Source organism: Giraffa tippelskirchi, chromosome 12 (assembly GCF_054371585.1).
Source record: "Giraffa tippelskirchi isolate mGirTip1 chromosome 12, T2T-mGirTip1v1.2.pri, whole genome shotgun sequence".
NCBI lineage: Eukaryota > Metazoa > Chordata > Mammalia > Artiodactyla > Giraffidae > Giraffa > Giraffa tippelskirchi.
Genome location: NC_137286.1, coordinates 12,651,947 through 12,938,609, shown reverse-complemented (window position 1 = coordinate 12,938,609; position 286,663 = coordinate 12,651,947). Strand labels below are relative to the sequence as shown.

Here is a 286,663-nt window from a genome sequence, read left to right as displayed (position 1 = left end):
GCCTGGCGGGCTGCAGTTCAGGATTGCAAAGGGTGAAGAGACTGAACAACAGCAATGGGTTACTATCTTCCATGGATTCTGTTAATAATTCTCCCCTCTGCAGCCACGGACTATTCCCTCTTCTATGTAACCAACTTCCTTTTCGTGAAAACAGTCCCCCCCCCCTTGCCCCTGCTGGTATCCTCTTCCCCAGGCTGAACAACACCCTCCCCACCACCCCCTGCCCCATGTCACACGACCCTGCAGCAGCTGAGTCTGTCTCCTCCCTGGGCTGCATCGCCTCTTGGTTTGCACTGAACTTGCACCAGTGAAACAACGTGCGATCCACAGACTGTTCAACACCATCTCCTCCATCCCACACTTGGGTTGCTAATTTTTTTTAGGGAAGACAAGCTCTGCCCGCATCTCTGTTAAATTTTCATCCATTGTTCAGAATCTTTTTTCAAGATGACTTCTCCTGTCTAAAGTATTGAGTATCACTTTCAGCTTTAACAACTACAGATATGTTGATCTTGACTGTCGTAACTTTATCAGAGTTAATAAAAAACTTACTGGGACAGGTGCTGGAGTGAAGCCCTCAGTCCAGGTTGGCACAGATTCACTTATTTTGTCAACATTTTGGGGCCACTGCTGATTGTCTAATTTGGGGTGCCACCAACTCCTCTCACTCAGCTTACATTTCTGCAACCTGTCCACAAAGATTGGGTGAGAGACTTTGTCAGATATCCTACTAACATAAAAATGCACTTTTTTAAAATAACATTTCCTGATTTAGCAATTCTATTTTAAAAAAGAAAATGAGATTTGTTGAGCATGAACCGCCAAGTGATTGTGGTTGGTTTCTCAGAACTTCCTAAGAGTTCTTTGTGTTTGGTTTTTCATTACAAAATAAGGATCCGAACCTCTGCCCCACCTCCCATCATCAGAATCAAAGACATCACAACTACAGAACAACATACAACATGTAAACTGTAGTATAAACGTAAATGGTTATCACCTGCTGAATGGAACTTTCCTGGCTCCAGTGGAGCTCAATTTGTTCACAAGGCCATGGGTTGGAAGACAGGTGGACTTTTTTTTTTTTTTTAAAGATAATACTTAAGGACTTTCCTAGCAGTCCAGTGGTTAAGACTTCACCTTCCAATGTAGGGGGTGGAGGTTCAATCCTCGGTCAGGGAGATAAGATCCCACATGCTTCATGGCCACAAAACGTAAAATAGAAACAATATATTGTAACAAATTCAATATAGACTTTAAAAACAGTCCATATAAAAAAAAAGTTGTTGTTTTTTTTTTTAAAGATAATGCTTCAAATTGGTGGCAGGGGATTCAGAAAATTAGACATTCAGTGGTAGATTTTGATGATTAATACTAAATTGTTTATTTTTTCACTGTCAAAAAATAACTACATTGCAATGTCTTTCTAGGAACAAATTCAAAATGGGGAAGGGGGCAATATTAAATGTCCACAGTTGTGCTGGGCTCTCCACACACCCTCTCCTTTGACCCCCACAGTAACTCTGTCAAATGGGAAAACTCTTCTTTTTGCAGAAGGAAAAACAGACCCAGAGATATCAGAGCCACACAGACAATAAACAGTCCAGATTCCAACCAAAATCGAGCCAGATGGTTCTGGAACCAACACTGCCTCCAGCTGACCAAGCCTTGCTTCCCCTGACTTTGCTCTTATTCGGCTGGTTCCTACCCTTCGTCCTAGCTCCTCAGGAACACCCGGAACTCCCTGGCCTCTTCTATCATTACCATCTGTTTCTATTTTCTTAGCACCAATATAGTCTTTTGCTTCTCATATTGTCCAAACTCGGCCCCAAACAACACAAAAACTAAAATGACAGCGGGTGTTGAAGAATGGTTTTGGGCAGCAGCTCCGCTCCACAGGTCCTCCTACCCTGGGGAGGCGGGAAGTTGTTGTCCTGATGCCCCAGTGGCTTCCGCTCTCCTCCTCCCTCCAGCAGACTTCTCAGTCAGTCACCTCCTCACCAGCTAGTCCCGACTTAACTCTCTGAAATCTCACCATGTCCCACCAGTTCTCCCAGATGGTGCTCCCTAAGTTTCCTAGTGATCTCACAGCCAAAACAATGACCTTTACTCCATTCTAACTATTCCTTTGCCTCTTTTGTTGCAGGAAAGAGAATGGGGCATGGGAGAATGGTCACTTCCCAGGTTACATCTGAGTCCCTGGGACTGCCACCAAGTGTAGGGGTCTTGGCTTCTTGAAGGAAAGAGTTGGAGAAAGAGCCACAGTAAAGCAAAAAAAGGTCTATTCAGGGAGGAAACACACTCCATAAACAGAGTGTGGGGCATCTCAGAGGGTAAGGGTGGCACCAGGGTATGGGGTTGTCAGGTTTTATAGGGATGGGTAATTACATAGGCTAATGAGTGGGATGAATATTCCAGCTGCTTGGGGGGATGGGGTGGGGATTTCCAGGCATTTTATTAGTTCATGGGAGTGAACTTTTTGACCTCTACGGTCAGAGTGCCTGTGGGTGTGTCATTGAGCATGCTGATGTGTTACAGTGAATGTATACTGAGGCTCAAGGTCTAGTGAAAGATAACTCGTCTGCCATCTTGGATCTAGTTGGTTTTAATCAGTTTATGTCATGTCCTTGGGCTATGTCATTCTTTTAAAGGATGTGCCCCTTTCCTATCTCACTTTGAAGTGTTTGACCATTGATGACCCATCTTCTCTCTTGTGTCCATGACTCTAAGTTACCCTGGTTTTCCTCATGTGACCCTGACTACACTTTCTCCAGACACAGCCCCTTTTATCTCCTCCTCCCTAATAAGCAAAGAGTTCCACAAAGTTAGATCCAGCCTCTCTACTCTTTGGTACTACGCTCTTGTCCTGGGATCACTGGTCCCATTGCTATTATAGGACATCAGTCTCATAAACTGTCAGCATTTTACACACAACTCTTAAATAAATACCTCTCACATCCCTGACTTGTCTCTTGCTCTGCAGACCCAAATGTTCAACTACTTATGGAGTATTTCCCCCAATCCATTTCTACTCCTGACTTATTGGACACATCTCCTGTCTTATCAGACACGTATTAGTTTACTCCCTTTAACTAATAAAAAAATCAAAATGATTCTACCCTAGTGGTGGTTTTTGGTTTGGGGGGAACAGCCTCCCACTCCAGCATTCTGGCCTGGAAAATTCCATGGACTGTATAGTCCATGGGGTCGCAAAGAGCCAGACACGACTGAACAACTTTCACTTCACTTCACTTTGAAGGGTGGTGCTTTGTGGTTTCTTTTCTAATAGAAATAGCTCAATATGATGTTTGCTGGTAAAATGACACATGTTCTCATATTATGCTCTATAGGTTGGTAGTCTAGGGCTAACTGTATGGCAGCTCTATCTTTAAGGTACCAGAGATTCAAGCTCCTTTCATCTTATTGCTTGGCACTCTCGAGACCTTCCTCTACCTCGTCCAATATGACACATTACAACCACACCCACAATTCAGGAAGCAGGATAGAAATTGATAGTCACACCTCAGGGGAAGGGACACTGGGAGAGATGGTCTATGTTCTGAAAGATCTCAAACTACTTACCTGAAAATCTGGAGTTTTCTTACTGTGACAGCAGAGAATGGATATTAGAGGACTAGCAGCAACCTCTGCTCCTTGAAAGGAAAGCCATGACAAACCTAGACAGCCTACAGTGAAGGAGACCCAGGTTCGATCCCTGGGTCAGGAAGATCCCCTGGAGAAGGGAATGGTTACCCACTCCAGTACTCTTGCCTGGAAAATTCCATGGACAGAGAAGCCTGGTGGGTTACAGTCCATGGGTCGCAGAGTCAGACATGACTGAGCAACTAACACTTTCACTTTTTTTCAGACAGAGTATTAAAAAGCAAAGACATCACTTTGCGGACAAAGGTCCACTTAGGTAAAGCTATGGTTTTTCCAGTAGACATGTTTGGATGTGAGAGAAGAACCAGAGCGCCAAAGAAGGCTGAGCGCCAAAGAACTGATGTTTTCAAACTGTGGTGCTGGAGAAGATTTTTGAAAGTCCCTTGGACTGCAACAAGGTCAAACCAGTCAGTCCTAAAGAAAATCAACTCCAAATATTCATTGGAAGGACTGATGCTGAAGCTGAAGCTCCAATACTTTGGCCACCTGATGTGAAGAGCCAACTCATTGGAAAAGACCCTGATGCTAGGAAAGATGGAAGGCAAAAGGAGAAAGGCAGAGGATGAGATGGTTAGATAGCATCACTGATTCAATGGAAATGAATTTGAGCAAATTCTGGGAGATAGTGGAGGACAGGGAAGGCTGGCATGCTGCAGTCCATGGGGTCACAAAGAGTCAGATATGCCTTAGCAACTGAACAACAATAGCAACCTCTGCTAGAAACCATTAGGAGCATCAGTTTAATGCTCAATTTCTCTACTTTCTTTTCCCATCTTTATTCCCTAGTGAAGATATTTCTCCATTGTCATTTGTACTGCAAATATTTTCCTCAGTTTGTCTTTTGCCTTTTAATCTTGTTTATGATATTTTTGGAAACACATACATTTTGCATTTTTTTTAAGTATTTAGATGACTTTATCCCATCCTTCATGGTTTCTGCTCTCCTTGTCATGCTTATGTTAAACATACAATGACCTTTAAAAGTATTAGTTCTATTTCTCTGGAGAAGCTGGACAAATACGGGACTCTAAGCTAAAGTTTTTAACCTTGCTGAGCTTCAAATTGTGAGCTGTAAAATGGGTCCAGTGGTTAAGATCCAACACTTCCAAAGCAGGGGGCACGGGTGATCCCTGGTCGTGAACTCAGATCCCACATGCTTCACGGGACAATGAAAAAAAAAGGGGTGGGGAGCAAAAATATATCACAGTATTGTAAAGGAGCTAGTGTTCATAAAGCACCTAGCAGATGCCGAGGCACAGTAGGCTCTCAGAAAGGGTTAGTTCTTTCTCCCTCTCCTTCGCTCTCCCTCTTTCTCTTCCCCATGAGGCACTGATTGGTCAACAGTGCAAGTACTGACCCCCACCAGTCTTGAGAATGTTAAAAAAGAACATTGCCTTGAGGAGGTGACCAAGTCCTGAACCTTATAACTCATTTACTGTAACCCCCTAATTTTAAAAATGTGAAAACTAAGGCCCAGAGAGATGAACTGATCCAATTTTACCCAAGTTCATATCATTAGAGGCAGAATAGGGACTGGAACACAGGTTTATGAACTTTTGCTCCAAGATATCTTCTCCTGATACATGTGGTCTCATGTATACTTTAATGTAACCAACTTTTCGAGGATGTCAGGATTTTTTGCACATACTTGGAATTCTCAGGAAATTCAGCAAATCGTGAAAACACTTGGACTTTTCTCATGGATTGTTTTAACTGATTGTGGTTTTAACATATAACCAAGTATAAAATATGAGATCTTTACAAAAAGATTTTAAGTAAGCACACTCTTTGCCATGGGGCCCCACGAGAGCAACACGCAAAAAATATAACAGCATTCTGCTAATTTGTCATCTCTGTTTTCTTCTGGCCTGTTTGCTTCCTGACACATAATGGATTGAGGTTTGGGGCAAAGTTAATATTTTAAATATAACTTTATAATAGAATGATGTCCAAATTATCTCATTTCCTCCTATTTACAGTCTACACAAAACAGTGACTCTCAGATTCTTGAATTTACCAGACCAGTAAAATCAACCCCTTCACAAATTAGTGAGAATATTATTACACTGTCAGCTTTTAATTGCTAAATAAAACAAAAAATGTATACAACTATTATATATCATGTCACCATGTTACACAAAAGAATGGACTTTTAACACCAAAAGTAGGAGAGACTGTGGAAACTTCTCTATGGATGCAGATGGGATGTCAAATTTTAACAACACTCCCAGAGAATTCTGGAACAGGAGAGGCATACATTATTTGACCATCTCTATTGTTCTACTAAAAGGAGTAAGATTGGCTCTTTAGTTACTACAGTTTTAAGACATGCTATGTGAAAATGCTTTCAAACTAAAAAAGGGAAGTAAGTGAAATAAGAGTTGAAAGTCAATCTTGAGTTGATAATCATTGAAGCTGATGATGGGTACACGGGTTCATTATGCTTCTCTCTCTACTTTTGTGTCTACATCCAAAATGTTAATAAAAAGTTTTTTTTTAATTCTTTAGAAAATATGGCATAATGTTAAGATTTGATAAAGCTGGGTAATGAGTATGCAAGTATTTATTCTGTATCCTTTAAACATACTTTCCTTTAATTTTTGTATTTACAATCACTGCTTTGAAGTTTTTGTGGGCTAAATTCAACACTTAGACCCACGCAGTTTCTCCTAACTGCTTTTTTCCTATGTATGGGTCACACTTTCTTCTTTGCTTCACTACTAATTTTTGGCTGAAATCTGGACAATTTAGATTATGCTTGTAGCGCTATTGATCCTGATATTTTTGATTTTTAAAAACTTGATTGGATTTAAGCTGAGAAATTTGTGTCCCTCAGGAGAGACTGCAACTGCTGATGGTTCTGCTGTTTTTATATTATTTTTATCTTTTGGGGAGCTTCCCTGGTGACCCAGTGGTTAAGACTCTGTGCTCCCAATGTAGGGGGCAAGAGTTCCATCCCTGATTGTGGAACTAAGATCCCACATGCCACAGAGCACGGCACCCAAAAAGAGAACTTCTGTTTTCATCTTTTTTACTCTGGCTTCCCAGAGGGTGCTCCTGCATGGCTTCGTGGTCAGTAGAGGCTGTGCTCATTAAACTCCTTGAGCCCAAATTATTTCTGTCCATTGTAGTGGATCTGCGTATGGATTGAGAAACTCTCAAAGGCCCGTCTCACGATGGCTTAAGGCTTTTCTTTCCACAAGGCTCTCTTGGTTCCCATCAGCCAGGGCCCTTCCATGGCTTCCTCAGTTCCAGGGACTCCCCATTAAATTCCTACTGGTGGGCCACTTTGCCCTACGTGAAGTGCAACTTCAGGCTAGCAACACTGGGTTTTCACCATGTTTCCTTCCCGGTTCACCGCTGGTGAGTGACAAAGTCATGTGTTTTTGCAGCCTCCACCCCCCGCCCCGGCCCCCATTATTCAATTCACCTCCCTTGGGCCACTGGTTTCCATAGCTGATTGGTACTAGAGACACTGGGAGGTCTGGTGAGTGGGGAAGCTGCAGGCAGGAAAGCTACAGATGTCAGTGGTTCTTAACCTGCAGCTCCAGAGGTTTTTCAAACATCATTATTTTTCCATTTCTTATCTGCCTTTGGTCTATTACCAGAGCCCCCAGATGGGTGTTTTTGACCATTTTAGCTTTATACTGTTTTTTGTAGGGAGGATTGGCTGACACTTCACACTGCCCTGCCCAGTCAACCTCCTAATATCCTTGTTGTCTCTTCTTACATGTTTAGAGTATTTCACACATACACAGATACAAATTAAAGGATGACAGCAGGGGTAAAATTACTTTTCACCATGTAAAACTAATGTCTAAAGGGAAAAAACCAAAAGTGAAAAGACTTCTAAAAATGGAAGTATTAATTTCTTCAAGTAGCAATTCTGTGGAGAATTGATGTTTACCATCATCAATATTTTTCAACACAGGAGCTACAGTTGGCAAGTGTGGTCCTAAAGGGAACAATACAGTTTGAATTCGCCTGTATCCAGACTATTCTAGTAGTAAATTTGCATGAGGCCCTGCAAATGCCTTAGAGAAATGACTTTGAAACACTTCCAACATTTTTCAAAGACTATACATTCCATATGAGTTTTCAAAAATAAAAAATTACCTCATTAGTCTGCAACTTGTAACTTTATCACCACTATCCGCTTTTTATTCACAGAGAGTGCCTGAAAATCCTTTTATAAAGGGATTAATGCGTTAACTCTTAAATGACATGGTGGTTCTTTAAATACAGCTAAACGGAAGGAGCTGCATAGGAAACCCGAGCAAATTTGTTACTGTCTTTCCAACTTTTTTCTTTCTTTTTTAATATTTACTTTATGTATTTGGCTGCACCAGTGAGATCCTTTAGTTTGGCATGTGGGATCTTTTTCAGTTGGGGCATACAAACTCCTGGTTGTGGCATGTGGGATCTAGTTCCCTGACCAGGGATCAAACCCGGGCCCCCTGCATTGGGAGTGTGGAGTCTTAGCCACTGGACCACCTAGGAAGTCCCTCAACTCTTTTCTTTAACTGATATATTTCCCTGCAACACTTGGGATGATCCTTGCTCTGGGACATGAATGCCCTTTAAATACATATCCATTTACCCATGGGTCCAGAGGGCTTGAGACTGATTCACCATTGTTGGAGGGAATCTTCTCACAATATAATGTCCTTCAACATCTAAAATGCCTCATAATTTACAAAATAAAACAATGTGTCTTACATTTTTAACAGTCCAAATATATCTAGAAAACAACTTTACAAAACTCTTAAGTTACATTAAGTTCACAAGTATTTTCAATCACTGAGATTTAATTCTTGAGGGTGAAAAACAGTTCACTTAAGTCTAAGAATATCAGAGGTGAAAAGGAGAGTACGCTTGTAAAAAAAAAAAAAAAAGTCACAGCTGAAAATGATCACAGTCAAAATATCATTATAGTGCAAAGTACTAATTTCTCAACCCAAGAAGGGCTAAAAGGCAGATACACAGCAATAGCCAAGGCAGAAAATCAACTAAGGGTTCAAATATTTGCCTTAAGGGGGATGCATTTATGAACATTCTTGAATTTTTCTCTATTTCCAAAACAAATATTGTTGTAATTATAATGGATTAATAATTTACTGGATGTATTAAATTATAATAATAACATGCCATAAAACTCTCAGATATATGATATATATTCACATGACCTAAATCCCAAGGATAGGAAAACAAAGTTCAAGTTAGTAATAATTGGTTTTCCAATAGAATGGGTTTCGGCAAGAACTGTTTTTTAATCTATGTGTCCTTCCCAAAAGCACTGACAGATGTTCAAATCTCCCAGCTAACAACTCCCTCCACCCTACTTTCCTCTCCCATTATCCCCTTGCCCAACCTGATTTCTTAGAAGAGTTGCCTATAAGCACCATCACCACTTGCTCAGCACCTACTCAACCTACTTACCACGGCTTTTGTTCCCACCATTCCACCAGCACTTCTCTACCAACAACTTCCTGAGCCAGTTCCTAAATCTAAGAGATTCTTCTTACAACGTATCCCACCAGAGCAACAAGCACTTCACGCTTTTCACCTCTCCTTACCTTCTAGAAACAACACTTGGATTTAGCAACACCCCATCCCTGACATTCTTATCCACTTTTTGGCAGTGATCATCACAACTTCTAACATCTGTGTAGAACTAGAGACTTTGGTAGGCATTTCCACTAGTGGTACATTTATTCATTTAATAAATATTATGAATGAACATCCTGGATTGTGAAGTCAAGTGGGCCTTAGGAAGCATTACTATGAACAAAGCTAGTCGAAGTGATGGAATTCCTGTTGAGCTATTTGAAATCTTAAAAGATGAAGCTTTAAAAGTACTGTAATTTTGTGAAATATAGCATCTCAGTTTGTTTCCAAGGCAAACCACTCAACATGACAGTAATCCAAGTCTATGCCCCATCCACTTATGCTGAAGAAGCTGAAGTTGACCAGTTCTATGAAGACCTATAAGACCTTCTAGAACTAACACCAAAAAAAGATGTCCTTTTCATCATAGGGGATTGGAATACAAAAGTAGGAAGTCAAGAGATACCTGGAGTAACAGGCAAGATTGGCCTTGGGAGTATAAAATGAACCAGAGCAAAGGCTAACAGAGTTTTGTCAAGAGAACCCACTGGTAATAGCAAACACCTTCTTCCAACAACACAATGACTCTACACATACACATCACCAGATGGACAATACCGAAATTAGACTGATTATATTCTTTGTAGCCAAAAGTGGAGAAGTTCTATACAGTCAGCAAAAACAAGACCTGGAGCTGATTGTGGCTGAGATCATGAGCTCCTTATTGCAAAATTCAGACTTAAATTGAAGAAAGTAGGGAAAACCACTAGGCCATTCAGGTATGACCTAAATCAAATCCCTTATGATTATACAGTAGAGGTGATGAATTCAAGGGATTAGATCTGGTAGACAGAGTGCCTGAAGAACTACAGACAGAGATTCGTAACACTGTACAGGAGGCGGTGACCTCACCATCCCAAAGAAAAAGAAATGCAAGAAGGCAAAGTGGTTGTCTAAGGAGACTTTACAAATAGCTGAGAAAGGAAGAGAGGTGAAAGGCACGGAAGAAAGGGAAAGATATCAAACTGAATGCCAACTTCCAAAGAATAGCAAGGGGAAATAAGAAACCCTTCTTAAATGAACAATGCAAAGAAATAGAGGAAAACAATAGAAAGGGAAAGCCTAGAGATCTCTTCAATGGGAGATATCAAGGGAACATTTCATGCAAGGATGGGCAGCATAAAAGACAGAAATGGTAAGGATGTAACAGAAGCAGAAGAGATTAAAAAGAGGTGGCAGGAATACATAGAAGAACTACACAAAAAACATCTTAATGGCCCAAGCAACCATGATGGTGTGGTCACTCACCTAGAGCCAGACATCCTAGAGTGTGAAGTCAGGTGGGCCTTAGGAAGTATTACTACACAAACTAGTGGAGGTGATGGAGTTCCAGCTGAGCTAGTTCACATACTACAAAAATGATGCTGTTAAAGTGCTGCACTCAATATGCCAGCAAATTTGGAAAACTCAGCAGTGGCCATAGGACTGGAAAAGGTCAGTTTTCATTCCAATCCCAGAGAAGGGCAATACCAAAGAATATTCAAACTAGCATACAATTGGGCTCATTTCACATGCTAGCAAGGTTATGCTCAAAATCCTTCAAACTAGGCTTCAGCAGTAAATGAAGAGAGAACTTCCAGATGTACAAGCTGTGTTCCAAAGAGGCAGAGGAACCAGAAATCAAATTGTGAACATCTGTTGGATCAGAGAAAAAGCAAGGGAATTCCAGAAATACATCTATGTCTGCTTCATTGACTACACTAAAGCCTTTGACTTTAGGCTATGGGTCACAATAAACCGGAAAATTTTTAAAGAGATGGGAGTACCAGACCACCTTACCTGTCTCCTGAGAAATCTGTACGCAGGTCAAGAAGCAACAGGTAGAATGAGGCATAGAATGACTCGTTCCCAACTGGGAAAGGAGTATGACAAGGCTATATGTCCCACCCTCCTTAACTTATATGCACAGTACATCATGCAAAATGCCAGGCTGGATGAATCACAAGCTGGAATCAAGATTACTGGGAGAAATATCACAACTTATGCAGATGATACCACTCTAATGGCAGACAGTGAAGAGGAACTAAAGAACCTCTTGATGAGGGTGAAAGAGGAGAGTGAAAAAGCTGGCTTGAAACTCAAAAAAACCCCAAAAAACTAAGATCATAGCATCTGGTCCTGTCACTTCATGGTAAACAGAAGGGGAAAAAGTGGAAGAGTGACGTATTTTCTTTTCTTGGGCTCCAAAATCACAGTGGATGAAGCCATGAAATTAAGATGCCTGCTCCTTGGAAGAAAAGCTATGACAAAACCTACGCATCGTATTGAAAAGTACAGACATTACTTTGCCCTCAAAGATCTGTATAGTCAAAGCTATGGTTTTTTTCAGTCGTCATGTACAGGTGTGACAGTTGGACCATAAAGATGGCTGAGCTCCGAAGAATTGATGCTTTCAAATTGTGGTGCTGGAGAAGACTCTTGAGAGTTCCTTAGACTGCAAAGAGATCAAACTAGTCAATCCTAAAGGAAATCAACCCATAATATTCATTGGAAGGACTATTGCTGAACCTCAAATACTTTGGCCACCTGATGCCAAGAGTCGACTCATTGGAAAAAGACTCTGATGCTGGGAAAGATTGAAGGCAAAAGGAGGAGGGGGAGGCAGGAGATGAGTTTGTTAGATGATATCACCGACTCAATGGGTGTGAATTTGAGCAAATGGAGAGAGTGAAGGACACAGGAGCCTGCTGTGCTGTAGTCTATGGGGTCGCAGAGTCAGACATGACTTGGTGACTGAACAACAAGAGATGAATGAACGAGTCATTTGATCCTTACAACCCCTTAAGTTTAATGCTGCTGCTGCTGCTAAGTCGCTTCAGTCGTGTCCGACTCTGTGCGACCCCATAGATGGCAGCCCACCAGGCTCCGCCGTCCCTGGGATTCTCCAGGCAAGAACACTGGAGTGGGTTGCCATTTCCTTCTCCAATGCATGAAAGGGAAGAGTGAAAGTGAAGTTGCTCAGTCGTGTCCGACTCTTAGTGACCCCATGGGCTGCAGCCTACCAGGCTCCTCCATCCATGGGATTCTCCAGGCAAGAGTACTGGAGTGGGGTGCCATTGCCTTCTCCATAGTTTAATAGGTGGGCATTATTTTAGAGACAAGAAAAATCAGTTACACAGTGAAAGTATTTTGTTAAAGGTCACATAGAAAGGTTCAAAAGGTTTCACATAGAAAGGTACTGCAATCCATCTCTCAACTTTAAAACTCATGTTCCTTCCAATCCTACCACATGAATAGTTAAAAATATACAAGTTCTGGGACTCCCCTCGTGGTCTAATGGTTAAGACTCTGAGCTGCCAATAGAGGGGGCAGGGGTTCAATCCCTGGTCAAGGAACTAGGATCCAGCATGTTACAAAGTGCGGCCAAAAAACCAAACAAACCAAAAAAACAAGTTCCACATCTAAGAAAAACTGAATACATAGCCGATTATTTTGCAGAAAAACCAAGAGCCCACTGATGCATACTATCACCTCTGGAAAAAAAAAGTCTGGCTAAAACCTCTCAGATCCTCTTTGCACACATAACCTTGAGCATCTATTAAATTGTTCATAGTTAACATTTCCAACGCTCAAACACTATCCTAACAGACATCCGGTGAACACTTGAAGATATTAGCTTCAGTAGTTCATCAACTGCTGTTATAAACAACATGTGTAAGTCATTTCTCCCCCTTCTAAAGAAAAAGTCAGCAGCTGTTTGCTAAAAAAGTTTTTTTTTATTGTGGATGAAGACATTGCCAGTTTACATATATCATTTTTATTTGGACTAGTTTTTCTGCCTTGCAGTGCTCCTGAGAAATTCAGAAATGCACTGACTTTAGTTCCATAAAATACAACCCAGTATTAAGGCTGGACTGTAAATATTCTATAAGATATTTCCCTAAAAGTCAAAAGACAACTTATCAATTTTAACTAGACAAACCTTAATAAGTTAGAAAGTAAAGACTGGCAAATAATCACAAATGTCAGATCATTAAAAGTACCATTATTTTCTCCATGAAAGTGAAAATTTTTTCCATAGGAATATATAAATGTTATACTTGATGTTTACAAAATTAAAGATAAATTTTTATTAATGGAAGATGTTTTAAATACTTTGATACATGAAAAACTTCATTAGCCTTAAAAATAAAATTAATATGCCTTAAGTATGACACATAATAGTGCTTTATCAATAATTCTTATTTCTCTCTTGTTCCTGAAGCATTGCTGTTTTGTTTCCCATCTACTGATTGGAAAAGTATGTTGACTTTTCCCTCCTTTCAACTGTCCATTAAAAGGTTAAAATAAACCAGAGGCTTTATTTGAGAGGGATATTTAATAATTAATTGGATGGTTTTAAGAAAGTCAATCCTTTTCCCCCATGTTTTTGTTGTTTAGTTTTTAACTCAATAATGGCAGAAACTAAAAAATAACCATGTAATATAGCATTATACTAAAATCAAATCCAATGGCTGGATGAATTTTCTACTACAATAAAGCAGTTGAAAACCATTAGCAATGTTGTGGAAAACTGTGGCAGCGATGGTAAAATTCAACCACAAATTTTAGTAAGTTTCTAGAGAAATAAACAGTAAAATTACTGTAAAGTACTGTAATAAAATTAGCATTAGCAATGTCCAACTGCTAACATCAGAATTATATGCTTCATCACTATATGATTACTAAGAAGATTCCTTGAGCAGATGGTTCATCTCTGACACAACTTAATTCAGAAAAGTAGATGAGTTATGTCTGGTTTAGATCAACAAACACTTAGTATGCATACCAGTGAGCTATAGTTTCGATAATGATACAATTGAAACATTAGGTACTACAGCTTTAGGACAAGGTCACATACTTTTAAAAATAGCAGCCATGTAAGGTCATGTTGGGATGTTTAGATATGCAATCCACCCATAACAGCTTTCCAACTTCTGTTAAACTATGGGGTGAGGGGGGATAGGCTGTTTGGAAGCAAGAAAGGAAATACTGAAAATATCATAAAAGGCATTTAAAATATGATGACATGCTACTTATACCCACCATACATCTCCTTTCCAAATTAAAAGAGGACATTTTTTTCTGTTATTATATTCCTTCAAAATAAAGGACTGTGTTGTCTTTTTTTTTTTTTTTTAACTGAGAAACTTTTATTTCAGATGCTCCACACTGAAATGAAAATTCAATGGCAAGCAGCAAATAATTTAGGATGGTCAGTGAAAGTATCTTTGAAAGGACCTTATAAAACCTAAGAGTAATCATTTCATAGAGAAACAATAGTGGACAAAACAGACAGGAGGCAGTTTGATAGTTCTAATATAGAACTGGTATGACAACTTCCTTTAAAGTATACTAAATAAAGAATGGCAATATAAATAAGTTAGCCAAGGAGACAGGGAACGTTCCGAAGCAGCAATGTCTAAGTTACTAGATTCTCCAGAAAAACAAGCTTTATCTAGCAACACATAATGACTTCCAATCCTCTAAATACAGTACAAAGTATACAGTTAATCACAGCAAAATTTACAAATGACCAAATTTAGCCCTGGCCAGAGCCAGGACTATTTACACATTTGGATTAGTATCATTTTCCTTATTATACAGATGTTTCTATTTTAAAGGCATATCGAAATTTACAAAATTTGCAAAGAAATGTCTTTAAATATACAACTTCAACAACTTATACAAACATGAACATCCTGATATAATTAAATTCCAGCTCAGGATATTTATGAGGGGTTTCTAAGAGAATTAAAGGGATACTCCCTTACCATTAAGTTCCAAACACCTGGTGCTCATGATGCCCAAGTGATTTCACCGCCCTCGTGACTGTGACGATAACGGACGACCCCTGGGTGGCCGTCCCTCTCACGTCAACACCTCAGACAGAGGCAGGAGGTGGTGTATCTAGGGATATTGCTGATTATAGTTCTGTAAATGCAACTGTACAATTTAACACTTAGATCAAAGTTGTGAGTAGGGGTGTGGAAACATTTTAAGATGGTATCTTTAAAGAGACACTTTATCTCTTAAAGCAACGCCATACAGTGACAATATGAACTTAACAGTGAAAAGGAAGAAGCATCTGATAGGTTCAGCAATGTAGAAGGATCTCAAGGGAATTATGGTTGAGTGAAAAAAGGCCATCTCAGGTTACACACTGTGTGATTCCAGTGAATGGCACTCTTGAAATGTCAAAATTATAGAGGCGCGTCGTGAGGGGTGCCACAAGGTAAGGAGCTGCGAGGGAAGAAGGTGGCTATGACTGTGAAAGGGGGGCAGGAGGGGATCCTGGATGAAACTGTGCTGTCTCTGTACTGTGGTCACATGAATCTACACACACGATGAAACTGCAGAGAGCCAAACAACACACCGTCTACCTCGGGACACCTATCACCTCCCAGGGACAACCTTGTTCTTGGCCTAAAGATAAATAATATATGCTTTAGATCAATTTTTACACTATGTGGACAAGCCACTACTATTTTCTTCTTCCCTTTTTTTTTTTGGTAAATCTACTGATTACCTTTAAAAGATAACTATATGTCTCTAGTTTAAATGAGCTTGAAAAGGAAAAAACTGATATATAGCTACTAGTATTTTTGTCTTTCTTTTTATTTTTCTTATTTTTGTAAATTAAAATTAAAAAGAATGTTTCTAGCTTAACTTAGGTCAAATGAGAAGGGAAAAAAGGAGATAAGATAGCAAACACTTCCTCCTTTAACTCTTGCAATTTCTAAAAGCATTAAGAATATTAGTATTAAATTTAGAGAAAGTATAACTGCAAACAAATACACGACTTTTTCCAAAAGGCCACTGTGTGATAAAGTACATACACATAGTGTTCATAGTTTTTTTTCTTTAAAGTGCTATATATGTCATCCCTGGCTTGAGAATAATCTATTGCTTTAAAAGGTCTTTCAGCACAACTCCGGCACTGTTGTCAGGCGACACCGGCAAAGGCGTAAATGTGGGCAGAACGTCTGAGATGGGTTTCAAAAGGAGATGCCCAGACCCGCCAGGTCCAAGTCCAGCTGGGTTAATGAGAGGCACAGCTGCAGAGCGGGGAGCCAGGAATGGATTCACATCTGTTCTTCTACCAGCCCTGGATTCTGCTGTATCTAAATGACAAAACAAGGATGATTTAGTCTCCCACATATTATCTGGTCACTGGTATACATGTGTTTTAGGTTCTGAGATTTGGCCCCCAAACAAATTTAACTTATATGCTGCTAGGTTCTGGATCTGATAAGCAGGGTCTATGAAACACAGAAGGTGAAAGAGGCAAAAAATAAGAGAAAGGAATGGGAGAGAGAAATATTTGTATGTAGAGCTAATATAATTAAACACATTAATATTGCTGTCTTATACTTATTACCAGTTATGTGTGTTGTGTTGTGTGCTGAAAAGTGTTAGTTGCTCAGTTGTGTCTGACTCTTTGTGATCCCACAGACTTAGCCCACCAGGCTCCTCTGTCCATGGAATCTTCAGGCAAGAACACTGGAGTGGGTTGCCATTCCCTTCTCCAGGGGATCTTCTCAACCCAAGGATCGAACCCAAGTGTCCTGCACTGCAGGAAGATTCTTTACCATCTGAGCCACCAGGGAATTCCCATGTATATGGAATGAGGTAGGGAGGGAGAGACTCAATCAGGTAGAGACCTGTGCACCTAGAGGGGACAAAGAAGAGGAAGGGGATTACACAGGCAGAGACACTCTCTGGGGAGGGAGCCATCTGAACCGCATAGGGGGCTTCCCAGTTCTGGGATTAATGTCATTTACTATAACAACAGTTTTCTAACTGTTTTCTTGCCTATGTTACCAGGCAAATTCTATCTAACCATTTGAAAGATGGGAGGACTTAAGAACTTGTTTTGCCCAAATAATTAAAATGGTCATGAAAAAAACTGGCATCCATATTATAATAACAATCAGATTTAATATTAATTTACCAGAACAAAAAGCAATGTATGCATTAAACAGTCATTTTAGACATTCAAAGGTTTGAAAACAATTCTCATTAGATTATTTTTCTGTGAAGTCAGGCTGAACAATTAAGTTTTTACTGGAACAGCACTTAGTTTATGCCCTAAAGTCTTAGGGGACAGAATTCTGCTTTATTACTCAAGGCCCTTAACAACTTCTTTGTTTAGAGACAAGCAACCCCTCAAAGATACCCTCTTCAGCCATGGGAAACTTAAATAAAAGAGGCCTCTAAAACAAAGGAAGCATTGAGACAAATGTATCAAATCTACTTATCTCTGAGCACCCCTGGGTCCACAAGCTGTACTTTTTCCTGTGAATGACAATTTTCCAAACTCTGAAATAGCTATATGGTAAGCTCTGGCTTTTGTCTCTGAGCAACACAAATCAAGCTGGGCATGTGAGGAGAGAGGGGGAAGGGAGACCCTGCCAAAATAAATTTTGGAATCTTGAAAGATGCTAAAACTGGGGTTTCCCTGGTGGCTTAGTGGTAAAGAATCCACCTACCAATGCAGGAGACATGGGTTAGATCTCTGGTCTGGGAAGATCCCACATGCCTTGGAGAAACTAAGTCCACGCGCCACAACTATTGAGCCTGTGCTCTAGAGCCCAGGAGCTGCAACTACTGAAGTCCGCATGCCCTAGAGCCTCTGCTTCACAACAAAAGAAGCCACTGCAATGAGAAGCCCATGCATGGCAACAGAGAGTAGCCCCTGCTTGCTGCAACTAGAGACAAGCCTGCACAACAATGAAGACACAGCACAGCCAAAAATTAATTAATTAAAGGAAAAAAAAAGCTAAAATCTAGTATAACAAGAAAAAACTGTTTTTAGTATAGTCTACACATTAAAGGTAAGACTTTTCTAAAGCCTAAATTTAGTAGACAAATCTTTTACCTAAAATAATTTTACTACTTTCACTTTCTATAAAAGTTCAGAAAAAAAAAAAAAAGTTCAGGAAAATAGAAATATTCATCTAAGTAAGGACTAAAGAAGGCTTCCCTGGTGGCTCAGACGGTAAAGCGTCTGTCTGCAATGCAGGAGACCCGGGTTCGATGCCTGGGTTGAGAAGATCCCTTGGAGAAGGAAATGGCAGCCCACTTCAGTACTCTTGCCTGGAAAATCCCATGGATGGAGGAGCCTGGTAGGCTACAATCCTGGGGTCACAAAGAGTTGGACACGACTGAGCAACTTCTGAGAGCTGAGAGAAGGACTAAAGAAGTTCTTAAAATTTCAGAATATAAATTCAGTATTTTACCCAAATTTAAGTACCGAGCAAGTGACATAAACTTGAGAGTATGTAATATGTACCTTTACAGTCCACCTAGCAAACATGTTAGTCTATTAAAATATGAAGATTTCAGATAAAAGATATATCCCTTCCAATAAAGAATCTGTACAGAGTCTAATGGGCTTTCCTAGTGGCTCAGATTGTAAAGAATCCACCTGCAATGCAGGAGACCCGGCTTTGATCCCTGGGTTGGGAAGATTCCCTGGAGATGGGAATGGCAACCCATTGCAGTATCCTTGCTTGGGAAATCCTATGGACAGAGGAGCCTGAAGGGCTCCAGTCCACTGGCTCGCAGAGAGTCAGACACAACTGAGTGACTGAGCACGCACGTGCACGTGAAAAGAGGCTAATGGATTACACTTCAATTTGAACTCCAGAAACGTGACCGCCCGCCAATACAGGGGGTGTGAAGAGCATAAATAAGGGTCCTTACAACCTAGTAGGACAGAAAACTACATCCACATATTGTAGAACCACCAAACCATTTGCTCCCAGGCGGCCTTTCAACACCTAAGAACTCTTCATAATGTTCTTGGATGTCTAAGCTAGTTTACTAAACTGCTCTTGTAAATATTATTAACACACCAACTTTGGTCACTGAGTGTAACACTCAGATTATCACACGGAAAAAAATCTTTCTCTAACTATATAAACTACAATTCTAACTCTGATTAGCAATAAGCACTATCAGTGAGAAAGGAAAATGGGTGAACAAAGGTTTATCAGTTCCACCAAGAACTCCCAAGAATAATTCAAGGTGGCTTATGCAGAGAGAGAATTATTCCAATATATAAAGGGAAAATATTTCATATTGCTTAAATTAACCTAAGCTAATTAAATATCAGATTGCTATAAGAATATATATATGAAGCCAAAATCTAATGCCTTACTGGAATTTTGGAAGAAGTCATTGCACTTTTTCAAAAACACTAAAACTTCAGTTGGTATCATTGTAAAACATAATCATAAATCATCAACTTTTTAAATTGTAGAAAAGAAAATAAGTATTGGTTTTACCTTTAAAACTTTCTGGTGTACTTGTATCTGGTTTTCTCCTTCCTGGTGAATCTAGAGGTTTCATATCATGAACAGAAAGCTTGGGTGGTGGAACAGATGGATGAGATTCTGTTTCTAGAAATTTAACAAAAAGTTCTGAAAAAGACTAAGAAGAAATATTTTGGATATATTAGGCAGATAAAATTATATTCACTACAACTAAGAAACTGTACCAGCTATTCTAATTCATGCTATCTGAATCATTTCTTTATAAACAAGCCTTATGAACAGTTAAAAGTGTTAGTACTCTAACTGATACACAGGTATCGACAGAAAACAAGCATCAAATAATCACATTTTTCTACAGTAGCACACAATCAATGAGTACAGTAAAAGCTCACCAGTAATATTATTATCAGATTAAAATAATTTTTAAATTTTATGCCACTCAATTTAAGAGTTCTATCTTTCACCAGCTTTAGGTAAGTCACCTATCCTCAGTTTTCTCTTTAGTTAAAAATAAATAAATAAGTAAATAAAATAAAGAAGTAAACTCCACATTCTAACTCACAGTGGTACTCAATTCAATTAATACTCATTTTAAGCCTACTGTATACCAGGGGTCATGTTTTCATGTTAATTAACTGCTACCTCCTACTGGAATGTCAGTTTATTTGAAGAAAAGCACTTCATCTATCTGGTGTGTAGCTTGCATTCTCCATGCTCAGAACAGCCTGACACACAGCAGGTGTTCAATAAGCATTCAACTGGCTCAGTGACTACATAGACACATACAGGCATAAAACAGAGCCTCTGTCTTTGAGAATTTAATAATTTAATAGTAAGAGACAAATGATTATGTGCTGATAGCAGTATGATCAAAAACAAAGGAAGGATCAGTTAATATTTTGAAAAATAAAAGTATCATGTAAACAAAATGTTAAAATAAAACCTATATGCAATAAAACTATTAAAACTGGCTTACTATCCATAAGCTAATCACCTCTTTGGATCTCAGTTTCCACAACTCCAAAATAACAGGGCTATATAAAATAACCTGAAAAAGAAGTCTAATTCTTTGCAAACGAATGCGATGCACAACGATGTCACTACTCCTATTCGGCAAGAATGAAGCCAACTCTTACACTATTAAGCAGAGACTGCTGACTTGGTCTCAGAGGTGTGCTGGGAACACTTTTCGATCCTCCTCCAAGCCACCCAGTCATCCACCTGGTAACACCGCCCTGGTCTTCAGTCAACAACTGAAAGATTATTTTAAAACAGAAAAATATGATCAATACAAGAAAAGAAAACAGAAGCATTTTTACATGATTTCAGATGGCAGTAACTCATGCTTTTCAAGTCCATTTCCCAGTTTCTTACTGATGGAAGCTATATATACACTGAAATATCATCCCACGCACTATCTCAAATAAAACCTGAGGATGGTCATCTCTTAAACTTTCAGCATTCTGATATGAATGGTGACTTATAAGTTATGTTTCATAACTAATAAGCTAATATTATACAAACTGCACAAATCTCTGTAGTATAAAATGATTCCATTTCTACATTATTGTATTCAGCAAAAGTTATATAAAATACAGGAAAAAAATATTTTATATGATGCCAATTATTTTAGTTATAAATATATTGAGATTCTTTTATATGGTGCCAAGTATTCTAGTTATAAATATGTTCAGAATGGCACTCAATGTTCAGTTACCTGATCCATTTCCTCCTTTTTGATACCTAGAATGCTTCCCATTAATCGTAACACTTCATGACGCTGATGTTTTGGTGTGTGGAAATGTCCAGTGAAGAGGTTTCTCATCAGGACTCTGAAAACAGAAACAGTGCAGGCTAACTTGCCAGTTGTCTCAGTATCCAGTGTACCCAAACAATAAATAATGAACATACAAATATTTAATTATACTTAAACAGCACTTAATTATAAATTATAAAGAACACTAAACAATAAAATATTTTAGGTAGCTTTAACAAAATCTTGACAAGTCTAATTAAGGAACACAGCAAACAACTCAAAATGTGCCCCTTTAAAAACATCACTTAACAAGCCACCCACTTTCTTCAATCAAATAATCAACTGAGACTGGTGCTTCATTAGTAATTCTCAGTGCCTGCTTAGGTTGATATCATAAGGAGACATTTCAGATTTCTCCCTCCCTCCCTATCCTAAATGGTGATGGACAGTTCTTGTGCTTAATGGTTATGCTTCTATTTCCCCATTCATTCACATTTATTAAAAATCTGCTATTAATATCTAAATCTTTAAAATGTTAGAGATACATACTACATGTATACTTAGGTTTCACACCAAATGCATTTGAGCAAGATATGTCCACTTAAGGGCAGTAAAGAGAACAAAAAAGAATGGTAAGAATAAACTTCATATTTTCAAAGTACTTCGTACTGTGGTGATCTCTTCCATATGGTCTTAAGAAAAAGAATCTTAAGCTAGGAAAATCTATTTAAAAACCAAGAGAAGGCAAGTTATTGACCCCTCATTAAAACTACCTGCAACTCATCACTATATAAGAAAAACAAAAGGTTTTTAAAAACTTAATCACACACATTTACATGTAGAAATTGTTTTTACCATAAAAGTGATACCCATAAAATACATAAAAGTAAAAGGCAGAGCATACTTGTCCACTTTTCCTTCTGTGCTATTTACTAAATTCATCAATTTCTTTTGTACATCATCCAGCATTTCTTGTTGGAGCTCATCTGTTTTAAAATACATGAATAAAGATAGTCATTAACTGATTAAAATAATCTGTATGAATATACAATGAGATTTACAATATCTTTACTTAATTTTGAATATATGTACTTATTATAATTAGGAATATTAAATTACGTCCATCTCTTCTTTGGTTCGGAGAATAGGCTCTCTGGTGTAGAAATTACCTAGAAGCCAGAGTATGCATTAATTCACATTGTTTACCCTCAATAAAATAAGCAATTCTTTAACAGAAAATTTAGAAACCAAAGGTTTTCATTCTTTTCAGAAGCTTAAGCGCAAACAAGAGATTTTTCACCGCTGCTTCCTTGCACGAAACATTTCCAGAGCCACTTTTTAACAGGAAAAAAACGGAAAGGACAATTTTAGATTTTCCTTTTTCCATTTTCCTGGCTGGACTGATTTTTGGTGAGCTGACGAAGAAAAGCAGCTAACACAATCAAGACCATGCATGGCTCAGGAGGCAGCTGCCAGGGCAAAGTATCCTGAGGTAAACTGCAAAAAATTCAGATCACTGGTTTTAACAGACGAGGCAAGATACTATATAGCTTATGACTGATTTAGAAAGATGTTTGGACTATTTTATTTTTAAGTTCTTAGTTATTTGAAAAGGAAGCAAAATGTGTAAAGTCTTGGCAGAACACTTGGAATCTAAACAGTCTTAAAAGCTAAGTCTAAAATTACAACAGGGAGAGACCCTGTTCATAATCAACCCTGCCATGGAGCCATGGATTCCTAGACTAAGGAACTCTCAGCAGACCCATGGAGTCTACACCTGTTTCCTCAGAAATGGATAGTTTGAGCCAAAGGAGATGCTTATTAACATCAAGCTAGATTACACATTTCATTCTGAAAGAAATGAAAAGGAGAACACTTTGCAGTAGAGCTCAACTTTTCAAATCAAGAAATATTCACATCTGAACACTAGACTTTGACCTCTTTCCACAAACCTACTCTTTGAGTTATGCAGCATTTTCCTAGTAGTAGCAGGATACAAGCTTCCTTATCCACTATAAGACTTGCAAATATCTCCTTCTACTCTGTGGGCAGTCGTTTCACTTTCTTGACAGTATCCTTTGAAGCACAAAAGTTTTAATTTTGATGAGTCTACTTTATTTTTTCTTATGTTTCTTGCCCTGTCTAAGAAGCCACTGCTTAAACTCAGTATCACGAAGATTTACTCCTGTTTTCTTCTAAGAGTTTCACAGCTTTAACTCTAAAATGTAGGTCCATGATCCACTCTGAGTTACTTTTTCTGAATGGTGTGAGGTAAGGGTCCAAGGTTCCTATATGTGTGGATACCTAGTTGTTCCAGTAGCAAAGTGTTGAAAAAACTATTCTCTTGGAATCTTTGTTGAAAATCAATTGACCAGAAATGTATGGTTTATTTCTGAATTCTCAATTCCCAATGCAGACCTCTGCAAATGTTTTTCTTTCTGCCTGGAAAGCTCTTTTCCATTGGCACTGCCTATTAACTCTTTACCCTTCACATCTCAGTTCCCAAGTCCCTTCCTCAAAGAAGTTTTCTCTGAACCTTACGTGTTAGGCCAGATTCATCTGCTTTATGTTTTCATTCTGCCTGTACAATGCCTAAAATTCTGATTTACAGTACTAAATATATATACAAAATGTCCAGTTTAACTGTTTGCAATGACTGTGGCTTTTCCAAATTGCCAAAATCTAAACTGCAAAATGTAATAAGCTAACTTTTACCAAAACAGAGATGGTTGTCATAACCATATTATAAAAGCAAGGTTTGTGTTTGGAAAATCTACTACAAACGTTTCCTTTCCTGTGTTTCCAGGGAAGAATTTGAGCTTGGACATTAAGAGACAGACAGACACTCAGAGACAGAGAGAACAAGACTATTATTTAAGTCTGGGTCAGAAAAAGACATTGTAAATTCTTAATGGACACATATATACTACGAACCAGGGTGCCAAGTGGGCCTTTCCTAGTGAAGGGGCCTTTTCTAGTACTCTATTCAGAGGAAGAATAGCAAGTAAGTTAATCTCTTGTTCATGTTCTGAATTAACCACCCCATTCCTCAACTAAAGTAAGAGCCAGAGGAGCACAGTCCTCTCTTTCATCCCCCTCCATTGTTCCCCCAGGCGATGGAAAGGTGGCAGAAGAGGAGGTCAAATTTAGCCGACCCCCATCTTCCCCTTCTCTGAGACTTCCCTTCTCCTATCTACTTTCTTCTAAAAACTAATGATTTTTATATTGATTATATTTTAAAATGATAAATTCTAGATATATCAGGTTATATAAAATATATTATTAAAATTAATCTCACAGTATCTTTTTACTTTTTAAATGTGGCTACTAAAATGTTGTTAATTCTAACTGTGGCTTACATTGTATTTTTTTTTTTAATGGATAACACTACTTTGGAGTATAACCAGAATATAACCATTATACTAGACCGTCTCATTAAAAAAGAAAAGATAAACCTGAATGGTTGGATGGCATCACCAACTCCATGGACACAAGTCTGTGTAAACTCCAGGAGTTGGTGATGGACATGAAGGCCTGGCATACTGCAGTCCATGGGGTCACAAAGAGTCGGACATGACTGAGCGACTGAACTGAACTGCAAACTGAATAACTAGACATCTTCAGAGTAAAATTCACAGCCTTGCTTCTGATAAAAATGACTTTAGTAAAATAAATTAGAAAAATTGAACTTTGCTCTATGAAAAATTGATCAAGAAATCCATCTTAATAAAGTTCAAGTAGTAAATATTTTCTTGATGAAAATTAGTTAATATTGGTAAAATTCTTATTGAAAGCTCTGTGTTCTGAAAGATATGGTCAAAACATCCTCGTGTGCATGTGTGCTAAGTCACTTCAATCATGTCCGATTCTTTGTGACCTCATGGACTATAGCCCGCCAGGCTCCTCTGTCCATGGGATTCTCCAGGCAAGAATACAGGAGAGGGTTGCCATGCCTTCCTCCAGGGAATCTTCCTGAGCAAGTGATTGAAACCACATCTCTTATGTCTCCTGCATTGGCAGGTGGGTTCTTTACCATTAGAACCACCTGGGAAGACCTCAAAACATCCTTAAGGCCAAAATAAGAGGGTACAAATTTCTTAAAAATTTCATTATCAGAATACAAGCTAGTCCTGAGCTAGTGAGAAAGAGAACTGACAGTGTGACTATTCTTCAAAACATGCAGAGGGCTATTTAAACTTCAAGTAGTCATTTAAATGGATACTGATACTTGAGTCTAGAAAACAACCTTGGACTTTGGGGGAGAGGGTTGGAAGGGTGGTATTAACTAGGAAAGATTTAGAAAAGAAAGTCGAATACTGACTTCAAAGGTCCCTACAGATTTGCTCTTTTCTCCAGGCATACCTATTCTCCTCCCATTAGATTCTCAATAGTTCTCCACAAAAACTGCACACTAATTCAAACCACAATTTGAAATCAGAATTGTATTTATATGGGCAGGCAAAATACAGTTATTCAGAAGTGAGTATCTAGCCAAATACAATATCCCTGTGAAATAACCTAAAAACATGCCAAAATAATCCTTTGGAAATTAGAAGGGGAAAAAAGGGCAGGGACAGGGTACACTTTAAAGTTGAACAACAAAGTAACTGGGATTGGTCTGGTTTAGGGCAAGAGTTACTCTGAATATCTGACATCCTAAAACCATATCAGAGCCTCTTCTCTGTAATACCGAGAGATGGTGCCAGAGTCTTCATCACTTGATTTAAAATCAAAAGTAAACATAAAATGTGAGTGACTACAACGAATCAGTACATCACAATTTTCCATTTTATTTGCGGTTAGCAACACTGTACTATAATACTGTCTTTAGAAAGCATTGTAAAATTAGGTCACACTCCTTACAAAGTCACTGGCTATTTTATGACTAAGCTCCCTTGGGCAAGACTCAAGTTTATTTAACAGCCACCTGACCAAGAAAGGGTTTCCCTGATGGTTCAGACGGTAAAGAATCTGTCTGCAATGTGCGAGACCTGGGTTCGAACCCTGGGTTGGGAAGATCCCCTGGAGAAGGGAATGGCAACCAACTCTAGTATTCTTGCCTGGAGAATTCCATGGACGGAGGAGCCTGGCACGCTACAGTCCATGAGGTCACAAAGAGTCAGACACAACTGCACGACTAATATACACACACTGAGAAAAGAAAGGTGGCTGGAGCAGGACTTGAGAGTCAGAAGACCTGCATGAAACCATGCTCCTGTCACAAGACCTGGAATATGAATCATGGTCCTGTCACCAGTGCCAGACTTCACTGTCTATTTTGCAAAATGAGCTTGCTTATCTCAAGAAATTTTGAGAGAATCTATTGAGTGATTAAACATGACTTTTCTAAATAGTAAAGTGCTATATAAAGTACTAGAACTCATTCATATGATTTCTTAAAATACCATCTTTCAACCTTGTCTAACTATTATCAATAATATGTATCACTTTGGTTAACATTAACATTAATAACTTTTCCTCCATTTTGCCTTGTCATCTTTACAAAGTCAGGCAAAGAAGTCAACACAAGGAAGAAAAGAACGTTAGAAATATGACTTTATTATAGGTATGTCTATAGATATAGATTTGTCGGGATAAAAGTGAGGAGAATATATGAGAGCTTTGCTCCAGAAAAAAAGGGACAAGACTGCTCCTTGCCAGTTATGGTTTTCTCAGGTGACTGAGAAATTTACGGGAGTGGTGGAGGCCTCGTCCTCATACCGTGCAGTGATCCCATAGAGAAACCCACTCTTAATTAAAATACTTGCTTCTCTGGGGTTTGCACATAAGAGCTGGCCATTCAGCGACCTGAGCAGCCCCAGTAGTCTTTGATTGCCAGAGGCGGAATCCAAGACTCTTAAGACGGGCTGAAACAACTCTGGGGTGACTCCTGGAGGAATTAAGCTCACAAGTAGCACACGGGCCCAGTACACAATTTCACTAGAGATTTTTATCCCTGACTAATTCAACTTAAAATGGGAAAGAGAATCTCAAAAACTGAAACAAGGGTGTCAGACTAACATTCCAGCAAGATTCATGTATAATACGTATGGAGCTCATACTTACAAGTATTTAGTTAATTGGGGCTTCTCTGGAAGCTCAGCTGATAAAGAACCCACCTGCAATGCAGGAGACCCCGGTTCGATTCCTGGGTCAGGATGATCCCCCGGTGCAGGAATAGACCACCCACTCCAGTATTCTTGGGCTTCCCTGGTAGCTCACATGGTAAAGAATCCGCCTGCAACTTGGGAGACCTGGGTTCGATCCCTGGGTTGGGAAGATGCCCTGGAGGAGGGCGTGGAAACCCACTTCGGTACTCTTGCCTGGAGAATCCCCATGGACAGAGGAGCTTGGTGGGCTACAGTCTATGGGGTCGCAAAGAGTTGGACGTGACTGAGCGACTAAGCACAGCACACAGATGTATCAGTAAACAAGCTGGGTCTGGTGTCTTACTTGCACTGGCCTAAAAAATAAATTTAAATCTGATATATTAAATCTAATATAAGGAGATTTAGCCTCTTTGGTCAATTAAATATAATCAAAGCAAAAGCTAGAAATTTGATGGTCTTCTTATTAACAGAATTTCAACTTATACAAGATCACTTTCACTATAATAGCAAATTATATTTTTTAAATATAAAGGCACCTTGTATTTCTTTACATTTGAAGACATATTACCATTTGCTTTGTCTTACAACTCAATTCTTTTCAACCATTTCAACAGAATTTTAAGGTCTAGAGTATATGGTGAATGTTTTCTTGTTCCATAATTATAATTATTAATTGCAGAATGAAAAGTAATTTTTTTTTTTTAAAATCTCTACCTGCACTGTAAGCACTTTGGAAAAGTAATTTTTGAAACTCCATTTCCTAGCAAAGAACTCACAAAAAAATTTTATGAATACAGTATATCCTTATTAACTTGAGTTTTAATAGACTGGAATCTGATTAAACTCAATTATCAATGTTGAAGTCTACTGGATTATTTGTACAGTTAAGTTAGAATTACTACGTGTATGTGAAAGAGATTTTATGTAAATATTTTTAATATAACCAGATCAAATTTATTTTCCCTCTCCACCTTCCTCTCTCAACCATTTAAATTAAAATTCAGATAATTTGTAATGCATTCTTCCATATCAAAACAAACTAAAATTTTTTAAAAGACTGAATATTGTAAATTGTTACATATTTAATTTTTAAATTTAAAAATTAAAATTTTTAAATATGACACAGACCTATCATATTGCAAAAGAAATGGCCTCAATTAGGTCAGTGACCAGTAAAGTCATAATAATAATTTTGCCACTTACTGAATATCACCATCACTTTATACTAATATGTACTGATTTATATTAATGACAAATGGCTTTCTAGGCTACAGACTAAACCGTGACCCATTTCTAAAAGCTCACTGTTGGAAATCAGCATGGACTAAATCTGATACAAAGAAATGTTTGTTCAGCCCACAGGGTTTGTTTTTTTTTTAAACTTATATTACATGTTGCATCAAAGTCTATATTTCTGGTGTCTTCTGAAAGATCTGAAGATTTAGCAACCCTGGACCCACTTTCCTTCATGACAACAGTTGGATGAAGAGAATTTGTTGCCCCCTATAAGAAGCTCTCCAATTCCCCTGTCTCTATTTAGTCCTATTTGCTATACTATACTAAATTATAGTATAATTTAGCCCCAGTTTAAAACTTGTGTTCGTGATCCAACAGTTTACTCCCACCTCTGCCTTCTCCACACTCCACATCAATGCAGCACACACACACACAGTCCACTAGATCCTCAGCCAGTTTCCAGATCTGATGCTGTTTCATATGAATTCCTCTCTCTGTCTAGAATGTTCCTTCCCAACTCTCTGCCTGCTTCACTGGACATATTTGCCATTCAAGTGAGGCCAAGTATACCTTTCACTAGCCTTCTCTACCCTTCCACACCACCACCATGAGGTAGAATAGGTTGTCTTCCTTTTCAAATAGCTTGTTGTAAGTGTGTGACTATCCTCCTGAAGGTAGAACTCCTGTCCCCTGTCTTTGTATCTTGAGCACTTATTTTAGCGCTTGGTACACAGCAGAAATCAACGGATCTGTGACAAATAAAAGAATGATTGCTTTTTCTCTGGGAAGGGAGACTATCTGAGAATGTAACACAGGACAAAAAGAATAAATGATTTATCTTATGAATTACTCATCTATATGAAGAAAAAGACATAGAACACATTAAGTCAAAAATTCTCAAAGTTACATAATTTGCTTTTCCCTTTATGCTTAGAACTAATAAAACATATATTTAAAAAATATAACCATTAAAAAATTAAAAAGAAATAAAACCATTAAGTTGAAAAGGGCCTAATTATTTACCTAATTGACATAAGCTTTTTTCTTAATTAAAAATTTTGACATTTTCTAGTACACCCAGATGTTTATATCATCACAATTTTTTAACTATTTATGGCAACTCAGCAAACTGCATCTGGTATTTCTTATATGTTTCCTCTAAAATCACAACTTCTGCCAAAAACATCTATAAAGAAATCCCTCAAAAGGTTTGGGTAACAAAGCGTCTGGGAATGTATCTGGCCTGTGTTCAACAGGACATTATATGTTTTCTTGTATAAATCATGTCCTGGAAAACGGAATGTCTTTATTTAAAATAAAAAATCTATCTTCCAGCACCATAAAGGCGGCTCCATGAAAAACAGTTTAAACTTTTTATATTTGTAGTTTTAAAATGTTTTTATGCTTCATATTACAGTTGGTTTACTGGGGCTCATTTTATACATTCTTCTAGATTTTCTTTAAAAAAACACTCTAAGGAAATTTTCCATTCTCAACTCATAGAAGACTTTTTTAAAAAGCAGTAACAAAACCTTAAAAAAAAAAAAAAATCAGTGATGGGGCCCTTTACGATATGGCTATAAAACTGGCACACAGACTGAAAGACTTCCCCGGTACTGGAATCTAAACTTGCATTGCTTATGAAAACTTATTTTTCTTGGTGTACCATAAAATTCACCACCCTTTTGAATAATAGTTATCAAAACAGGAATTCTTTTGTGCTTCCTATTTCAATTTTATCCAACCATTTTCACTTTAAGCAGGAATTTATCTCAAGGATGATGATAGAGAACAATAAGCAAAAGAAAGAAAATGTTAAATTTGTCCATGAACATAGCAGTATAACATCTTTTAATGGTTCAGCTGTAGTCTAGGTTTCCATAGGTGTACATTTTCCCATGAATGACAATTCCATGGGAATTCTGAACTCTGATCAACCCAGAATAGTTCATGAAAGACATTATCCTATTTGCTTCACAGAGGACTAATGTCTTAAGTTTGAAAAAAATCAATAAAATCTAGGATGGCATGTGAAATAAGTCTTTGGACCAACATTGAAAAAAAACACTTTCAGAAAAAATGCTGAAAGAATAATTTCTAAAAGTAAAGAAAGCAGTAATTCTTCTACCAGCCAACATTACCTATTAAATCATAGCACGTACAGGATCTGAGGATTTCTTTTCATTGTTACTTTCCCACAGTGTGTGGGGCTGGGGGGTGAGGGGGAGAAGACAAAGAACTTACATTTTGGGAGTAAAATCTTACTACTAGTTTAGAGCTCTGTCTACTCAGGTTTCTTTTCTCCATGGAATGTCCCCAACCATTAATGGGATTCTTGGAGAACTAAATATGCACTCCACTGTCTTAAACTATGAACCTATGGTGTGTATCTATGCCAAGTGTTACTTCCTTAACTAAGTTCCTATAAAAAAGAGAAAGGGCAGGGGTCCCAGCTAGTATCTCACACAGCATCTAACATGAAGCCAAGTAGTTGGTTCGTATTAAGTATTTAATACCTGATTAAGGCATCTTCATACTTTTCACACAAAGCCTGTAAATACTCGGAACTCATAACCACAATTGCACATACACAGCACTAACAATTATCTGCTCTAAGAATGACTGAAATCATCAACAATCTACTGTTTTAATACTGGTGTTATAAGCAATAGCTCCCTTTTCATACGTTTGACTAGACTGAATCATCTCATCCCCAGTAGCAATGACATAAGCATTCCAAATAAAATACTGCTTTTTAAAATGAGTTTCCTGATATTGTTTAAATGTTGAAACCACATATCAACTAATCATTGACAGTCCACAGATGCTTAGAAATAAAAGAATACTTTGCCTTTACGATTCAAGTCTCTATGTACTTTCTTGCAACAAAAGCCAATCTGTCTTTTTCAAAATTGTTTCTCCTGGCAAATATTTTTGCTGTCTGGCCAAGTTTTGTGTTAAAAATAAAGTACAGTATTACAACATCAATCAACATTTAAAGTACTTAATGATCTATGAAAGAAAATATACAATTCTTTTGCAACAACCAAGCCAATCAAAGTTTTATTTATATTATCAAATCAAAAGTGCAGCTTTGAGAAAATAAAATCACATTTGTGTTTAGAGATCTAAAAGGAATATTAAGCACTTAGGTAATAAAAGAAAACAGACTGTTAAGAAGAGCTTAAATGACAAGAATGACTTCAAGACACAACAGAACTAACCATCCCTTTAACCCCCTCCCTTTCCTGTCTGTGCAACACTGGCCTCTTGCCTGCCCTTTCAAATACCAGTTGTATAAGCATAATTAGAGCTTTTTCTGTGGTTAATATTAACTTCACAAAATGAGTCCAGAGTTCTATATATTTACAATGAATATTACTTGTAACTTTTTACATGAATAGGGACCTAAGCCACCTAAGCCTTGTCACTTACGATCAAAATCTAAAAATATTCTACTACTGAGGATTTAAATGGGTGCCTGAACAAATTACTAAGTAGTGCAGGGACTCTGAAAATATTTAGTAACTACAATAAGTCACAGCATTTTTTTATCTTATCATCTACTGGGAAAAACATGGGTAGTTATCTAAAAGGGGAGCATGACATACAGTTGAGTTGTCACAGACCAACAAGTTGGTTCAGAATACTGTTTTTCTACCTATATTAGTCTAGCCCTGCCTGAAGATATCAATTCTTTGGCTAATCCCTTGACTGCTCAGTGTGTCTCCTCCAGGTTGCCATATGTCTTCCAGGTAAAGCTGTAGTTACACTGGCCTTCAACCTAACTAGACTGTTTTCCCAATAAACACTGCCTCTGGGTAAGGGTAACCAGTTCAATGTTTAGGGTACAACTCAGAGGATACTATCCTATCTTCAAAGGAGATACACACAGAACAAAATACAAGTTAGCCTATAAACAACTGTTTTCCTGACAAGAAATACAGTAACACGGAAAGATTATGAACTTTGGTCAAGGATAAAAGATCAGAGTTTAAATCTCAGTGTCTTTAACTTATAAACTGGAACTAATACTGCCTACTTTAGTTTCCTGTGAAGGGTAAATAAAATATGAGAAGACTAAAGAATACAGTACATTTATATAAAATGCCCATGTAGACCTGATATATAACTGTTTCCTTGTCCATTTCCAGCCCTCGATTACATTGAGAGTTCCAAGGCTGGCCAAATCTTACAAAGTAAACAGAGGACTTTTAGTTGAGCACTAATCTGCCTCAGATTAGTGACCTTGAGGACACTACTTCACATTCTCTTAGTATTTTTTTTTATTCCTAATAATCTCTCACCTCCTGTCTCCTGCTTGTTTTAGGCCAACCTATCTGGATTGTCCTTTGGTATCCACAATTCAGTGATTTGTCTGCTTGCCTCCTTAATGTCCAAGTCACCGTTTTCTGTTGTCTGACAGTGTTTGTGCTGTGCCATCTCCTACTTTTGCCTATTTCTATCTCATGTTAAGAGGTGCTTCTTAATTCCTTCATTACATGCCTTGGTACTACTGCTCCTAACCCATTCCCCTGAAGCTGATACATTTCTAGGTTCTCATCACCCTTCTGATAACCTTTAGTCACTACCTACTAAATGCAGCTGTAGAATAGCTTCAACTTCCTGGGGACCATTACATCAGAGATTAAGTGAGGACATGCCACCTCTGTCAGCAGCTAGAGTTAACAAAGCACTATGACCACCTGGTTATCTGAGGCCCAACTGATAACACTAAACACAGGACCCCCTAGGGAATTGACAGGGCTTATGAGACAATTTACAAGCATCAAAAAATACATGAGTGCCTACATGTAAAGCATCATCTATAACTGTGACACGCTAGTTATAGGCAGACATTCATTCCACAAAAAGTTACTCTTTTACTTAAGAACACTGCCTCCTTTAAAATATCAGACTGCTTCAGGCAGGATGAACATGGATTGAACAGGAAAAAGTCACCCTGTGATAAGTTGACTCAGTCATATCTATCCCTTAGATGGTCAACAAGGTGACAGAAAGCACAACTGGACAGCCTCAATATTCAGAAGAACTAACTAGACAGCCAGGGCCGACTTACGACTCTGGTTTCACTAGGAACAGTATTCAAATCAAAGTAAACTGATCATGGGGGACAGAAACGGAAGCCACATTCTAACAGGAATTGTTCTCACTCGACTGTACCAATGCATGGCAGGAAACTACACCTGATTCAACAGTGGTATTGTAGGGGAAAAAAGAAAAAGGAAAAAACCTACTTTGTTTCTTAAGTTCTTCAATTTGTTCTTCCTTTAAATCTAACTGTTCTGTAAGTCTTGATGCTGAATCTAATGCAGCATTTGCTTCATCCAAACGTTCCTGAGGAAGAAAAGTTCATTAAAAAGCAGCATGCAAAAACTACTTCACAAACTATAGAGCTAGAAGACAGCTTAAAGTCAATCAATCCCTTTCAGCTGTTGAAGCTCTATGTCTCTGACCTTGGGCAAGTTCATTTGATACTGCTAAGTATGAAAGATAAAACCCACACTTCACAACATCATAATGTCTCTTTCAGAGGAATTATCTATAAAAAAGGTGAGAGAATGCTATTAAAAGACAACATGGTGACAAAAATTTTAATGGTGACAATAGTATGAAAAAGATAAAAAAGTCAAGAAATATAGCAACAAATGTTCTTTTTAATTTTGCAAGTCTGATGGGTATAAAAGTGATGTTTCTTTATTACTTTAATTTTTATTTCTCTAACTACATACCAGTGGATTTGAGCATTTTCTCATGTTTATAGGACCGCTGGAACTACCCTAATGTAAAAATCTTCGCATACCTTGCCCATTTTTCCATTGAGAAGTCCTTCTCTTATAAGCTAGTTTGTAAGAGCACCTGGTATAGCAGATATGAACACTCTGTCATCAGTGTTACAAATACAGTCAAACATGTCCTACTTGGCTTCTTGAGTTTTAGTTGAGGTTAGGCTCCTCCCTGCCTCTGGACTACACATGTGGTCTTCTAGATATTCTTGCAAAGTATTTTTCTTTTTTAACATTTATATTTTTAAAATATAAAAGTTAAAGATATAAATGACAGAGGATGAGATGGTTGGATGGCATCACTGTCTCAATGGACATGAGTGTGAGCAAACTCTGGGAGACAGTGAAGGACAGGAGAGCCTGGTGTGCTGCGTGTCCATGGGGTGGCAAAGAGTCAGACACAAATTAGTGACTGAACAACAACCATTTTTAAAATAGTATTTCTCAGTGGAAGTACTTTTGATATTCCTGGCCCCTACCCACTTGCCAGAGGATCCACCCAGTCACTGTAACAGCCAAGAACACCTCCAGACTTCCAGCACCCCTCACAGTTAAAAAATCATTGCTTGAATACAATTGAAATTTACTTTCGTATACAGTGTAAGATACAATCCAATTTTATTTTCTTCAGTATAAATAGCCAGTTGTGTCAACACTGTTTATTAGTTAATCTACTCCTTTCCCCATTAAATTAAAAGTAGTTTAAATTCTCAAATGTAACGGGCTCCATTTCTGGATTCTCCTTCTGTTCTACTAATCTAGTCAATATGGTATTGATTTATGGCTCTATTTTGACATTTAGTAGGCAAGTCCCTCCTCACTATTGTTCTTTTACACAATTTTCTTGGTTATTCTAGAGGATTCACCCACAAAAATGTGAGATCACAGTTTCATCATCTTGAATCAGGGTGTGATAGCTATTTTGTTTGTAGTATCATCTTGATAGGCTAGTCCCCAGTTATCCAAATGTAATGTAGATGTTGCTATGAAGATATTCTGTAAAAGTAATAAAAGCTTCTAATCAGCTGAATTTAAAGAAGGCATATTATCCTGAATAATCAGGGTGGGCCTGACTGAACTAGTTGAAACGTCTTGAAACTAGAACTGAGTTTTCTCTATAAAAGAGAAGCAAATTCTATCTGTGGACAGCAGCTTCCCATGCCCACTTCAGTTCATCCTGTTTGTGATTTACATTCTTGACCACCTGTGGACAACAGCTTTGGCCCACACCTATGAGTTTCAGCCTGCCTATGATGTGATATTTGCATACTATCAAACCTGCAAATTTCCAACTTGTTTAGCCAGACCCCACAGTCATATCGCCAATTTCATGTAATAAATCTCATACGTGTGAATCTGTATATAGTATATACATCAATGTATATGTGTATGCGTATGTACATGTGTATGTGTTTGTGTGTGCATATGTGTACACACATACACATCCTACTGGTTCTGCTTCTCAGGCTGAACCTTGACTGATACACAGAGAGACTGAAACAAAAAATTTTAAATTAAAAAACCTAACATTTGAAATCTACAAGATTAAATTTAGTATAAATTTAAACTTTCAAATGAATTTGTTAACCTCACAGCATTTAAAGAAAATAGAAATACAATTTTTTTCAGAAATTACTACAGCTTAAAACTATACTAAAAGGTTTTTGAAAATTAACGTTTATATTCCACTACTCATTTTACCATTTTGGGGGGTTTTCTTTCATTAATTTCAACTTTTATCTTTACTAATTCCCTCTTGGTCTCTTCTGATTTGTTATTTTTCTAAATATACATTATGTTTTAAATTTTAAAAAATAAAGTTAGTTTAAAAAGAAGATCTGGACTTATAACAGTATAGCAGACTAAATGTTTTGGACCCACTGAAAACAATTAAAAGCATCAAATGAAATAAATTTTTAATGTGTTAATGAGATGATCAGAAAGTAAACACCAATGGTGAATCAACATTTTAAAAGATGCTAGACCTCACTACTAGAAGTGCAAATTAAAACCCTAAGATAGATAGCCCTTCTCACCAACCACACTGCTTTTTCATACTGCTCATGGGGTTCTCCAGGCAAGAATACTGGAGTAGTTCGCCATTCCCTTCTCTAAGGAAGAAGCTGGGAAAGATTGAGGGCAGGAGGATGAGACGGTTAGATGATATCACCAGCTCAACAGACATGAATTTGAGCAAATCCAGGAGACAGCGAAGGACAGGGAAGCCTGGCAAGCTGCAGTCCATGGGGTCACAGAGAGTTGGACACGACTTAGTGAACACCAACCAACCACGTTGATGAAAACTTGAAAAATTCTGGTAACGGTAGTGTTGCCAGAGATGTATTAATAGAATAAGAATACTTAGTACTACTGGCAGGAGAAAATCATCACAAATGCTTTAGAAAACAATTTGCCACCAAATCTAGTAAAGTTGAAATTGCCCATATATATCCCATGACCCAGCAATTCCAATCAAGATACATATCTGAAACTCTTATATATGCGCACTAGGCGATATTGCTGTTCAGTCATTAAGTTGTGTTCAACTCTTTTCATTTTTTTTGCATTTGTGTGTCCAACTCTTTGTGACCCCATGAACTGCAGTATGCCATGCTTCCCTGTCCTTCACTATCTCCTGGAGTTTGCTCAAGCTCATGTCCACTGAGTCAGTGACATCATCCAACTATCTCATCCTCTGTCATCCCTTCTCCTCCTGCCCTCAATCTTTCCCAGCATCAGGGTCTTTTCCAATGAGTCGAGATATAAACAAGGAAATTCATAACCACATTGTTTGTATAGCAGATAATAGAAATGTCCTTTATCAGTAAAATGGGTAAATTAATTATATATTCATGCAATGAATACAGCAGTGAAAATAATGAATCTTCTAACATAGTAATATGACTGAAATTTATGAAAATAACACTAAGCAAAAAAAAAAAGCAAGTCTCAGAAGAATTCAATTTACATACAGTTTAGAATTCCATTTATAAAGTTTAAAAACATTTTATAATATATCCAAACAATGTATTATAAAAAGACACAGATATATTCGATAAAACCATAAAGGAAAACAAGGGGATAAAAAGCATAAAAGGTGCTAAGGACAGGAGATGCGGAGGGATACTTATGGAACTTCAATGGGTGATATTCTATTTCTTTTACAAGATGGTGAGTATGTGAGTATTTGCTGTATTGCTATTCCTATATTATCTAAATATTGTTTTGCACAATCCTCTAAATTAATGTTATTCCCAATCTCAAAGACATGATCATAAAACATGACTCCAATAGAAGTTATTTAATACTAGAACATTTTAATGAAAATAAGATGCTAGAGTAAGTTTATAAAAAAAAAACAAAAAACCTAGTGTGTGTGTTAAGTCACTACAGTCACGTCCGACTCTTTGCAACCCTATGGATTGTAGCCCACCAGAGTCCTCCGTCCATGGGATTTTCCAAGCAAGAATACTGGAGTGGGTTGCCATTTTCTTCCTTCATCAGGGGATCTTTCCAACCCAGGGAAGGAACCCAGGTCTTCTGCACTGCAGGCAGATTCTTTACCATCTGAGCCATCAGAGAAGCCCTAATACTAGAACATTTTAATGAAAATAAGATGCTAGATATTATATGAGTAAGTTTATAATAAAAAAACCTAGACAACAATACTATTTATGTGAAAATTTCAGATGAATTTGCAACCTTTATGCTGATCATTTTCTGGAAGATCAACATGACATTTTGGTAATAAAACTCAAGTTGGAAAAAGTAATGAGTAAATACTGTTTTGCAGTCACTCAACATTAAGTAAAAATTTCAAAACATTAAAGGAAATATCTTTTCAATTATTTAGAAGATTAATAAGCCTGAACAGCATATTCACCATGACACATAAATAAAACTTAATTATTTTCCACCAGTTATCACCAGAGTCTACTCATGACTCGGAAGAGTTTATCCTACATCTAAAAGCAAGTCACCTTGGAATCATATCTCTTCATGAGGGTTCACTTTACTTCTTATATATTTTTTTTATGTATGAAATATAGCAATAATAATAAAGAGAAAAATATTTTAAAGAATTAGTCTGCAAAAGAAAAAAAATCTAATGGGATAATATACATTATTTTAATTCATGTGAAATAAAGTACCCAATATATTTTGTTGAAAAGAGAAAATTATAAAGTCAAAATTATACACTATTTTTTTAAAAATGATCTCTTCTACCTGTGCTAAAAATGAAAGTCTCATATTTGCTGTGTCTATTGTAAACTGTAAGTCACATGAGGGAAATTCTTAGTATTCAGGTTCACTGCTATGTCCCAGCAAAAACATTTACTAAATTAATTGTTTAGAAGATTATTTCCAAGACAAAAATTGTACAAGTAATTGTTTTGTGAATAATAAAATACACAAGAGTAAATTACTCCAACCAACCTGTAATGACACAAGTTTTCCTTCCAGATTTTCTGCTTTTTTCTTCCATTCAGCAACAAGCTGTTTGTGCTTTTCTAGTTCAGCAGAATACATAGCTTTTTCCTCTAAAAGAGAAAAAAGTTACATTAGCATTTTATAATTGTGTGATAAAATTATAATTTTAAACCACTTGAAACTTTAATAATACAACAAAAATATTAATAGCTCAAATGTCTCAACAAGAAAATTATATATACCTTAGTAGTGATGTTAACTGGAATTAAATTAATGAGATCAGTTTCCTCTGCTTAAATCTTTCTCCAGATCTTGCAAACTTTCCTTCCCTTCAGAACTCTACTCAAATATCAGTATTTCCTCTTTAGCAAAGCTTTCTCTATGGCCTCAGCCACTATCACACTATCCTGTACACATGTCCACTCTAGTATTATACAGAGCAGACCTAGAGAACTCTTACATTTAAAATTCAAAATTTCAACCACAGGAGTAACCCTGATATGTACATATGTACAAATGTAAAGGCTTGCTCAGTCACAAAACTATGACTTTTGTTACTTCAGTAGCATCACATCCTCTAACCACCTCCTCCCTACTAGCAGTTCATTCATTCTCAGTAATTACTGAATGTATGAACTGACAAATGGATGGGTGAATGATCTAAAGGGGGTAAATCTAAGGATGGGAAGTAGATGTGAAAAAGCGTATTTGGTTATCAGGGTATCATTCACAGTACCAGGTCCTATTATTATGTGTCTAGAAAAGTACTTTCCACCCAAATGAAAAAATGCAGTTAAAGTATAGATGAACAGCTAAGAACAAATTAACCAATATTTCAAGGGACAGTAATTATTGATGATTAACTCTTTAAAGTGGATTCAACCTCCAACTGACAAAGGACCGTATAGTCAAAGCTATGGTTTTTTCCAGTAGTCACGTACAGATGTGAGAGCAGGACCATAAAGAAGGTTGAACGCCGAAGAACTGATGCTTTAGAACTGTGGTGCTGGAGAAGACTCTTGAGGGTCCCTTGGACTGCAAGGAGATCAAATCAGTCAATCCTAAAGGAAATCAACCCTGAATATTCATTGGAAGGACTGATGCTGAAGCTGAAGCTCCAATATTTTGGCCACTGATGCAAATACCTGACTCACTGCAAAAGACCCTGATCCTGGGAAAGACTGAACGCAGGAGAAGGCGACAGAGGATGAGATGGTTGGATGGCATCACCGACTCAATGGACATGAGTTTGAGTCAATTCCAGGAGACAGTAAAGGATAGGGAAGCTTTGTGTGCTGCAGTCTATGGGGTCACAAAGAGTCAGACATGACTTAGCAACTGAACAACGAGTCTATCATAACATAGGCAGAAGGTGAGTGGTAATTAATATAAATTTAATGTGTTAGTGTTCTATAACTTTGCTTCTAAAGAACTGTAAGACCATAAGGTATGCCTCTCTCTTTTGTAATTGGGAAAACTGCATATCAGGCTATCATCACAACTGCTTTTTTTAAATGTAACACTGTTTCTAGTACTATATTATGAATATGACCATATTACTGTATACCATAAAAACTTTATAACCATTCATTAGTGTAAAGGCTAGGCTATCATAAGGCAATAACGCTGCTTCTTCATTATCAATCATAAATCATTAAACCTATAAATATGAATTTCTTTTTCACACATTTCATTTTTGATGTCTAGTGTTAGTAATATATATAACATCTACAGTGTTTTTCTTATCATACAAGAGAATACTGATGTAAGCACTAACAGGCAAACAATTCATCTTGTAAACAGGTAACATAAACTTATGGTATCAATAAATACAGTACAGTAAATGTATTCTCTCTTCTTTATGATTTTTTCGATAATTTTCTTTTCTCTAGCTTCCTTTATTGTAAGAATACAGTATATAGCATACACAACATATAAAAATGTGTTAATTGACTATTTACGGTATCAGTAAGGCTTTTGGTCAATAGTAGGCTGTTAGGAGTTAAGTGTGGGGCTGAGGAATCCCCTGGCAGTCCAGTGTTAGGACCCCACTCTTCTATTGCAGAGGGCACAGGTTCAATCCCTGGTCAGGGAACTAAGATCCCCGAATGCCACCCAGCAGCCAAAAAAAAAAAAGTGGAGTTAAGTTTGCGGGGACTCAAGCTATATGTGGATTTTCAGTTGCATGGGGGGGTCAGCATCCATGCATTGTTCAAGGGTCAACCGTACAATGATTTTTCTTCACTGCAAGACTGGCCATACAACTGACCTTGCTGGAAGTGCTCCAGGACCATCTGGAGGTTGGAGAGTGACAGCGCGTACTGTTTCACTTGCTCCTGAGACATGGAAAGCTGCAGGGCAGTTTCATCCCTTTGCTTGGATACCACATTCAACTGTTCCTGCAACGACTCTACCTGTAAACTGGCTTGATGGCTTTGAACAGAAAGAATAAAAGTAAAACTGTTTCTATCTGTTTGGACACTGTAACAAGATGAAATATCCTCCCTACATATTATTGCACTAAATGCAAGTTATATTCAAAGTATTCAGATACTTTAACGAGATGAAACCTCTTCCCTATGTTTTTTTTGTGTGGTAAAATACACATAAAATTTACCATTTTGACCATTTATTAGTGTACAGTTCAGTAGTCCTACGTACATTCACATGGCTGTGTAACAATCATGACCAACCATCTCTAGAATGCTTTCCCTCTTCCTAAGTGGAAACCCCACGCCCATTAAACAATAACTTCCCCTCCGCCCCGGACACCACCCTTCTATTTTCTGTCTCTATGAATCTGACCTTCCCTACATTTCATTGCATTAAATTCAAGTTAGATTTCAAAGAAACTTTAAGAGTTCCTCTGATCTTTGTTCTCTCTGCTTTTGTTAAATCAGTCATCCTTCCTGTGAAGGTGACTTTGAACAAACAGCAGTCATTTTAAACAGAATTGCGCTGATCAAGAAATGTCAGCGTAAGAAAAATTCAACAATAGCCTGAAACTTTTGTTTCCAGGCTAAAACCCTTAAGGTGCAATTTATCATAAACTTATACCGGTAAGTTGTAAGGGATTTTGGAAGTCATTTTGTCCAGCTCCCAATCTAACAAGCAATGGATTCTATGATACCCCCTTGTTTTTGGCACTCGCAATCCTAGTGAACTAACAAATCCTATGAACTAACAAATTTCCAAAGGCTATCCCATTGATTAACTGCCCTAATTATGAGTTAATTAACTTTTACTATCATCTTTCTGTTTATATTAAATACTCCCTACACTTTTTCCAAATAATAAATCAAGAGATCCCTAAGAGATTTACAGAACACCTATCCAGGCTTATGTCACTGAGATACTTCTTTAATGTATAATTATTACATACAAAACACTGTAATAGCCTTTCCTAGGTTTTCAATATCCAGCCAGTTCTTATTCAGAGCAGCCCAATAAAGCCAATTAAGAGCAGCTCACTTTGAAGAAACTTTACCCAACAGCACCCTCTTGTGGAAAGAGCAGTAAACTGATAACCACAGGACTTATTTAAATCCCCTCTTCCGTCCCTGGACTTTATTATTCAATTTTGCCTGTTAGCAAATCACTCAGTTGTAAGGATGAAATGAACTGTGATATCATTTAAAATGTTAAAAAATACAAGATATTACCATTGTTAAGGGCTCAAAACGCCACAACCTTATTTTATAGATTTGAGTTACTTATACACCAAATATTTATTGGACATCTATGAAACTATGTATAAGAATGTACACTGTGGGAAGGGTGTAAAATAAATGACATCATTTCTACCCCCCAGTAACTTTACACTTCATTGGGTGGGAGAAAGTGTAAAGCAGGTCAAAAATTACCTATATTCCTAAGTAAAATACAAGCGCTCTATCAAAGGCTCAAACATCACACTAGGGTTTGATTTTAGATTTGAGGAGTAAATTCTTTATGAACGAAGTGCTTGAAGAACAAGTGAGATTAACAAAAAACGGTCAGGGATCAGGCCCACTCTTTTTATAGAGAGAGAGTAGGAAACAAAGAGTAGGAAAATAGCTCCATGTGCAGAAGTGAGGGACGCAGTCTGGTTGGATGCAGATCGCAGTGAGAGATAAGGCTGAGGCGGTAGATAGCCTGGGCCCAAATCATGAGCAACTACCGTGGTTTTGAAAAAGGAGCAACAAGATCACAGGCCTACCTAAGGAAGACTATTTTTACAGGTATTATGAATGGTAAACTAAAACAGGCAGAAACTAGCAACTTTTAATTAGAGAAAATAACGGCCTGAAATTGAAAGATGATCAATTTTACAGACTGAGGACGTTTTTTTTCTGCCAGTGTGAAAAACATACACAAATGTTCACTCACTGTTTTAATTCTTGTCTTAAACAAGTTCTTCTGAGTCTGAAGGTACAACAATATATCCAACAGAAGGGGTAAGGAGTTTGCCCTCAGAAGTATTATCCTATAATATCTTTGCAGACAGAGATAATATCTACTATATCCTTGCATTTCCCTCAGCATCATACACAGTAAAAAGATTAAAAGATGCACATATAACTAACAGAAATACAGATACGATTTTTCTGGAAGATTATTTGGTAGTATATTTCAAATGTTTTAAAAATGCCCTTCAAACCAGAATTTCCATTTTTCTAAATTTACACTAAGGAAATAATCTATCGTTAACACAAAAATGCCTATTTTGGGTTATCAAAACAGCACTCTTAGTAATTCTGAAAAGTTGGAACATTCTAAATGATCAATAATAAATGAGTGCCTTAAAGAAATTTTGGCAAATACAATAATGGTATACTATGTAGCCATAAATGGTACTGCAGAAACACATAGCTTAATGTGTACTGACAGAAGCAGGTTACAAAACAGTAATAAACAGTATGATCTCAACCATTTTGCTTTAAGAAAAATAATATACAATATATACACACATATACAGAAGCATTCAAAGGCACCAAAAAAACACTGTTTCTGGATAAATGAGACTGTGCCTGTAAATGCTTTTGGGTTATGTGATTTTCTTGAAGTAGAAAATATGTTTTTTGTAAAAAGAAAAAAAAAAACGCTTTTATTGAGAGAAATAAAACTGAAAAATATGAAAGCTGGGACTTGGTCACTCAAAAGTTCTAGTAAGCCTGTAGTTAATTCACACTGACCTAGGCCTTCACAGGTTACATCTTTTATTCTAATCCAAACTTTGTCCAACTTTAGGTCACTTGATTAAAAATTAAATCACGGAGTTCCCTGGTGACCTAGTGGTTAGGATTCCAGGCTTTCACTTCTGGGGCCAGGTTCAACCCCAGGAAATGAGATCCTGCAAGCTGTAGTGCATGGCCTGGGGCAGGGGGTGGTATTAAATCACATCAATTAGTTATTGGAAAACTTGGGAAGGCTAATTAAATTGGTCAGAATTTAGGCCTAACCTCCTAAAATGATGAGAAGGAATTATCTAGGATAACAATTAAGATTCAGAGAAGCTTTAGTTTGAATGCCAAATCTGGATAAGGGTTATAAACCCAAGTGTGAGAACTACACAGGTACTTTGTGTCCCTGATATTGGGAAGGTTACTAAATCTCTTTACCCTTACTTTCTTGGTCTGTAAAATGGAGCTAATGAATTTTGTGAGAATAAAATGAGGTAACATATGAAAAATTCTTACTGAGTCTGACACTCAGGACGTGTTCAATTAATGTTAACACTAAAAAAAAAAATGAAACAGTTACCTTGCATTTTCCATTGCACTGGAGGATGAAACTAGCTTTTCCTCTAATATTGTGACTTTCTTTCTTAGTTTCGCCTCTCTGTCTTCTGCAGCCAACGCTTCACGGGTGTAAGAATCTTCTGATTCTAAGAGATGGTTACGCAATCTCTCTAGCTCCTGGTTTAAGCGTAATTCTTTGTCACGTAAATGTTGAACCTAGGTAGAGGACATTTCATTTATTTTTCCTCCATTAAAAGTTCTCCCCTTTCCCTCCTACAAGCCACTTTGTTATTAAATCTTTTCTCCATTACTGAAGTGTATTAACTGTATACTAATTTTTCATATTGCAAGATACATTTGTGCTAGGAAAAAAATTCTCCTGAAATCAACTTGAATATGGACGGTTTACTTTGTAAGATCTCATTCCCTATGTTGGCTATACTAAAAAATAAAACTACAAGGTACTATGCTTTTTGTGACAGGCCACTTTTTTCAGTAAATCTCTTTTTTTTATACTTTATAGGTAGGAAATCTTTTTTTATATTCAAGATATGCCATCTTGTTCTTTTCTTGAGGTGTAATTTAATTTTAGGTATACAACATAATGATTAGATCATAGTTTTTGCTTGTAAACTGAAACAATGCACTTTGGGAGATCAAAATCCTACTAACGCACAGTCAGAGTAAGACTAAGATAAAAATCAGCTAATAGAGAAATGCATTTTACTTGATAATCTTTACAGTTTTCTTACTTAGCAGTTTTTAAGATTTTGCTTCTTTAAAGTGAAAGTATACCTCATTCTGTACAGCAGTGTTTTCCATTTGTTTCTGTTTCAGGGCCAACATGACTTGGTCTCTCTCTTGTTGAAACATAACTGTCTTTTCCTGCATTGACTTAACTGCATTTAAAAGCTGATTTAACTCCCCAGTCTTGCCCTTTTGGAAAGAAATAATTTTAGCTTTAAAGAAAAATACATTTTAAAAAGACATTTCTTCATTAAATAATTTAAAAATTCAGTTAACTATGTGAAAGTCATCAAAAAACAAGGAAAGTTTGAGAAACCATCACAGTTCAAAGGAGACTAAGGAAACATGATAACTCAATACAATGTATTCTGGATGGGACACTGGAGTAAGAAAAGGATATCTGCTAAAAAACTGAGAAACTTCAAATAAAATATTAATGTATCTAAATAGGTTCATTATTTGTAGTCAAGGGAGCACAGTAACATAAGATGTTAAAAACAAAGGAACCTGAGTGTGAGGTATAGGGGAAGGCTCTACTCTCTCTCCAACTTTTTAATAATCTAAAACTATTCTTAAAGAAAAAATTTTATTTTAAATGCTTTAAAAGAGGACTCAAAGGACACAATCTCCTCAAATTTATCCTACACAACAAAGTGTACACAACCCCCCAAATTGCCCAAAAGAGTGTGTGTGTGTGTGCGCGCGTGCACGCACACACGTGCACATGCATTGGTGCCAGCATTTATCAAGCATACACAACTGTTGTTAGGGAAGTAACAGTGCCAAGTTGCTGGCAGAAGGGAAAAAAGGGAAGTCATTTCACATGCACAGTCTATTTTAAAAGAACATTTTGGCAACAGTTTAATGAAAGCAACTCAGGAATGATATCTTGCTAGACTGCTGTGAAAATTTATTCCTGAATGCATTCCTTACAAGCACAATATATTAAAGACTTTCATTGCAAAAGCAGGGCCATGAAATTAAGATGATAGCTGGAATTCTAAAAAGCACAAAAAAGTGTCAGCCTGTTTACAGCCAATTCTTTTCTCTGTTTGAAATATGCATATTGTCTGAATCTATTAATAGATTGGTATTATTTTTATATTTTCATGTAAACTTTCCATTTCTTTAAGAATAAATTACATGTCCCTCAAGGCAAATCATCAAAACCAAAACATAAAACCATCTGTTCCTTTTATCTCAACATCCCCTCCTGGAAAAGGGAGCCAATATTTTCCAAATAGTTTTTCAGTTAAATTTTTTTTCATACTAGAGAAAGTAAAAACGCTTGAAAATTAAAGAGCTGAAGATCTCCTGTTGAGAACACAACTTTCTTCCTAAAGAAAAATGCTATTTATTACATTAAAAAATATAATAAAGGTACTCTTTAATCATATGGGGTATTATAAGAAGTTAGTTTATGCTAATTAACTTCAATACAATACGTACTTAAGTACAACTTAACTGACTTAGGAAAGCTGCCTGAAAGATGGGTGAACCTTAATTAAATCTGCGTACTTTGGATCTATAAATGTCAATGAAATAGATTGTATGAGATGCTAAAACTATCATACAATAGGAAAAACACATGAAAAATGAATACCTACTGTCCTCCATTCCTCTATTACACTCTTACAAGCTCTTTAATTGTTACAAATTTGGCTCGTGAGCAACAGAAAGCTTCTACCCTCTGACAGTCTTTTTAATACGGATTACAGACCAGTACCATAAAAGCTAAGAAGCTACTCCTGAAAGGAGGAACACACCTCAACACATCAGTGTACTTACTTAATTAGATGACGAAGAAGGGGAAGATGATGTTAAGACTTTTTTTATTAAGTGAAAACTACATCAAGCATTCCCAAGCTTTAATCTGAGATTCTTAAAAGAGAATTTAATTGGCAAAAGAAGTTAAATCATTTTGTTGTACCTGGTAGCATGTAAACACTCAAGAAGCACTTTTTGAATATTCCATTGTTCTGCCTCATTTCTTTTCCAAATTTCTACTACTAAGTATAGAAATCAGAGTAAAAAGGCCTTACACCAAAAGAGCCCATAGCTTTGATCACAGTAAGATGTACTAGGTCTTCAACACATTCTTATCAAAATCTAACATCAACTGCATGTAAAATTTAACTGTATCAAAAACTACTGATACCTTAACCGATATACAATCTCTCATTTTATGGTTGAATAAACAAACCAATCGGAGAAGGCAATGGCACCCCACTCCGGTACTCTTGCCTGGAGAATCCTATGGACTGAGGAGCCTGCTAGGCTGCAGTCCATGGGGTCGCTACGAGTCAGACACGACTGAGCGATTTCACTTTCACTTTCCTGCATTGGAGAAGGAAATGGCAACCCACTCCAGTGTTCTTGCCTGGAGAATCCCAGGGACGGGGGAGCCTGGTGGGCTGCCGTCTATGGGGTCGCACAGAGTCGGACACGACTGAAGCGACTTAGCAAACAAACCAATAAAGTCAAAACACACCCAAAGTCACATCAATGACACAGCTAGGATTAGAATAATTACTGAGTTCACTATGTGAAAAGTACTATTCATGGCTAATGCTTTTCAAATACCAGGCTGTGAATAATTCATAAAAGTCAACTTAATGGGTCATACAGAACTTGTTTTTAACAGAGCATCATATGTAATGAGGGTTAATTTCTGATTCCTGAAACTTTTGCTTCAGTTTTCCCCCCACACACACTTACTGTACCACAATGTAAAGGGTATTACTTCGGATCATTGTCAAAGATGTAGCATGAATTTCACAGAACTTCCTTTAACATACAAGAAGCTCTAAAGCCAGAATATGCCTAAAATGTGATTAAACTGCAGTAACGTCAAAGTTCTCTCTTGTAACACATTTCTATTTTCTAATGGAAAACTGCTTCTAAACTCTTTTTGTCTACTTAGACCATAAAAAAATTAATCTAGCACTACAAATCACTGGAACTATCTAGTAATCTGGGGAAAAACTTTTCCTCAGATACCTCTGAGGAAAATTTATTTAGAATGAAGCACAATGCTTTGAAGTACATATTTCTAAATGGACAAATTCACCTTCCCCTTTAAAGATAACATCAGTAAAGTAGCACACTAAAATTTCTCCTCCACCCCCAAACCTCCTTCCACAACACACCATCCAGAACATACCTGCTCTTTTTCTTTCAGCAGCTGCTCAAAAGCTAGAGCCTTCTCCTTCAATGAGTGGCACTCAAACTCTTTCTCTCTCAGCATCATAGAAAACTTCATATTAGTCTCTTGTAATGCTTGATACTCTGTCTCCTTTCCCCTGGATGTTTCTACTATTCTTTCATTTTCCCCCTTTAGTTTACAGATGTCCATTTCTAAAATTAATGTTCTCTCCTTCAGGTTTGTTACTGCTTGCCTCAAAAGTTCATTTTCATTCACTTTGTTGGTGAAATTTTCATTCAAAGAAAGTAACTGATCACTTTTGGCTTTGATCAAGAGGTCCTTTTCCTTCAGTGACTTTTGTAAGCTCTCCTGCTTCTCCTTCAGCAGCTTAATTTCTGAATCAGTCTGTTCGTGCTCTTTTCTTTCTAGCTCTGAGGAAGCAGCAATCGAATCAGACAATCTGTGATTGTTTTCCTGGAGAGTTCTAATTGTCGCATCTTTTTCCTGCAGGGATCTTCTCAGCTCTTCTATTTCTTGTTTAGAAGACTCACTCGACACATCAGACTTAATTGTTCTAAAAGACTCTGCTGTCTGAGAAGCAGTTGATGATTCAGGGGAGAGCTGCGGTGAAATAATATCAAGTTTTCCTAAAAGAAGATCTTTGGTATTGCAAAGCTGCCCTATGCTGTGCTGAACCTGTGCTAATTCCTGACCAAAATTTTTGAGCTTGGTTTCATTCTGCTCATAGCTTTGGATCAGGCCAGTGTAGTCCACTTGTAACTTAGAGCTGTTATTGCTGTCCACCAAAACTTGTGCCTGAAGCTGATGAAGCTCCTCCTGGAGCTGGGCAGACTCATGCTGCATATTCTGTACCGTGGTCATCACCTGCTGTTTCCACTCTTCCATTTTCTTGACCTGTTGTTTTAGCTTATCTCGTTCCTGTAGGAGCTCCTCAAACTGATTACTATTAACACCTCCAACCTCATTTCCACTGTTGGATGCTTGTAAAACTGTCAGTAAGGTCTGACATTTTTGACCTAACGCATCAATTTCAATGTCTTTTTCTCGAATGATACGGGATAAATTCTGAATGGTTTCTCTAAACATATCTTGGCCACTACTTTCAAATCTCGTAAACAGTTTTTTATTTTCATCTTGCAGCTTATTGAGGGCTGCTTCCTTGGCAGCCACTATATCCATCATCTTGTGGTATTCTGTTTTGAGATGGCTATTCTCCCTAGTCTTCTCACTCAAGACAGCCAACACCTGCTCTCGCTCCATAGCATAGGCCTGCAGCTGCTGTTGAAGGTAAACGACATCCTGGGGATAGGAAGTGGAAGAAATCCGAGCATGAAGAGCTTGTATCTCCAAATCTTTCTGCTGGATAATCTGAGTTAGTTTACCAACCTCATCTTTGGACAGCTGATCAATCTGTTTAGTGAGAGATATATTCTTTTCATTTAGAAGTTTAATCTCCAACTCTCGTTCTTTTATTCCTTTCACTAATCTTTCAGTTTCAGCTTTAGATAAATCGTGCTTCTCACTTCCATTTTCTATATTAAGGCCTCGAACTTTTGTTTCTTGAAAAATATCAGAATTCTCTGTTTGAACGTCCGGTCTTTCTTCGTGCAACTGGGTTTTGATTTGTTCAATTGTCTTTTGCAAATTCTTAATTTGCTCATCTTTCTCTAAAAACAGCTGGGTGTGTGTGGTGTTCATTTGCTCATGCTGGTATCTAAACTCATCCATTTCTTTCTTCTGCTCCTGTAAAGACTGAAGCAGTTGTATTTTACTCTGGTTTTGATCTTCAATTATCTTTTGATGATGCTTTATTTCCTCTTCAAGATTATCCTTTATTATATTCAGCTGATTTACCTCAGATTCTAGCTCTGTAATACTACCAAGGGTTTTAGGTTCAGCCACAGGTGCAGCTCGGCTCTGCTGTTCCCTCAGTCGTTCCAGCTCTTCTTTCAGATGACTGTTTTCTTCTTTCATGGAGCCAAGACTTCTGTCTTTTTCCTCTATGGTTTGCCTTAAATTTTCATTTTTTCTTAGGGCCTGAGTATATTTATTTAATTCCTCCTGAAGCTCCGAACTTCTTTCTTTAAGCTTTTCAATAAAAATTTCTTTCTCATTTACAAGTTGGGTCAATTGCTTCTGCTCTTCTAAACTAGATGACAAAATTTTCTTAGTTTCCTTATGATCAGTTGCCATCTGCTCAATATTCTTTTTGAGTTCTTTTATTTCAAAGTCCTTCTCTTGATTGAGTTTAATTAAACGTTCATGGTCTAACTGTAACGGAGAGGTGCTCAAATGACGTGCATGGGACAGTTCTTCAATGGTTTGCTCACATTTGCTTGCTTCTTCCAACAACCTCTTTTCCGCCTGACACAATTCTGCTGCTAACTGTTCTTTCTCTAGTTTTACAGCCTCCACAACGGCATTTTTTTCCACAGCAATCAGACTGTTAGCTGCAAGAGACTCTTCCAACTGATGTCTAACATCTTCACATGCTAAATTCAACTTTTCATTTTCCACTTTGAGATCAAAAGCAACTTTCTTTAAATTTTCATTGAGGCATTCTATTTCTGAAAGATTTTGCTTCAAGTTTCTGACTTCAGCTTCCCTTTCTTTAAGTAAGTTATCCTTAAAATTACTGTCAGAGGGGCCTTGATTAAGAGACTGCGTTAACTCATCCCTGACTCTAGAAAGCTCCTCCTCCTTTTGTTTAATATGTTCCTGAAGTTCAAAGTTCTCCTTCTGGATACTTAAATTTTGTGTGTGTGATTTATTTAGCTGGTCTAGTAAACCATCTACTTTATCCTCAAGCTTCTGCTTACTTAAATGTAAATCATTTAGTACCAGTTCACTTTGAATTAACTTTTCTTTCTGCACATCTAACTCTCTAGTAATGTTCATTTTATCGTCTTCAAGCTGATGAACTCTCGTTTTTTCATCATTTAGATCTTTTTTCAGTTTACTGATGATATTATCTCCCTCGTTTTGTTGTTTTGATAGCTGATCTTTGATCAAAATCATGTGCTGAAAAAGTAATTTGCACAGTAACGTTAGATATTCTCTCATTTTAATACTTAAAACTTTTTTTAAAAAATGTCATACATAATAGGAGAATAATCCTTAGACATTTCTAATCCTTAGCAACTTTTTAAAAATTCCTAACAAAGCTATTTACTAATTATCTTACAGCAAATCTATTTTTGCAGAGGTTAGAACTTAAAAACAAAGAAGACAGATGATATATGTTGGTGATTTTCAACTCAAACACGGAAGCAGGGAGACAACCACCTATAGCCCACAAGCCAAATCACACCTGTTTTTGTAAATAAAGCTTTAATAGAACAAAGCCAGGCTCATTCGTTTACACATGACAAAAGCAGAGTTGAGTAGCTGCAAGTGAGACTACATGGCATACAAAGTCAGATAGTTACTATCTAAACTTCATAATAAAAGTTTGACAATCTCTGTAACTAGAGCATCACTAAAATACTGATTAAATCACAGAAATTAAATCACATCAATATTGCTTATTAACCCAATGTTCAGTCTACTGAGTAGAATTTACTCCTTCACTGTCTTTAATATAGTTACCTTTGTAGCCTCTTGGTTTTGTTTATCCAATTCTTCTAACTCAGCTATTAGTATTTCCTTTTCAGTAATGCTCTGATTGAGTTCTTGTTCCTTTGCCTCCAAATTTCTTCTTAAATCACATAATTCTGAATCCAAATCCATATCCCTTGCAGCTGTATTTTTAACTACTTCATACTCATTGTTCAGTTTTGAAAGTGACATGTGAAGTTCTTCCTTAAATGATAAAAGAAGAAAAAACACCACATACTGTCAATTGGAAGAAGAGACACCAAAAGATTAAAAATATACATATATAAGCAAAGTTTGGGAATCTATTTTTAGATGTTCTCTGTTAGAAACATTACTGAATAGTATCGCAGTAGTAATACATGAAATTCAACAAGACACAGCCTTCATTCATTTACAATTTTATTTGCAGCTTCAACCAAACCATTTCTATAATCCCAGACAAGATACAATAACTGAAAGTTTGTCCTCTAGCTCCAACTCCTTTACACAAAAATCTCCCTTTTTGAGAGGATTCCCAACCCCACTCCATGGCTACTTCCCTTCTGTCTCCTCCTTCCCTCCCACAACACACATACTTTTCAAAATGTCCCAAGCCTTCCAGCTCTCTTCACTTCTATTCCCTAACATCACCACCAACAGCCACAGACAAAAACGTAAAATATCAAAACTCAATCACTAAAGTTTGTCCTCTCTAATTAAGAAATAAAAGGTTTCTTTTCCCTCATAAAAGTAGTTTCCCTTATTCTTGGTTTCTGTCAGGACATAAAACCTTTTCTTGACCCAAGAAAGAACCCTCTTTTCCTTCATCATCTCACCTAAGCACAGACTAGGTTCCCCTCTCTCAAACCTAACATTCCTAAAGATAAACCTGTGTATGATTTTTTTAAGTATATTTTATGCTCTGTCCTATTTGTATTTAATGCTTCTCCTCAAAAATCCCCGACATGGGACAGTTCCTATGCTTCAACATTATTTCAATCACTGAATATGATGTTTGTGACAAACTTTCATTGTAAAGACGTCTTTCATTGACAGAAGTTTTTTTTTTTCATAGTTTTATTTTTGGCTGTAGTGGGTATTCGTTGCTGCAGGGGCACTTCTTTAGTTATGCAAATCAGGGGCAACTCTTCATTGCAGGGTGTAGGCTTCTCATTGTGGTGGCTTCTCTTGTTGGGCAGGAAGGGCTCTTGGGCACTGGGGCTTCAGTAGCTGCAGCTCCCAGGCTCTAGAACACAAGCTCAATAATGGTGCATGGGCTCAGCTGCTCTGACGCATGTGGGATATTCCTTTATCAGGGATCGAACCCATGTCTCTTGCATTGGCAGGCAGATTCTTTACCACTAAGCCACCAGAGAACCTTGACAGAGATTTCTAAAAGCAAACTTCTATGGAATCCTTTTTAAAGTAAATAAGAATCTCAAACTCCTATAGTCTAATATATATCTTACAAAAGAGACCGATGAAAACTATATTAGAACATTTGCCTTACAATTTCATTCTCCTCCAATTCAAAAGTTTCTCCTGAACTACAATTGAAAGATGGAAACAGCATTCTCTTATGCCTTTCTAAAGCTATCTGTTCAATTAGAAGAACCACAAAAAGAACTTCCCTGGCAGTCCAGTGGTTAAGACTCAGCACACCCATTGAAGAGGGCATGGGTTCAATCCCTGGTTGGGGAACTAATATCATATAGGCCACGAGGTGCGGCCAAGAAAAAAAAATTCTAAGACGAGAACCATAAAATTTTTTGTCATGTGCATCTTAAAAATGTACATGACTTTACAGGTATTTTTGCCTTCTTAACCAGTGAGCAGACCCACTGTTGTTGTTCAGTCGCTCAGACATCTCTTTTGCCACCCCATGGACTGCAGCACTCCAGGCTTCTCTATCTTTCATCATTTTCCAGAGCTTGCTCCAACTCATGTCCATTGAGTTGGTGATGCCATCCATCTTGTCCTATTGTCCCCTTCTCCTCCTGCCTTCAATCTTTCACAGCATCTGTGTCTTTTCTAAGGAGTCAGCTCTTCGTATCATGTGGCCAAAGTACTGGAGCTGGAGCTTCAGTCCTTCCAGTGAACATTCAGGGTTGATTTCCTTTAGGATGGACTGGTTTGATCTTGCAGTCCAAGGGACTCTCAAGAGTCTTCTCCAACACCACAGTTTAAAAACATCAATTCTTTGGTGCTCAGCCTTCTTTATGGTCCAACTCTCACATCCATATATGACTAATGGAAAACCCATAGCTTTGACTAGATGGACTTTTGTTGGCAAAGTAATAATCTCTGCTTTTTAATATACTATCTAGGTTTGTCACAGCTTTTCTTCAAAGGACAAGCGTCTTTTAATTTCATGACTGCAGTCACCATCTGCAGTGATTTTGGAGTCCAAGAAAAGGAAGTCTGTCATTGTTTCCATTGTTTCCCCATCTGTTTGCCATGAAGTGACCAGATGCCATGATCTTAGTTTTTGAATGTTGAGTTTTAAGGCAGCTTTTTCACTCTTCTCTTTCACCTGCATGAAGAAGCTCTTTAGTTCCTCTTTGCTTTCTGTCCTAAGTATGGTATCATCTGCATATTTGAGGTTATTGATATTTCTCCTGGCAACCTTGATTCCAGCTTGTGCTTCATCCAGCCCGGCATTTGGCATGATGTACTCTGCATATAGGTTAAAAAAGCAGGGTGACAATACACAGCCTTGACCCATAGCAGACACAATTCAATCAAAATTTTCAATGGATTATGTAACATTAAAAGAAAGGAGAAATAGCTATCAGGAATAGTTATAGAATCCAAAATTATCACAAGAAGGTTACAGGCCCTATCAAACACATGTAAGAGATTTGAAAACTACAAAATACACCTAGGCCACCAGTTACAGAAAGGAATAACTGAATGAGTAGAATGCAGTGGAAGAAGAGAAGAACAGAGGAAACATACACAATAATTAAAAATGACTGGAAGACACTGCTGGCATTTAGTGGGTAGAAAAGTGGGGGCAAGGAAGCTACAAGTCAGAGGACAGTGCACACAACTAATTCTCCCACCTGAATGGCAACAGTGTCCCTTTGAGAAACACTATCTATATATTATACTAAATGTGCAAGGATAGTGAAAATATAATGTTAAGGTATGTATGAACAGTATATAATATGCTAATCTTTGGGCTTTAAAAAAATGATGTGTGTGTTCAGCTGTGTCTGACTGTTTGCAACCACATGGGCTGTAGTTCGCCAAGCTCCTCTGTCCATGGAATTTTCCAAGCAAGAATACCGGAGCACGGTGCCAATTCTCCAGGGGATCTTCCTGACTCAGGGATCAAATTCACATCTCTTGAATCTCCTGCACTGGCAGGTGGATTCTTTACCACCAGCACCACCTGGGAGGCCCATCCATATTTATATATAAAAACCCATTATATGCAAAGACACAGTGTGGAGGGAGATACAAGAAACTGATAGAAAAAGAACAGCTTGGAGGAAGAGGCCAGTCAATAGAAGTGTGACAGATACTCAAGTTTTACTGTCTGCAGTTTTTTAGGATGTATTATGCTGAATACATATATCAGAAAACAAGTGTTACTATTTTAAAAATTAACATTTTAAATCAAGTTGAGACATCAGCCTGTAAGAATAACAAATAATACCAGCCTACAATTGTTCTGTATTTAAGAAGCTATCTTAACCAAAGACTTACCACCCAAGTGGTAAAAGCATTAAAATGTTACCTTTTCCCATTCCAAACATTGCATTACAGAATCTTATTCCATCCTTGCCACCAGTATACTTATTTCTACCAGTGAGAATGTCTCCCTTTGCCCCTCACCACGAAGAAACTCCTGTCTACCCCACCAGACACATTCTGGGACATACAAGTAGTATACAGACAATACAGTATGCCACTCTAGACTCTAAATCCACCTGTGTATATTGTTGCTGTCAAGACTCATGTAAAACCAACACAGAGCTTTTACCTATTTTTTCTGCCTACTGCATCTGTGTGCCTACTGGCTTATCTCTAAACATAAACTCTGAAAAGCCTCTCATATCCTGAACCTTGCCCAAGTACTTCATCCTGGTTTGACAAGCATCAATGAAATCAGCTTTATCCTCAGGACTCCTGAGAACTGAATATACCAATCTAATTAAAAAGTGGCCCTTGGTTATGATCTAAAATTTTATTTCTGCCCCCATTTTTATTGTACCCACCTTTTCTTGATTTAATAATGAATTCTCTTTTTCTAAAACCTGGACATGCATTTTAAGTTTCAGATTGTCTTCAGCGAGATTATTATCCTAGAAAAATGTTAAAAGAGTATGTTTTCAAATAAGAAATTTCAAGTTTACAAAAAAGCAGGCAAGTGATACAACTGTGCATTTCTACTCTTTGGCAATATATAAAAATTATAAGCATACAACACTGGACCATCTAAATTCAATCATTTTATAGACATTCTTACGGAGAAGGCAATGGCACCCCACTCCAGTACTCTTGCCTGGAAAATCCCATGGACGGAGGAGCCTGGTAGGCTACAGTCCATGGGGTCGCTAAGAGTCAGACACGACTGAGCGACTTCACTTTCACTTTTCCCTTTCATGCACTGGAGAAAGAAATGGCAACCCACTCCAGTATTCTTGCCTGGAGAATCCTAGGGACGGCGGAGCCTGGTGAGCTGCCGTCAATGGGGTCGCACAGAGTCGGACACGACTGAAGCGACTTAGCATAGCATAGCATAGCATATAGACATTCTTAAAGAGGATTTCTTTTACTACATTTGAAAAAATATGTCAATACATTTACAAAGTAATTTGTAATCATTAAAAAAGGAAAAAACTCCTTGAATTCTTTAGGGGAAATCAAAATCTACTACCACTGTCTGTACATACATAACATCTGTCAAATTAATCTTCTAAGAGATATACTTGCACTTTTCAACTACGTAACTTTTAAAATTATGTCAATTTATGATGTAAAAAGTTTCTATTACTAATCAGCAAACAGAAAATTACAAGATGAAAGTTCCAAGGATAAGTTCACATGAATTTGTAAAAAATACAAAGTAAGTAATTATAATCAAAATACTTTCTCTTGGTAAACCAGAGACAAAAGCTTTCTTTCTTAAAAATAAGTTTACCTGGTTTAAATTATTCAGTCTCTTTATTTCATTTTCAGCATCTGTAAAAAACAAAGAATCTGACATTAAAATTCTTGGAAATAACTTAATAATTATATCCAATATTAAAGTCAGAATGAAATCCAATCAAAATGTTATTTATAAGCATAATGAGCAAGCCCAACAGTGAAATATAGTTTTGTTATTTTGTATTTTTATTTTGACTGTACCAAAGAAATCACAAAATAAATGCCAGTCAGAAATTATGTTAAAAGAAAATTCTACGGAATAGTATAAGAAAGAATTATAATTGTATTCTGGATGAGTCATAAGTTACTGCCTTGATCAAAAACATTAACAACTACATTTCACAATGAATTGATTAGCCTGTGCAGCAGGAATATAGTATAAGAACTAAGATTAGAATTTTCCTGGGCTCCAAAATCACTGTGGACAGTGACTGAGCCCAGGATATTAAAAGACTCTTTTGCTTTTTGGAAGAAAAGTTGTGACAAACCTAGACAGCATATTAAAAAGCAGAGACATCACTTTGCTGACAAAGGTCTGTATAGTAAAAGCTATGGTTTTTCCAAGTCATGTATGGATGTGAGAGTTGGACCATAAGGAAGGCTGAGCACCGAAAATTTGAAGCTTTTGAAATGTGGTGCTGGAGAAGACTCTTGAGAGTTCCTTGGACTGCAAGGAGATCCAACCAGTCAGTCCTAAAGGAAATCAGTCCTGATTATTCATTGGAAGGACTGATGCTGAAGCTGAAGCTACAATACTTTGGCCACTAGATGCAAAGAACCGCCTCACTGGCTAAGACTGAAGATAGGAGGAGAAGGGGACGACAGAGGATGAGATGGATGGATGGCATCACCGACTCAATGGACATGAGTTTGTGCAAACACTGGGAGATAGTGAAAGACAGGGAAGCCTGGCGTGCTGCAGTACCGGTTGTCACAAAGAGGTGGACATGACTGAGGGACTGAACAACAACAACAAAGAGTTATTGAAAAGAAATGGAGACAATCCACACAGAAAAAGCAGCAGAGGCAAAGGCAACCGAGTTCAAACGTAACATTGCTGGCTTACAGAGCAATACACAGAGTTCAACACGGCTAAAATTTAGAATGTTAGAATGGAAACAGGTGAAACTGCAGAGGCAGACAAAGACCAGATCATGAAAGAGATCATATCTCCAACTAAGATGTTTAGACTGTACACTGAAGTTCACAGGGAGCCACAAAATACCCAAATCAGGGGACTGACCTACTTTACATTTCTGAAAAATCATTCCGGGAGCAGAAAGAAAATATATTAATTGAAGAAGGATCACGGAGACCACAGAATAACAGATAACAAGTTTATAATGCTTATTATGGGCAAGACACTGTTCTAGAGAGAATTTTACACCTAGTAACTCATAAAATCCTACTACCACCAACATGAATGCAATAGGATTATCCCAACCATATAGATGAAAAAACCAAAGTATAGGGATGTAAATTAACTTGCCCAAGGTCAGTTAGTTAGTGATGGAGCTGGATTCCAACCTAGTCATGTTCTTAACCACTATGCTATTCTGCTCTATCGAGACTGCTTCCCAGGTGGTGCAGTCATAAAGAACCCTCCTGCCAATGCAGGAGACACAGGAGATGTAGGTTCAATCCCTGGATGGGGAAGATCCCCTGAAGTAGGAAATAGCAACCTGCTCCATTATTCTTGCCTGAAAAATTCCATGGACAGAGGAGTCTGGCGGGCTACAGTCCATGGGGTCGCAAAGAGTTGGACGTGACTAAGCGACTGAGCACAAGAGACTGCTATAGTTAAAAAGGCAAAAAGAAACTGTGATTGACTGAAGTTATTCACTGGCAGTGGAAACGGAAAAAAAGGGAAAAGACTAGAGCAGCAAGTTTTTAAAGCAAAAAAACTCATATACCTCACCCAATATATTAAAAAATAAATTCATTTTGAGAAGAACAGAGCTGCTACTTGGAAGTCAAAGGCGAAAGAAGTCCAGAACCCCACCACACAGCCTTCCCTTTGCCTTCACGGCTGTCCTGAGACTGAGGCACCTGTGAGAAACCCTAGAGCTCCTCTGGGACACAATCCTGAAAGAGCACTGAGCAGAGGGAGGTCAAAGAAATAGAACCTTCAGGCCTTGCATGGTGATGACTTCTAGTTTTCTCTTTTGAGAGAATGGTAACTGCTACTTATCAAAGTAGGGAAAGGAAGATGGGAGGAGGGTCACTCTACTTTAATCGTAACCTTGCTCCAGGTCAGGAGCTCATGATAAACTAAATAAGGAATACAGAAGGGGCGTGGCAGGTGGGGGGTGGAGGAGGAGGGTTGCAAGCAAACAAGGGCTAGAAACCACCAGAGCAGGAACGAAGGAGTTTATAAACTGACAGCTCATACTGTGAGGAGAAAGAAAAACAAAATGCATCTTTCAGTGGAAGACCTCCTGTTGTGTTTTCTGGCATAAACAAATATGGGTGTTTTGCCTATTTCATTCATATTTACTTTTTATAACCTAGAACAATGGGGGGGGGCGGTGTGTATGTGTGTTAGTCACTCAGTCATGTCCGACTCTTTGAAACCCCATGGACTGTAGCCTGCCAGGCTCCTCTGTCCGTGGAATTCTCCAGGCAAGAATACCGGTAGTGGGTTGCCATTCCTTTCTCCGGGCAGTTTTCCTGACCCAGGGATCGAAACTGAGTCTCCTGCATTCCAGGCAGATTCTTTACCATCTGAGCACCAGGGAAATCCAGAACACTGGTATGTAACTAAATATAATCATGAGCATGGTAAGTGGTGGAATACCTATGGCTCTTAGCATTCTGAGGTCTGCTTAGACACAGATCATTTTGAAAGGTAATACAGACTTTTGAAGAAGGTAGGCTGCATTCTCTTAACTGGAAGGTCTGGACCCTGATGAGTTATAGGAAGTGTTTAGTAACTTCCTCCCAACAAATGTCTACATAAACATTTCCAAGAAATCTACACAGGCTCCAAAGTCAATGGTGTGTGTGCCCTCAGTCCTGTCCAACTCTGTGACCCCATGGACTGCAGCCCACCAGGCTCCTCTGCATGGAATTTTCCAGAAAATACTAGAGTGGGTTGCCATTTACTACTCCAGGGGATCATCCCAACCAGGGATTGAACCTGCATTTCTAGCATCTCCTGCACTGGCAGACAGATTCTTTATCACTGCACCACCTAGGAAGCCCCCTAAGTCAACAAGTTCCATGTAAAAACTTAAAAGATGAGGAAGGCAAGAAACCTAGCCAATTCTTAACCCTTTTAAGTAGAAATATCCTGTTTGTGATCTATTAATTACAGCACTGAATCCAAAGCAAACAACTCTATTCAAATTCCACAGTCATTTCCATTAATACTTAATTTCCATAGTGTGTGATCATTCAAGTGTTTGCCTCTAAAAACAACTAGTATGAAATGAAATGCCAATCAGAAATAAGTTCCAAACATTTGATACCAGACAGTGCTTGTTGCAGTCTGAACACTTCTTCTACTGATAAACTCTGTGGAATCCTTTCCTTTTCTGTCATCGTGTCACTCTGCTTCACAGAATAAGGCTGCAATTTACTACATTCCAGTTTCAAACTTTCACATTCTTCAAGTATTTGTCTGTTTTCCACATTTAGTCTTTCATGTTCCCTCCTCAAAACATCTCTGTCATTTTCTGCAGAAGACAGTTTTTTACTTATGTCTTTTATTTTATTCTCAAGTTCTTCAATTTTTTTTGTAGACTCTACTTTTTCAGCCTGTAGAACTTGAATAGTGTTTTGCATCTCTTGGGTTTTAGAGTGATCAGTTACTGCAATTCTTGGGCCACCTAGGACATAAACATAAAATCAGGGACACATCAAATGTCAAGTACCAAGAGACAAATAGCCTGCTATATACAACTAAAGATTCAACAGACTTCAGAACTTGAAAATCTTAAAAAGAAAAGTTAAAATAACAGTGAGGTAATACTACTCCTATTAGAATGGCCAAAATCAGAAGAATAACATCACCAAATGCTCTTAAGTATGCAGAGCCATAGGGACTCTCATTTACGGCTTGTGTGGGAATGCAAAATGGTACAGCCAGTCTAGAAGAGCTTAATGATTTCTTACAAAACTAAGAAATACAATATTCTTATCATATGATCCAGCCATCATAATCCTTCATACTCACCCAAAGGGGTTGAAAACTTACATCCACACAAAAACCTGAATAGCAATGTTTATAGCAGCTTTACTTGTAACTGCCAAAACTTGAAAACCACCAAGATATCGTTCAGCATGCATGCAAGCTAAGTCGATTCAGTTGCTCAGTAGGCAAATGATTAAAATCTGTGGCATATCCAACCAACAGAATATTATTCAGTGCTAAAAAGAAATGAACTATCAAGCCAGAAAAACATGAAGGAAACGTACACCTGAAATTTATAATACAGTACATCAACTATACCTCAATAAAAAATTATTTAAAAAAACTTGGAGGAAATTCAAATGTATATTACTAAGCGAAAGAAGTCCATCTGAAAAGGCTACCTATTATATGGCTCCAACTTTGTGACAATTCTGGAAAAGGCAAACAATGAAGAAAATAAAAAGAAGAATGGTTTTGTAAGGTTGGGATAGGGGCATGAACAGGAAGAGCACGGAGGATTTTTAGAGAAGTGAAAATACTCTGTATGATACAATGATATACATTGGTCCAAATCCATAGAATGTACACCACCAAATGTAAATCCTAAGATAAATATGGACTGTGAGTGACTATGATGTGCCTTGGTAAAAAATGTACTATTTTAATGAGTAACGTAGACAGTGGGGGAGGCCATGCATGTGGGGGGAAGGGGTATAACCAAGATCTCTGTACCTCCTCAATTTTGTTATAAACTTAAAACTGCTCTAAAAGAAGAGGGTCCTTAAAAAAAAAAAAAAGTTAAATTACTATAATAAACAAAGCATTTTTAAATAGAGGAAAGATATTGTGCTGTGTTTAGTAGCTCAGTAGTATCCAACTCTTTGAAACCCCATGGACTGTAGCCCACCAGGCTCCTCCGTCCAAGGGAATTCTCCAGGTAAGAATACTGGAGCGGGTTGCCATGACCTCCTCCAGGAGATCTTCCCAACCCAGGGATCGAACCCAGGTCTCCGGCATTGCAGGCAGATTCTTTACCAGCTGAGCCACCAGGGAAGCCCAAGAATACTGGAGTAGGTAGTCTACCCCTTCTCCAGGGGAACTTCCCAACCCCGGAATCAAACCGGGGTCTCTGACACTGCAGGAGGATTCTTTACCAGCTGAGCTACCAGGGAAGCCCCAGGAAAAATATTATTTGAAATCAAATACTGAAAGCCTTTGTATCTGAGTCTGAAAAAAAGTGAAAACACACCAAACAATGCAAAGAAATCTCTGTTATAACTATTTACCACAAAGGCAAAAGGACTTTTTCATTTTTGCGGAATCTTAATAGTGGTACCACTGCAAATTTCCAGCAGATGAGAAGAACTAATCATTTATTCATTCTTTAGAACTTAGACCAAGTTTATATCAGCTAGGTTTGTCATTTAATACATTAAAATAACAAAATTAATAACCTTGTTGTAAAAGATTTTCCAGTTCTTCAATCCGATCTTCATAGTCACTTAATTCTTCTCGATGCCGACGAGTTATTTCTGTCAATTTCTGCTGATGTGCATTCTGCAATACTGACATTTCATGTTGATGGTTATCAATTTCCTGACTTCGATTCTGTTTAAGTTCCTTAAAAAAATTGAACAAAGTTACCAAATTTATTTATAATAAATAAGTTTAAGCTATTTCATTGTTGTCCAAAAGTCCATATTATTAAAAATAATTCTCTGAACATGTTAAGGCAGAAAAAAGTTTAAACACAGGCTTCAAATTTGGATAATTTTAAAAGACTCCACCATTTCCTTTCTTGGGCCTTAGAAAGTTTTTCTACTTTTAATAAGGGAGCACCAGGAAGAAACAACTGAAACAAAAAGCAAGCAACATCTTTTTTTCATTAGTATCTGTGACCATGAATTTCTCCTGCTAATGACATAGTCCACCAATATCAGTGTCCACCTCTGGCCAATCTGTTCCTGTTGTTGTCCTATTACAGCTGTTTTTTTGCTCAGCCTTTCCTTCTCTCAGTCTTGATGGGACCCCTAAACTATCGACCAAGATGTCTCGCTATCCTAGTTGATACCACTCTCTCTGTCCTAGGAACCTGAATCTTGAGCTGCATCTTTCAAAGGAGGAAACCGATTAGACCAGAAGCATTATAATAGCTGTACCCTGGAGAGCCTGTCCACTGTGTCCCACTTCCTAGATGTCTCATGCTGGTCCAATTTCTATCCTTCCTGAGACTAAAATGCTCCATTTTTCCTTCAATCCTGTGGAGAGACTATTCCTGACGTCTTCCAATAAATTTTCGTATGCTTTACTTAGCTAGAGACAGGGGTTTTTTTGCTTATAGCCAAGAATCTTAATCTGTAAATTAACCTCGATTTCCTGAGAAGACAAGTGAAGCTATTCTTTAGTCTTTCGCACTTACTTATGTGCCAGTACTTGACAAGGGACTTTACATTTAAACTTCAAAAACAATCTTTCAAGGGAGGTATTATCATAATATCCACTTTACTGACAATAAATCAGAAGCTTGTAAAGGTTAAGTAATTTGACCAAAGCTGGTAACTAGTACAGCCAGGATTCGAACTCAGGTCTGAATGAGGAATTCATCCACAGAGAAATTAAATTCTATACATGACAATAATTTACATATTAAAAACAATTCATTGCCATGATAAGTATACGTAAATCAAACTTCTCTTAAGGAAATGACTGATACAAACTAGTAAAGTTCCACCATGAAGGGAAAATAACTATTTACAATAAATAACATTAACATTATATTCTGTCAGTGTTCTTTAACCTTAATCCTTGAAATTTCAGTAACCCTGGAACTGTTTTAATGAACAGTTTTACAAGATACACAATAGAAAATAGACTTATGAAACATAAACTACCTAATAAATAAATGTTCAAAACCAAATGACCTTGGAAAGAGATATTTTTATATTCTTAAGTGTCATAAAGAATAGAGAAGATATAAAAACAGCAAAAAAGGAGAATATCATAATCTATAAAATACTTTTATAAATGAGTCTTTTATTAATAGGCTTATACTTTTAATAAGCAAATTTTAGATGTATAACAGCCATTGTTTCAACAATCCACCTTACCTTAATGATATTTTGCAGTTTGCAGATTTCACTTTGATCAGAGCTATCGGATCCTTGTGCTTTAGAAGTCTAGATCAGAAACACAGAATTAGAAAGTAACTGTACTGATTTTCTTATAAAAGAGAATGTCAATAACTAACTTTAATAAAAGATACTTTTTTTAAAAAAGGGGCATTTGCACAGGGAATACAGCCAATATTTAACAGTAACTTTAAAGGAGTATAATCTATAAAAATAATGAATCACTATGTTGTACACCTAATACACTGTAATTGAAACTAATTACATTGAAACTAATACACTGTAAACCAACTACATTTAGTAAAAATAGGAAAAGGAATGTAAGTAAGAAAAAATGGGGGGCGTTTCTCAAATTCTTATTAAAGGTTGCCAAGCACCTTTTAAAGAACCTAGTCGGACAGTGAGTAATAATACACAGTAAATTAATAATACTATTCAAGAGTCTGTTAACTAATTAAGGAAGACAATACCTTTACAAAATAAGGAAGAAAACACCGCAAAATATTTTTCTTTGCTTAACAAAATTTAAATTTGATGATAATCAAGCAGCTTCCTAAAAGGTAATTTCTAAAATGGAATGTTATCCAATATTAATGCTAATATTAATACTACTAATAATGCTAATATCAATATATTGGTTTTTGGATGATTTTCTTTTCATTCAAAGCTGTGTATTGCTCACTTATCTTTATTAACATTTACCACAGCATGCTAAGGAACCAAAAGTTGCTCTCTGATTAAAAGAAGGAACACAATACGTTAGAAAGAATACAGGGCTTGGAGTTGATAGATGTGTGTTTAAAGCACAATTTAAATCACTGTGACAATGAGTGTACTACTTAAACCTTTACTTCGCTTATCTGCAAAACAGGTAATAAATACCTCACGTAGTTATTAAAGACAATGTACTGGACTAGTATAAAGGGAAATATAAAAATTAAAGTATGATACAAATATTAATTTTTATTATACCTTACCAGAAAGTTAAGCCCCCTGAAATGGACCCAATTATACCTTTTTCACCATAATACCCCAGTACAGGTCTGTCTTACAGAAGGCATTCAAGATATGCTGAAGTAAATATACCAAAAATTCATCTTTTCCACATGAACTCTTACCTTGGCAATGTTTCTTAGAATGTATTCCTCAGATCATCAGTATCACCTGAGTACTTATTTAACTATATTTTCCATCACCCTAAAACAGCCTACAAAATACTAACCTTGAAATTCTGGTTAGTAACAGTGGAGCTACAATATCACCAAACTTCTCAGGTTATTCTTACACATATAAAGTTAGGAACTATCATCGTTTAGGAATAAGATGGACTAACAGACCATCCTCTCTAAGGTTTATCTTGGGGACTGGGAATATCCAGCAACTTGGGAAGGAAGGAGACCATTTTAATTGGGAGGCTTTCTCCTTTATGTAACAAGATGACACTCACAAAAAGATAGAAAATAATCTCTTATATACTTTATTTTTCTCCACAATGATAAAATAAAGTCTGTATGAGCAATATTTCAGTTTATTTCAGGTCTCGAGTACACTGGCTACCTCAATAATACATAAAATCTGATATACAAGACAAAAAAGGGATTCTTGGAAGAAAGTTTACAGTCCAAATAGAAAAGACTTAATATCTATTCTAATATTTGAGGAAAAAACACAAAATAGTTTGTGTCTTGTAATACCAATCAATTATCAGATTTTTTTCATTTAACATATAATTAATGGTGGCTGAGAAGGTCAAGAATCTGCCCGCAATGCAGGAGACCCAAGTTTGATCCCTGGGTCAGGAAGATCCTCTGGAGGAGGGAATGGCTACCCACTCCGGTATTATTGCCTGGGAAATCCCATGGACAGAGGAACCTGATGGGCTACAGTCCATTGGGTTGCAAAGAGTCAGACACAACTGAGCAACTAACAGCAATGCAAACAAGAACCTCACACCACCATCTACGCCAGCAGTTTCAAATCTAGCGCCGTGGAGCCCTGAGTCCCACCGGGGAAGCCTCGGGACTCCAGGGGGAAAGGTGCGAGTTCCACCACAGCAACTCTGTTCTTATCTCTTTTAAGGGCTGAACTTGCAACTTTTATCTTAAAAGTTCTCTTGCTTTAAATTTAAAAAAACAATTTCTTTCAAATATTATACAGAAGGGGAAACTGAGGCTCAGAGAAAGATGACCTGACTAAAACCAATTTAAAAAGTCACTGGCAGAACTAGAATTAGAATACAGATTTTCTGATTTCCTAGTCCAGGGTTCTTTCTGATACCAAAACGTCTATATAGAGCGTGAACATTTTTACTCACTCAGTTTTCAGAAATTCATGAAAATTCTACCTACCTGAGCAATATGTCTCCAATGGCCAACTTCAGACTCAAGTCTTGAAACTTCATTTGACAATCTATTTATTTCTCGTTGTGATGAAATGATGTCACCAAAATCCATGTCATCGTCATGGAAACCTGAAGCATGATGACTTAAACCATAACCAAATGACGAAGATGCAGTAGTTGCTGGTACACCACCAGCTCCTGAATTCACTGACTGAGCAGCGGACTGCAGCTTCAACAACTGATCCTGTAGCGCAATCTGTCTTGCTTTAAGATGGCTGATTTCTACCTATATTTATAATCCGTATTTTAGAGAAAGCACTGTGAAATAATCATACTGACCCTTTAATATATTCATAATGTTAGAAGTTATAATAGTTTAAGATTACCAATGATTGTACTCTACCAAATGAATCCAAGGTGTCTATAACATCCCAAAGTAACATTTTTATTTCAAAAACAAACATGATTATCATAGTTAAAGCAGAGATAATGTTTTGATTAGTATGAGGAAAAGAATTCCACTCATACATCAACTAAGGCAACAAAATGCTCAGTTAAACATCAGTTTACCATTAGGAGATACTACATTATCAGGTAGTTTGGCACAGGCAACTTCTTCAGGTTCTGCTTGTGATTATCAAGCCCCAAGAGATGAGAAAATAAAAGCTGCAGCAGTCTATGCACTGTTTAGTTTCCTTAGAAGACCTGTTGGAAGAATCTTTTGAAACTGATTGTGTATGGCTGGATTGGGCTAATGCACCGTGAATCAGGTAACCTGTACTGGCCTACACAACACAGCTGAAAGAAAGTTTTGATTTATTAATCTTATCTTCACAGTAAGCCTTATAGATTATTAATTAGCCCATTAGTCTCAGAAGGAAATAATGTATTCAAAGAGGCCTTGGTTTTAGCCTTGGCAAAGAGAGGCCAGTGAAAATCTAACTACCCAGGAAGATAACTGTATAAAAATTGTAATATGCCAAATGGAGTTTTGACTGAAGGCTGGCAATACTAAGTCAACATCCAAAAGAAGTTACAAACACAGGACTCAGCACAATGCCATATCCATTCCAAATGAGAGATTACACAAAACATGAAAGTGAGTGAGCTAGAGAAAACGAAAATAAGCTTTCTGTAAAATACTCAAGCTAGTCCAAAAGTTACCCTGCCACAACTAAGGAAAATCTGACCTGAGGAGACAGCCAATGAATAACAGTATTTCTACAGATATAATGTCAAGCAATTAGACAAAGAAAAACCAAATACAAATATGTCAGATGTCATAGTAAACAGACACTTTTTCATATCAAAGCCCCATCTTTAGTTGAGGTTTATAGAAATGTGCAAATCTTATTTTCCCATAAATGATATGATGCAATCTGCATCTTTGGGCAATCTGAACATCACAGTGAAGGCAACAAACAGATTCAGAAAATAGCAGATCTAAAGTATATTTTATCTTTGATTCTAGTAAGAAGTAATGAAATCAACAGTTCTTTTCAAATGTAGCTATAATGCAAAGGAAGTTCTCATCAGACAATAGACAGTTACATCAAGTTGTAGAGGTAAAAAGTACAAACTCTACTTAAAAAGATGTATTCCTAAACTTGAATTTTTCATTTGCCCTCTGATATCAATATGCTATGCTATGCTATGCCAAGTCGCTTCAGTCGTGTCCGACTCTGTGCGACCCCATAGACGGCAGCTCACCAGGCTCCGCCGTCCCTAGGATTCTCCAGGCAAGAATACTGGAGTGGATTGCCATTTCTTTCTCCAGTGCATGAAAGGGAAAAGTGAAAGTGAAGTCGCTCAGTCGTGTCCGACTCTTAGCGACCCCATGGACTGTAGCCTACCAGGCTCCTCCGTCCATGGGATTTTCCAGGCAAGAGTACTCGAGTGGGGTGCCATTGCCTTCTCCACTAGCCAAGTAAAAAATAAAATATCAAAATTTTCCATAGTTTTCTCAACTAGGATGTAAGCATCAGAATCAGCTATGGGATTTTTGAAAAATACCAGTACCAGGGTCCCTTCCCAGTACACTAAATCAGAATCTCCAAGAAGATCTAACAATGTATATTTTTCATGATTCAGCTGTAAACCCCTAGGTAGGAGCTACCACTCTACTGGAGTATAAGTCAGTGCTGCTCAAAGTATGTCTGTAGACCAGTGTCATGAACGTTTGCTCCAGTCCATGACAAGTATAGAAAACTAAAAGAATAAGGTTTAAAAACTTTTAAAGCAGCTTGACAGAGTAATTTTATATCTGCTGAATCTTAAAAGGAAAACAATGGACTTTTCACTTTAACTTGAACTTATAAATTTGCTTTTTACACTCATTTTATCTTGCAGTAATACTGTATTTTATTGTACTGTAGTTTTATTGTATTGTCGTTTTTATTGCATTTTACGAAATCAATTCCACACAGATTGGAAATTTAAGTTCTTTAAATATTAATCTTTAATGTGGTTTACTTTTTCATCTTAATATGTCACTAAAAGAACTAGAAATCAATGCATCTAAATTTTTAAAACCCAAATATAAAGTGATTGTAGAAATGAACATTTAATCAACAAACTGAAGAAAACCCCAATGATCTGAATAATTAAACAAGAAATGGCTCAATTCTATAAAAGCATTTATTGAATTCCACTTATGTACTAAAACTAAAGAGAATTCAATGACCTAGGTACATACGTACAAAACCTAGGTACACAGTCTATATTTTAAGGATTCATAGTAACACTGGTTAAATTATATAATACTATTGGCACTGCAAAGGCAAGATAAGCTACCTCCAAAATAACCATTTCTATCAAACTAAAGAGGAAAAAATATATAGAACAGGGTAAGTTAACTATAAAATACCTAATCTGTTTTTCCATGGAAAATCAAGTAAACACGAATAAGCACGTTAACATTTGTAGTTAAAATCATTTTCTTTTTTTATATTTGTGTATTTTTAAATTTTATTTTATATGAAAAATATTTTATTGAAGTATAATTGACTTACAATATTATATTAGTTTCAGGTGTAAAATCATTTTCTTTAAAAAAGAAATGTTATTAGCAATCACACGGATTTAAAACAATTTAGGTAAATAGGTGAGAAATAAGTCTCATAAAATAGAAATTATAAGCAACAGACACCTGAAGATATTTTATACAAAGACTTTTATTCTTCTGGAAAGCAGAAATTTAACTCCACAAAGGTTAGTTTATGTAATATAAACATAAAAGCTTACAGAGTCCTTGTTAAATTAGTGATATCACACTGAGTTGGGAATTATTAACTTCAACACCCTTTTGATATGTTCACTGATCTAAATAGAGCTTGATTTGTAACTCTTAGAAACCATCCTATATACATTGTAGTGAAGTAAATATGAAGTCTATTATAACCTTTACCTCTTTCTGTTGTAGTTGATGTCGATAATTCATGGATTGCTGCTTTATTTGAAGCTCTGATGCCTCATGCTTCTCTTCCAAATCAGTACAAAGTTTTTTGAGTCTCTCATTCTAGAAGCAAAGAAAAAAGTGTTTTCAACGAAAAGACTAAAAGTAAAACACGTTAGTAACAGTTATGTGCAGGACATTATAAAAAACATTATTGTTTCATGCACAAAAAAAGATGTACTATAGTAGGTCGCAGAATTTTGGTTTTTAAAACACAATTCCAATTAAAGTTACACGTACAATAAGCATGTTAATAGATTATGCATAATTCTGAACCAAAGTTTTTTAAAAACCCTGCTCAGCTTGATTTTCTGCTAAGAGAAGGTCACTGATCAGTGTTTCCCCATCTTTGTACACCCAGTGTCTAACATACTGTAGGCAATAAATGTCTGGTAAATGAGTGACCTAGATTATATGTTTCAACTTTTGTGTTCTCCCTGAACAGTACAAGTTGGTTTTTTTTTTCATCAGTACAAGTTTTTTAAAGAAACCTTTATAAAAAGACTTATGGTTGAAGTGTAGGTAGGAGGCCAAAGCCTCACATTACTTGTCTGACTGAACCCCAGCCTCCTGAGCAAGGCATCTCTGAAAAATTCATTTTGAAAACCACTATTAGAACTCAGTTTGAAAAACTACACTTAAAAGTACAGAAAATATTCTAAACATAATTCAGTAAATTTACATATCACAATCTTTTAAGATACTGGAAAATATGGAAAAAATTACTTAAATTTTAAGTTCAGTTCAATTCAGTTGCTCAGTCGTGTCTGACTCTTTGCGACCCCATGAACTGCAGCACTCCAGGCTTCCTGGTCCTTCACCAACTCCTGGAGCTTGCTCCAACTCATGTCCATTGAGTCGGTGATGCCATCCAACCATCTCATCCTCTGTTGTCCCCTTTTCCTCCCACCTTCAATCTTTCCCAGCATCAGGGTCTTGTCAAATGAGTCAGTTCTTCACATCAGGTAGCCAAAGTATTGGACTTTCAGCTTTCAGCATCAGTCCTTCCAATGAATATTCAGGAATGATTTCCTTTAGGATGGACTGGTTGGATCTCCTTGCAATCCAAGGGACTTGAAAGAGTCTTCTCCAACACCACAGTTCAAAAGTATGAATTCTTCGGCGCTCAGCTTTCTATATGGTCCACCTCTCACATCCATACATGACTACCGGAAAAAACACAGCTTTGACTAGATGGACCTCTGCCGGCAAAATATGCTGTCTAGGTTGGTCATAGTTTTTCTTCCAAGGAGCAAGTGTCTTTTAGTTTCATGGCTGTAGTCACCATCTGCAGTGATTTTGGAGCCCCCCCCAAAATTAAGTCTTTCACTGTTTTCACTGTTTCCCGATCTATTTGCCATGAAGTGATCTTATTTGCCATGATCTTAGTTTTCTAAATTTGAGTTTTAAGCCAACTTTTTCACTCTCTTTCACTTTCACCAAGAGGCTCTTCAGTTCCTCTTCGCTTTCTGCCCTAAGGGTGGTATCACCTGCGTTATCTGAGGTTATTGAGATTTCTCCTGCCAGTCTGGATTCCAGCTTGTGCTTCATCCAGCCCAGCTTTTCGCATGATGTACTCTGCATAGAAGTTAAATAAGCAGGGTAACAAAATACAGCCTTGATGTACTCCTTTCCCAATTTGGAAACAGTCTATTGCTCCATGTCTGGTTCTAACTGTTGCTCCTTGACCTGCATACAGATTTCTCAGGAGGCAGATGGAGGCAGGTCCATCTCTTGAAGAATTTTCCAGTTTGTTGTGATCCACATAGTCACAGGCTTTGGCGTAGTCAATAAAGCAGAAGTAGATGCTTTTCTGGAACTCTCTTGCTTTTTCAATGATCCAATGGATGTTGGCAATTTGATCTCTGGTTCTTCTGCCTTTTCTAAATCCAGCTTGAACATCTGGAAGTTCTTGGTTCACGAACTGTTGAAGCCTGGCTTGGAGAATTTTGAGCATTACTTTGCTAGCATCTGAGATGAGTGCAACTGTGTGGTAGTTTGAACATTCTTTGGCATTGCCTTTCTTTGGAATGTGGAGAAGGAAATGGCAACCCACTCCAGTACTCTTGCCTGAAAAATCCCATAGACAGAGAAGCCTGGTAGGCTACAGTCCATAGGGTCAAAAAGAGTCGGACACGACTGAGTGACTTCATTTCTTCTTCTTTGGAATTGGAATGAAAACTGACTTTTCCAGTCCTGTGGCCACTGCTGAGTTTTCCAAATTTGCTGGCAGCACTTCAACAGCATTTGATTTAGGATGTGAAATAGCTCAGCTGGAATTCCATCATCTCCATTAGCTCTGTTCGTAGTGATCCTTCCTAAGGCCCAGTTGACTTTGCACTTCAGGATGTCTGGCTCTAGGTGAGTGATCACACAGTTGTGGTTATCTGGGTTATTAAGATCTTTTACGTAGAGTTCCTTTGTGTATTCTTGCCACCTCTTCTTAATATCTTCTCCTTCTGTTAGGTCCATACTGTTTCTGTCCTTTATTGTGCCCATCTTTGTATGAAATGTTCCCTTGGTATCTCTAATTTTCTTGAAGCGATCTCTAGTCTTTCCCATTCTATTGTTTTCCTCTATTTCTTTGCATTGTTCACTTAGGAAGAGAGAGGAATAAAAATGAGAAAGATTCTTGATGGCATTCAGTTCTGGTTGAAGCCATTTCCTAAAAGACTGGCTAAAATTTTTGCCCTTGGGATCCATAAGATTCATTTCTATCCTTAATTATCCCATTGTGCTTACCCGTTGTTATATTATCAAGGTCTACTAAAATCAATTCTAGTTTTTGAGCTTCGTTTTTTGAGCAGTCCTAAGGACTGATATTTGTAACATTCTTTCTTAGTAGCTTCCAAAAAAAAAAGAAAAAAATATACTTAGAAAACAAACAAAAAGATTCTATTTTGTAATTACCATAGGGGTACACTGGGCACTTTTATAAATCTAAGAATAATCACGAGGTCATAATGATCTTGTTTTTTCTGTACCTTGAAACATTTTGCTATTTTATCATCCTAAGAATTAATCAGGGCTTCCCAGGTGGCTCAGTGGTAAAGAATCTACCTACAATGCAGGAGACGTGTGTTTGAGCCCTGAATTGGGAAGATGTGGAGAAGGAAATGGCAATCCACTCCAGTTTTCTTGCCTGGGAAATCCCATGGACAGAGGAGCCTGGTAGGCTGCAGTCCATGGGGTTGCAAGAGAGTCAGACATGACTTAGTGACTAAACAAGAATTAATCATTACTCATCCATTGTTTACAACTATGTTAAAAAAAAAAAAGACAAGTAAATGGAGACTGATGGAATCATCTAGAAGAATGATAAAATAACAGTGAAATAACCAAGTACTACATCTTTTAAAAAGGAAAAAGCAATGGAGACACTATCTTTGCAGTGTTTTTTGTTTTGGGTTTTTTCCCCACTTTCATTGAACATAGTTGGAAATTCAGAATTCTCACTTTTCAACAGAGAAGAAAACTGAGGAAAACATTCCACAATTAGACAACTAAGAACATAAATGCTGAGAGACAGAAAACAGCACTCTAGAGTCTAATGATTATGGTGAAAATGACTGTAGAAGCAAAATCTCAGACAAGTCTTTGAAAAACAATATCCTACATGAATTTCTCAAACTCAGGAACTGAGGAGTGAACAATGTATTTCCAAGAACAAAAAGGAAATATGGTGTTCTCATGAAATTAATCATTCAATAAAATTTTATCTCACAATATTTTGTGGAAAAAACCTGAGCCATCCATCCTATTTTGTTAAATGGACATGTAACAGTATTCTTTCTTTATGATATTTATATACCAACATTTACTTGATACAGTCCCTATGTGGACAAATGCTGAAGACACATGTATACATAGGTGACCAGGAGGAAACAAACGACAAAAATGAAAAAACTCAGTGGATTGATAACTCTGCCGCCGCTGCTGCTAAGTTGATTCAGTCGTGTCCTACTCTGTGTGACCCCACCAGGCTCCACCGTCCCTGGGATTCTCCAGGCAAGAACACTGGAGTGGGTTGCCATTTCCTTCTCCAATACGTGAAAGTGAAGTCGCTCAGTCATGTCCGACTCTTCAGGACACCATGGACTGCAGCCTACCAGGCTCCTCCATCCATGGGATTTTCCAGGCAAGAGTACTGGAGTGGGTTGCCATCGTGATAACTCTAATAGGTATTTATAAATTTAACAATTAAAGCACTTTGTACTTATGGAGCAGTCATGTTTTTAACAAAATCATAAGTCATCAAAGTTTTCATAAGTATTGGTTTAAATGACATAAGTCAGGAAAAAGAACTAGAAGATCTAAATCTATCAGAGATATAACTGAAATTTGGAGTCAGTATTTACAAGAAACAGTTCAGTTCACGAAAAAAGTTAACAAGCAGTTATCTGCATTCAAAGAACACTGACTCTTTTGAGGTAAAATATGTAAGTTTGTATGCATGCATGCTCTGTCACTTGAGTTGTGTCTGAGTCTTTGCAACCCCATGGACTGTAGCCCACCAGGCTCCTCTGTCCATGGGATTATCCTGGCAGGAATACTGGAGTGGGTTGCCATTTCCTCCTCCAGAGGATATTCCCCACCCAGGGATTGAACCTGAATCTCTTGAAGCTCCTGCACTGGCAGGAGGATTCTTTACCACTGAGCCACCTGGGAAACCATATGTATGTATATGTGTGTATACACACACACACATATATGTATGTAAGTTTTTAAAGGCAGAAACATAGGGAACAAAAATTTAAATTGTTGTAAGTGCTCACTGAAATTTCTGATGAAGTTTTTCACTATCACTTTATTCTTACTTCTGTAAATTATTTATAAAATAATTTAACAGAAAAATTAAGAGTCCATTGGATCCAGATGGTAAATGGGAAGACTATTTTTCTTGGCACAGATGGTTAAATTAGCTTAGGTTGGTTGCTATTACTTGCAACTCAGGAAGCCTAACTAATTTAATCAATTTCAAATGTTAACATCTATAAGCAAATCTAATTTCCTCTAGAAAATATACTGCCCTCTGTCTATACAGAAGCTTTCTAAATAAACAGAATTTTCTATTGTAATTTCCTACTGGTTTAAATCATATGTTCACCTTCTTTTTACAGTCACATAAGGTGTTACCTTTATGAAGTGTTTATGTGCTGAAAGAAAGCAGGAATCACATATAGTCAAAATCACCTTGGAAAATAAAGCTCTTGAGAAGTTCAATAGTCTGTTATCCTCTAGTATTCCAGTAGCTCACAGTACTCTGAATAAGCACCAAACAAGAAAGTTGGCTATCACTTAGGGATATGTTATACCAAAAATAAATACTTGTGAACACTAGAATCATACCTGCCACTGTCCAAGGACAACACTAGGAGAGAGACTAGAGTTGATATCAACAGAGGGACAGAACATGTTTAATCTTCCTCCTTAAGTTCAATACAGAACAGTCATTCATTAAGCAGGTTAATCCCATTTACTACCCCCATCCCCTACTCCAAACATATACTGGCAAATTTAGCTTAATTAATGCCACTACACACATCTCTGCCATCTAATTTTTCTGGGTAGGCCCATAGTGAGTACTCTCTCAAGGATTTCTTTAGAGACTATAGGAACTATTTCCTATCTCGGTCTTACAAAGAAAGAAGCTATTAAGTTCATCTGTCACAAAAACACCTACTAACTAGGTAATTACAGCTAAGGTCTCTTAAGTGCCACCAAACTGCCATCTTCTATTGAGGCAGGATGGGGCTTCCCAAGTGGCGCAGTGGTAAAGAATCCGCCTGCCAATGCAGAAGACGCAAGAGATGTAGGTTCGATCCCTGGATCAGGAAGATCCCCTAGAGCAGGAAATGCCAATCTGCTCCAGTATTCTTGCCTGAAAAACTCCATGGACAGAGGGGTCAAGTGGACTACAGTCCAAGGGTTCACACAGAGTTGGACATGACTGAGCGCGCGTGCACACACGCACACACACACGCACGCACGCACGCACGCACACACACACACACACTGAGGCAGAAAACTTCAATAGTCCCTCTTGAGAGATCCTTCCACTTTCAAATTTATAATCTTACATTGGTAATCTAACGTGTGTGCGCTTAGTTGCTCAGTTGTGTCCAACTCTTTGCGACCCACTGGACTGTAGAGGACCAGGATCCTCTGTCCATGGGATTTTTCAGGCACGAATACTAGAGTGGTTGCCATTTCCTCCTCCAGGGGATACTGGAGGGTCCAGTATCCTCCCTGGGTACCCCTGACACCCAGGGATCGAACCTGCATTTCCTGTGTCTCCTGCATTGCAGGTGGATTCCTTACCTGCTGGGCCATAGGGGAAACCCTTGGTAATACAGGCCAGAGTTCAATGATGCTTGTTGTCAGAAAGTATTTTCTTATATTTAAATTCCATTTTCTTTTTTTATGGGCTTAGCAAGGGAAAACATGCTTACCACAGTCCTCTAAGAATGCTGTTTGCTGAAATACTATTACGTGTTCCCTCACCATTCTTATCCAAAGGCTAAATATTGCATGGCCAAAAAGTTCATTCAGGGGTTTCCATAACATCTAAGAAACTTTCTGGCCAACCCAATGGTTAGATGTCTTTAGTACTTTACAATAGATGCCATTTTAAAACCTTTCATTTTTTTTATGGCTTACCTTTGAACTCTTTTCAAGTTTTTGTCATCCCTATTTAGTACAATGACCAGAGCTAGTTACCACAAGGCACTTGACTAATAACGAAAAAAAATGGTAAAATTAATTTGCTATTCTTACATTCTACATTCTCTGCATACAAATATCACACCTTTTTAATGATAGGGAATTAAAAACTCTATATTAAACAGAAATGCATTTTTCACATTACACTTAAATGTACAACTGCAGTTTTAGCACACTATTAAAACATTGTAAATCCTTGAAATGATAAATTGTTGCCACTATTGTTTCTATATTTGGCAGATTTCTTTCTTCCACCATTCAGAAGTAGAGGTGGAAATATTTAACAGAAAAGTGCAGTAACATGTAATTATATCTTCATCAAAGGAAGATGATAGAGCTTCAAAAAAGAGAAGAAAACTAAGATAAGGGAAAGAGAAAAAGTGCATTAAAAAGAGAGGACTGAAATAAAGTGTGAATAACTCATGTTTTCAAAAAAGAAAAATCTAAATCTTTAAGTTTCCTTACCTCTGATCTTAAGATTGTATGAATGGCTTCAACTTCCTTTCTCCTAGCATTAGGTAAATCTGCTACAAAAGAAACGGCATATACTGAATATATGGTCAACATCATGTGAAGTAAACAGGCTTCTTTAGGAGAATATATTTCACTGAGCTTTAAACAGAATGGTATGCTGATCTGAGGACAAATTCAGAAGACAAACATCACTTGATTGTTATCACTACTCTCTACTGTTACAGATGTTTATTGTCACATAAGTCATTTCGCCTATCTTCTATATTCAAGAGCATCTACCTTTACCCCTTGGAAGTGTTTATTAAAATTTTGTAATGGAAAATTAATCTCTGTTTGCTTAGTATAATTTTTGATGAAAGGTATGCAAATAGGATGCAAAAAAAAAAAATTTTTTTTTTGGGCCGCACAGTGGGGTCTTAGTTCCCCAACCAAGGATTTAATTCCAGCCCTCAGCAATGAAAGCACCAAGTCCTAACCACTGGACTGCCAGGGAATTCCCACTGACATATTTCTAACTTCTTATGCAACTGGGGTTTAAGGTCTTACTAACTTTTTCTGCTTCCAATACTACCAAAAAAAATTAGTGACCTCTTAAACAAAGAATAAAAATGCAGTAAAAGAACACTTATTTCAAGTAACATGGACACAAGTTTTTGAAAATGAGAATGAACTCAGTCTTGTTTTGTACATTTTCATTTAAAAGTCAGAGGCCCAAATGGCAGTTGATGCTGCCAGATAATCAACCTCCACACAGATTTCTTTTCTAAGTATTAATAGTTTTCATTACTCTCAGCCCTTTAATACTATAAAAATAACTTCTCTGAATTACAGTTTAAATCAAAAGAAAATACAAGTGGCATCCAATAAATAATAATGACAAACTCGCTCTTCTTGTTTTGAAAATCACTAGGTGGGGATGCCTGTGTGGTTGTTTATACAAATTGCTTGAAACTCTGACAAGACTCTCTAATTGCTACTCAGAAGAGAACAAATTATAATCTAATCTGTTTAGGAAGGTCACTGTTAGAAGCCGCAACTGTTTCAAAGAGAGATTAAAGAAAAACAAGGTCATGAAGACCTCCCTCCATATCCCTCTCCCCAGAACATGGCCTTTTTAAGGATAAAGGGGAGATGTTATGCAGACCAAAAAAGTTTCCTCAATGAGGGAAAACAAAAATAACAACCATCATTTATTAACGCTTACTATTTGCTAGGCACAGTGTTTAGGTTAGGCATGTTACATTCATGATTTCATTTAATCCTCAGCTTCATGATAGGTATAATTATCTCTTTTTAACAGATAAGAAAACTTTGCTTTTTAAAGGTTAAGTATTTAATAATTTGCTGAAGACCCCACAATCTGTAACCCATGGATGTGGAATTTCAATCCATGTCTGATTTAAAAGCCCAAGCTCCTAAATCAGTATAGTGCTTGGTAGAATAGCAACTTTCTGATATTGTTAACTACAGATAATTTTCAAGTTGTAAAAAAAAAAAAAATTTTCAAGTTGTATCAATAGTGTTATTCTGAACTGTTACCTTGTTCATTGCCGGCACAGGGTAGACACTCAATAAATATTAGTTGAATGAATAAATGAACTGCATTCTGACCCTATTTTTAAATGATTTATAAAATCAATAAACTGGATGTTAAGCAAGTCCTATTTTAATACAAAGAGAAAACAATAAAAGCAGATTTTTAGTCACTTAGCAAAATTTTTACTAAGCATGTACTATGCACCAAGGAAGGTACCACACACACTAGTAATATAAAGATAAATAAAATAGAACTGTTAGAGAGAGATCCACAAAGTTCTGTTAGACACAAGCAACTAAACCTGTCACGGAGTGAGAATGGTTTCACCAGGTACCTGACATGTCAGCAGGGTCATGCAGGAAAAATTGTTTTCCAGGCAAGGGAGGGTAGAGGAGGAGGTAAAAAGGAAGGGCTTTCCATGCACAGGCTTGGAGCTGTGTAGGTACCTCACAAAGTTCCCTGTACAGAAGTCCTGGGTGCAAGCATGCTTGTGCATATGAATGTACATCTATGTGGCTATTGAGAGAGAAGGGGGAGGGAACAAGAGATAAGACTGAAAGAGGTAGGTTGAACCCAGATAGGATAGGTTTTCGGTTTCCCCAAATTAAGACGTTTGCGTTTTCTCCCCTAAGTACAGGGTCAAGAGATTTTTAAAGCACATTTGTTTTTAGAAAAGTAACTGGTAACACAACAGAATATGGAATAAAGGAGGAAGAAACAAGTGATAGGACATGAAAGAGAAATAGTGTGTAGGAGAGATAACGGGGATGGGAACTAAAGAAGGAGGAATAATAAAGGAAAAGACAAATATAAGAAACAGTTCAGGCACCAGATGAACAAGATTTGATGACCAATTGAAAGTAGGAGAAAAAAGAGGCAAAACAATGTGATAACAATTTCTAACAGGTAGATGGTGAAACCATTAAAAGAGAGAACACGGGAGCACATTTCGTGGGAAAAACAAAATGAATTCCTTAAGCCTGTAGGACATCCAAGTTGGAGGGGGAAGTGCAGAGTTTCTGGCTTAGAGTCAAAGAAATAGACAACTGTTTTCTCCTGTCTAGGAAACAATCAGAGACTAGGCATTCCCCAGGTTAGCCAGCCCTTTTCTGCTTCTGACAGGCCTCAGTGTCACATGATCATTTCCTGAACACAGGAAGAATCCCTTTAACTCCCACCCCAACCCATCCCACCTGATGTACCCCCCACCTCAGGGGTACCCCAAGCAGTTAAATGGTACCAGCTACCATTTAACAGCAGCTACCCAATCTTCTTCCCTTCTAAATAGACCCCACAGAAATCCTAAATATAGATACTATCTTTCTAAATCAAACTATCTTTCTCTATTTCAACCAAATAAACATGCATACTCAAATCAGTATTAAAAAAATTACACCAGAATGCTAATTTATTTACAACAAACAAAACTAGGAAAGGAACTGCTCTCATCCAAAAGACCACCCTCTCTGGAGGCAGACCTATATTGAAATTAAAGAATTCTTTTGATCTAAATACTACTTGATGAAAGAAGTATCAAGAAATCAAAACAGCAATTAACTTAATCATTGACTACCATGTAACTCCTGGTCACTATTCATTAGTAAAACAAAATGAGGACTTCAAAAATGAGTGAAGGTTGCTAAAGGGACTCGAAGAACAGGGTTACCTTCCTTGCTCTTCGGAGCAATATGGGAGGCATTGGACAATTAGGCATGAAAATACACTCTCAGCTGAGACGCTGTAATGTGCCATCAGAATAAGCAAAAATATAAAATAACAGGAAAACCATACGCATGTTTCACTAACATATATTCAACTGAGAAAGGGTAAGAGCCACTAAATATTTTATTAAGTTACGAAAATCGAAGAAACCCCCGCCCGCCGAAAAAAGTGACTACGTGTCATAATACAAATAATTCTTTAAACTATGTCGGTATAAAGGAAGAGGATCAAAATCAGTTCCGCCTCCAAGTTAAGGCCAAAGTAAGCGGTGAGTGTGGATGAACCTAAGAAAAATAAACTCTACGCGATGTAAGGGCAGTTTCACTCTGCTCTGAGCTATCCCGGGTACTCAAAGGAGAACCACCAGACCTGTTTCCCCCTACCCTAGTGGTCTCTCATTAGAGAAAATCACTTAAGAGGCAAAAGGAGAAATGTAAAGAAAAAAGGGCGGAGTGACACTTCTCTAGACCTGTCTGCGTCTCATGACAGATGGACTTGGGGACCAAACGGACGCTCCCAGGGTCCCAATAAACCCCTCCCTCCATCGCCCCAGCTGTTACCTTCCACTTCCTCCGTGCCCTCCATCAGCATATCCTTCGTAAAGTTTGAAATCTGGCCAGTGAGGGAAGCCAGGCTGCCCCCGACCTGACCCAGGGACTGGCCCAAGCCGGAGCCGAGGCCGCCAAGCCAGGACGACATCGCTGCGGGTTAGAGAAGGTCCGCTCTGCTCCGAGAAAAACGGCCAGCGTCGTCGGACTACTCTGCCAAACGTCCTCGAACCGCTGCCTCCGCAGGACTGTCTAAATCACAACACTCAGGAATCGATAACACGACTGGGGAATGGTTCCCAGTCCACGCCGGTTTCGGGGGCTCCCACCAGCCGCCGGGCTCTGATTAGAAACTCAAAGGCCTGGCCTGAGATTTTACCAGGGGCCTGCCTCCAGTGACACAGTCACCCCCGTGGACCTCCACTCATTCTCACGACTTCCCACCATCCGGATTAGGCCACTTCTTCTTCTGCTTCAGTGACTTTCCCCAGTTCCGTGGGCAACTCCTGCCAACTCGACCCCGGCCGCCATGACACCCACTAGGAACGCGTCTATGGATCATAGAGGCGCCGTGATAGCGTAGAAAGGCCCTGCAGACCCGCCGGAAGTATCCTTGGCGCAGGGGAACATGGGATCGCGGAGGACCGAGTGAGGCCGCGGTGGCCGCAGCCTCCAGCCCCAGGGCAAGGTCAACTTCCACGTAGCCCGCCCGCTTTGGCAGCAGGTGGGATACCGACCGGAACCCGCAGCGACGCGGCGCTCAAGCCAGCTGCAGCTGGGTTTCAGGCAGAGCCGACCCTCAGTGTGTGCCTCCCGAAGCCGGCGTAGCCTGGGAACCCCGTAGACTTATTCTTGGGGAAACCTGAGTGTATTAATTTTGATTACCCTCGCGAAGGCAGTGGTGCGAGGAGACTGGGCGGGGATTTTACATAACTTATCACACGTGTACGGTGACAGTTATTCTACACCCTGTGAAGGGCCGCTGTGTACTGGGGACTACGGTAGGAACCAAAGCTACACAGAAAGGATGGGTTGCAAATTCAAGTGTCCAGGCAGCAAACATACTTGTGTTGATTACCTTCATAGTGGAAATTTTCTCTGCTGCCTTTCCAGCTCACAGCTGAAACCAATGCCTTCTTTAGTATAAAAAGAGATTTTTTTTTTTCATGAAACCGACTTAACCTGTAAAGTTAAAAATACAGACTACCTGTTTCAAAATAACTCTGTAGAGGACAGCGGGGCAAGTTTATGCAAAAGAAATGCTCTTCTAATGTGAACTCCCTCTTAGGGTATTGTGACACTAGCCCTGCAAGGGCCCACCCCTCCCAGGTTCGTCAGTTTCACAGTTGGTGCACACACCTGTGTCCTGACTTGGTTGCTTTCTTCCCAAGAGGAAAAAAGGTCACGTGACTTACAGGCATTTGCTCAGTGCTATGTGGACCTACACTAGCTGGCCAGAGGGACGGCCACATTTTTGACTTTGAAAAGAACGGGATAGGTCTGCAGTTCTTTTAAGCATAGAACCTAATATACTGGCACCTTTCTCCTTGATTTTATTCACAGCAGGGGTCACTGCTGATTTCATTATTTGTGAATGGAACATTAGGAATGTTATTTGTGATTTCATTATTTGTGAATGGAACATTAGGAATGCCTCCAGTGTTTGAAATATGATGGCACCAAGGAATAGTGTTGTTATTCAGTCACTGAAGCACGTCTGATTTTTTGCATCCCCATGGACTGCAGCATGCCAGGCTTCCCTGTTCCTCACCACCTCCCAGAGTTTGCCAAGTTCATGTCCAACGAAGAGTAGCCCTCCCTGAAATCTGAATGCTTTTAGAATAAAATTTATATCTTGTACTGGAAGTGTTTATTAAATGTTTTCTCTATATATATTTTTTAAAAGGCATCTTTGCCCAGAGGTTAGATGTGCAGACACTGGGGTCTGACTGCCTAGATCTTTATTAGCTGTGTGACCTTGGGTCGGTTACTTAACTTCTATGTGTACCAGTTTCCCATTTGTAAGTTGGGGAATGATATTGCCTACAGGGTGGGGTTTTTTGGAGGATTGAATCAAGTAGTATTTTGAAGTGCTTGGAACAGTGCCTGTACATGGTGAGTTCTATTTTAAGTGTAAAGTTTTAAAATTATGACATAAAGGTGACCTGCAAGTTATTCATGGGCAGACGATGAGTTGGTTAATAGCATCACTGACTCCATGGACATGAATTTCAGCAAACTCCAGATGATAGTGGAAGACAGAGGAGCCTGGCTTGCTACACTCCATGGGGTCACAAAGAGTTGGACACGACTGAGTGACTGAACAACAACAATAAATTATTCTGGGCACTGGGGATACAGCAGGAGAAAAAACACAAAGTCCCTGATCTCATGGAGCCTGCATTCTACTGGGAAGGAACTGATGAGAAAATGTATTAAGTATTACCTGATGATGACTGCTGTGGGGGAAATAACAATATTAAACAGGGTAAGAATGGTATGGAAGGGATGTAGGGGAGAGAGCACGCTTGTAAATGTTGTCAAAGGTGGTCAGGCCTCACTGGTAAGGTGATATTCGAACAGAGACTTGAAGGAAGTAAGAGAGTGAGACGAGTATCTGGGAAAGAGCAATCCAGGCAAAAGAAACAGCCGATGCCAAGGTCCCAAGGCAGGAGAATTCTTGCCAGGTTAGAGGATTAGCAAAAAGGCAAGGATGGCTGGAGCAGAGTGGGCTGGAGAAAGGCGATAACCAGTGAGGACCAAGAAGTTCAAATAGGGGAGGACGGATCACATAGGGCCTGATAATTGGGCATAAGAACTCTAGATTTTACTCAGAGTAAAATGAAGAATTGTTTAGAGAAAAGGAGTCAGATGAACTTAGGACCTCAATGGGTTCCTGTATAACAGTGAAAAGTTTGGTGTAAATCAAGCTCTTATTTCCTAGAGGTGTAAATTCTCTGGAGTGTCATTTATATAAATTCATGTCATGCCATAAAGATATTGCAGTTAATGCAGAAAATAAAATACATGCCTTTATATTATGTGTTAAGGTATTAACATAAAAGCTATGTCTAAACTCCTCTTTATTGAGGATTGTTTTCAGTACGATGGACTATGGTCCAAGAAACTTAAAGTATGATTCTGATATATATAGCATGATGGACTTCCCTGGTGGCTCAGATGCTAAAGAATCTGCCTGCAATGAAGGAGACCCAGCTTCAATCCCTGGGTCAGGAAGATCCCCTGGAGAAGAGAATGATTACCCACTCCAGTATTCTTGCCTGGAGAATTCCATAGACAGAGGAGCCTGGCAGGCTACAGTCCACAGGGTCGCAAAGAGTCAGACACGACTGAGGGACCAATACACACACACATATAGCATGATGTGATGTTTGGGATGTGCTTCAAAAAATGGGGACAGGGTGGATGAATCAAGAATTGTCAGGACTTGGTCATTATTGATGCTGGGTGATGGGTACATGTTGTTCTTGTTGCTGTTCAGTCACCCATTCATGTCCAACTCTTTGCAACCCCATGGACTGTAGCACATCAGGCCTCCCTGTCCCTCACCATTTCCCAAAGTTTCCCCAAGTTCATGCCCATTGCATCAGCGATGCCATTCAGCCATCTTATCCTCTGATGGGTACATAGAGGCGTCATTTATTTTTGCATACGTTTGACATTTTTTACTGTACGAAAGTCGTACAAATTTGATGAAGCTTGGGCTGATGACCCTCTGCTTTTCCTACCAAAATCCCCTGTAGCAAATAAGGCCATCACTTAATGACAAAACGAGCCTAGCTACAGCAGACACACCGGACACAGCCCAGGAACCTGAATGGGTCCCTGTGGTGGGGGTTAGGCTTCCCAGTTGAAATTCTGGACTTAGGATTTTTGTAACCTCAACAGATAGAAGATTCTTTAAAAAAAAAAAAAACTAACCAAAAAATACTATCAACGGCAAACTGGTTTCCATTTTTCAAGAGGCAGCATCATCAACACTTCTCTAGGGAGAGCAGTCTTTGTTCTGAAGAAACCATCCAAATGGGTATATTTATACAAAAAGAAAAGAATCCATTTTTTTATATTTATGTAAAGAAAAAGCCCATTTTTTAAAGTAGAATTTTAAAATATTAGTCTGATCTTTCCCTCTCAATTTCTAAATATGATCCTTATATTGCCATTTTCTCATAATTTTTGACGTTATCTACCTACTCTCAATTATGGAAAATAAAACATTAGAACTCTTGTATTACCACCTGTCTCTATTTCCCTTCCTTCTGAGCTCCCAGTAGAATGACATCATAATTATTGGTAAAATTAAAATTTTAATTTACCAATTAAAAATTCAAATTGAAGTTTACTTTATATGCCAACATAAGTGTTGTTCATTGGCTGAGTCACATGGTGTACTAAGATTACATTTCCTTTATTTTTCAACCTGTTCTTCCTGAAGTTAACAAACTCCATCTTTTAGATTTGCATAATTTTCTGTTACCACATATGTGCTAAGTCGCTTCAGTCATGTCTGACTCTTTGTGACCCCATGGACTGTAGCCCACTGGGCTCCTCTGTCCATGGGATTCTCCAGGCAAGGATACTGGAGTGAGTAGTCATGCCCTCCTTCAGGGGCTCTTCCCCACCCAGGGATGAAACCTGTATCTCTTATGTCGCCTGCATTAGTAGGCAGGTTCTTTACCACTAGCATCACCTGGGAAGCCCTTTTCTGTTTATTACAGAATCACTAATCCTAAAAGTTAGCAACAGAATTGTAAAACATGCTCCTAATTCTGTTTTCAAGAAGGCATCAAGAATTCTATTATTTGCTTAGACTCATTTTTTCTACCCAGAGTCCTCTGTTTCCCTGCTCCACTCTCCTCCTGCCTGTTCTCTGGGCCTTGTTTTTCCTTCTGGAAGCTTGTAGACTCTTACTGTCTATGATGCTCTGAAGTTAATAAGGATGTGCCCAGGGTGGGTTTGTTTGTCATTTCACTCATTGTGCTGGGCACTCAGCAAACCGGTTTTAAAACTATGTGTTTCAGTTCTGCAAATTATTTAATTTTTTTTTAAAATTGATGAATGTCCCCTCTCTAGGGAAACAGCTGTTTGTCAGCTATTTTTTACCAATCCTCCGGATTTCAGTCCACGTCTCACCCCTACCTTCCAAGACAGTTGTTGCTGCCTGTCCTGTGTGCTGCTGGACATCCTTCTACTTAATACTTACTTTGCAGCTCCCTCACTTCTGTTCATTCCTGTATCAACTTACCATCTTCAAAAAAAAAAAAAAATGTTCCCATCTCCTATCACCTCAAATGGTGAAAGAAAGTGAAAGTGTTAGTCGTTCAGTTGTGTCTGACTCTTTGCGACCCCATGGACTGGGTCCCCCCAGGCTCCTCTGTCCATGGAGTTCCTCAGGCAAGAATACTGGAGTGGGTAGCCATTCCTTTCTCCAGGGGATCTTTCTGACCCAGGGATCAAACCCACATCTCCTGCATTGCAGGCAGATTCTTTACTGTCTGAGCCACCAGGGAAGCCCCCACCTCAAATGGCAGTGACTGTTAGTTGTTCCCCAAAGTCTGCTCTCCCCTTTGCACACAGTGTTTGAATCCTTTTTACCTGGACCTGTGGCACAACAGAAGATGCCAGTGTTCCTCCCATCATCCCTTTACCAGTTTTGTGCATGACCTGTCTCCCAAAAGTCAGCACCTGTTTCTCTTTGGCGGACGGTTGCCTTTGGACTGCCAGAGCCCACATTGCTTGTGCCCAAGAGAGCTGAAACACAACCTTGTTCAGTAGCGTGTTAAAATGGCACAATTCCCATGCCCACCGTGGAGCATCTCTAAGATGGGACTACACTGCCTCTAGATCTGTCTGCAGGATTGAGGCTCCGTTTACTCTTATATGCTTGCTTGACCTCCTTTTCTTATCTCACTTTCCCGCTCCCCTACACCTGTTCCATTCCTTCCTGAGAGCACTTTTTTTTTCCTGAGAGCACTTTCTGAAAAATAGTTTTCCCTTATCTCAGGTTTGTCTCAAGGGTGCCCAAGTTAAGACTCATGAGTACCCAGAATGAAAACCACCTTGTAGCTAGGAGTGGTCTTGTGATTCACTTCTGGCCCATATCGAAGAAGTGGAAGTGGTGTGTGCAACTTCAAGGAGGTAACCTTAAAGACAGGGCACGGGGCCTTTTTCCACCCTCCTTTTGCTTCTTCATTGCTGAGACGCAAAAGTAATCCTGGGCACCACAGCAGCTGTCTTGGATTCATGAGTTGACGTTAGCAAAGGAAGCCATGTATGTAAAGCGAGAATACAGAAAACAGATTCCTGACACGATGTGACCCTATCACCCCTGGACTGGCAATCTCTACTTTTCCTGAAGACTTGTAGCATGTAAAGTCGTTGTTATATTTGGTTTTTCTATGATGGTCAAATCTAATTCAATGAATTCATCTCTTCTGCTGGTCTCTCTGTACCTGAGGGTTTTTTTTTTTTCTTTAATTTAGGTGGGATTTTGGAGAGAAGCAAATATAGTAATCAATCCCATGTAATTTTTATTTGTTTTTTGGCTGCACTGGGTCTTCATTGCTTTGCAAAGGCTTTTTCTGGTTGTGGGAGTGGGGGCTACTCGTCATTGTGGCAGTTGGGCTTCTTTTGCTGCAGAGCACAGGCTGTAGGTGCACGGGCCTTGATAGTTGCAGTACGTGGGCTCAGTAGTTGTGCTGTGTGGACTTTGTTGCTCTGCTGCATGTGGAATCTTCCTAGACCAGGGATTGAGCCTGTGTCCCCTGCATTGGCAGGCAGATTCTTACCCACTGCGCCACCAGGGAAGTCCATCCTATGTATTTTTTGTGATAAAATATACATAAAATTTACCATCTTAAAGCATACAATCCGGTTACATTAAGTTCATGCACATTATTGGGCAGACATCACCATCCATCTCCAGGACTTTTTTCATCTTCCTAAATTGAAACTCTGTACCCATTAAACAGTAAGTCCTTATTCCTTATTGCTCCACCCAGCCCCTGGCAACCACCATCCTATTTCCTGTCTCTGTGGATTTGATCAGTCTAAGTACTTAATATACGTGGAATCACACAGAAATCCTCTGTACTTAACTGGAAGCCCCTGGAAGATGTTTGAGATGATTGGTCAAAAAAAAGCTAAATCTGCCTTGGTCCTGAGAAGGTTTCCACGATGGAGACAGAGCTCTCCCTGTGCAGAATAGAAATACAGCTTTTAGAGAAACTGTATCTTATTTTGAGAGGGCAGGAATGCAACGCAGACAGTGACAACGTGGGATCAGATCCCTCTGATCTATTTTCTGAGAGACTCAGCAGGATTCTGGTCACCAGCAGAGCTTTCCAGAGCTTGTGTGACAGTCTTTGCTGAGGGCTGAAAAAAGGGCCATTCCACTTACCTTAGCTTGGAACCTACGACTCCTCTAGTGTTCCAAGGACTAGACATTGTTAGGCTTGGTACTTCTGCATCTTGTTTTCTTTCTTATTTTTTAAAGATATTTTTTAATGTGGACCATTTTTAAAGTCTTTATTGAATCTGTTACAAGATTGCTTCTGTTTTATGTTTTAGTTTTTTTGGCCTGGAGGCATGTGGGGTTTAACTCCCTGCCAGGGATCGAACCCTCACCCCCTGCATTGGAAGGCAAAGTCTTAACCACTGGACCGCCAGGGAAGTCCCTGCATCTTGTTTTCTAACATGCTATTGTTGGTATACAAGCAAGCTATTGGTTTTTGTTGACTTATTGACCTCCTTCATCAGTTCCAGTAGCTTTTCAGTTAATTTCCTTATGTTCTCTAGGCATACAGTCATATCAGCAAATAATTAATTAGGCATCATCCTTTCTAATATTTACACATCATCATTCCCTACAACATGTTGACAGAAATTAATGAAGGCTCACTTAAAGGTAATTGGAGTGACAGAACTAAGCAGCTTTGGGAAGACTGGTTCCAAATCAGAGTGGCCAAAGGCCAGGTGAACAGGTATGATGTTATGGCACATGCTTATATGTGATATGATGGTGTCCTGGACTAGAAGTAAGTGGCTGAGAAAGACAAAAAGGAACTACTCAGATATGAATTACTACAATTGACAATGTGGATTCACAAACAAAATACGATGCTAAGTTTTCTACACTGAAATGTAGTTTCTGATATTGATGAAAAATATTGCATAAATATAAGATTCAAAGAAAAACAAATGCACAAGTGGTAAATGGGAGCCTTACCAGAAATTCTGATCTGAGATAGCAGTACACTTGTAGTATTAAAAATTCAGTTTTTTGGGTTGCTTAAGGTGGACGCTGGGAAGGAAAGCTATGACAAACCTAGACAGCATATTAAAAAGCAGAGACATCACTTTGCCTACAAAGGTTCATATCGTCAAAGATATGATTTTTCCAGTAGTCATGTACAGATGTGACAGTTGGATCAAGAAGGCTGAGTGCCAAAGAATGGATGCTTTCAAACTGTGCTGGAGAAGGCTCTTGAGTGTCCCTCGGACTGCAAGGAGATCCAACCAATCAATCCTCATTTGACGGGCTGAAGCTGAAGCTCCAATACTTTGGCCACCCAACATGAAAAGCTGACTCATTGCAAAAGACCCTGATGCTGGGGAAGATTGAAAGCAAAAGAAGTGGGCAGCAGAGGATGAGATGGTTAGATAGCATCACTGACTCAATGGACATGAATTTGAAGAAATCCCAGGAGATAGTGAAGGAGAGGGGAGCCTGGCGTGTTGCAGTCCACGGGGTCCCAAAGAGCTGGACACAACTTAGCAACTGAACAACAATAACAACAACAAGGTGGACACTGGCATGGAATGCTCTTTAGTCAGAGATGTAGTTAATGGTCTTTAAAAAAAATTTTTTTTTAAAAGAGGCTTGGGATATTTTAGAGAAGTCTAGAAAGCAGAGCTAGACTATTTGGTGTAATAAAATGTAAATACAATCCAAACTTACTTTGTAAAGCTGTACATAAGATTTTTGTTACGTACAAAAGCTGGAGTACATTCCTGTTCTCCCTGGGTCAGAATGCCCTCCCCCTCAAAAATAAAGCCTTTGTCTCATGGATTATGAGAGAAAAACAATTCCATTTCATTCACTCACTCAAGAAGACCTGTGTGCATTCCTGGCATGATTCTGAGTTCTTGGAACAGAGCCATGAATTAGACACTCTGCTCCACTGCTGCTTGCATTCTGATTGGCCCTGAGGCAGAGGAAACATTTAAATTACTGACCATGACTTCATAACACGTTAAGGGCTATGCTTGCTCTGTGAGATATGAAGACAAAACAGGATGATATGATAATGTGTGGCTGGCAGGGAGGGCTGGCTTTTGTATATAACAAAAATCTTATGTACAGCTTTACAAAGATAAATTTGGATTGTATTTACATTTTATTACACCAAACAATCTGGCTACACTTTCTAGACTTCTCTTAACATGTTACATACTCCAGCTTTTGTTCACTACCTGCCTGTCTCTCCCGCCTTCTGTGTTCTTCAGAGACAAGCAGCCACCCCCACCTCAGTCACTGCTTGCTGTTTCTTCAGGCAGGTGTAGTGGCACCACACCTTTGCATGGCTGCCTCACTTTCCTGGTGTCTGAAAGGCACCTCTCCAGAGGCCTTCCTTGAACCCAGTCTGAAAAGGCCCTCCATCCCAGTCACACGCTATCACATCATCCTGTTTTGTCTTCGTATCTCTCAGAGCAAGCATAGCCCTTAACATGTTATGAAGTCATGGTCAGTAATTTAAATGTTTCCTCTGCCTCAGGGCCAATCAGAATGCAAGCAGCAGCGGAGCAGAGCGTCTGATTCATGGCTCTGTTCCAAGAACCCAGAATCATGCCAGGAATGCACACAGTTCTTCTTGAGTGAGTGAATGAATGATACAGAATTTTCTCTTATAGTTCACAAGACAAAAGTGTTTTTTTTTGGGGGGGGGGGTGGTCAGGGGGAGGTTCTGACCCAGGGAGAATGGGAACAATCTTGAGAGAACAAGGTCCAGCGAAGAGTGGTGGTCAATTGAAAGAGAAAGTCCTCATAGCAGAGGTGGCCAATGATCTTGAGGGACAAGGATGTCAAAAGGGCAAAGGTGAAAGAGCAAGGGGAGTGTTAGGATGCCTAGAGGTGAGAAAGAACTTGGTTTCTTTGAAGACCTAAAATGAGTCCTGCTAGCTCCACTGTGCCTTAAGGGGAGTCAAGAGCACAGGCTAAAAAGGTCAGCTGGGCTCAAATCACCTATAAAATGATGAGCATTGAGCGTGGCAGGCACAAAATGGTTAAAAGGATCCCAAAACATGCAAATCTTCAGAATAAGGACAACCCTAAATTTCCCTAACCTTTGAAAAGCTTTTAGCTGACCTAAAATGGGCCTTCAAATCAACTAGTAAGTTTCATAGGGTCCATAGGTGATGTTGATGAGATCAGAGCCATTTGGCTATCGAGTTACACTAAAAAGACAGTTGCATGTCATCAAGTGGAAATTTTTGTTTCAAGATTTGTGCCCAACGCTAATTAAAGCTAAAATGGATAGTGATCATTATAAAACCTGAGGATCCTCTAACCCTGAACCGGGTGGATTCCAATTGTTAGAGTCGGGTGTCCCGAGCTCAATGAGGAAAAATAGCACTCCTAAAAACTGTTACTAGTGTGGTTTGGCTCTCAGGGTGGGGGGGGGGGGGAAGCCAACATTTAAAAATCAGATTTCAAATAAAAATATGGAATTCTCAGCCTCTCAGAAAAGATCAGAGGATCCAGTAACAATGGCCCCTCTGGTAGCAGTTAGTTGGAACGGATTATCAGTGGGCTCCCCTAGCCAGCTTCATTTATCACCACGTCCATAAAACAATGCTTCTCACATTCACTCTGTGTGGGAATCTCCCAGGGATCTTGTTAAAAATGCAGGTTCTGTTTCTGTAGGTGGGAGTGTGGCGTGAAACTTAGCATTTCTGAAAAGCTCCCAGTGGTATAAATGCTCCAACCACACTCTGAAGGCAAAGCTAAGAACTTAACAATAAATACAAACAGAAGTAAAAAAAAAGCAAACATTATCTTTATTTAATAATCTTTGATACTTAAAATACAACTCATCGAACATCCACATTAACAACAGTATCCTCAGCGTTCAACAGTGCTTTGGAAGCCCGGCTTTTCTAAGGACCAGACAGGAAGGCCTGTGTGTGTATTAACGGCAAAACAACTCAGAGAGGAGAGCACACACACAAGGGCTGCAGGGTTGGGTCCTGAGCAAATGGCACTGCCACAGTGCACCCGTGTCGTGGCCAAAAGGATGCTTTTAATTCTTAACTTGAATTTCAAAGGTTACTTATACAGAACAGTAATTTTTAAAAATGCATTCCTACTAGTCCAGTGTTGTAGAAATTAGATAATCACATTCAAATGTATGTTTTCCTCTTTAAAAAATTCCTGAAAATATTCACTTTTGAACTATGCAAGAGACAAGTGAAGTGCTTCCTAAACGAATCAGGAATTTCCAAAGATGTTTCACAAATGCTTTCTACTCCCTGTCTTATGAATCCATAGTCTTAAAACATTTATTGACACACTATGATAATTAAACATGCCAATTGCAATAATTTAGATGTGGTTAGTAGCATTATTTTTTAAAAATAACAGACCATTTTGCAAAAAAACTAAAATAGCAGACATTTTCTTGAACAAAAAAAAAATCAAAATTCAAGAATTAAACAACCATGTCAATAATATTTTCATTCATGAAAGCCAAATGAAACAAAAATATTTTGTATATTTAAAAAACAACACAAGTTCATTCATTTCTTTAACAAAAGATGCTGGTTACAAAGGGACCAGAAATGAAGCAAAGTTTTTATTTTGAAAATATGAAAAATTACTTATACTGCTGAAATAATTAATCCAATCTGATTTTTCTTAATTAAGATCACATCTGTAATATCTCCAATACTTGTCAGGGCCCAGCTGCAACAATTAACTTTGAAAGTAGTGACCATAGGTCGCTCCAATTGCAGATAAAGTTTCTAATAGGAAGTCATCAATATTAATGACTGAATCCTCTTAAGAATTTAAAACATTAAGATTTATTTTTCAATCTAGGCAATTTCAATTATTATCATTACATTTTTGCTTGTGCACTGAGAATCAATCCTTTTTGCATTTGCACACCTCCAAATGGGCCAATTTTAAGACATTTAGTAAATCTTGGCACTAGTGTGATACTATTTAAAAACAGTATCAAACATGCAGACATTGAAAATGTCTTAGGCTCTTACTGGCATAAAATTTACTTTATTTGACTTAACATTAAATGAAACAATGTAGAGTATGGGTAGTTTTGCTCCTCAACTAGTTTGGAGTTTTTCTTCATTAACTATGGCATGAATAAAGCCTTAATTAAGAAAAATTAAGTTTTAAAGAAAGAAAGCACCTTAAATGTTCTGTGAATTGTAAATTATTTGGCCAAGATCTTAGAGGTGAAATACAGTTTACCTGCAGCAAGCTTTTCAAACTACTTGCATTACTGAAATATTCGTATGTTAATTACTGTAAAAATGTTTAATGATGGTTTAGATTAGATGTTAACTACTCTGAATTTTTGAAACATAAATAACTACTTATTAAATCCATGACATCTAACAGTGTGAAAGTGTTATTTCCAAAGCTTGTTTAAACTTCACTTATAACACTAGCATTGCCATGGTACGTATTTTATCTCAGTAATACAAATTATACATCAGAAAAATGATACCAATAGTTTAAATATTAAACATTAAGGTGTTCCCAATTGGTAAAACAGAATGGAAATCTTTCTATAAATAACGTTCTTAGCAGGACAGTTACGGTGAAATTTCATTGTTTCTGACTTGCAGGTGGTTTAAAGTAAACCATACTACCTGTGTAAACTATACCTTTGTGTAACTTAAAAATTTTCTTACTGTGGTTATGAGCATTGGCATCTTTACATACTGGCCAATCAATTAAGAAATGGAATCTAAATGTTCAATAATATTTATGCCAAGCCACACAAGATGGCAGTTTACTAGTGATTCTGAATCTGCCTGCCAAATGTAACAATTTCACAACAAACTAAGTAAACACATTCAAATATATCCAGTGTGTGCTCAGCCCTGCTTTAAAAAATACTCTAACAAAAGAAGGTCAACATCCTATATTCCTTTAAGTGCTTTAGCAAGGGTGTGTAATATAAGAACTTTATAAACTTTCAAGGTTAAAACTTTTCAATGTGTATTCGCTTTCTCGTTTTTGTATCAGGTAGTTCATCAATTCAAATGTAAGAATTAACTTATTTTTTTTCAATGAGAAAAGATACAGGTCAAATATCCATGGAAAATATGACTAGCATACGTGGGTTAACTACAGAAATGTCCAGTCTTAAAATATTTTGGTTTGTAAATCTCAGGGAGTACTGTCAAACTCCAACATCCCTTGCACTTCTAAAAGTTTATAATTCTGAAACATTTTCAATTGTCAAAAGAAAACTTCAGATTTTAAAAGAAATTTTATGTAAGGGGAACTTCATAAAACTTAACTTGGCACAAAATAATGACTTAAAAAAAGTCTGTCTCTATCCAAGTAAAAGCTATTTCATAATCATAAATAAAAGGTATTTTCTCATCTCTTCAGTTAGCAATAAATCCTACATCAAAAAATTCCCTGATAAAATGTGTGTAGCCATACACCAGGATATGGCAATATATCATACTTTAATTTTCTAAGTTGTCAGCTGAAATTTCTTCTTAAATTTTAGCTAATGAACAATTCAGCATTCAAAAGGGCTTCAAAGGGGGATGGAGAATGAGGGAAGGGGAGAATCTAAAAGGCCCATTTCAGAGAGACATGGTTAACTTTCACCAAAATCATCCCACTGCAATGACCCAGCAAGAAACTCTGCATCCCAATTAAAGAATGTTTATCAAAACTAAAGACTTTCTTATTTACAAATCCACTAAGTACTGTGACTTCTGTAATTCGAAGCTATTTAAACATGATGCAAGTGTCAAGTCACAGTACAAATTTCAATGCAGTTTTGTTGGTAAATTATTTTCATGTTCTAGATGGTTATCTCCGGCAAGCTATACCTACTAAAAGATGTACAGCAGAAGCAGACATCCACACTTCATAACTCAACTGTAAACAGGACAGCTCCAGTCATAAGAGGAAAAACAAAATGAAACTGCTACTAAAATTGAAGGCCAAATTCCATCTATCATACATTAACGGTGGGCACTGCGTGTTGTTTTGTAACAGAAGGAAACTTGCGCTCTATGCTCCTCCTATTTTTCTCAATTTCAAAAGAAAGGGAAATAACAGGCTGCAGGAAAGAGCGTTACAACACACCTTAAAGTTCTAACATAACCGAGGAGAGAGCCACAGAGCTTCCGGGAATGGATGTGCTCACACATGACAGAATTCTCTTTTATTCTCAAATACTTGTGTAGAGCTGACTTCAGAGTACAGGAATGCACTGGAGTCAAGAAATAATGATCCCTTCTCAGAGGGCGTAAAAACCTCAAGAAACATTACCGTCTTTCAACAGAGTAGTAGAAAATAATGAAAACCAGATAACAGAGAAACTGTGATCAGAGAAAATAAGATGAGAAACCACCCAAGCGCACAATACACAGTCAGAAGGAAAACAGCTGATCCTGGAACAGCTGCTATTATCAAAACGGATAAAACGCTGTCCTACAAGGTTAACTTGGTTAAAGGGAAATAAGAGCAACTATTAGAGGATAAAAGTGAGCCCGATTCCCTACGCAGAAGGGAGGAAAAGAAGACAAAGTGTGTGGGGAAAGTTCTGTGGCCAGAGCTAGTTATAATTAGTTGGTCTGCAACAAGGTCCAAGAAAAATGCCCTAATTTTAGATATGTTAGATATTGCACACTCAAAAAAGAAAAAAGAACATTTAGAAAACTATTTTAAATTTCTTTAATTGCTGAATGCCTCTTTGGCTAGTGTTTGGAGGATTATTTTTCAGTCCTACAACTGATGTATTTTTCCACCCTCTCATTGTTTTGTTTGCAAACCACCTAAGTCTTTTTTCCTCTGTTGAAAATTGTTCTCTTTGACACACATTACCAAAATGGACCCTATGCTGTAATCACACAGGACAATATTGGAAAGACTGAATATCTAAATGATTTGTGAAAGGTATTACTTTTTTCCTTCTGTTTTGAGATTACTTCTGACAGTTTCTAAAGACAGGGTCACAGCTGCCTGAAGCATGTCTTCTTCACTCATAGAATCACCTGTTGGGGATAAAACACGTATTTCTTAGAAAGTTCTGGAAAATTTCCAAAGTCATCAAAAGGTAAGCTCTCAGAAACTGTTTACTTGACTACTATAGTTTCCTTTGTTGATTCTGAAAGTTTACAGACAGTAAAATCCATTCTTTCACAGTTCCTCAAGTTTTTACAAATACCAAGTGGTATAACGATCACCACCACCCAGATACAGACAGAACCATTCCATGCACCAAAAATATTCCCTCATGCTGTCTTTGTAGTCAGTTCCCAATCCCTAGGTCTAGGCAACCAGTGACATGTTTTCTGCCCTACAGTTCTGCCTTTTCCTGCATGTCAACACAAATGGAATCATGCATTGGGTATGCAACCTTTGAATATGGAATCTTAAACAAAAGCATTATGCTAAGGGAAAGAAAATTTAACTGTGTGTCAATGATACATTCGTTACTGAAAAGTTTGTTTTGAGAAATAATTATTTATGCACAGGAAGGTGCAAAGATAGTTCAAAGAGGTCCTGTGTACACTGGCTAAATTTCACCTAATGATTAAATCTTACATAACTACAGCTCAAACCTAAATCTGAATACTGACATTGGTGTTTACAATGTTGTGCATAGTTTTGTCGTATGTGAAGATCTGTGTAACCACCACCACCACCACAATCCAGACTGAGAACTGTTACGGTACTACCAAAATCTCCCTCCTGCCATCCCTCTTTATCCACACTCACTTCTCTTCCCGGCCCCCCCCACATTCCTTAACTGCAGGCAACTGCTAATTTGCTTTCCATCTCTATCAATTTGTCATTTTTAGAATGCTACACACTTTTTGTACTCAGCATAATGCCCTTGAGATGCATCTAAGCTGCTGTATGTAGCCACAACTGGCTTCTTTTTCTTAAAAAGTTAAAAAAAAATTTTTTTAATTCTTTTGGCTGCACCACATGCCATGCAGGATCTCAGTTCCCTGACCAATGATCTAACCTGTGCCCCCAGGAGTGGAAGCACAGAAGTCTTAACCACTGAACCACCAGGGAGGTTCCTGGTTTCTTTTTAATACTGAGACGTATCCATGGGATGGATGTACCGCAGTTGGTTTAACCATTCACCTACTGTAGCACACTTGTTTTTTCCAATTTTTATCATGACAAAGATGCTATGAAAATTCAAATACAGGTTTTTGCGTGGATAGACGTTTTAATTTCTCTAGGATTAAATGGGAATATAACTGATGGCTGTATCGTCACTGTATGTTCAGGTTTTATAGAAATTACCAAATTATTTTCCAGAGTGGCTGCACCAGTTCAAATGAAAGTTAAAAATCTTACTTCCCTTTACTTTCCTATATTTTACAGTAAAAACCAAATCATTTACAATTCTTCCTGCAATTGTAAAATATAATTTAGAAAACTGAAAAGGAGAGGCAAGTCTATTGTGTTTACACATATTTTTATTCCTCCTACTGTTCTTTTTACGTATTTATTTATTTGGCTATGCTGTGTTTTAGTTGCAGCATGCAGGATCGTTTTTTTTTTAGTGGCACAGGGGATATCTTCTGCTTGCGGCATGGAAGCTCTTAGAGGTGGCATGTGGGATCCAGTTCCCCATTGTTGTTCAGTCGCTCAGTTGTGTCCGACTCTGCCACCCCATGGACTGCAGCACACCAGGCTTCCCTGTCCTTCACCATCTCTTGGAGTCCAGTCAAACTCATGCCCAATGAGTCAGTGAGGCCATCCAACCATCTCATTCTCTGTCATCCTCTATTCTTTCTGCCTTCAATCTTTCTCAGCACCAGGGTTTTCTCCAGTGAGTCAGCGCTTCGCATCAAGTGGCCAAAGTATTGGAGCTTCAGCTTCAGCATCTGTCCTTCCAGTGAATATTCAGGGTTGATTTCCTTTAGGATGGACTGGTTTGATTTCCTTGTTGCGCAAGGGACTCTCAAGGGTCTTCTCCAACACCACAGTTCAAAGGCATCAATTCTTCAGTGCTCAGCCTTTTTTATTGCCCAGTTCTCACATCTGTACATGACTACTGGAAAAACCATAGGTTTGACTATACAGACCTTTGTAAGCAAAGTAATATCTATACTTTTTAATACACTGTCTAGGTTTTTTTTTTTTTAATTAATTTATTTTAGTTGGAGGATAATTACTTTACAATATTGTGGTGGTTTTTGCCATACATCAACATGAATCAGGGACAGGTGCACATGTGTCCCCTCATCCTGAACCCCCCTCTGAGCTCCCTCCCCTCCCCATCCCTCTGGGTTGTCCCAGAGCACCAGTTTTGAGTGCCCTGCTTCATGCATTGAACTTGCACTTGTCATCTATTTTTACATATGGTAATATACGTGCTTCAATGCTGTTTTCTCAAAATCATCCCACTCTCGCCTTCTCCCACATAGTCCAAAAGTCTGTTCTTTACATGTGTCTCTTTCACCGCCTTGTATATAGGATCGTCATTACTCTCTTTCTAAATTCCATATATATGCATTAATATACTGTACTGGTGTTTTGCTTTCTGACTTACTTCACTCTGTATAATAGGCTCCAGTTTCATCCACCTCATTAGAACAGACTCAAATGCATTCTTTTTTTTATAGCTGAGTAATATCCCATCGTGTGTATGTACCTCAACTTCCTTATCCATTCGTCTGCCAATGGACATCTAGGTTGCTTCCATGTTGTAGCTATTGTAAACAGAGCTGCAATGAACACTAGGGTATATGTGTCTCTTTCAATTCTGGTTTCCTCCTTGTGTATGCTTAGCAGTGGGATTTCTGGGTCATATGGCAGTTCTATTTCCAGTTTTTTAAGGAATCTCCATACTGTTCTCTATAGTAGGTATACCAGTTTGCATTCCCACCAACAGTGTAAGAGAGTTCCCTTTTCTCCACAACCTCCTCAGCATTTATTGTTTGTAGACTTTTTGATGGCAGCCATTCTGACTGGCATGGGATGGTACATTGTGGTTCTGATTTGCATTTCTCTGATATGAGTGATGTTGAGCATCTTTTCATGTGTTTTTTAGCCCTCTGTATGTCTTCTTTGGAGAAATGTCTGTTTAGTTCTTTGGCCCACTTTTTGATTGGGTCATTTGTTTTTCTGGTATTCAGCTGCATGACCTGCTTGTATATTTTTGAGATTAATTCTTTGTCAGTTGTTTTGCTTGCTATTATTTTCTCCCATTCTGAAGGCCCCCTTTTCACCTTGCTTATAGTTTCCTTAGCTGTGCAAAAGCTTTACGTTTAATTAGGTCCCATTTATTTTTGTTTTTATTTCCATTCCTCTGGAAGGTGGGTCATAGAGGATCTTGCTGTGATTTATCTCAGAGAGTGTTCTGCCTTTGTTTCCCTCTAAGAGTTTTATAGTTTCCGGTCTTACATTTAGATCTTTAATCCATTTTGAGTTTATTTTTGTGTATGGTGTTAGAAAAGTGTTCTAGTTTCATTCTTTCACAGGTGGTTGACCAGTTTTCCCAGCACCACTTGTTAAAGAGATTGTCTTTTCTCCATTGTACATTTTTACCTCCTTCATCAAAGATAAGGTGTCCAAAGGTGTGTGGATTTATCTTTGGGCTTTCTATTTTGTTCCATTGATCTATATTTCTGTCTTTGTGCCAGTACCATACTGTCTTGATGACTGTAGCTTTGTAGTATGAAGTTAGGAAGCTTGATTCCTCCAGTACTACTCTTCTTTCTCAGGACTGCTTTGGCTATTCAAGGGTTTTTTGTATTTCCATACAAACTGTGAAATTATTTGTTCTAGTTCTGTGAAAAATACCATTGGTAGCTTGACAGGAATGACACTGAATCTACAGATTGCTTTGGGTAGTATATTCATTTTCACTATACAGATTCTTCCAATCCATGAACATGGTATATTTCTCCATCTATCTGTGTTTTTGATTTCTTTCATCAGTGTTTCATAGTTTTCCATATATAGGTCTTTTGTTTCTTTAGGTAAATTTATTCCTAAGTATTTTATTCTTTCCATTGTAATGGTGAGTGGGATTATTTCCTTAATTTCTCTTTCTGTTTTTTCATTGTTAGTGTATAGGAATGGAAGGGATTTCTGTTTGTTAATTTTATATCCTGCAACTTTACTATATTCATTGATTAGCTCTAGTAATTTTCTGTTGGTATCTTTAGGTATCTTTAGGGTTTTCTAGTGGAAGATCATGTCATCTGCAAACAGTGAGAGTTTTACTTCTGCTTTTCCAATCTGGATTCCTTTTATTTCTTTTTCTTCTCTGAATGCTGCGGCTAGGACTTCCAAAATTATGTTGAATAGTAGTGGTGAGAGTGGGCACCCTTTTCTTATTCCTGATTTTAGAGGAAATGCTTTCAGTTTTTTATTATTGAAGATAATGTTTGCTGTGGGGTTGTCATATATGGCTTTCATTATGTTGAGGTATGTTCCTTCTCTGTCTGCTTTCTGGAGTTTTTAGCATAAATGAGTACTGAATTTTTTCAAAGACTTTCTGTGCATCTATTGAGATAATCATATGGTTCTAATCTTTCAATTTGTTAATGTGGTGTATCACATTGATTGACTTGCAAATATTAAAGAATTCTTGCATCACTGGGATAAAGCCTATTTGGTCATGATGTACTATCTTTTTAATATGCTGTTGGATTCTGTTTGCTAGAATTTTGTTGAGGATTTTTGTATCTATGTTCATCAGTGATATAGGCCTGTAGTTTTCTTTTTTGTGGCATTTTTGTTTGGTTTTGTTTAGGGTGATGGTGGCCTCATAGAATGACTTTGGGAGTTAACCTTCCTCTGCAATTTTCTGGAAGAGTTTGAGTAGGATAGCTATTAGTTCTTCTCTAAATTTTTGGTAGAATTCAGCTGTGAAGCCATCTGGTCCTCGGCTTTTGTTTGTTCGAAGATTTTTGATTACAGTTTCAATTTCCGTGCTTGTGATGGATCTGTTAAGATTTTCTATTTCTTCCTGGTTCAGTTTTGTAAGGTTATACTTATCTAAGAATGTGTCCATTTCTTCCAAGTGTTCATTTTTTTGGCATAGTTGCTCATAGTAGTCTCATGATCTTTTGTATTTCTTTGTTGTCTGTTGTGATTTCTCCATTTTCATTTCTAATATTATTGATTTGATTCTTCTCCCCTTTTTTCTTATGAGTCTGGCTAAAGGTTTGCTTATTTATCTTTTCAAAGAACCAGCTTTTAGTTTTGTTGATCTTTGCTATAGTCTCCTTCATTTCTTTTTCATTTATGTCTGCCCTGATTTTGATAATTTCTTTCCTTCTACATCACCATTGCCAATGTAATGGACATGAGTTTGAGTAGGCTCCAGAAGTTGGTGATGGACAGGGAAGCCTGGTATGCTGCAGTCCATGGGTTTGCAGAATCGGACACGACTGAGCGACTGAAGTGAACTTCCTTCTACTAACTTTGCGGTTCTTCTGTTCTTCTTTTTTCCAGTTTCTCTAGGTTTAAAGCTAGGTTGTTTATTTGATGTTTCTCTTGTTTCTTGAGGTAGGCTTGTATTGCTATGAACCTCCTGCTTAGCACTGCTTTTACTGAATCCCACAGGTTGTTGTGTTTTTATTTTCATTTGTTTCTATGAATATTTTGATTTCCTTTTTGATTTCTTCCATGATCTGTTGGTTATTCAGAAGCGTATTATTTAGCCTCCATATGTTTGTGTTTTTTACAGCTTTTTTCCTGCAGTTGACATCGAATCTTACTGCACTGTGGTCAGAAAAGATGCTTGAAATAATTTCAATTTTTAAAAAATTTACCAAGGCTAGATTTATGGCCCAGGATGTCATCTGTCCTGGAAAATTTTCCTGGAGAAAAAGATGAAATCCATTGTTTTGGGGTGAAATGCGCTGTAGATATCAATTAGGTCTAACTGGTCCATTGTTATCACTTAAAGCTTGAGTTTCCTTGCTAATTTTCTGTTTGGTTGATCTAGCCATAGATGTGAGTGGGGTATTAAAGTCCCCCACTATTATTGTGTTACTGTTAATTTCCCCTTTCATACTTGCTAGCAGTTGCCTTACGTATTGAGGTGCTCTTACATTGGGTGCATATATATTTGTAATTGTTATATCTTCTTGGATTGATCCTTTGATCATTATATAGTGTCCTTATTTGTTTATCATGGTCTTTATTTCAAATTCTATTTTATCTGATATGAGTATTGCTACTCCTGCTTTCTTTTGGTCTCCATTTGCATGAAATATTTTTTTCCAGGCCCTCACTTTCAGTCTGTGTCCGTCCCTAGGTTTGAGGTGGGTCTCTTGTCGACAGCATATATAGGGGTCTTGTTTCTGTATCCATTTGGCCAGTCTTTGGTTTTTGGTTGGAGCATTTAACCATTTACATTTAAGGTAATTATGGATAAGTATGATCCCGTTGTCATTTACTTGTCTTTTGGGGTTTGTTTTTATAAATCTTTTCTGTGTTTCCTATCTAGAGAAGATCCTTTAGCATGTGTGGAAGAGCTGGTTTGGTGGTACTGAATTCTCTTTGCCTTTCTGTAAAGCTTTTGATTTCTTCTTCATGTTTGAATGAGATCCTTGTTGGGTAGAGTAATCTTGGTTGTAGGTTTTTCTCTTGCATCCCTTGAAGTATGTCCTGCCATTCCCTTCTGGCCTGAAGAGTTTCTACTGAAAGATCAGCTGTTATCCTTATGGGGATCCCCTGTGTTATTTGTTGCTTTTCCTTTGCTGCTTTTAATATTTGCTTTTTGTGTTTGATCTCAGTTTGATTAATGTGTGTCTTGGGGTGTTTTAATAAACCCAAGGGTTTATCCTGTTTGGGACTCTCTGAGTTTCTTGGACTTGGGTGGCTATTTTCTTTCCCATTTAAAGGAAATTTTTGACTATTATCTCCTCATGTATTTTCTCATGCCTTTTCTTTTTGTCTTTTTCTGGGACACCTATTGTTCAAATGTTGGGGGGTTTAACATTGTTCAGAGGACTCTGAGGTTGTCCTCATTTCTTTTAATTCTTTTTTCTTTTTTCCTTTCTGCTTCACTTATTTTCACCATTCTATCTTCCACCTCCCTTATCCTCTCTTCTGCCTCAGTTATTCTACTGTTGGTTCCATCCAGAGTTCTTTTAGTCTCAGTTATTGCATTGTTCATTATTGACTGACTCTTTTATTTCTTCTAGGTCCTTGTTAAACATTTCTTGCATCTTCTCAATCCTTGTCTCACTAGTCTCTTTATCTGTAAATCCTTTTTTTCCCCAAGACTTTGGATCATTTTTACTATCATTATTTTGAATTCTTTTTCAGGTAGACTCCCTATCTCCTCTTTTGCTTGGTTTGGTGGGTTTTTTATCGTGTTCCTTCATCTGCTAAATATTTCTCTGCCTCTTCATTTTGTTTAGATTGCTGTATTTGGGGTGCCCTTTCTGCAGGCTGGAAGTCTGTGGTTTTTCTTAATTGTGGAGTCTGCTCCCTGTGGGTGGGGTTGAACCAGTGGCTTGTCAAGGTTTCCTGGTTGGGGGAATTTGTATCTGTGTTCTGGTGGGTGGAGCTGGATCTCTTCTCTCTGGAGACAGAGTCCATACATGACTACTGGAAAAACCATAGCTTTGACTAGATGGACCTTTGTCGGCAAAATAATGTTTCTGCTTTTTAATATGCTGTCTAGGTTGGTCATAGCTTTTCTTCCAGGGAGCAAGCATCCTTTAATTTCATGGCTGCAGTCACCATCTGTGGTGATTTTGGACCCCAAGAAAAGAAAATCTGTCACTGTTTCCATTGTTCCCCCATTTATTTGTCATGAGGTGATGGGACCGGATGCGAATGATCTTAGTTTTTTGAACGTTGAGTTCTAAGCCAACTTTTTCACTCTCCTCTTTCACTTTCATCTGGAGGCTCTTTAGTTCCTCTTTACTTTCTGCCATAGTGGTGCTGTCACCTGCATATCTGAGATTATTGATATTTCTCCCTATAATCCTGATTCCACATTGTGGTACATCCAGCCTAGGATTTCGCATGATGAACTCTGCATATAAGTTAAATAAGCAGGGTGACAATACACAGCCTTGACGTACTCCTTTCCCAGTTTTAAACCTGTCCATTGTTCCATGTCTGGTTCTAACTGTTGCTTCTTGACCTGCATACAGGTTTCACAGGAGGCAGGTAAGGTGGTCTGGTATTCCCATCTCTTTAAGAATTTCCACAGTTTGTTGTCAACCAGGAATCAAACCTGGGTGCCCTCCACTGAGAGCTCAGAGTCTTAGCCACTGGACCACCAGGGAAGTCCCTCTGGCTGGCTGTAATATTACTCTTTTGTCTTCAGTTTTCAGAAGTTAAGATAATGAAGTATCTTGGCATGGATTTCTCTGGATTTATTGTTTGAGATTCACTCAGCTTCTAGAATCCGCAGACTGATATCTTTTGCCAAATTGGGGGGGTTTTCAGTAATTATTTCTGTAAATACTTTTTCAGTTCCATCTTCTTTCTCATCTCCTTCTGAAATTCCCATGACACAAATATAATAAATTTTCCCCACAGGTCTCAGGCTCTGTTAATTTTTTCCAATCTAATTGTCTCCATTGCTCAGAAATGGGTAATATTTACTACTCTGTCTTCAAGTTCATTGATTCCTCTTCCCTCTGTCCTTTCATTCATGGAACCTGTTTACTGAGTTTCAAAATTTCAGTTGTTATTTTTCAGTGCTAGAATTTTCATTTGATTCTTCTTTGTATCTTCAGTTTCTCTCCTAAGGCTATGTTTTTCACTTGTTCAAGCATGTTCATCACTGTTCACTGTAGCATTTTTTATAATGGCTTCTAATTTAAAATCCTTGTTGGATAATTCTAACATCAGTGTCATTTGGTGATGATATCTACTGATTGTCTTTTCTTATTCAAGTTGAAATTTTCCAGGCTCTTTATACGACAAATGATTTTCAAGTGAACCCTGGATATTTTGGGTATTACATTACAAGAATGTTTCAATCTCCTCTTTCAGCAGGCTTCCTGTGACCTGAGCATCAGTAGAGGAAAAAGGGTGCTGCTGGATGTGGGAAGAGTGGAGTGTGACCACTACTGCTGAACACTCGTGAGAATTCTGGCTTTCCGCTGATACCCCTGACTGGGAGGGATAGGAATGCCTCATTTATGCTTCTCACTGACACTGTGGGAGTTGCCTCATTACTGCCTCGAATCAGTGACAGTCTTGATTCTCCACTAGACCTCTTCTGATATCAACCAGGTAAGAAGCCAGAGGGATGCCTCTTTCTTTCTGGGTGGAAATCCAGGCTCCCTGTGACCACTAACACCAGGGGAAAAGGGCAGTATCACTGTCTTCTGGAGGGAATAGAAATCCCAGCTCCCCACATGGATTTTTCTGACACCTCTCTGATCAAGAGGCGGGGGAGATGGGCCTCATTACCGTCACTTGGCCTCTGCAGTAGGGTAGCAGTAGGACTGCCTTATTTACCTAGTGCAGGCTGGCTTATTACCTCTTATAGAGTGTTTATACCACATGTGTTTTGTCTTGACCAAATAGTTGTTGGCTCCATTTGTTATTCAGTCACTAAGTTGTGTCCGCCTCTTTGCAACTCCATGGACTGCAGCATGCCAGGCTTCCCTGTACTTCACCAACTCTCAGAGCTTGCTCAAACTCATGTCCATTGTGTCGATGATGCCATCAAACCATCTCATCCTCTGCCATCCCCTTCTCCTCCTGCCCTCAATCTTTCCCAGAATCAGGATCTTTTCCAATGGGTCAGCTCTTTACATCAGGTGGCCCAAATATTGGAGCTTCAGCTTCAACACCAGTTCTTCCAATGACTAGTCAGGGCTGACTGACTTCCTTTAGGATTGACTGCTTTGATCTTGCTGTCCAAGGGACTCTTGAGCGTCTTCTCAAGCACCACAGTTTGAAAGCATCAATTTTTTGGTGCTCAGCCTTCTAGGTGGTCCAACTCTCACATCTGTACATGACTATTGAAAAAACCCATAGCTTTGACTATACAGACCTTTGTTGGCAAGTGATGTCTCTGCTTTTTAATATGTTGTCTAGGTTTGTCATAGTTTTACTTCCAAGGAGCAAGTATCTTTTAATTTCATGGCTGCAGTCACCATCTGCAGTGATTTTGGAGCTCAAGAAAAGCAAATCTGTCACTGTTTGCACTTTTTCCCTATCTATTTGCCGTGAGGTGATGGGACCAGATGCCATGATCTTAGTTTTTTGAATGCTGAGTTTTAAGCCAGCTTTTTCACTCTCCTCTTTCACCTTCATCAAGAGGCTCTTTAGTTCCTCTTCTCTTTCTGACATTAGAATGGCATCATCTGTATATCTGAGGTTGTTGATATTTGTCTTGACTCCAGCTTGATTCATCTAGCCCAGTATTTTGCATGATACTCTGCACATAAGTTAAATAAGCAGGGTGACAATAAACAGCCTTGATATACTCCTTTCCCAATTTGGAACCAGTCCATTGTTCCTTGTCTGTTTCTACCTGTTGCTTCTTGACTCGCATATGGGTTTCTCAGGAGACAGGTAATGTGATCTGGTATCCCCATCTTTTTAATACTTTTCCATAATTTGCTGTGATCCACACAGTCAAAGACTTTAGCATAGTCAATCAAGCAGATATTTTTCTGGAATTTCCTTGCTTTCTCTATGATCAGTGACTCCACAGAGTAGGCTTTTCTTGGGGCAAAAAGAAAATCGAGGCTACTAACCACTCTTTCTCTGGTCCTGAGCTTCCCAGCCAGTTTGTCTTCTCTCTGCCTTTCAGATTCTGCTTATATTTGCTTTATACAAAAGCCCAGGTTTGTTAGCTGTACTTAGCAGAAGGTGTAAGAAAAAGTACCAATTCATTCCTTTTTATTGTTAACAGTAATCCATTGTTTGGATGTAGCAGTTTATGTGTCTATTCACCATCTGAAGGACAACCTTTAAGCAGCTTCCTGTTTCGGGCTATTATGAACAAATCTGCTAGAGCATTCACAGTTAAGTTTTTGTGTGAATCTAATTTTCTTTTCTCTTGGTTAGATACTAGGAGTTGGACTACTGGATTCCATGGTTAAGTGTACATTTAAGTTTGTAAGAAAATACAAAACTGTTTTCCAGAGTTGTACTGTTTTACATTCCTACTAACAATGTATGAGAGTCCCAGTTGCTCTGATTCTTGCCTGCATTTGGTATTGTCAATTTAATTATTTTCTTGTTTTTCTTATAAGTGTGTAATGGCATCTCATTGTAGGTTTAGTTTGCATTTCCCTACTGACTAGTGATGTTGAGTATATTTTCATGCCCAATTTTCATCCATATACCTGGTAAAGTGTTCAAATCCTTTGCCCATCTTTTTGAGTTATTTTCTTAGTTTTGAGTCTTTTTATGTCCTACTTACGAGTTCTTTGCTGGATAGTTTCTTTTTCACTCAGTTTCTACTACCAATAACTGGCCAAGGTTCAAGACCTATTTATTAAACCAAGGTCTAATAAGTAACTCTAGACTTCTATGTTGTAATGCAGACTACACTCAAGTGTTTTCAGTTTTTCAAGTAGTAAAATGAACTTATTTTCCACCTACTATTATTATCTTTGAGAAAATGTACTAATTACTGTGACATTGCAAGTACTATTTACAATTTTAAAGCAAAACATTCATTGAGTGTTTTAAGGACACAAGTACATTAAGGAGTCAGCTTGCTCCTCAATCCAAGAAAGTTTAGTAGATTACAAATTCACTCAAGAATTTCAGTATAATGAAAGAGAGAAGAAAAAGCCTATAAAGCCAAAAATCACATGGAGCCTGTGTGTCAGAGAGAGCATGCAGGTAACACACGTGGTGTATGGTCAGGAGGCGTACCTAGATCACTGTCAGGTGCTTCGGAACTTGTGCTCGACTTTTCACACAGATGTGTAAGCTGTCCTGGTGGATCCTGTTGCTGCTGCTGCTGCTGCCTGAAACATTCAAGAGTGAATGTACATTTAAAAAACAAAACCTAAGAATAAATATGCCATGAGAAAAACCATTCCCATGGAAAATAAATGGTTCCACAAAACAAAAGTGTCACTGGCTTGAACACCCCAAAAGAAGGCAAGAGCAATCATTCCAACAGAAAACAAACTTATGATTACCAAAGGGTAAAGGGGGGAATAAATGAGGAATTTGGGATTAATAAATATATACTACTATATATAAAATATATAACAAGGACCTACTGTATAGCATAGTGAACTATATTTAATACCTTACAATAACCTATAATGGAAAAGAATCTGAAAAAGAATATACATATATACATATATCTCAATAATTTTGCTGTACACCTGAAATTAACACATTATAAATCAACTACACTTCAATTTTTAAAAGAAAGAGTAATCAGTCTGACATAAATTACTGAAAAGCATCACAGTGCTGATCCTAGGAAACCTAGATAGAAAATTCACATTTATCAAACAAATTAACAGATAGGTATTTTCATCATAAAAATAACACATTGTACCAATGGAGTCACTACTTTTATGCAAATGTGTTGGTTACAGGTCCTTAATATTGTTGAAAGTCACTGAAAATAAGCACCTTTGAAAAGATAAAGCATCTCAAATTATGGGCAGATTAAAATGATCCTTCCATGGCTGGCTCCTTCCTGTCATTCATACCTAGGCTTCAGTATCTCCTCAGAGGCTTCCCTGGTGGCTCTGACAGTGAAGAATCTGCCTGCCAATGCAGGAGACCCAGATTTGATCCCCAGGTCAGGAAGATCCCTTGAAGGAGGAAATAGCAACCCACTCTGGTATTCTTGCCTGGTGAATCCCATGGACACAGGATATTTCCTGACTGTTCGAGCAAAAGCAGCCACCTGCCGTTCGCACACTCTCATTTAATTTTCAGTATAAACTATCATCATCTGATATTCGTTTGCCTGTCTCCCTCTGTAGAATCATAAACTAACGAGAGCACAAAGCTTACCCTGCTTGTTTCTCCAGTACCTAAACCTGTGCTTGTCACCAAATACTTGATGAATGAAAGAAATGAAAACAACTGTTTAACCTGCATTATCAAGTTTCAGTAATACCTGCTGCATTAGAGTAAGTTCTCCCTGTATTTTTTTTCAAAAGGAAAATCCATGTCATAACAATTCACACATTAAAATATTTAAACATGATGGCTATGATGTAAATAGGTAGGACAGTGTCCTTATACTCAGAAAATATACACTGACGTTTTGAGAAATATAATGGGAAATTGTGTTTGTAACTTATTCTAAAGTGGTTCAGAAATATCAACAATTAGGAAATCTAGGTGGAGGGTATAAGGAACTCTGAACTATTTCTGCTTTTACATCAACTTAAAATTACTTCATATTCATACATATGTATATGCTAAAAATTTTTTAAAAACAAAACAAACAGCTGACAATCTAAGCAAGAAGCTATAGCTTTCAAAAAATGCATAAAAGGATTTTTAAAGGAAGCAGAATTTTTTTTAATGAATACAAAATTCTTTAATCGGGTAATGAACGATACTTTCTGTTTTTTATCAACCTCACCCTCTAAAGTATTTCTTTTTTTTTTTTACTGTTTTTTTAATTTTTTTATTGAAGGATAATTGCTTTACAGAATTTTGTTTTCTGTCAAACCTCAACATGAATCAGCCACAGGTATACATATATCCAATCCCTTTTAAACCTCCCTCCCACCTCCCTCCCCCATCCCACCCCTCTAGGTTGATACAGAGCCCCTGTTTGAGTTTCCTGAGCCACGCAGCAAATTCCCATTGGCTATCTATTTTACATATGGTAATGTAAGTTTCCATGTTACTCTTTCCATACATCTCACCCTCTTCTCCCATCTCCTCATGTCCATAAGTCTATTCTCTATGTCTGTTTCTCTGCTGCTGCCCTGTAAATAAATTTTTCAGAACCATTTTTCTACATTCTGTATACGTGTGTTAGAATACAATATTTATCTCTTTCTGACTCACTTCACTCTGTATAATAGGTTCTAGGTCACCCACCTCATCAGAACTGACTCAAATGCATTCCTTTTTATGGCTGAGTAATATTCCATTGTGTATATGTACCACAACTTCTTTATCCATTCATCTGTTGATGGGCATCTAGGTTGCATCCATGTCCTAGCTATTGTAAATAGTACTGCAATGAACAATGGGATACGTGTGTCTTTTTCAACCCTGGTTTCCTCAGGGTATATGCCTAGGAGTGGGATTGCTGGGTCATATGGTGGTTTTATTCCTAGTTTTTTAAGGAATTCCATACCCTCTTCCATCATTGCTGTATCAATTTACATTCCCACCAACAGTGCAAGAGCGTTCCCTTTTCTCCACACCCTCTCCAGCATTTATTGTTTGTAGACTTTTTGATGATGGCCATGCTGACCGATGTAAAGTGATATCTTGTAGTTTTGATTTGCATTTCTCTAATAATGAATGATGTTGAGCATCTTTTCTTGTGTTTGTTAGCCATCTGTATGTCTTCTTTGGAGAAATGTCTGTTTAGGTCTTTTTCCCACTTTTTGATTGGGTTGTTTTTCTGGTATTGAGTTGTATGAGCTGCTTGTGTATTTTGGAAATTAATCCTTTGTCAGTTGTTTCATTTGCTATTATTTTCTCTCATTCTGAGGGTTGTCTTTTCACCTTGCTTACAGTTTCCTTTGCTGTGCAAAAGCTTTTAAGTTTAATCAGGTCCCACTTCTTTACTTTTGTTTTTATTTCCATTACTCTAGGAGGTGGGTCATAGAGGATCTTGCTTTGATTTATGTCATCCAGTGTTCTGCCTATGTTTTCCTGTAAGAGTTTTATAGTTTCTGGTCTTACATTTAGGTCTTTAATCCATTTTGAGTTTATCTTTGTGTATGGTGTTAGGAAGTATTCTAATTTCATTCTTTTACATGTAGCTGTCCAGTTTTCCCAGCACCATTTATTGAAGAGGCTATCTTTGCCCCATTGTATATTCTTGCCTCCTTTGTCAAAAATAAGGTACCCATAGGTGCATGGGTTTATTTCTGGGATTTCTATCTTGTCCCCTTGGTCTATATTTCTGTTTTTGTGCCAGTACCATACTGTCTTGATGACTGTAGCTTTGTAGTATAATCTGAAGTTAGGAAGAAGCAGAATTTTTAAATGACCAGTAACACAATAGGGCTTCTCTTGTAGCTCAGATGGTAAAGCATCCGCCTGCAGTGCAGGAGACCTAGGTTCAATCCCTGGATTGGGAAGATCTCCTGGAGAAGGAAATGGCTACCCACTCCAGTATTCTTACCTGGAGAATCCCATGGACAGAGGAGCCTGGTGGGCTACAATCCAAGGGGTCACAAAGAGTTGGACATGACTGAGCAACTAACACAACACTATAAAACAGAATAGAATAGCACACTTTTTTCTAGGGCCCCTCTTAATCTTCTGTTTTAAATATGAGCAACGAGGCAAATTCAGCCAGGGGGACTTGCAGTTTTTCCCTGCTGGCCTCTGAGCCAGACACTGATGTATAGACAGGTTCTGGTGAGCATGGCTAACAAGGGACACATAGGCAGTGGGCTCCCACAAGCATACTCTGATTCTGGAATGTGACACGAAAAAGACAGGCTGTGAGGTACAAGGAATTCCTGGCACATCCTCTCCACGCCCTCCTCCCCCTCCATTCAAGAAAGTATTTCAGAATGCAAGGGATTTATAGGTGAGACAGTGCCTTTAGAGAGATAACTTTCACTCTACTTCAAAGTGAGAAGTAAATCAACTGCCAGCCTTGAGAGAAATTTGACACCTTTCCTGTGTGGGGACACTGTAAGATGGAACATGTTCAAATAGTAAATCAGCATCCTTTCCCCTGTGCCTTCTAACGTGCCTTCAGCATGAGAAAGGCTGGAAAACTGAAAACTACATGTCTTAGACTGTTTTCAAGCTAGGAGGGCTACCAGTTAAACACATGCCTGAGACTTACACGGCAGAGGAGGTACAGTCATCTTCCTGCAGCTTTGGTGGGTCTCTGCTGGCAAGTAAAGCCACGGAGACACCAGTTCCACAATCCTGCTTCCTGGCAGCTGCAGCGGGGGCCAGACTGCAGATTCCCATGTCTAGGCAACTGTGATGGCAGCTTCCTGGTCTTAGGATCACAGCTAAAGCAGTGTGTTCTTAAACTCGATATCCTGATTCCGCTTTGTCCAAAGGAGGCTTGAGAGGGAGGGGACATATGTATATTTATGGCTGATTCACAATGTTGTACAGCAGAAACCAACACAACACTGTAAAGCAATTATCCTCCAGTTAAATATTTTAAAAAATCTCTAAGTAGTTTCTGTTTTTTAAGCTGGACTCTGATAAACTACATCACGCCACTGAAGTGGTAGTTAAGTATTAGGTAATCAAAAAAATCACAGTAACCTATGACTATGAAAACACTGGGTTTTTCTGGTGGCTCAAATGGTAAAGAATCGCCTGCAATGTAGGAGATCCAGGTTCAATCCCTGGGTTAGGAAGATCCCCTGGAGAAGGGAATGGCTCCCTCGTTTCTCTCCTGGTTAAGAACCACTTTTTTAGTGACAGAAAGAAAGAATCAGCATCATTTCAGAGTTACATCTGGAGAAGGCATTAATAATGCTAAGTGTATCAGTAGGCTACTTCACAGTTTACAAAACAGTTTTACACACATTGCCTCATTTGATGTTCATAACATGGGAGTTAAGGTTTTACAATGATATAGCTGATAAAGTAGAGTTTTGCTCAGGGTTCTGTATGTACCATGGATTTGGAGATTACCACTGGGAAAGAATATCATAGCTATGAAAGTATCAGCTAACAACGCCTACTCATAAACTATAAATTTGTAACAGGTAGACTTTCAACAGTATTTTCATGCTTAATCCATGAACACTGTGGCTAAACTGTGGCTACTACATTAAGTATGAAGCTTCAAATACTCTACAGGGAAAAAAAAATAACCTATAAATTTCAATGAATAACAAATTAGCACCAGGGTAAGTTTGGAAAAGATCAGAAGGAAAAAATGGCTCCACATCCTTAGAGCCAAGTTCTCCACAATACAAGCTATTGTGACAAGGACCCATCTAGGTTTAGTAATCAGGAATTCTAGTAAAAGGCAAAAATTAGTTTCTCAACTCCTTCACAATCATGAGTCCTACAAGATTCTAAACGCTAACCAAAGTTAAAAAGCAACCCCAAGAAGTTAGGTCTTAACTCTTCTCAGCAACAACTAACTGTATAAAACATTCTCTAGGTCTACTCAAGTTACCACCAGTATTTTCAAAGTCAGACTAGGAGGTAGGGGATAGGAAGCTGAAGCTGGAACCATCACTGTACTTTCTTACCCAATCAACTACCCCCAATCAGAAAGGAGACTCAGACATTTTTAAAAGGGCACAACATTGAATAAAACATCTGCATTAGTTATAGCTAGCATTGTGCTTGTTATAAATTACTTTGTCATTATGAAATGTTAGTTACTGCCTTATCCTTTGTGCTGTAAAGAATTTAATTTACTGGAAGTTCTATATTTTTAATCCAAAAAATCTTAAAAACTTCTTTTTAATAAAAGAGGGATTTGTTTTTATACTTAAAAGATGGCTTCCTTTTCTTGGGTGTACTTGTGAATTTAACAGTTTCTCTATAAAGTATGTCTATTTGGACCATTTTATTCTGGAAAAAACTAAAGTCTCAAAAAAGCATGGTAGAGGTATCACTTGGAAACTGTTCTGGAGAGCGGTTTAGAAATCTTTATCAGGGCTTTAAAAATGTCCCTGTGCTTTAACTTAGTAATCTGAAAATTTCAGGATAATTAGAAGAAATGATGAGATTTGAGGCATAATGTCAATACAAGGATTGCTCTTTGCATTATTAATTATAATGGCAAAAATCAATAGGTTCATAAATTGTGATACATACATTTTATGAACTACAACATAGCCTCTTGCAAAGAATATTCACAATCATAGGAACATGTGATATACAATATACGTGCATTTGTGTGACTGTCAAAACACTATCATTGGTTATTAAAGGTAGGATTGTGTTTTTTTGGATTTAGATATCTTGTAAGATAAATTTTCCAAAATATTATTTTTTATCTAGTTAAACACTGAAAGCTGTTTTTAGAACTGACTAGTTAGTTGATGATATTATAGAACTACCATTAATAATTATCATGTGATCTTTATTCCATTATTGTGTGACAAAAGCATTTGGTGATATTAAGAAAAAAACATGTATTTTAGAGACACATGTGAAAATCAATACAGATAAAATATTATGATTTAGATTTATTATAAAATAACCTCACCCTGGGGGATGGGGTACAAGAGTAAAAAGCATGGGAGACAGGGGCATAAAAACCAAGATGGCCAATGTGCTGATATTTGTTATATGTGGGCAACAGATAAATCAGGGTTCTTTATGCCAGTTTCTCTACTTGCACATAAATTTGAAGTTTATCATATTTAAAAAATAAAAGAGTTAATTTTAAAATTGTAAAGGAAGTGACAAGCACTAATAAGTATTTTGAGATTTTATACAGAATTAAATCCATTAATCTATCACTGAATAAAGACTAGAAATATCTCACAGTAAGAGGATGTCAGTTGATCAGAACTTTCCTTCATATACTTCTGAGTTGTGACTTAAAAAAAAACAGAAAACAAGGTAAATATTATCTTCATTACACCATCCAATGTAAAATGCGCCAACATTTTAGATATGGCTAAAGTACTACCAACTATGATGTGTAAGAGTCTTCCAAATTGCAGAGATGTTGAAATGTGAAAATATGTGCATCTTGGAATTGATAAAACATAGTAAATAGCAGGCCAGACTCAGCCTTTGTTCTCTGAGCTGGGATGAGAGGATCTGAATATCTATTAGAGATCTTGTGATGGTAAGATGGAGTTTTATCTTTAAAAAAGAGAAAAGGGGATGAAGAGCTATGAATGACGGTTACTGGCAAGGATAACGATATGGGTGAAATTTCTATTTTGAGAGCACTTATACAGCTGAGCACAAAGTTAGGTCCTAGGAGCTGATGGTTGAGATTTACAGTTACTCTCATGCCCCCAATGCTGATGGGCCTGTGGTACCACCCCCCACAATGTGGTAATGAGCAGAGCAGTTAAGCACCAGCTCTATTTGAGTGTGTTCTCCTGTGATAAATAGTGGTTTTCCTATTAATTGACAGGAGAACTTTGTAGGGTTAGTCAGGTAACCAAGAAGTATATTCAAAGGACCACAGGGCTTTGTTCTTGCCCTGATCCAATTCCATTTTTCTTTTGATTACTGAAATTTTACAAGGGTTCCTTCACTATTTCATGAAAATTTAATTAGGACTGAGGCAAAGTTTTCTCCTAAAACCATATTTGATTTTAGTTTATTAGCTATAAAATTTTAAAAACTACATTCAAATGTTCAGAGAGTCAGGCACTAGCCAGTCTTTTAAAAAAGGAGAGAATTCTAAATAAAATAAATGGTTAGATCAAAGCTGTATGTCTGCAAATTGACAAAACAGCCAAGGCAAATATAAAATATGCAGTTTTAATATGGTACCAACTACTTTACTTTTCAAAGTAGGCTTCTCTTCTCTTCCGTAGCTCTTCTGAAGTAGGATGTGAACCTGCTGTCTGTGGGATATCTTGACATCTATTTCTGGAAGTACCTGAAAACCAAATAAAACACAACAAAAAACAGTTTTACTTACCAAGTCGTGACGTGTTTATACTTAGGTGAAGGAGCTTTCAAAAAATTTTCTTCTCAAACTATTTTGTACCATTCTGTAAATGTAAGAAAGGCTCTGAAAGGTTTAGGGAAAATCAGAATAAGGTAGTTCAATCTAACCTGTGTCCACTGCAACCAAACCTACTACCATTTGTGACACAGTAGACATGAGGTAAGCTCAGTGACCATCCGGTAGGAGAAACAACTAGCACCACACTTGCTTGCTCTTTACTTCTTAGAAATGAATCTACACTTTTTAAAAATTAATTAATTTATTTGGCTGCATTGAGTCAGCTACGGCACGTGTGATCTTCCTTGCACCATGGAGGATCTTTGCTTGAGGTGCACAGACCCTCTAGTTGTAGTGCTTGTGGGCTTAGTTGCTCTGAGACATGTGGGATTTCAGTTCCTTGACCAAGGATCGAACCCACATCCCCTGCATTGCAAGGAGGATTCTTAACTAATGTACCACCAGGGAAGTCCCAGAAATCAGTCTACACTTTTGAAGGCACAGAATTCCTAGAAGTAACTTGAAGTGGATGGTTGTACAATAAACCCCTTCTGTGTATTCCTCTATCTTCAAACATTTGGGTACTGACACAACTTAAGTATGTTTCCGTATTCTTACTAAATTATTGCTCCAATCAGATTCTGCACAAATTGTGAAATAACATGGGAAGAAGAGTAAAGTACACAAAAATATCTAAAACTAATAAGGCTGTTGTCTGTCCACCACTGGGCTAACCTAGCAGGACTCTGCTAATCCAGAATGGGCCTGTGCACCCTACAGAGTACTCAGACGTGGCCAGAAGGCATGGATATTTCAGGATAAAATATAGCATAAAAAGGATAACCTTCATATTAACAGAAACTCAATTTTATTTAGATACTTAAGGAATTCAATTGATGAGTAATTTCATTAGAAAGTAGAAGGCAAATTCACATTAGACAAAAACAAAACAACCCCCTCAAAAAAGAAAACCCATCACACTTTTTAAGTAAGCCCCTTTGAGCAACGTCCCAGAAATTTCCCTCCACTTGGATTCCCTGGGGTGACGGGGTGGGTGGGAGTGGGTGGGCTAAAAGAGTGATGGGCTAAAAGAGTGAGCCCACCAAAGTGAGCTTAAGCTAAAAATTCCACAGCCAGTAAGTTTTAGAGTTTTGTAAAATCAATTTATAGTCTCTGTCTAGACCTTCCTTCACAGCCACTAGAATGCATTTAAACAGCTGGTCTGGGCAAGGGTCCACTGACCTCACAATGATTAACCTCTGTTTAGTACTGTGTTTGCACAGTATTATAACCAAACTGAATGACCAGAAATAAAACTATAACTAGCCCTAATATAACGCAAGTCATAAAAAGTTATGTGTATTAAATAATATCCAAAAGTTATTTGTATTAAATAATATCTAAAAAAACAATAACTGATTATACATAGCTACTGCTTCTGCAGTGACTGTCAAAGAACTTCTACCAATAGTCTATTAATTTCCAAAAGAACTAAAAATGATCTAAATCAACTGCTTCAACAACAAATAAAGTAGTGTTGGAATGTCCATACCTTGCATACTGAGCTGAATGGCCCTGCGGAGATCAGCTTCTTCATCTTCCATGTCAATTTCTTGGCGACTTAGTGCCAGAGCCCTCTGCAATTCCTCCTCATCCTCGTCTAGCATTCCCATCCCATCATTTGCTTCTAAGATGCGTTCTAGATCTGTTTTCTGGACTCTAAAGAATAAAAGCACAAATAATAAGTGCAGACCGTTCTTCTATTTTAGCTATAACATAGAGACATTTATAAACCAAAGATTTTTATGTAAGTTGAAAACTTACACATTTTTTGGCAGATAACGGTTAATAATACAAAGGTCCTATAGTGATATGAATTTGTGTTGGGAAGTATCAGAGAGTTGATCCAAGATTAAACCAATAAGCTACACTTAAACAGAAAGGTCTAAAAAAAACCCACAAACAATAAAAGGACCACATCTTCAATGTAAGAGTGTAATTTAATTCTTGTAATGAAATACTAGCATATACACCACACTGCAGCCTCAGCTTTACCTCTGCTCTTTAAGTTGTGCTAATTCTTCTCCAATAAGTTTTGGTCGATGCATCTGTTGGACCCTGATCATCTGTAGGAGTTGGTCAGCTTCGCAATCTGGCAGATCACCCTTAACAACAAATATAGAGTAACCTAAAAGAAAGGCAAAAATTATCTAAAACAGCCAGCAAGTGATTCAAACTTGATTGAAAATGATAGCAGATAGAGAGGCAGCATGGAACAGCGGGAAGACCACAAACCAAGGAGGGAGGAAGACCTGGGTCCAAATAATGGTTCTTACACTTACCAGTGGGGTGGTCTAGGACAAATTACTTAAGGTCTTTAAGCCTCACTTCCATATATGTGTGTGTATATATATATATATGTAAAAATTGCTTCAATTGGTCTTAGTTGTATCACATAGGATCTTTCGTTGTGGCATGTGGGCTTAGCTGCTCGGTGGTATGTGGGATCTTATTAATAGTTTCCCAACCAGGAATCAAACCTATGTCCCTTTCATTGCAAGGCAAATTCTTAACCACTGGACAACCAGGGAAGTCCCTTTAAGCCTCTTCACCTGTAAAATGGGAATAGCCATCTCACAGAGTGACTATGAGAAGTACTTGAATCTGAAAAGGGCTCTAATTAAGTAAGAACATGGAAACATACCTAATTTGTGCTTAATAATTTGTGCAGAATCTGACTGGAGCCATAATTAAGAAAGAGGCTTCCCTGGTGGCTCAGCTGGTAAAGAATCTGCCTGCAGCGTGGGAAACCTGGATTCGATCCCTGGGTTGGGAAGATCCCCTGGAGAAGGGAATGACTACCCACTCCAGTATTCTTGCCTAGAGAATTCCAAGGACTGTACAGTCCATGGGGTTGCAAAGAGCCGGACACGAGTGAATAACTTTACTTTCACTTTTCATGGAAATATACTTAAAACATACTAAAAGAGTGCTTGACCACGTAGCTTACTCCCCAAGTGACAACAGAGAGGCAAGGCAAGGACTGAGGAAGAGCATGAGTGTGCACTCGGACAGCCTGGGTTTTAGCACCTTGGCTCTTCTGTTTCCTAAGTGCCTCTGTTGATCACTCTATGTTTTGATTTCTTCAACTGTTAAACAGATTATGCTGTACCTTCCGCAGAGCACTGTTTGAGGACACAATCAGAGGATGTGTGTAATAATCTGCAATACGAGTAAAATGAGTCATCTGTGGAAATAGCTGACCCTGACACACACCCTTCCTAAACGAAAACAGGACCTGGAAAGCCAATACCCTAAATTCTAGTCAAGGTGCTGAAGATGTGGTTCATGTTTTGAAAAAATTACATTTGTCCAATGTAATTTTTTAATTAATATAATTCTGGAAAGCCAAGGTTTTCCCAGCTGGATACTCTGTACAATAGCCGAATAAGGGTGGGCTATACGTAAGTCATTTTGATCAATTTTCCTTTTTCTACCAAAAATTTTCTTCAACTTTGGTGCTTATTATAGATATTCTTTATGAGCATTAACAGAAAATGCAATAAAAAAAGATTAAAAGGCCTGTTAACAGAAAAATTCAAGAGTAAATCATAATACACTTAACACTTTTTTTCACAAGGACAAGTATACTCAGAGTTCAGATGGTTGAACAGGTTTTATGCCAGTAAAACTGTTTTCTAGGTTCTGGATACACTATGTTAGCTCCCCCTGCTATTCCATGAAGAGCATCATGAAGGGCAGAAACTGCTTTACAGAGGTGACACTGTGAGGATCTTGGGTTTTATTCAAGATTAGATTTCATTCTAAGTGTACCAGGAAGCCACTGAAGGGTTGAAGAGTGAAAGTGTACCATAATGTGCATTATATTTTAAAAAGAGCACTCTAGGCTGCCTTCCCAATGTAATATATAGGAACCAATGTGCAAGAAGAGTGGGGCTTATGAAAATAGGAAGTCTGAGGGACAGCAAGTATGGGGAGAAAAAAAATGAGTCTTTTGTAAACATATTCAGATTGAAATGCTTTCTGGACTTCTGAGTGGAGATGAGAAAGTTAGGAGTTTGGTGTCTCGGCAAAAGATAAAAGTCTAAGGAATAACTGGCAGATAGACTTTATTTAGAGATGATATTTAAAATAATGGGACATCACACAGTAAAGAAGTTGTCCAAGACTGACTCTGGGTCACTTCATTAGTTAGAGATTAAAGAGCAGGATACATAAAAGGCATCTGAAAGAAGCAGCCAATATTATACGAAGTAAACTAGAGCATAGTGGCTTGGAAGAGTAGTATAGACAGTATTTCAAAAAGGGAAGATATAGTTAGGAAGAAAGGTTTTAGGCATAAAAGAAAAGAGATAAAAGTATATAAAATCAAAGACATTACAACCTAATGATCCTACATGTAAACTGGAGAGACCTACGTGACAACCAACCTAGTAGCAATACGCATACCAGTGCCCAGGCTGTGATCTCGAATCACCATTACTACAAGAGAAAGAAATACACAAGACCGAAAATTCTTATTACATGACCTAAAAAGGGTTTCAAAAGGCTAGAGTGGTCATTTCAAAAGCTTGAGAGTCAAGTTCAAAAGGTTCTCACTCATCCAAGATGTGACAATATTGAATATCAATAGTAATTACAACAGACTAAAACATGTGAACTATGGTTTATTTATTTTATTTCAGCTGTGCCGGGTCTTTGTTGCTGCTTGGGCTTTTCTCTAGTTTTGGGGAGCAGAGGCTACTCTCTAGTTGTGGTGTGCACGCTTCTCATTGCAGTGGCTTCTTTTGTTGTGGAGAATCAGCTCTAGAGCATGGGCTCAGTAGTTGTGGTTCCAGGTCTAGACCACAGATTCAATAGTTGTGGTACACAGGCTCAGTCACCCCATGGTATGTGGGACTGTCCTGGACCAGGGGTGGAACCCATGTCTCCTGCACTGGCAGGTAGATTCTTTACCACTGCACCACCAGGGAAGTCCTGAGCTATGATTTTAATAGATTAGTTTACAATGACACTACAGAAACAAACCAAATGGCTACTACGGAGACATGATACTATGACCAAATTATCTAAAAAACTGACAAAAGGCAAGAAATATTTATCCTGCTTTTTCTATATGAACTATATACTTCAAGATAACCAGATAGTTGATGAAGGAAAGTCTATTTGTATAGAAGTCCTCCAGCTAATAAATGAAGAAATGATGGAAATCTGAATACTGAAATGACAGACTAGGCATTTATTATTAACAGCTACTCAAATCACACAAAAAGAGACAACTGGACATTAAGTGCCACACCATCTGTGAAGTCTTCTGTCCTCCCAAAATCAACTTAAATCTGATCAAGTCTCTAGATCTAAGAACGAGTCTACTGCTCATCAAGGGCTCAGAGGAAAAAAAAGGATGCAACAAACAAAATCCAGAATAAGAAACAGAACAAATGACCCATTTTCTTCAAAAGAATAAGGAAAAAAATAAAGAGAAGAAACCAATAGATAGGTTTTAGAGACATAGCAATCCAATGCAATCAATGACCCTTATTTCAACCTGGTTTAACTATATTAAAAAAAAACAACAGAAGAATCAAAAAGGAGATTAGAGGACTTCCCTGGTGGCCCAGTGCTAAAGTAGTCACCTGCCAATGCAGGGGACACAGGTTCAATCTCTGGTCCAGGAAGATTCCACATGCCATGGGGCAACTGAGCCTGCGTGCCACAACTCCTGTGTGCACATTCCCTAGGGCCTGTGCTCTGCAACAAGGAAAGCCACCACAATGAGAATGGCATGCACTGTAACTAGAGAGTAGCCCCCACTCACCACAACTAGCGAAAGCCTGTAAGTAGCAGTGAAGACCCAGCACATCCAAAAATAAATAAATAAATAAATTTTAAAAGACTACTGAGAAATTTAATTCTTAGGTAGGATGACAAGGAGTCTCCTCCCAAGGAGGAGAAAGGGGTCCGGGGCGCTCAAGGAGGAGAAAGGGACACATTTTTTCCTATATTCCTTTGCCTTAGTCACATAAGACTTTTTCTCCCCCTTAAACGCTGAGTTGTTATGACAACAATCTATTTTGCCTAAGACTAACTCTCTTTAGTCTCATTTGCACTCATCTCACATGCTAGCAAAGTAATGTTCAAAATTCTCCAAGCCAGGCTTCAACAGTATGTGAACCGTGAACTTCCAGATGTTCAAACTGGATTTAGAAAAGGCAGAGGAACCAGAGACCAGATTGCCAACATCCGTTGGATCATCGAAAAAGCAAGAGAGTTCCAGAAAAACATCTACTTCTGCTTTATTGATTATGCCAAAGCCTTTGAGTGTGTGGATCATAACAAACTGTGGAAAATTCTTAAACAGATGGGAATACCAGACCACCTGACCTGTATGCAAGGTTTCTCAGATTCCTGAGAAATATGTATGCAAGTAAGAAGCAACAGTTAGAACTGGACATGGAACAACAGACTGGTTCCAAATTGGGAAAGGAATACGTCAAGGCTGTATATTGTCACCCTGCTTATTTAACTTATATGCAGAGTACATCATGCAGAATACTGGGCTGGATGAAGCACAGCTGGAATCAAGATTGCTGGGAGAAATATCAATAACCTCAGATATGCAGATGACACCACTCTTACGGCATAAAGTGAAGAGGAACAAAAGAGCCTCTTGACGAAAGTGAAAGAGGAAAGTGAAAAAGCTGACTTAAAATAGCATTCAAAAAACCAAGATCATGGCATCCAGTCCCATCACTTCATGGCAAATAGATAGAGAAACAGTGGAAACAGTGACAGTCTTTACTTTTTTGGGCTCCAAAATCATTGCAGATGGTGACTGCAGCCATGAAATTTTCCAGTAGTCATGAATGGATGTGAGAGTTGGACTATAAAGAAAGCTGAGGGCCAAAGATTGATGCTTTTGAACTGTGGTGTTGGAGAAGACTCTTGAGAGTTCCTTGGACTGCAAGGAGATCCAACCAGTCAATCCTAAAGGAAAGCAGTCCTAAGTATTCATTGGAAGGACTGATGCTGAAGCTGAAACTCCAATACTTTGGCCACCTGATGTGAATAACTGACTCACTGGAAAAGACCCTGATGCTGGGAAAGATTGAAGGCAGGAGGAGAAGGGGACAACAGAGGATGAGATGGTTGGATGGGATCACTGACTCACGTATCTTGCTCGAGGACATGTTTCTCCTTCTTAACTGGACCCCTCTGACTAATCCTGTTATCTTCAGATGTGTTGTGGGAGTGGGTCTGGTAAGACCTTTCTATTGTTAGTAACCAACTGAAAAAGTATGTAAGGCCTTGATAAGACTAGGGAGATGGCCACCTAATTAAAGAACTGACTCAGTGGAAAAGACCCTGATGGTGCGAAAGATTGGAGGCAGGAGAAGGGGATGACAGAGGATGAGATGGTTGGATGGCATCACTGACTCGATGGACATGAGTTTGAGCAAGCTCCGAGAATTGGTGATGGACAGGGAAGCCTGGTGTGCTTCAGTCCATGGGGTTGCAAAGAGTCAGACACCAGTGAGCAACTGAACTGACTGAAGACTAGTGAGTGGGGCACTCTCCACCCTCTTCTGCTGTCTATGTCAGCAGCTTTCCCTATCCCTTTTCCACTGTCACAAAACTTTTGCCACAGGAAGCTCTGAGTGCCTGAAGCTTCGTCTCTAGTCCTGATGTTGAATTCTCTTCTTTGGAGATAAAGAATAGGACATACTATTCACCTAAGCTATCACTGCTCTTAAAATAAAAAAAAACAAAAAACAGGCAATGAGAGATTTGAGTTGGCTAGTTGGTGCTATTAAAGAATTGTAATTAAATGTTTATATGTCATTAGAGTATTGTGGCTATATGTATATTTTTAAAGAGTCTTTGCTTTTAAAGATTTTAATTTAAAAAATCTACTAAGATGATGAGTATTTTCTTAGACTAAACTGGAAACAGAAGTGGGTAGGGTATAGGTAAAACAAGACTGGTCATGAGATATTTGTTGAGGTTGGGCGAAGGGCACATGAGGGTCCATCACGTTGTTTTCTATACTTTTATATTTGTTTGAAACTTTTGATAAGAAAATTTTGTTTCATTCTCGTTAAAGGAGGGTATACTAAACTATACTCTCAAAGAAGATGATGTCAAAGGAAGACTGAGAACTGAATACTGGCATTGGCAAATTGGAGGTCACTGGAGACACTGAGAAGAGGGTTTTCAGTGACTTGTTGGTTATCACAGTGTAACTGCAATGAGTTCATGCATAGGCGACAATACACTAGAGATGATTCTAAGGAGAAAGTAAAAATGGGAGATGGCTGGAGTTTCCTGGCATTAAAAGAAGCTCTTTCTTTTTAATCAATGGAGAGAGAGAGCTTATTTCTCTATAGTAGGAATAATAAGATAAAAGAGGGAAACCACATGGGAGAGTAGAGCAACAAAAGCAGAAGCAAAGATCCTGAGCATGTGGGAGGAGCTGCGATCTAGCCCCAGCATGGAGACACTGGACTTGTTAAGAGCAAGGAACAGCTCACCTACTCTCATAGGCTGAAAGCACAGGAAGAGAGAGAACTAGGGTGATGATCTGCTGACAGAAGAACTAGGATGTTCTCTTTTAATTGCTCCTGTTTTCATAGTAGAATATAAACGACGGCCATAAGCTAGGAGTCAGGAAGGGGGAGGGGATGGTGAGAGGTCTGAAGGGAGCAGCTGTGCAATCATCATCCTGGGAAGTTAGGTGAGCTTACTGCGAGAATGTGGTAGGGATATCAAGTAGCACTGAAGGCTCATTTGAAATCTGTGATCCTAAATTTAAAGCAAAATTGATCATATTTTATACTGTATCTTTAACCATGCTCAACTGCTCTGATGGAGGAGGACTGGACAGGTCCAAGACTGGATTTTAACCAGGGTTGGGATTTTTGTCTTAAAGTATGATGGAGGGAGAAAAAGAAAGGAGCTGAGAAGCGCAACAGTGTGTTATAGTGATAATCACTGAATGATAATGAATTATAATGATGATTCCAGAAAATGGGGGGGTGGTAATATAGGAAGTAAGGACCTAAGGGGAATGTTTAGGCTTCTAATAGGGTTTAAAGAATTGTTACAAAGGAAAAAAACAGAGAGACTATGGTATAAAAGATAGGAGACAATAGTCTAAGAATAGGACGCTTATAATTAGAATTTGAAAGTGGTACAGTTATTAGTAATGGCAAGCAAGAGTGAAAAAAATGATCTTTGAAAGTAAAAAGCAAGAGATCGGATTGGACTGATTTTTGATGTAGCAATCACCAAGAATGATGAAAAGAGCTGAAGCAGAGCCATGATAATGAGTCAGATCCTAAATCTTCAATGGAAAAGGAGGAAGATCAGACTTGAAAATACTGCAAAAGAGCAAGGGGGAGACTTTACTCTAGTGATATATATTTCAAAGGAGCTGCAGTTTTTAGGGAAGAAGAGTGACCTAGAAGGGGTAGGGATGAACAAGAAGAATACCTAGGCCTCCCCTTGGCTCTGTGGTATGTGAGGTCTGGAAGACAAAAAAGCCATAACATAGAAGGTCTACAAAGGAATCAGCCTCATCAGGGGAGGGCCAGGTGTCAGCAAGAATACCAAAAGAGCAGGATGATTCAAATCACAGCCTAAAGCTCACCATGTAAAACAAAGATTATTTCCCTGCCTGGAAGGTTATGACCAACCTAGATAGCATATTTAAAAGCAGAGACGTTACTCTGCCAACAAAGGTCCCTCTAGTCAAGGCTATGGTTTTTCCAGTGGTCATGTATGGATGTGAGAGTTGGACGGTGAAGAAAGCTTAGCACTGAAGAATTGATGCTTTTGAACTGTGGTGTTGGAGAAGACTCTTGAGAGTCCCTTGGACTGCAAGGAGATCCAACCAGTCCATCCTAAAGGAGATCAGTCCTGGGTGTTCATTGGAAGGACTGATGTTGAAGCTGAAACTCCAATACTTTGGCCACCTCATGCGAAGAGTTGACTCATTGGAAAAGACCCTAATGCTGGGAAGGATTGGGGGCAGGAGGAGAAGGGGACGACAGAGGATGAGATGGTTGGATGGCATCACCGACTCGATCGACATGGGTTTGGGTAAACTCCGGGAGTTAGTGATGGACAGGGAGGCCTGGCGTGCTGCGATTCATGGGGTCGCAAAGAGTCGGACACCACTGAGCGACTGAACTGAACTGAACTGCCACAAAAGCATTATTGTTACACTTAACTTCTAAAGAGATGGTTTTATTTAGCCACACTCACTTCTATTGAGACAGATGCTCCCCAGTTGCTATACTCAGTTCTAGTGAGCTAGTTTCATTTAGCTGCTTCAAAAGATAACACAAATGTTCAGTGTTTACTTACCTTCCTGTTGTAACTGAGCCAAGAAAAGTGCAAGGTATGTGTCTGATATTAATTCTGGACCCGTCAAAAGAGAATTCAAGTTGAACCACTGGAAAACAAATTGTCAATACTTAAGTTAGTGCACATTATACATAATAAGTTTCACATGCTATGAATTGACATAACCCATCTAAACTTAGTAAGACTGTTTAAACACTGAAAACATGTCAAATTAAGATTTTTTAAAAGTAATTAAATCATCCAATTTTTAAAAACTGAAATAAAATGTTGCAATATTATCACTATTAAATGTTTTAAAAGTTTGCTTTAAGCCATAAACTTTAAATCCCCCCTTCAAAAAAGAAAAGAAACTGACAGTATTTTAAAGTATCCTTATTGTAGCCATAATTAAATCTTTTTCAAAGGAACAGTCCAACAAAACCCTAATCACATTATAATGATGTGGAAGAAAAATGACAACTACCAAGTTTTCCCACTGCTGATAATGTTGGTCAAAATATTTTAATTGTGAGAAAGCTAGACATTCCAGGAAGAGAATCTTTATAATCGCCAACTCATTTTTGAAAGATGACTAAACCACTACTGCGTGTAATTAACATCGCTTGTTCACTATTTCATGGGCATCCTAATATAACCAACAAGATACAGTAATTTCAGAAGTTATTGTCAGCATCATCACCAAATGCTTTTCGTGAATTTTACCAGAGATGATAGTATTTTTCTCATTTTTTTCCTTATACAGGGGCCTCAGACAAGAGTCTATAGTGAAAAAAAAAAAAAATTTATCAAAAATATAAATTAGAACCAAAGATGATAGCCATAATTTGACATTTCCAGCACTGCCATTCCCTTCTCCAGGGGATCTTCTCAACCCAGGGATTGAACCCAGGTCTCTTGCATGGCAGGTAGATTCTTTACCATCTGAGCTACCAAGGAAGCTGAGTTTGTCAAAGATAATGTGAAATGTGTAAATTCAATTTTGAAGAACTAAAATTTACAAAATTTCTCAAAATAATAATGTAAGTTTACATGCAAATCAATACAAAGGAATTCCAGACTCTAAAACTTCAGATCTTGAAAATGAAGAACAGCTGATCATATTTCTAAATATCTAAATAAAACCCCTAGGTTAAACACACTTGGGAGTGTGCTGCCCTGGTTTTTCCCAGAGTTGATTCCTACCTGGGTGAGTCTCTCCTGCACCAAACCACACTTACTTACTTGCTCTTTGCCACCCAGGAGGGACCATTTAAGATGAAGCTGCTTCTAGGCGGCAAACTTAAAATAGTAGGGCTTTCGTTTTAGAATTATCTTGCATTGATTTAACTCAACGTACTCTTTCCTGATTTCGTTTTCTGTTTCATATTAGCTTATTTTAAAAAAACAAAACAGCTTTATTTAAGTGTACTTGAAATGTAGTAGACTGCACACATATTAAGTGTACAATTTGAAGTTTTAACATATGTATATACCCATGAAACCATCACCACCACAAAGAGAGTGAACATTTTTGCCCCTGCCAAGTTTCCTTTGCCCCTTGTAATCCTCCTCATCCACTGCTCCTTGCCTCCCTCATCCAGGCAATCACTGTCACTATAGATTAGTTTACATTTTCTATGCTTTTATATAAATGGAACACTATAGTGAGACACTGGTGGCTCAGACGTTAAAGAGTCTGCCTGCAGTGTGGGAGACCCAGGTTCGATCCCTGTGTTGTGAAGATTACCTGGAGAAGAAAATGGCAACCCACTCCAGTATTCTTGCCTGGAGAATCTCATGGACGGAGGAGCCTGGCAGGCTATAGTCCATGGGGTCGCAAAGAGTCGGACACAACTGAGCAACTTCACTTTCTTCTTTTCTTTTCTATGGTATATAGTACTTTGTGTCTAGTTTCTTTCACTCAGCGTAATTAATTTGCGATTCATCCACATTGTTGCACGCATCAATAATTCATTCTTTTTCATTACATTAATCTGTTTTCAGTAACCCTCTTTCAAAGAGTCAAAATTCTGAGAAAAAGGACATTAAAAATTGTCTCAAAAATGGTATCGGGTATACAAAGATCACTGGTAATTATTTTTAAAAATAACACTTTTGGTACTTTTCTTGATCTTACAAAAACCTTGCTCAAGACACATTCCATTTTTAAAAAAACTAGAAATGATTTATGTAGACACATGTATTACATGGCATTTTGGAATGCGAATAACCTTGTTAAGCTAACGCAAACATAGCTGAAATTTTTTATTCATACCGGACACTATTTCAGGCTTTGTGACACTGCTATGCTTAACACAAACCTATGAAAAATAGAAGTTAGCTGACAGAATATCTTCATCACATAAAAACTTATTTATGTCTAAATATGGCTGTCTTGTCTTAAATAGAGAATTTTACTTATGTCCTATCCATCCAGATTGTAACCAGGCCACAAATACACATTACTGGTGAGTTTCTTCATCTTTAAGGCACCAATCCCTCACAGTGTAATTGTAAATGAGGTAGAGAATGAGAAAAAAGACAGGCAAGGAAGAGAAGCGTTACCTGTTTTCCTAATTTTCTAACTGTAAACCAGTGTTCTTTATAGTTGCATATAAATGATCTTTCATTTCTAGAAACAGGAAAAAGCACATGTGCAATATTAAGTTGAAATATTAGAATCATATTCATTTAGTTTGTCAATTGGAAAGTACTATACAAAACCTATGATGACTTAGGATTATATTTACAGTTTTAAGAATCACTGATTTTTTAAAAATTACAAAACAGTATAAATCTCTGTGGAGACTGATGATGCCATACAAAACCAATGGCACCACACCCCATTCAAGGACCAGCTCTGCCCTGCCACTCATGGAGGGGTCAGAGAGGCTCGGGGAACAGATGTTCACAGACAGCCCCAAAAGGCAAACCAGGAAAACCTGAGGCAATAAAATGGGGACTATCACAACAAAAGCAGGCCAGACTTATTTTTCCCCTTTAACAAAGTATAAATTTAAAAATCAAATGTAGGAAAAGCAAAATAATCTTACATGGGATCAATCCTGAGCCTCTGGTACTCTGGACTGTTAAACAGGATTAGTTCTAAACCCCAAACTTTCAAGGCATTGCTTATAACCTGTTAAAAAAAAAATTTTTTTTTTAAATTCCAAATAAGTAGTGTTAAGCTATGTTAGTTGTAGAAACAATTTTAGTTCATAGATAAATTTCCCCAGTAGGCTATGGGTTTTAAAGTGCATGTGTGTGTGTATGTGTGTGTGCATGTGGACATATCACTATATGCATCAAATATCCATAAATAACAATGTAGACATAATATTTAAAAGAGTACCTTTTACACTAAGTTTCTGGAATTGTATGAGAACCATACAATTCCTAGATAGAACTGCCTCCAAAATCTAGATGTACAGTCTATCCAGTAAGTGCTTCTCTTAAAACAAGCCCATTGCGTTCATTTGGCTGCTATGGGTCCTGCTTTAGAAAACTGACAGTCAACTTACTATATAGAAAAAGGATAATTTTACGTCTATTAAAATGAGTTATTTCTGAGGATTTAAACTGAAGTTTTCATCAGTTCTAAACTTCTTGTATCGTCGGTTTGTGATTTGTAGGAAACCAAAAGATAAACCTGATTATTTCAAACTGAGAAAAAAAAAAAAGGAAAATTTTTGAAAATTCACCACCTACCCTCCAAGGTATCCAATAAAGCAGCAAGTGAGCCAGGCATGAGTATAAACAAAAAGTGAATGCTCTGTGGTGGGCAAGTGTGAACTAGTACCTAGAGCAGCATGGCACAAACAGGAAATGGCAAGCGCTGAGCCCGTTCAGGCCCCTGCTCCGGGCCCTGCAGCAGCTGTTACCTGTAACCATCCACAGTGAAGCCCTGGCTAGAAATGTTGGTGACCGAGGAGTCCAGGAGGACAGAACAGGGGAACACATACAGAGATATCTGCAGGTCCCCTAAGAGAGGTTCTAAAGAATCTGGATACACCTCACCAGTGTTAGGAATAGAATGAAAGATCCACAGATGAAAGAATCAGTCTCACGAGTATCATATATATATTCACCCATGGAATTCAAAGGGAGCAATAAGCTCAAAAAAAGGGAAAAGACGAAAGCCACAGACCATAATGAAGAAATCCAATCCTGGTAGGCTGACTTAAATGTAAGGTTAGCAAAGGGTCCCCCTCTGTCCATGGGATTTCCCAGGCAAGAATACTGGAGTGGGTTGTCATGTCCTTCTCCAGGAGATCTTCCTGACCCAGGGAGCGAACCTGCGTCTCCTTCATTGGCAGGCGGTTTCTCTACTGCTGAGCCATGAGGGAAGCCTTTGAAATACTGTGACTTACTGGAATTACAGTTATTAGCACACAGATTCAAATTAACAACCTCCTTTGAAAAAGGCCTTCTCTAAAATGAAGTATCTACTGTCCTACTTTTCATGTTTATCTATATAGAAATCTAGTATTCTAAAGGATAATCTTACACTCCTAGACACAATCTACTGGAGGAACTTCCAAAGGTCACATCAATACAGTGACTATGAAAGGCTGTGAAAAGCATACCCTGAGCTTAGTGCCTGGGACATAAACAACACTTAGCACATGCTTGTGACTACTTACTTGAATAGAGAAAAAGCCACTGTCATCCATATTTCCAGAAGGCTGCTGTTGAATTCAGAGAGGTGGTTGGGGCAGGGATTGAGGGTGGAGAGAGAAGGGTAAAGTGTCATTAGTGTGCGTATTTAAAATAACATTTTGTGCATTCCCATCTACAAAGCCGAGACCTGAGTTATAATTAACAAGTCAGATCCCCATTGGAAGAGTGGCTCGTCCCTTTCTAAACAGTACCCATATTTTTTTTAAGAAGCATGATTTAGTGAGTTTAAAATCAGTACCTGCAAAAATGTGCGATAGTCTTCACTAGTAACTCCTCCTTCTGCCATTCTCATCCTTTCTTCCTCATCTAGCTGATGTGCAATTGAAGATAATTCCACAGGGCTGAAGTATTCTCCTTGCAGTAGGTTATTCAAGCAATGTTGAGCACAAAGTGAGCCTTCTTGCTAATATTTCCAAAAGAAAAAATTCAAATGTGATTTGTAAAACAGATTTGTACAGTATCTTCTCCAAAGAGATATGTAATCATTAACGTCTTAACACAGCCAAACCATTTTTAGCTTTAGAAAGCATGAATAATCCAGGTATGGGCATTTTCATTTGCTAACGTTTATTTTATAATTCTACCACTAATGAAACTACAATTATATGATCAGTTATATGGTCAAAAACTTAATGATTTATATTAAACAAACATCATCTATATCAAATCTCATACTTTACTAAAAATTACTCTATAATAAACATTTAGCTTCCCTCACTTTCAGTAGCTAAAATAAATTCACTTTTGGAGATTCCATGGTAAATTACTAATGCTGAAAAGAACATTTAATCCCTAGAACATTTGTTCTTTAACAAGATTTAAATGTTCCTTCATGGGATGTTTATGTACTCCATTTAATGAGTACATTTAAATGTTCATTCATGGAATTTCAAGTCCATGAACAGATGAATCTCAAGAACTGACACAGTAAGACAAATTCTGTTCCATGTTTATGGAGACTTGCAGCTACAAAAATGAGGTTCTCTTAAAGAAAGATAAGGCACACACTGTGGTGCAATGAGCAAAACTGTCCAGAAAATCATGCTTGGAGCTCGCTTCTAGACAAGGCAGCAAGGAGACCATATCCAAGCGTGGGTGTCCATGGGATCACTGGCTTCCTGTTATGGGGGTGGGGAGAATACAACTTTCCACAAGCCCCAGGGTCTTCGGGCACTGGCAACTGGCTTTCTCACGCTACTGGCACCCAAACCTAAACCCAGACTACCTTCAACTAAGTAGCCTGAGTATCACTCTTCTCCCCTCAACAATGCTGCTCTCCCGTTTCCCTATAAGAAAGGGGACTCATGGGTGGATGAGATCCCTCTCTGTGCACCCAGTGCCGGGCTGGACTCCAAGGGATGATGGCAGTTGGGAGAATACCTTCTCCTGCTAATAACCCTGATGCTCTAAGTTATCCATTTCCCTAGAAAAGTCTACTCTTTAACCCAGACTGTCTGACATCCTGCAATTTGTTCCGAACTATGTCACACAACAGATCTGACCCCAAAGACCAACACCATGCAAGACACATCTTTTTTCCTGATTTAATTTTCTGGGAACAAAATTCAGGAATGCAGCACTGAGACAGTCTGAATGTGAGCTGGGGGCTGAGACAAGTTTATCTTCTTATTTTGGTACTGAATAAACAGCTTGAACTTAAAGAAGGCACTATCTACCCTTCAAATCATAGCTACGATGGTGAGAGAGGATTTGTCTGCACCTCTTTTTCCTTCTACTGTATTTCTACTACCAGAAAGCACCTCCCACCGAATAATATGTGAGTTGGAGGGAAAGACCCTGATGCTGGAAAAGATTGAAGGTTGGGAGGAGAAGGGGATGACAGAGGATGAGATGGTTGGATTGCATCACCGACCGACTCAATGGACATGAGTTTGAGTAAACTCTGAGAGTTGGTGATGGACAGGAAGGCCTGGCATGCTGCAGCCCATGGGGTCGCAAAGTGTTGGACACGACTGAGCGACTGAACTGAACAGAGGTCCTACTTATATTCTATTGAAAACTGGGCAAGACAAGCAAGTACTCACAGGAGGATAGCCAATGGATTAAAAAACACAAAAGGGGTCTCACCTTCATTTAACTATGAGAGGAATGCATATTAACGTTAACAGTATGTTATTACTACACACTCTAGAATGACTAAAATGTTGGAGAGGATTAGAGACATCAAAACTGTTCCATACTACTGACTAAAGTGTATAACCACTTTGGAAAACTATCTGGAGTATCTACTACAGCTTAACATATACCAACCCGATGATCTAGCAATTACACCATTAGGTATATAGCATAAGCAACAGAAATGCATACAGATGGACATCAAAAGACATGTATAACAATGTTCATAGATGCATTATTTGTACTGGCCTCCAAACTGGAAACTACCCAAATGCGCCTCACAGTAGAATGGTTAAAATGTGTTATATTCACAAATACTATATAACAACGCACTATGTAACCATGAGTTGCTCAGTTGCCACCAGATTCTTTGTAATCCCATGGATTGTAGCCTCCCAAGCTCCTCAGTTTGTGGAATTCTCCAGGCAAGAATACTGGAGTGGGTTGCCATTTCCTCCTCCAGGGGATCTTCCTGACCCAGGGATCGAACATGGGTCTACCTGCATTGCAGGCAGATTCTTTACCATCTGAGCCATCAAGGAGGCCCTATTATATTGGCCACCAAACTGGAAACTACTCAAAGGCTCCTCCCAGGAGTATGACTAAATTGTGTTACATTCACAAAGAAATACTATATAACAGCATACTATGTAATAGCAAGTCTACTCAAAGGCTCCTCCCAGGAGAATGGCTAAATTGTGTTATAGTCAATGGCACCCCACTCCACTACTCTTGCCTGGAAACTCCCAGGGACGGAGGAGCCTGGTAGGCTGCAGTCCATGGGGTCGTGAAGAGTCGGACATGACTGAGCGACTTCATTTTCACTTTTCCCTTTCATGCACTGGAGAAGGCAATGGCACCCCACTCCAGTACTCTTGCCTGGAGAATCCCAGGGACGGCGGAGCCTGGTGGACTGCCGTCTATGGGATCGCACCGAGTCGGACACGACTGAAGCGACTTAGCAGCAGCAGCAGCACAAAGCAATACTATATAACAATATACTACGTAACAGAGAGTTAACTATATAACATAACAATACTATATAACATAACAATACTATATAACAATGAGTTAACTACAACTACCTGCAACAAAATGGGTAACTCAATCAGTGTTAAACACAAGACAGACTCAAAAGAGTATACTCTATATGATTCCATTTACAAAATCTCAAAACAGACAAAACTGATTAATCGATGATGTTAGAAATCAGGATAGAGGTTACCCTTGAAGGGGTGGAGGGAGCTTTGGTATCCTGGAAGAAGACATAGGGGGCTTATAGGATGCAGGTAAATGTTCTATTACTTGATGTAAGTATTATTTACACATGTGTTCATTTCATGAGAATTCATTGAGCTGTACTCTTATGATCTGCATGCCCCTACACGTGTTATCCTTAATAAAAAATTCAAATAACAACAAAAAAGTCTCTATTAAGATACGGTATTTTACTTCAAGAGCTACCTAATACAGTGACCAGATACTGCAAACAGCAGAGATGGGATTCAAACCCAGGCAGAGTTTGTACTATTCACACTTCCCTGAGCCATTTATTTGGAACTTGGTGATTCTTAAACCTCAAACAGCCTGAAGATGAATAGGAAAGAGCAGTCTCTCTCACACACACACAACAAAAACATCATGAATGTCATAAAGTCAACACTCAGCATCTTTTCAGTATTTTCACTAATTTTAAATATAATCCCAACAAGTTTGGTTATCACTCTCAGTTGTAAATGCATAAAAGTATCAATTCAGATGGCAAAATAATAACCTCACCAAGAGCAGTCAGCAATAGAAGTGATAATGACAGAAAGCAGGTACCAGAACCAAAAAAAAAAAAGAAAAAAAAAATTCCAAACAACAACAACAAAAAACCAGTACTAGGTGGCCATGTAGCATTAGGGTTTAAGTTAGGGACTGGCAAACTCTAGCCCTTGGGCCATATTCACTCTGCCCCAGAAGCTAAGAATGATTTTCACATTTTTAGATGGTTGGGAAAGCATACACACACACACACGAATATGTGAGAACATAAATGACTTGCAAAGTCTAAAATATTTACAGAAAAACTGTTTAGATAAACAGCACCATATCATCTTAGATGCTCAAGGAACACTCTTGATTCATTCAGATATTTATTGAGCACCTTCTATGTGCCAGATACTGGGGATATATCAATAAACAACTCTTGAGTTTACATTTCAACTTATTAAAGGGCACTCAAAGTGACAACTCTGAAAATGGGGAAATCAGAACTCCAAGAGGAAGTGGCTGCAAAGTTCTCTGCAGGCAGACATCCCTACATGCACAGATTCCTATCGGCCACAGTTGGTTCTCTGGCTCTCCAAATCCAGGACCTGGAGTTAAATATATGAGGAGCAGGGGAAGGGAGTGCTCTGGAAAATGTCATATTGAGCTCAAACATCCCCCAAATGGCCTCTGTAGAAGATGAGCAACAGGTCCTAAGGTTATAGGTGCCCTAAGGTTAGAGGTTCCCTACCTCTGAAATATGCCTGAAGAACTTGAAGAGTCTTCATTTGCTAAGTACATGTAAGGTGATGAGGGTAAATGTGTTCTTGAAGAGTCTTTAAATCTATATTCAGGCTGATAATTCAGAGTGCCTTCTCTAAGTTAAGTAGATGTTCATTAGGCTAGCGTCCAACTTCTTCTGATCCCATGATTAAGCAGTTGCCTCCACTGCAATCTATCCAAACTAGGTACCAATCAATATTGTTTTCTTAAAAAAAAAAATACATTGCATGGTCCTCAAAAAGTGATGTGGAAAAATTTAAAGTTTTGAATGTGAAACATCTGGTCCTACACCAAAGCTTCTGAAATTAGTCATAAAAATATGTCCACTCAAGGTTCTTTTCATCCAATCTCCTTAGCCAAGCAACTAAATTTCTCTTGTCCAGGATTCATATATGTCAGCCAACTGAAAAGACTAGTGATAAGCAAACACTGAGTCCTTCCTCATCCACCAAAACCAAAACAAAACAAAAATCACCTTTCTGAAATGTTTTCTATAAAGAAAAGCATCCCAAAACAATTTGTTTGAATTTATACTGCACTTCGTCTCTGATTGCTGTGATTGCTGTATGTGTGCATTTTTAAATGGATATATAAGTATTTAACAAAACAAAACCCCTTTGCTCCTACTAAATAACAGCCTCAGCAGCAACTGGTTCCAAACATGAAACTATTATGAAATAAGATATGTGTTTAAGCCGATCTGAGGAAGGTATCACTCACACTCAAATGAAATGGTAATTGTATGCGAAAAAAGACGAGTTTATCCACATGCCACAAACATTAATCTTCAAGTGCACAGTCATGGAAGAATCAAAGCACAATGGGCTAGGCAGACATCAACAACCTTATTCCTGCCCACCCTTAATACCTAACAAGAAAGCTAGCCTCCTGATTCGGAAAGATGCCACTACCGCAAGAAACGAAACCCAAACATCTTGTAACAGAAACTCTTGCGACGACTTCCCAGCGCAGAGGCGCACCGGGTTTGCTACTTGACTTCGCTTAAGTGTAACGCCCTCCATGGGACGAGCCAAGGTCCCTGCCTCGAGAGGCTTACGGACCCAGTGCAGGACAAGGATCTAAGGGTATGGGAGATTCCAATATAGAACTGAGGAGCCCAGAGAAGGAAAAGTTAATTCTTCCAAGGACTAGGACTGGCAGAGTGGGGTGGAGTTGGGAAGGATAGAGGGAGATGTCCAAGAGGTGACTAGCTAGGATGTGGGGAGACGGAGAGAGGGGGACAGGAGAAGAAATCCCATGCAAAGTGGAGGGGAAGCGCAGAAGCCACCCCCTCTCTCTTGCCCGGAGGCGCCCCCAGCCCGGCCCTTATCCCTTCCCGGCTTCCTAAGCATCCCCGGACCGGGTCTCCTCCGGATCCTCGGGCACGGGCCTTGGAGTGCAACGGGGACATCGGTGAAGCTCCCCTCGTGGGGAAGCTCCTTCCGCCCGGCGAGATCTGGATGGGGGCCTCTCGGGCCCCACCCAACTCCCCGGGAGGCGGCGTTGCCGCGCCCCACGCCCGCCACCGCGCTGCGGACAGCTCCCCACCGAACGTGGACACTCACTTTTTCGTGGAAGATGGACTCCATGTTTATTTGTCTGGAGCCAACGGCCCCCGCGCCGAACCACCCCCCTCCAGCTCCGCCCCCAGCCCCACCCCTCGGCCCTCGCCCCCCCACCGCGGTCCGCCCCTGCCCACGTGCCTCACGTAGACCAATCATCCCCGAGAATGCGAGTCACGTGGAGCAAAGAGGCGTGAACGCTGGAGCGGTATAAATGAGGGGCACGTGACCTTCGTAGCGCATCCTAGCATCCCTGGGTTAGCCCCTCAAGCTGGGAAGTGCTGCAGCGCCGCCTGCCGTATGGAGGATCATCTCCCCTTACCACTCATTGTGATGGATTCTTAAGCTTCTGGAGATCTGTTTTGAATAAGAATCACTGAGGTTCTGTGTTCTTTTTGTTTTCTATTTTTACTTTGTATTTGTATTGTCTTTTTATCATATTTGCTTACGGTAATTTAGTGTCTTTCTCTTCCCCCACAGAAATTCTCATTGCATCCCTCAATACTGACCACGTGTGTGAAAATGAGTTATTATTTACCCAGGACTTACTGGCAGGTGGGCACTCTTGGAAGTGCTTTGCATATGTTAAGGAATTTAATACAGCAAACTTTGATGTAGGCATTATTATTCCTATTTTACGCAGGGGGAAAGTGAGTCATGAAGATAGGAAGAACAGCACAACTAGGAAGTCCGGACACCTTGTTACTAGATTTAAGTGTTCTGGCCCTGAAGTGGAAGCATAAACTGAGGGAGGTGAAAAGCCCAGTATAGTGGTAGGGGAAGCTGAAGGAGCAGGATAAGAGCAGGTCTTGTACCCTGAAACCAGGTTAAGAAAGGTGTGCTTTTTTTCCTTTTTAATCTTCTCCTTGGCACCACAGGCAATGTAGGAACTTAGTTCCCAGGTGCTGGATTGAACCCAAGTCCCCTACATTGGAAGCATGGAGTTTTAACCACTAGACCACCAAGGAAGCCCTAGGAAGGTGTGCTTTTTACAGGAAATGGGGAGCTATATAAAGATTTTACAAGGAGGTGAGACAGACTCAGATTTGTGCTTTAGAATGATAAGTTTGGCTGTAGCAGAGAGCCATTACTGTCAGAGGAATCCTGGGAGAAATGACAGTGTTTGGACTAGCATCATAACTTAGTGATGGAGAGAGACCGTTTTGAGAGACAATTAGCAAGTGAGACTGAAAAAATGAAAGTGTCCCACTCTTTGTGACCCATACACTGTAGCCTGTCAGGCTCCTCTGTCCATGGAATCCTCCAGGCAAGAATATTGGCGTGGGTAGCCATTCCCGTCTCCAGGAGACCTTCTAGACCCAGTACTGTAGGCAAATTCTTTACCATCTAAGCCACCAAGTAGGGCGACTCAACCAAACTTGATGAGAGAGTGGGAAATGAGGATAGAGAAGTGTTAGGGTCAGACTTCTGGGTTTCTGCTCTATGTAGCCACTGTGGCAGGAAGGATATTCACTGAGGTGGGGAATACTTGGGAGGAGAAGCTTTGGGGAAGAGAAAAAGACAATTTATGCTTTGCAGATATTGGTTGAATGTGAAATATCTAGGAGAAATTCAGTGTTGAGGTGGACAGATGGATAGATATATATGTTGTTTGGCTGTAGAATGGGGAGTTGTTGGCATAAAAAAGGGAACTGAAACCACAGAAGTGAATATAATCATCTTGGGGGAAAGGAAGAAACTGGGAAGAGAATCTAGCCGAGCCCTGAGGGTAGAGAAGGAACAGTTAAGGTGGGAGGAGAGCAGGAGGGTGTAATGTTACGGGAGGCCTGGAAAGGAGATGTTTCGGAGAGCAGTTAGTGTCATTTGCCATCCAGACGTCCAGCAGCATAGGGACTTATAAGAGTCCACTAAATTGTGCTGCCACAGAGACCATTGGTGACCTTTGTGAGTCCATGTCCAAGGGGCAGTGGGAGGGAAAGAAATGAAACTGCCTGTAAGGACCAGGTGCTCAAGTGAGGGATTTGGTTATCATTTTTCAAGTGTCTCTGCATGTACAGTCCACAGTCCTGTATTGGAAACAGTGTTCTTAAAAAATTGTAGCCTAACTGGGGAAACAAATCACAGTCTCAGGAAGGGAAAAAGAATATGCAAACCAGTTTTTCTGTTGTTGTTTTTTTTTTGAAAGAAAATGTGTGTCTGCGTAGAGAAACATGTTTTGTTTTTATTTTTTCGTGTCCATGCATTACAGAACTCTGGAAGAATATACCGAAAACTCAGAGGTTACATGTTTGGGTGGGAAGGAGTCTAGGCAAATGGTGGTAAGAGTGGGATGGAGACTTTTTACTGTATACAATTTTGGTCTTGACTTTTAAAAATATTTGTTTACTTGACTGTACCTGGTCTTGGTTGTGGCATGTGGGACCTTCAGTTGTGGCCTGTGGGATCCAATTCCTGGACCAGGGATCAAACCTGGGCCCCCTGCATCAGCAGCACAGAGTCTTACCCACTGGACTACTAGGGAAGTTCCTAGTCTTAATTTTTGAGTTCATTAATGTATTACTAGTTAAGAAAAATATGTAGTTGTGTTCATTTCCTATTTTGTAACAAATTGCCACAAACTTGGTGACTTAAAACAAAAACTTATTCTCATTGTCCTTGAGGCCAGAAATCGGAACCCAAGGTGTCAGCAGGGCCCTGCTCTTTCTGAAGCCCCTAGTGGCAAGTCCTTTCTTGCTTCTTTCAGTGTCTGGTAGCTCCTGGTGTTCCTTAGCTTGTGGCAATCTTAACTCCAGTTTCTGCCTCTGTCTTTATATGGCCTTCTTTCTTTCTGTGTCTCTTTGTGACCTCTCCTCTTATAAAACACCAATCATTGAATTTAGGTTCCACTCTAATCCAAGATAATTTCAAGTTGATATCCTTAACTAAATATATTGGCAAAGACTCTTTCCAAATAATGTCTTTGGTTCTGGATGAATTTGAATTTTGGAGGATCATGATTCAACTCTACTGTAATTAATTGCTTGCGTCTGTGCTCAGCCCTTTCAGTCATGTCTGACTCTTTGCGACCCAATGGGCTGTAGCCTGCCAGGCTCTTCTGTCCATGGGATTCTCCAGGCAAGAATACTGGAGTGGGTTGCCATGTTCTCCTCCAGGGGATCTTCCCAACCCAGTGGTCAAACCCACATCTCTTATGTCTCGTGCATTGGGAGGAGGTTTTTTTTTACCACTAACACCACCTGGGAAGCCAGAATAATTCCTTACTGGGATGTATTAATAAACTTTCCCAAATGACTGTATAGATTTGTTCAAATCCTTAGCATGTAGAACAGTATCTGGCAATATTTAGTAATGTTGAATTACTAATAATTATTTCATTAGGCTTTCCCTACATATTGAGCATGTGATTAATAGCAAGCAGCATAAAATGAAAAGATCAGTGCCTGGAAGTCAGAATCCAAGTTGTGGGTTTGGCTTTGCCACTGAAGCCTTGTGTGATTTGGGTATTAGGTTTGTTGCATTTCCTATCTGATAACTCCACTCGATATTTCAGTTCAGTTCAGTCGCTCAGTCGTGTCCGACTCTTTGCGATCCCGTGAAGCGCAGCTCGCCAGGCCTCCCTGTCCATCACCAACTCCCAGAGTCCACCCAAACCCATGTCCATTGAGTTGGTGATGCCATCCAACCATCTCATCCTGTCGTCCCCTTCTTCTCCTGCCCTCAATCTTTCCCAGCATCAGGGTCTTTTCCAGTGAGTCAGCTCTTTGCATCATGTGGCCAAAGTATTGGAGTTTCAGCTTCAACATCAGTCCTTCCAATGAACACCCAGGACTGATCTCATTTAGGATGGACTGGTTGGATCTCTTTGCAATCCAAGGGACTCTCAAGAGTCTTCTCCAACACCACAGCTCAAAAGCATCAATTCTTTGGCACTCAGCTTTCTTTATAGTCCAACTCTCACATCCATACACGACCACTAGAAAAACCAAAGCCTTGACTAGACGGAGCTTTGTTGGCAAAGTAATGTCTCTGCTTTTTAATATGCTGTCTAGGTTGGTCATAACTTTCTTTCCAAGGAGTAAGCATCTTTTAATTTCATGGCTGCAGTCACCATCTGCAGTGATTTTGGAGCCCAGAAAAATAAAGTCTGACACTGTTTCCACTGTTTCCCCATGTGTTTGCCATGAAGTGATGGGACCAGATGCCATGATCTTAGTTTTCTGAATGTTGAGCTTTAAGCCAACTTTTTCACTCTCCACTTTCACTTTCATCAAGAGGCTCTTTAGTTCTTCTTTACTTTCTGCCATAAGGGTGGTGTCATCTGCATATCTGAGGTTATTGATATTTCTCCCGGCAATCTTGACTGCAGCTTGTGCTTCCTCCAGCCCAGCATTTCTCATGATGTACTCTACATATAAGTTACATAAGTAGGATGACAATATAGAGCCTTGATGTACTCCTTTTCTTATTTGGAACCAATCTGTTGTTCCATGTCCAGTTCTAACTGTTGCTTCCTGATCTGCATACAGATTTCTCAAGAGGCTGGTCAGGTGGTCTGGTATTCCCATTTCTTTCAGAATTTTCCACAGTTTATTGTGATCCACAGTCAAAGGCTTTGGCATAGTCAGTGAAGCAGAAATAGATGTTTTTCTGGAACTCTCTTGCTTTTTGATGATCCAGTGGATGTTGGCAATTTGATCTCTGGTTCCTCTGCCTTTTCTAAAACCACCTTGAACATCTGGAAGTTCACGGTTCACGTGTTGCTGAAGCCTGGCTTGGAGAATTTTAGGCATTACTTTACTAGCATGTGAGATGAGTGCAATTATGCGGTAGTTTGAGCATTCTTTGGCGTTGCCTTTCTTTGGGATTGGAATGAAAAGAGACCTTTTCCAGTCCTGTGGCCACTGCTGAGTTTTCCAAATTTGCTGGCATATTGAGTGCAGCACTTTCACAGCATCATCTTACTCAATATTTGGCACATTCCAAATTTGACCTTCATTAAGATAACTCATATTGTTCATCAAAACCGAGAGACCACACTCTCCAGGAAGTGTTCCCTCCTCTTCAACTAATGTAGAAGTCCCTGTCCCTGTTCTGAGCTCTTGTGTGTGCCTATATCATATGTGGTACCTTTTATACAGTATCATAATAGTTGGTTTGACCGTATGTTTTCACTAATACCCTGTAAGTGGCAGGTGCATTACATGCTCAGTTGCTCAGTTATGTCTGACTCTTTGCAACCCTATGGCCTGTAGCCTTCCAGGCTCCTCTGTCCATGGGATTCTCCAGGCAAGAATACTGGAGTGGGTTGCTATTTCCTTCTCCAGGGGATCTTCCCCATCCAGGGATTGTATCTCCTGCATCTCCTTGCACTGGCAGGATTCTTTATCACTGAACCACCTGAGAAGCCCATAAATGGCAAGGATCCGTGTCTTATTTGACTTTATGTATCTTGTAGTCAGTGTCTTTCAGATGAACTAATGAAGCTAGTATCTGAAAATCATTCCTGATTCTTTCCCCTCCCCATTTTTCCATGTCACCTTTTGTTCCAATCAGTCCTCAAATGCTGTGTGTTCATGTCTCTTTCCGGTCTGCATTGCTACTGCTTTGCCCTCTTGGTTTCTTCTGTAGTCCAGTCCCAGGATCTCTGAATGGGTCTTCTGATTCGTTTTAATATGTTCAACTCATAGTGCTGTCAGTGATCTTTCAAGAATGCAAACCTCACCAGTATTTCTCTTAACAAATAGAATGTGAGTATGTATCAGGCACTGGAACTCTAATCATGAAAGAGACAAACTTTCACTTTCACAGAGCTTATATTGGGAGGAATCTTTACATAATTACCCAATGTTACTCTATTTGAAATCTTTCAATGGTTTCCTGTTGCTGGTTTAACAAGTTCTTTGTGATCCAGACCTGTCTGGTTTTATCTCCCAGAATTCCCTCTGCTCCAGTCACACCAGCTTCCCTTGACTTCTGGAAATCCTGAGGAAAAGTCCTTTGTGCCACCACTATACCTGCGAAGGAAGGTTATGACCAACCTAGATAGCATATTTAAAAGCAGAGACATTACTTTGCCAACAAAGGTCCGTCTAGTCAAGGCTATGGGTTTTCCAGTAGTCATGAATGGATGAGAGTTGGACGGTGAAGAAAGCTGAGCGCCGCAGAATTGATGCTTTTGAACTGTGGTGTTGGAGAAGACTCTTGAGAGTCCCTTGGACTGCAAGGAGATCCAATCAGTCGATCCTAAAGGAGATCAGTCCTTGGTGTTCATTGGAAGGACTGATGTTGAAGCTGAAACTCCAATACTTTGGCCACCTCATGCGAAGGGTTGACTCATTGGAAAAGACCCTGATGCTGGGAATGGTTGGGGGCAGGAGGAGAAGGGAACGACAGAGGATGAGATGGTTGGATGGCATCACTGACTTGATGGACATGGGTTTGGGTAAACTCCGGGAGTTGGTGATAGACAGGGAGGCCTGGCGTGCTGCGATTCATGGGGTTGCAAAGAGTCGGACACGACTGAGCGACTGAACTGAACTGATACCTACTGCCTACTTTAAAATTCTCATTACAACATACTGGACTAATTTATATGCTACTGAACTATCATCTTTTGAAGGTGAGAGGAGTCTTACTCTTTATATCAGGGTTGGTGCAAAGTAGTGAATAAATGCAAGCATTTTGGGCAAAACAAAGTATTACAAGACTTCAGTAGGAGAGGGAGAGGTTACTGAGTTAAATCAAGAAAGAGTTCCTGGAGACAGAGGAAATGGAATAGACGCTCTTCCAGGAAACATCTGTCTGTCATCTTGGACAGCTCAACTTTTCTCTAAATCTACTTCTTTGAAATCACTTTAACAAGCGAGATTGCACATGGATAAATCCTCTTGAACATTGACTCTCTTAAACTGACCTGTATTTTGTTACCCCAAACCAAAGTTTAACAGAATTTCTAATGTGTGACATTTTAAAATGTGTCAGCATAAATGTCCTGAGTTCTGAAAAGAATAAGTGACAAGAGACTATCATTTCATTGTAACTTTACTTCCCCTAAATCCAATCTTACCAAAACAAAATTTCCTTTCCAAAAAGAGGTAGTTGGATATAACAGATGACATGTGTGTGTATACAGAGAAGCCATCAGCATAATCAAGACTATGAACATACTGTACCCATTTCCTCATGCCCATACATAATCCTTTTCTCCAGCTCCTTCCTGGATCCCACTCCCTGGCAGCCGCTGACCTGCTTTGTTACTCTAGTCTGCAGTTTCTAACATTATGTATAAATGTGTGCTTTTGGTCAGCTTTTTTCATTCAGAAATTCATCTATATTGTATCAATAGACCATTCCTTTTTATTGCAGAGTAGTAGTCCATTAATACAATTTATCCCTTTGTTGATGGGCATTTGGGCTCTCTGTAATTTTTGGCTTTTACAAATAGAGCTGCTATGAACATTCATGTAGACATCTTTGTGTGGGTACATGCTTTCTTTTGGCATGTATGCATTTCTTCTGGGTAAATACCTCAGAAAAGAATGGCTGGGTCAGATGGTGGTTGTATGTTTATCTTGAAACTGCTCAACTGTTTACAACTCCTAGTAGCTACATTTTCCATTCCTGCCAGCAGTGTGAGTTCCAGTTGCTCCACACCCTTGCCAACACTTAGGAAGATCAGTTTCCTTAATTTTAACCATTCTAATAGATGTGCAGTGATTTCTTGCTGTGGTTTTCATTTGCATTTCCCTAATGACTACCGATTTTGAGCATGTTTTCACGTGTGTATCTGCCATTCTCATATCCATTTTCAGTGAAGTACCTGTTAAAAACCTTTTGCTTTTTAAAAATTTGGTTATCTTGTTATTATGAGTTCTTTACTCTAGATATAAGTTCTTTGTTGTGTATATGTTTTGCAAATAGTTTCTCCTAATCTGTGGCTGCATTTTCACTATCTTGTGTTTTTTTTTTCTTTTTAGTTGAAGGATAATTACTTTGCAGTATTGCATTGGTTTCTACTAAACATCAACATGAATCAGCCATAGGTTTACCCATGTCCCCTCATACCTGAACATCCCTTCCACACCTCTCTAGGTTGTTATTGAGCCCCGGGTTGAGTTCCCTGAGTCATACAGCAAATTCCCATTGGCTATCTATTTTACATAAGGTAATGTATGTTTCCATGTTACTATCTCCATACCTCCCACCCTCTCCTTCTCCCCTTAAGTGTCTTTTAAAAAAAATTTATTTAAAAGTTTGCCACACTGCATGGCATGTGGGGTCCTAGTTCCCTGACTAGGGATTGAACCCATGTCTCCTGCATTGGAATCACAGAATCTTAACCACTGAACCACCAGTTAAGTCCCTGAATAGTGTCTTTTAAAGAGCAAAAGTTTTTAATTTTGATAAAGTATGTCTTGGTTTTAAAAACTGGTGCATAATTGTTATATTTAAAAAAACTTTTGCTAACCCCAAGGTCACTAAAATTTTCAGTTATTGATTTTTAGCAAATAAAATCCTACCATCCTTTTAGAGATCCTCTGAATCACAAGGTTTGAAAAAAATTTCTGAAAAGTTGGGCTATGATTCAGTGACTGTTTTTTAATCACTACATCTGTTATTGAAATGGGAGAGATTATTTCAGCACAAAAAGGATCACACTTTAAATTCTTCAAATTAAATAATGAGTGTTTTTATTTCTCTTATAATTTAAAAAATGTGAACATTCTGTAATTCAGCTGTAGCCATTACTTCCAGGTGACTTCTTCATTAGGTTTCAATTCCCTGCATAGAAAGGAAAAAAAAGGAGGAGCAAAAGTGTAAAGAAAACTTTTATGAAAGAATAAAAGGGAAAGTCAGGAGAATATGAATTTGGTGTTTTATATTGTATTAAACTGACCCATTCAAAATTTTTTATTAGATTGAGAATATTCATTCTATTCTCTTGTGATTTTAAACCTTTTACCACCTCTTCAATTTTATTTTTCCAGATTAAACTGTAATTTTTTTTTAACAACTGTAATTTCTCATTAGTCTATATGAAAGCAATTATCCTCTCAGTGAGTTCATTTAATGTTTTAGACTCTTTCTAGCTCATTTTATCTTTCTCAAAATCCCTAACTATGAACCTCCTACACACCTCCTGTGGCTGCTGCTCGCTTCTCTTGTCCCGTGAGCGTCCTCCTTCCCAGCATCACAGCCAGCGGCGGATACCCTGTCTGGCTAACTCTAACTCTGCTGCCAAATAAGCCATCTCCAGAGACACAATGGGGCAAGGCGGCTGCCAGTTGCTATCTGATCACCCAACCATCCTGCCTAAAGCTCTTGAGAAGTGTTGCTGAGACCAGTGCCTCAAGCCATTAGTGCTGCTGATTTCAGCTACATCATGGACTAAGACAGTATATGATAATATATGTTAAAGCTGCATACAGAATAGGCTTTGATGAGATGGTATAAAACTGTTTCTACATTAAAATGTATCTTGAAATAAAAGACTTTCAAATATCTGAAATAGCCTGTTCAGAAACTAAAGACTTGTTTACGCTGCAAAAGTAATCATACTGCTTTATGTAAGGGCTAAATAACAAACAAGACTACAAAACAGTATCACTAAATCCTTGGAGGAGTGGGAATTACCCCTTCTGTTTATTTTTGGCACAAATGATACTAAGAAGAATACTTCTAAAAAGCTGACTGTTGGTTTAAAAAAATACAAAAACTAACCTTTTATATAACAGACTCTTGTTCCGGAAGGCAGTTAGCTTTTCATCATTCTTCCTGTCTAGATAATATCCAAAGACAAATCCCATAGGGACAAGTACATGTACCCAGTGGTCACGCACAACCTGAAGTAAGTTCATCATGAATGCTACATAAAAAAAACAACAAAAAACCCTGAAATATAGCCACTTTTGAAATATCTTTCAAATCACACCTGAAACAGGAAGATAGCTCTAAATATAGGAGGTAGATCTTAAAAGCATAATAAGCCTCTTTAAAATTTGGCATCAGAATGTAGTATATTACTTAAAATCTACTTAATGAAGGTTACATAGGTGACAGTGATGAGTAGGAAAATTACACTGCACTCAAGTCAATTTATTAATTTTATTTCAAGTTCCACCGGTGATCTGCTATATCACAGGAATGGAGAGAGTATTAAAAAAATTGTACCTGCAAAAGCGGAGTATTTTCACCCTCCTAGTTTTGATTTAGAACTTTTACTCATGTAAAATATTTTTAGATTTAGCATAGCTCACAATGTTAAAACTAATATAACAATAATATTGTCAGAAGCAGAATTCTTTAAAGCTATAATCATTGAAAACTATTTTTTAAAATTAATTTTAGAAAGGAAATGAAAACATGAGAAATTTTTTTAAGAACTATACCGAATAATGTCACAGTAGATCTGAATATCAATTAAATGGCTCTACAAAAGATATGGAGAGAAAAGAACTTACTCTTGTAGAATGACTACTAGGTACCAGAGCCATCACATAGTCCAATATACAACATGAAAAATTATTACTCTTATTTTACAGATAAGAAAACAGTTTAACCCAAATAGGTATTACATATAAAGCTAGAATTCAAACACAGGTTCATCCCAAAGGCTTAGATCCTTCTATTATATTGAAATGCCTCTCATAGAGACCCTTCCCCAAATTGATATTGACATTTATGGTACTTAAGACTTATTATGTTTTTAAGAGTTTCCAGAGCTTCCCTGGTGGTCCAGTGGTTAAGAATCTGCTTGTCAATGCAGGGTACATTTTGAGATGGTTTGATCATCTCGGGTTTGATCTCTGGTTTGGGAAAATCCCACATGCTGCAGAGCGACTAAGCCTGTGCGCCATAACTACTCAGCCCATGTGTTACAACTACTGAAGCCTGTGTGCCAAGAGTGTGTGCTCTGCAACAAGAGAAGCCACAAGCAGCAGCCTGTATACCGCAATGAAGAGTAGCCTCTGCTTGCCACAACTAGAGAAAGCCCACATGCACAACCAAGACCCAGTTTAAAAAATAGTGTTTAAAGAGTTTCCAAAAGGCAGAAGAGGATGACGTCTTTATAGAAGAACTAGACGTCATCACATGGAAAATGAATCTGCACTAATTCAATGGAAACACAGCTGAATCATCAATTTTCTGTAAAAATTTGGATCTAAAGATGAAATACATATGTATGCACATGAATCTATAATGAATAAATCCTATATAATGTCTGAGAAGACACGGCAACATCCCAGAAAGAGAATACATTACTGCTAATAAAAGGGCTTAGCTGTGTTTGGGAAGAAGCTGTGCTTTCTCATCTTAGCACTCAACTGTGCTAGGATTATGTAGACTGGATTCCTGCCTCTCCTAAAAACTGGTTCAGTTCAGTTCAGTCGCTCAGTCGTGTCCAACTCTCTGCGACCCCATGAATTGCAGCACGCCAGGCCTCTCTGTCCATCACCAACTCCCGGAGTCTACCCAAACCCGTGTCCATCGAGTCGGTGATGCCATCCAACCATCTCATCCTCTGTCATCCCCTTCTCCTCCTGCCCCCAATCCTACCCAGCATTAGGGTCTTTTCCAATGAGTCAACTCTTCGCACGAGGTGGCCAAACTATTGCAGTTTCAGCTTCCAACACAAGAGAAGACTCTACAAGTGGACATCACCAGATGGTCAACACCGAAATCAGATTGATTATATTCTTTGCAGCCAAAGATGGAGAAGCTCTATACAATCAGCAAAAACAAGACCGGGAGCAGACTGTGGCTCAGATCATGAACTGCTTATTGCCAAATTCAGACTTAAATTGAAGAAAGTAGGGAAAACCACTAGACCATTCAGGTATGACCTAGATCAAATCCCTTATGAGTATACAGTAGAAGTGACAAACAGATTTAAGGGACTAGATCTGATAGACAGAGTGCCTGATGAACTATGGACAGAGGTTCATGACATTGTACAGGAGACAGGGATAAAGACCATCCCCATGAAAAAGAAATGCAAAAAAGCAAAATGGCTGTCTGAGGAGGCCTTACAGATAGCTGGGAAGAGAAGAGAAGCGAAAAGCAAAGGAGAAAAGGAAAGCTATTCCCATCTGAATGCAGAGTTCCAAAGAATAGCAAGGAGAGATAAGAAAGCGTTCCTTAGCAATCAGTGCAAAGAAATAGAGGAAAACAACAGATTGGGAAAGACTACAGATCTCTTCAAGAAAATTAAGAGATACCAAAGGAACATTTCATGCAAAGATAGGCTCAATAAAGGACAGAAATGGTATGGACCTAACTGGTTCTCACACACATTCTAATTATTTCTCAAAGTTTACTCACTAGAGGCACTGGGTTAGGAAACAGACATGAAGTTAAAAGTCACACAACTATTATACACTGCTTTCATAGAGTATAATATTACACACAGCGGATTCCAGTCTGAATATCAAAGATCTAGAAAATTATGATGTATATAAATGGGATGTTTGAAATAAACTCCCCAGTTGGTTTGCTGCAAATCGTTCTTAGACATATAAACGTAAGCAACATTACCTTATTCCTAGAAGGTGGTGGTTTTCTTAGCATTGTACCTCCCCTAAGTAACTTTATGTGCATTCAGATCTTTAAGACCTATGTAATAAAACACTCAGGAACTTTTTGTGATTCTGATCAAGTTAGCCACTTGTTTTTTTATAAACCTGAGCCAGTCAAGTATGGGAATAACAATGTGTGTCTTAATCAAATTATGTAACCTGGAAAGCACTAACCTGGAAAGCACTAACCTACAAAATACTAGACAATATAGGTCTCTAGAGAAGTCCAGGGGTCACCTATTCTCCCACCTGTCCTAAGTTTCTTAAGGGGTGTCAATTTTAACCCTCAGCACAGCTGACTGTTAGATAACCGTACCGTCACTGACTGGACAGACATGAATCTGAGCAAACTCCAGGAGATGGTGGCTTCTCTTGTGGCTCTGAGGGTAAAGAATCTGCCTACAGTGTGAGAGACCTGGGTTCAATCCCTGGGTTGGGAAGATCTCCTGGAGAAGGGAAAGTGAAGAGGAGCTAAAGAGCCTCTTAATAAGTGAAAGAGGAGAGTGAAAAAGTTGGCTGAAAACTCAGCATTCAAAAAACTTAGATCATGGCATCTGGTCCCATCACTTCATGGCAAATAGATGTGGAAACAATGGAAACAGTGACAGACTTTATTTTTTTGGGCTCCAAAATCACCGCAGATGGTGACTGCAGCCATGAAATTAAAAGACACTTGCTCCCTGGAAGAAAAGCTATGACCAACCTAGACAGCATATTAAAAGGCAGTGACATTACTTTGCTGACAAAGGTCCGTCTAGTCAAAGCTATGGTTTTCCAGCAGTCACGTATGGCTGTGAGAGTTGGATCATAAAGAAGGCTGAGCACCTAAGAATTGATGCTTTTGACTTGTGGTGTTGGAGAAGACTCTTGAGAGTCCCTTGGACAGCAAGAAGATCCAACCAGTCAATCCTAAAGGAAATCAGTCCTGAATATTCATTGGAAGGACTGATGCTGAAGCTGAAATTCCAATACTTTGGCCATCTGATGTGAAGAACTGACTCACTGGAAAAGACCCTGATGCTGGGAAAGATTGAAGGTGGGAGAAGGGGACAACAGAGGATAAAATGGTTGGATGGCATCACTGACTCAATGGACGTGGGTTTGAGCAAGCTCCGGGAGTTGATGATGGACAGGGAAGCCTGGTGGGTTGCAGGCCATGGGGTCACAAAGAGTCAGACATGACTGAGTGACTCAACAACCAGGAGATAGTGAAGGACAGGGAACCCTGGTGTGCTGCAGCCCAGGGGGTTGGAAAGAGTTGGATACGACTTAATGACTGAACAACACAACACTGAACCAACAAAAGAAGTAATTGCTGACTCTCAGTCCAAGACTTAAGCCCAAGGCCACCTGTGGGCTAATAAGCCATTACTGTTTACACTCCTCTAACAGGGCCAGCAGGCATTTCTGTCTGCCTTTACTCTGACCAGAAAAGATGAACCACGCTTCATGGGCTCTTGCTTAATACAGGTTCCCAAAGAGACTCTACAGATAAGGCAGTGGGAGTGACAGATAAAAGGATTCTGTACATTTAGAACCCAGAGTTGGAGTCAATCACCATGATGGACTTCCCTAATAGCTCAGTTGGTAAAGAATCTGCCTGCAATGTAGGAGACTCCAGTTCGATTCCTGGGTTGGGAAGATTCACTGGAGAAGGGATAGGCTACCCACTCCAGTATTCTTGGACTTCCCTTGTGGCTTGCTACTGCTAAGTCGCTTCAGTCGTGTCCGACTCTGTGTGACCCTATAGACGGCAGCCCACCAGGCTCCGCTGTCCCTAGGATTCTCCAGGCAAGAATACTGGAGTGGGTTGCCATTTCCTTCTCCAGTGCATGACAGGGAAAAGTGAAAGTGAAGTTGCTCAGTCGTGTCCGACCCTTAGCGAACCCATGGACTGCAGCCTACCAGGCTCCTCTGTCCATAGGATTTTCCAGGCAAGAGTACTGGAGTGGGTTGCCATTTCCTTCTCCTTGTGGCTTAGCTGGTAAGAATCTATCTGCAATGTGGGAGACCTGAGTTTGATCCCTGGGTTGGGAAGATCCCCTGGAGAAGGGAAAGGGTACTACCCACTCCAGTATTCTGGAGAATTCCACAGACTGTAAAGTCCGTGGGGTTGAAGAGGCAGACATGACTGAGAGACTTTCACTTTCACCATGATGGAAGTGATTTCCATCCCCGAGAGATAAATAGCAAATCTTAGTCCCATAGGCATTTCATATTACAACTGCACAATCTACTACTTAATGGGCTTTGGGACCGGTGACACTGAACATAAAATTTGTCCTGCATATGTCACTGCAAGTGGATGACCTGGAAAGACAAAGATTGATGAACATAAAAAGTGAGCTAGATGTTTCGTAGAAACCAACATAATTCTGTAAAGCAATTATTCTTCAGTTAAAAAAATAAACAATTTTTTAAAGAAAGTGAGCTAGAATGATCCCCTTGAGAAGGGATAGGAGGAGGAGTGTAGACAGGATCATGGTCACAGGCCCAAGACCATAAGATGGCTCTATCTGATGGACAGAGGGTAGCGAGCATCTGGGGCAGTCTCTAATGAGACAAGTCTAGGTTTGGATAAAGAGTGACATCCACGTGGGTGCCCTCAAGGGCACTGTACATATTATTAGTGTCTTCTTTATATGAAAACTCTCAAGGAAAATTTTGCTTCTACTTCAGAACTGAGAGTAGCTATGGTATTCCTGGAAAAAAAAAACTAAATGGTTTTTATTTTCTGAACTCAGGGAATTGAGTAACTGATCATGTATCCTCTGATACCAAAATGATCCAAAATTTTCTCCCTACTTTTAGAAAGAGCTGACTCTTAGAGCACTCTCTGTCAGGCATGGTTCTTAACTGCTTTTCATAATCTCCAATTCATGTAATCCTTACATTACTATACATGTATTAACTAACGCCATGTCCCCAGTGAAGCAGGAATACTTTTTTCAGATGAGGAAATCCAGGGACAATCAAGTTGTCTATGGTCACAGAAGCCGTAAGTGCCAGAACTGGGATTAATATCCAGGCAGTCTGGTTCCTTGGTCTATGCTCTTTATTCATGCTTTTCTGTCTTTTACCGTAAGTATAAAGGTCAACATGTATATTAATCTTACTCTTGGCTTTATCTCATTTTTCCCACTGAAAGCACAAGATATTTATTTGAGACATTACAGGTTTTGTTCCAGACCACTGCAATAAAGCGAATATAAAGTGAGTCATGAGAATTTTTTGGTTTCCCAGTACATATAAAAGGTTGCCACCCACCTTCAGTTTGTAAAAAGTGCATTATATGTGAAGCACGATTAAATATTTGCCTTATTACCTTTTCTTCAACCCAATTTTTCCCGCTTAGCATCTATAAAGAAAAGTGTATATGGTGTGGTTTTTGTGAGTCCTCCTAAATTCACACCGGAAAAACATAGATGGTTAGACAATAGTCCTTACAGCAATTTATGTGTATTGATGCAAAGTGTCGACTTAACCTATAAAAAAATCAGTTCTGGATGCAAGGAGAAACTGAACTCTGAGGTCCGGAACCTCGACTGAATGACATGTACACTATAGAAATCAAGAACAAATATTATTTTTTTAAAAACTACATTTTAAAAAAGTGTGTATTTGGGGGCTTGGCGGCTCAGGAGGGTTTGAGACTTAAAAGAGAGTAAGGTTAGTTTCCAATCCTGAATAACGAGCAAGACAGAACTCTGAAACTTGGACGAATCGGAAATGCTCGCGGAGAAGCTGCCCCTTCCAGGCTGTAGCCCGGGAGCTGTGATCCCTCAGTCTGGGAGCTTTGATCCCGGCCGGTTTCCCCTCCGGTCCCAAAACATCTGTTTTCCAGTTAGGACAACCTCAGAATACCCTTTCCCCAAAGTGCCAGGCGGGAAGCATGAGCGCAGCCGTCCACCTGCAAGTCTGCTCCCTTCCTTTCTCGGTCTCCTTCGCCCAGAAGCCTCAGGAAGCCGTTCCAGCCCCGAGGAGGCCCAGACCAGCCCAACCCCGGTGCACACGCCGCCGCCGAGCGCTTTCCTAGAGGTGCACCCTCCCCGCCTGCACAACGGCGAGTCTCCCCGCTTCGACCGCCCTGGACCCCTGACCCACCTGCGGCCTCGGAGCCAACAACGACCCCACGATCAAGGACAGCGGCGAGCGCAGCCACTCGCGCCAGCGGAAGCTGCGGCCTCGGGACCCACCATTAGCCGCGTCCGCTCCATGAGAGGGGTGGCTCCGGAAAATCATACCTCTTCTTCCTTTGACCGCGCGACTCTTCTCATATTTATCTTAGCTTCAACACGTTATAAGTCCTTGAGAAGTGAAACTTCGGCCCCAGGTGACGAGACTCGGTGTAAGCGCCACCCTCTTCCTCCAGTTTTGTCCCCCCCCCCCGACTCCCGAAGGTGGTAGCACCCTGTGTCTCCCCGCCTCCGCGGGGTCGCCTTCAGTTTCAAAATGGCGGCGGCCATTTAGGGGCTTCTCCTAGCTGATCGTCACCGGCACTGCTGAACCAACGTTAGCTTTTCTCGCTCTTGAACGTGGATTCGATTAGGGGGTTGGGAAGGGCAGTGGACGGCGTTGGGGGAGGACTGATGAGGCAAGTGGGGGCGGAAGAAAGCTGTGCGCCTTTGGATGGGGGAGGGGGCGTCTCGGCCCTCGGGGAGAGCCCGGCTCCGACTCCGCCCGGGTCTCCGCGCGGGGACGTGCCCCCCAGGGCTTCGGGTGCGACCGTCTGGGTCGTCCCTGGCGGAAGTACTCAGCGAGGGAAAGACAGTGACTTCTCCATGGATCCAAAGCTCCCGGTCTTTCGTGGCAGTTCCTACGATTCACTCCCGAGCTCTCCTTCCCTCCTTTCTGCCGTTTTCCGCCTCCCTTTCAGTTTCTCGGTGCTGGAGGAGTTAATCCGACATCAGCTTCGGTTCCTTAGCCTTTTGGCTAACTTGTTCTCAGCCCCCTTCCTCTGGGTCTTACCGTCGTCTCGTACCGAGAGATCACGAGGCTACTGGGCACAGAGTAGGTGTTCTTTTTAGTTAATCGACTCCAGAGACCTTGAAGACGTTACCATGCTTTTGAAAACAGTCTCCGCAACCCCCCTCCCGGACCCTCCCCTGACCCCCTCACCGCCTTTGCGCGCTTCTCGCATCATCCCTCTATATACTTGCTCAACGGTAAACAGGAGGTCAGAATAATTTTAACTCCGGCAGGTCTGGCTTCCTGTGACCAGGCGAACCTGCGTTATCAATTGCCCGTGCTCTGATTTTTTTTTTTTTTTTTAAGAGCCTCCTGGAGCCTTTTATGAAACTAGTGCTCTCCCGGAACTGAGCAAGAGGAGACTTTTCTCACTCCATAGCTAGCTCCAGAGCTGACCCCGATTCTTTCGTTTTCCCTTAGATTTTGCATGGTTCCCTTAGTTGTCATCAGCATATATAGCCCTTATTGAGAGCAAGTGGCTGTGACAGATAATTGAGGTGAACTGGTCAGCAATTCCCGCTCAGAAGGAATTTATATGGTGAGGGTTCATTACGTTCAGTACACATTTGTGTTGCTTTGAGCCCTGTACTTGGCATTGGAGATAAAAAAAGATGCATTTTACTTTTCCCCCCACTCATTTAATTTATTCTTTGTGCCCACTTGTGTTACCTAAAAAATGAAAAACATCGCCTGGAGACAGCAAAATAGCTTTATAAAGGAGTAAATATTTGAGCTGGGTCATTAAGGGTCAAAAGGAAAGTACTAAGATCAGGAAAAGGTCATCTTTGGATACAATACAGAGATGCAGAGACTGGGAGTTTTGGCATACTTAGGGAGAGCAGGAGAAAGCAGGCTTGAGCGTGCATTGAGAGGGTGGTTGGTGAAGCAAGAGGAGATGAAGGTAAACTTGTGAAGGACCTTGCTTCCCAAGGAAGGTGTTCAGACCTAGTAGTTAGGTGTAAATCACAAGAAAGGGGTGTGAGGGTATTTGTTTTTTAGGATGGTCTGTCTGATTGCTTTGTGAGAATCAACTTGGAACAGAAAAACTAGATGAGAGGAAATTACAGTCATTCAGGTAAGGTAACGGGTGCCTCCACTGAGGCAGGAGAATAAAGGATGTCAGAGAGACTTCTGAAATGTCAAATAGTGTTTAGCTTATGGCAGCCAATTTGGTGGTCAGAGGGTGACTTAAGAATTTTTAGTCTGGGAGATTAAGTGGTTGGTGATACCATTAAAATCAAGTCTAAGACATGAACGTGAAGATAGTATGATGTGAGCTTGCACTTTAGGAGGGGCAAAGTGCAGTCCAAAGCATCGATTTTAGAGTCTAGACTTGGGCTATTACAGTAGCCACTAGCTACCTGTAGCTGTTGTGCACTTGAAATTGTGGTTGGTTTGAACTGAGATGTGTTGTAATCATAAAATATAATGTTAGTACCAAAACTCATTAATGTCTTAATAATGATTACAAGTTGAAATGATAATATTTTGGAAATATTGGGTAAAGTAAAATACAATTAATTTCACATGTAAAACTTCAGTGTGACTGTGAAAAAATTTTAATTACGTTTGTGGCTTGCATGGTATTTTTGGTGGACAGAGCTGTTCTAGTCTAGACTAATGATACAGGGATTAGTGAGGATGTTAGATTCGAGCTGGGCCTTAAGATGATGATAGTGGTGATCTCAGGGCAGCTTGCTGGCGCCCTCCTTTGCCTGTTAAGGTATTCAGGTTTTGTTTTTTTAAACAGAAGCCTTCAGAGATTTTTCAGCAAGGGATCATATTCAGGGGTGTTTTGGAAGATTAATCCAGCAGTCAGGTTTATGTTGAGATGAAGGAAGGAAAGCCTGCAGGCAAAGAGAAACTCAGATGTAAGGTAGTGAGACCCTGTTTAACGATGCTTGCAATATGAATGGAAAGGGAATGATAAATGTACAAAAGCATTCTAAGGGGGAAATAATCAGGAGTTGCTAACAGTGTAATAGTGCAAGAAGTAAAGGAAGGAGTCAAACATGTAGTTTCAAGTCTTGGTTACTTAAATAACAACTAGTGAATTCTATGTTATAATAGAGTATAAGGTATATGTGGGGCTAAAGAAAGTTAGACTCAAAATAGAACCAGTAAGTTTGAAAGGAGGAAGTAGGCTGCTAAATACTCTCCTTTTTTTTTTTAAAATCTTCCTGCATTCTCTATCTTCTTTATCTAATCAATCATGTATACCAGCTAGTTTTTCTAAAATACAGAACTACCTGTATCATGTCATCTTAGTTGATAATTGACCTTAAAATGTCTCTGATGCCTCTTCTCTGTTTAGCAATTATAGTTAGGTCCAAAGTTTCCAAGGCCTTTCATTAGCTAACCTTTTTCTATTCATTAAGACTTTTTCATTTTTTTGCTTCCATGAAATTGTGCCAGGCTAATATTGTTACAATTAACGTCAGTTTTAAAAATCTTATTTCCAAGATTTTTTTTTAAAGGACCATATATTATTCTACTTGCTGCTGTTCACTGTCTTTACCTTAGGATAAGACATAGAAGTTAAACACCATAATTAAAAACAGAAGCAAATCATCATACCACATTCATGAGACTCTTATTTCTTTATTTTTTAGATATATAAAGAAGTCTTCCTTTGAATTCATGGTGTTTCATCCCAAATACAACTGAGATACCAGTAAGTAAAGACTATCTGATAAAGATACAGCTTTATTATACACAATTATAATAAAAATATCTTTTCATCTGTTGCAATATGGGTTTGTCTGCAAAAGTTACAAATGAGCTCATTTGGCTCTATCTGTAAGACGCTTTGTATTTTCACATCATAATCTAAAGAAAGAAAGTGAGAGGGTAAAGTAGATTTGAGTTGGAAAAGAGTTTCTCTTAGGCCATTATTATAATTGTGGTACATGCAGCTTTTTGACAGGAAGATCAAGTCCTATTTAAACCTGTATTTATAAACATGTTTCTTCAAATAGAGAATTAGTGTCTGTGTGTTTCTCATACCTTAAAAATAGGAACACGCTAAGTCAGTGTATTTTTAATTTCAGTTGATTTGCTGTAGCAACAGTGATTGTTAAACACCCGCCGTGTAAGACGTGCTCATGTAGTAAGGATACAAACATGGATCAGACCTAGTCCTGCATTCAGAGAGCTCTCCCAAACCAAAGGAAGTGCATGTAAACAGGTAGCTGTTCAGTTCAGTGCGACCTCACGGACAACAGCACACCAGGCTTCCCCGTCCATCACCACCTCCTGGAGCTCACTCAAACTCAAGTCCATTGAGTCAGTGATGCCATCCAACCCTCTCATCCTCTGTTTCCCCCAGGTTCCCCCTCAGTCAGTCTCTCCCATCAGGAAGCTTCCGTAAACCTCTTCTCCTTCTCCATCAGAGGGCAGACAGACTGAAAACCACAATCACAGAAAACTAACCAATCTGATCACATGGACCACAGCCTTGTCTAACTCAGTGAAACTATGAGCCATGCCGTGTAGGGCCACCCAGGATGGACGGGTCATGGTGGAGAGTTCTGACAAAACGTGGTGCACTAGAGAAGGGAATGGCAAACCACTTCAGTATTCTTGCCTTGAGAACCCCATGAACAGTATGAAAAGGTAGCTGTTAATGGTGTAGAAATAGCACTAAGCTCATTTAATACTAGCCATCTTCATTTATTCATTTAAGAAGCACTTATTGACCACCACTATGTGTTAGGCACTGTAGGGGTGCTGAAATATAATTATGATCAAAATAGACAAAAGTCTCTACTTTCATGGAGTCCTTATTCTGGTGTAGGGGTTAAAAGGAGATAAGGGGTTGGACAAAGTGAGCAAATAAGCAGCAAGTATAGGTGGATACTATGTATTTTGAAGAAAATAGAAGGAAAATACACATTATAGGATGTAACTGAGGTGGGCGTGGACTTCAGGATGGTCAGAAAATATTTCTGAGAGAATGAATTTGAGGTAGGGAAAACAATAACTCAGACTAGTTAGAGATCTTGGTGACAGTGGAGATAGAAGGAAATATATAAGAAATTATTATAATTGAGAAATATAATGAGGTAAAAAGGCAGGATTTACTGATGGATTAGATGTGAAAAACAAGTAAAAGATCAAGGATGATGCCATCAGAGACCAGATGATCTTAAAGCTGTAGGACTGTAAGATTACCTAGAGAGAAAAGAGAAAGTCCTGTAGAAAAGCACTGCCTCATGTAGAGGTTGGGGGAGAAGGAGGAATTAATTAAGGAGAGTGAAGAATGGCCAGTTAGATATAAGGAAAATCAGGAGATGGTTGACCCAGAGGAGCAGAGGAAGGTGTTTCTGGGAGGATGGAGCTTGTTAATTTCATTGAATGCTGCTACGATTTCCAATAAGTTGGGACCACAGAAATGTCCATTGACTTCAGTTGTATAGAGGTTTGTCAGTGACTTTCATGAAAGCTCTTCTAGTGATATGGTGGAGAAAGACATCAGATTCAGTGGTTTGAATGGGAGATGAGAAAGTAGAGACACGTCTGTGGACAAATATTCTGAGAAATTTTGCTGTGAAAGGAGAGCGTAGAAGTGATAAAGCAGTTGCAGGGGACTGTAGGATTGAGAGAGGGTTCTTCTAAGTTGGGAAATTCTAGAGTATCTTTGTATGCTAATAGGAATGGTGCATCGGTGATCCATTGATGATGCAGGAGAAAGAGGGGATGACTGAAGTTATGTAGAAGATAAACAGGAGTGGGATTCAGAGCCCACACACAGGATTGGCCTTGAATGAGAGCTGGGCTATTTGTTCTGTATGATGGGAGACACAACAGCATACATGCAGATAGGTTAATGTAATAGCTATGGTATTTGGAAAATGTGGAGTTAATGTCTGATTACTTTTGTCTTATAATTGAGGAATGAGGTGAGATTAACAGAGTAGGGTGGAGGGGAGGGTGTGTGATGCTTGAGCAGAGAAGAGATGTGAAATGGTGGTCTCAGATGGAAAGTCAACCTAGTGAGAAAAATCAGATTGGTAGGTAGGACATAGTGCCTGTTTGAGATCTTTGACCATGAATTTAAAGAGCAAATAGCATAGTTGTGTGATTGGTTTTTTTCCCCCCTCTGGCAGCATTGAGCTGCTAGAAAAGACAAGGTGTATGATTGGAGTTAGTGAGGGTTAGGATTTTGCCAGACTTGTACAAAGAAGGACTAGAGCTGCAAAACACTTGAGTATTTGCAAAATAATCATGATGGCTTGTGGATGCATATAACATGAGTGGAGACAGGAGGTGGTCATGGACAGTGAAAAAGTAGTCAGTGAATTAGAGATACAGTGAGGCTAAAGGGTTTTTGCAGTGGGAATTCTAGAGTAGGGAAGGTGGCAGTGAGACAGGGAAATAGTTGAAGGTGAAATTTTGAAAGTGCTGCAGCTTATTGGTCGTGATAAGGTCATGGTTGTGACTGTGGTGTTGGGTGGCTGAAGTGAAATGAAGATTATTGGAGTTGAGAAAGTCAAGGAGAGAAGAGGTCAGTAATGAAGCTACTCAGAGGAAGACTGAGTCAGGAACTAAAGTCCTCCATTAATGAGGAAAGACAGGAAAGGCTCACAGCGAGCTGGCTGGGCAGCATGAGTTCAGCGGGACTAGAGTATTTCCAGGAGGCAGGAAAAGACGCGGACTTGGAGGCTGCAGTGATGAACAGGGAGCACATGCTTCCTGCTTTTGAGGTTAGGGAATACAAGAGAAAAAAGACCTCTTGAGAAAGCTGGAGGAAAAACAGTATCATTTGAGAGAGCTAGGTTTCTGTGAAGATTTGCAGATAAGGAAAACCTTCAGAGAAGAGGGTGAAGTTCTTGGTGAGTGTAATGGTCCCAGAAGGAATAGTGAAAGGATTTGGAAGGCAGAAGAGGTAGTGAATTGGTGCCAATAGGTGTACTTCAGTGATGATGGACAACCTCGGAGTCTTGGGTCTTTGGCTGTGACCAAGGTAAACAAGGATGGGAGATGTGGTGACAGTCTGTTAAGAAAGCTGGGCACTTTACCTTAATTTTTTGATATGGCCTTGGGCAGATGTTGAGGGATCATCAGATGTGCAATGACCTTCTCTCTCTTTTTTTCACATAATGATAATTTTAATAATAGATGCTATAGAGTAACATTAACAGTAATGAAAAGGCACATTAATTAGAGGGAGGTGTAATAACTTAGAAAACCAATCTTCCCCTTTTCTTCTAAACACTCTAAGGATAAATAACTGTGAATGAATAATTCCCTTGCTTGCATAGTTAACCAGAAAAGGCAAATTTATTTTAAGAACCTAATATCTGAAATCTTGCTGTGGAGTTGTGCTTTGCTAATAAATGTTTTTAATAACATCTATATAGTTGCACACAATTCTAGGTCCTAAATCCCAATCGATGTTTTCATGTTGTATCTTCTTGAAATATGTAGTAACTTACGTATCCCAGCTGTATTCCATCAGATATGTTTTGAACACCTACTATGTGTCAGATTCTCTTCAGGAAGTACAAACTATAAGGTACTACAATTGTTTTTCAGTGGCTCACATTCCGGTGCAAGGCTTCTTAACAAAATTCCCTGAAAAATATGTGAATTACTACGTGTATATGGACCTTTTTGTTTTTTTAAGGACTGAGGGGAGCTTTTTATTGCATTGTCAAACGGTCCTTTATTTAAGGACCACTGGCTTAATAGTAGAGAAAGACACATAAACTAATAACAGTGTAATGCAGTGAAATCACTGCCATCTCAGAGCAAAATAAAGGAGGAGTAGATTCACCTTGAAGAATAAGTCCCCTAGTTTAGTACACTACATTTATTTATTGAGGAATGTGGTAGTCTCCATCCTAGGTAATTTATACATTATTTGAAATCTTCCAACATCCTTTTAATGTATATATTAATATTCATATTTTATAGGATACATAAGTGAGGGAAAATTTAACTAACCTGCTCAGAACCATATAAGCATAGATTCAAATACGGGTCAGTCTGATTCCAAAACCTACTACTTTTCATCAAGCCATGTTGAGGGGGCCACTGAAGGACTCTATATACAGGAGGGTGTAAGATTATGTTTGTACCTTCACACTTAGCAATGATGGAAATAGGTCTTTAAAATGACTATGCTTTTATGTTTAATTATGTTTTTATTTCTGTTGAAAGAACCTTTTGGATTGTTGTTGTTGGACCAAAAAAAATGACATCTATTATCAAATTAACTACCCTTTCTGGGGTCCAAGAAGAATCTGCTCTTTGCTATCTTCTCCAAGTCGACGAGTTTAGATTTTTATTAGACTGTGGCTGGGATGAGCACTTTTCTATGGATATTATAGATTCCCTGAGGAAGTAAGTTACTGTTAATATTTCTACACTTTTAGTAAATCAATGTCTCTTTTCTATGCTGTAATACTATTTTGATGTTACACAGTGTTTGCTGTTTTGCTCTAATTCAATTGATAGTAAAACAGTTTTATTTAAACTGAAGAACCAAATAATGACTGTTTTTATTTGCGTAGTTTTGATTGACTTGTAAGCTGTGTTTATTGAAAGTCAGCAAAATCTTAAATTAATTGTTACTTGATCGATGGATCTCAGTAGAAATTTTTGCACCCTAATTTTAGAAAAAAACAAAATTAAGTTTATAAGAATTTGAAGAGAGGAAAACTGTCCTTATAAAAGTTCTGCAGTCAGATCAAATTAGCTTATTTTCTTTTAATCTTTTGATGCTTAGACATTTGAGAATTGGTGCTTAGAAAAAGACCGTGAGATTCAAAAGGATCTAATCCATCAAAGAAAAATTTAGTTGTGTTAGCAGTATTGTACTAATTATGAAATGAATGAGAACTTAAATATTTAAAAAACTTAGAACTTATAGAAAAAAATTTTTTTCTTATTTCTTTTGTTAATGAGAAAATATTATTCATTGACTAACTAAAGTTACACTATCATGAATATACTGTCAGTCATTATGCTAAAAAGCTGAGACAAAAATCCATAATAAATATGTGGCCTTTTAAATCTCCTTTTCTTAAATTCTGAATTCTTGAACTTTAATAAGATAGCCTCTTGAAATCAGTTTACATGTGGTGTCTACTGTTTTCCTTCCTTTTTTAAAAAAATGTGTCTAGACACTATATATTTACATGCAACTCATACCCAGTTTTGATCTCTGTAAAGGACAGGGGTAGTACTAATTGAAATTCATACGTAACATAATTTTAGCTCTCAGTTGCCGCATGGGGTCACAAAGAGTCGGAAATGACTGAGTGACTTCATTTTCACTTTTGCTCTTTTACTCCATCATAGTCTTCAGCTCAGAATACTGAGAGGAATCAGAACTGGCGAATTAGTTTTGAGTATCGTGCCTTTTCCTTTAGGAACAAGGCTAAGTAATAGTCATCTTGCTTGTGTTCTAGGCATGTTCACCAGATTGATGCGGTCTTGTTGTCTCATCCTGACCCCCTCCATCTTGGCGCCCTCCCCTATGCTGTTGGAAAGTTGGGTCTGAACTGCGCCATCTATGCAACCATTCCCGTTTATAAAATGGGACAGATGTTCATGTATGACCTTTATCAGGTAATTTAAGCAATTAAAAAAAAACTGTTTTAACATCCTTGCAGTGATCATTTTTAACCTTTTATTTGTATTTTTTTTTTTTAGTCCCGACACAATACAGAAGATTTTACACTCTTTACCCTAGATGATGTGGATGCAGCCTTTGATAAGATACAACAGTTAAAATTCTCTCAGATTGTGAATTTGAAAGGTAAAACATGTTTCCAATAGCAAATAGTTGGACTAATGGTGTTTGAACTACTGAAAAGTACAAGGGAAATTTGTAGCAAAAATTTTAGGCATTATTGTCTGAAGAATAAAAAATTAGCATTTTTTTATAGGGAACTGTGAACTTCCCCCAAATCATCTGAATTTTAAAATATTCCAGGCTAAATTCTAATAAAATGTAACAGCTCAGGCCTCCTTTTCACGTTTAATTTAGGAAGACTTACTTAGTGTTTACTGTATATAATGCACAAAGGTAACATAGTCAGATTCTCTTCCAAAGAGCTCACAGTGAGGTTGAGGAGAAAAAGTAGCTCAGATGACTAAATGGAGTGATGGAAGTAAATGAAGTGCTATGGCAGCACAGAGTAGAACATGACTGAATTCTAGAATTGAACATGAAAAAAATTTGTCATTTAATTAGGACAGGAAGTCATATATATATATATGTCTCTAAGTATTTATCTTCTGTAGAGAGAACTATTTAAATATTTCCATAAATATGATACCATAAATATGAAAAAATGGTGCATAGATGGACTCTGAAGTTTAGCCAGGAAGTAACAGTGGTCTCAGCAGTTTGGCTGGTACTTAGTTTTCTATAGGATACATTCTTTACTATAATGAGATTTGAATTGTCAATTTAGAGGTTAGTGAAGATGGAAACGCTTCATAATTTATGTGCACAATATGAATAATAAAGTTTATTAGTTCATACTAAGTTATTGAATAGTAGTGGCAAGCTCTAGCCTTTTATTTTTCAAGCACAAATATTATGCATGGATGCATAATAAAATTATAAGAGTGCCTCCATGAAGGTATGAGGTAGCTGGGGGACTGGAGAGTGAGACTTGCATTTCACTGTATGCCTTTTTACTTTTGAATTTTGTATCATTGCACATGTTACTTATTAAAGAATAGCTAATAATAAATAATCTTTCTTTAGACTTGTAATAAGAAATCTGAATATTGTCATTATCTTGTTGACCTAGGTAAAGGACATGGCTTGTCTATCACACCTCTGCCAGCTGGTCATATGATAGGTGGAACAATATGGAAAATAGTCAAAGATGGAGAAGAAGAAATTGTTTATGCAGTTGACTTCAACCACAAGAGGGAGATGTAGGTATATGAAGATAAAAGCTAATGGAAACGCAGCTGGTCTTGCTTCATTGTTTGGAGGGAAATTTAAAAACAAAGTTTTCTTCGAACTAGAAATCTAGAGCAATTTAAAAGTAGTGAATGTTTTCAGAGTTACTTAAATTATTTGCATGGTAAGGAAAAAAGTTTGATATGAGATAGATATTGTTTTGAAATTTACATGCAGATATCTACTCTATAAAACAAGTATCTCTCTGGAGATGTTGCATAGGAGATTAATTTTTATACATCAAATTATATTTTATGTATTCTTGACTTGCTATTTAGAGGAACTTTGCAGGTGGGTTGTTTTTTTTTTTTTGATAAAATTCATTAATACCATCTAATATAATGATTTAAAGTCAGACTCCCTTTAGAAGAGTGGGTAGCCTATCCCTTCTCCAGCAGATCTTCCGGACCCAGGGATTGAACTGGAGTCTCCTGCATTGCAGGCGGATTCTTTACCAACTGAGCTATCAGGGAAGTCAACTTAAAAGGGGACACAGTAGTTTCATTTTAAAACTTCATTTTGTACTTACAGCATTTCTGTAAGATTGTTTTGGTTTCCTTTGTAATTTTTGTACATTAAGTACATAACTATTTTATATTAGATTATAGTATCCTTAAGATCTTTTGTATCATATTAAGAAACATTTAAGACTAATATGTTGAATTTTAGGCTCTTGTAAGTACAGGTTAATGAGGAAAGATGGATATTTGAGTGAATGATATTCGAACATTTTGGGAAAACCTCAGTTTATGTCTTTTTTATCACTTAATTAGATAAATTTCAGGTGGATTAGAATTAAATAGAAAAGGAAACAATACTGGTGAGTCTGATCTCTTGATTTGGAAGAGACTTCAATAAGCAGAAAGTAAATGGACCAAGTCACAAAGGAAGACTCTGCTACATTGGATTACACATATGTTCAAAATGTCTGAAACAATAAACTAAGTCAGGGCTTCCCTGTTGGCTCAGTGTAAAGAATCCGCCTGCTTAGGAGACACGGGTTCTATCTGATTCGGGATGATCCCACAGGCCACGGGGCAACTAAGCCCGTGCACCGCAGCTCTTGAGCCTGTGCTCTAGAGCCCAGGAGCCGCAACTGTTGAGCCCACTTCTTGCAACTACTGAAGCTCGTGTGCACTAGAGCCTGAGCTCCATGACAACGAGAAGCCACAGCAATGAGGAGCCGCACACCGCAGTTAGAGAGTAGCCCCCACTCCCTGCAACTAGAGGAAGAAAGCCCGTGCAACAATGAAGACCCAGCAGAGCCAAAAATAAATAAAGAAGAAATTTTAAAAAGAACTAAATTAAAAGACCTATAAACTAGGGCAAATATTTCCATGAAGTTGATCAAAGACTTATCTATAAGACCAGGTATTAATCAATCAGAAAGATACCAGTTGCAAAATGGACAAAAGTTATAAAGTCAAAAAAGAAAATTTAAATGATAATGATTTTTTAAAATTAAATACCATTAAAATTGCTTTTAAATGGTAGTGTTCTTCTGGGAATTATTTAGTGAGTTGGTCATTGTTTCTGGTTGAACCTTTCTGGAAAAGGGAGAGCTTTCTCAAAAAGGTCAAACCTTTCTGGAAAGCCATTTAGCAATATTGTATATTTTAGTAAAAACATTTCTAGGAATGTGTCCTGAAGAAACAATTAGAAATGCAACAGAAGCTTTTTGCAAAAGTTTTATTTGAGAGATTATTTATAATGACAAAAAAAGTAACCTAAATATCAATAAAGGGAAATGACCAACTATTTATTGTACAAACACACGGAAAGCTTTTATAATTGTTAAAAATTAGATTTAGAAAATGGTTTTAATGTCATGGGAGAAAACTAGGGTATAAACTGAGTATATAATCATCTACATGAGATACCACTTTTGTAAAATACATACACAGACATATGCATGGAGAAATATGTACTTAGAAGGATATACACCAAAATACTATGGCGATTATCTTTGGGTGATGGTACTCTGAAAGAGCTTAGTTTTCCTTTTTGAATTTACTAGATTTTCTTATCAGTGAGCATGTAAACTGTTACAGTTAGAAGAAAAAAAAAACCTTGTAAAAAGAAGGTTGTTTTTTTTTTTTTGGTAAGAAAAGCTGTTGTTTATTTGAAGTGATACAAAGGATTCCTGTTCTTCAACTTCCTTATAGCCACTTAAATGGATGTTCCCTGGAAATGCTAAGCAGACCTTCCTTACTTATCACAGACTCATTTAATGCTACCTATGTGCAGCCCAGGAGAAAACAAAGAGACGAGCAGCTTCTGAGTAGGTATTGCTTATGGTCCTTTCTACAGGGCTGTGGAGGTACATGGTAGTATGAATGACTGTTTATTTTGTTCTGTTTGACATTTTTCTTGTCATAAGAGATTGGCTAACTCGAGTATTTTTGAAAGAATATAACTATATCAATATTTTTACAAAAAGATGCTTTTGTTGGTTTGAATTTAACTTCCGTGGGATAGGTATAAAGGTTGGTTTCTTCCTGCTATCCAGCACATAGCTAGCTCTCCTTAGCTTCATTGAACATCAGACAACGTATTTTGATATCTAGGGAACATCACAACATATAAAGATCTCATATAAATGCTAGAAAAACATTTATACTCAGAAAAATGAATGGAGATAAATGAGGGTGTGCATAGTCTGCTGATTTTGGTGTTTGGGTGTTTTATACTCTAATACAGTAGTCTTGGTTCTAAAGAGATGCATCCAGGCCATCCCTGGTTGCTTCTGCTCTGGCTTGAGCCCTTTTATCTTTTATTCTGTTTTTGTAAGCTGCATTGGAATTCAACAGGGTAAATCAGATTCCAATTTCAACATATTTGAAACCGCCACTTTCATTTATCTACTTAAAAAGCATGACTTATATACTATGTTACTCTAAGACGATTTTCAGTTCTCGGATTTTTGTTGTTGTTTATTTTTGCTAGAGTTTGATTTGACTAAATATTTCCAAGCAGATTTTCATCTAGAAAGTCTTTTATTGTAAGAAGGAATGTTAATTTTTATCTTTTATTCTATAGGCATACATACATATAAAGCATGTATGTATTAAAGTATAAGTGTGTGTGTATAAATTTGAGAATTATGTTTCATAATGAAATTCATGGAGGTGAGAGGTGAGGTGAGGCAGGTGAGACCAGAGTGACCTGGAAACACAAAGCTGATTGCGTTTGACTTGTTAGCCAATTTTCCCAATACATTATACAAGTGTCATCTTCTGTGTGTACTATGGGTGGAAAGGGTTAGAAACCATGATTTATAATTTTTCAATTAAAAAAATAGAGAATTAATAGCATTGTTATAAACCATAGTCTTAATAGTGAAAACGTGAAGATAAAAGTTATCTTTAATCTTATAGAAAGATAGTGTTATGTTCTATTGGGATTTTACATTCTTGTTTTCTAGCAAATGTCCTGGAAACACTTCGAGGTGATGGAAACGTATTAATAGCAGTGGACACTGCAGGCAGAGTTCTGGAACTTGCTCAACTCCTTGATCAGATTTGGAGAACTAAAGATGCTGGATTGGGTGTTTACTCATTGGCACTCCTCAATAATGTCAGTTACAATGTGGTGGAGTTTTCTAAGTCCCAGGTTTGTTTTCATGTTATGTGTAATAAGTTTGCTACAGAAATTGGACTTATGGAAAACAGTGTCTTAAATGCTCTTTGAATTTTCTTTTTCTGTTGAGGTTGATGATAATAATGATGATAATATAAACTAAAAATCAATCACTTACTGTTATGAATTCTTTACATGTATTATTTCACTTAATCCTTATACCTATGAAGTAGGTTCTGTTTTTGTCCCCCTTTTACAGATTGGGTAGGTTGCTTCTCCAATGCTTAGTATCACAGTCTGTAAAATAGGGACAGAAATAGAACCCACCTCGTAGGATATAAATGTTAGAATTCATTTTTTTCTTCCTTTAGAATAAGCTCTTTTTCTTGAAATAGCAATGTCTGGGGTAAGATATTCATTTAGAACTTATATACTACCTTCTGAATAAGATTTAAGGTGACATAACTGAAACGTGATGTAAAATTATAGATTTTTAGGGATGAACATTTGGCTGAGAAGATTTGTTGGGGAATAGAAATGGACAATAAGCTACTTGTCAGCATGGTGCAATTTAAGCAACTATTGGTGGAAAAAAGACTTAAGATGGAACCTGAACTCCTAAACTATTGTAGAATACATTCAAGTTATAATGCAGTATTTTCTAATTATTGCCATCTTTTCCCCCCATTATTAGGTAGAATGGATGAGCGATAAGTTGATGAGGTGTTTTGAAGACAAAAGAAATAATCCCTTTCAGTTTCGTCATCTCTCTCTATGTCATGGTCTTTCTGACTTGGCTCGAGTACCTAGCCCTAAAGTTGTACTTGCCAGCCAACCTGACCTGGAATGTGGATTCTCAAGGGATCTCTTTATTCAGTGGTGCCAGGACCCTAAAAACTCGATCATTCTAACTTACAGAACTACTCCTGGGACGTTAGCACGTTTCCTAATTGATAATCCTTCTGAAAAAGTTACAGAAATAGAGGTAAGTGCTTATGTGTGAACCTTATCTTGAAATTGTTTGGGGGATACGTTATGCATTTTTATCAGGCTGACAGTAGAGGGGCTTTAATAGCATGCATTTCAGAGCTCCTTAATTGGAAGTTCTCAGTATCGAACCCTTCCATGGTACCCTCTGGAACCATACCCAGAGAGTATGCATATATACTGTATTCTCATTCACTCCTTGAAAAATTTCTTTCACATTCTTGCCATAATTGGAATCTGGCTATTTCCTAAGATTTCTTTTTCCAGTAGCCTTTTCTTTCATGCTTTGTGTATTTGAGTGGCATGGGTGTCCTTGTTCTGCATTGTAGCTTTCAAGCTATTTCTCTTCCCTCTGTAGTTCATGCCATCAGACTTGAAAATAAGCTGACCTCTTCTTGTTTCAGACACTTACTATTCTCTTGGTCATTCTCTGTCATTCCTTGGTGACTTTAGACCCTGGTTCACAGCCTTCCTGTCCACTCATACTCAGGACTGCATTCGTGATGACTTTAGCATCTATATGTATGATTTACCCAGTTCCTTGACACTTTATTTCTTTTCTTTTTAAAATTAGTAACAATTTATTATTTATATCTTTGTAACCCTATGGACTATAGCCCGCCAGGCTCCTCTGTCTATGGGATTTCACAGGCAAGAACACTAGAGTGGATTGCCATTTCCTCCTCCAGGGGATCTTCCTGACCCAGGGATCAAACCCACATCTCCTCTGTCTCCTACATTGGTGGACGGATTCTTTACCACTGAACCACCTGGGAAGCCCCAACACTTTATTTCTTAATTTTTTTTCTTCCACTCCATGTCAGCCATCCCTTCCCATGATCGTGCTGTCCATTCCCATGGTCATACCTTTAACCTTGTTATGATCTTCAGATCTCTGCCTCAAGCATCCCACTCTAATCTCACAGCTGACTTTCTGGTACTCCCATGCCAACAGTGCTTTGGTCCCTCTGGGACTTTGAACTCATGAACCTCATCACTTCTACTTAATCATCATTACTGTATCTTCTGGTCAATGGTCCAGCATTATTTTGCAGACACCTTTCTTTTTATTTATTTATTTGAAGTATAGTGTGATTTACAATGATTCAAAGTGATTCAGTTTTACGTATGTATATATTTTTTTTTTCTCAGATTCTTTTCCATTATAGATTGTTAAAAGATGTTCAGACAGATATTGTTACAAGATATTTAACTCTTTTACCCTTCTTTCTGTTTATTGTACTTGCCTAGGAGACTCTAGTTAAACTATTTGCTTAGTACATGCCTGTACACAAGCAGTCTGATATTACTGGAGTTAAATACACTGTGTGGACAGGTTTCCCTTCCCATTATTGACCTCACATCTCAGACAGGCACCCAACACCAGCACTCCACATTCTGTGGCATAATGCTTTTCCCATTCTCCAGGAAGACAGTACCTTCTTTCTCCACAAATATCTTACAGTCCATCTCAGCCCTCACCTGTAGCACATGACCTTGTTTCGAACTTAACTGAGAAGTAGAAGCAGTCAGGGAGGAATTCTTTTATCTTCTCATCACTAAATAGCCTAATCTGTCCTGCATCCACATTGTGGCCTTATCTCCTGTGATGGGAGCCACATTTAGCCAGATGACCCAGAAGTCAAGAGATCATTTTGCTTAGTAACCATCACATCAAATCTGCCAATTTTTCAAAACTAGTATCATTTGTAAGGCTTCCCAGGTAGCTCTAGTGGTAAAGAATCCGCTTACCAATGCAGGAGATGCAAGAGACACTGATTTGATTCCTGGAGAAGGAAATGGCAACCCACTCCAGTATTCTTGCCTGGAAAATTCCACAGACAGAGGACCCTGGTGGGCTACAGTCCATGGGGCCGTAAAGAGTTGGGCATGACTGAAGTGAATTGATACTGAATAGTTAATAGCTGCCATTCTTGTGTACTCTTTTAGATGATTACTTTTTATTTTGTCTTCATAGCAGTGAGTTTAAGGACTGTTTAGTTTGTGAAAAGCTAAATGGTAAGGGTGTCTTAGAATTTAACTTTGCTTAGTGCATATGTGCTGAGTCGCTTCAGTTGTGTCCCTAACTCTGCTTAAGAAAAGCATAAAGAGTAACTAACGTCTGATACACGTTCACTATAAAACAGAACTGTTGAGGGAAGATTTAGAACAGGCATATCAAAGTAAAATGTTATTTGGGCTATTTAATAGCTTAGAAATATAAAGTTAAAAGAAAATACGAAGTTCAAAACGTGAAACAGTTTCATCAGATATGAAATACTAAATTTGAAAATATCAATTACTGGAAATACAATGAAGGCTGGTATGCCATTTGAGGAATTAATAAAAGACTAGGAAAAGTGATTTAAGTTTGAAAAAGAAAATGACATTCTGAGCTGAAACTTGAAAATGTTTTACGTTTTTAATATTTTGGTAAGTAATACTTATGTCTAGGGTCTTTGCCCTCTCACCTTGTTAGGGATATTTCTTCTGTGGTTATCCCTTTTCTCTCCATTATCTATCACCTCTTTCCTTTGTCACATCCAAAGTAATTTTCACTGTTCCTTGTCCCTCGTTCCCAAACTTGTTCTTTTCTGAGTCTTCCTCATCTCACGGAATAGCAGCACTTTCCACATACCTACTCAAGCTCTAAGTATAGATGATTTTAAAACATTTGTTGATATATAATACATACATATAATATAAAGTTTGTGTATTGTAAGCAAACAGAATGATAAATTTTCACAGATTGAACACACCTATCTAGCTTATACCCAGATCAGAAATAAACTATTACTGATTTTCCCAGATGCCCCCTTCCTCATCCTCCCTATCTTTCCAAGGGTAACCACTTTCCAGACTTCCAGCACACAGACTATTAAAATTTATTTTCAATTCCTTACTTTTCTCTCATTGTGTGTGTGTTAGTCACTGTGTTTGTGTGTGTGTGTTAGTCACTGTGTTTGTGTGTGTGTGTTAGTCGCTTAGTCGTGTCTGACTCTTTGCCACCCCTTAGACTGTAGCCTGCCACGCTCCTCTGTTTATGAAATTTTCCAGGCAAGAATACTGGAGTGGGTTGTCATTTCCTCCTCCAGTGGATCTTCTCGACCCAAGGGTGGAACCTGTGTCTCTTGCGTCTCCTGCATTGGCAGGCGGTTTCTTTACCACTGGCGCCACCTGGAAATTTTCTCTCATTACCCATATCCAATCCAGGAGCAATTCCTATTGGCTTGACTTCCAGAAATATACTAAATGTGTCTGCTTTTCTCCAGCTCCACTCTTGTCATCCTAGCCCATGGTAAGGGTCTTGCCTGGACTGTGCAGTGGTTTCCTAATTGATTTCACTATTTTTACTTTCATGCTCCCTTAATGCTTTATTCTTATAGCAGCCAAAGACATGTCTTTTCCTTTCTGTCTGTCTCTCTCTTGTTTTATCATTTTAAAACCACATAACATGAAATTTACCATCTGAACCATTTTTAAGAGTCCAGCACAGCAGTGTTAACTCTGTGAACACTGGTGTCCAACAGACCTCTAAAACTTTTCAACTTGTAAAACCCAAACTCTGTACCCATTGAATAGTCCCCAAAGGCATCTTTTAAAAATTTATCATTTCATGTCACTCCCTTGCTTGAACCCTCTGGTGACTTCCTTCTCTTTGGAAAAAATCCAGACTCCTTTCCCAGGGTTTCAAGATCTCATTGACCTGATCTCCATCCACTTTTCTGACCGTATCTCATTCTGCTTTCTTTATGCTCCACGCTGCCTCACTGCATCAGGGGCTCCTGCCTCTCATGTTCCTTCAGAGCTTTGCACTTGTCCACTCCTTTACTCGAGTCTCAGTTCAAAGGTCACCTCCTCAGGTGGGCCTTCTCTGACTACCAGTCTACTGCTCAGTTGCCAACCCATCACATTCTTTTCCCTAGCTGTCATTACTATCTGATATTTTTTTATGAGAAAGGGATCTTGTATTTTTATATCCGCTAGTACATGGAAGGTCCTCAATAAATGTGTAGGTTAAACTCATGAAACACCAGATGAGTGAATATGTAATAAACCAGACTCTGATCATGTTAGGTAAGAGTTTACAATGTATGTTTTTTTTCATCTGCATTTATCGTTCTCTAGAGTCAAATCTTATGCATTTAAAAAGAGCAAAAACAGTAAATGAATACGGATTAATGAATTGGAGTAAATTTGATTAAGAAAAACGAATAACTTGGAGACAGTGCAGTGAAGGACTAGGAAGAAAAAATCTTAGGGTTGATTATCCTAGAAATCTGCTTTTGAATTTAGCCATTGATTTTAGCTATCTTATGTGAAAATAAGATGAAAAGTAAAATTTATTATAGCAATAGGCATAAGCTAAATCATGGAGTCAATGTTTTGTTCAAGTTTATTTGTGGTTAATTTGTATAAACTGCCGACTGTGTACTACAGGAAAATAATGATACTTTTCTAAATTGAACTTATATCCAAGTATACTACTAGGCAAATGTGGGATGCCGGAGGTTAACGTGTAAATCAGTCTTTCATCCTACATAGTAGAATCACTTGATTTTGGTTTAATTTTTTTCTTACTTTTTATTGTAAAATAATTTAAAAGTTAACAGAAAAGTTGTAAAAAATAGTATACCCAGATTTCCCAGTTGTCGGCATTTTATTGGCTTTGCCTTATGACTTCTTCATACACATATAGACACAGTATGAGATACTTTTTTGAAAGTAAGCTGCAGATATTCCATTATTACCTCTAGACACAGCAGTATGCATCACCTAGACATGAGGACACGTTCTTGCAAGACTGTATATTTATGATACATCAGTTGAAATAAGGAAATAAGCACTGGTATCATACTGTTCATATTAATACTATTTCATCCATTGACGCCACTTGACTCTTGGTGATTGCTCCAACAATGGCCTTTCCTTTTTTGTTTGGAATCCCATCCAGGATGACACGTTGCATTTGTTGTCAAGACTTGATATTTTTGAAGCATGTATGTTCTAGATTTTTTTTTCTATTCACATACAAATATCTGTATGATTTTTTTAAAAAATAAATGGGACCAAATTACCAACATATTTTTAAATAATGAAAGTCGCTACAGATTTACCTTATTCAATACTTGGAATAATAAACTTTAAAATGTTTTTGAATAAGTGATTGAATTATTTCTAGTGATTCTTTAATAATATGTATACGTACTTTGATTATTTAATCCAGTGGTTCCCAAAAGCATAGTGAAAGGACCCCTGGGGGCTACCTGAGACCCTTTTATGGAGTCCACCAATTGCTTTTCATGGTGATATTAAGATATTATTTGTCTTTTACTGTGCCTACAATGCTGACAAGTGAAAGCAGTGGTGGGTAAAGTGCTGGTGCCTTAGCGTAAATCAAGTCTGTGGCACCAAGCTAGGTTAATCACTGCATTTTTCATCACCATACATTTGTAGTTCAAAAAAAGTTGCAGTTAAGAATATCCTTGATGAAGCAGTAAAAGTTATTTACTTTTATTAAACTTAACAAACTTTTATTAAACTTTAATAAAGTTATAACTTTATTAAATCCTTTTAAAAAGAACTTTTTAAAATAATCTTGGTGTTAAGACGGGAAGTATACAGAAGCCCTTGAGTTGCATACTAGGTTGGCCAAGAAGTTTGAGTTTTTCCCTAACATCTTACAGAAAACCCAAATGACTTTCTTCGGCCAACCCAATATGATGTTTGTCTTGAAGAAATCACTTGGGTAATTGTTTGAGTTGTTGAGTTAAGCTAGCTACTTTATTTCCTGGAACACCAGTTTTACTTGAAATGACATGGTTATTCAGACTTGTGTATTTGGCAAATATTTTCCTAAAAAAGAATAATTGAGCCTGTGACTCTGAGGAAAACAATTGACAGCATTTCTTGCCTCAGTCTGATAAAACTGGAACTTTCAAGTGAAAATTAACATTTTGGAAAACTTACACCTGTCACTGTCAGATTGACAACATAAAAGACTTTTCTGGTGAGATGGTGGTGTTATTTGCAAATGTTGATTTTTAAAAATATTGTCAATATTGTGTAATTGTGTAACTTATGAACTAATATTCATAAGTTAATGAACTTAACTGTGTGACTTAATGAACTAATCTATGTAACTTAATGAACTAATACTTTCTAAATATCTAATGCATGAAGTTTCAAAATAATGTACAAGTAAAAAATCCAGTCAAAATGTAAGATCAATCAGTAAATTTTAATGTAACAGAGTACAGAAGTTATGGGTATGATTAAAGATTCCACATTACAACTAGCCTTTAAGAAACTACCACTTTTTGAGTTTTAATGTAATATCAAAGAAGAATATTCATGAAAAGGCTGTTTAAAAAATTTTCCAGCTATTCATCTGTGTGAGGCTGGATTTTCTAAATATACTTTAACCAAAATGATACATGGCAAGAAGCAGAATGTGAGAATCCAACTATCTTCTATTGAGCTAGATATTAAAGACTTGCAAAAATGTAAAATAATGCCATACTTTTTACTATTTTTTTTCTTGCTTTGGAAACTATAATCTTTTGTGAAAAATGATGTTAACATGATATGAGTGATTTTATTTTTAATGAACAGATAAATTTTTAAAAATCTCTCAGTTTTAATTTCTGATATGGTAAATATGAATAAATATAACTTACAAAAAGCAAAAGTTCTTCAGGGTTCTTGGTAATTTTTAGGAGTTTAAAAAGAGATAAGTGGAGAAGGAAATGGCAACCCACCCCAGTATTCTTGCCTGGGAAATCTCATGGTCAGAGGAGCCTGATGGGCTACAGTCCAGGGGGGTCGCAAAGAGTCAGACACAACTTAGCAACAATAGCAACAACAACACACAATCAGGTAGATTGTGATTTGGGGAAATACTTCTTGATGGAAATGTGGCGTAAAATGGAGAGTGATAGGACCTAGCAATATGGAATATGGCGTTTTGTAAGAAATTAAAATATGTGTATAGAATGTGCTATGCTGTGCTTAGTTGCTCAGTTGTGTCTGACTCTTTGCTGCCCCATGGACTGTAGCCCAGCAGGCTCCTCCATCCATGGGGATTCTTCAGGCAAGAATACTGGAGTAGGTTGCCATGCCTTCCTCCAGGAGATCTTCCCAACCCAGGGGTTGAACCCAGGTCTCCCACATTGCAGGTGGATTCTTTACCTTCTGAGCCACCAGGGAAGCCCATGTGTAGAATGATTGTTCCAAATATTCAAATAATAAGATCTGTGGCTGAAGAGAAAAAAAATAAAAAGAGATCAGAAAATTTGAGAATTACTGATTAGATCATTCCATGCTGATGGATTTTAAAGTTGTGTCTGGTTTTTCACTCTTGTAAACGTTGCTGCCATGTACTTTTTTTCCCCTTACGTGTCTGTGATCATTTCAGTAGATAACTTCCTAGAAGTAGAAGTGCTGTGTTAAAAGGATAGGTACATTTTTAGATATTGACAAATTGCTTTCTAACATAGTCGTGCTAATTTTCCCATAGTGGATGAAAGTAACCTTGCCCTATTAGTAATTACTATAGCCAATTTCATAAATTAAAAGATGGTTTTACAATAAAAATTTTTGCATTTTTCAAATATCATTTGGGTCAAGTGGTAGAGAATCCACCTGCCAATGCAGGGGATGCAGGTTCGATCCCTGGGTCAGGAACATCCCCTGGAGAAGAAAATGGAAACCCACTGAAGTATTCTTGCCTGGAAAATCCCATGGCCAGAGGATCCTGGTGGGCTACAGTCCATGGGTTGCAAAGAGTTGGACATGACTTAGCGACTAAACAGCAACAACAAAAATTATTAGTAAAATTGGATATGTTTTCAAGGCTATTAATCATTTTTCTTATTTTATAAAGTGCTTGTATATCATTTTGTCCTGTGTTGATGTGTTGACCGTCTTTTTCTTAACATATTTGGAAGAGCTCTTAGGAAAAAGTAGCTTCTGATAGTCAAATAGTGCTGCAGATAATTTTCTCAGTTTCTTTTCATTTCATGAGATTAGAATATCAGAATTTTTTTCCCCTCGTTACCATATTTATTCACCTTCTCTTTTCGGTTTTGTGTCATTTGTAGATCTCACCTACACCAAGTTATAAAAATACTTTTTTCTGTATTTTTCTTTGCCTGATTGGTGATTTTTACCCAGTTTGATTTAAATTAAACCCATCCTGGAAATGCGACAGCTCAATTTTAGTACTAATCTAAATAGGACCTGTGATTGCACGTAATAGAAACTTGAATATTTCAGAGGAAAATTTAGTTTAAAGATGATGAATCAATTTAGAGATGTAATGTATTTCTCACACCCCACTGCCTTAACCTCCTAGTATTAATACTTCCTTTCATCTGCTGTTTTTCTGTAGTTGAGGAAACGTGTGAAACTTGAAGGGAAAGAACTTGAAGAATACTTGGAAAAAGAGAAACTGAAGAAAGAAGCTGCTAAAAAGCTCGAGCAGTCAAAGGAGTAAGTTGTTTTCAGGCAGATTAGAAGTTTATATAATTTGAGAACTTATTTCTAGACAAAAATGTTTAATTGAAAATATTTAAATTTTCTTTTGACTTTATTACTCTCGTTACATCTTTCCAGTGGTTCTAGAATACTAAATTCTTTTCAGTGCTACTGTTAACATGTATTTATTAATTGGTCCATTATTAATTGGCAGTTTACACTATATTTCACAAAATAGTAGTTCAATAATACTGTCATTACCTTTGAATTAATATTGGCTTAATTTAAGAATAATTTTATCAATATTAATTAAGAGTCATTTGGGGACTTGCTGATCTGTACCTTTTCCCAAACTCCCTTAGGGCAGACATAGATTCCAGTGATGAGAGTGACGCTGAGGAAGATATTGACCAGCCATCAGCTCATAAGACTAAGCATGACCTGATGATGAAAGGTGAAGGCAGTCGGAAAGGAAGTTTCTTCAAACAGGCTAAAAAGTCTTATCCTATGTTTCCTGCCCCAGAAGAAAGAATTAAATGGGATGAATATGGAGAAATTATCAAGTACGTGAGCAAAACAAGCTTTTCTTGCGTCTAGATTGGAGGTAGTAACCGTGTTGTCATTTGAGCTCAATGAATTTGGTCTTTCTGGTATCATGTATGTAGTTTCTGAGTATCTCAGCTTGAAAGATACAGAAAGCTTTTAATTTAAAATGTAAAAGTAAAAAGGTTGAGGAACATCTAGAAAGTTCACATTAAAGGAGAACTGATAGTTTTATTACTTAGGTATGTGAAATGTTTTAAAAAGATGATCACTACTCTTTCCCTCTCCCCACTTAAAAAGAGAGGTAAGAGACATGCAGGCCTTCCCAGGTGGCGCTAGTGGCAAAGAACACAAATGTAGGAGACGTAAGAGACGTGGGTTCGATCCCTGGGTGGAGAGATCCTCTGGAGGAGGGCATGGCAACTCACTGCAGTATTCTTGCCTGGAGAATCCTATGGTCAGAGGAGCCTGGCAGGTTGTGATCCATAGGGTTGCAAAGAGTTGGACACGACTGAAGTGATTTAGCACACACATAAGGGATGTGCATTGGAAAAAGATGTATGATAGGAAGAACTTTTGACAGCTAGAGTTATGTTAAGTTGGGGAAATGGGTTATGTTTCAAGTAGTATTGCACACCTGTTTTAGTTATAAGAGGAATAGGAGGTATCAGGAGTAGAACCATGGAAAATCTATCTACACACACTATTAGAAAAACAACTGAAATCATGTGTTCGAATCACAGACCTGAAAACCCTATTGTCCTGTATGAAGATCGGTAAATGTCAGATGCCTTAGCATAATGCACGATGTCTTTCACAGTTTGGTTTCTCCCTACTTTCCTATTATATTTCTCTATATTTCTGTTACATTAGTGTGTGTTCTCTATTTTGGTGGTACCAACCTCCTCTCACTTTCCTCCTGCTCAGCCTTTTCTTTTTTTCTTAATTGGAGTATAATTGCTTTACAATATTCTGTTAGTTTCTGTAGTATAATGAAGTGAGACATGTATACATAATATCCCCTCCCTCTTGGCCTCCCTCTGACTGCCCCTCAACCCCACCCATCTTGGTCTTCACGGCTACTCAGCTTTTTCATGTCATGCGTTTACACATTCTTTTCTTCAGCCTTGTTCCACCTTCCCACCCCAGGCTTTCAGGCTGCTGAGTCTGGCCTCACAAACTCCTGGAAAGCTTCCCTCTTCTCCCCCGCCACCCCAACACAGTTAGCTCCCTCTCTTGTACCTTCTTTGTTATCCTTTAATGGTATCTTGAGCATATGGTCTTAGGTCATCCTTGGGTTTAATTAGGAAAATTCTACTGTTTATTTGGCCCTCTAAAGTAGTAGGGAAAAAAGCTAACAATCTAAACAGTGCTGGAGAGTTTGCTTACTGCTTCACTTAATTAGCACCAGTCTGTTTAGCATATGGACAGGGCTCTTTAGCTTCAATTTTCTTATCTAAAAAATGGAGGTAAGAATAAAATAGGTTGTGCTTTTAAGGCACTCAACATAGCATCTGACTCGCAGTAAATGCACGTTAAGTGGTTGCTGTTTACCATCGATATGCAGTAGTACTTGTAGTAGCCACTAAGGTCTTTGAATGACCTGTCTGGATAGGCCTTCTCACTGCTCACATGGTATGTTTTCAAGTGTACTTGACAGTCACAAAGAACCTAATATAGGCTGTCATTTGATTACTGAAATTGTGAAGTTGCATTGACTTTGGATCAAATGTATATTTGAATCTTGAGATATGTGAGGAGTCTAAAAATTATGCCAGCTACTAATTAGTTGTATATATTAAATAATATTAGCTTGCTTGTTACTACTTCTAATTAGAGGCTTATTATTTAGACCAGAGGATTTCTTAGTGCCAGAACTTCAAGCTACTGAAGAAGAAAAAAGCAAATTAGAGTCTGGCCTGACAAATGGAGATGAACCCATGGATCAGGATTTATCTGATGTTCCTACTAAGTGTATTTCTACAACAGAATCTATTGAAATAAAGTAAGTGCTTTTGTTGCATTTTGCAAATAGATTACAAAGTAAAATTTCAAGTACTTGAATTACGTAATTGACATTGTTTCAGAGGTTGTATTTCTGAATATTCATTAGCAAGTTTGTGCTCAGTTAATTTTTTTTGTTCTTGTGATATATGGGAGTTTTTCTCTTTATTAATGATATTGGAATGCCAAAGTGATTTGGTGGTGAGGAGGAGGGGGTTAAACTGCACACTGTACATTTATATGAAGAAACATTCTTTCTGGTGTTTTTAGTAAGTCGAGTAGCAGGTGAATTTGTGTAATTCACAAGTGTAATTTTTCTGAGAGCTTGTTTAGTAAAATAAACACCTTGACTCAGTTACCTCTAGGGCACTAATATCTTAAAAACACCACTGTGTTTTAAAAATACCAATTGTGAACCTTTTTTCCCCTTTCTGTTTAGTGCAGTTAACAGCAGCAAATGATGATCATTTTGGAATATATTTTTTTTTAAGTTATCAGAGAGCAAAATGGCTTATTTGTCTAGTAGTATCATTTAGTATACATTCTTGAGTATAGCTAGGAGCTTAATAATACATGTTAACAATATAACACAGGTATATTCCTCAAATCCTCATGTTACATGTTGATACATTTCTTTCCTGATGATAAAAGCTGTTAAAAACCTAATTTTAGAATGAACTTACCAGAAAAGGAAACTTGAATAATCATCTAATTACAGAGCCAGGGTTACTTACATAGACTATGAAGGACGCTCTGATGGGGATTCCATTAAAAAAATCATCAATCAGATGAAACCACGCCAGTTAATCATTGTCCATGGACCACCAGAAGCCAGTCAGGATCTTGCAGAGTGCTGTCGTGCATTTGGTGGGAAAGATATTAAAGTATACATGCCAAAGCTGCATGAGACAGTTGATGCCACTAGTGAAACTCACATCTACCAGGTAAGCATGCTGGCCTTCAAGCAGCAAGTCCTAGGGGGTGAGATTATTAGTGGTTTCCAACCTCAGCTCCACATCAGGAGAGCTTTGGGGGAGTCCAGGGGGTTCAATGTTTTGGCCTTAGTCTCACCAGTTACATTAGAATCACTGGAGGCGGGACCCTGGCATCAGTAGAAAAGAAAATTTTCCATGTGGTCCCAGTGTGCAGTTGAAGTTAAGAACCTTTACTTCGGAAAGTAGACAGGGGCCCTAATGATCTTACGGGTCATTGGGTCATTAGCAGTTACAGTGAAGATCAGATGAGTGAAAGATTTTTCAACTTTAATACACAGTACTAAAGTTAGAAAATTATAATAATAAGGTCATATTTAATTGTCAAGTTATACTCTGGGCTTTCTTTCTCGTCTTCCCCCTTGCATCACATCTAGGTGAGATTAAAGGATTCACTTGTCAGCTCCCTTCAGTTTTGTAAGGCAAAAGATGCTGAACTAGCTTGGATAGACGGTGTCTTAGACATGAGAGTTTCCAAAGTGGACACAGGAGTCATTTTAGAAGAAGGAGAACTAAAGGATGATGGAGAAGACCCCGAAATGCAGGTGGACGCGCCTTCAGATTCTAGCGCCATAGCGCAGCAGAAGGCCATGAAGAGTCTCTTCGGAGACGATGAGAAAGAAACAGGTGAAGAAAGTGAGATCATTCCTACTCTGGAACCCTTACCGCCTCATGAGGTAAAAAAGCGTGTGCTGCTTCTCCTCGCTCCCTTAATTTGCCCTTTGAATTTTCCTTCTGTGTTTAGCCATTTAAAATGTGTCATATGTAGACTCATTTTGAAGTTTTAGAAAAATTGCTGAAGATCATGTCTCTGTGCTTGTGCGTGTGTGTCCCCTGTGGCTAGAGAAGAACCGTAGTAGAGAGCCCTTTAGCGAATCTTCCTCTAAGACACGAAATTGTTTCATGATTTGTTTTTTCCAGAGTAGATTTTTAAATGTTAAGTTTGATGATTGGGAGGGTTACCTATCTACTTCTATTATGGTTAGGCTGTTTATAATTCCATTTTTCTATGTTGCCTGTTCAGTTGAACCACTTCTGTTTTTGATATAGTTAGAAATGTTTTATTTAGTAGAGATATAGTTTTAGTTTGGTATTTTGTTTACGTGTTCTCAAGAGATATTGAGTTAACTGGCAGAGCTGTCAGGTAGTTTAACGTACGAGAATATTAAAAGCACATCATGAGAGTCTTACACGACCGTCCAGTGATGTCTTTAGCCCTTCTGTGCAATAAGGAATGAAGAGATGGCCTCTTTCATCAGATCCTCTTCTAGTACAACTCTTGAAATTGCAGGAAGGAATTAGGAACTTTTCTCTCTGCGCCAAAGCTGGCACTCTCCAAAACAACTTCAAAGTAGCAGCATTACGTTGAACCACTTGCCTTTCTGATTCTAAAACCCGTGGTGTCCCCCGCATTCACAGTGAGGGAGGAAGGACAGTGGAAGTGGGATCAGGGAGAATTATCCTCTGAATTATATACAAAGGACTGGGATCTGGAAAATGAAATTTCAGTTCAATTCTGCCTACTGGCACTCTCGTTGACCCCCTTCGGCAAGTGGGTGAGTGAAGAGCTAACATTATCAAACGTCTTTCTGTTATTATGAGGCATGACTAATAAACTTGATTTTGGAACATTTGGAAAATGTGCAGGGCTTTGTAATGTTAAATAAGGAGGTAAAACTCAGAATAACAACTGGGAATGTGATTTACAGACTTGAAATGATCTGTCAAAGGAATTCAGGGGATAACAGAAAATATCTTCGAGATCATGTGTTACTTCTCTTTATTCAGTACAACTCTGTGTCTGGTGTTCTGTTTGAAATTCTTCTTTCCGCTTTAACCTTACCTCAGGTTCCTGGACATCAGTCAGTTTTTATGAATGAACCAAGACTGTCAGACTTCAAACAAGTTCTTTTACGGGAGGGAATCCAAGCTGAATTCGTAGGAGGTGTGCTTGTTTGCAACAATCAAGTGGCCGTCCGTAGAGTAAGTATGTTTTCAGTAAGAAAGGACTGAGTGAACAAATACTTCTGGTATTTTGTTATTTTGAATTCTGTAATTCTTGATTGAGTTAATTTTGCAAACTGGAGATCAGTGAATTAAATTTATAATGATGACCTTGAAGGCTTTTAAAAGGGACTGTCAAAGATGTGATATATAATTTTATTGTAGATTTTTATTATTTGAATCCTCTGACATTTATGTGTCTATGTAAAATTCATGACTGGAATATTATGTTCATATTCTGTGAATCAGAACAATCACTTCCTAATCAATCATAAAATAACCTAGTTAATATGTTTTGGTTATCATGTCTGCATATTAATGGATAGAAGATGTACTAAAGAACTTTTTTTTTTCCACTTGGTTTCTAGACGGAAACTGGACGCATTGGATTAGAAGGCTGCCTTTGTCAAGATTTTTATAGGATAAGAGACCTTTTATATGAACAGTATGCCATTGTGTAAAGGACATGATGTCAAAAAGTATCTGTTTGACCTTTCTAAGAAAAAAGGATTCTTATTCTAAGCTTTTGCTTTTTTGTTTTGTAACATATAAAAGGAATCTGCCAGAAAAACTTAACATGCATTTGATTTTTAAAAATGTAAATAGAAACCATATTGCTAATGCTCAAATGAGCATGCTGCCTTTTGGCTTTCAGAGTGTCAGAGATCCTTACAAGTGCACAGGCCTTGGAGTTGAAGGTAACTGGCTTCCTTTACAGACCCCTTATTTTAGAAGGGCTTTTACTTGAATTAAACAATGCAACTTAGCAAACCTGTTCATGGCCTTAGAGAAGCATGTTTACATGAATTCTTGCAAACTGTTTCTTGTATTTTCTGGAATGAAAAGTAGGAATTTCTTTTAAAAAGATGTGCTATAAAAAAAGCAAACTGATAAAACAGTTTTTTGAGGCCTACGTATTTAAAAAACAGAAAAACCAAGAGTATGCGCTATAACTCTTGAGTTCCTATATGCAGTTTTCTTCACATGGAGCCTCTCTTCTCCGTGGCATGCTTCCCAGTGATTCACTCTTCCATGAGATGGGATACATTTGGTTCAGAAGTCAGTTTTTATTTCCCCCATTTCTTATTTCTTCAAGATTTTGTTCCTGTTATTGTTGTTCAATTTGAATTATAACACTGTCATTTGGATATATGTAATTGAAAATAACTCCTAGTCTTAAAGGTCTTGCATACATTTAAACACATCTTAACTCACAGCTTGGTTACTGTATTGGAGACTGTTCAGTGCTTTGCTTTCAGGGGAACAAATGTTGAACCTTACATTTTTATAAGGTAACAATATAATTAAGAGGTGTAAATGTGTTCATCTCTTAGGCTTGCTTTCTCCTAAGGTTGCCCAAACAGTGGTTGAATTTTATACATTGCTACAAAAATAATACTGAAGTTGGACAAGACCATCCTTTCTATGTTCATGTCTTTCTTGGGGCCAGCAGCCTTGATACAGTGTAAACCACTTGTGTTTAAGAGTAAAAACAGTACATGCAATTTGCATTGAACTTAAAAATGAAAATCATGTCACCCTGTTGTAATCTGTTGGTGCTTTTATTAGAATGTAGCTTAATCATGACAGACCTTGATGTTTACTTCTTAATTATTTAACCCCCCTCTCTCTACACTTCAGCATTTTTAGAAGAATCAGTCTTCTTGTTTAACTTATATGGAACTATGCATAGTACAACCCAGTGATATCAGACAAGAATTAATATTTCATTCTATTTCAAATGTTTACAGAGCTCTTACTATGAGTTAGATTGCCAATGCAAAGTTTACAGCCTTCTGGTACTGAAAACCAGATAATACAAAACAATGTTACAGGTGATGAACATAAAGGGTATGTTTTTTTTGGTAGAGCTTTGAAAAAAAAATCACTTCAGCTCTTACTGCTGAATAGAGTAAGCCTAGAATTCTATTTATATTCTAGGGAAAAGAAAGTCTGCACTTTTTTGATGGCTTAAAACATCGGGTTATACATATTACATTGCAATACTGGTATTGAAAAATCATTTCTTGCTTTGCCTTTCTATTGTCCTATGAATGGGAATTAAATTTTAAAGTACTGCTGAAAGATGGCTGTGCTAACTAATGTCAATGCAGGAGCAATGTTTTCACCTGTTTCTAGATGACAATATTACTAAAATTTATAAAATGAAGATATTTGTTTAGTCTCAGTTGCTTAAGAAAAATGTAAATTTTAAAAAGGACTCTAAGATAAATCATGAGCTCAGAGGAACTTTCAGATTATCATTTTTCAGAAGCAAACTAAATACAATGGACCATCAGTTGATATCTATAAATAATTTGGTTAAAAAGAAATTTTATTCTGAGATTCGTGTCAGTGGGATTATAAATGTCAAATATTATGAATTTTTTTTTATTTTCATGAACCAGTAGATGGCCTGAAACAGAAGTGAGGAAATCAGTTTTCTAAGGAGGGCCTTTGCCTTTAAAAAATTTTTTTAGATACAATTCACATACCTTTAAAATTCACTCTTTTAAAGTTACATTCATTGGGTTTTTTTTAGTATACTTACAAAGTTGTGCAACCATTACCACTAATTCCAGAACACTTCATCAACCCAAAAAGAAACGTCCTATTCATTAGCAGTCACTGTCCATTCTCATTTCTCAACTCGGGGCAACCATTAATCTGTTTTCTGTCTTTATGAATTTACCTATTCTTGATAGTTCAAAAAAATGGAATCATACAGTATGTGGCTTTTTGTGTCTGACTCTTTAGTTGGCATAACTTTTAGCATTTATCAATGGTGTAACATGTATCAGTATTCTTTTTGTGGCTGAATAATACTCCATGTGGATGCACCTCATTTTGTTCAGTCCATTCATTGGTTGAGAGGCATTTGGTTTGTTTCCACTTTTTGACTATAATGAATAATGCTGCTCTGAATGAATATTTGTGTACAAGTTCTCGTATGGGCATATGTTTTCAATCTAGAGAGGCATGTACCTAAAAGTAGAATGGCTGGATCATATGGTAACTCTGTGTAACCTTTTGAAAAATTGCCAGACCGTTTTCCAAAGTGGCTGTACCATTTTCCATTCCTCCCAGCAGTGTATGAGGATTCCAGTTTCTCCATGACCTTGGCAGTACTGATGAACCATCATCTTACTTTAGCCATTTTAGTGTGTATGAAGAGGTATCTCATTGTGGTTTTGATTTCCATTTCTCTAATGACTGATGATTTTGAGCTTCTTTCTTGTATTTATTGGCCATTTGTATATCTTCTACGGATAAGTATCTGTTCAGATCCTTTGCCTATTTTTAAATTGGGTTATTTATCTTTTTATTGTTGAGGTAAAGAGGTTTTTTTTTCTTTTTATGTAGTCTGGATACTAAATCCTTAACATATGTGACTTGCAAATATTTTTTCCTATTTGTAGACACTTTTTTCCCTCTCTTGATGGTGTCCTTTGAAACACAAAACTTTTAAATTTTGATGAAGTCTAATTTATCTTTTATTTTTTAGTTCCTTGTACTATTGGTGTCATATCTTAGAAACCCATTGCTTCATCCATTGTCACAAAAATTTATGCCTATTTCTTTCCTAAGAGTTTTGTGGTTAAATATAGTTCTTATATTTAAGTCTTTGATTCATTTTGAGTTAACTTTTATACATGATGTAAGGTAAGGGTCCGATTTCATTCTTTTGTATTTGACTATCCAGTAGTGCTGGCATCATTTGTTGAAAGACTATTTCCTCATTAAATTTTCTTGCTACCTTTGTTGGAAATCAGTTGCCCATGAATGTATGACTTTCTTCTTAAAGTCTCAGTTCTGTTTCACTGATCTATACATCTATCCACATCTATCTGTATGCCAGTACCACATTGTTTTGAATACTGTAACTGTATCAAGTTTTTAAGTCAGCAAGTGTACATCCTCCAACTTTTTTCTCTTTCAAGATTATTTAGGCTATTCTGGTTCCCTAGCATTTTCATATGGATTTTAGAATCAGCTTATCAATCTCTGCAAAAAAAAGCCCTCTCACTTTTAATAGGGAAAAAAGGTAGTTGGAATTTGTAGCTTAAAATCTTAGAACATTAAGGCTGAGCGGGACTGTAGAATTCATCCAGTTTGACACACTTATTTCAGTGTTGAATGAATGGGCCTGTGGAAGGGAAGGGATTTGCTTAAGTCAGATAGCTGGTCAGAGACAGAGGTGGAATTGGAACCTAGCCTTCATAGAGTTCATTCATTTGATACTAAATGAATCTAGAATCCTTATAGAATCCACTAATTCAATACTAAAATAAGTATGTTGAACTAGATGAATTCTGCAGTCGGAGATATTAAGCTGTAAATTTCAACTACTTTTTTTTCCTGCACTGCTGTACTACTCTGGTTCCTTAGTTATATTCACTTTGCTTAGGGGGAATAAGTTCACTTTATCTGCTGTAAGAACAGCATGAACAATAGCCTGCTAAGAGAAGACTGCTTCCATCCTGTGTGATGGCCAATAAAGGTGGGGTGGCGGGGGGGTGTGTGTGGATAGGGTGGGGACAGAAAGGGTAAATGTCACATCCTGTACTTTTCTTTGGTTTGAAGGTTCTAGAGGTTTAGCTAAAATAAGGTTATTGTCCTTTAAATATTGATGAACTCATTACCACTTAAGTCAAAGGGTGTAAATAGTGGTTGGTGATTGAGAGGTCGATTGTTTGCTTGTTTGTTTGGGTGGTGGTTGCTCCCCACCACCCCAATCCCTTGTTTATCCAGCCATGTGGCATCTACAGAGGGGATGGATGTGTGACGATACATGGAACCAGGGAAGGAACCTTCAGATCTGCTTCCTGGGTGAGGATCAAGGGAAGGTTTTTCTCCTTCTTGTGCTTTTTCTCTCACTCTAACGACCTTAATTGTGTTTATAAGAAAATACCCCAGATTGTCAAAATAAAAATGGAGGACTTTGCTGAAAGTGAGGGTATATTTGTTTCTCTCTCCCATCCATCTCTACGCCCACCTCCCCCCCCCACACATACCCACACAGCTCTAGTTTCTTGGTGCTTTTTCCTTCATTACTCAAGTCCATTTCATTTTAGTTCTTGAAGTTAAAATGTGATTTCAAGGAGCAAAATAGTAGAAGTTCGGAGAGTTTTGCATCTCTCCTCATTGTTGAAGAGAACCGCAAGTGTATGTGCTTCTTTTGTGACATTGTTACTGGATTCCATGGATCCTACTCAAACTTGATACTGAGTGATAATTTCAAGTGGCAAATACACAAAGGATTCATAAGGATGTACTACATCACTTTCTGAAGTTATTTTTAATGTTAAGTATCCAATTTATCATATGTATTTCCTTTTTTCCTCCCTTGACACAATTGTAATTTTTTTTGAAAGTGAAAGTCACTCAGTCGTGTCCGACTCTTTGGGACCCCATGGATTGTAGCCCGCCAGGCTCCTCTGTCCATGGGATTCTCCAGGCAAGAATACTGGAGTGGGTTGCCATGCCCTCCTTCAGGGGAATCGTCCCTACCCAGGGATCGAACCTGCCATCTCTTACGTCTCTCCTGCTTTGGCAGGCAGGTTCTTGACCACTAGCAAAAGGCACTATTAATTGTTCATCGGAAACTAGTGAAGTTCTTGAAACAAATCTCTCTGGGAAGCTGTTTTTATTCTAAGGGTGCTGCTGCTGTCCTTGTTTATTTTTGGAGCTCTCATTTCTCTTCAGATTTGTGTATCAGGCTTATGAGAAATGTAATTTATTTCAGAAACACATTGTGGCCTTGGCCCAAAATATGCCATTACCATTTGACTCTAAATGATTCCCCCCGCCCCTGCAAATATTTAAAACCTTTTCTTTTATAGACAGACATTTGCTATCTTAGATTTTTTATATTAAAGAGTTATCTATTAAATGCCAAATTATAATTGAAATAAAAGTGAAATATATCACAAATCATAAAGATACTCATGGTTTGGGTTAAATTTCATACTTAAGTATCAAAGGATGTATGTCTCTGATGAAATTATGGAAATCCTGTTATAAGAAAAATACTACTTTAACCTAGATGTACACGATTTAAATTCTCAAGGTTTCTCAGTATCTCCCATATGTAATTTTTTTTAAGGAGACAGACATATTGTAGAAATAAAGAAGTATGTCTAATGAGAAAGATTGAGTTCAGTTCAGTCGTTCAGTCGTGTCTGACTCTTTGTGACCCCATGGACTGCAGCAGGCCAGGCCTCCCTGTCCATCACCAACTCCTGGAGTTTACTCAAACTCATGCCCATTGAGTCGGTGATACCATCCAACCATCTCATCCTCTATCGTCCTCTTCTCCTCCTGCCCTCAATCTTTCCCAGCATCAGGGTCTTTTCAGATGAGTCAGCTCTTTGCATCATGTGGCCAAAGTATTGGAGTTTCAGCTTCAACATCAGTCCTTCCAATGAACATTCAGGACTGATTACCTTTAGGATGGACTGGTTGGATCTCCTTGCAGTCCAAGGGACTCTCAAGAGTCTTCTCCAACACCACAGCTCAAAAGCATCGATTCTTCGGCGCTCAGCTTTCTTTATAATTCAACTCTCACATCCATACATGATTACTGGAAAAACCATAGCTTTGACTAGATGGACCTTTGTTGGCAAAGTAATATCTCTGCTTTTTAATATGCTGTCTAGGTTGGTCATAACTTTCCTTCCAAGGAGTAAGTGTCTTTTAATTTCATGGCTGCAGTCACCATCCAAAAAAATAAAGTCTGACGCTGTTTCCACTGTTTCCCCATCTATTTGCCATGAAGTGATGGGACCAGATGCCATGATCTTAGTTTTCTGAACGTTGAGCTTTAAGCCAACTTTTTCACTCTCCTCTTTCACTTTCATCAAGAGGCTCTTTAGTTCTTCTTCGGTTTCTGCCATAAGGGTGGTGTCATCTGCATATCTGAGGTTATTGATATTTCTCCCAGCAATCTTGATTCCAGCTTGTGCTTCCTCCAGCCCAGCGTTTTTCATGATGTACTCTGCATATAAGTTGAATAAGCACGGTGACAATATACAGCCTTGACATACTCCTTTTCCTATTTGGAACCAGTCTTGTTCCATGTCCAGTTCTAACTGTTGCTTCCTGACCTGCATACAGATTTCTCAGGAGGGGGGTCAGGTGGTCTGGTATTCCCATCTCTTTCAGAATTTTCCAGTTTGTTGTGATCCACATAGTCAAAGGCTTTGGCATAGTCAGTGAAGCAGAAATAGATGTTTTTCTGGAACTCTCTTGCTTTTTTCAGTGATCCAGAGGATGTTTTCAATTTGAAAGATTCAGAACATTGTGCATTTTTAACTATTAAGCAAAATCTTATATCTACATTATTGCCCATTAAGAAAAGCTTCCTTCACATTTATTTCAACTATTATTTTGAATAGTTTTACTCATTGAGCAGAGATTTTTATAGTATAAAAACCAGAGTAATAAATTCCCAATAGGTAAAAGACCACTTGTGTGTGTCTTATTTTTTCACTTATTATTTTGAAATAATTTTAAACTGACAGAAAAATTACACAGATAGTTTAAAAGATCCTTTATAGCCTTCCACTAGTGTCCCCTGTTAACATTTTTGCCATATATATTTATCTTTCTACACACACACAGACACACACACACATATATATGTATAGTTGTGTTTGATTCTGCAACCCCATGGACTGCAGCACACCAGGCTTCCCTGTCCATCACTATCTCCCAGAGCTTGCTCAAACTCATGTCCATCAAGTCGGTGATGCCATCCAACCATCTCATCCTCTGTCGCCCCCTTCTCCTCCTGCCTTCTATCTTTCCCAGCATCAGAGTCTTTGTAAGGAGTCAGCTGTTTGCACCTGGTGGCCAAAGTATTGGAGTTTCAGCTTCAGCATCAGTCCTTCCAATGAATATTCTGGATTGATTACCTTTAGGATTGACTGGTTTGATTTCCTTGCGGTCCAAGGGATGGACTCTCAAGCGTCTTTTACAACGCCACAGTTCAAAAACATCAATTTTTTGACGCTTAGCTTTCTTTATGGTCCAACTGTCACATCCCTGCATGACTACTGGAAAAACCCACACGTATATACTATTTTTTGAACTGTTTAATACTAAGTTTTTTCCTTTAAAGCAAGGACTCTTCTACCTAACTATAGTACTTCAAATCAAAGTCAGGAAAACAATATTGATAAAATTCTACCATTTAATCCACAAACCCCATTCATATGTCACAAATTGGTCCAAAATGTCTTTATTATAATCCTTTCCTTTATGGTCTAGGGCCCAGTCCAGGATGATGCATGTGTTTAGTTATGTTTTCCCTTCAGTCTTCCTCAAATCTGGAGGACTTCTCAGTTTTTCCTTTTCATAAATTTGTTTTGTTTTATGACCTTGACATATCTGAAGAGTGCTGGTCAGTTGCTTTGTAAGTAGCCCTTCCTTTGAATTTGTCTGATGTTTCCTCATGACTAGGTTCAGGTTACAGGTTTTTGACAGGAATACCAGAGAAGTAAATGAAGCTGTGTTCTCTGTATATATAAGAAAGTATGTAACAGTCAATTTTCCCCATTACTGGTGATGTTAATTTTTCACAGTTGGTTATGTTTCCAAGGTTTCTCCGCAGTCAGTCAGTATTTCGTGGGGAGCTACTTTGAGACTATGTCAATATCCTGTTCTTTATAAATATTTATCCTCTAGCTTTAGCATCTGTGGATGATTCTTATCTGAATAAGTTCTTGCCAAAATGGTGATTTTCTAATTAAACTGTGGCTTCTGTGTTTACTTGGCATTCTAGTGTAAGCACTTTCTCTTCACCTTCATTTGTTTATTCATTGTTTATGTCATTGTGGAACATGGATTCTGTTTTGTAATCTATAGATGATCGTGATTCATTTTGATTCTACACAGTGCTCTCAGTAATTTTCAAGCTTCTGTGCTCTTGACATAGTCTCGGGTTCTTTTTTTTTTTTGTAATTGTGGTTAAAAAAAACATTAAATTTACCATGTTAACCTTTTTTAAGTGTTCAGGTTCAGTAATGTTGAGTACATTCACATGATTGTGCAGCAGATAGTGACCTTTTTCATCCTGCAACACTGAAACTCTATACCCACTGAACACTAATTTCGTCTCCTGCCTCCCCCCTCCCCTCCCCCAGCCTTTGGTAATCACTTCCCTACTTTCTGTTTCTATGATTTTGATTGCTTTATGTACTTAATGAGTGGAACCATACAGCATTTGTCCTTCCGTGAGTGGCTTATTTGACTCAGCATACTGTCCTCAAGGTTCATCCATGTTGTAGCATGTGACAGGATTTCCATCCTTTTAAAGGCTGTATATTATTTCATTGTATGGCTGTACCACATGTTCTTTATTCATTCATTTATCTTTGAACATTTGGGTTGTTTCCACCACTTGTTTCTTGTGAGTCATGCTGGCATGAACATGGGTGTACAGATAACTCTTGAGATCCTGCTTTCTTGGATATATATCCAAGGAGGTTGCTGGGTCATATGGTAATTGTGTTTCTAATTTTTTGAGGCATTTCTATACTTATTTCCTTAATGGCTGTACATCCCCATGGTTCTTTGAGCACTTTATTACTTTGAGTCACCACAAGATGTTTCAGGCTCCATCTTGAATTTTCATTACTGCAGTCCTGGGATCAGCCATTTTTCTGGAGTCCTGGTTCACCCTAGTGGAGAATGTCATTTAGAACCAAGATCTGGGTGCTGTGTTGTATGCCTTGTCTCAGTGCCATCACTGCTGCCAGGTCCTCTCAGTGTACAGTTAGGAAATACCTACCTCTCTGCTTGTTTCCTCATCATCCATCTCTCATATGAAAAACCCTAAGTTCACACTGACCTGCATCCAGTTCCACTTCTACTCCACAAGATTTAGTCTAGCTTTCCCTCTCTTTGTATTTGTACCTCCTTTGTGCTCAGTCACTTCAGTTGTGTTTGACTCTTTGTGACCTCATGGACTGTAGCCTGCCAGGCTCCTCAGTCCATGGAGTTCTCCAGGCAAGAATATTGGACTGGGTTGCCATTCCCTTCTCCAGAGGATCTTCCTGACCCAGGGATCGAACCCAGGTCTCCCGCATTGCAGGAGGATTCTTTATCATCTGAGCTACCAGGGAAGCCCAAGAATACTGGAGTGGGTAGCCTATCCCTTCCCCAGGGGATCTTCCCATCCTGGGAATCGAACCAGGGTCTCCTGCATTGCAGGTGGATTCTTACCAGCTAAGCTACGAGGGAAGCCCTAATCTTCAGGACAGCCACTTACTTGTTCACTTCCCTGTGGTTAATCAGTTTTTGACCACACAGCTGGCTGCTTTGCTTCAAGCCCCCTGCACACAGCTGTCACAAAGATGGGGATTCTTTCCGTTCCTCGATCTGTGGCAACCCCTGCCAATTGAACCCCATTGGCTCAGATGGCATTGCCACTGGTGTTCTGTTCCAGTTCACGTGATGGTCCAGCAATGGTGAAATGGCACAGTTTCCAAAGGTTTCTACTTGGAACGGAACTTGATAGTCTTTGGGTATTTGTCTTGGTTATTTTGCTACAATATTTTCCTCATTATTTTCTAGAGTTAAATCAAAGTAATGATCACTGTGGAGTGGGGTTAGTGGAGAATATGAACACAAAGAAGGTGGAAACCCAGTCTTGGGAGTAACAGGTATGGCGGGAGAATATACACAGTGGCGATCACCCTCCAAAGCGCCATCTGATCTAAACACAGCCGTTACAGATCGTAAGTTCTGCGTTAATATTATTTTATAACTGTCCTTGCAAAAAACTTTGCCTGTCAGTTCATTTGGATCATCCACCCCCTTAACTCTTAAGCTTTAGGAGTGTCAGGAGCAAGTTCCCTCTATTGAGTGCTGAGATGTTCTTTTGTTAAACAGTCGGTTATTCTTCCTTCTTAATGGTTTGGAGTGGGAGGAATAATATCATGCCCCTGGACAAGTGATTTTTTAGTAAGTTCAAGATGGAGTCCAGTTACATAACAAATGTGGGACCCTGTATGATACTTATGAGAACTTAATCCTACCCATGGAAAATGGAGATTATAGAGATTTGGTTCACCTAATGGGAATCATTGCTCAAGTGCCGTTTCACTAAAAATAATAATAACTGAGCCCCTGCCTAGTAGCTGACACTCAGTAATTTCTTTGTACCAAGTACTGTACCAAGTATTGGGTTGGCCAAAAAGTTCATTTGGGTTTTGCCATAAGATATTACGGGAAAAGCCAAATGAACATTTTGGCCAACCTACTACTTTGCATGCATTGTCTCATTCAATCCTAATTATCATGGGCAGAACAGATACTGTAATTAACCCTATTTTATTGACGTGGAAACTGAAGCTTATGGCCTGTTGTCAGCCTCCCAATTCTCACATATAATAGGCGTTACAGTGTATACTAGTTTTGACACATCATTAGAGTTCTTTAGTTTTGGGGTACCTCTTTGTGTGGATTGGGCCTGTTCCTTTAAATCTTGTTCTTCATTTGCTAAATCGTCTCTGACTCTTTGAAACCGCATGGATTGGAACACCAGGCTTCCCTGTCCTTCACTATCTCCTGGAATTTGCTCAAATTCACACTCATTGAGTTGGTGATGCCATCCAACCATCTAATCCTTTGTCGCCCCCTTCTCCTTCCCTCCATCTTTTCCAGCATCTGGGTGTTTTCCAGTGCATCGGCTGTTTGCATCAGGTGGCCAAAGTATTGGAGCTTCAGCTTCAGCATCAGTCCTTCTAATGAATATTCAGAGTTGATTTCCTTTAGGATTGGCTGGTTGGATCTCCTTGCTGTTCTTTAAATCTTAGCACTTCAAATATATGGGGATGGTAAAAGTACCATCACCTAGGGTTGCATGGGGATTAAATGATGTGAATCTTGAAAGCACGTGGAGTGTCTGGCACATGGTAAGCACCTCACTATGTGATTATTTAGTGCCACTTTTACATCCATTGCCTCATTCAATCTTTATTACAACCCTAAAGGCTAGATATCACCTCATTTTCACAAAAACAGAAACTGACTCTCGGGGGTCTAAGTGGTTTATTCAAAGCCACATGGCTGATCAATAGTGAACTGGGTGCTTTTACCACTTGATCTATAAAAAGTGCTCTAATATTTTATCCTTTTAGCTTCTAGATAGGGATCCTTTAAAGTAACTTCTAATATATTACAGTTTACTTTAAATAACAGTGGAATTTTCACCATATGACCTAATGTAGATCAAAGACATTTTTATCTTCAGATATTTTCTAGGACAGTTTAAATGCAGCAGATTTTCTGATTTGATCAAAGTGATAATGCATTAATCTAAGTACTGAATCTTTTGTCTTTATTGCTGACTTTATGCTATTCCCCATAGAATTACAGAAAAGTCTTCTCTTGGTCAAAATGAGAAAATCCACAGGCTGCTTGAGAATCTTGGAACATATTTTTCTAGAAATGCTTATATACTGATTTCAAAAAGCCATCTAACACTTTCCCATAAGATCTTTATGGATAAGACAGAGAGATGGGGGTTGGGTTAGGATTTAGTCAAGTGGGTTTGTCCAAGGTCAGTTCTAAAGGCTGCCCACTGATAGACACACAGAGGTCTGAATCTGCAGGCTCTGTCCTCGTCTTCCCAGGTGGCACAGTGGTGAAGACTCCACCTGTCAGTGTAGGAGATGCCAGAAGCACCGGTTCAATCCCTGTGTGGGGAAGATCCCCTGAAGTAGGCAAAGGCAACCCACTCCAGTATTCTTGCATGAAAAATTCCGTGAACAGAGGAGCCTGGGGTCGCAAAGAGTCAGATGCGACTAATCAACTAAACACACATGCATATCCCCATCTTACCTTACATGACATTTTTATAAATTTTCTGGTTGAGGATATTGGTGGTAGGTTAAGACAATTGCAAATGACCTGCCACCCAAAGAAATAGCTCTTGAATGAGAAGACAACATTGATACCTCAAAGCATCCTGATAAGTTTGGACTGTGGTAGAACCTGAGAAAATGAAATTTCATCTGTCTTTTCAATCCAATGGCACAAATATATAATGGAGAGAAAAAGCCTAGCCTAGAATGCTAGGTTTATAAGAAAGCATTTCACCAGACAGTAAGCTGAGTATAAAGATAGCTGCCAGAAAAAGTGATGACTAAGGGCCATACTACTAATAGACTCATGGACTTTTTAATTACTAAGACACTCTGAAAGAAGTGAAAGTGAAGGTGGCTCAGTTGTGTCCGACTCTTTGCCACCCCGTGGACTATACAGTCCATGGAATTCTCCAGGCCAGAATACTGGAGTGGGTAGCCATTCCCTTCTCCAGGGAATCTTCCCAACCCAGGGATCGAACTCAGGTCTCCCGCATTGCTGCTGGATTCTTTACCAGCAGAGCCACGAAGGAAGCCCAAGAATACTGGCATAGGTAGCCCATCCCTTCTCCAGGGGATCTTCCTGACCCAGGAATTGAACTGGGGGCTCCTGCCTTGCAGGTAGATTCTTTACCAGGTGAGCTATAAAGATTCTGATAGGCCTGGTATGTCATTCTACTGCTGAAATCACACCTAGTTCAGTAAACATTTTCCCCCCTTCCCCCTTTTACACTTTTCCCCTCTAATAAGTAATAAATGCACGTTATAGGAAATTTAGAGAGTATAGAAAAGCATAAAGAAACAAAAAGGCCCATACTAAATGCAGTACTTTTATCATTTTGGCCCCTTTCCATCTTTCTCAACAAAATGTTTATGTAATTATGTGTACAATTTTGCATTTGTCTTTAGAGAAAAATTTCCTATGTTTGTAAACATCTTTTCATGGCTGCAAATATTCCATCATATGGCTGTATCATTATTTACTTAGCTCTTCCCAGTTTTTGGATGGTTTCCAATTTGCTCTATAATCTGAAATGCAAACAGATTTATTCAAAAGTCATGCTTCATGGTGATATTCGTACTAGCACATAATTACAAACAGCCTAAGTATCACTTTTTAAAGACATTGATATCTGAATGAGGCCCAGAGGAGAGTAGCTTTATATCCAGCTCTCTTTCTTTGGAGAAGCAAAATAAGTCTTCAACATTTAACAACTAAGTGAGAGTGTCAGTAGTATACCCACCACCAATCCTCAAACATAACTGTTCTAAGAATTCGCTTCCAGTGCCAACATCTTCTATGTAATTATTTATGTCAATCTTTCCTTCTCTTGCTGCTTTTTTCACCCTCGAGGTTTCTCTCTCAAAATTTATAGATCACATTTGACATTGATCATTCTGGGGGAGACAGAACAAATTTTTTAAAAGATTTGTTATAACTTTTATTCTCTTCATTACCATATTATAAACTAATAATTATTAAAAATATGTTTCACAGTGGGAAAAAGAGCACATGAGCAATTGTACAAAACTTGCCCACAGATATCAGCCTCTAAGCCTCTAGCTTCCTTCTAGAGGAAGCCTCTAGCTTCCCTGAATCACCAGGGAAGTACCCACACCATGGCATATTTTTTTTGCTGTTGCTTAGTTGACAAGTTGTGTCTGACTCTTTTGCAACCCCATGGACTGTAGCTGGTCAGGTTGCTCTGTCTGGGATTTTCCAGGCAATAATACTGGAGTGGGTTGCCATTTCATTCTCCAGAGGATCTTTGCTAACCCAGGGGATCAAACCTGACTCTCTTGCATTAGCAGGCAGGTTCTTTATCACTGAACCTCCAGGGAAGCTTGTGGAATGTATGTGTGTGTGTGCGTGTGTGTGTGTGTGGTGTGTGGCCTCCAGGGAAGCTTGTGGAATGTGTGTGTGTGTGTGTGTGTGTGTGTGTGTGTGTGTCTCAGTTGTGTCCCATTCTTTGCAACTCCATGGACTGTAACCTGCCAGACTCCTCTGTCCATGGAATTCTCCAGGCCAGAATACTGGAGTGGCTAGCTGTTCCCTTCTCCAGGGGATCTTCCCAACCCAGGGATCAAACCCAGGTCTCCCACATTGCAGGCGGATTCTTTACTGTCAGAGCCAACAGGGAATATTTAGCACCCATTTAAAAAAAATAATTCTGGTTGATACATTGATATCAATGTATCAATGAGGGGGCAGGAGAAGAAGGGGGCGACAGAAGATGAGATGGTTGGACTCAATGGACATGAATTTGATCAAATTCCAGGAGATAGTGAAGGACAGGGAAGCCTGGCATGCTGCAGTCCATGGGGTCGCAAAGAGTCAGACATGACTTAGTGACTGAACAACAACAACATTGATATTACCTACTGATCTGGAAAGATGTTCACATTAATTAAAATGACAAAAAAAGTTGCAGGATAATATATAAGATATGACAACATTTTTTGAAACCATGTATGCAGATGGCTGAGGGAAGATTTTATCCTAGGTCTGCACTGAAGATGAAAAATTTCCGTTTTCAGCTTATGAATTTCACTAATTTGTTTCTTTTGCCTCAGTGAGTACTCAGTCTGAAAGGACAGTTTTGTGGATGTCACAGGAAAACTCCCACCTCCCCTTTCCTCAGCAATCCTCAGTGCACTATACACAGGAGCTGCAGAGAGTCAGTAGGGGAGGTGAGGAGGGGGAAGGGAGGAGGAGGAGAGAGCAGGAAGGAGAAAGGCTGCATGGAGGTGTTTCTCCTGAAACATCACTGCCCTTGGCTTTCATTGCCCTTCCTTTGTCCACTCTTGCAGTGCATGGACCCCTGTCCATCCATCGAGGCCCACCTCATTTCCACCATATGATGCATTGCCCTTGAACGATGCTACAGTCTGGACTAGTTCTGATGTTAAGTGTGGTTTCAGGCAACACGTTTAAGAACAGGTACATTTGGTTTGGTGTATTTTGGGTCTTGTCCTCAGCATGGCCACCCAAAATGGATGACAAAGCATGATGAGTGAGGACCAACGAGTCTCAGTGTAGGAAGAACACTGACTAGAGGTTTGGAAAGATGGATATTGTCACTTTCTCGGGGACCCTGGCCTAGTCTCTGATCCTTTGTGATCCTCAGTTTATTTATCTGTAAAATGGACCAGGGGTGAGATTAGTCAGGATAATTTACAAGACCATGCCTACCTTATGATTTTACCACTCAAGTAAGCATAGTGTGGTGCTTAGGGTGTGACATTCAGTTTTTTTTTAGATCCAGGGCACTGTGGGAAAGAGGTAATAAAAGCAAGACCTGGCAAATGAAGCCTTTCTGATCCCCACAGCTCTCATCTTCCACCAGCACCCCCCTGCTCATTCTCATTACCATTAGAACCCAGTGGGTAGAAAACAAATATCACATTAATTCAGCCCATTGCTCTCAGCAAAGGGGAAAACTGCTCACGTAATTTTAGTACTTCTGACCAACATCCCTTTGTTGAAAGGATTTACTGTAGATCTCCTCAAACCTGAATTGCAGAAAATCTTTCTTGTACAAATGGCTATCCCCTGGAGGTATGTTCATATTGAAACCACATTTTGTTCATAATAAATTGGTTTTATTAGTCGTTTTCAATGGAGGGAAACCTAATACCTTCTACCTAATATCTAATCTTAAAAAGGGTAATTAGTTGGAGTTATTAAAAACTCACCATCCAACAGATTTTTGAAAACTCGTGCAGAGCTTCAGAAAACATTAATTCCTTTTTCGTTTGCAAAATAACCTAAGCAAATGAGATATTCCTTAGAAATAAGAGAAGTCCCATAAAGAACGATGGAGGTGATAAATCTTTAATGCTCTGGGTATTCTAACTCCCTATTCTCAGCCTGAACTAGGGGATAGAATCTAAAGGAGACACATTAAAATTTGAGGGAAATGAAATATATTTAATTCATCTATATCTATCTATAGAAAAAAATGAGGACCTCAAAGAATGGAAAGAAATATGAAAGAGGGGTTTTTTATTGGGAGGAATTAGGCTAAGAAAGGACTTGATTTGGAGAAATTATTTTCTAAAAAATACACTGTAATGCAACTGAAAGATGATTTGATTAGAAAAATAACCCTAAGAGCAATTCATACCCCATATAATGCTTATGGAATTGTTCCCATCCACTCTGGAGCAATCTGTGGCTTCTGGAAAAATCTGTGGTCAGAAAATTTAGAGAAATGAGTGATGCCTATCATTACATCTTCTCTTAGTCTATTGACTGTTCATCCTTAAGATACCCCCAAAGTAGGGCTAGTGCAAGTCAGAATCATTTATGAAAAGCCAACCACATGCAGGGTGCTGGACTAGTCACTCTGGGGAAAAAAGAAATAAGGTGCCATCCCTGGCATTAAATTGTCATTGTTCCATTGCTAAGTCGTGTCCAACTCTTTGTGACCCATGGACTGCAGCACACCAGGCTCCCCTGTCCTCCACTGTCTCCTGGAGTTTGCTCAAATGCCAGTAATGCCATCTAATCGTGTCATCCTCTGCTGCCCCCTTCTCCTTTTGCCTTCAGTCTTTCCCAGCATCAGGGTCTTTTTTCAATGAGTTGGCTCTTCCCATCAGGTGAGCCAAAGTTTTGGAGCTTCACCTTCAGCATCAGTCCTTCCAGTGAATATTCAGGGTTGATTTCCTTTAGGATTGACTGATTTGATCTCCTTGCAGTCCAAGGGACTCTCGAGAGTCTTCTCCAGCACCACAATTTGAAAGCATCGATTCTCTGGCGCTCATTAAATGGTTATATGTTTAAGAACACATGCACAGCAGTCCCTTAAATAGATCGGAGATGTATTGAATAGATCTGGGCTCCCCAGGTGGCACTAGTGGTAAAGAACTCATCTACATGCTGATGCAAGAGGCATCAGAGATACTGGTTCGATCCCTGGGTCAGGAAGATCCCCTAGAGGAGGGCAAAGCAACCCACTCCAGTATTCTTACCTGGAGAAGCCCTTGCCTGGTGGGTTACAATCCATAGGGTCACAAAAAGTCATGATTGAAGCAACTTAGCACACACACTTATTGATTAGACACCCACAAGCAGAGTGATGGAGACAAGGAGATAAGCAGGAGGATAGGATAAACACTGCTCCTCCTACTAGCTGGGGAGCAGGGGTCAGGCAGGGCCAACTTCAGGAAGAAATGGAGGCTGGGACCTGGCTGGCTTTCCTGTTGTCTCCTAGCACATCTAAGGGAAGAGCATGAAGATGCTTGACCAGTGACTTAGTCTAGGCCTGAGAATATATTCTCTCTAAATGACTGGTTGCTTTACTGGGGTAGTGGAAGATGAGCTAACAATGTGAAGCATAGTCGGATGGATATAAGCTCGTATTTCTGGCAATGAACATAAGCTTTGAGCCAAACAGCAGATGGACCAAGTTCCAGTATCAGTTCACCCACTTTAAGGCATGTTGATGGATTTGTCTCCACCAATGTGCAGAGGTCGTGGCATCTGGAGTCTGGGATCCGGCTACAAGTCAGGACGATGCCTCTGTACTTGAATTTTCTCAATTGGATGATGAGACTGGTGAATGGAATAGACTTCTGAGGTCTCTGTCTACCCAGCAACCATCCCCTCTCCTGCTGGTTACAGCACCTGGTTTGCCTGTAAGAAACTTATCCTCTCCTTGGCTCCTGTCATGTGACTGGAAGGGGGATGACCACATCCCAAGGAGCAACTGGTGCAAGGCAGAGCCCCAGTGATTGGTTCAGGGTTGGAAATGGGACTTGGCCAGGCCGAAGAGGTCCAGCACCAGACTTTTATTGAAACAGTGATGGGAAAGGACCTTACTTTCCACTGGACTGCTAAACTGGCAACATCTGACCCTGGCGGTGGTCATCTCTGCTCCCTGGGGAACAGCATGCCTGCAAATGAAGCCAATACAAAAGACGATAAAGTTGGAAACAGAAGGAGTGAGGGAGTTGGAGAGGGAGAGAGAGAGAGAAACAAAAGATGGAGTCTGGTTCCTGCCTGCTCTAAAGCCAACAAAGAGGCAAGATTGGTGGAAAGGAAAATTTGCTTTATTTCAGAGGCCAGTGACCTGGTGTGTGTGTGTTTGTGTGTGTGTATGTGTGTGCGTACGCATGTGCAAAGGGCAGACTCCTGTCCAAAGGCCGGCTCCCCGTCACTGACAGTTGGTGGGCAAGAGCTTTTATATAGACCGAGGGAGGAGGCTATATGCAGAAAGAACACATTCAGCTCTGGTGGTCATCTTGAAATTAGTCATGTGGTGGGCTAGTCAGTATTATCTAGATTGTTTTAAGTACAGTTAACCTTTAGTTCCAGGGCTGGTTTGTTCGCGTTTCTTCGAGGCCAGTTCTTAGAATTGTGGCAGCTTATGTCATGGATATTAGTGAAGGACAGGGAAGCCTGGCATGCTGCAAAGAGTTGGACACAACTTAGCAATAGAACATGTCAGGCTACAGTCTGGTCACCATGTAGCTAACTTCTTCCACTGGTAGGGGTTTCAGTATCTCTGACAGCTCACAGGATGTGGCTCAGAATATCATCTGTAGCCCTTGAGAAGGAACTGAAGGTCCTAGACTTACTTTGCTTTAATGACTAAACTATCATTATTATATTTGGTCTCATCTGACTGTTTTCCTTTATTTCTGCATTTCCTCACTTCTCTGATTAAACTTATTGTTTGGCTAAAGTTTTTCCACAGACAAAAGGCAGACAGAGGACATGGAGGGAAGAGACCACAGGGTCTGAGCAGGTTCAAGTGTGGGTGGGGGCGAAGAGAGCTGAATTCACCCCTTGAACTTCTTATATGAACCAATGAATTCCCATTTTTGGTTTTGTTCATTTGTTTAAACTGGTTTGAGCTGGTTTTTCTGAAACTTGCATGAGAAGGGTTTTGATTAAAGAGGGCGCACCCCATAGGACCGAACAACTGTGAGAACTGCACAAATACTTGTTCGTTCTCATTTTTCTCTAAACCTAAATCTTCTCTGATCTCCAAACTGGAGATAATACTTGCCCTGCTTACCTCGAAGGGTTGCTGGGGGAATCAAAGAAAATCACAACACCACACAGCTGTGCCACTAAATAATTTTTTCTTATTTTAGTTTTTCAAAACAGGACAACAAATTCCCTTCAAATTTTTTTCTTTTTTGCTTCTTGTCATCCAGAGAAGCACTAACCAGTCCCTGTGGAGAGGAAAGCAAGTTGGGTTTGGATTTCTAAAAGTTCCTTAATGATAAGGAAAATGATGAATTGCTGGAAAGAGGTAAGGGGTAGCTTGGATTAGAATTTGCTAATGCTTGATCTGGAAAATTCTTTAGACATTGAACTGAAAGGGGTAAATTGTCATCAGTTACATCTTTGAAGGCAAACGGGGACCTCAGGCCTCCACTGGAGGGGGTCATTACTCTCTTCTTTCTGCTCGGTCCCACTCTTTGAAGAACTCTGGGAAAGCCAGGGCTTTAATGTCACAGCTGGGACATTTTCTCTTTAGAATCAATCTCTGATGAGGGAAGCCTGCTACACTGTTGGTGGGAATGTAAACTGGTACAGCCATTATGGAGAACAGTATGGAGGTTCCCTAAAAAACTAAAAATAGAGCTCCCATATGATCCAACAATCCTGGCTTCCCTGGTGGCTCAGTCAGGAAAGAATCTGCCTGCAATGCAGGAGACCACATGCAATGTAGGAGACCCAGTTTTGATCCCTGGGTTGGGAAGACCCCCTGGAGAAGCAAATGCAGCCCACTCCAGTATTCTTGCCTGGGAAATCCCCTGGACAGAGGAGCCTGAGGGCTACAGTCCATGGAGTTACAAGAGTCGGATATGACTCAGCAACTAAACCAAACCAGCGATCCAACAGTCCTAGTCCTGGGCATATATCTGAAAAGATACACACACCCTGATGTTCACTGCAGCACCACTTACGATAGCCAAGACATGGACGCAACCTAAGTGTCCATCAACAGATGAATGGATAAAGAAGATATAGCATATATACACAATGGAGTATTACCATGGAAAAGAATGAAATATTGCCATCTGCAGCAACATGGATGGACCTAGAGACTGTCATACTGAGTGAAGCAGTCAGAGAAAGACAAATATCATAGATACTGCTTATGTATGAAATCTAAAATACAAGTACAAATGAACTTATCTGCGAAACAGAAATAGAGTTACAGATACAGAAAACAAACCATTGTTACCAAGGTATAAGCGAGTGAGGGATAAATTGAAAGATTGGGATTGACACATACACACTAGTGTACATGAAACAGATAACTAATAAGGACCTACTCCACAGCACAAGGAACCCTACTCAATATTCTGTAGTGGCCTGTATGGGAAAAGAACCTAAAAAAAAGAGTAGATATATGTGTGTGTACAACTGATTCACTTTGCTGTACACATGAAACTAACACAACATTGTAAATCAACTCTATTCCAATAAAAATTTTTAAGAAGTGTCTTGGTTACTAATACCTGCAAATACCTAGAACTCTTCCAAGTATTAAGCAATAACAACATTCTTATAAAAAAAAAAAAAGACCTAATGAAAAAAGAACACTAGTTGAATTTACCTTTTCCTCCCCCTCCAATAAAGTCTTCTGTAGGTCTTGCAAAGAGAAGGAATTCCCAGCCTCATGCTCCCCACTGACAATGGTAAGCGGCTCAACGGGGCCTTGTGTGTCTCAAATGTTTCAACGACTGCTCTTCAAGTCACAAATATGGAGCCATTATCCTGAAACTGCAGGTAAGTGCAGGTTTTAGTTCCCTTCATACTAAAATATAATTTCTAGGCTCATTCATTCTGTTCCTTATTATGCCCATATATGCCCAATTCATATATGCAACTCTAAATAGAAAGCAGTTTCCCATTTTCCCAATGAAAATATTTAAAACATCCTCAAAGAAAACCAGTCAACCAACCAACCAAAGAAATGAACAAAGGCCAATCTTTTTGGCCAACTTGAATAAACTTTTAGAGAAAGAAAGAAAATAGTCGAGTATTCATCAGATTCAGCGTTTTAATGTAACCTCCTGTCTAAAAGTCACACATTATATAAAAGGATATATTAATTTAGAAATTGGCTCTTTGCCACTCTCATGTTTCGTGGAGCAATTTCATCCAAGCTCTGCTGGAGGTTGGTTGGCATCTGGATCTCTGTCCTCATTCGTTTGAGTCCCCTGACTGTTTAGCACCTCAGCTCATGGCGGTAGAGATGCAACCTCTTTTGAAACTATATGTGATGCTGTCATTAGAAACACAGGGAACAATTCCTCCTGTGGACACATGTTCATAACCTCTGCATTGTAAGTACTAAATGCATTGCCTTTTTCCCCCTTCAAATAACAAGTTTATTATTTTAGTGTTCTAGAGGTCAAAATTTGACAGGGTCTCTCTCACTGTCAGGGAGCTGGCAGGGCTGTATTCCTTCTAGAGGGTTGAGGGGGACAATCTGTTTTCTTGCCTTTCCCACCTTCTAGAGGCTGCTGCATTCTGGGCCCATGGTCTACAGCTATGTTGCATCACACCAACCTCAGTTTTGCTGTTGCATCTTCTCTTCCTGCCTCTCCCTTATAAGGCCCCTTATGATGACATTGGGTCCACTTGGATAATCTCCCAATCTCAGAACCCTTCATCACACCTGCAGTGACCCTTTTGCCATGTCAGGCACCATATTCATGGATTCTGGGGATTAGGAGGTGGACATCTCAAAGCTGTTGTTCTGCCCCCCACAGAGAGGGAGTGCAGGGACTGCCAGACGTCAGCAGATGGGACTGCTAGACTTCACCTTCTAATGCCTTGGGAACAGGTTCAATCCCTGGGCAGGGAGCCAAGACCCCACATGCCTAGTGGTCAAAACATAAAACAGAAGCAATATTGTAATAAATTCAATAAAGACTTTTAAAATGGTCCACATCAAAAATATCTTTTAAAGAAAAGACCTTGGGGAAGGCTCTCTGGGTGAGCTCATTCCCCCAGCATGATGTTGAGTTGGGTATGAAAACCCAAGAGAATTGCAGAGAGCATCCGGGATGCCTGACACTGGTAGGGACCCAGCTGGTGCCCAGCCCTGCTAAAGGCATTGCTCTTTGGCAGTTTTAAAAAAGTTTTTTTTAAAACAACATTTCACATAACTCGAAGGCACTTTCCCTTACAAATCTGTGCTATCTCCTTTTTTATTTCTATCAGGTGAGTAGAAGGTGTTTCGGGGTCTTTAGAAGCATCCCTAATTAGCTCTGACTGATTTTTTATTTTTCCAGACTGATATGTCTTCTCAAAACAGTATTTTAATATTTTAAAGAAGAGAGTTTTCCTGTAACATGCTGGATTTTGTAAGGACCTAAGGCAACTCCTTTTTTCGAGGCATAATTTGGGGGGGAATCTTGACACATATTTGTGCATATATACTAATAGCTTAGTCATCAGGAGAACTTATCCTTTGCATTATATTTACTTGCCAATCATGAATCCAATAGCTGCTATGTGATAGGTGAAGAGGTCATGCGTGCGTGAGTACTAAGTCACTGCAGTTGTGTCTAACTCTTTGTGATCCTATGGACCGTAGCCTGCCAGGTTCCTCTGTCCATGGGATTCTCCCAGGCAAGAATACTGGAGTGGGTTGTCATGTCCTCCTCCAGGGGATGTTCCCAACCCAGGGATCAGGGATCAAACCCACTTCTCCTTGGGCTCCTGCATTGCAGGCAGATTCTGTACCGCTGAGCCAGCAGGGAAGCCCCAAAGAGGTCATTGATGGTTATTTATATGCCAGAAAAAATATTACCATGTTCCTCATACCCTCACTCACAAGAGGAACCCATCCTTAGCTATATGGGCAGCTTCTGGGTCTAGGGGAGTTGGTGTGCTAATGATGATGGGGTGCAGAATTTTGAAGGGCAAAGAAAATGTAGACTGAGTTATTTCCAAACAGGCATACAAGAGAAAAGGGGTAGATTCTGAAATATGGGGCTTCCCTTGTAGCTTAGTCAGTAAAGAATCTGTCCGCAATGCAGGAGACCTGGGTTTGATACCTGGGTCAGAAAGATCCCCTGGAGAAGGAAATGGCAACCAACTCCAGTATTCTTGCCTGGAGAATCCCATGGACAGAGGAGCCTGGTAGGATACAGTCCATGGGGTCGCAAGAGTCGGACAAGACTTAGCTACTAAACCACCACCACTGAAATAGGAGAAATGGAAGAAAAGAGAAGGGCCACTGTGGGCTAGGCTTTCTCTCTCTCTCCCCACCTCTCCCCATGCCTCTCTCCATGCCCTTTGTTTTGGGAATTCACAGGGAGGAAAAGGGGAAGGAGGAAGACAGACTGAATTTGAAGCCTGAATTCTGTTTCCAGGCAGCTACTAAGGTGATGCTGTAAGAGATTCACATTGTATCACACAGAATAAGCAAGAGAGACATTGAATCTCTTTTCAGAATTTTACCAGGGACTAGCATAAATGAAGATTTAAATTGCTTTCCAGTTCCTATTGAGGTTTCTTTTGAAGATAGGACGCTGAGATGAGACTGCCCAGCAGCCTGGGTGTATGTATTTTGACTCGTAGTATTAGGAAATTCAATTCATAAAGTGCTTCACAATTTTCAAAGTGCAGTTGTTATTCAACACCTATTTTGTTGACCGTCTGCCTCAGAAATGGTTTCCTCTTCTGTTAATGTGTTCAGGGCAGCGACCACTCGGGTGACGAGCAGGAGGGCTGAGATTCAGGGGTCTCCACCCTCCTTCGCTCCCCTCGCTGGGGCTCACCTGCCCTTTTAGTGTCCCTTCCCTGCCCGGCCCTCTGCACAGGGACAGGCCTTCCAGTGACCTTCTGTGTTTACTGCAATAAGAGCATCCCTAAGGGGCATGAAGCTAAGTTTGATCCCATGAGCAACCTGATGCTGATCCATGTGTGTCTCTCTCTGCAAGGCTGGTCCTCTGGCTTCCTCTCCTTCCACAGCCTCTCAGGGAGGTGGGTCACATAGTGGATTGGAAACAAGTAGGGTCTGTTGTCAGAACAAGTCTTGAAAACCACTTGTCCTCATTTTCCACATGACCTTGAATGCATAACCAGCACCAAGATCCTGATTTTCTAATCTATTAAATGAGGTTTATATCATATTTCATTGATTCCAAGAAGCACGTTTTCCCACATTTTGTGCGTGCTAAGTCACTTCAGTTGTGTCTGACTATTTCAGACCCTATGGACTATAAACCACCAGGCTCCTCCATCCATGGGGTTCTCCAAGCAAGAATACTGGAGTGGGTTGCCATGCCCTCCTCCAGGGGATCTTCCTAACCCAGGGATCTAACTGCCTCCTGCAGCTGCCTGCTGCAGCTCCTGCATTACAAGCAGATTCTGTAATGAACCACCTGGGAAGCCCTATTTTAATTCTACATTTTAATACCTCTGATATTAGGATGAGTCTTAAAATTGTTTGCATGTCAAAATTCCCCTACTAGGGGGACTTCCCTGGTGGTCCAGTGGCAAAGACTCTTTGCTCTCAATGCAGGGGGCCTGGTTTGATCCTTGGTTAGGGAACTAGATCCCACATGCTGCAACTAAGAGTTGTCATGCCACAACTGAAAGTCTTGCATGCTGCAACTAAGACATGGGGCAGCCCCCAAAATTTTCCTTAGTAGCATTTTCCCTTTTTCTCAGTGGTTTATAAGATAACGGTGTGTCTTAGAGTTGATTTAAAAAAAATGGTGTATTTACCTCCATGGGCCATTGTGTGGGCTGGAAGTCACATGTCTGAGACTGAAAAAGAATTCATCTGATATTCCAGCCCTCTGCTGCCAATCAGGAGGGAACCAGTAAAGGCTGTGATCTGCTTGAGGTCAATTTTAAGCAGTGAAACTAGCCTGAGAACCTGAGCTCCCCACAAACTCTTACTCAAACTTCTAGGCCCCTCTGTTGTACAGGATTTGGGTCAATGCCATCATCTGTTGGAGAAGGCAATGGCACCCCACTCCAGTACTCTTGCCTGGGAAACCCCATGGATGGAGGAGCCTGATAGGCTGCAGCCCATGGGGCCGCGAAGAGTCAGACACGACTGAGCAACTCCACTTTCACTTTTCACTTTCATGCACTGGAGAAGGAAATGGCAACCCACTCCAATATTCTTGCCTGGAGAATCCCAGGGACAAAGGAGCCTGGTGGGCTGCCGTCTATAGGGTTGCACAGAGTAGGACACGACTGAAGCAACTTAGCAGCATCATCTGATAGGAAGTCTGGAACCTGTTCCTGGATCTTCATCTTGAGGAAATGTTCTGCAGGAGGTGGCATAAGGATCCTTGCATAAGTCCAGGCCTGAATGTGGCCCAGGCCAGGAAGGGTCAGGGAAGGGAGGGGGGAGGCCACTCTGCCCCACAGCCCTGACTCTGCTGGTGACTGGGAGGGAGCACTGTGGCCTGGGCTCCAGGAAGCGAGCAGTTGGATCATACACCTGGTGCCTGGCAGGACACGGGGGAACCTGAGGGCTTCTAACTGGACAAGCTGGGGAGTCCGAAGCTTATCCCTTCTGTCCCACTCAGTGTGGAGAACTCTTCCCCTAGAAGGGGTGACCGGGGCGGTTCTCAGGTAAACAGTACATACCTCAGGGGCATGTAGCCAAGGTTTGCTCTGACCTAAGAGCCCTTCTGGCTGCTACGAGGTTAACCTGGGGAATGTTAGCCCATGGGCTCTGAAGCAAGACAACTGGGTTAGCCTTGGACATTCTGTGCCTCAGTTTCCCTATCTGTAAATTGGGGGGTTATATTATCTATATTGTTGTGAGGATTAATTGAGGTTATAGTTGTAAAACACAAAGCAATGTCTGGTAAGTACTCACTAAGGGTTACTGTTCATATTTAGTATATGAATAATTTTGATGGTATTTATTTTATGGGGATAATTGGCGGGCAGAAGCAAATTGAGTCATGTTATTTCCACATCCTTTGGAGGAAACCGTTGCCCTTTAATTGTCCTGTATATTAATCACATTTACCGCTTCATTCATTCATTCTTTATTCATTCATTCCACATTGAATTCTGTCTTCCTGTCAGTGTCACAGTGTCAGTGTCAGTGTCAGTTTCACCTTCTTCTCTTCTGTTGTTGCCTTCAAACCCACTAGGAGCCCCTAGTTGATTTTTCCTCCTCAAACATCCTCTCTTCCAATTTGAATGGTTTCTCAAACAGGTGGAAGACCACCTGCATCAGTTCTGCAGAGGATGGGCAGGTGGGGGCTGAGGATAAGGACAGCTGAGCGGTTGTAGGCCCCGCACTCTCATTTTGCGTGCATGCGTACTCAGTCGCTTCAGTCGTGTGCGACTCTGTGTGAGCCCATGGACTGTAGCCCGCCAGGCTCCTCTGTCCGTGGGATTCTCCAGGTGAGTATACTGGAGTGGATTACCATGCCCTCCTCTAGGGGATCTTCCTGACCCAGGGATCGAACCTGCGGCTCCTGCGGCTCCTGCATTGTAGGCAGATTCTTTACCACTGAGCCACTGGGCAAGCCCACTCTCATCTTACAGGTGAGGAAACAGAGGCCCAGAAATGCAAGCTGGCTCACCTGGGTCACACAGTGACAGGACAGGCATCTACTCAGTGTCCTTGTTCCCAGCCACCCCCTGCAGAACTGGTGCAGCGTGTCCCCTGTGAGGGGGAAGCAGGAGTACTGCAACACCCCCAAAGGCTGAGGTGTTTCCTCAAGCTGCTTCTCTAGTTCATAAGAGACCCTTCGCCCATCAGTGCCAGCTCTCAGCTAAAGGTGGCACCAGGCCATTGCAGATGTTGGCTATAGATTAGCTGTTGGTCAGAGTGTGTCCTAATCCTGCTCTCTCCTGCTCTAATTCCCTGCAAATAATCTTCCCAGGCTGGCGTTAGCCTACTTAGCCTGGGCTGGAAAGCACACGAGGTAAGCTACCCGGCTTAACCAAAGAGTGTCTGGGTTCAGGAACACAGCATGTCATGAGCCCTGGGAGGCAGGGGGTGCTGGTACCTCGGTTCACAGGCCGGGACGCTGAGGCCCACGAGGGTAAGGGCCCATCTCAGGCCACATAGTGGCCATGGAGGATGAAGAGGGCTAAGTGCATACCCGGAGGCCTTCCCGGCGCTGAGCTAAGGAGTGAGAGAGCAGCCCCTGAGGGGAGCGTCCGCTTGGATGTCCTGAAGTGCCAGGACCTCTCACCACCACCACGTACGGCCTCTGTGTGGACAAGCACCATGGAGCCTGGTCCTCTGCAGGTGGGTGAGTGGCTGAACTACCTGCAGCAGAAGAGTAGCCTCAGAGGCCTGAGATGTCCATTTGTGCAGCACATGCTCATCAAGCACCTGCTGTGTGCCACCGTTATGCAAGGCTCTCAAGTGTGAGTCCTCACAGCAAGTCTAGGAAGTAGGCTCCATTACTGGCCCTGTTTCCTCAATTTAGTGATGTGCAAGACACAGGACAGAGAAACTCAGTTATTTGCTGAGGCCCCACAGTAAGAAGGTTGGTAGAGGTGAGATCTGAACCCACAACATCCAGCTCCAAAGCCCCCACGTTTTTAACCACCTGCTGTATAGTCACTTTTGAATGTTACTCCACATGCAACCCTCAGAGATGGTTAAGATGGAAACAGCCTAGCCCCTTCACTGTAATAGTAACACCTAGAACCTCCCTGGTGATCCAGTGGCTAAGGCTCCACGTTCCCAACACAGGGGGCCTGGGTTCGATCCCTGCTCAGGGAATTAAGATCCCACATGCCGCAACTAAAGAATTCACATGCTGCAGCTAAGACCTGGTGCAGTTGGTTAAATAAATAAATATTAAGGGGGAAAAAAGTAACACCTGAAATCCAAGGCACAAAGGCAAGTGTAGGGAAAGAGCAAATTAGTCAAGATGGCGTGGTCATGCTCTCTTGCCCCACGCCCTCTCGCCCTCGCCCCAGGTTTTGTGAATAATGATTGCATAACAGCTGAGAATATTCAGTCCTGAATATTCATTGGACGGATTGATGCTGAAGCTCCAATACTTTGGCCACCTGGTGGGAAGAACTGACTCATTAGAAAAGACCCTGATGCTGGGAAAGATTGAAGGCAGGAGGAGAAGGGGATGACAGAGGATGAGATGGTTGGATGGCATCACTGACTCAATGGACATGAGTTTGACAAAGCTTCAGGAGTTGGTGATGAACAGGGAAGCCTGGTGTGCTGCAGTCCATGGGGTTGCAAAGAGTCGGACACAACTGAATGACTGGACAGCTGAGAATTACTTATAGCACTGTATTTGAGCATCACGAGGTACTCGCTTGGCCACGGGCTACTTTTGTTTTGTAAGCATATATAAACTCCACCTGGAAAGCCCTTGAGGAGAGGTTACGTTAGGTCAGGTCAGGTCTGCTGTTGCACCAGCCAGGGGATAATAAGTGCATGTGCAGTTCCTACGGCTCCTTGAGTTTTCTTCCAGCCTCGTAGCTCGTGCCTTGCCTACCATGGGTTCAGCGAACAGTGCACACGGTGAGATACAGTGAGACAGCAAGTGTGCCCAAAGCAAAGGACTGATAAAACTCCCAGGACTTTAGAGAAAGAGGGCTATCATTTACTGTATTGACATAATTAATTTGAATATTTTTTGTTTAGCTTTATTTACTTGATGGCTTGTCTATTGTCTGTATCCCCACACTAGGAAGTAAGTTTCAGAAGAACAAGAGCTTTGTCTCACCCCTTCTGTATTCCCAGTACTTACTGTATCACTTGGCTGGTAGTAGGTACTCAATATATATTTATTGTTTAATAAATGTGGTAAATTTAAAATGGTGGCCATAAATTCTTTGCTAATCTTCCCATGAAATGGGGTGAGAGGGTCTATTTCTCCTCACTTTGAATCTGGGCTGTGTTGAATGATGTGCTAGAATATGGCAGAGTGATGCCCCGGGACTTCTGTAGCTCAGCTGTAAGAAGCTTTACAGGTTTAACCTGGGGTTTTGGAACTGCTCATGGAATGCTTTTTCTCAGAGCCTGTTCTTCTTGCTTTCAGAACTCTGAGGCACATGATGAGGCCACGTGTAGGTGCCCTAGTCAGCAGCCTCACCTGAGCTCCTGGCTGACAGCATCCACTGCAGGCCACAGTAGTGAGCCAATGTGGCCATCCAGCCCAGAGGAGCATTCAGATGGCCTCAGCTCCAGTGAACAAATGTGTGATTGCAGCGAGACAAGAGGCCCTGTGAGAGAACAGGCCAGCGGAGCCAGTCAATCCAAGACCGACGAGAGATGGTGAAGAGGAGAAGGGTGGTTCTGGTGTTCTGGAGCACACCCCTGCCCATGGTAAAACAGCATGTATGTTCTGGTCTTATTTATGTAGCATCATGAATAATGGTGGTTTTCTCAGAATGGTGACATCCATGTGACCTTGACTCTATTATTTGAATGAGTTGCTCAGGTTCTTTACAATGAGTATATGTTATTAATATCATTTCATATAATAAGCAGGGTTATTGAGGGTGGAGTTAGAGAAAAACAATAACCTCAAGGTTTTTCTACAACACAGTAGATAGCCTTGAAGATTATCATGGCTATTTTCTTTAAGAGGTAAAAAGACTTAAGTTTTCATCACCAGGATTTTATTAAAATTCTGGGTCAGATGATGTTAAGGAATTTGCCCACTGTTACAAGGCTAGTATATGTCAGGGTTCCTATTTGCAACAGAAACCAATGCAAGCTGATTTAAGCAGAAAAGAAATTTATTAAAAGGTCATTGGGCACCTGTTCTTGATAAAAACTCTCAGCGAACTAGGAATAAATAGGACCTTTCTCACTTTAACAAAGAGCATCTACAAAAAATCTACGGCTAACATTAGATTTAATGGTGAGAGACTGAACACTTTCCCCCAAAGTCTAGGGGAAAAGTCAAGGATATCTGCTCTCATCACTCCTAGTTAACATCTTAGTCAGCACAATAAGGCCAGGAAAAGAAATAAAAGGCATAAGGATAAGGAAGAAATAAAACTGTAAGCAGTATGGCCCACATATAAAAGCCCAAAGAATTTATAAAGACATTTAGATCTAGCAAGTGAGTTTAGCAACAAAGCAGGCTACAAGGTCAATATACTGTCAATTATTTATTTATTGCATTTTTGTGTGATAGGAAGGCCCAAAGGGGAATGAAAATTAATTTTTTAAATACAGTAGCACCAAAACCATGAAATACTTAGGGATAAGTAACATGTAAGGTTTCTAAGCTGAAAATTATAAAATATGGATGAGAGAAATCTAAGAAAACTTAGATAAATGAGATATATTTTGTTCCTGGATCAAAAGACTCAATATTGTCAAGATGCCAGTTCTCCCTAAATTGATCTCCAGATTCAATGCAATATCAATCAAACTCCCAGCAGACTGCTTTGAGAAACTGATAAGCTGATTCTAATATTTATATGGAAAAATAAAGGACTTAAATTAGTCAAAACAATTTTGATAAAGAATAGTACTGTAGGACTCATACTACCTGATTTCAGGCTTTAGTATAGCAATCAATACAGGGTGCTATTGGTGAAAGGATGATAGATAGATTAAGAGAACAGAAAACAGAATGCAGATATAGGCCCATACATAAATCAATTGATTTTTTTATACGGATGCCATAGCAATTCATTGGAGAAAGAATCGTCTTTTTAACAAATGGGGCTATTGGATATCTGTATACAAAAACAAAACCAAACCCTCCAAAGCCCTCAATCTATAGCATATACAAAAAGTAACTTGACATGAGTTGTAGCCCTAAATGTAAAAGCTAATATAAAACTTCTAGAAGAAAACAGAAGAAAGTCTTTGATACTTTGGTTTGGCAAATATTTCATAGGATGCAAAAGTATGAATTGTAAACGAAAAAATGATAACATGAACTTCATCCAAGTTAAAAACTTCTGCTCTTTGAAAAACACTTAAGAAAATCAAAAGACAAGCCACAGACTGGGAGAAAATATTTGCAGAACATAAATCTAATAAAGGACTAGTAACCGGACTACATTTTAAAAACTCTCAAAACACAATAAGAAAAGACGCCAATTTTAAAAATTAGCAAATTATTTGAACACAACACTTCACCAAAGAAATATATGAATGACAAATAATCACATGGAAAGATGCTTAATAGTAGTTATAATTGGCTTCCCAGTGGTGCTAGCAGTAAAGAACCTGCCTGCCAGGGCAGGAGATATAAGACACATGGATTTGATCCCTGGGTTGGGAAGATATCCCCTGGAGGAGGGCATGGCAACCCACTCCAGTATTCTTGACTGGAGAATCCCATGAACAGAGGAGCCTGGCGGGCTACAGTCCACGGGGTCACAAAGAGTCGGATATGACTGAAGTGACTTTAGCATGCACTTCAGTTGCGTCACTCAGTCATGTCCGACTCTTTGTGACCCCGTGGACTGCAGCATTCCAGGCTTCCCTGTCCTTCACTATCTCTCAGAGTTTGCTCAGCCTACACGATATTGTTCTTTACAGCATCAGACTTTTCACCACCAGACACATTCACAACTGTGTGTCATGTCTGCTTTGGCCCAGCCACTTCATTCTTTATGGAGCAATTAGTAATTCCCTCTGCTCTTCCCCAGTAGCAGACGGGACACCTACCAACCTGGGGGGCTCATCTTCCGGTATCATATCTTTTTGCCTTTTCATACTGTTCTTGGGGTTCTCATGGCAAGAATACTGGAGTGGTTTGCCATTTCCCACTCCAGTGGACCACGTTCTGTCAGAACTCTTCACTATGACCCGTCCATCTTGGGTGGCCCTGCACGGCATAGCTCATAGCTTCACTGAGTAACGCAAGCCCCTTTGCCACGACAAGGCTGTGATCTATGAAGAGGAACTGAGGCTTAGAAGGTTAAGTAACCTGCACAAAGTCACATACTAAGTAGCAGAGACAGAAGTCTAGTCTGTTGTGACTCCAAAAAATTTATAGAGCACTTGCTACATGGTAGGCTCTCTCCAGGGGCTGGGAAGGCAGTGCAACGGAGACAGACAAATCTGGGCTTTCATGGAAGTTCCATTCCCATAGGGGAGGCTGGCCTTAAAGAAGTGAACCAATAAGCAAGGTTATTTCATCTTATAATATTTGTTTATTTATTTCGTTCGTGGCGAGTCTCAGTTGTGGCTTGTGGGATTTTCACTGTGGCACATGGACTTCTTCAATGAGGCATGCGGGCTCTTAGGTGTGGCCCTGGGATCTAGTTCCCCAACCAGGAGTCGAACCCCAGGCCCCCTGCGTTGGGAGCACAGAGTCTTACCTACTGGGCCATCAGGGAAGTCCCAAGGAATGTAATTTTGTATCAGTGACGATTACTAAAAAGGTCATAAACAGGGCGATATGGTAGAAAGTAATTGGGTTTCTGCCATGTGCTGGAGGGGGAGTGAACATTTCAGATGGGGTAACTGAGGAGGGCTTTGTAGAGGAGTCGTACTCGAACTAAACCTTGACAGACAGGAAAGAGCTGCCGTTGCCATGTGGGGACCCAGGGAAGGGCCTTCCAGGCAGCAGGAGCAACGTGTGCAAAGGCCCTGAGGCAGCAAAGAGCTGAGGACATTGAGAAGCTGAAAGGAGGCCACTGTGACTGGAGCTCCAGAAGGAATGGAGGAGGCTCACTTTGGAGAGAGGCAGGAGTCAGCTACTGTAGGGTCTTGTAGGGCCTTTACAAAGAGTTTGGACATTATTCTGATTGAGATGAGGAGTCACGGAAAGAGTTTAAGCAAGGGAAAGCGTTATCTGATTTACATAAAAAAAATTTTTGGGCGCACTCCAAGGCATGTGGGACCCTAGTTTCCTGACCAGGGATCGAACCCATGCCCCCTGCATTGGAAGGCAGAGTCTTAACCACTGGACCACTGGGGGAGTCCCTTTGATTTACATTTTTTCTAGGTTTCTCTGGATGTTGTCTGAGAATTGGATAGTAAGGGGTAGTAGTGCAGGCAGCAAGACAAGTTGGGAGGCCATTGGTGCAGCCTTAGAGCAAGGTAATGGTGGCTTAGAATTAGGGGGTGGCCTGGAGAGGGGTGAGCAGATTCCAACCAGGTTCCCAAGCCACAAGCAACAGGACTTACTAATGGATTATATGTGCAGGGTGTGGAAAAGGGGTAACTCAGGGCTGGCCTCAGGGCTGGGGCTTAGGCTACTGGGGGAGTGGTGACATCTCAGGGGAGAGGAAGAGGTTTGGAGTTCTGTTCTGGAGTCCAGAGCTGGTATTCTTTCCATCCTACTCCATTGCCTCGCCAAAGTTAGTAAAAATACAAACTTTACCTGAAGAGTTATTACTACCTGTGGGCACATCTGAGTGGTGAGTGATGGGAAGCAGGAAAGGACTCCAGGAGACAGCAGAAGCTCTGAGAGAGCATTTTCTTGCCTCCTCCAAAGTGCTTCTAAAGCACATTTGTTTCCTGGGATCATTAACTTGGCACAGTGTCTCCTAAGGCTCCCACAGAAGCAGATCCTGAGACAAGCATGTGAGGGCATGTAGTTAACTGGAAGGTGATCTCAGGCAGCATTGCAAGCAGAATTTGGATGGGGGAGAAGGAGGGGAAGGAGACAAGATACAGTTTGTAACCAGCAGGTTACTACCATGGGCAACTGGAGTGTAGTCTGGCTGGGGACCTCTGAGAGTATAGAGCATGCAACAGAATCGTCCCATTCAGGGGACAAAAAGCTGGGTTCTTTTACTCCAAATCCCTTTCACTGACCAAGGGTTGCTCCCAGGGGCATCAGCTCTCAGCACCTCTGTCTTCCCCTCACACTGGCCCTCAAAGAAATCCCTCAGGTGGAACATCACGAGTGCTCGCAGGAAGGAATCGTCAGCATGGTCTCTAGAATGGCCAGTGCCGAGGGGATGGGGGGAGGTTCACCCACAGCTCTGCCATCACTAAACCAGCAGCGCGCTTTCACTGCTGCTTACCTTTTAGAGTGAGTCTCGAAACTACTAGACACTAGTGTTCAAGGTGCAGCCAATGAATCAGTGTCACAAACCATTACCATTCACAACGAAGAATTTGTAAATCAACCCCCAGCTTTCTTCATTGAGAAAGTCTTACTATAAAAAAAGTCAGCTGATCTAGGCAATGTGCCTAATGATGAAAATCAATTTCCATTATGGTACAAGCTCTCTGTCTTCTTGCAGACCGGTAACCATTTGCCACACATCTTGTGCAGTGGCGTGCTAGACTGTGAGATCCTTGAGGACAGATGCTGTGACATGTTCATCTGTATCCCCAGGGCCCGGCGCAGTGTTCAGTGTGGAGGAGGACCCAGTGGATCTGCACCGTGCCATTTTACAGATCAGGAAACAGGGACACAGGGAGATTGCCTCCCAGTTCTACTCCTTGAACCCTCTAAACCCCAGCACTGCCTCCTGGCCTGACAGATCCACTTGGGATGACCTCTCTCCTAAGAGGGTGACACCAAGTGGAATCAAGCCCAGTGTCATGGTCCCGCTTTAAGAGTTGTGTATTGGCTGTGTCTAGCCCTAGGACCAGGCATGCAGCCAAAGCTCTTTCCATCCATGCTTCTGCCTGAACCACGCTGCTCTCCATTCCTTGGACTATGAGTAACTAGGCAGCCACCCCTGAAAGCTGTCTTCATGAGGCTAATGGTGATTGTATGATTCCTCAATGAAGTGGGGCTTTCCCTGGTGGCTCAGATGGTAAAGAATCTGCCTGCAATTCAGGAGACCCGGGTTTGATCCCTGGGTCAGGAAGATCCCCTGGAGAAGGGAATGGCTACCTACCCCAGAAGTCTTGCCTGGAGAATTCCACGGACAGAGGTGCCTGGTGGGCGACATAGGCAATGGGGTCACAAAGAGTCAGACACAACTGAACGAATAACACTTGCACTTTCTTTTCAATGAAGTGGGAAAACTCAGGCATGGGGAGTTGCTTTTTGGTGGTTCTTCTTCTAACCACATAAGGCTGACCAAGGACCCAGAAATTCTTGAAATTCTGAGAGGAATTTCAAAATTCCCTTGCTGATGAGGGAAAACTCTTTGGTCATCGTCACACCGATTAATGCACAGAAGTATCCAATGTGTGGGCTAGGTTACATTATGCTGTAGTAGCACCCCCCAAATCTGAGTGGTTTAACACAGATGAAGTTTATTTCCAGTCACGTGTCAGCAGAGGGTTCTGCTTTTGTGTCCACTCAGGGACTCGGGCTGGTGGAGGTGCCATCTTGACATGCTCTGACAGGACACTGCAGCCGTGAAGGGAAGAGGGTGGAGCGAACAGCTCACCCGTTCTTAAAGCTTCCTCCTGGAAGGACACATGCCCTGTGGGTTCCATCGGCATGAGCAACCCACATGACTCTCCTGACTCCAGAAGAGGTGGGGACGTGAAATCCTACCCAGTGCCTGGAAAGCAAGTCAGCACTAAGGGGGAACAACATTAATGATGACCACAGATGTGCCCTCTGCGGTAGGCACAATCTTCACCTTTCTATCCTGTAACATTTGCAGGCAGATTCTCTACCAGCTGAAGTACCAAGGAAGCCCAAGAATAATGGAGTGGGCAGCCTATCCCTTCTCCAGCAGATCTTCCCAACCCAGGAATTGAATCAGGGTCTCCTGCATTGCAGGTGGATTCTTTATCAGCTGAGCTACCAGGGAAGCCCCTGCATTTATGTTAATTGTTGTTGTTCAGTTGCTAAGTCGTGTCTGACTCTTTGCAAACCCATGGACTGCAGCACGCCAGGGTTCCCTGTCCTTCACTATCTCCCAGAGTTTGCTGAAACTCATGTCCATGGAGTCGGTGATGCCTAGTCTGTTTCAAAAGGCATTTAATTTTGCTGACCTTTGAGCAGGAGAACTTGGAGCATCCCATGCCCAACTCGGTGAAACCCATCGTGTGTGTGTTAGTCGCTCAGTCTGGTCCAGTTCTTTGTGGCTTCGTGGACTGTAGCCCCCCAGGTTTCTCTGTCTATGGAATTCTCCAGACAAGAATACTGGAGTGGGTTGCTATTTCCTTCTCGAGGAAACTCACCATACCTTAACTCCATCTCAACCCTTAGGTACGATCACCAGATTATACCACCCACCCCACCTGTTGGGTTGTTAGCTATCCCCTGCACCTGGATTCCCCATTAACATCACACTGATCCTTCTACCCTCTCTTTACCTGGACTACTATTGACTGCTAATCACTGTTCTCATCAAGTATCATTGGCTTTGTTGAGTATAAGAGAGCTTTTTTATTTCTAACACTCACTACAGATTCCTTCCCCTAGCCTAGCCCCAGTCTTTGTTCTCACCACCCCACCATGGGCAGGTCTAGCTGCTGCTAAGTCACTTCAGTCGTGTCCGACTCTGTGCGACGCCATAGACGGCAGCCCACCAGGCTCCCCTGTCCCTGGGATTCTCCAGGCAAAAACAGTGGAGTAGGTTGCCATTTCCTTCTCCAATGCATGAAAGTGAAAAGTGAAAGTGACGTCGCTCAGTCGTGTCCAACCCTTAGCGATCCCATGGACCCCCTACCAGGCTCCTCTGTCCATGGGATTTTCCAGGCAAGAGTACTGGAGTGGGTTGCCATTGCCTTCTCCGGGGCAGGTCTAGACCCAGCCCTTATCCCCACCCAGTCCATTCATCCAATTAAACTGGACCATGAACACCTCTCCTGAGATGTTTGCATTCTAGAGTACATTAAAGCTTCCCTGTGGCTCAGATGGTAAAGAATCTGCCTGCAGTGTGAGAAACCTGGGTTTGATCCCTGTGTCGGGAAGATCCCCTGGAGAAGGGAATGGCAACCCACTCCAGTACTCTTGCCTAGTGAATTCCACAGACAGAGGAGCCTGGTGGGCTACAGTCCAAGCGATCACAGAGTTGGACACAACTGAGCGAGTAACACTTACTTACTTACTTATGAACATCTCTCCTGAGACGTTTGCCTTCTAGATTACATTAAAGCTACATCCAGATAAATGATGCATCCACCCATTTTTCCCCCCATACCTTTCTGCTCCAGGAGATGTAGCTAAGGTTTATATAACACCTGCCTCAGTTCTTTCCCTTCTGCTTGAGCCCAGGTTGCTAAGTTTAAGAACATTTTCTTTTCCTACTTGTGGTGCCCAGCCCGAGCACCACCCACAGCAAGTGAAGGGTGGAGGAATTAGAGGGTGTTGGGACCAGGCTGAGCTGGGAGGAGCATCTGCTGAAGACAGCACACCCACAGTGTGTTGGGTGGAAGCCAGAAAACTCTCAAGGGGAAGCCAAGGTCAAAGCCAGAAAGGCAGTGCCAAGGACAAGAGACAAAAAGGATGGGAACACAGGACATATACCCCAGGGCCCTTAGCCAGGAGGAGCAAAGATAGGACAAAGTCAGGGTACAGGTGGACAGGACACAGCCCAAGGCCATACATAGCCCTAGAGCTCTGGGCCACCTCCCTCGCCTCTCAGCTCCCCACACCTTGTAAGCACTTCTAACCCAATGACAGAGTGATTGGCTTAAGAGACCAAGAAACAAACAGAAGCTGAAAATTTGTGTGCCTGTGGCTGGGGCTAAGCTACCTCTCAGCTAGAGCAGTGAACCAGTGGGCGGACTCAAGAATGACAAATATGAAGCTTTGCAACTGGAGGAGTTCTTGCAAGGGGCTCCTGCGCAGAAAAGGACACAGGGTTGGAGTCTCTCTGAGGAACTCCTTGGTCTGACCCGGCGGGGCTGAGGGCCAGAGGGACCCGCAGAACGGGAGAGCCGAAGGGCATCAGCGATGCTGGTTAGATGCCTGCGGTGAGCCTAGGCGAGGGCAGCACGCTGCCCCCTGCTGGTGGATCCCGGCAGAGCTCTGCTGCGCGAGGAAGCGCTGCACTCCCTCCCCCTGCCGTCAGGGGACGCTGTGGGGCCGCACCCTTCCGCTGTGTGCGGACAAGACTGGTTTCACAGGCCCCAGAAAGACCTCAGTTCAGTTCAGTTCATTTCAGCTCAGTCGTGTCCGACTCTGCGACCCCATGGTCTGCAGCTCACCAGGCTTCCCTGTCCTTCACCATCTCCCAGAGCTTGCTCAAACTCATGTCCAGTGAGTCAGTGATGCCATCCAACCATCTCATCCTCTGTCATCCCCTTCTCCTTCCATCCTCAATCTTGCCCAGCATCAGGGAGTCAGTTCTTCGCATCAGGTGGCCAAAGTATTGGAGTTTCAGCTTCAGTAGAGGGACTTGGGAGTGGACAAACCCTAGAAGAGGGCTCAGGAGAATTCAGGTGCCTTTGAACAGGGAGAGTGGGGGAGGGCCCTTACCTGAGCTGTGTTCTAACTGGCCGAGGAAACCTCAGATACCACTGGTCTGAAACCTGAAGTTTGCAACTGACTCCTGACAGGCAATCCTCAACCTGTCAAGGGTCCTTCCACGTCATACTTGTGGCGGTTAGGAGGGGGGAGCCTTGGAGAGATTTCCGTCACAAACTATCATGTCGACTGAAAAAACATGCATCACAGGAGAGTTGAGGGTTGCATTTTATTTGGGGCAAAATGAGGTCATTGGAAGGACTGATGGTGAAGCTGAAACTCCAATACTTTGGCCACCTGATGCGAAGAACTGACTCATTTGAAAAGACCCAGATGCTGGGAAAGATTGACAGCGGGAGAAGGGGACGGCAGAGGAGGAGATGGTTGGATGGCATCACCGACTCGAAGGACATGAGTTTGAGTAAGTTCCGGGAGTTGGTGACGGACAGGGAAGCCTGGCGTGCTGCAGCCCATAGGGTCACAAAGAGTCGGACATGACTGAGCAACTGAACTGAGCTGAACTGAGGACTGTAGCCTGGGAGGCAGCATCTCAGATAACTCTAAGAGAGAGACTGCTCCAAAGAGGCAGTGAGGGGAGGTCAACATGTAAGATTTTTGTGAAGGGGGAGTTCAGTGCAATCAAGCCCTTACTTTACAAGAGGTTCTCTCCTAGTCAGGAGGATCTGATGTCACCATGAAGGGATTTAGTGCTTTTCTAGATATGAGGAGATGCAAGGATTGGGATCATAAAACCTGTTCCTAAAAACATCCAACTATCTAAAGACCTGTCCCACCAGATTCCCTGGAGCACAGAGTGCCTCACTCCACCCTAAACTCCCGCAGGGGTTGTTGAAGGTCAATACCTGCAGCAGCGCAGGGTTTAATCTCCATAGAAGAGGACGACAAAATGCCCTTGTTGTTCAGTTGTTGGCGATGCTCTTGGCAAGTGCCAATTTGTAGTTGACAGTTGCAACAGTTGCCTTGCACCCAACATTGGGGGCTGCACTCCCAGATCCCAGCAGCTCCCCCAGGCTCTGTCTCTTGCTCTCTGAGGTCCTATGGAGGACACATCATCAACACGGGGGCACCTCAGGTGGGGGCCCTCTGTACTCTGAGGGCAGCGGGCGGCACCCCACACCCCCTCGTTCTCTCCAGCCACACCTTTCCTTTTCTTTTGTCTTCTTGCCTCCTGACTAAAGGAGAACCTCAAACCTCCATGTGCTAATTGAAGCAGTATCTTTCAAAACCTGTAGATGCAATGGAGCCTCCCAGAATACCCTGTGCCATTGTCCTTCCCTCTGTGTCTTGGAAGCGGAGAAGAGTGAGGATATCATACTTTGGGTGTCTTGTCCTACCCAGAAAGGCACTAGAAATGCCCACCACCCACCATATTTTTAACACCTGTGCTGTACTGACCCACAGGGTTTCCAACTCACTTCAATAAAGCTTCAGATAAGACAAGGCCCAGAACCTATTATCTCAATCCCCTTTGGGAGCACTTGCTGCCTTTAAGGTTTAGCAAACACAAGCCCCCTGTCTCCATGAGCAGCTCTCCTGCTTTTAAAAAGTGACAGATGCAACATGCCTGCTAGAACCTGGGTAGTTTGCATACAGAGATTTTTTTTTTCTTTTTGGCTTATGTCCAGCTACATTTCCATGAGCCCCGAGGGAAAGTTACAGGAGACTCTCTGGTCAACTCCATAATCCATCGTGCCTGAGAGATAATGCAGAGAAACTCTCTTGAACATCTGCCGTCATGGTCTTGTCACATTCTGATGAAGCGCGTCTCCAAGGTAAGATTTGCCCAAGTTCTTGCTGAACCGAAAGAGGTTTTTGGCTCAGAAGTCGATTTATCAGAGAGAGCTGGAAGGAAGCTGGCTGGAGCAGCTTCCTAGGGCCCCGTGCAGAACTGCTGAATGTGTAAACTGTATCATTGTTTAAAAATGAGCCAACCCACAAACTCTAGCTTCAAAGAGCTCAGCCTCAAACAGCAGTGGGAAGCAGTCAGGAGAGGCTCCTCTGTGATCGTGCCACACAGAAGGGGTTCACCGGCCCTCGTTGTCATTCCAGGCACAGTGAAGAGCAGAACTCCTGCCAGGGCTGGAAGGCTGGCGCTCTGGGATGGCAGTGCGGGGCGCCCAGAGGCCAGAGGGTTTGGGCAGGTGTGAACCAGAGGCCGGGTAAAGGAGAGGGGAAAAAAGGCAAGGAATGTGGATGAGGCGTGTGCTTGTGTGCTTAGACAGTGCCTGACAACACTGTAGACACACAGTAAATTTTTGTTGAATGAATGAATGACTAACACAGGTCAGGAACTGTTCTAAGCATGGGGATATATTCATGTGTGTGTGTGCTGTGCGCTCAGTCGTGTCTGACTCTTTGTGACCCTATGGACTATAGCCTGCCAGACTCCTCTGTCCGTGGAATTTTCCAGACGAGAATACTGGGGCGGGTTGCCATTTCCTACTCCAGGGGGTCTTCCCGACCCAGGGATTGAACCTGTGTCTCTTGCATCTCCTGCATTGGCAGACGGATTCTTGACCACTGCACCACATGGGAAGCCCCGTATATCCATGAACAAAACCCAAAACAGCCAGACATCCCCTGTGGAATCTCCATTTTACAGGCAGGGGAAACAGATGATAAAATACCAAATATAGACACCATAGAGCATCCTAGAAGGAGTTATGTACCTGAAAAAAACAAAGAAAGCTGAGAGGCTTGGAAGTGCTGGGGTGGGGGTTGTGGGTGGTTGTTGGAACCGTAAGTGGGAGGATTCGGGGTGGGTCTCCCTTACCATGTCATTGTTGAGCAAAGACTTGAGAAGAGAGAAGAGAACCGGTTGAGTAGGTATCTGGGAAAGAGAACTCCCGGTTAAAGGAAAAAAAAACCCATGCATTGAAGACTTATGTCCACACAAAACCTGTATGCAGAGATTTATGCAGCTTTGTTTATAGTTGCCAAAAGTTAGAAGCAACCGAGATGTCCTTCAGTAGGTAAATAGATGAATAAACTGTGGTACATCCAGACAATGGAATATTATTCAGTGCTAAAAAGAAATGATCTGCCAAGCCATGAAAAAACCTGGAGGATCCTTACATGCATAATTACTAAGTGAAAGAAGCTGACCTGCAAAGGCTATATTCTCTGTGATTCCTGTCATATAACATTCTGAAAAGGCCAAACTATGGAGACAGTAAAAAGATCAGTGGTTGCCAGAGCTGGGGAGAGGAATGATGAACGGGTGGAGCACAGAGAATTTTTAGGATAATGAAACTCCTCTAATACTGTAATGAAGAACAAACGTCATTATACATTTGTCTAAACCCATACGATGTACAACACCTAGAGAGAACCCCAATGTAAACTGCGGACTTTGGGTGATGTATCAAAGATGAGGATGTATCAGTGTGTTGTAGAATCTGGAGTCGCAAAACACTCCTCGAAGGACACTCAAGACAGTAGAGTTCAGTTTATTACGCTAGAGGGTCCGAGGGGTATCAGTTCACAACAGGGACCCCAATGATTTCGGAGGGCTCAGTTTTATACCCCCCACCACATGACTGGTTACACATTAGCAATTAGTTTTACAACATGCAGGTGTGGAAGAATTAATAATTACAACATGCAGGTGCAGGCCCTATCATCAATCTAACTGAGACAACCTGACCTTTACTTCCAATCTTTGTTTGCCATCTGTGAAGAGGGGGTTTCCTGGTTTTTCTTTAACAATGGTTAACAGGATTCAAGCCCAGTTCACATCCTGCCTTAAGATGGCTGAAAGTCTTCAAGATGGATTCTCTCTCGCTGTTCTGCCAGCAGCCCCAACAAGTGTAGGTTCAGAACTGTAGCACATAACGCCACATTGGTGAGAGCTGTTGATAGTAGGGTGAATGCGTGAGTGTGTGCTAAGTCGCTTCAGTCGTGTCTGACTCTTTGTGACCCCACAGTCTGTAGCCCACCAGGCTTCTCTGTCCATGGGATCCTCCAGGCAAGAATACTGGAGTGGGTTTCCATGCCTTCCTCCAGGGTATCTTCCCAGACCAGGGATCGAACCCACGTCTCTTAGGTCTCCTGCACTGGCAGATGGGTTCTTTACCACTAGTGCCACCTGGGAAACCCCATTGATAGTGGGGAGATTATGCTTGTTGAAGAGAGGAGATATATGAGAAATGTCCATACCTTCCACTCAATTTTGCTGTGAACCTAGAACTGCTCTAAAAGGATAAAGTATTAATTTTTTAAGATGCAAAATAAAATTAAAAAGCCTGTGTAAAGGTGAGAGTGAACCTGGGGAGTCCAAGGCACAGTGAGGTGGCCAGTGTGGCTATGTGGATGGAGTGAGGGGAGAAAGGCAGACAGACGAGAAGGGGAGCGTTGGTCAAGGTCGTGCCTGGAAGCAGATGGTCTGCGCACACTGGGTGATAGGAGGAGAGTTTAATGAATGGACTGCTTGCAGAGTAGACAGGATTCTGCAGCACCCCAAGGGATAGTTCAGTAACCTCTGGGTGCCATTACTAGTTCTGAAGCTGAAGGGGCAGGAAAAGAGAAGCTACTCGAAGCTGGGCAGAGAGGAGATGGCTGCATGCTGGGTGAATGACACTGAACCATGTAGAGCCTGCAGGCAGGAAGCTGAGGGAACGCCAGCTCTCCTCTCCTCTCCGCTTTCCCTTGGTTGCCTGCCCAGGGTCCCCTATTGTCTGAACCCTCCTGGAAGCCAGAACACTCACTGCAGGTCAGCCACTGGGGGCTGAGAGCAGGGTGAAGGGTGGAGAACTGAATCACAGGGCAGTCTGTGCAGGGCCCTGGGACCACCTAAGGACTTTTTTGGGGAATACAGTTGCTTTACAACGTTGTGTTAGTTTCTGCTATACAACCATGTGAATCAGCCGTATGTATACATATATCCCCCCCCTTAAGTCTCCCTCCCTCCCCCATTCCACCCCTCTAGGTCATCCCAGAGCACCAAGCTGAGTTCCCTGTACCATACAGCAGCTTCCCACTGGCTGTGTTACACATGGTAGTGTATGTTTGTAAGGACTTTTACTCTGAACAAGAGGGTCTTCCCTAGTGGTCTAGTGGTTAAGACTCCACACTTTTATGGCAGGGGGCTCGGGTTAGATCCCTGGATAGGAGCTAAGATCCTGAGCGCCACCAAAAAAGAAAAAAAAAACGAATACTCTGAGCGAGACAGAAGCCCTCTGGGCTGTTGGACAGAGGCGTGACGTGATCTGTCTTCTGTCATCAATGAATATATCAGTGTCGTAAATAAACACCAAGTACAATCTTCGGTGCTGACAGTTGTGACCAGGAGCTGACAGAAGAGCAGGAGCCCTGCGGGTCAGTGGCTGCTGCTGCCGCTGCTGCTGCTGCTGCTGCTAAGTCGCGTCAGTTGTGTCCGAATCTGTGTGACTCTGTGCGACCCTATAGACTGCAGCTTGCCAGGTTCCTCTCTCCATGGGATTCTCCAGGCAAGAATACTGGAGTGGATTGCCATGCCCTCCTCCAGGGGACCTTCCTGACCCAGGGATCAAACCTGTGTCTCTTACGTCTAACCTACATTGGCGGGGGGTTCTTTACCACTGGCGCCACCTAGATACAAAAAGGTGAATATTCTATGCTTCTACTTACTTGGGTTGTTCAGAATAGTTTAATTCATAGAGAAAGAAAGTAGACCCCCAACTAAAATAAATAAATTTATTAAAAAAAAAAAAAGAAAGTAGAATAGTGGCTGCAGGAAGCTAGAGGGAGAGAGAAATGAGCATAATTTTTTAACAGGTAGAGTTTGAGTTTGGGATGATAAAAAGGTTCTGGGGCTAGTTGCACAACAATGTGAATGTACTAAATGCCACTGAACTATACCATTAACATGGTAAATTTTGTTATGTATATTTTACCGCAATAAAAATTAACCATATTTATTTTTTATTCCCAATTTCCTTGTACATATACAAAGAGAAGTGATAACTGTTAGTGTGTGGGCTCCACTGGTAAAAGAACAACCTTGCAAACAGTTAAACGATGGCAATTTGATATCAGTGTCATCCAACGTTTTAAGTATATCAGTTGACTCGAGTGAACTGAACTGAACTGACTCTAGTGGGGATTTGATTTTTTCAATCAATTAGTGAAATCAAAATAAAGCTTTAAGCAGTTCATTCTGCCAAGGATAAAACTTCAGAAATTAATATAAACATAACTGTAAATCTAGTTAAAATATCCAACACTGAAGATAAAATTGTTTCTGTGGTCTCAATACACATATATACTCTGGTAAATCACAGCTTCATGATAAAAATGATGTCTTTACTAAATCAGCAATGACCTTGGATTTGGTTGAGATATACATGTAGTTTTTAATTCACTTAAACCAACTGTGATATTCACCAACGGAAATAAAAACTGCAGTTGTTAAACATTACGAATATTCTTATACATACTCAGAGTAACTGTGATACTGCTGAAGCAGCATTAAAAAATACTTTCTTTTTGTGCTGGCGAGTCATTAATCAGATGTTAGAAATGCTTGAGCTGTGGAAGAACTACTTTGTACATCAGCCTGAGAGCCTTACCAAGCTTTTTCTTTTCTTAAAGGGAGTTGCAACATTTTTGTCAAAAATCAGTTGGAAATATTTAATCAAAGTACTCAATGGAGCACTAAAATAAAACTTCAGCTTTTTAAGCTTTTTAGCAAAATGCAATGATTGAAGACAAAGCTTGCAAATAGGAAACCATGAAAATGAAAAAGAGGAACTGAAAAATTCTAGGATGTGCTTTGGGAAATCTTAACTTGAGGGGAGGATCTTTGGATGGAACTTCTGTTTTTATTTTTTTTTATTTTTTTTAATTTTTTTTGGAACTTCTGTTTTTAAATGTATACATTTATATTCAATACCAGATGGAATAATATTAAGAAAGGCCTACAATCTAAGTCTGACAGAACATTCAAGAGTCATAAATGGAGATCTATTAGTTGATGCCTTTTTATTTTATAATGACACTTACTAAGGAAAAGTGACCTGAAAAGAGGCAAAAAAGCAATGTGTAAAAATACCTTGGCTGAAATGTTATACATTTTGATATGAAATGAATTAGAAATGAGAATCTCCTTCATCTAGCAAAATTTCCTTTGAGCTTACCAGGCACCTCAGCACCTGTAAAGAATATTTTCTCAATTAAAAATATCATGGTCTGCCTGTGGTTGCTGCAGGGGCAGGGGGTGTGGGAGGGACGGATTGGGAGTTTGGGACTAGCAGATGCAAACTATTATATATAGAATGGATAAGCAACAAGGTCCAACTGTGTAGCACAGGGAACTATATTCAATATCCTGTGATAAATCATAATGGAAAAGAATATAAAAAAGAATATATATATATGTTTAACTGAATTACTTTGCTATAGCACAACATTGTAAATCAACTATACTTCAATAAAATAAATTAAAAAATAAAAATAAAAAATATCATGGTCTGTAGAGGAGTCTTTTGAAGATCTCAGTAATTTCAAATGTACTAACAAATGAAACTTTGAAGATAATTTCAGGTTATGCTATAAAAACCTAAAAATACTGAGCCCAAGTTGAAAAAACAAAACATATTTTTCAGAAGAGTATGTATGGTACAATATTAGAATTAGATACAGCTATAAAATAAAGTACTTGATTGTGTACATAAAGTAATGATCCTTCTAATGTTTTTTTAATGTTCATGCAATTAGTATAAATACTTTAAAAATTTTGTTCAGACATATACAGTATGTTATTTTTGCTTTGAGAATTTTATTTTTAAATATAGTTTTTGAATCAAATTATTTTATAGGTCCACCAAAGTCATAAAACCAGTTTGTTGATCAATATATAAATATATTTAATACAACTTTCCAGATGGCACAGGTGGTAAAGAACCCACCTGCCAATGCAGCAGAAGTAAGAGACACAGATTCAATCCCTGGGTCAGAAAGATCCCCTGGATGAGGGCGTGGCAACCCACTCCAGTATTCTTGCCTGAAGAATCCCATGGACAGAGGAGCCTGGCCAGCTACAGTCCATTGGGTCACAAAGAGGCGGACACGACTGAAGCGACTTAGCGCACGATACAGCTTAAATGGCTTTTAGTATCCTCTAACCTCGTGGGAGAGAGACCAGTCCAAGACTTTAAAATCCTGCTCAGAAGACTATTTGGAAAGGCTGGGATGCCATAGTGACCATGCAAAGTGAGTGGACCAGAGGAAAAGAAAAGAATGCATTGCCCACATTAAGGTGTTACAACTGCAGTGCCCCAGCTGGAGCCCCTGAGAGATCCACAGTAATGTAAGCAATGGCTCAGGTGAGCCATTTTACTGTAGAATCAGTCAGGTGGCAAATCTCGTGCCCCCTTTCCGTGCTTTCCCGCCTCCACAGTCCAACCCACAGAAACCAGAAACTGGAGTTAGCCAGGGAGGGAGGGGAAAAGGAGCGCAGGGTCACAGTTCAGTGCTGGAGCAGGAGGGCTGGAGGTGAGACAGAAGTCTTGGGTGTGGTCTCATCTGAGTCAAGACTTGGGTGTTGATTGGACTGGAGAGTTGAATTTCTGAATTGAGATGATGGTTGCAAAGAAAATTACCTGAGGACTTTTCATTTTTAAAAATATTTCTTTATTCAGCTCTTTTGTTTTCTACTGTGCCAGGTAGCAGGCGGGATCTTAGTCCCCTGACCAAAGATCAAACCCCTGCATTGGAACCACGGAGCCTTAACCACAAAACAAACATTGAGGGGCTAGTAAGGAATGAAACACTGATGTCACAATGTGGATGGACCTCAAGAACATTATCCACAGCAAAAGAAGTCAGACACAAAGGTCACATATTGTATGATTCCATTTATATGAAACCCCTAGAACAGGTAAATGCATGGAGGAAGAAAGTGGACTGACTAGAGGTAGCTGGGGTTGGGGTCTGGGGGGTGTGGGAGTGGTTAGAGGGAGGAGGGAATGGGATGGGGAGTGGTACAAGGTCTCATTTTAGCAGGGGAGGAAAATATCTTGGAACTTGATAGAGTTGACAGTTGTGCAGCTCTGTGGATGTGTTAATACTAAATGCCATTGAATTGTTCACTTTAAGTGGTTAATTTAATGTTACATGAATTTTATTCTCATTTAAGAAAAAATTACCGGGCTGGCCCAAATGTTTATCCAGGGACTGGAAAAGGATGCTCCCTACTGGGACAGTTTAAAGGTCAGTGCCAGGAAAAGAAAGTTTTTTGTAAGGACTCTTATCTCACGCATTCTGCATGTAACTCATACTACTAAATAGGGCTGGATGCAACAAACCACGTCACCTGTACTCTGGGGGATTTAAGGAATTTTCGAGGACTTCCCTGGTGGTCCAGTGGTTAAGACTCCAAGCTTCCACTGCAAGGGCATGGATTTGATTCCTGGTCTGGGAGCTTAGATCCCAAATGCTATGTGATACAACAGAAAAAAAAAAAACAAAAAAGAATTTTCGAGGGTAAATTTGGTCTCTGCTGGAATTTCACCTACTGGGCTGACTTTAAAGCGTTACCTCCACATACTCTGAGCAGTAGTAAAGCCTAAGTAAAGACAACAGAGATAAACAGCCTGAACTGTCTCTCTGGGAGCTGAGTCTCATTAACAGGAACATTCCAGGCCGGGGTGAAATTCTACAAACTTTGCTGCCACTGACTCTGGGTCACCTGGTTTGGACCAGAACCAGCCATCCCCTCCTTGTCATTCTGAGGTTCAGCTCTTTGTCGTGACCTAAGTTCCCCTGCTTCTGGATTCTGACCATAAATCCCCCAATTCCTGAGAAAACAAGTTCTGTGCCAAGCCACCAAGGAGCCCAGACAGCTTGGAGTCCAAGAAACCTGCTAATTCGGAAAAAGGGTCTTGCTCCAGAAGATAAGTGACTGGCAGCTGGCAGGCATCCTGGGTGTCGGCTCTGGCTATTGTGTGCCCAAGGGAAGGGGGGCAGACTAGTTAAAAAAACTAGCAGAACACTTCTGAGCTTTGAACTTATAAATGTGCATTAAAATGGGAAATTATTAACCAGAGAAGTAGGGAAGTAATTAGGGCCCAAACAACGTTATTAATTCAAGGGAGCAGATCAAATTGACCTCTCCGCATCTCAGTCTTCTCTTCTGCAGAATGGAAATCCTTTCGATTTAACCAGACAGTTGTGAGACTAGAATGGTATAGATATATGTCGAAATGCTTTGAGAAGTACAAAGTGTAACACAAAATTCAAGGGTTTTACACATAGGAACTTAGTAAAAAAACACACCTAGTGGCAAAACCAAGGGGTTTCAGTATTTAGGGATGATGTGGGCCAGTGGATGCATCTCTAGCCAGACCTTGCTGTCTCATACAGGGTTGGAAGATCTGTTTGAGTTGTGTGCAGTCATCCTGTTCTCAAATTTGTTTTTTATTTGAAAGAAAAAACTGGCCAGAAGGGGTAAACCCGAATGAGAAAAATTAATCATCAACCTCTCATTATAATTGCCTTTGTTTTTCAGCATTAAAAAATCTTAGGTCATAAAAATAATACAAAGATTTCAGAGTTTAAAATTGGGAGCATTAATTAGTACAAGGAACAAATTTCAAGAGTTTCTTCTTAGTTTACCTGTCTGGGAAGATGAAGGAGATGAAGGATGTGTGTTTAAGCTGGCTTATTTGGAACTGAAAGAGTTTGATCTGGATGTTCCATTCTCTACCACTCAGGAAGACATTCAGTTCAACTTAGTAGATATTTGCTGTTTCCATTTTGCTCCCAAGCTGGGGACACTGGGGTGAATAGGATAGCTTTTCCCTCTTTTAATTTGCACATAGGCCTTGGAGATGAGCCCCAACCTTAGCCCTGGGTTTGAAGGAGGCGAGGGGACAAAACCCATAGACACACACACAGGACACACTTCAAACTGTACTCTGGCCAGGGATTTCCATGGAGTAAGCACCAGCAGAGGGGGACAACTGGGTTAGAGACCATTCCTTTGAATAGCTACCAAACTCTCTGGTTCCTTAAGCACATCCTGAATTAAGAGTCTGGTATTTAAACTGACAGCCACTCATCACATTTGAAGGGCAGACATCTGAAATTAGAATGTCCAAAAGTCAGGAAAGTGGAAGATGGTATTTGGCATGTTTTCACAAGGCAGTATGTTTTAAGATACCACAGTCATCTACGTGGTGGCTGAAGGTTTTTTGTTTGTTTGTTTTTAAGACCACCTCTAAAACTCCAGACCCATTTTCAGCCTGAGTACTCCCTGTAATTTTGCTCCAAATACTGAACAGATAGGCACTGAGTTGTTTCCCTGAATCTAAGCACCAGCAGCGTTGCCCAGCTCAGAAATACAATAAGTAAGACTTATCCCAAAGAACATTGATTTTTTTCTTTTAAATAGAATTTCATCCCTCCAAGGATCACAAAATATTTATCCTGAGCTGCCTGCAAGTACAAGTTTCTTCAGAGGCTTCCAATTTCCCCTCCGTTGTCTAGACCAGCCAAACCCACAGAGTCTCAACCAGTGTCTGCCTCCCAAACAGGTCTGGGAAGTGCTGAGAAAGGGGCTGAGGATTCTGTTTTGCCCTTTGGTGATGGAAAGGAGGAATCTCCTCTTATGCTCTGTTAGTACCAAGAGACTTAGAATTTCAGAGCTGATGACACCTTAGATTTGGTCCAATGACTGCTCTTCATTTTCCATCTCCAGAACTTTTTATCTTTCCCAAACTGAAACTCAGTACAGTAAGTCTCCGGCATATGAACGAGTTCTGCTCTGAGAGCGTGTTTAAGTCCAACGAAGTTAGCCTAGGTACCCAGTAAACACAGTTGCTATACAGTACTTTACTGAAATAGGTTTATACTACTTTTCACACAAATAACACATAAAAAAACAAAACATGAAAAATAAAGAAAACAATCTTGCAGTGCATGCTGCTGCTGCTGCTGCTAAGTCTCTTCAGTCGTGTCCGATTCTGTGCGACCCCACAGACTGCATACATACATGCTAAGTTGTTTCAGTCGTGTCCAGCTTTTTGAGACCCTATGGGCTGTAGCCTGCCAGACTCCTCTGTCCATAGGTCTCTCCAGGCAAGAATACTGGAGTAGGTAGCTATTCCCTCCTCCAGAAGATCTTCTCAAGCCATGGATCGAACCTGTGTCTCCTGCCCTGGCAGGTGGGTTCTTTACCACTAGCGCCACCTGGTACAGTCTTGAAAAGTATAGTAGTACACTACAACAGCTGGCACACAGAGGCTGGCATTGAGTGAAGAGGCAAGAAGAGTTAATGACTCAGGAGGGAGAGGAAGTGGGAGATGGTAGAGCTGAAGAGTCATCAGTAGTAAGAGATGGAGGGCAAGCTGCAATTTCATTCATGCCTGGCATTTGAATCCATGAAAGTTCGCTACTTGAAGGTTCGTATGTAGGGGATGTACTGTACTCATTAAACAATAACAAACAATAACTTTCCAATCTCCTCTCCCTGAACCCCCAGCAACTATCATTCTACTTTTGTTCTCTATGATTTTGACTACTCTACTCTAGGAGCCTCATATAAGTGGAATCATACAGTATTTGTCCTTTTGTGACTGTTATTTCACCTAGCATGGTGTCTTCAAAGTCATCTGTATTGTTGCATGTGATAGGATTTCCTTTCTTTTTAAGGCTATATAATATCCATTTTTATCGGTATTAATTAATGGTATTAATATCCATTAAAAGTGCTGCACTCAACATGCCAGCAAATCTGGAAAACTCAGCAGTGGCCACAGGACTGGAAAAGGTCAGTTTTCGTTCCAATCCCAAAAAAAGGCAATGCCAAAGAATGCTCAAACTACTGCACAATTGCACTCATCTCACACGCTAGTAAAGTAATGCTTAAAATTCTCCAAGCCAGGCTTCAGCAATACGTGAACCATGAACTTCCAGACAATCAAGCTGGTTTTAGAAAAGGCAGAGGAACCAGAGGTCAAATTGCCAACATCCAATGTATCATCGAAAAAGCAAGAGAGTACCAGAAAAACATCTATTTCTGCTTTATCGACTATGCCAAAGCCTTTGACTGTGTGGATCACAATAAACTGTGGAAAATCCTGAAAGAGATGGGTATACCAGACCTCCTGACCTGCCTCTTGAGAAACCTGTATGCAGGTCAGGAAGCAACAGTTAGAACTGGACATGGAACAACAGACTGGTTCCAAATAGGAAAAGGAGTCCATCAAGGCTGTATATTGTCACCCTGCTTATTTAGCTTATATGCAGAGTACATCATGAGAAATGCTGGGCTGGATAAAGCACAAGCTGGAATCAAGATTGCCAGGAGAAATATCAATAACTTCAGATATGCAGATGACACCACCCTCAGGGTAGAAACCGAAGAAGAACTAAAGAGCCTCTTGATGAAAGTGAAAGAGGAGAGTGAAAAATTTGGCCTAAAGCTCAACGTTCAGAAAACTAAGATCATGGCATCTGGTTCCATCACTTCATGGGAAATAGATGGGGAAACAGTGGAAACAGTGTCAGACTTTATTTTTTTGGGCTTCAAAATTACTGCTGATGGTGATTGCAGCCATGAAATTAAAAGACGCTTACTCCTTGGAGGGAAGGTTATGACCAACCTAGATAGCATATTAAAAAGCAGGGACATTACTTTGCCAACAAAGGTCCGTCTAGTCAAGGCTATGGTTTTTCCAGTGGTCACGAATGGATGTGAGAGTTGGACGGTGAAGAAAGCTGAGCGCCGAAGAATTGATACTTTTGAACTGTGGTGTTGGAGAAGACTCTTGAGAGTCCCTTGGACTGCAAGAAGATCCAACCAGTCCATCCTAAAAGAGATCAATCCTGGGTGTTCATTGGAAGGACTGATGTTGAAGCTGAAACTCCAATACTTTGGCCACCTCATGTGAAGAGTTGACTCATTTGAAAAGACCCTAATGCTGGGAAGGATAGGGGGCAGGAGGAGAAGGGGACGACAGAGGATGAGATGGCTGGATGGCATCACCGACTCGATGGACATGGGTTTGGGTAAACTCTGGGAGTTGGTGATGGACTGGGAGGCCTGGCGTGCTGCAATTCATGGGGTCACGACTTGGGGGTCATGAGTTGGACACGACTGAGCGACTGAACTGAACTGAATGATGCACAAGGGTTCTGATTTCTCTGTATCTTCACCAGCATTTGTTACTGTCAGTTTTTGATTATGGCCATCCTAATGAGTGTAAGGTGGTATTTCACTGTAGTTTTTTTTGTTTTTTTTTAAAAGATTTATTTCTGGCTATGCTGGGTCTTCATTGCTGTGCACATGCTTTCTCTAGTTGTAGCGAATGGGGGCTACTCTTTGTGGTGCGCGGGCTTTTCATCGCGGTGGCTTCTCTCACTGAGGAGCACAGGCACTAGGGCATGTGGGTTTCAGCAGTTGCAGCATGTCGGCTCAGTACTTGTGGTACACGGGCTTCGTTGCCCTGCAGCATGTGGGATCTTCCAGGATCAGGGAACAAACTGGTGTCCCCTGCATTGGCAGGTGAATTATTTTTTTTTTTTATTATCTATTTATTTATTTATTTTTGGCAGGTGAATTCTTAACAACTAGACCACCAGAGAAGCCCCTTGCTATAATTTTAATTTGCATTTCTCTAATGATTAGTGATATTGAGCATCTTTTCATGTGCTTGGCTTTCCTGATAGCTCAGTTGGTAAAGAGTCTGCCTGCAATGTAGGAGACCCCGGTTTGATTCCAGGGTTGGGAAGATCCCCTGGAGAAGGGAAAGGCTACCCACTCCAGTATTCTTGGGCTTCCCTGGTGGCTCAGCTGGTAAAGAATCTGCCTGCAGTGCAGGAGACCTGGGTTGGATCCCTGGGTTGGTAAGATCCCCTGGAGAAGGGAAAGGCTACCCACTCCAGTATTCTGGCCTGGAGAATTCCATGGATTGTATAGTCTGTGGGGTTGCAAAGAGATGGACATGACTGAGTGACTTTCACTTCACTTCACTTTCATGTACTTATTGGCTATCAGCATATTTTCTTTGGAGAAATGTCTATTCAAGTCCTTTGCCCACTTTAAAATTGTTTCTTTTTGTGATTGTTGTTAACACCTCATATTATATATGTTATTAAATGGGTCACAGGAAGGTTGCACTTATCCAGAGACCCTCAGTCAGATGGTAGCAAAGCCAGAATCAGAATTTAGGGGTCCCAGTAAAACAACAGGGCTTTGTCCCACTTCATCCCTTATAGAGGAGGAAACAGTGGCGGAGAGGTGAGGACATGTTCTTCTACTATTTTGGGCTGTGGCTTCCGGGCTCCACTTGCTGCATCTTGCTGAGTGATTGGGGCCCAGATTCTCAGTGCTGATGCTATGGTCTCAGTTGTGTCTCCTTTCCCCAAATCCACATGTTGAAGCTTCAAGCCCCAATGTGACTGCATTTGGAGATAGGGCCTTGAAGGAGGTAATTACAGTAAAATGAGGTCATGAGGATAGGGTCCTAATCCAATAGGACTGGTGTCCTTGTAAGAAGGGGAAGAGATGCCAGATCTCTCTCTCTTTCTCTCCACGTGTGCACAGAGGAAAGACCATCTGCGGACATGGTGAGAACGTGGCTGTCTGCAAGCCAGGCCATGAGGCCTCACCAGAAACCAACCCTACCAGCACCTTGTTTTGGTCTTCTAGCCTCCAGAATTGTGAGAAAGCGAATTTCTATTGTTGAATCCACCTAATCTGTGATGGTAGCCCGAGCTTACTAAAACCTCTGGATTCAGAGTTACCAGATGGAGAAGAACCTGCCTGTGTGGGTGTGGGTGGTCAAGTTGGCCAACTGGGTCTCACAATGGGTGCGGCCATGTTAAGTTTTTCTGGAATCTTAGAGGCTTCGGTCTGATATCCAAGTAATCTTCTCCTGGCAGAACACAATTCCCTGATGTTGAAAATAGAGCTTAATAAAGCCTATTAAAATAATTCCAAAGGCTTCCTGGCTATCAAGTAGCTCTCACAAGAAAGTATTCTGATGATTTAAAAAGTCTCAGACACGTGCATATTAGGTTTCCCTCAAAATATACATGGTTTCACCACCAGTACTGAACTTCTTCTGTTTTCTTCTCTGTGATCCCTGGTTTGGGTGGATTTTCTTGGCTATTTCTGATGTATTTGTTATCCTTCCTTCCCCGTCCATCAGATTAACTGCCAAATCCCTCCTAGGCTCCTTATTTCTGTAAGATCTAGTTATTCTTCAGATGGTCTAGACTGTAAGACAAAGAGGATCCAGCAAGCAAGGGCTGATGGAAAGAGGAGGAAACTGAGAGCCTCTGTGGGTGGGGCACTGGTGTGGTGGGAGGTGACCCCATCACACGGCCTGCCCTGCACACTTCTTGGGGATGGAGAAGGAAGCAGAGGTACCTCCAAGTCTCACTTCTACTGCTTCTGGGCCATGCTGGGAAAATCATTTCACTTTTGGTCAATTCTTTGGAAATAATCTGCTCATTTGTAAAACAGGAAAAAAATCTGTCCTTAGAACCAGACATTGTGAGTCTGGAAGATCTGCTGGGGCCAGAAGCACTTTGGAAATTGTAAATTTGCAAATGCAAAGGATTATCTTAGAAACAGAAAAGTTCAGGGCAAAAATTCCTGTGTCAACTTATGAAAAACTAATTTTACCTGGGCTGTGGCCATAGGCACAGTGGGTGAATGCAGAGCACAATGAAGGCAGTAAAATATTTTGTGGTTGGTCCTAACTTAATCCAAGCACAAGTCTTCCAAACTTTTGGATTTTGAACAACTCCAAAGGAAGCCAATTGGGTATGATTATTGTTCAGTCACTAAGTCATGTCTGACTCTGCAACCCCATGAACTGCAGCATGCCAGATGTCCCTGTCCTTCACTATTTCCCAGAGTTTGCTCAGATTCATGTCCAGTGAGTTGGTGATGCTATTGAACTATCTCATCCACCTTTTCTTGCCTTCATTCTTTCCCAGCATCAGGGTCTTTTCCAGTGAGTTGGCTCTTCGTGTCAAGTGGCCAAAGTATTGGAGCCTCAGCTTCAGCATTAGTCCTTCTAATGAGTATTCAGGGTTGATTTCCTTTAGGATCAATTGGTTTGACTATATCTCCCTTAAAAGTTGTTTAAATTGTTAAATATACATTAGCAGAAGCAACAGCTGGAGAGTGACACAACAGCACTGACCTCCATTTAGGAGTCAGTAGGGTTTCAAAACCAAGTGAATTGTTTGGCACTGACTTCATTTCAACACAGCCAATGTTGTGAATATCGTTTCTGAGTGATCCCCCAAACTCATTAAGACCTCTTAACATAGCTAAAACTTAATAAAACTAGCAGTAATGATGTGTAAAGAGAATTATGGTTTATGAAGTAATTGCATATTCACTAATTTTTACTTTCTTTCCCTTTTAAAGTTGAGAAACCGAGGCCTGGAGAGGTTAAGAGAGTAAAGATTATAGAATCAGTCACAGACCAAGAGCTTGAATCTGGTCTGCTGATGTCACACTTGTGGTCTTCTAGAACCAGTCCCAGGGAGCAGGGTTTTAAGCAGTCCATTTTGGATCATCCTGTACATACCTATTCCTGTAACCACATTCCTGGACATTCTCCTTCACCTGCCTAGTCTCCCACCTGCCGATGGGGGATTCAGTAGGCCATGGCCAAAGGCAGAAGTATTAGTCAGGAGAGACAAATGACCTTAGTAGTTTTTGAGGGATACGTTTTGCCCCTTGGGCTCCCAGTTAGACTTTTTTAATTCTAAGGGGTCTGTCTCATTTCTAATTTGAAGCAAAGTTACTGTCTCTGACTTGAGCAAGAAAATGGGTGTATTGCTCAGAATTTATCCTGGTTGCTAATGACTGAGACTTGAAATAATATCAGCCCATATAATCTGAAGGGTTGTTTGTTTTCTCACCTCAAGTCTGAAGGTAAATAATATAGGGCTTCCCTTGTAGCTCGGTCAATAAAGAATCTGCCTGCAATGCAGGAGACCCGGGTTCGATTCCTGGGTCTGGAAGATCCCCTGGAAAAAGGCATGGCAACCCACTCCAGTATTCCTGCCTGGAGAATCCCAGAGTCAGAGAAGCCTGGGGGGCTACAGTCATAGGGTCACAAAGAGTCAGACACAACTGGAGCAACTTAGCATGCATGCACGGTAGTTCACAAATCCCTCAGGGACTCAGGCTTCTTTTGCCTTTCTTGCCACCATCCTTCCAGCTGGTTTCCATCCTCAAGTTCACTTTATGGCTGCAATATGGCCATTATAACTCTAGCCATCAGGCTTCCCAGGTGGCACAGGATAAAGAATTGTCCTGGCAATGCAAGGAGATGCGGAGATGTAGGTTCAATCCCTGGGTGGGGAAGATCCCCTGGAGCAGGAAATGGCAACCTACTCCAGTACTCTTGCCTGGAAATTCCAAGGACAGAGGAGCCTTCTGGGCTTCAGTCCATGGGGTTGCAAAGACTTGGACACGACTGAGCGACTGAGCAGACACACAGCACAACTCTAGCCATTACACCAGCACTTCAGAGGAGGAAGGGATAAAAAAAAGTGCATCTTCCAAATGAGTTAGTGCTTTTAAAGCTGGGTACATTTACACGCCCAATAAACTCCATGTTTTGTTTTTAGGGAAGAAGGGAGAATAGCTATAGTCACCTTTGCTTTGTTTTTTTTCTTTTTCTTTCTTCTTCTTTTGGCCACACTGCACAGCTAACTGGATTTTTAGTTCCCTGACCAGGGATGGAACCCGAGCCCCTGCAGTGGAAGCATGGAGTTAAAACCACTGGACTGCCAGGGAAGTCCTAGGCTTAGTTGATTTTGGGTAGCTCATGGAACTGAAGGTCAGGGACTCGAACATTTCAGGAACCCATGGAAAATCTCTTTAGGAAGCTGTTGTGGGATTATTTTGCTCTGTTGCCTTCAGCCCCTGTGACCCTACTCAAGGAGAAAGAGAGTCTGAATTTAAGTTTGCCTGAGCTGCTGATTGGGGATTAGGGGAAGCAGACCTGCATAGGACCCCACACCATAAGGACTGGAACAAGATCCTTGCTCAAAAGAAGGGATTCTAGACAGAAAAATGTCACGGTGTCTCCCAGGCTTCATGTGTTGTCCCATCTCATTCTCTCTTCCAGCCCCAGACTCTTCTCAGCAGAGAAAAGACATGGTAGGGTGTGGAGTGGAAACAGGGCTTTAGAGATCCGCACACGTGGATTTACTCACGGTTCTGCCATGGCACGGGTGTATGACGCTGAGCCTATGTTACTTTACTTCTCTGAGCCTCAGTTTCATCAGCTGTTGGAAAGGGGATAATCTTACATGCCTTAAAGTTGGCTGTGAGGATTAACATAGTGGGATTGTCACAGTCTCACTGGTCTTGAGGATCAATAGTGTCACTTTGATTGTAGTAGCCCAAGTTTCACTGGTTCTTCATGACCTGTGAACCCTGCCTCCCCTGCTTCAAGTATTGGTGAGGACATTTAGAACATGCCCTACACATATGCGGGCTTCACAGGTGGCGCTAGTGGTGAAGAACTCACCTGCCCAAGGCAGGTAGACATAAGAGAAGCAGGTTCAATCCCTGAGTCAGGAAGATCGCCTGGATGGGGGCATGGCAACCCACTCCAGTATTTTTGTCGGGATAATCCCATGGACAGAGGAGCCTGGCGGGCTATTGTCCATAGGGTCACAAACAGTTGGACACGGCTAAAGTGACTTAGCACTCACACTACATATATACTCACCAACACATCAGATACTGCCATGCATGGGTGCTACCCCGTCAGGCACCTTAATTTTTGTCCCTCACTCAGCCCAGGGGAACCTCTATCAAAGATGAGCTATGGTTTGGAAACATTGCTGGAAAAAAGCTCTTCTATCCTATTTGATATTACTCTGCATGGAAATGATCCCATTTAACACTCCTTAGGCCCAAGTCTCAGTTTTCTGGCAGCCTGCCCCCTCTCTGAGACTTGGACACACAGCGATGGGGCTTCCCGTCTGGATTTCAATGGCTGAAATTTGTCATTGCCTATACAGAAATCCATCTTCTCCTTTCTCCTTAGGCAGTGAACACTGATTTCCAGCTGGGTCCCTTGCTACCTAGAGTAAAAGACAAGATTTCTTTGCTTCCCTTGGAACTTAGTATGTCCATTTGACTAATTTCTGGCCAACAGGACATAAGCAGAAGTGTGGTATGTAAGAAAGGCTGATCACAGCATTTCTCAGAGTCAGTCTGTCCCTTTTGGTCCTCTTCCTTCTATCCTCCAGCTGACAGACTGAGGTGTGATGACTGGAGCTCCAACAGCCATTTTGGAGCCTGAGGAGAGCTTGTAGATGGAAGCTGTGTCCTTAAACAGTGGAACAGAAAGATTGAAGGCTGTGTCCCTAACGAAACTGTGGAATCTCCATGCCAGTCCTGGATTGTTGGTTCTGGACCTCTTTTGCATCAAAGAAAAATAAGCTTCAATCTTAGTTTTGAGATAGTTATTTTGAGGGTTTCCTTTTTTATAGGAAAAAAGGAAATAATCAGCTGAAATTATGATCAGCTGAAACTGATCCTAATGGATGATACCACGCTCCCTCACACTAGGTGATTTCCTTGGGGTGCATTCTTGCCAGGTGATCTCTCCGTCTTCATGAAAATAGATTTCTGAAGAGATCTTCTCCATTGGTATTCCAGCTGTGTCCAGGCACCCCCAAATCCCACCTAGAATCAAATGGCGTCCCTCATAACCTATGCTAAGTACTTGGCACAGAGTCTGTATTCATCATATTGTAGCTATTCTTTTTTTTTTTTTAATAAATTTATTTACTTTAGTTGGGGGCTAATTACTTTACAATATTGTAGTAGTTTTTGCCATACATTGACATGAATCAGCCATGGGTTTACATGTGTTCCCCTTCCTGGACCCCCCTCCCGCCTCCCTCCCCATCCCATCCCTCTGGGTCATCCCATTGCCCCAGCCCTGAGCATTTGTCTCATGCATCGAAGATGGAATGGTGTTCTGTTTCACATATGATAATATACATGTTTCAATGCTATTCTCCCAGAACGTCCCACCCTCACCTTCTCCCTCAGAGTCCATAAGACTGTTCTATGCATCTGTGTCTCTTATTCTGTCTCGCATATAGGGTTATCATTACCATTTTCCAAATTCCATATATGTGCATTAGTATACTGTATTGGTGTTTTTCTTTCTGGCTTACTTCACTCTGTATTATGGGCTCCAGTTTCATCCATCTCAATAGAACTGATTCAAATGTATTTTTTTAATGGCTGAGTAATATTCCATTGTGTATATGTACCACAGCTTCCTTATCCATTCGTCTGCCGATGGACATCTAGGTTGCTTCCATGTCCTGGCTATTGTAAACAGTGCTGCGATGAACATTGGGGTACACGCGTCTCTTTCAATTCTGGTTTCCTCTGTGTGTATGCCCAGCAGTGGGATTGCTGGGTCATATGGCAGTTCTATTCCCAGTTTTTTAAGGAATCGCCACACTGTTCTTCATAGTGGCTGTACTAGTTTACATTCCCACCAACAGTGTAAGAAGGTTCCCTTTTCTCCACACCCTCTCCAGCATTTATTGCTTGTAGACTTTTGGATAGCAGCCATTCTGACTGGTGTGAAATGGTACCTCATTGTGGTTTTGATTTGCTATTCTTTTATTTAAAAAAATGTTTTTGGAGTATAGTTGCTCTATAATGTTGTGTTATTTTCTGCTGTACAGCTAAATGAATCAGTCATATGTACACATATATCCTCCCTTTTTTGGATTTCCTTCCCTTTTAGCTCATGGCAGAGTATTGAGTAGAGTTCCCTGGGCTATACAGTAGATCTTCATTAGTTATCTATTTTATACATAGTCGTGTATATACAGCAGTCCCAATCTCCCAATTCATCCCCCTCCTCCTTTTCCACCTTGGTGTCCATAGGTTTGCTTTCTATGTCTGAGTCTCAATTTCTGCTTTACAAATTAATAATACATGGTCTGGCACAGTTCTGAGCACAAGGGCTCAATAAAAATTAGTCAGCATTCTCTCCATTCTTTATATGTGTAGATGGTTGACTCCTTCTACCTCCTAGTTCTAGGCTGTAACACAGAGGATTGCACCAGGTAGGGAATCCAACATAAGCAGCTAAAAACTGATTTTCCCCCAGAGGTCCCTTTCCACTTTCCACCCATGCCTCCATTTCAGGACATTGCTGGGCAAGACCCTGAGCTCAGAGGGGCAGCCACCATCAGTCAATAACACTTCCTGCTGAGCCATGGTTGTTGTTGCGGGGGGGTGCATCCCAATGGGAGAAGATGAAGCTTCTGTCCTCAGAGGCATCTCTGCCCAACAGGAACTAATAATGCTGAATGATTTCAGTTGAGACCAGACTCAGGAACACCAGGCCAGTTCGACCCATCTTCTCCAACCATCCATTATGGCCCTCTGAGGTCTGCCTCATCCCAAATACCCCCTGGATTTCCTGGGTTACCGCCTCCCCTCCCCTACCTCATGCTGACCTGAATCTAGGCTATTGTGGATGCAGAGATTCCCTTGATTATGAGAGACACAGGTGGTTGAATGACTTTTGTTATTTTAATGATTTGTCTTGAAGCAGGAAACCAGATCTAAGCCAGTTCTAGAAATTCAGCTTGTTAAATGAATTGAACTAAAGAAAAGGAAAGTAAAAAAACATTCCTAAACAATGGAATGAACGGGCCAAGTCAAGAGACAGTTTCATTCTGCGTCTCTGTGAAATATGGCAAGTGTGCTTCTCCATTCCAAGACTGTGGGGGTGGAGTCATCATCCTCCTGTTCCCCTGCCTCACTTTTCCTCCTCAGCCCAGCCTGGGATGAGGAGTCTGGGCTTTATTTTCCACCAAAGACACCTGAGGAATCCAGGGGTGAGGCTGAGGCTGGTGATCCAGCGTGTGTCACAGTGTTCAAAGTGTGCACCCCTCCTTCCTTCCTGGAATCTCCAGTTAAGGCCTGGGAGGGTCTTTGCCTGTTGAGATGCTGAGACAGCAGAAGACCGAGGCTGAGGTGTGAACAGTGAGACCCAGAGGAGGTTCAGGAAAGCTCCTCAAGCCAGCATTCCTAGGAAAATGCTCCTCAGAGTGGAGGTTCCTTCCCTTCACAGGGTCCTCTCTCAACCATGGATTCCCTTCTGCAGCTCAACAGAAGTAGACTCAGTTCCCCACGTCCTGTAAACCCAGGCTCCTTCCTTTGAGTATGTGGGAAGGAGTTCAAGGCCCTGAGGGAGCAAGTTTTCCTGCCAGTAATCCAAATTTTGTAGAGTAAATCCACTCCTCCTCCCTTGGAAAATTCTAGCAAACTATCATATTTTGCTCTATGTACACATTTTCTATAAAAGCAAAAATTACATGGTGCTTCGGGAAACAAGGCCTTGGGGTGTCTTGCACAATATCCTAGAAGAACTTAGAGGTTTCTTTTATTATACCTAGTTCTCATCAAGCAAGATTTATTTTTACCATGTCTAGCCCTCCACTCAAGTGATCAGTACAAATCCAGTTACAAATGGCAATATTTCTTTGAAACAGTGACAATGAAAGAATCTTAAGTTTCCAGTATGCAAGGGGTGGTAAATGGAGTATAATATAAGGTAGTCTTTTTTTAAATCAAATTATAATATGTAAACTTTGGCCACCTGATGAGAAGAGCCAACTCATTTGAAAAGACCCTGATGCTGGGAAAGATTGAAGTCAGGAGGAGAAGCAGGTGACAGAGGATGAGATGGTTGGATGGCATCATAGACTCAACGGACACGAATTTGAGCAAAATCTGGGAGATAGTGAAGGAGAGGGAAGCCTGGCGTGCTGCAGTCCATGTGGTTGCAGAGTCAGACACGACTGGGCAACTGAACAACAATGTGTAAACTGTCACTGACAGTCTAATTTGTGTCTTAGTTGTCTATTGCTGTATAACACATTACCTCCAAACAGCAGCATAAAGCAAAGGGAGAACAAAGGCATTTACGGTATAAACACATTGTGATATAAATGAGACTCTATTCTGTAGGTTACTCTAAACATCTATTTCCCGCAAAAGAAGCACCAATTTCTTAGTCCTCCTCACTTTCTCTTCACTTTTGTTATGGTTCTAAAATCTGTTTCCTTGTGTTCTTTCCTATGCCTCTGTTTCCTCTTTGAGGCAGTGGGACACCGTGGTTAGGACGAGATGCTCTGCAGCAACAGTCTTGGCTCCACTGCTCACTGGATGTATGAATTTAGGCAAGTCACTTGACTTCTTTGGCTTTAGTTTCCTCATCTGTAAAATGGGACTTATTATGGTTCCCACACATAGGGATGTTGTGAGGATCAAATAGGACAATCCACATAAAGCTCTTTAAGAAAGTGCCAGGGACATAGTAGGCACTCAATAAATGTTAGCGGTGATGGCTGCTAGTCATGGGAATCATAGACAACATCTAGGTCTGAGGGCAGGTGCTGGCCATTGACAGGTGTACTTACATGCTCAAATTCTTGTCCTGTTTCAAGGCAAATCGCATCTAACGTTCAGGGCTGCTGTTGAGTAGACCAGATGCCTACTCTACTGAGTCCTTCCTGCTGCTGCAAAGAGAGAGACAGTGTGCTGAAGTGACCCTTCTCCTCATCAGGAGCCAGGGCTGATATGCAGGTGAGTCCTCCTGTATCTCAGAGGTGTGTGCTTGGGCTGTAGGCCTTGAACAAAATGGCCCAGACACTAGTGTGTTCTGAATGTAAATGTCTGCATCTCATACTTTTTCTGCCTCCTCTTTCACTGCCAGCTGCTGCTGTGGGCATTGCCAGTGTGCCCACTTCCAGCAGCTCCCTTCCTTCTCCTTCTAATTCTTACTTCCATGGGCTTGGAAACTTGAGAGTGAACTTTGTTGCAATTTTCTGTGAAAGACAAGGCTTTGAGCAAGGAGGGTCCAAGGACTGTGTTGTGAACAAAGCTTGGAGTCTATGCAGGCTGCATACTCGGGTAGAGACAGCATGGGCAAGGAGTTGACCTGGTCTCAAATTACCAACTTTTTAAAGTTTTATTTTAAAAATGATCATCCAGCAAGATGATGATCTTTTTTTTCCCTTTTCACTAAGTTTAACACATGTGTAAATGTATGTGACTGCCACCACAATTGGGATATAGAATAGTTCTATGACCCCAAAAGACTCCTTTATAGCCATGTTCTCCCCAACCCAGAAACTCTGGCAAATTCTGATGTGCTCTGCATCATGATAGTTTTGTCCTTTCCAGAATATTATGTAGATGAAACCATATGTGATTCTGAGACCGGCTTCTCTCACTCAGTATAAAATCTTTGATATTGATCCAAGTTGTCAACTATCAACTGTTCATTTCTTTTTACTGCTGAGTGATATTCCATTGTATTGCTTATTCACCTCTGGTGAGGGACATCTGGGTTTTCCTAGCTTTTGGCTATCAGAAATAAAACTACTATTAACATTTGTGTACAGGTTTTGTGTGAATGTAAGTTTTCATTTCTCTAAGGTAAATATTCAGGACTGAGATTGTTAGGTTATGTGGAAAGTATATATTTAACTTCATAAGAAGCCACTAGACCGTTTCCAGAGTGACTGTACCATTTTTGCATTCCCACCAGTAATTCTGTGTCTTTGTCAGCCCCTGGTATTGTCTGTCCTTTGTATTACAGTTATTCCAGTGGGGATGAAGTGATATTTCACTACAGTTTTGATTTGCATTTTCCTAATGGCTAATGATGTTGAACATCTTTTCATATGTTTATTTGCCGGTCTTACATCCTCTTTGGTGAAGGTCTATTCAAGACCTTTGTCATTTTTTTAAAGTGTCTTGCTGGTTTCCTTACCATTGAGTTTTAAGAGTTCTTTATGTATTTTGGATACAAGTCCTTTGTCAGATTGGAGACAAGGTTTAAGCAAATACTTAAGTACCTGGGCCTTCCCCTCATTAAATGGGGATAACGTATGTAGTTTTCTCTGCCTATTTCCAAAGGTTGCTCTGAAGATCAAATGATAAAGGCAAGCGAAACATTGGTAGTTGGGAAGGAACCACCTTTGCTATTTGGGTTACCCAGGTTCTTGTGTGAATGGTCTGTGACCAGCAGGTATTTATTTGCATAATATTATGTTCCTTCTAAGCAGGTACTTGACCAATAAAAAGGTTCAAGATGAAAGGAAATTGTGTGGAGAAATGACAACTGCTGACACCTATACCTTGTATGTCACTGCTGAAGCACAATTTCCTCCCCAAGAGCCCAGGAGACTTGGCCAAGAGGGTGCTAGAGGTTGATGGTGGCTGAGTAGCTGGTGTCGGGAGTTCCTTGGTACCTCACCTGCCCCAACTTCAGGAAGCAGCTCTCGCTGGTCCAGGCAGAGCCCAGCACTCTTATTGAGAGAGGATCACATGTCACAACTGACGGCTGAAGAAAGACATGCTAGAGAGGATGTGTCCCATTCGCAAGTGAAGGAAGGACAGTTGGACTCCATCTTCCAGCTCCCATTGCTTTTCTGGGTTGCATGTGAGTGAGCCAAACTTGAGGGTGGCTAAGAGGAGGCAGCAGTGGCAACATATATAGGACATGTGTCCTTCATAGTCCACCTGTGTCTTCCTAGTGCTCACCTGTAATCTGGTAGTATATGTGTGTGTGTCTGTGCGCGTATGTGCACACACTCAGTTGCTCAGTCATGTCCAACTTTTTGTGACCCCAGGGACAGTAGCCACCAGGCTCCTCTGTCCATGCTATTATCCAAGCAAAAATACTGGAGCAAGTTGCCATTTCCTACTCCAGGGGATCTTCCTGACCCAGGGATCGAACCTGCATCTTTTGCATCTTCCGCATTGGCAGGCATATTCTTTACTACTGAGCCACCCAGGAAGCCCAATCTATTAGTGCTCACCTGTAAGCTAGTAGTGCTAACCTGTATTCTAGCCGTGCTCATGTTATAATAGCAGGCATAGTGGTGGCCTCCCCACTGTCCATTCCACCCCACCCATTAAGCACAGGACAACTTCAGTTTGAAGAATTAACTTCAGCTCACGGGGTGACCCTGAGGCATTGGAGGACAATCCCATTCACCCTGCTACTGACTGGTTCTGGAATGCACATGACCTGATTCTGCCAATGGGACACAAGGAGTGGTTTGCTGAAGGTCTCTGGGAAGTAGTGCTGCCTTCTGTGGGGGGATGAGAAGCCAGATCCATTCACTGTGTCTCACTCTGTTGGTCTGTGTGTCTCTCTGTCTCTGTCTTTCTCCCCCTCTGCTGGGGTGCTGGCAGCTAAGACCACAGGGGCTCAGACTTGGAAGGAGTTGGTGCTGAGGCTGGACGAGCAGAGATGTGAAAAGGACCTGAGTCTTTGGTTCCTCCCTGAGCCTGAAGTCCATCCAGCTTGGAAGTCTTTGCTGAAGCTGACCATCCTTCTCTAACAGTTTAATTCGGCTTGAGTCTAGTCTCTTATTATTTGCAACCTGAACACAGCAGCTGTTATATGCTGTCCCCTCATTAAGCTTAGTTCACGAGTCAGACTTCAAAGATACAGCGGGACTCTGGGAGTGAGGATGAAGGAAAAAGGAGGAAAAGACAATGACCTCTTCTCTCTTTAATGGTGCAACATCAAGACAGTTTCATGGACCTAGTGTCATTTTTTCTCTTTTATCATGAAAGCATTAAAAATCACCTAAACCTTATTAACTTGGGTTTAAAGGAGGGGAAGTTCTGAATTACAGCCTCTGTTCAAAGGAAGGCAGTTGGTTTTTACTCCAGTTTGAAGTGCACAGTAACTGGACCAACACCGGGTAGAGGTCCTGCTGGCCTGCTCCAGGGAAGACGCTATTAACATATTGTTGCTATGCCAAGACGAATCACGTCTTTGGGGGAGTTTCTACAGGCCACAGTGGCTGAGTCAGCAGTGTGCACGAGGGAACAGAGGCGGTGGAGGAGGGTTTAACCTATTTCAGGGAACAGACCACTTGCGAGGAGCCATAGCCCCTGGCAGAACAACACGGTGCTAACTATGCATATATTACAGCAGGTACTGCCCAAATGCTCACAGTTTTAAACCCGAGGAACACTGACGGTCGAGGCTCCAGGGCACATGCACACGCCTGGACTCATGTTCACGGGCAGTGATAATGCAACGCACACGAGATTCAGCGGAAGAAACTTGCTTGGGCCTTGTGTACTGGCAGAGGATTTCTTCTCCTGGGAAAGTGGCTGCATTTGCATTTTTTTAGTAACCGCTGGTTACCAAGGCAGCGTGTGCATGCATGTGTGTGTGCGTGTGTGTGTGTGTGTGTGAGAGAGAGAGAGACATTGAGCACAAGCTGGCAAGCGCCTCACTTGAATTGTGATTTTGCCACAAGCCCTCAGACCTGGCAGATGCAAGTCCTTGGTCCGGATCACAGTTCAGTTTTCCTTGTTGGCCTCCCAGATTGTCACTGAAATCTTAAAGGCTAGAGCAAATCAGACTATTGTTTTCCTAAGCAGATAAAAACTCGTTCATTTTAGGAAAAGCAGCCATCTAATACTGATGCGTATTTGGGAGGCAGTTTGTGACCCCATGGACTGCAGCCTGCCAGGCTCCTCTGTCCATGGGGATTCTCCAGGCGAGAATACTGGAGTGGGTTGCCATGCCCTCCTCCAGGGGATCTTCCCAACCCAGGGATCCAACTCAGGTGTCCCAAATTGCATGCGGATTCTTCACTGTCTGAGGCACCCGGGAAGCTGCAGCTTGGGGGAAGGCTCCTTTTTTAGAATAGGAAATGACTGTGGAGGAGAGGGCATCCCTTGGCACCTGCCAGGTATTGAGCTACCTGGGAGCCAGGTCGCCCTCCTCCCTTCTCCGTCACGTGTGATTTGAGCACCTGAAAATGTCAGGCACTGTGAGTTACGGATGCAGAGATGAATGAAACACAGAACTTGCCCACGAGGGGCTTGCATAAGGGGGGGGCACGCACGCACACACACACACACACACACATAAGCACACATGCATCTCTAATGTGTGTTGAGATGTATACGGAGCAAGGAGCATGGAGGAACATTCAAGCTGGAATTTGAAGTTCAAGGAGGCATCCCAAGCACAGAAGGGAGAGCTGACAGCACACACAGAGGCAGCAGGAAGAGCGGAGAGGTGGTTTGTTTGGGGTCCAGGGATGCCCCCAGCCTGGCCACGTGGTGCAGGGCTGAAGAGTCCGGGCATGGTGGGCAGTTAGGTGGGATGCTGTCAGTGCCACAGGACCAGGAGCACTTTATCCACTCTCTCGAAGCTGTTCTCTTGTCTGTAAAAGGGGGGTAGTAATTACACTTGTAGAGAGAAACTGTGATTAAATGAGATGATGTAGGTAAAGTGCTTGGGGCCCTCTGGGCACGTGGTAAGCATGTCACCCATTCCGAGTGTTTCACAGGCATCGGTGTCAGAGGAGTTTGTACGCTAGTCCTTCCTGAGGCCAACACTCCCCCAGTTCTTCCAAGGCACTTTGGTCCTGCCAGGGGATGGTCTTGAAAACTATATACTGTTTTCTAAAAGTGAGATTCCACAAGACATTATGTTGAATTGGAACTGTTGATATAAATCCATAGTCTCACAAAGAAATGTGAGGCCAGATTTTGGCTTTTAACATTTGTTCTCCACTAATGGAATCAGGTCTCCTTGGAAGGTAGGTGATCATGCCTTAGATGGGGGAGGGGAGAAGACAAATCAAGCTGGAAAGTTCTGGATCATCTTATTATTGTCAGAAAGGAAAGAATGCTATCAAGGAGGCCAAGGGCATCCTGAAGGTGTTCACATGGACAAGTTTGACAATTTGACCTTCTAATCATGTGGTATGTTGAGAGAACTCGTGAAAGGCCATGGGTTTTTTATGATATGCAACTGAGAATGGTTAGTTTGATGTCGAACAAAAAGGTAATTGAATGATTTGAGGTGGATGACTAGCAGGGTACAGTATTCACTTTTTATTCTAAGATTAGGGGATTGTTAATATGTGTGCGTATTTTATTTCTTCTCTAAGTCATGTGACTGGTTGTAATAATGAGGGATGAGTGTGAGAGCCTTAGGTTCGCTCCTGGCCTCTTTCCTCTGCTGCTTATCACACAGGCACTGGCTCCCACAGGCTGTGTTCCCCAGGCTTGTGGCTGGGCATGGCCAATCGGGAGGGAGGCTGGAGAGTGAGAAGGAAGGAGAAACCAGGCTGTTTCTCCCCAAGTTTCTGTCTCCAGCATCGGCTGCCTCACCTCCCAGCACTGCCTTCCATAGCTCCAGCTGATGTCCTGTTGGAGGTTCCACCTGCCAGGTTCTTTTGAGGGGCCTCCAGCCCCACACCCAGGGCTCCACTAGCACCTTCTCCTTTGTCCCACCAGCCCAAAGGCGCTAGCAATTTCCTTGAATCGCTAATCTCACTGTCCTCTGTTTGTCTTCCCAGCTGTATAGTCAATTGTCTTCAATGAATCCCCTCCATGTAAATTACTGAAATGACCTGTTTCTCAGTTAATATCTAATAGAATATGTCATTATTTCTATCCACACAGGCAGGAAAGAGTAAACACCAGGAACTGTGAGTAAACCAAATAATCCTAGGATAAACGAACACAGTGGCAAGGGTGAGAAGGGTCAGTGAGCACTTCCGTGGCATAAAATCCAGGCAGGGGACTCAAAGCCGAGAGGCAGTCCATGCAAAAATCGAGGCGGGAGAGGGTTCTGCAGGATGTTCCTGGTGACATATTCAGTACGTGTCCTGAGGAGGCGGGGGGCGGAGCTCACTTTGCACATTCAATCCCAGGAGATGCAATTTTTAGATGGTCTTATATGAATTATAATAAAATGCAAATAAAAGAACAATAAATTTCAAATAATATTGTTGGACCAAGTCAGTACATCCTAATAAGATGATGGGTTAGATGCTCTCAGCCAAGAGACATCTAAAAGTGAAATCAGTTCTGGGAAAGCTGCCAAGAGAGGCAGGTGTCATCTGTGTCCTGTCCAGCTCCCTTTGGTAACCATCCTTGCCTCACCTGACACTGGACAGCTTTGGACCACCAGCCCTGCCACTCTCTCCCTGAGGTCTGTCTCTGGCCACTGGAACCTACATGGTCCACATGAGCAGCCTGGAAGTGTCCATCTCCAGGGCAGCCCTCAACCAATATCTGAGGAGAAGGGTGGATAAATATTCCAGCACCCCTGCCTACTACTTGGGGTAACCGAGGTGCCGATCTACATCATCTCCCATGTTTCTGGGCAGGACTGCTCCTGGTCACCCACAGTGGTCACCTGCTTGCTGACACGGCCTCTGGATTCCTCCTTTCCTGGTCTCACGTCCCTGAGTCCTGCCGGGAGATTCCAAGAATCGCCTTCCAAAAAACACTACTTCCACTTATACTCTTGTCTCAGTGTCTGCTTCTGGGGGAGATGAGACTAAGGCACCATTTAAAAGATAAACTCATTTGGAATAATTTTAGATTTGGAGAAAAGTTGCAAAGATAATACAGAGACTTCTCACTCAGTTCCTTCCAAAGTTAATTTCTTAAAAAAAAAACCAACCCAGCTTTATTGAGGTATAATCTATATACCAAGAACTGCACATATTTAACCTGTACAATTGGATGTGTTTGAAAATATGCACACATCAGAATACCATCACCTCAATCAAGGTAATAGACATACTCAACACCTCCCAAAGTATACCTTTGTATCCTGTTCCTTTTTTTTTGGTATGGACACTTAATATAAGATTTGCCCTCTTAACAAATTTTGAAGTTCACCCTACCTAGTGGTAATCATTTGTACTATGTTATACAGCAGATGCCTAGAACTTATCCATCTTGCATAACTGAAACTTTATACCCACACATTATCATTTGCCATTTGTTAAATCTAAGAGGTTAACCCTGAGCATTACTGCTAATGGCTTTCATCAGATTTTATCAATTGCTAATGTCCTCTTCCTGGTCAGGATACCATAGGATCTGTGACAGTGTCTCAGTCTTTCCTTATTTTTCATGACCTTGACAGTTCTGAGGAGTACTGCTCAGGCATTTTGTACAATGTCCTTTGATTTGGGTTGATATTTTTCTGAAGGTTAGACAAAAACGATGGGTTTAGAGGAAAAGTATTTCACAACTTAAGTGCCCCTCTCAGTGGATCATCTTAGGGAAGACACCAAATTTAAAAACTTTTAAAAAATACTTAATAGGGACTTCCCTGGTGGTCCAGTGGCTAAGACTTTATGCTCCCAATGCAGCGGGCATGAGTCCAATCCCTGGTCAAAGAATTAGATCCCACATGCTGCAACTAAGAGATTGAATGCTAGAACTAAAGATCATGCATGCCTCAACTAATAGCTGGCACAGCTAAATAAAATTTTTTTAAAAAATCCATAGTAAAAACCAGATGCTTAAAATTCCCAAGTCATCACAAGTAAAAAAAAAATTTTTTTATAAGAAGGGATCCAGCTTGGAGTCCAGGGACTCATGTTTGCATCACTTTACATTGGACATCCAGGTCCTATGTCCCGGCCAAGAACCAATTAGCCAATTGCCCAATTCTATGTCCTCAGCTTGTCTGAGAAATTGTCCTCTGTCTTTTGGCTCTAGTAGGACTCCTCAGGAAGGAGTAAATATTACTGAAACCCTAGGATGACATAAGAAATGCAGTAAAGAATAAATGTAGCAATAATCCTGGGAAGGTAATATATCAGGTACAGAATAATGAATTAAGGCCATGGTGTGTGTGTGCTCTAGAGTGGACATAAGTGGGTACAGTAATAAGTTGTATAACCATTGCATTTCTGAATATTTTGTCTTCCATTTGAGATCTTTGAAAGAATTCTTTTGATCTTCAAAAGAATCAAATGGAGTGTTTGTAACTGCATTTCAAATTAAGAACATATCATTCATTATATTTGTAACTGAGAAAAATAGGTTTTCTGAGTTCAGTTCAGTTCAGTCGCTCAGTCATGTCCGACTCTTTGCGACCCCATGAATCGCAGCACGCCAGGCCTCCTTGTCCATCACCAACTCCCAGAGTCTACCCAAACCCGTGTGCATCGAGTTGGTGATGCCATCCAGCCATCTCATCCTCTGTCGTCCCCTTCTCCTCCTGCCCCCAATCCTTCCTAGCATTAGGGTCTTTTCCAATGAGTCAACTCTTCCCATGAGGTGGCCAAAGTGTTGGAGTTTCAGCTTCAACATCAGTCCTTCCAGTGAACACCCAGGACTGATCTCCTTTAGGATGGACTGGTTGGATCTTCTTGCAGTCCAAGGGACTCTCAAGAGTCTTCTCCAACACCACAGTTCAAAAGTATCAATTCTTCGGCACTCAGCTTTCTTCACCATCCAACTCTCACATCCATACATGACTACTGGAAAAACCATAGCCTTGACTAGACGGACCTTTGTTGGCAAAGTAATGTCTCTGTTTTTAAATATGCTATCTAGGTTGGTCATAACCTAAAGAAAAGCTTCTTTTCCCCCATAAAAAAGCCCCTTAGGCATTAAAGTATCTACCCGTGGGTTACAATAGGACTAATAGTCCCTCCCCATTCCCATCTGTAAAGCTGTTAGATTTCAGGCTACTGAAATACTAAGCCTCTCATGGATGTTTTAGGCATTTTCACATCTTTCATCTCATTTTATCCTCCTAAGAACCTGGTGGTATTATCTTCATTTGAGAAATGAAGAAAACTAAATGTGTAATTTAGGATGTATTTGATCCTGAGAAACAGAACACTGGACCAAAATGACTTAGATAGCAATAGGTTTATTATATTCTTGAGACATAGTCCTGGTAGCTGCAGGGCTGGTTAATTCAGGGACTCTGTAACACCAACTCCCAGCTTCTCTGTGCGTCTCTTGACTACTCTTCATGGTCACAAGGCGGCTGCAGCAGTTCTAGGCACTCACAGAGTCCTCGAGGAAAGCAGACTCTCCTAGGGGTCTTGTGTTATTAAGGAGGGAATCCTCTCCCAGCTGTGCCTTGGTAACTTCTCCTCATTGGCCAGGATTGAGTCCTGTGTTTAGATCTAAGCCAATCACCAACTGAGGGGCAGAGTTATGACTGACTTGGACCAGTCAACCTTGATTCCCTGAGGCTGGGAGGGTGAATGGGCACCAGCACCAGCGGGGGAGATGGGCACAGGCAGCCCTGGCTGTGAGGAGGCGTGGTGAAGGCATGGTTTGCCTCAGTTCACCCTGTCAAGCCAGGACTGGATTCTTCAGTTCCAACTTACACTTTGGCCTTTCCCAGTAATCCTTGGAATTCCCCCCGAGTCCTTGGAATGAGCTCATAACTTTAAATGGTCTTCGACTTGGAAGGAGCCTCTAGGGACTTTTGGGCCAGTCTCTTTCTGACCAGCTGGCGGGTGTGTTTAAGCTCTGCAGAACAGAGTTGTCTCGCTTCTTCCCAAAGACTGTCACAGCTTCTGAGGCTCAGGGTCCATGTAGTGCTTTTTATAGCACAGATGGGGACGCTTGGGTGGGGGTGGGGCGGGGAGAAGGGGCTTATGGTCACAACATGAAGGGACTGGAATCTGAGCCTTCAACTCCTGATTCTCTTTTTTTCTTTAAATTAATTTTTTTTTTTTTTTTTAGCTGTACTGTACTTCATGAGCTTCCCAGGTGGCTCAGTAGTAAAGAATCCACCTGCCAATGCAGGAGCTGCAGGAGAAACGAGTTTGATCCCTGGGTGGGGAAGATCCCCTGGAGGAGGAAATGACAACCCACTTGAGTATTCTTGCCAGGATAGTCCCATGGACAGGGGAGCCTGGCAGGCTACCATCCATGGGGTCACAAAGAGTCAGGCATGACTGAGCATGCACTAGTGCACATTCAGCATGTGGGACCTTAGTTCCCCAACCAGGGATCAAACCTGCGCCCCCTGCATTGGAAGCATGGAGTCTTAACCACTGGACCAACAGGGAAGTCCCTCAGCTCCTGATTCTTGCTGTTGCCCTTTCTTCTCCACCTGGCTGTTTTGCAGGTGAATGCTGGTAAAAGTCAGCGGGTATTGGAGGCGTTTTAGAGCAGCATTTGAAATCATGGACAGTGGAGCTTGACTTCTGGCTTTGTATCCTTAGGTAAGTTATATAATCTTTCTGTTCCTCGGTTTCCTCACCTGAAAAAAATGAATATAATAACTGGACTGCTTCCTCCAGTTATTGTGAGGAATAAATGAGTGAAGACATGTAATTTTAAAAGTAAGCTTTTAAAATTATTATTAAAAAAGTAAAATTATTATAGTGCTCCTACTGTGTGCCCACCACCATGCTCTATGTTTTGCACTTGTCTAGTCCTTGTGTGCTGTGTGCTAAGTTGCTTTAGTCGTGTCCGACTCTGTGCGACCCCATAGACGGCAGCCCACCAGGCTCCGCCGTCCCTGGGATTCTCCAGGCAAGAACACTGGAGTGGGTTGCCATTTCCTTCTCCAATGCATGAAAGTGAAAAGTGAAAGTGGAGTAGCTCAGTCGTGTCCGACTCTTAACAACCCCATGGACTGTAGCCTACCAGGCTCCTCCATCCATGGGATTTTCCAGGCAAGAGTACTGGAGTGGGGTGCCATTGCCTTCTCTGACAGTTATACTACTAGTGATCATTATACTAAAACATATAGCCCTGTATCATGCAACAGACTCCGAACTAATATATTAATTCATTTAAGTCTTCCTGCTTCCCAAAAAGGTATGTGTTACTGTTATGAGATTATACATAATAGATGCCAAGTAAATATCTACTGAAGCGTCTAGGACCACCCTTCTCCAACTTTAACATAAACAGGAATCATCCAGGGATCTTGATCTTGTTAAAGTACATCCTGATTCAGTGGGGCTGGGGTGGGGCCTGGGATTCTGCATTTCCACGAGTCTCTCAGCTGCCAGGTTATGCTGCCAGTCTGCAGGCCACACTGTGGGTTCAAAGATCTAGATCATTTAGCAAGTCATCAGCTAGAAAACATCCAGTTCCTTGCAGGGTGGATGCAGAGGTGGAAAACAGAAAAAAATAACTCATGTCTTACTTTTGTGGTAAGAGGATTATAGATCCTCAGGATAGACATTCTTTGAGGGGATGATGAAGTGAGTCAATCAAAGGCAGCTTTTTAAAGTCTCACTGGAACAGTCTATTCTCATAGTTTCCAGGAAAGGTGCAGGGTAAATACTTTCCAACATTAGGAACAGAGCTTAGGTCTGGAGCTACATGTCTGAACTTAGCAGGGAGCCCAGCACTTGCTGCCAAATTGCCTGGAGTCTACTCTCCAGGGAGGGCTGTGAGACCTTCCCATGGCAGCCATGTTACAGGTGGGACCCAGGCCAGTTCCCCTAGCAGGTGGAAGGATGTTCAAGGGCAGTGGGAGGAAGTGCATGGCTGAGTCAGGCAGAGCCAGATTCTGATCCATTGCCACTTACAGGCTGTTCAACCCATGGCAAATACCTTATACCTGTGGTTCTTTTTCTTCAGAATAGCATACAGATGATGCCAGGTTTGACCAAAAAAAAAAAAAAAAAAAATCAAAATTCCTGGAGGATTTAAAATAGAGTGATGTAATGTAGGGAATTGGTTACAGAGGAGAAGGCAGACTTAGGAAGCCATGTGGGGGGATGAGTGGCAATCAGAGATTAGAAGGGAGACAGCTGTGGGCTGGAGGTCCTGGGAAGGAGGCAGTGTTTCCGCAGCTCAGCGGTCAGGTCGTGGAGGGGGAGCTGGAGCCACAGAGAACACAGCCTTGCCAGGATGCTGCGTGAACCAGGACTAAGCAGGAGAAATATCCCTGCTTTTCCCTCTGCTACGCTCCAGTCTCTGCCATTGCTTCCCTTGGCTGAAAGTAGCTGGACGCTGGGAAACACGGCTTGCTGGTGTCAGCCATGCTGCAACCCCAGGACAGAGCAAGAAAGGGGAGGACCAGCTCTGAGGATGAGCACACTCAGGACCTGCATCACAGGGTCGAGGACTGGGCGGGGAGGCCTGAGTAAACACCCCAGCACAGTGCCGGCCACATCAATGAAGCACATGTCCTTCCCGCACCTGGAAACAGCCAGCCAGGTTAAACAGGGGTTAGCCATGTCTTTTGGGGTGCCATCTTGACTGTCAGCGGTTTCCCTCGTCACCCCTGTCTATGTGGGACTGCAGGCTCTGCAACTCAAGAGAATCCGTCTCCACTGGCCTCTCCCGATCCTAGGACAGGTGGGGAAGGGTTCTTCAGACCAAAGGACCAGGGAGGACCAGGGAAGTAGCCAAGGCTGGATGCAGGGGCACAGGCCAGGGGGAAGGGGGCCTGGACAGGCCTGTCGTTGCATTGTCTGTTCCTTCATTCATCCATTCTTCTCTTGCTCTTGTTTAGTTGCTAAGAACTGCCTGACTCTCTGAGACCCCCATGGACCATAGCCCACCAGGCTCCTCTGTCCATGGCATTTCCAGGCAAGAATACTAGCCTGGATAGCCATCCCCTTCTCCAGGGGATCTTCCCGACCCAGGGACTGAACCCATGTCTCCTAGATTGGCAGGAGAATCCATGTCTCCTGGATTCTTTACCACTGAGCCACCAGGGATGCCCATTCTTTTCTTAACAGGCAGTTATTTAGCCAGAAGCACATCAGGTGCTAGGAATGCAGACGGTGTCTGGTGGGCAATACAGGCCTGCAAATTAATGTTTCAATCAAGGCTGTCTTGCTTGTAAGAAACAGAAACCCATTAAAAAAAAACTCAAGGAGTCATATTGAAAGGGATAAGGGAATGTGATAGAATCAAAGTTCAGGAAGTACAGCTAGATCTCAGGGACCTGGCCTCATCTTGCTCTCTGCCTCTCTGAGCATCTGCAAACCACATCACATGTGGTTCCTGCTCCCGCAGAGCATCTGCCCGTGGGGGCGATGCTGGCTTCCCTGCAGTCCGCTGACTCAGGCCCCGACTCCCTGAGATTATACAAGTCCAGGGCAGTCTCCCCAACCAAGATCACTGGTCTCTCTGATTACATTATGGAGAGAGATCCTGGCCTTGCCCAGCTCTCTTGAGTCAGACCGCACATCCCATCAGGGTGGCTTGGACATGACAGGCAGGGGCATGGCAGTGGGGAGGCAGGGGAGGGCTGTGTGGGCTGCCCTTGGGAGGGGCAGGTTCTGATAAGGGGGCTGAGAGCAGGCAATGAAACACGCTTCCTGCAAGAAATAATTACAAATCTGTCTTAAGAAGTATACTGAATACAGAAAAGCATTTAAAGTGATAATAGTGACCCTTTATCAATTTATCAAGCTTTTATGTGTCAGACATTATATAAGTGCTTTTTATACGTTCACCTCTTTTAAGTCTCACTGTCAGTATCAGAAGTCAGCTTGATTATTTTCCCCCTTTGACAGATGAGGAAACAGATGTAGGAGGTTAAATACGTTGCCTGAGATCAGGTGGATGCAGGTGGTAACAGCAGACTTGATCCATGTAGCTGAGCCACATGCCTGCGTCCTGTATTTCTCTGCTTCCGCTGTGCACAACCTCCCAGAATGCTGTCTCTAAACCAAAACTTCCTTTTTTAAAGGAATTTCAGATGCACAGACTTGGGGCATTAATGTCCCATCTTATGACTCACCATCACCATCCACCTGTGCCCAGATCCTCTTTTATCTTGATGATCTTTTCTCCTTCACACAAGTCCCCATCCTAGGCCCTTCCCCTAGAGCTGTCCACTCTGCAGGAAGTAAGATGATAAGTCACTTCAGTCGTGTCTGACTCTTTGCAGCCCTAGAGACTATAGCCCACCGGGCTCCTCTGTTCGTGGAATTCTCCAGGCAAGAATACTGGAGTGGGTTGCCATGTCCTCCTCGGTGGATAACATATATGCTTCCAATTTACCTCATGTGGGTTTAATTGATATATGTTATCCTTTGAAAGTGTGTACATGTTTGGGGGCTTATTTTTCAGGGAGTGTTTATCTTTTATTTCTTTTTTAAGATCATAATAAATAAATTTCCCTCTAAGCCCTGTTTTTGCTGCATTCCACAAATTTGTTGTGTTTGCATTTTCATGCAGTTCAACATATTTTTAAATTTCTCTTGATATTTATTCCTGGACCCATGTGTTATTTAGAAATATGTTGTTTAACTTCCAGATCTGTGGGGATGGAAGTAGTCCATAGACATCCTTTATACACAGCTGACTAATGGTGTTGAATTCATTCACATCCTTACTGATTTTCTGCCTGCTGAATCTGTCCATTTCTGGTAGAGGAGGACTGAAGTTTCTGATAGTGGATTCATGTATTTCTCCTTGCAGTTCTATCAGTTCTGTCCTGTGTATTTTGTTGCTCTGTTGTTAGGCACATACACATTTAGAATCATTTTGTCTTCATGGAAATTGACCCCTTAACATTATGTAATGCCCTTAATTCATCCTTGATAGCTTTCCTTGCTCTGAAGTCTGCTCTAATATTACTATAGCTACCCCTCCTTTCTTTTGATGTCTTAGCAGCGTATATCTTTCTCTATCCATTTTCCTTTAATACATATGTGTCTTTATATTTAAATTACATTTCTTGTAGACAGCATGTCATTGTGTTTTGTTTTTCAGATCCTTTCTGATAGTCTCTGTCTTTTAATTGGATATTTAGACCACTGATTTAGTCAAAGTGATCACTGATACAGTTTGACTAATATTTACCACACTTATTGTTTTCTGTAAGTTGTCCTTGTTCTTTGCTTATATTTTTGTCTTTTTCTTTTTTTGTGGTTTTAACTGAGCATTAAAATTTTTTTTTTAGTGGTTTTCCCTCAGTGGTAAAGAATCTGCCTGCCAATGCAGGATCAGCCGGAGATGCAGGTTCGGTCCCTGGGTCGGGAAGATCCTCTGGAGGTGGAAATGGCAACCCATTCCAGTATTCTTGCCAGGATAATCCCATGGACTGAGGAGCTTGGTGGGCTACAGCCCATGGGGTCACAAAGATTCAGACACAACTGAGCAACTTAGCATATACATACACACTAGAGTTTGCAGTATACATTTACAACTAATCTAGGTCCACTTTCAAATAATAGTATACTGCTTCATGGGTAGTGAAAGTGCAAAAGAATAACAATAATACTAATTCTGCCGGCTTGTCTCTCTTAACATTGCTGTCATTTATTTAATTTATGCCTAAGCCATATATATATAGGTAACAAATACATCGTTGCTGTTATTACTTTGCACAAACCATTGTCTGTTAGATCAATTGAGTTTTTTTAAAAGTTTTTATTTTACTTTCAATTATTCTTTCTCCAATGCTCTTTATTTCTTTATGTAGATCTGAGTTTCTTTCCTATATAATTTTCCTTCTCTCTAAGGAACTTTTAACATTACTTCCATAGAAGCCTGCTGGCAACAAATTCTCTTAATTTCTGTTTGTCTGAGAAAGTCTTTATTTCTGACAGATTATTTTGCAGAGTACAGAATTCTAGTTTGGTGCTTTTTTTCTGTCAGCACTTTAAATATTTCACTCTACTCTCTTCTTGCTTGCATGGTTTCTGAGGAGCCGCTGCTGCTGCTAAGTCACCTCAGTCGTGTCCACCTCTGTGTGACCCCATAGATGGCAGCCCACTAGGCTCTGCCATCCCTGGGATTCTCCAGACAAGAACACTGGAGTGGGGTGCCATTGCCTTCTCCAATGCATGAAAGTGAAAGTGAAGTGGCTCAGTCGTGTCCGACTCTTAGCGACCCCATGGACTGCAGCCCACCAGGCTCCTCCGTCCATGGGATTTTCCAGGCAAGAATACTGGAGTGGGGTGCCATTGCCTTCTCTGATTCTGAGGAGCAGTTGGATTTTGAGGAGCAGTTGGATTTTTATCTTTTTTCCTCTGCAGGTAATATCTTTTGTCTCTCTTTTTTCCAGGGATTTTTCTTTACCTTTGATTTTCTATAGCTTGAAAATGATATGCCTAAGTGTAGTTTTTTTGTTTTCTATGTGTGTGTTTAATTTATCTGGCATGTTCAAAGAGCTTCCTGGATCTGTGGTTTGGTGTCTGACATTCATGCAGGGGAAATTCTCATTTTTTGTTTATTTCTTCTGTCCCTTTCCCTCTTTCCTCTCCTTCTGGTATTCCCATGATGTGTATCTTACACCTTTTGTAGTTGTCTCACAATTTGGATATTCTGTTCTGGTTCTCAGTCTTTGTTCTCTTTGCTTTTCAGTTTTGGAAGTTTCTATTGCTGTATCCTCAAGCTTAGAGATTCTTTCCTCAACTGAGTCTGGTCTACTAATAAGCCGATTGCAGGCATTCTTCACTCTTGTTACTGTTTTTTATTTCCAGCGTTTCTTTTTGTTCTTTCTTAGAATTTTCATTTCTCATCCGTTTCATTTCCCATCTATTCTTGCTTACTGTCTAAATTATCAGTTAGAGCCCTTAGCATATTAATATTAGTTGTTTTAAATTCCTGGTCTGATGATGCCAACATGACTACCATATCTGAATCTGGTTTTGATGTTTGCTCTGTCTCTACAAACTATGGTTTTTTTGTTTTTGTTTTTGCCTTTTAGCATGTCTGGTAATGTTTTCTTGATAACTGGACGTGATATACTGGGTGAAATGAACTGCTGTAGACAGACCTTTAGTGATGTAATGATGAGGTGTGTGTTTGTGGTGGGGGAAGCATTCTGTAGTCCTAGGACAAGGTGTTGGCCTTTCCATGAGCCTGTACCTCTGGATTGTGAACTGCACTCAAGATTTTCAGTTCTTTTCTTCCCCTTAGGTGAGACAGGATGGCTAGAAGTTGGGTATTTCCCTTTTTCCATTTGGAAGGCTAGCGCTGTACAAAAGTCTAGGGGCCTCCTGATGATGGGGTCACCCTGGAGTGTTTTATTCCCAGACTTGATCACACTGAGCCTCCAGCAATTTGTTAATTACAGGTCATGTTTAGAGGTTGCAGCTTGTGGGTTTCTGCTCCAATAAGTTGTGATTCTCTATGTTTATCTATTGGCCTCTACAATTTGGGGGGCAGTGGTTTGTTTGCTGCATGACCTCACTTCTTTTACAGATCTAAGGAGAGGTGTTGATTTTCCTGTTTATTTGACATTTTGCTTGTTGTTAGGATAGTTTGGTGACTTCCAAGAGCTTCTTATATGGCAAAACAGAAACCAGAAGTCTCCTTTCTCTAGTTATAATTGAACATTTTATATTATGTCATTTAATCTCTCCTCTTAACTTATCAATTATAACTCCTTTGTTTTGGTGGTAGCTTACAAAACACATTTTTAACTGATGTTAGTCTACTTTTTAAAAAAAAGTTTATGTATTTATTTGGCTGCTCTGAGTCTTAGTTGCGGCATCTGGGATCTTCGATCTTTTTAGCTGAGGAATGCAAGATCTTTAGTTGTGGCATGTGAACTCTTAGTTGTAGCATGTGAGATCTAGTTCCCTGACCAGGGATTGAATCCCATCCTCTGCGTTGGGAGCGTGGAGTCTTAGCCACAGGACCACCAGGGAAATCCCCATGTAAGTCTACTTTCAAATAACACTACACCACTTCACATGTGGTGCAGGCACTTTCCCCCAATTTCTCCTTCTATCCCTGTTGACATTGCTGTTCTTCATTTCACTTACCATATGCTGTAACTATACATGTTATTCTTGTTGCTTTAAACAAATTTATTTTTTAGATCAATTAAGAATAAGAAAAATAAAATATTTTCCTTCTCTAATGCTTTCCTTTTCTTTATATCATTTTCTTGCTGCCTACAGAACTTCTTATATCTTTTTTTTTTTTTGGCAGGGCAGGTATGCTGGTAATATATTCCCTCAATTTTTCTTTGCCCGAGAATTTCTTTATATCTCCTTTACTGTGGAAGAGTAATTTCTCTGGGTATAGAATTCTAGGTTGGTGAGTTTTTCTTTCAACATTTAAAATGTTCCATGCCATTCTTTTCTTATTGGGAAGTCTGCTGTTACTCTTCTCTTTTTTCCCCTCTATAAGTATATTCCCCCCCACCCCCTTCTTTGAAGATTTTCTCTTAGACTTGGGTTTTCTGTCATTTAAATATGACGTGTCTAGGTGTAGAGTTATCTTGCTTGTTTGCTTGCTTGTTTGTTTTGGTGTTTATTCTGCATCATGTTCTCTGATCTTGCTAGATCTGTGGTTTGGAAAGGTTTTGGCCATTATTACTTCAAATATTTCTTCTGCTCTATTTTCTCTTTCTTGTCCTTCCGGCATTCCAACTATGCATATGCTATACCTTTTGACAGTGTCCTACAATTTTTGGATTTTCTGTTTCTAGTCATGCTTTTTTCTCTTTGTATTTCAGTTCAGGAAATTTCTATTGACCTGTCTCCCAGTTCACCGATTCTTTCCTTGGCTGTGTTTACTCTCCTGATGAGCTCATCCAAGGTATTCTTCATTCTCTGATGGTGTTTTTAACTTCTAGCCTTTCTCTTTTGATTCTTTCTTAGAGTTTCCATCTTTCTGGTTACATTAGTCACATGTTCTTCTATGTTGTCTACTCTTTCCGCTAGAGCCCTCAACACATTAACCACATTTATTTCAGTACTCTCTGAGTACAGGTGTAGTATATCTGAGTCTGGCTCTTATGACTGCTTTGTTTCTTTGGACTGTTCTCCCTTGCTTTTTGTCAGACTTTGTTATTTCTTCTTAAAAGCCAGGCATGCATTGGGCAATAAGATGTGGGGAAAAGGCCTTTAGTGTGAGAGTTTATGTTAATCTGTCTAGGAGTTGGAATGTGTTTAACGTTTGCTACAGCCCTGTGTTCCAAAGGCTTCAACTTCCTCTAGTGTCCTTGTTTTCGTTCCCACTTGAATCTGGGCATTCAGTAGATGATATCAAGAAGAGATGGCAAGAATATACAGAAGAATTATACAAAAAAGATCTCAGTGACCCAGATAGCCATGATGGTGTGATCACTCACCTGGAGCCAGACATCCTGGAGTGCAAGATCAGGTGGGCCTTGGGAAGCATCACTATGAACAAAGCTAGTGGAGGTGATGAAATTCCAGCTGAGGTATTTCAAATCCTAAAAGACGATGCTGTGAAAGTGCTGCACTCAATATGCCAGCAAATTTGGAAAACTCAGCAATGGCCACAGGACTGGAAAAGTCAGTTTTCATTCCAATCTCAAAGAAAGGCAATACCAAAGAATGTTCAAACTACTGCACAATTGCACTCATCTCACACACTAGCAAAATAATGCTCAAAATTCTCCAAGCCAGGTTTCAACTGTACATGAACTGAGAACTTCCAGATGTTCAAGCTGGTTTTAGAAAAGACAGAGGAACCGGAGATCAAATTTCCAACATCTGTTGGATCATAGGAAAAGCAAGCGAATTCCAGAAAAACATCTACTTCTGCTTCATTGACTATGCTAAAGCCTTTGACTGTGTGGATCACAACAAACTGTGGAAAATTCTTAAAGAGATGGGAATACCAGAGCACCTTACTTGCCTCCTGAGAAACCTGTATGCAGGTCAAGAAGCAACAGTTAGAACTGGACATGGAACAAAGGACTGGTTCCAAATTGGGAAAGGAATACATCAAGGCTGTATATTGTCACCTGCTTATTTAACTTGCAGAGTACATCATGTGAAATGCTGGGGTGGATGAAGCACAAGGTGGAATCAAGATTGCCAGGAGAAATATCAATAACCTCAGAGGTACAGATGACACCACTCTTATGGCAGAAAATGAAGAAGAACTAAAGAGCCTTTTGATGAAAGTGAAAGAGGAAAGTGAAAAGGCTGGCTTAAAAACTCAACATTCAAAAAACTAAGATCATGGCATTTGGTCCTATCACTGCATGGCAAATAAATGTGGAAACAATGGAAACAGTGACAGATTTTATTTCATTGGGCTCCAAAATTACTGCAGATGGTGACTTCAACCATGATATTAAAAGACACTGCTCCCCGGAAGAAAAGTTATGACCAACCTAGACGGCATATTAAAAAGCAGAGACATTACTTTGTTGACAAATGTCCATCTATCTAGTCAAATCTGTGGTTTTTCCAGTAGTCATGTATGGATGTGAAAGTTGGACCATAAAGAAAGCTGAGTGCTGAAGAATTGATGCTTTGAACTGTGGTGTTGGAGAAGACTCTTGTGAGTCCCTTGGACTGCAGGGAGATCAAACCAGTCAATCTTAAAGGAAATCAGTCTTGAATATTCATTGGAAGACTGATGCTGAAGATGACACTCCTATACTTGGCCCCCTGATGTGGAGAACTGACTCACTGGAAAAGATCCTGATGCTGGGCAAGACTGAAGGCAAGAGGATATGGGGACAACAGAGAATGAGATGGTTGGATGGCATCACTGACTAGATGGATGTGAATTTGAGCAAGCTCTGGGAGTTGGTGAAGGACAGGGAAGCCTGGCATGCTGCAGTCCATAGGGTCAAAAAGAGTTGGACATGACTGAGCAACTGAACTAATTGAAGCACTCTTTCTTGGAAAGAGTCTGTGTCTGGTAGCCCTTTCAGCTATAATCCAGAATTATCATATTGAGGCACCCTTGGTGTGGCTTTGTGATTCATTAACTTTGGGCATGTCTCTTCACTGAGCTCATGTCCTAACCTATAAAATAAGAATAGTAATATACCAAGATATGGAAGCAACCTAAGTGTCCATCAACAGATGAATAGATAAAGAAGATGTGGTGTATATACAATGGAATACTACTTGGAATACTACTCAATCATAAAAAGGAAAAAAATTTTGCCATTTGCAGCAACATGGACTTGGAGAGCATTATGCTAAATGAAATAAGTCAGGCAGAGAAAGACAAATATTATATGATATCACTCCTATGTAGAATCTAAAAAATACAACAAACTAGCAAATATAACCAAAAGAAAGCAGACTCACAGATGTAGAGAACAAACTAGTGGTCACTAGTTGGGGGAGTAGTTTAGGGGTGAGAGGGTAGAAGGTACAAACTATTGAGTATAAGATATATTTTCAGGATGTATTGTATAACATGGGGAACATAGCCAATATTTTGTAGTAACTGGAAAGGGAAAAGTAAACTCCAAAGATTGTATCAATATTTTTTTTTGGCCGTGTCAAATGGCTTATGGGGTCTCAGGTCCCCAACCAGGGATTGAACCTGTGCCCTTGGCAGTGAAATCATGGAGTCTTCCACTGGACCACCAGGGAATTTCCTAAATTTTTTTAAGTGGAAAAAATTCAATGTGGAGTGTTCTTCCCTGGAAAAGAAGAGCCCCTTGTAGGGTTGTGCTGAGGATCAAATGACTTCCTAAATGAAACACTGAGCACCAAAGTCAGTATAGATTTGATTCTTGGCTGAATCAATGGGCCTATTTAGTTTTACATCATTCATTGCTACTGGTTTAGTTGAATGGTGACCTCAGAATATGGCTTTGCCTCCCTCAACTGCATAGTTAGAACCATCATCTGTCTCTCCTCATCCCAGTGGCTCAGCAGTATGAATGTTGCAATAGGTGAGTTTTTAAAAAATAAATAAAGCGTGACTTCCAGGTACCCCAGATGCTTTAAGCATCTAATGACATATTTAAGTACAGAACCTGCTGGAACTACCTCTCTCCCCTGAGAAAATAATAACCTAATTGCACACTGACCCAAGATACATTCTCCCAAGTAAATAGTACTCTGTTCAGAAGCATCCTAATTAGGTATTTATCTGAGAGATTGCAATGGCTTCACCCTACTACTCCCCAGGGAAGTATTAAGCATCATATCAGGGCTGACAGGGCTGAAAAACAAGCCAGCATCAAGAAAATATACCCTGTCATTGATTTTTCCATGAGAAGCCAGAGGGCTGGCGCTCTGGGGAGAGGAGTCATTGTCCAGCTGTGGGTGGGGCACCCCGCTGCATGAATGGCGGCAGCTCCCTCAAAGATGGTCACAGGTCAGGGTGAGAGGCAGCCCCTTCTTTTGCCTCTCCAGAACTAGCAGTTGAGGCTCTGCGGGCGAATGCCTTTTGTGTAGCTGCCGATTGCTGAAACAACAGATGTGGGAGCTGCTGAGGCTCCACGTTTGATGCGAAGGGGAGGGGTCCCCTCTGTGTTCTCCCAGTTCTCATTGGCCTTGGGTCATGGAAGTCCCTGGAGAAGCCAGAGAGCCTTGGACAGCCTTCCCTGAAGGCAGAATTAAGAGCTCACACCCACTCCCCTTTTCTTCTCTTTCTTCCTCTGTTTCTCTCCTGTCTCCCACTTCTAACCATCTCATTCTCCCTCCATCTCCTTTCTTTTACCTTCTTCCTTTCTTCTCAACAATCCCCTTCTCCTTTGTCTTCACCTTCTCTCTTCCCTGGGCTCTCTGCCCCTCTTCTCGGCCCCCAACTGTCTTCTACTTTCTGGCTCCTCGTTGTGAGCTCCAGGGAGTCCAGACCAATCCTCACCGTGCACACAGCTCGTGCCCCCTGGCTGGGTGGTGGTACCCCTGTGGCAGGCCCTTGGTGCTGGGAAAGTGATGAGAGCTCGGGAAAAATGAACATCAGCTTCTCACCAGGAACTGGCAGGAGATACTCCTCAACCTCACTCTTTTGCTGGCATGCACCATCCACTGTGCCCTGGGATCAAGGTCATAAATCCATCTAGGCCAAAGATTTCTGCAGATACACTGTGAGGTGCATATGGGGCTGCCCTCAAGAGCTTGCAGATCGCACACACTCTCAGAGGTGAGAGTATGTGGGTGGTGAGATTCTTAGCATGCTGGGGACCACCAGCCATCACATTAAATGAAGGGGGCCTGGAGCATGTGGGAATCCTCCTTCTGTCCTGTGGTCTAAAGAACAAGTCCTTTCACCATTCTCAGAGCCCTTCTTTTACTGTATTGAGAGCTTTGTTAGCATGGGCAGAGTCAAAGAACCTTAGGGACTGTTCTGATCTGGAATTCTTTTAAAAAAAATTTTTTTTTAAGTTCTATTGAAGTATAGTTGATTTACAATGTGTTAGTTCCTGGTGTACAGCAAAGTGATTCAGTTCAGTTCAGTTCAGTCGCTCAGTCATGTCCGACTCTTTGCGACCCCATGAATTGCAGCACGCCATGCCTCTCTGTCCATCACCAACTCCCGGAGTCTACCCAAACCCATGTGCATCGAGTCGGTGATGCCATCCAACCATCTCATCCTCTGTCGTCCCCTTCTCCTCCCACCCCCAATCCTTCCTAGCATTAGGGTCTTTTCCAATGAGTCAACTCTTTGCATGAGGTTGCCAAAGTATTGGAGCTTCAGCTTCAACATCAGTCCTTCCAATGAACACCCAGGACTGATCTCCTTTAGGATGGACTGGTTGGATCTTCTTGCAGTCCAAGGGACTCTCAAGAGTCTTCTCCAACACCACAGTTCAAAAGTATCAATTCTTCGGCGCTCAGCTTTCTTCACCGTTCAACTCTCACATCCATACATGACCACTGGAAAAACCATAGCCTTGACTAGACGGACCTTTGTTGGCAAAGTAATGTCCCTGTTTTTTAATATGCTATCTAGGTTGGCCATAACCTTCCTTCCAAGGAGTAAGCGTCTTTTAATATCATGGCTGCAGTCACCATCAGCAGTGATTCTGGAGCCCAAAAAAATAAAGTCTACACTGTTTCCACTGTTTCCCCATCTATTTCCCATGAAGTGATGGGACCAGCTGCCATAATCTTAGTTTTCTGAACGTTGAGCTTTAAGCCAACTTTTTCACTCTCCTCTTTCACCTTCATCAAGAGGCTCTTTAGTTCTTCTTCACTTTCTGCCACAAGGGTGGTGTCATCCACATATCTGAGGTTATTGATATTTCGCCTAGCAATCTTGATTCCAGCTTGTGTTTCTTCCAGCCCAGCGTTTCTCATGATGTACTCTGCATATAAGTTAAATAAGAAGGGTGACAATATACAGCCTCGATGTACTCTTTTTCCTATTTGGAACCAGTCTGTTGTTCCATGTCAAGTTCTAACTGTTGCTTCCTGACCTGCATACAGGTTTCTCAAGAGACAGGTCAGATGGTCTGGTATTCCCATCTCTTTCAGAATTTTCCACAGTTTATTGTGATCTGCACAGTCAAAGGCTTTGGCATAGTCAATAAAGCAGAAATAGATGTTTTTCTGGAACTCTCTTGCTTTTTCGATGATCCAGCAGATATTGACAACTTGATCTCTGGTTCCTCTGCCTTTTCGAAAACCAGTTTGAACATCTGGAAGTTCACGGTTCACGTATTGCTGAAGCCTGGCTTGGAGAATTTTGAGCATTACTTTACTAGCATGTGAGATATAAAGTGATTCAGTTACACATATATATTCTTTTCCATTATGGTTTATTATAGGATCCTGAATATAGTTCCCTGTGCTATATAGTAGGTCCTTATTGTTTATGATCTGGAATTCTTCAGCTGGGTCTATGGCTTGGAGGTTTATATTAGTCTGCTTGTGCTGCCATAACAAAGCACCACAGACTCGGCAGCTTAGACAACAGACATTTATTCTCTCACAGTTCTAGAAGCTGGAAGTCCAAGATCAAAGTGTCTGCAGGTGTGATTTCTCCTGAGGCCTCTCTTGTTGACTTGTGGACGGCCACCTTCTCCTGTGTCTTCACACGCTCTTCCCACTGTGTGTGCCTGCCCTGATCTCCTCTTTTTATAAGGACCTCAGTCCTGTTGGATTAGAGCCCAGCCTAGTGACCTCATTTTAACTTAACTACCTGTTTAAGGACCGTATTTCCAAATATAGCCCCATTCTGAGGTCCTGGGAGTTAAGACTTCAACGTAACCAATGTAAGGGTGAGGGACCACTCAGCTCCCAATAGGGTTTGTGGATAAAACTAGAGGAAAGTAGAAAGGAAAAAAAGTGACATTTTTATTTTCACAAACCTCTAACTGAAATGTGACACTTCCTTCCTACATTACAAATGTGGGCAATAAACCATGGTTGCACTGGCAGCACCTGTGACATTATTACCAATAAAAGTCACAAATATTTTCACATCAAATTATAGTTGTCACAGATATCCTAAAATATTGTTTACATTTATAACTACTTTGAAATTACAGTTGTTAAGCCCACTGCTGGTTCTTCTCTGTTGCATTTATTAAGAAGCCTGTATGTTACTATATAATGCGGTTTTCTCAGTATGTTGATAACTTTATGATGATTGGTTTCCCTTGCAAATTCAGTTTTATTTTTTGCACTTTAAAACATTATTTTGAGAAGGGGTCCAGAAGCCTCACCAAACTGCCAAAGGGATCCATGGTACATAAAAACCCTGGACCTAGTTGAAACTTTCATTTTTACAAGGGAGAAAAAGGGAGCCCAGAGAGAGAAATTCGCTTATCTGTGGTCCCACAGCTTGGTTGGTGGAAGGGCTGGGCAAGAGCTGAAATCTTCTGATTCCTAGTCCACTGCTGGGTCCACTCCATCATGTTTGCTGGCTATTCTCCCCTGGTGACTGCTGCTGCTGCTGCTAAGTCGCTTCAGTTGTGTCCGACTCTGTGCGACCCCACAGACGGCAGCCCACCAGGCTCCCCTGTCCCTGGGATTCTCCAGGCAAGAACACTGGAGTGAGTTGCCATTTCCTTCTCCAATGCATGAAAGTGAAAAGTGCAAGTGAAGTAGCTCAGTCGTGTCCGACTCTTCTCGACCCCATGGACTGCAGCCAACCAGACTCCTCCATCCACGGGATTTTCCAGGCAAGAGTACTGAAGTGGGGTGCCATTGCCTTCTCCACTCCCCTGGTGAAGATTAGTATAAAATCATTAGCTGTGATACGAATTTTCAAAACACCTTCAGATTATTGTGGTATATCCTGCATGTCCCCCAGATGGGCAGCTTCAAGGTCACCCATCCCTTTACTAGCCAACTAGCCCAGTCCCCTTTCTGAGAGATGGAAAGAAGGTCAGCTTTTAACTGCTTCTCCTCCTGACAGGTTAGGGAGATCTTGGAGGAGTGTTTACAGGTTTCATGGGCACTGGTTTTCTCTGATCACCCTATCTAGTTGGTTTCTCAACTTATCCTGGTTCGTCTGGAACTTTCCCAGTGTTAGCATTGAAAATCTTATCACCTGGCAAGCTCCTCCTTCCCAGGCAAGCAGGGGCAGTTGGCCACCCTGCCAAGTCAACTTATCTGAACAGCTGCTCCAGGCCCCTGGGGTCATCCCTTACTCTCTCATTACTCACCTATCCAAGCTGATCCTTCTTTGCCTGCCTTGCGTGCTTCTCCAAAGTGAAGTGAAAGTGAAAGTGAAATCACTCAGTCGTGTCCGACTCTTTGCGACCCCGTGAACTGTAGCCTACCAGACTCCTCCGTCCACGGGATTCTCCAGGCAAGAATACTGGAGTGGGTTGCCATTTCCTTCTCCAAGCCCAGCCTAAACCAGGCTGTCTCTTGCTTTGCAATTTCTCTGAAGACCTGGGAATTATATTATGGGTAACAGAATAGCCTAATATCTTATTGTGGATCTCAAAGCTCCTGGCCACCCGGGACACTTGCCCAGACTGGTTCTCTCTCCTTGGTCACCAGCCTGCTGCTGCTTGACATGGGTCAATATGGCCTCTGCTGAGGGTGCTCAGCCTCATCTCTCCCAAACAGAGGACCCTGCCCTCTTGGGTCCCAGATCACTAACATTCATGCTCTTCTTCCCAATCACTATTCCAATCTTTCTTAGAGGTGCTTCTCTAGAGAACACTGGCTCTGACATTAATACCGCAGCACAGTTCAGCCTCTGATTTTCATGCCCCCAACTTGGCTTCACTTCTGCCAATGAGAAGATTCATAGATGTGGTTTTTTCAAAACAATCAGAGCTTCCTTCCCTCTAATGTGACTTCTGCAGTCATTCCTAGAGCAAGGCAACTGTCCCTGACCCCTGGGACAGTAAAAAATACATCATTGTTGCAGGCATTCATGCATGCACTCAAGACATTTACTGAGACCTACTGTGTACTGGGCACTGAGCAGGGATGTGTTTGTCAGAAGCATTTAAAGGTGAATGTTCTATTTGCAGCTACCTAGAGCAGGTAATGGGGCTTCCCAGGTGGCTCAGATGGTAAAAAATATACCTGCCAATGCAGGAAATGCAGGTTCAATCTCTGGGTCAGAGAGACCCCTGGAGAAGGAAATGGCAACCCACTCCAGTATCCTTGCATGGGAAATCCCATGGACAGAGGAGCCTGGCGGGCTACAGTCCATGGGGTCGCAAAAGAGTCGGACACAACTTAGCGACTAAACAACAACGAACAGGGAAGATAGATCATCACATGAGGCAGCCGTGGCTGTATGGTGCCATTGACCAGGTGGTGGGTGAGCCAAGTGAGGGTGTGGCTGTTCCCACTCTGGTGACAGGGTGGAAAGAGGGGAAAGGAAGAGAAGATGACTCTCAAAGACTGACGTCTGGACCAGCTGCATCAGCATCACCTGGGCACTTGTTGGGCATGCAATTTGTCAGTCCAACCCAGACCTACTGAATCAGAATCTCTGGGGCTGGGGCCCAGTGGTCTGTGTGCTAAGAAATCTTGCAGAGACTTTTACAGACACTCAGGTCTGAGACCCATCGACACAGTGGATGTTGCTGGTGACCCTCCCCCAGTGACCTTTACAGATTAGTGCAGGCATCACCCAGCTACTGCAAGTGCTGGCTGCTAACCCCTCACTGATGCCCATTTCCCTGAAGTGGTGCCCTCTGCCAGGAAGGAGTTTCATCTGGGAGGTTACCTCCATGTCTACCGCTACAGATCATGGGCAAAGATGGACATGGGCTACAACTCAGCTGCTATCTTTGTCACAGTTCTGTGTGGGGGTAACTCTGAGGTACAGCTACGATCTAGAGCTCCCGTAAGCTCCAAATGAAGCTAGTCCCAGCTGGGTCCACATTCCTGCTCAGTTGGTCTCCCGCCTCCATCCTGCTTCCCTCACATCTTTCTCCCGAGACCACCCCCAGAAGTCAACCTCATGCACCCCAGCTTTAAGTGACCTTCCAGAGCAGAGGGTGACAACACAGGGAAGCTTGTACACAGACACACATATATAACACATCCCAAAATCTAGGCTTCACACCTCTGCCAGGTATTAGCAGATTGATTTGCACATATCTGGACAGAAGGGTGATCATTTAATACAGCTGACGTTATTCGAACGTGCATTTTTCACCGGTGAAAATGCAAGGATGCTGGCTGAGGCAGTTTTTGGCAACGCTTTAAAGAGAAGAACTAATCAATCACTTCTGATTCGGTGGCTATTTATTGGAGCCATCAGTCATGCTGAACTCTCTTGGCATTAATGGCAATGTCATCAGTGCTTTTACAGGATTCTCCCTGTGCCTCCACTTTAAATAACAAGATTATTATTTTTGACATGTTATGCAAACTGGGATTTCCTCCCCCACCATTGCTTCAAGTCTGGGAGACCCTCACCTTGGAAGTGCTCCTCCTTTTGGCCCACAGGAGGAAAGTCAGTTTGCCTCAGATTTGAGGAAGAAACTAAGCCAAGATGCCCTCACACAGACTAATCAGGGTTTGCTTTTAATTACAAGTGTTCTAACATCTTTGCAAAGGCTGCCACATGACTCTCCTGATGTTGGATGCTTTTCCCCCAAGGCTGGGAGAGGCCATGTGCTTGGGCTTCCCCAGGGGTCTGACATGTTTCTGGGGCTCCTGGTGAACTTTATGTGGTTGTAGTGATGTAGTGTGGGCCCTGAGACCTGGGACCCTTTACTACAGTGCTTGCAACTGGACAACCAACTCCTCAAGCAACAGGAGACAAAAAAACACTAAGGGACTATGCTTAACTGCACACATGCAAAATTGGGGCTAATTATGAACAACACGATACACAAAAGCCAAAACCTAACTGCCACTTCTGAGTGCCCGGAGCAAAAGCAAGGAATGGCACATGATTCCTACACACAGCACCACCAAGGGGGTGGGTAGACCACCTAAGCCACTGATCTGCCCCTGCCCCTCACCCCAATTAAGGAACCGGCTCACCTACCCCCACCCCCAATCTCAGGGAACAAGCAAGGGCACCTGTTACTTGTTTTCACTCCCCCGTGCTGCAGCGCTAACCCCCTTAAAGCCTTGCCTGAATTTCTCATCTGGCCTCTTCTCAATTGCTGCTGATTAAAAAGAGTCCAGGAACCCAGGTTGGTAATAGTGGTGATGGTAATCTCGGTGATCTGTGAAGTGGGCTTTCTTCAATCACAAAGATGATATAAAAATAGCACCCAGCTGTTACTTCCCTGTGATTATTCTCTTTGACCAAGAAAAATCTGTGAATCAGAAGAACAAATGCATGGATCCCCAAGCTAGTCCCCTAAAGTGAGCATTTCCTGGGGACTTGTGAGATTAAAGGACTCAACAGCTGGGTGAGGAATTGAGTGAGTGGAGGGGGATGGGGTGATCTGCGGTGGAGCAGAGAAGAGTAGGGGAGCATGAGAGGCCAGGATTGGGGTGCAGAGCAGAGACCCACCGAGCAGTACAGAACGGAGTCTGGTTTCAGTCTCCACCATAGTTTTGTCTCATCAAAACTTGACTATGACCTTGGGTCCAAAAACACCTTCTTGACAATCATCCCTGTCAGCCCTCAGTTATTGCTGCCTGTCTGTCCAGTTCAGGGGTTACTGGACCCCTGATATGTTTCTACTTTTGGCTCCTCCTCTCCAGGAGTAGTTGGTGAAGCACAGCTGTGCTGGGCGCAGGAAGAATGCAACCCAGGTTTCACATCGACTCCCCAGGCAGTCTTGGAGAAGCCATAATGTGGACAAAATGGTTTGGAATGGCATTATCTGTTGAGTTTTTCTCATTTGCACCTTCTCTTACCCTCACTACCACTTCCAAGGGAAGAGAGTATGGGTTGAGTGAGTGGATGAATGAATGAATGAGATTGATCTTCACCTTGCTTATTCTCCCTCATACTCCTTCATGGCTTGGAATGTTCTTCACATACTCCATTTTCCAGCCCCTCCTGTACCATCCTTGACTCAGTTCAAATATTGCTTGTACATGTCACTCTTTTGATGTTTCTGAAAGACAAACATGATGCTGTCACCTCCGTGTTTAGAACCTTTAAATGACTTCCCACTGTTGTGAATTAATTCAACAAATACACATGGAACTCCTTATGCAAAGGTTGCCTTGTGGCTCCCTATGCCTGGGATTGATGCTGGTTACAGGCAAGACTGCAGAGGAAGTCTGTCTCCTAGTGGGACTGAACAAGTGAAAACAAACCAGAACATTCCAGACTGTAGCCCTCAGAGCACATCATCTTGGACAGACTGGCAGATGGAAGGCCCATATTTAGTGCTTCTTTGTGAACCGCACTCTCATCCCATTCACCTCTGTTGCCTGTGTTTCTTTCTCTGAATCTCTTTCCTTCTCTTTGACATACACAGCTCCAGTTTCCTTGAACGTCACTAGGAAGCTAGAAGAAGCATCTGGATTGGCAGCTTCTGCCAACATGAAATGGCATTCCCAAGGGGGGCCTGCCGGAGATGTTGGTTTAGGTGTGAGGAACGGCCTTGATCAAATGACCTCAGAAAGGGACTATTTGTCTCGGGGGGGCCACACTGCTGCCTTCCAGCCTCTGTCTTTCCCTCCACTCCTTTCAGACCAGGGTCGGTTCACGGATGGCAGTGGGTGAGCCATGGAGAAAATTCTGGTTTTGGTCCTAGGAGAGCTGAGTTCCAGTCCCACCCCTGAGGTGACCTCAGGGAAGCCTCCTGTGGGCCCTGGTTCTCGACCCTGAGAAGACGGGGCTGTATTAGATGACGTCGGTGGCCCCTCCCAGCTGTGGGTGTGACCCGCGTCTGGCCGCCTTTGAAGCTTGGCGAGTCACTGTGCTTTAGCTCCTCCCTTGGGGACAGCTCTGCTCTGAGGGTCAGTTTCCGGATGTGAAAAACATGGCGGCAGGAGCATTCATTTAGTGAAGACTTTCTGGTGATCCGTCACACTTTGCAACACCTGTCGTCTCCTTCCACTCTCCGCTACTGGAAATCAAGAGGAAAGTGGAATTCCAGAATAAGGAAAGCACAGGCAGAACAGAGGGACAGGTCTCTGCTGAAGTGGTCAAGTGCCAGCGCCAGGGGTTTCCTGCTCTCTGCCTCCTGGATAAGCAGTAGGGTTGCACTTCCTGACCGCTATGTGTTTGGGTGGGACCATGTGATTAATTCTGGCCAATAAGTTGTGAGGGGAAGTTTGCACATGACTTCCCAGCCAGAGCATGGAGGTGAAAGGGGAAACCCTTTGGTGCTCTTCACAGTGTTTGAGAAGCAGTCTGCTCAGTCAGTCTGGGTCTCTGAGTGACTGGGTTAAACAGCCTCCAGCTGACGCTAGATAGACATGTAACAGAAGAGAGAAATACCCTTTTTCCCTTAGGTCTCTGAAACTTGGGGGTTATTTTTTACTGCAGCATAACCCAGTATGTCCTGACTATTACACAAACCTAGATTTTGTGAAGAGCAGTAGCTGCTGCTGCTGCTAAGTCGCTTCAGTCGTGTCCGAGTCTGTGAGACCCCATAGACGGCAACGCACCAGGCTTCCCCGTCCCTGGGATTCTCCAGGCAAGAAGACTGGAGTGGGTTGCCATTTCCTTCTCCAGTGCATGAAAGTGAAAAGTGAAAGTAAAGTTGCTCAGTCGTGTCCGACTCGTCGCGACCCCATGGACTGCAGCCTACCAGGCTCCTCCGTCCATGGGATTTTCCAGGCAAGAGTACTGGAGTGGGGTGCCATTGCCTTCTTCCAAGAGCAGTAGAGAACACGGTGAATTTCCTCTGAGCAACTTCCTCTTAAACCTTCACTGGTGAGAGCAAACAACACAAGATGCCCATGTGGAAGCTTAACTGAGTCTTTCCTTCCCATACTCCAGGGTGCAGTTTTGAAGGATAAAGAGGCCTTGGAAATCCTGCATGAAAGTGAAGATCTGTGCAAATTCCTGCTGCATCAGTTCAGACCTTAGGATGTGGGGTCTGTCTGTCCTCTGCCTCTTCTCCCCAGCCTGACTCTGTACCCCAACACGAGGAGTTTCCTTTTCCTGTGAAGCTCTTGCTGAGTCAGATGGATGAGAAAGCAGTTGAGGAAGGGAAAACAAGACAGTTTGATCTTTCAGGAATGAGTCTAGCGACATTTCCTGACTTAGTACTTTACCTGCCAGGGGGGAAAAAAAGAAAATATTCATTAGGAAATTATCTTTAAGAGTCATGTGATGGATAAGAACTTTCCTCATTGTTTTCAGTAATGTTGGTAGATGACATGATTTACTATGAATAATATAGAGAGGGATTATTACTGCTGTCCATCTCACTGTTTGCCTCAGGCATTTATTACCAGGGAAAGCTGATTACACGTGTAAGAATTTTCATGTCTAACCAAATAGTAGCTGATTTCAGCAAAGCAAATGTATGGGCTTAAGAAAGAAATTTTAGCAGAAAATTTCCTGTTGAGAAAATTCTACAAATATAAAGTTTTTAAGTCCTATCATATTGGCCCATTATCCCTGAAGTAGAACTTTGTGTGTTTCTAGTATGGGACCAACTAATGGAATTCCCAGTGGGTCAGTGGTAAAGAATCCGCATGCCAATGCAGGAGACGCAGGTTTGATCCCTGGGTTAGGAAGATCCCCAGGAGAAGAAAATGGCAACCCACTCCAGTATTCTTGCCCGGGAAATCCCATGGGCAGAGGAGCCTGGCAGGCTGCAGTCCATGGAGTTGCAAAAGAGTCAGGCATGCCTTAGCGACTAAACAACAACAAAATATTTTGTTCGACAAAAGATGTCTGTGCCATCATAATTACCGATGATAGAATGTATATAAACCCCTTGGACATGCCCCATTGGTACCAGGGTCCCTGACTGGCTCCCAGATTTGGTGTTAAAAGGCTCAGATTCAAGACCCACCTCAGCTACTGATTAGCTCAGAGACCTTTAACCTTTAACCTTCTCCAAGACTTGATTTCCTCATCAACAAAGTGGAGATAACACACACCCACTTCCTAAGGTAGTTTTGAGACTCTGCTGCTCCTACAGCCCAGTTCTGGTCAGGTTCTCTCACTGAAAACTTTCCTTCCCTGTTACTGTGTTGTCCAGTATGGCAGCCACAAGTGGCTATTTCAATTTCAGTTTATATTAATTAATATAACTGAATATCTGGTTCCTCAGTTGCACTAGCTACATTTCAAATGTTCAACACCCACCTCGGGTGGGGAGTAGAGGCTACCGTATTGAACAACAGCACAGAAAGTTCTATCAGACAGCACTCTATAAGCACTTCCAAATTCTTGGTTAAAAATGAAATCTTGTGAGAAGTTCCCCTATGTAAAACAGATCAAAAGAGATATTCTGATTGAAGCCAGGTGGGGAGCTCAGAGTCCCACCCTGTCCTCCACCTCTCCTGTCCACCTTTTGAGAGGCTGTAAGGAAGTAACCCCACAGGGGCCCTCAGAGGAGAGTTTGAGAACCACTAGTTCATAGGCTAAGGTTCAGATTGCTTTGCAGGTGACCCTTTATGACCTGGCCTCGGCCTATCGTGTTCTCCTCCTCCATCTCCAAGTTGCCACCCCCTCCGCAGCACAATGCGGAGCACCACTTAATTAAGCACCACTTAATTCCTCTCCCTAACATGCCCAGCCCCCTCCTCTGCTTGTATCATGTAAATCATCTTCCAGGATCCAGTTTGAATGCCCCGAAGTAGACTATACTCAACTAGAAGGGTTAGTCACTGTCTGCATCCTTTACTGGTGCCTTAACTGTCTTGGATTGGACCTGTCTCCCTAAACAGCCTGTGAGCTCCTGGAGGGCAGGGGCCATGCCCTTTATCTCGGTATGCCTGGTACACGGGCAGCACTTAGGAAATGTTAGTGAGGGCATGGACGGAAGTTGGGTGGGCTTTGCAAGGGGCCCGTCTCCCCAAGTACACTTATGGAACTGGGGTGCTGTTCTGTTCTCTCAAGACAGCAAACTCACACTGACCGCTGCATACGCACAATCCAGCCCCGTTTCTGGACTACACGGCTGCCTGCAATTCTCCAGCCTGTCCCCAGTGCTGGCAGGACACGTGGCTGGGCCAGGCCTGGAGCTCCTGGCTCCTCATTCTTCCCTCCCACAAACATTTGTCAGGCACCTACTGCAGGGATGGCAGTAACTGGGGGAAAGGGAGTGGAGCCCTGGCAAAGCAACACCATCCGCCTGCCCTCATGAAATTCACATTCTAAGTAAACTAAAAAATAAATAAGTAAAACATCTATTTTGTCAGATGGTGCAATGGAGAAAATGAAGCCTGGAAGAGGGAGAGGGAGGGTGGGTATGGGGTCGGAGAGCCATGCTGAGAGGGTCACAGTGTGAAGGAGGGTGGGCAGGTGGGTTTCACGGGAGGTGAGTGACGTCAAGGCCACGTGGATGTCTGGGTGAAGGATGGTCTGGACAGAGGGGACCACAAGGACAAAGGCCCTGCAGTGGAAGGGTGCTGGGTGTGCTTGGGGTCAGATCAGGGAAAGCCTCGTAGTTGTCTTACTGTGGACTGAGCTGTGTCCCCTCCAAATTCCCATGTTGAAGCCCTAACCCTCAAGGTGGCTGTGTTTGAAGGCAGGGCTTTAGAAGGCAAAGTTAAACGACAGGGGGGTGGGGGGTGTCCTAATCTGATAAGTGAAAGTTGCTTAGTTGTGTCCGACTCTTTGTGACCCCATGGACTGTATGTAGCTTGCTAGTTTCCTCTGTCCATGGGATTCTCCAGGCCAGAATACTGGAGTGGGTAGCCATTCCCTTCTCCAGGGGATCTTCCCAACCCAGGGATCGAACTCAGGTTGCCCACATTGCAAGCGGATTCTTTACTGTCTGAGCCACCAGGGAAGCCCCAAATCTGATAAGTTTCTATAAGCAAAGGGAGAGAGATATCACTTCAGTGAGCATACAGTGAAGCCAAGCAGAGGGGTCTCACCGGAACCTGACCATGCTGGCCTCCTGATCTTGGCCTTCCAGCCCCAACTATGAGAAATAAATGTCTGTTGTTTAAGCCCCCCAGTCTGTAGAATTTGTTATGGCCACTGGAGCCAACTAAGCAGCTCTGTAGGGACTTTGGTTTTTACTGAGTTGGGAGCCCTGGGAGGGTTTGAATTTGAGTTGGATGTAGTGACCTATGGTTAAAAAAACTTGTCTGGCTTCTTGCCCAGAACAGAGGGGACAAGGGGACAGGAAGACCCAAGAGAAGTCTGTTGCAAACATTAGTCAAAGTCCACACAAGGGGATATACTTCTCAGCAATAAAAAGGAACAAAGTGAAACCTGCTACAACATGGAAGAACCTCAAGGACATCCTGCTAAATAAAAGAAACCAGACACGAAGACCACAGACTGCATGATTCCACTTATATGAAATGTCCAGAAAAGACGTGATGGAAGGTTTTAAAACGAGACTGCGGTGACGGCTATGTAACTATAGATTTACTCAAAATCATTGGGTTGAACCAGAGTGATAAGAGGGGAAGTGGTGAGAAACAGTCAGGCACTATTTTGTGGGGGCAACAAATAGGATTTGCGGACGGATTAGATGTGAGACGTGAGAGAAAGAAAGAAGAGGCAATTAGTGTGCTCATTCAGTCAGTCACGTCCGTGCTCATACTAACAGAACTTACTATGCTGCAGACCCTGGTCTCAATCCATTACAAGCCCATTTAATCCTCATAAAAATTCTATGAGATGAAGACTATGAACCCTATTTTACAAATGAGAAGACTGAGGCACCACAAGTGAAGCAACATGCCAACGGTCATGTATTTAGGATGAGTCCAGAGAACTAGATGAGTGGAATGGGTGTATGTTGAGATGAGGCAAGCCCGTGACAGGATCTGGTTTGTAGGGACAGAAGGTCAGAAGTGCTGTGTGGACATGTCAAGTCTGAGAAGCCTGGTAAACACATTGAGTGAGTCATGGGAAAATCAAGTCAGAAGTTTCAGAGAGGTCACTTTGCTGTGGGACCCTCTTGCCTAAGCTTAAACCGTAGGTGTTTTTGTTTGGAGAGGCAACTTGGAGCTGTCCTAGCATGGTGGGATTGAGATGGGGGGGCTGAGCCCTAAACAGCTGGGAATGGGATGTCAGAGGTGGTAGTAGATTGGGTCAGGGAGTCTGGCCATCATGGGTGGGGCACTTGATTTTTTGCCCCACCCTCAGGACAAGCCAAATGTGAGGACAAAAATTCTGATTTCCAGACATGAGTCAGCACACCTGGTGATTCTAAGACCTCAGGCAGTGAGTAAGTTTCTCTTCAGCCAAGCAGACAGAGCCTCAACACAGAGATTTGGGTAATTAAAATCATTTGGGGAATTAATTGACCTGATTTGATCTCATCTGGACTATACAGTTCTCGCCAACATTTGAGTTAAATTAGAGGTTGTTCCCTGTTGACCCGATGGTGGGAGACTCTTTTTGAGTTCACCTAGGGGGATGTGAATGACTTCACCTGGCTTATAGAGTTAAATGCAGTGTCTATATTTTCAGCCCTGTGGTGTGCGGAGAACAGTACGTGGGAACCCATCAGACTGGCTTCTGATAATCCACAGACCTCTTACACAGAGGGCAGGCAGTCAGGCTGGGTGATCTTCAAATCCCACCTGTATTAGTCAGCTGGGGCCACTGTAACAGAGAACCACAGACTGAGTGGCTTAAACTGAAATATATTAGCTCACAGCCCTGGAGGCTAGAAGTCCAAGACCATGTTATTGACAGGGTTTGTTGTTTCTGAGGTCTCTCCTCTCGGCTTATAGACAGCTGCCTTCTCCTTATGTCCTCACACAGTCTCCCTTCTGTGCCTGTGTCCTGATCGTTTCTTATAAGAACAACAGTCATATTGGTTTAGGGTCCATGGTAATAACTTCATTTTAACCTAATTACCTCTCTAAAGACCCTCTCTCCATATACATTTGCATTCTGAGCTATTAGGAATTAGGACTTCAACATATGGATTTGTGGGGACACAGTTCAGTCCCCAACTCCATCCACAGTTCAGGAATTCAGAGTCTCCTCTCTGTTGCTAACTCCCCATGAACCTAGGTGTGACACCCTCCCTTGGGCCTCAGTTTCCCCATCTGCTCTGCCTCCCTCACCTGGGAGGCTCAAATTAGTTACTGTTCAAGAAAGTGCTTGGTCATCTCCAAAGGGGTGGTCCTGGGAGGGACAGCAGCACCCCCCAGGGAGCATTTTAAAAAATTTATTTATTTTTAATTGAAGGGTAATTGCTTTACATTGTTAGGTTGGTTTCTACCATACATCAACATGAATCAGCCATAGGTACACATATGTCCCCTCCCTCCCATCTCCCAGCCCTCTGGGTTGTCACAGGGCCGCAGTTTGAGCTCCCTGAGTCATACAGCAAATTCCCACTGGCTATCTACTTGACACATGGTAATGTCTTTGTTTTCATGTTGCTCTCTCTATTTGTCCTGCCCTCTCCGCCCTGCCCTGTATCCACAAGTCTGTTCTCTATGTCTACGTCTTCATTGCTGCCCTGCAAATGGGAACATTTTTTGAGTCTGCAGCTTCATGCTTTGGGTTGTCACCATAGATGGGAGACCTAGGGACCTTTCAAGGGCAGGAGCCAGGAGCTGTCCTGCTTTGTGGGGGACATTTCCAGACCAAGAGCGGTCCTCTGTCACTCACGACTTTCTAATATCCTCTGTGTGTTCTTGTAGGTGAAAAAAACAACCCATAATCATCTGAACCTAACACCTGATTCTATTTTACATATAAACAAAAAGGATTTTGTTTTGCAAAGTTTAAATGTATACTTTTTACAGGAAGGCACTTCCAGGAACTCAAGGCAAGATTGTGCCTTGTTTTGTTTGGAACTATATAAAAAATTGTTCATAACTTTAGAAAACTCACATTTTTAACAACACATTCAGAAAACAGTCCTCTAATGCAGTGCTGTGCATGGCGCTTGAGTCATTGCTAAGACATACTTGTACCAGCTTGCATGTGTGGCTGCCGAGTCCATTCCAGCTAGAGATGCAGGTGTCTCCTCAGGCTGTCTCCTGGCTTAACTGTGAAATGAAAAATGAAACTATTAGTTACCCCATCGTGTCCAACAACCCCATGGACTGGAGCCCACTGGGCTCCTCTGTCCATGGGATTCCCCAGGCAAGAATACTGGAGTGGGTTGCCATTTCCTCCTCCAGGGGATCTTCCCAACCCAGGGATGGAACCCGAGTCTCCTGCATTGCAGGCAGATTCTTTACTGTCTAAGCCACCAGGGAAGTCTATGAAATATACTGTCCTAATTTACTTTCCTTCCATCTCTTTTACTTTTTTTTTTTTTCCATCCCAGGGCATCATATATTTTCTTGAAATTATGAGTTGGGTAGTTATATTATCTATGAATTTCACTCAAAGATTGTAAAGTGAATGCTAAATATTTCTAAATGGTGCCTCTACTATAGGGGTTGAGAAATTCTGCTCAAAGGCACCACGTGGGTACCGACTGGTCAGTGTGGCTCTCTGGGGATTTTGCATTTCTTCAGCCCCAGGGCACAGGTGCACCTCACATCTCAGGTGATCTGGTTGCAGGGGTGCTCCCTCAGAGAGAAGGGAACTTCTTTGCTCTTGTCATTTCTCCTGCCTCTCACCCGGCGAGGCGCTGGCATCCGTGTTGGTCACTACTCATCACTTTAGACGATAGAATCGGTCATGGCTGAGGTCTCTGGGCTTCTGTGGGTGAGGGCACGGCTGAAAGGACAACTCCCCCAAGCCCGGCTACCTGTACCAGGCAGCTGGCAACAGCCCAAGAAGCCGAGTCACCTGGAGACTCGGCTAGAACAGAATCCTGGGGACAAGGTTGTCACCGGCAACGTCACTGGGCAGGGCGGGGCGTGCGTGCAGCCTGCAACCTGGGGCAGGCCACCCTGCCGCCCTGACACTTGTTTGTGCTCCAGCTTCGCTCCCAGCCTGGGTGCCAGCCCCTACCCAGCCCTGGGGCCTCAGAAATGAAGTCTGGCTCCCCTGGGATGGCCACTCTTCCTGGGGTGCCGCAGATCTTGCCCCAACCCCTCTCCCTGGCCCAGATTGGCCTTACTGCTCCAGGTGACACAGAAAGTCC

The 286,663-nt window shown here is 40.5% G+C and overlaps 4 protein-coding genes and 3 long non-coding RNA genes across 34 annotated transcripts; 3 read left to right on the top strand and 4 right to left on the bottom strand.

Moving 5' to 3' along the window:
• Positions 1–14,430: 14,430 nt before the first annotated feature.
• Positions 14,431–81,906, bottom strand: TRIP11 (thyroid hormone receptor interactor 11). Of its 8 annotated transcripts, none has more exons than XM_081548159.1 (21): positions 81,370–81,906; positions 77,542–77,603; positions 70,306–70,416; positions 66,907–67,185; positions 64,538–64,606; positions 62,885–63,050; positions 60,766–61,125; positions 57,288–57,328; positions 56,362–56,448; positions 52,148–52,360; positions 48,557–51,580; positions 45,442–45,582; positions 44,669–44,862; positions 41,196–41,359; positions 38,933–39,036; positions 33,947–34,046; positions 22,247–22,328; positions 21,304–21,418; positions 20,723–20,839; positions 19,599–19,743; positions 14,431–16,430 (listed from the first exon to the last, which is right to left on the bottom strand). In XM_081548159.1, the coding sequence occupies exons 1-21, from the start codon at positions 81,506–81,508 to the stop codon at positions 16,210–16,212; spliced, it is 5,934 nt and encodes a 1,977-aa protein (XP_081404285.1). In that variant the 5' UTR covers positions 81,509–81,906; the 3' UTR covers positions 14,431–16,209. The 8 variants fall into 8 exon arrangements, with proteins under 8 accessions (XP_081404285.1, XP_081404286.1, XP_081404287.1 ...); XM_081548160.1 differs by having other exon boundaries at positions 77,542–77,600; XM_081548162.1 differs by having other exon boundaries at positions 15,909–18,447.
• Positions 81,907–96,304: 14,398 nt separating this feature from the next.
• ATXN3 (ataxin 3) lies at positions 96,305–137,698 on the bottom strand. Of its 10 annotated transcripts, none has more exons than XR_014070810.1 (12): positions 137,621–137,698; positions 131,623–131,787; positions 131,348–131,392; positions 129,758–129,843; positions 129,270–129,336; positions 126,726–126,813; positions 118,392–118,524; positions 117,889–118,055; positions 116,171–116,267; positions 115,188–115,241; positions 108,455–108,549; positions 96,305–96,648 (listed from the first exon to the last, which is right to left on the bottom strand). XR_014070810.1 is itself a non-coding variant. In XM_081548191.1 (12 exons), the coding sequence occupies exons 1-12, from the start codon at positions 137,642–137,644 to the stop codon at positions 96,554–96,556; spliced, it is 1,080 nt and encodes a 359-aa protein (XP_081404317.1). In that variant the 5' UTR covers positions 137,645–137,698; the 3' UTR covers positions 96,305–96,553. The 10 variants fall into 10 exon arrangements, 8 of the variants coding, with proteins under 8 accessions (XP_081404317.1, XP_081404315.1, XP_081404316.1 ...); XR_014070811.1 differs by having other exon boundaries at positions 131,348–131,389; XM_081548191.1 differs by lacking the exon at positions 115,188–115,241 and adding an exon at positions 109,381–109,398.
• An 8,544-nt stretch (positions 137,699–146,242) lies between these two features.
• NDUFB1 (NADH:ubiquinone oxidoreductase subunit B1) lies at positions 146,243–154,325 on the bottom strand. 2 transcript variants are annotated; one of them, XM_081548199.1, is made up of 4 exons: positions 154,258–154,325; positions 147,967–148,007; positions 147,299–147,443; positions 146,243–146,359 (listed from the first exon to the last, which is right to left on the bottom strand). In XM_081548199.1, the coding sequence occupies exons 3-4, from the start codon at positions 147,436–147,438 to the stop codon at positions 146,323–146,325; spliced, it is 177 nt and encodes a 58-aa protein (XP_081404325.1). In that variant the 5' UTR covers positions 147,439–147,443; positions 147,967–148,007; positions 154,258–154,325; the 3' UTR covers positions 146,243–146,322. The 2 variants fall into 2 exon arrangements, with proteins under 2 accessions (XP_081404325.1, XP_081404324.1); XM_081548198.1 differs by lacking the exon at positions 147,967–148,007.
• On the top strand, positions 153,908–185,188 carry CPSF2 (cleavage and polyadenylation specific factor 2). 11 transcript variants are annotated; one of them, XM_081548174.1, is made up of 17 exons: positions 154,597–154,665; positions 155,542–155,659; positions 157,734–157,795; positions 162,286–162,468; positions 163,539–163,698; positions 163,783–163,888; positions 164,895–165,024; positions 167,218–167,333; positions 168,477–168,664; positions 169,326–169,616; positions 178,011–178,111; positions 178,459–178,659; positions 180,492–180,644; positions 181,362–181,587; positions 182,013–182,312; positions 183,484–183,618; positions 184,008–185,188. In XM_081548174.1, the coding sequence occupies exons 4-17, from the start codon at positions 162,320–162,322 to the stop codon at positions 184,098–184,100; spliced, it is 2,349 nt and encodes a 782-aa protein (XP_081404300.1). In that variant the 5' UTR covers positions 154,597–154,665; positions 155,542–155,659; positions 157,734–157,795; positions 162,286–162,319; the 3' UTR covers positions 184,101–185,188. The 11 variants fall into 11 exon arrangements, with proteins under 11 accessions (XP_081404306.1, XP_081404301.1, XP_081404307.1 ...); XM_081548180.1 differs by lacking the exons at positions 154,597–154,665; positions 155,542–155,659 and adding an exon at positions 153,908–154,486 and having other exon boundaries at positions 183,484–183,622; XM_081548175.1 differs by lacking the exons at positions 154,597–154,665; positions 155,542–155,659 and adding an exon at positions 153,909–154,501.
• Positions 185,189–212,064: 26,876 nt separating this feature from the next.
• LOC145528957 (uncharacterized) lies at positions 212,065–213,859 on the top strand. Its single transcript, XR_014070814.1, has 2 exons — positions 212,065–212,770; positions 213,507–213,859. It is a non-coding gene; the product is annotated as an uncharacterized LOC145528957 (long non-coding RNA).
• A 10,512-nt stretch (positions 213,860–224,371) lies between these two features.
• LOC145528959 (uncharacterized) lies at positions 224,372–277,640 on the top strand. Its single transcript, XR_014070816.1, has 4 exons — positions 224,372–224,518; positions 247,212–247,350; positions 257,669–257,765; positions 277,254–277,640. It is a non-coding gene; the product is annotated as an uncharacterized LOC145528959 (long non-coding RNA).
• Positions 275,814–286,351, bottom strand: LOC145528958 (uncharacterized). Its single transcript, XR_014070815.1, has 3 exons — positions 286,194–286,351; positions 285,454–285,611; positions 275,814–279,731 (listed from the first exon to the last, which is right to left on the bottom strand). It is a non-coding gene; the product is annotated as an uncharacterized LOC145528958 (long non-coding RNA).
• Between the last annotated feature and the right edge of the window lie 312 nt (positions 286,352–286,663).

Excerpts from the sequence above, each read along its gene's own strand:
- TRIP11 (XM_081548159.1), bottom strand. The coding sequence starts at position 81,508 with ATGTCGTCCTGGCTTGGCGGCCTCGGCTCCGGCTTGGGCCAGTCCCTG. Across the intron at positions 67,186-70,305 it reads ATCAACTACAACAGAAAGAG|GTAGAAATCAGCCATCTTAA; the intron begins GTAAAGGTTATA and ends TTATAAATATAG. Across the intron at positions 21,419-22,246 it reads ACAGAAGGAAAAGTGGACAA|AGTCCTGATGAGAAACCTCT; the intron begins GTATGCTCTGCC and ends TTCTGTTTTCAG.
- ATXN3 (XM_081548191.1), bottom strand. The coding sequence starts at position 137,644 with ATGGAGTCCATCTTCCACGAAAAA. Across the intron at positions 129,337-129,757 it reads AGGCTCAGGATTGATCCCAT|AAATGAAAGATCATTTATAT; the intron begins GTAAGATTATTT and ends TCCTGTTTCTAG. Across the intron at positions 118,525-126,725 it reads GGCTCAGTTACAACAGGAAG|GTTACTCTATATTTGTTGTT; the intron begins GTAAGTAAACAC and ends CCTTTCTTTTAG.
- NDUFB1 (XM_081548199.1), bottom strand. The coding sequence starts at position 147,438 with ATGATGAACTTACTTCAGGTTGTGCGTGACCACTGGGTACATGTACTT. Across the intron at positions 146,360-147,298 it reads AAGAGTCTGTTATATAAAAG|GGAATTGAAACCTAATGAAG; the intron begins GTTAGTTTTTGT and ends CTTTCTATGCAG.
- CPSF2 (XM_081548175.1), top strand. The coding sequence starts at position 162,320 with ATGACATCTATTATCAAATTAACTACCCTTTCTGGGGTCCAAGAAGAA. Across the intron at positions 178,660-180,491 it reads GAATATGGAGAAATTATCAA|ACCAGAGGATTTCTTAGTGC; the intron begins GTACGTGAGCAA and ends CTTATTATTTAG. Across the intron at positions 182,313-183,483 it reads AACCCTTACCGCCTCATGAG|GTTCCTGGACATCAGTCAGT; the intron begins GTAAAAAAGCGT and ends ACCTTACCTCAG.